Source organism: Microcebus murinus, chromosome 21 (genome assembly GCF_040939455.1).
Source record: "Microcebus murinus isolate Inina chromosome 21, M.murinus_Inina_mat1.0, whole genome shotgun sequence".
Lineage (NCBI taxonomy): Eukaryota > Metazoa > Chordata > Mammalia > Primates > Cheirogaleidae > Microcebus > Microcebus murinus.
In genome coordinates this window covers 1,306,449-1,527,553 of record NC_134124.1, presented here as the reverse complement: position 1 = coordinate 1,527,553, position 221,105 = coordinate 1,306,449, and the positions used below count along the sequence as shown (strand labels likewise).

Here is a 221,105-nt window from a genome sequence, read left to right as displayed (position 1 = left end):
TTTGACACTGAGCAAGTCTGTCCTTCTCATCTGCACTGTAGGGAAGCTCAGTCCTTAGTGCTTGCTCTCCGGCAGTGTTTCAGCCCTGAGTAGGCTTTTGCGAAGTTGCGGCTAGGTTGCTAAAGGCAAGACTCCACTAGGGGCTTTTTGGAGTATCTGTTTTCATATAGTATTACATGTATTACTCTTACATTTAACTGAAGGAAATAAGTGGTCTGTTTTAAACAGACAAGAAGTATCAAGTATTTGGGAAGCAACCATCAGACAATTTAGAGGTTTATAATTGGCAACATTTCTGAGAAGAATGGAGGACTGATTTTGCTAATGAGAAATGGAGATGCAGAGAATTTGTGATTATCTGAAGTTGTACATTCTTTCCTGTGTGGTCGGTCCATCTAGTCTTAGACCAGAATGGTTTCCCAACTAGTGTATGGTGAGAGATGCATTGTGAAGCTATCTGGGATTTCTTCATTCATCTTTGCCAATGCGGAAGGTAGGGGTGGGGTGCAAATGGGACCAGACCTGAGCTGAGGTGCAAGGTGGGGGGAGGGTACATTGGAGCTCTGGGTGGGAGAGGCTGAGCCAGAGAGAGAAGGGGAAGGTGAGGGGGTGTCGTGCTTCCTGTCCTCCTTCCTAGTGTAGACTGGGAGCTAGGCCACCTTTGCTCTAGATTTAAGATTGAGACTTCACTAAAAATAAAGAAAATACAAGCAGTCCAACACAGATTTTTAAAAAATATGTAAAATTCCTGCCCATTATTTGTCAGGAGAGCTTTGGTGGGCCTTTTGGTCTTAGAGCACATGCTCAGGTACCGTCTCTGAAAAGGGCAGCCTCACAAAACTAACAGAAAAGTTCCTCATCCCACAATTTCCTAATAACAGTTAAAGAGCAATCCTGAGTTCTCTCACTAACAGGCACCCTGTGGTAGTTCTGTTTTACACAACTTCTAAAAAGAGCTGAACGGGCCGGGCGCGGTGGCTCACGCCTGTAATCCTAGCTCTCTGGGAGGCCGAGGCGGGCGGATTGCTCGAGGTCGGGAGTTCAAAACCAGCCTGAGCAAGAGCGAGACCCCGTCTCTACTATAAATAGAAAGAAACTAATTGGCCAACTAATATATATAGAAAAAATTAGCCGGGCATGGTGGCGCATGCCTGTAGTCCCAGCTACTTGGGAGGCTGAGACAGAAGGATCGCTTGAGCCCAGGAGTCTGAGGTTGCTGTGAGCTAGGCTGACGCCACGGCACTCACTCTAGCCTAGGCAACACAGTGAGACTCTGTCTCAAAAAAAAAACAAAAAAAAAAAAAATAAAAAAATAAAAAGAGCTGAACGGATAGGAAAGAGATACAGATCTCTGTTTCAAAATTGCTTTGAGAATCTGCTTTTACAGAGTTCCAGAGTGCACAGGGTGGGAGCCTCACGCCCCAGCTATACCGCAGGGTCCTGCGGCAATCCCCTCTCCCAGGAGAGGCAGGAGGGCCAGCCCTGGGACTCTGACATGCTGTCCCAGCTTCTGTCATCATCTTGCTGCCAAGACGAAAGGAAGGAGTGGATGCTGCAGTTTCTCACAGCAATCATTTTTTTTCTTTCACTTTGTCCCCATAAAAACCGACCAGCCTCCCCTCTCTTCTGAGTGCCTGGCCACACGACTCCCCTCTTTTTCCCCTTTTCCAGCCCTATTTCCACCTAGGAAAAGTAAATAAACTACTTCTTTTTCACCTAAACTTTGGAGAAATCTTTTTCAAAACCTGTGTGCACTAACTTTCCACCCTAACACTCTCCCCCAAGGAAGGAGGAGACTAGGTCTGCTTATCCCCTTTTAAAAAGAACTTCTGGCGCATACACGGGTGGGGAGCCTGTAGCCTCAAGGCCACATGCAGCCTCCAAATCCCCAAGTGCAGCCCCTGGAGGGAATCCAAACTTCACAGAACAAACCCCTCAACACTGCAACACTGTCTGATTAGACCTTCCGGAGATAAACCTGTCTTTACCCTCAGGAGAGTGTATCAATTGAAGAGGCTTGAGCTTCCCCCTCCATTCCAAGTGACTATCTTAATTTAAGGATGGTCTTAAAAACATGCCTTTATATTCACATCAGTGCTTAAATTCAGATTATTGATAAAGGCAAAATTCCTTTCCTAAATTGTCTCAAAGGGGGAAGGAAAAAAACTGTTGATGAAATGTTGTGTTAATACGAAGAAGGTATTATTTCCTCAGACTTGTGATACCACTCTTGTGAGGTGCGTTTGGGTCTGGCACTCGCAAGTCCATGCCTGCCTTCACTGCAGTACAGGGATTGAAGTTAAAACAGACTGGATTAGTCCAGAACCTGAGTTACTTTACAGTGGTTCTCAAACCTGGCTGCATATTAGAAACACCTATATAGCTTTTGAAAACATGAATTCCGGCCGGGCGCGGTGGCTCAAGCCTGTAATCCTAGCTCTCTGGGAGGCCGAGGCGGGCGGATTGCTCGAGGTCAGGAGTTCGAGACCAGCCTGAGCAAGAGCGAGACCCCCGTCTCTACTATAAATAGAAAGAAATTAATTGGCCAACTAATATAGAAAAAAAAAAAATTAGCCGGGCATGGTGGCACATGCCTGTAGTCCCAGCTACTTGGGAGGCTGAGGCAGGAGGATTGCTTGAGCCCAGGAGTTTGAGGTTGCTGTGAGCTAGACTGATGCCACGGCACTCACTCTAGCCTGGGCAACAAAGTGAGACTCTGTCTCAAAAAAAAAAAAAAAAAAAAAGAAAAACATGAATTCCTAGACCCCAACCGAGATTCTGATTCAGTGATAACAACTGACCTTAATTTGAGCCAGAAAATGCTCTTATTTTTCTACTACTGGTGACTAAATCTCCAACCTTCCCCAAGTGTCAATTCCTTTCTTCCTTCCAAGTGCTATTAAAACCAGAGCTGTTTACCCCCACACTTTTTTTGGTTTGCAGTTAATTCTAGAAAGATGGCCAGATTATTATGTCTGCTTAATAAGCATTCAGTTTTGCTTAATACAACAGGTATCTAGCCAGACATGTTTTTTGCCATTGGAGAGCAATCAAGTGCTATCTGACAGCAAACTGCCCTAATTAATAAGTTAGTCCTTAGCTCCATTTGTTCATTCAGCAAGTATTTGTGACACCTATTATGTGCTGGGCATAGGTTTGGATGCCAGGGATATAGCAGTAAATAACACAGACATTCTTTTTGGTCTCATGGAGTTTACATATTTTCCCTCTGGTGGATGAGAGATGGACCAAGAAAAAATTATATATGCATATATACATTTCCTTACCTGTCATGTGCCGTTATGTAGTAGTGTAACACAAAAACAAGGAGCTAAACTAATTATTTAAAATATGTAACCATGTTTTTATTTTCCCCACAATTTAATAATTACTTGCATTCAAGCCATTAATTTTTCTTTCAGATACAAGTTAATGCTGGTAGCTATTAGAACTTTTACTGTCCCTCCTTACTTTTGTCCCGTATACAACAGCATTATATAAGATAGTAAAGGACAAAATAGGTTTTGAAAATGTATAGTCACATGGATATTAATGTTCTCTTTATACTGTTGCTATCTCATGTTAAAGCCTAATTAAGTTACTTTTGTAGGCCGGGCAAAGTGGCTCACACCCCTAATCCTAGCCCTCTGGGAGGCCCAGGCAGGAGGATCACTTGAGATCAGGAGTTTGAGATCAGCTTCAGCAACAGTGAGACCCTATCTGTACTAAAAATAGAAAGAAATTAGGAAGGGTGCGGTGGCTCACGCCTGTAATCCTAGCTCTCTGGGAGGCTGAGGTGGGCGGATTGCTCAAGGTCAGGAGTTAGAAACAAGAGTGAGACTCCGTCTCTACTATAAATAGAAAGAAATTAATTGGCCAACTAATATATATATATAGAAAAATTAGCCGGGCATGGTGGCACATCCCTGTAGTCCCAGCTACTCGGGAGGCTGAGGCAATAGTATTGCTTGAGCCCAGGAGTTTGAGGTTGCTGTGAGCTGGGCTGACGCCATGGCACTCACTGTAGCCTGGGCAACAGAGCGAGACTCGGTCTCAAAAAAAAAAAAAAAAAGTTACTTTTGCGTATTTCATTTTCTCTTGTGAAATAGTCAAGACATAAATCTTTTTGGGGGGTGGGGGGTGGGACAGGGTCTTACTCTGTTGCCTGGGCTAGAGTGCAGTGGCACGGTCATAGTTCACTCAGACTCCTGGGCTTAAGAGATCTTCCCAACTCAGCCTCCTGAGTAGCTGGGGCTACAGGTGTGCACCACCACCCAGCTAATTTTTTGTAGAGACAGAGGTCTTGCTATGTTGAGAAGTCTGGTCTCGAGCTCCTGGGATCAAGTGATTCTCCTGCCTCGACTTCCCAAAGTGCTAGGAATATAGGTGTGAGCCACTACACCTGGCCCCCATGTAATCTTATTACTGTCCAAAGCACAAGGGGCTTTGGTCTGTTTGTCGCACAAAGATGTAATTATTGAGATGAGGATTGTCAAGGAAGAAAGGAATTTTTAATATAACAGACATCAGAAGAATGGGAGAAGCTATCTGAAATCCATGTGTCCAACTAAAGGAAATCCTGGGCTTTTAGAGGAAGAGCCACTTGACTTGGGGCAGGTCATGTTGTAACTATTAGGTTCTTAAGTATGAAATGTCAGATTTCCTTAAGTTTGATAGTTGATATCTCTGACATTTTACTTTGATAACTTCTTGTTTTATTTTTATTGTGAAGGTGCATCCTCATTCTTTCAAACACAAGGGTTGGCTTGTGATAATCTTTCAAAAAATTTTTAGAGCAATTTTTGTAAAACCATGGATGAGTCAAAAATTCAAGTTATTTTTTTGTTCAATTTACCATTTTTTAATGAAAGCTGCACATAAGATTATTTTATTCCTGCATCTACTCAATTGTTTCTTCCTTGTACTTGCCCTTTTCCTTTCCTCCTTGGTGAGATTTGGCTTTCTGTTCAAGGATCTTTTTGTGGTCTTTGTCCAGTTTAAGCCCAGTGATAACCACCTTGCTGGGGTGATGCCCACATGGACAGTTGTGCCATTAACCTCTCCGTGCTGCACCCACTCAATGTAGATGACATATTTCTTCCTGTAAACCTAGACTACTTTGCCAATTTGCTGACCTTTATAGTGTCCCAGAACCACCTGAACTTGCTCATCCTTTGGGATGGACATGGATCGAACATTGTACTTCTGTCTCACCTCTTGGGAAAGAGGGGAAGATCTTCCTGCAAACGTGCGAACATGCATTGTTGCGGTTCTTGTTTCGCTCAGAAGTCACAAAGGGATTGAGCCTCATTTTGGCCGCTGCCACTTCAGCTATGGCTGCAAAAGGGGAGTCATTTTCTAATATGAGTCCATCATGGAACCAATGCAACATGAACAGCTTGAAATACCAACAAATTGTTTGGGAAGGATGTGGCTAATGAACACACAGCATGTGAATGGTTTGAGAAGTTCCATTCTGGTAATTTTAATCTTGAGAATGAGCCATGTGGGCAACCTGAGACCAAGGTGGATAATGATGAGCTGAAAGCTATAGTGGAATCTAATCCATCTCAACCTAAACATGAATTCACAGCAAGATTTGGCATTACTATTCCAACAATATTGGACCATTTGAAACATACGGGCAAGGTAAAGAAGCTGGATAGATGGCTACTGCATGAATGAAATGAGTGTCAGAACAGAAATTATCTCGAAGCTTGCCTTTGCTGTCACAACATAAAGGTGAAACTTTTTTTTTTTTGAGACAGAGTCTCACTTTGTTGCGTGGGATAGAGTGCCGTGGTGTCAGCCTAGCTCATAGCAACCTCAAACTCCTGGGCTCATGCGATCCTTCTGCCTCAGCCTCCCTAGTAGCTGGGACTACAGGCATGTGCTACAATGCCCAGCTAAATTTTATTTTTATATATATGTTTTTTAGTTGTCCGGCTAATTTCTTTCTATTTTTTTAGTAGAGATGGGGTCTCGCTCTTGCTCAGGCTGGTCTCTAACTCCTGAGCTCAAGCAATCCTCCCCCCTTGGCCTCCCAGAGTGCTAGGATTACAGGCATGAAAGGTGAAACGTTTCTACACCATGCTATTCTGTGATGAAAAATGGATTCCTTTAGACAATTGCAAGCATTCAGCACAAGGTGAAGTGCTGAAACACAGTCCAAACCCAAATATTCATTTTTAAAAAGCATTAATGGTGTCTGTTTGGTGGCCCAGCACTGGTATTATCCACTACAGCTTCGTGAAACCTCGTCAGTCAATTACAGTGGATGCTACTGCAACCAACTGGGTGCAATGATGAGGATGCTTGCAATTAAGCAGCCGAGATTGGTCAATAGAGACAGGCCAATCCTCTTGCAAGGCAATGCTCTACCAGGTGTCGCACACACTAGAGGCTGGACATGGAAACTCTCTGACATCCACCATATTCACCAGACCTTGCACCAACTGACTCCCACTTTTTCTAGGCTTTGGACCACTTCTTGCAAGGAAAAATGTTCAATTCTCAACAAGCTGTGGTAAATGCCTTTCACAATTTCATCGCCATTGGCTCTTCAGACTTTCCCGCTGCTGGCATTCGAAAACTACGTTTAAGATGGCACAACTGTATCAATTGTTTAGGTGCATACTTTGATTAATTGTACTTCTTTAGATGCTTGTTTCAAAATAGGACATTTCATATTTAATGACCTAATAGTGCGCTGAGTGCCTTGGGGGCAGCTCATATGTTTTGGGGCCTCAGGACTCTTGCCTAGGGGCCTTAACTTATTTGTCTTAACAGAAAATCTACCATTTCTGTGAAATAACTGAAAAAGTCAAGTAGCTAAGGGAGAGGATTATATAGAGGTCATTGAAATTTGTTTAATGGGGGCTGGTTATATTGTAAGTGAATCCTTAAGCAATAGGCCCTTTATTACTACTATTTTACAGACAGGAAACTTAAAGTTCAGTTAATGTTAAATAATTTCACCAAGTCACTTAACTAGAAGTGTTCTATTGAAGACAAATTCAGGTCTGTTTGTCACTCAAGTCTAAGTTCATGGTGATTGTGGTTTGGTTCCTTTTTCCTCTTTTAAAATATTGATGTCACTCTGGATATTGAACCTTAAAGAATTGAAAGGTAACCTCTTTCTGTGATCCTCAGCAGACGTTTAAGAGGCTATGTTTACATGCACACACACACCCACACACAAAATGGGTTGTCTGTAATGCTTTGTGATTTTTTCCACAATTTATTTCTAGAATGGGTGAGCCACAATTTCCCTGGTGAGATTTTTGCCCTGCACTTGAAAAAGAGATGTCCTAATAGTATGTTGTAAACTTCAAGTTTGGGCAATCCTAGGACTAACGGAAAACACAGCCCTTGTTGACATCAGCCGCTGTTACAAGGTCCCAGAGGCTGTAAATATTATAGCCTGAATTCTCCTTTCTGTTTTATTATTCTAAAATGATTTTGATTCTTACCATGCCATTAAAAAATTACTGTGCATCAGTCATTTGAAAAGGACGTCATAATAAAAATCATCTTGAGTTAATATCTGAGATTCACTTTTCCCATCTGTAAAATGAAGGGTTTGGGTTGCCTCACCCAGTCCAGATCTGCGGTGCTTTGACATCTTTCTACAGAAAGTTCAAGTAGCTGGGGTGGAGGGGTAACAGGCTGTGGGCATGGGGGAGGCAGTCAGGATTTGTGAGAAAGGGTTCCAGGAGGTGGTCAAGGCACAGTGACGGCCAGACCCACTTTACTTTTTTTTTTTAATTTATTGTTTTCTTTTAGTGACGGTGTCTCGCTGAGTCTCTCGGGCCGAGTACAGGCACGTGCACAGCGCGCCACAACCTCAAACTCCTGGGCTCAAGCGATCCTCCCGCCTCAGCCTCCGAACAGCTGGGACCACAGGTGCGAGCTGCCGTGAGAAATACTCAGACAGACCCAGATGCAGTCACAGCACCCAAGGAGCTAACATTAAGCGGGAAGGACATGCCCACAGCGGCGCCAAAGTGAGGAACCGTGACTCGCGGTGCCCCGTGCGCCGCTGAGAAGGGGAGACTGACGAGGACGGCTCTGGAATCCTGAGGGTCGGAGCCGCGCAGCGGCCGTCCGGCGCTCCGAGGGCGGACTGTTTCTCCTACCAAGGCCAATAAGTGAAGCGAAACTGGCTTTATCCGGTCTGTCGGGAGGCAGATCAGATGTAAAGAGTGACGCGGAAGCGGCCACTCTCGGGTCCGCGCAGCCCGAGCCCCGCTGCCCGAGGGCGGACGCGGGCGGGAAAACGGCCCGGACTCGGCTGTGCCACAGGCGGAGACGGCGCGCCGCCCGCCGGCCTCGTGCCCTGAAGCTCTGCTTCCTCCGCCTCGGGGTCCGCACGTCCGTCGCGGACAAAACAAGGGCTGCTGGTCGCGCAGCTTCCAAAGGCGGGTTCGTTTTATTAAAGTAGGAAAGAGTGTCCATCCGCTTGCTCGTTAGCCCAATGGCGGCTTCCACTTCCGCACGTCCTCCCTGAGGCGCGGAAGCTGCCAGAGGGGGCGCACACCGGGACGGCCACGCCCGGGACTTCCGGCTTTGCGCACAGGGTTCCGCCCCACCAACCCTCACAGCGCGTTTCCGTTCCCTCCGGCGGAAGCAGGGGAGGCGGGAGCCACAGCTCTAAGGCGGATCCCCGGACGAGTTTACGTTAGGTCTCGCGACGTGTGTTTAAATCTCACCCAGGGCTGGAAAAAGGCTGAACTACACCGCCCCAGCTCTTACGTCACCGCGGAGTCACGCCCTTGGGCGTTCGTCAGCTTGCGCGTGCGTGCTGCGCGTGCGTGCTGCGCGTGCGCACTCACTGCCCCCCGCCCCCGCGCGGGCTTCTCTCCGGCCAGTCGCGCGTGGGCTGAGGCGCTGGGCGGGCGTTGCGAAGGGTTGTTTGCTGGAGTTCCGACCCCGCAACGGTCCGCGGTGCCCCCTGGGAGGGGGCGCACCCCTGCCTCGGGTGAATGCGCTGTCGCGTGGACTGCTGAGGGCGGGCTGGGGAGCGCCCGGACAGCGGCCATGAACTCGCCCGTGGACCCCGGCGCCAGGCAGGCGCTGAGGAAGAAGCCGCCGGAGCGGACCCCCGAGGTAAGGCCAGTCGCCCCGGCGCGGCAGGCGGCGGCGTCCGAGACCCGCGGCGAGTGTCCCCTGGCCGGAGCCTCGCACCTGCTGCCGGCGTCTGCTCTGGGCGGCCCCGGCCCTGCCCCAGGCCCTTGTCGGGCGGGGTGGCGGCCGCCTTTCCTGCGGTCGTGCGGTCCTCCCCGCACGCCCGCCCGCGCGGGACTTCCTGGTGTCCTTATCGGAGGCGCCGTTTCCAAATGGCGTTTTCCGAGTTGGGTAAAGTGTGGGTCTCTCAGTGAGATGGCCCGCACATTTCAGTAGACTGTGAAAAACGAGGGGGAAATCGTAAGGGGACAGTCTCGGCAATGTTACTAGGAAATAACTTTGAGCGTCCCTGAAATGTTCAGTTGCCTAAGGAAAGATGAAATTTTCAAAGTCAGTTTAAAACTTTGCACCCAGTCAGATGATGAATTCTGTGGTGGATGTTTAAAGGTGTAGGTACTTTTTCAGACTGTCAGTGGGAAATTTTATAATATTTTATGCTTGGATCTAAAGTTTGCTCTGTTGGGTTAGCAGTCATGGGTATCAGCTGATTTTCATTTGTCTTGAAAGCTGGTTTTCTGGCATATAAATAAAACTTGTAGCTTATCCTATAGATATGCTTGGATTTGGGGGGAAGGTTTTCCCTGATTTGGAGAAGTTTTTTAAATAAACGCTAAGTTTCCTAAACCAAAAACCAAACTGACAGCGACATGAATGGGTTATTAGATTGTCTTGTTTATAATTGTAATAAATGAAATGCTTTTGTTCTTCCTAAGTCACTTGAGTTTTTTGGACTTACAGTGTGTTATTGCATAGTAAGTCTGAGTAACTTTGGGCTAACCGTTTGGGACATGACATATTGAAGCTGTAATCAAAACCATGATAAATCAATTTTGTTATCGGAGATCCTGGTCATTGCATAGGAACAAAGCAAATTCTACCACTTTCCCGAATCTTCTTTTTGAGAGCTACATTTATATTCCCAGGTGTCTTAGTTTTCCTATGATGCTTATTGAAGTCAGTGTGAGCTAATTGAAAGCATTCACTTTGAGTAGGTGAATTCTCCCATAGCTTTTAAAGTATAGGAAAATATTATGCAAGGCTTACAATGTGTAGTGTAGGTTTTACTTTTAAATATTGCTTAAAGAAGGCTCCACTTATCATTCTAATTCTTTTGCTATTTCCACCACATCTGCAGTTATATCCTCCACTGAAGTCTTGAACTCTTCAAAGTCATCCATGAGAGTTGGAATCCATTTCTTTCAAGTTCCTGTGTTGTTGACATTTTGACTCTATCCATGATTCATGAATGTTCTTAATGACAGCTAGAATGGTGAATCCTTTCCAGAGGGTTTTCAATTTATTAATACTTTGCCCGGCATGTCAGAGGAATCATTATCTTTGGCATTTATAGCCTAACAAAATGTATTTCTTAAAGAATAAGACTTGAAGGTTGAAGTTACTCCTTGATCCATGGGCTGCAGAATGGATGTTTTAGCAGGTGTGAAAAGAAAATAAATCTCCTGTGCATTTCCATCAGAGCTATTGGGTGACCAGGAGCATTGTCCATGAGCAGTAATATTTTAAAAGGAGTCCTTTGTTGTTGTTTTTTGGGGGGGGAGTAGATCTCAACAGTGGGCTTAAAATATATTCAGTAAACCATGCTGTAAACAGATAAATTGTCATCCAGGCTTTGCTGGTTCATTTATAGAGCACAGGCAGAGTAGGTTTAGTATCATTCTTAAAAGGGCCTGTGATTTTCAGAATGGTAAATGAGCACTGGCTTCAACTTAAAGTCACCAGCTCTATTAGTACTTAATATGATAGTCACCTGTCCTTTGAAGTTTTGAAGCTAGGCATTGACTTCCCTCTAGCTATGAAAATCCTAGATGGCATCTTCTTTCAATATAAGGCTAATTTTTCTACTTTGAAACTCTGTTGGTTACTGTAGATAGTTCTGGATAACTTGCTGTTTCACCTTGCACTTTTATATTATGGAGATGTCTTCTTTCCTAAACCTCATGAACCAGCCTCTCCTAGCTTTCAACTTCTCTTTTGTAGCTTTTTCATTTCTCTCAGCCTTCATAGAATTGAAGAGTTAGGGCATTCCTTTAGATTAGGCTTAGGCTTAAAGTGAATGTTGTGGCTGATTTGATCTTCTATTCAGCACTCAAACTTTCTCTGTTATCAGCAGTAACCCTTTAGCTTTTTTATCATTTGTATGTTCAATGGAGTAGCACTTTTAATTTCCTTCAAGAAATTTTTGTATGCATTCACAAATTGGCTGTTTGGTGCAAGAGGCCTACTTTTTGGCCTTTTTGGCTTTTGACTTGCCTTCTTCACTAAGTGTAATCATTTCTAATTTGTGATTTTTAAAGTGAGAGAAGTGTGACTTTTCCTTTCACTCAAACACTTAGAGGCCATTGCAGGATTATTGCCCTATTTCCTTATTGTGGTGTCTCAGGGAATAGGGAGGCCTGAGGAGAGGGAGAGATGGAGGAGCAACCAGTGGAGCAGTCAGAACACACACAACATTTATCAGTAATAAGGACATGGTTCTTCTGGTGCCAAACAATTACAATAGTAACATCAAAGATTACTGATCACAGGTTACCCTAACATATATAATAATGAAATGTTTGAAACATTGTGAGAATTACCAAAATGTGACAGATGCTCTTGGAAAAATGGTGCCAATAGACTTGCTTGATGCAGGGTTGCCACAAACCTCTGGTTTTTCAAAAATGCAGTATTTGTGAAGCTCAATAAAAATGAGATATGCCTGTACTTATTTTGTGTATTTATGCCAAAACTAAAGAAGTCACGGTGAAAATTGAGACTGTTTCTCAATTCAGTTCATATTCAACATTGTTTTTTCTCCCTTCTTTTTTACTTCAGAGTGAGCTTTTATTTCTCTTATGGTTTATTTCCCTCTCCCTCTCATGTTTTGTACATAATAAGTTATCAGAAAATGTGTTATGAAAGCAAAATTTGGGAGTATGTTTTGTAAAGTCCTCTTGTATTTAAAAAATAATACTTTTCATTAGAACTGCAGACATTATATCTTGGGCAATCTCATTCATAAGATTGTTATAGGCTGTACCTCCTAGGACTATATATTTCAACTCACCTCCTTTTATGTGTTTCAGATCCATATGTCTAACAATCACATTGTCCTCCAGGTTCAAGATCAGCCTGAACAAGAGCAAGGCCCCATGTCTACTAAAAATAGAAAAATTAGCTGGGCACGGTGGCACGCACTTGTAGGCCCAGCTACTCAAGAGGCTGAGGCAGGAGGATTGCTTGAGCCCAGGAATTTGAAGTTACAGTGAGCTATGATGATGCCAGTGGACTCTAGCCAGGGTGACAGAGCGAGACTCTGTCTCAAAAAAAAAAAAAAAAAATTGTCCTCCAAGTTCTTCAAGCACTTATCTTAAATTAAAAGCCATCATTATTCCCCCTCCTTAATATTGTCTTGGTGGCTGGCCCAGTTGCTTTCTCAAGGAGTTTGTGATTTTTTACTCTTTTTTGTTTGCTTGCCTTTTTTTTTTTTTAAGAGACAGGGTCTTGCTTGGTTGACTAGGCTAGACTCCCAACTCCTGGGCTCAAAGGATCCTCTGTAGTAGCTGGTACTACAAGCATGTGTCACTGTACCCAGCTTTGTGTTTTTACTCTTGTTTCCTCCTGGTATCTCGCTCTTTATATTCAACTGGCCACTAAACCTGTTGCTTTTATCTCCTGATTCTTTGCCTCTTCCTTACCAGTTCTGCTACTTTAAGGCCCTTTTATTGTTTCTACCCCTGGATTTTTTCTTGAGTCATTTTATTTGTAGTCATGTTGCTTTTTAATTACTCAGATCTGATCATGTTCTACCCTTGCTCAGAATTTTTTTTGGGGACAAAGTCTCTCACTCTTGCCCTGGCTAGAGTGCCGTGGCATCAGCCTAGCTCACAGCAACCTCAAACTCCTGGGCTCAAGCAATCCTCCTGCCTTCAGCCTCCTGAGTAGCTGGGACTACAGGCGTGCGCCACTATGCCCGGCTTTTTTCTATATATATTAGTTGGCCAATTAATTTCTTGCTATTTATAGTAGAGACGGGGTCTTGCTCTTGCTCAGGCTGGTTTCGAACTCCTGACCTCGAGCAATCCACCTGCCTTGGCCTCCCAGAGTGCTAGGATTACAGGCGTGAGCCACCTTGCCTGGCCCCTTGCTCAGAATTTATTTCTCACTGCTTAGATGTAGATTAGTAATATAAGTTATCTAAACAATTTTTGGGAATTAAAAGAGAAGCTTTTAATTTTTATCCCAGAATAACATTATAGAGGGACTATCCAAGGTAAACTGAGATTTATGATTGCCTTCCCCAGATGATAACATTAATTACCCATTCATTTAACAAATATATCTGACATGATACTATTAATGACAGCCAAGGTTGTAGTGAGGAATTGGACATGATCCTTGTTCTTCAGCGATTGGGGAGACATATGAAAACATAAATGTAAAATGTTAAGGTTATGATAAAACTATGAATAGGGCTTTGGAACTGCAAGGAAAGGCTTCTTGGAGTTGCATTGATTTCAGTCTTAAAAATCATGAATTGATGTCTGCATGTTACACAGAAGGAGGTCATTCCAAGCTGAGAGAAACAGAAGCAAAGGTGCTGATGGTTGTGAGCCAGGTACATTTGTAGAGCAAGAAGCCAGTTTGTAGGTCTAGAGCATGCATTCCTGATGGAAGTGGTATTGCCCTCAAAGAGGCAAAAATTAGTTTTTAGGGGCAGTGAAAAAATTGTAGTAGCTATTACAATGGTTTGTGGCCCTCCAAAACTCAACCTTAACGACAAAATCTTATTCCTTAATTTTTAATTGGGGGTAAGGCAGCAATTAAGAAAAATTGCCTACAAGGTTCTTTGGGAGGGAGTGAGAATGAAAAAAAAGTTGCCAAACACTTTGGGGTGTGTTTGGGATGTTTGGGGGTGGTGGTCCATGATGTTGGAGATTAAATGATGAAGCTGGGTGTAGAAACAGGGTTGGATCATTTAAGGGATTTGGAGTCCATCTTGTAAGTAAAGGAGAACCATTGGAGGTTTTAAAATCTGTAAATAATATCAATTTTATAAAGATTATTCTGTGAGCATTTTGAGGATGTAATTGAAAGGAAAGGAGCACACTGGAGGCGGGAGGCTCATAGGTAGGTAGGTCAGGTAAACATACATTTTGTTTGAACCGTGGATACTTTTCCATGAGAAAAGTAAGACTATTAATGATTATATTAAGATAATAGGGGAACTAAGAGATACAGTTTTGGTTTTAAGAAACAAATAGAATGGGTAAGGTGGCAGCAGTAGATGGGATAGTGAGATATGGAGGAGATAGAATTGATCCAACATGTTCATTGATTGGAGAGGGAATGTCTGCCCCCCTACCAGACATTTTTTTTAACTTTGACTATAAAACACATACAATAAAGTACACGTACCGTAAGTATATAGCCGGAATAATTTTTACAAACATATTTAACTGTATATCACAATATATTATGTAGACATACAATATTACCAGCACTCCAGAAACTTCCCCTTTCCTCTTCCCAGTCAATATACTTTCCCAAAGGAAACCACTGTTTTGCCTCTATCAACATAGATTTGTTCTTCCTGCTTTCAAACTTCTTTTGAGTGGAATCATGTGTATGTGTATTTCTTGTTTTGTGTGTGTGTGTATATATATATATATATATATATATATATATATATATATATATTTAAGGAGACGGGTTCTTGCTATGTTGCCTAGGCTGGCCTCAAGCTCCTGGGCTCCAACAGTTCCCACCTTTAGCCTCTCAAGTAGCTGAGACTGCAGGTGTGCACCATCCACTCTGGTTCATCATTTATGGCAGCCGAGAGAACTATGAACAGCCTTGGTTCTTTGCGTTTTGCCCCTGGACTTGCCTTTTGACCTCCTCTCTTGGGATTTTACTTGATATTCACCTGCTTATCCTTTATATCCTGACTCACCCATTTGCCCACCCTTTTGTATTATCTACCTCACTCTGTCCAAACCTATTCTTGGAATTACTGCCTTTCAGCCCCAAATGCTGCAGTTGGCCAAGATGCACCATCCCTAAGTTCCTTTGAGCCTCTGCAATAGCACCAGGGCAGGTCTGGGAAAATCTTCCTGTCTTTTGCTTGTTGGGAACAGGCTTAACCTGGGTCAAGAATAAAGTAGATGTTAGATTATTTCTAGGTTTCTGATTTGGATAACTCTATAATAGTGCATTATTAAAGAGCAGGATGGGGAGAGGAAATTGGTTTTGGAAAGGATTTGAGACCTCTTACAGGAGATAATAGAGATGTTCAGTAATCATTTCAAGCTTCAGATCAAAACAGGCTGTGGGTCCAAATTGGTCTGAAAGTCTACAGCATATGGGTCATAGGCAAAGTCACAATGCCCAGGGGGAATTCAGAGTGAGCATAGAAGGGGATCAAGGATAGACTCTTTGGGTACTCTAATATTAAAGGTTTGGGGGAATGAAAAGAAATTGTTATGGGGTAGGAGGAGAGCAGAAGAATGCTGTTATAGGAGGGCATCTCAGAAAGAAATCACTAATGTCAGATACTGTAGAGAGTTCAAGAAGAGTGAGGACTGATACATTCTTTGGATTGCTTCTGTCCGAATTTCAGTGGCCTGAGTAAGAGAGAGCCTGACTACAGTGGATAAAAGAGAAAAGAAAACACAAGAAAATGAAGGCTACAAGTGTACTGTTTATGATTTTTATTCTGATAGGAAAGGGAAAGATGTAAGGTCCTCTGTGATCTTCTGTAACTCTAGCCTTACCACCCCCCACCCACGTGTATTTTAACTACTTGTAAATATCCTAACACTGCTTCTCAACTTAAGATATACGTATTTCTCAAATCTGGGGAGTTTTTTGTTTTTTAATATCTAGGCCCACTCTTCTTAAATTAGAGCCTTCTAGAATGCAGTGTAGATGTTGGTATTTAAGGAGAACTTCTCAAGTAATTCTGAGACATGGCCAGAGGTGAGAAGCATTGTCTTTCGTGCTGCATTCTCTCCCATCTTTCTGCTTTGCATAGGGTGGGAACAAGATGGTGTAGTGTTGTTGGCCCTGGAATTTTGCATCTGGATAAGCCTGTTTCCTAAATCTGAGCTCCAGTACTGAGAATTTGAGTTGGAGTGTCCCAGGCAAGTTACCTAACTTCTCTAAAACTGAGTGTCTTTTTGGGATTCTTGTGTGGACTAATGGGTTCCTTCATAATGAACACTCAGTAAATGGCAGCCATTACTGTATTAGCTTGTTGTTTCCTCCGTCTGGAAATCCATTATCTGGTGTGGCAAGTTCTGACTCCTCACTGCAGTCTCATGTCTAGTGTTTATCTGCAGAATCGCGCATCTTCCTTCCTCACTTTTCCACTCCTCTGTGTTACCAGGATACTTTGTGCCCTCTTCCATAGTAATTACTGTACTGTGTAAAGATCACTTGCCTGTTTGTCTCTCTGGCTGTGAAATCTCCTTGAGGATAGTGACTGTGCCTTTATCTCCCAGTGTCCGTCATGCAATCATTGATACATAGTAGGTATCCAAATATCTGGCAAAGTAAATGATTTTAAAAAGAAAAGCAATGTGAAAAATTCTGTTACTTTACTATTCTAGTAGTGATCTTTGTCGGTCTAATACTTGAAGTGGTAGGATAAAAAGACTGAAGAGTTTTGGCAAAATTTGCTGTTAATAACATGGTTCATGCCTATAAGGCCAGAGACTCAGGAGGCTGAGGCAAGAGGATTGCTTGAGGCCATGAATTTGGGGCCAGCCTGGGCAACATACTGAGACCTCATCTCTAAAAGAAGTTAAAAAAAAAAAAAAATTAGCTGGCATATGCCTCTGTAGTCCCTGCTACTTGGGAGGCTGAAGTGTGAAACTCTCTTGACTCAAGGAGTTTGAGGCTGCATTGAGCTATGATTGAACTACTGTGTTCCAGTCTGGGTGTCAGAGCAAGACCTTGTCTCTTAAAAAAAAAAATCAACCAATCAATAGTAAAGTGCTATTACCATAAACAGTGTTTTGCCTGGCAGTTCTTGAGAGACAATTCATGTATAGGAAACATAGTTGTGTCTTGGAACAGGAACTCCTTTTCTGTATGGCTGCAAAACATGTTTCTAGGAAACATCTCAGAGAAATATAGATAAATGTCAGTTTTAACTTTTTGTTGTTCTTCACTAGGTTATTTAAAACTTCTGCTGGTCAGTCAGCTAGGTGTTAATGTAATTGCATACTTAAAATTAAAAAGGTGTTTTAAAGAACTAGGCTTTTTTTGTTACTATAAGGTAAAGATGGAGATAGGACTAAGAAATGTAAAATTTAATATTCTCATAATCATTTATTAATTTGTTTCAGAATTTAGAATAATGCTCTTTTTTTTGAGACAGAGTCTCGCTTTGTTGCCCAGGCTAGAGTGAGTGCGGTGGCGTTAGCCAGCTCACAGCAATCTCAAACTCCTGGGCTCAAGCGATCCTACTGCCTCAGCCTCCCAAGTAGCTGGGACTGCAGGCATGCGCCACCATGCCCAGCTAATTTTTTCTATATATATTAGTTGGCCGATTAATTTCTTCCTATTTATAGTAGAGACGGGGTCTCGCTCTTGCTCAGGCTCTTTAACTGTACACTTGTAGAGGCTTTTTTTTTTTTTTTCCTGAGTTAGCGATAGAGCACCATCGTACTTAGAGTCATTTTTGAGTAAGTCACTGCACATCCCTGATGATGGCCGAACTAAGGTTCGGTTGTGCTTTTCTACAGCAAATGCACATTCAGAGGGTTCCTTGGAAAGATAAAGAACTTATTTATGCTTACGGGCCCCCTTGACCTTCATTGGTAAACTTAGCTGGATAGAAAGCATAATAGAGTTGGATGAGGCCTTTATTACAGAACATCTTTTCCAGGCAGATCATGTGTTACATGTATTGAAGATTCTCAGCTTGAGAAAAAGCTGTGGCCGTCTGGGAATTTTGACATTGTAAGATTTTCTTTCTGAAAGACCGAAGAACTTCCTCTCAAGAGAAAATTCTTAGGGGAGGAGCAGCCAGGCATGATGAGCTTGACTACCTGACAAAGTCAAAGGGACAGTGATTGTGAGCTCTGTAACATTGTGTTTATCTTTTGACTTTACCTTGGACCAGCCTGGGTGAACTAAGCTCTGGCTGTAAATAAAAACATAATGAGCCATTTTTTGATTAAAAACTTTAGGGATCTAGTGTGGTGGCTCACACCTGTAATCCTAGCACTCTGGGAGGCTGAGGTGGGAGGATCCCTTGAGCTCAGGAGTTCCAGACAGGCCTGAGCAAGAGTGAGACCCCGTCTTCACTAAAAATAGAAAAATTAGCCAGGCACAGTAGTGCCTGCCTGTAGCCCCAGCTACTTGGGAGGCTGAGGCAGGAGGATCACTTGAGGCCAAGAATTTGAGGTTGCTGTGGGCTAGGCTGATGCCATGGCACGCTACCTGCGGGCAATGGAATAAGACTCTGTCTCAAAAAAAGAGCTGGTAAAATGAGGTGCATACACATAAAGGAACTGAACTCTAGTTAGGTAAAATGGCTTGCTCAAGATCACATGACTCATCAGTGACTTCCTCCATCCAGTAAATACTTCACTTGCTTTCTCTTTATCGGAACAGTGAACTTTACACTGCTTTTAAACTTTGAACTTTTGTTTACATACTGACATCCGTATAGATGGCTAGTATTTTCCCGAATAAATACAGTTTGTTTAGTGTAGTCTTGCTCATGCTGTACTTTAAGGTGCCTATACCAGTTTAATGGAAATGTATAATTCTGAAGTTTTATGTAAAATGAAGATGTGCTTGATAGGTCATTTTTAATAACTTTGTTTTCAGAGGATGGTAACCTGTTCTACTTTGGCTTCTTAAAAGCATTCAACTAGTATGAGGAGGCTTCATCAGAGTAGGTTTTTGGGAAAGATTTTATGAGTGTCACAAGTGCTTGGGCTGGAATTTGGATTATAGGTTTGTTAAATGACTCTCTGAGGCACAGTTGAATACATACATTTTTGAGGAAGACTACTTAATGAACATTTGTGCAATAAATATTTTTAAGTACTATTTTAAGAGCCAGGGATAAAAGATTAATGACAGTCCTTTCATCTGGGAAGGAGATAGCCAAGTGTAAGAGTATTAAAATACAGACTGGTTAAGTACTGTGATAATTATAGATTTCATGTGCTCATGAGTTTGTAGGAAGGCTGTTGGGGGAGAAAAACAAAGGTAGGCAGGTGCCTTTCAAGTGGTTTTAGAAAAGAACCCTGACTTGAGTTTAGGTTACAGTCAGCTTGTGTACCCATGAGTTCTGCATCAAGGGATTCGGTCAACCAAGGATTCGTAATGTAGTTAGGCCTATGGTGGTTGCCTCTGTATTGAACATGTACAGACTTTTTCTTGTCACTCTTCCCTAAACCATACCATATAACAACTATGTACATAGCATTTAAATTGTATTAGGTATTATGAGTAATCTAGAGGTTATTTAAAACATGCGAGAGGATGTGCACAGGTTATATGCAAATACTACACCATTTTATATAAGAGACTTGAGCATCCTTGGATTTTGGTATCTGTGTAGGGTCCTGGAACAAAGTCCTAGTAGATACCAAGGGACATCTATATGTAAAAATTTAGGTCAAAAAGGAAAGATGTGTTTCCTGAAAGGCGAGCAGCATGTGCCAAGGCCACAGAATGAGCATGTTATGTGCATGCAAACCGTCTGGGCAGCTGGAACATCAGTATAAGAATGAGTGGTAAAATAGTTGAGGCTGGAGGTCAGGATCCAGGTTAGGATTATGAAAGGCTTTATTCTCCTTCTTAAGGAATTTGGATTTGGCTTTCAGAAAGATCACTCTAGGAGTGTAGTGTGTTTTTATAGTTTTCTAGTGAAAAATAATGCCTAAATTGCCTCATTTGGGACAGTAAACTGTGATATTCAGAGAGTAGAATTGACAGATTTCTGGCCAGGGCTATTGAAGGTGAGTACTGTCACATAAATCAGGGAACCAGTAATGAATTTTGCTTTGGATATATTACACTCGAGATACTGATAGGTCAGTGAGGTGACAGTGTTTAGTATCCAATAGAATGTATAGTATGTAAGTTTCCTAGTAAGCTCTGGGCTAGAAATACAAATATGGATGTCATTAGCATATATATGGTAGCTGAAGCTATCAATGTGGAAGGTATTCCTCACAGTAGAGAAACTCCAGTGAAGAAAGGGTAGATGTCATATCTCTGAGAACATTAACTTTATAAACACATAAGGGATTAAGAAAAGAAGAAGTCTGTGAAGGAGATTTAGAAGGAGCAACTGGAGCAGAAAAGTAGCAATAATAATAAGAATATGCTATATGGTGTCTACCACTGTTTTTTTTTTTTAATTTAAAGATATTACAGGAGTACCAGTGTTTTTGTTACATCTATACCTTGAATAATGCTTAAGTCAGGGCTTTTAGTGTGCCTGTTACAAGAATAATGATCATTGTACCCAGTAGGTAAGATTTTATCCCATACTCCCTCCCCCATCTTGGTTTCTTATGTTCTATATATCGTTTTGTTGCCCTAATGTACTCATTGTTTAGCTACCACTTATTAGTGAAAATATATGGTGGTTGATTTTCTATTCCTGAGATACTTCACTTGGGATAATGATCTCCAGTTCCATGCAAGTTGCTGCAAACAGCATTATTTCGATTTTTTTTATGGCTGATTAGTACTTCATGATGTATATGTACCATATTTTTTTATCTGTTGCATTGATGGGCACATAGGTTGATTCCACATCTTTGCAGTTGTGACTTGTGCTATGATTAATATTCAAATGCAGATGTCTTTTTGATAAAATGTCTTTATTTCCTTTGGGTAGATACCCAGCAGTGGGATTGCTGGGTTGAATGGTAGGTCTACCTTTATTTCTTTGAGGAATCTCCATACTGTATTCCATAGAGATTTCACTAATTTGCAGTCCCACCAACAGTGTATAAGTGTTCCTTTCTCTCTGCATCATGCCGGCATCTGTGGTTTTTTGACTTTTTATTGATGGCCATTCTGATAGGGGTAAGGTGATAATCTCATTGTAGTTTTAATTTGCACTTTCCTGATGATTAGTGATATTGAGTATTTTTTCATATGTTTGTTGGCCATTTGTCTATCTTCTTTCAAAAAAACTTACGTTTATGTTTTTTGCCCACTTTTTAATGGGGTGTTTTGTTTTATTTTGTGTTCTCTTTTTGCTGATATGTTTTGAGTTCTTTGTAGATGCTGGATATTAGACTTTTGTTGGATATGTAGTATGTAAATATTTCGTCCTTTTCTGTAGGTTGTCTGTTCACTCTGTTAATTATTTCCTTTGCTGTGCAGAGGCTTTTTAATTTAATTGAGTCCCATTTATTTATTTTGGTGTTGCTGTATTTGCCTTTAGGGTCTTAGTCATAAATTCTTTGCCTAGTCTGATGTCTATAAGAGTTTTTCCAACATTTTCTTCTAGAATTTTTATGGTTTCATGCTTTACATTTAAGTCTTTTGTGTATCCTGAATTAATTTTTATATATAGTGAGAGCTAGGGGTCCTATTCCATTCATCTACATGTGGCTATCAAATTTTCCCAGCACCATTTATTGAATGGAGCATCCTTTTCCCATAGCATTGTCTGCTATGTCAAAGATCTGTTGGTTTTAGGTAGATGCTTTTTTTTTCTGGGTTCTCTATTTTGTTCCATTGGTCTGTGTTTCTACTTTTATACCAATACCATTATGGTTTGGCTACTGTATAGCCTTGTAGCATAATTTGAAGTCAGGTAATGTGATGCCTCTATATTCTTTTTGCTTAAAATTCTATTTGGGCTCTTTTTTGGTTCCAAATAAGCCTTAGGTTTTTTTCCCTAGATCTGTGAAATATGATGTTGGTATTTTGATGGAGATTGTGTTGAATCTGTTAATTACTTTGGGCAGAATGGACATTTTAACAATGTTGATTCTTCCAATCCATGAGCAAGGGATGTGTTTTCATTTGTTTCTGTCATCTGTGACTTCTTTCATTAATGTTTTGTAGTTCTCCTTGTAGAGATCTTTCACCTCCTTGGTTAATTATATTCCTAGGTATTTTATTTTCTTTGTTGCTATTGGGGATGGTATGAATTCCTTTATTTGACTCTCAGCTTGACTGTTACTAGTATATAGAAATGCTGCTGGTTTGTGTACACTAACTTTGTTGTCGTTTTTTGAGACAGTTTTGCTCTGTTACCTGGGCTAGAGTGCCATGGTGTTTGCCTAGCTCGCAGCACCCTCATACTCCTGGGTTCAAGCGATCCTCCTGCTTCAGCCTCCTGAGTAGTTGGGATTATAGGTGTCGGCCACCATGGCCGGCTAATATTTTCTATTTTTAGTAGACGGGATCTTGTTCTTGGTCAGGCTGGTCTCTGAACTCCTGATCTCAAGTGATCCTCCCACCTTGGCCTCCCAGAATGCTAGGATTATGGACGTGAGACACCATGCCCAGCCATGTGTACACTGATCTTGTAACCTGAGACTTTGCTGAATTTATTTATAAATTCACGAGTCTTTTGGTGGGGTCCTTAGGGTTTTCTGGGTACAAGATCATATCATCAGCAAAAAGGATTAGTTTGACCTCCTGTTTCTCAGTTTGGATGCCCTTTATTTCCTTCTCTTGCCTGATTGCTCTGGCTAAGACTTCCAATATTATGTTGCATAGAAATGGTGACTGTAGGCACCCTTGTCTTGTTCCAGTTCTTAGGGGGAATGCTTTCAACTTTTCCCAATTCAGTATGTTAGTTGCGGGTTTGTCATGTATGGCTTTTATAATTTTGAGGTATGTTCTTTCTGTGCGTAGTTTGTTGAGGGTTTTTGTCATGAAGGGATACTGGATTTTATCAAATGCCTTTTCTACATCTACTGAGGTGATCATAATGTTGCCTTTTCTTATACACGACAACAAAGAACTGTTTCTCCTTTGGGTTGTGACGTAGGATGAAAAGTGGATTTTATATGACAGCTGGTGACGACCAGATCAGCGGTTGGACCAAGAAGCTCCAAAGTGCTTCCCAAAGCCAAACTTGCACCAAAAAAGGTCATGGTCACTGTTTGGTGGTCGTCTGCTGGTCTGATCCAGTACAGCTTTGTGAATCCTGGTGAAACCGTTACATCTGAGAAGTATGCTCAGCAAATCGATGAGATGCACCGAAAACTGCAACACCTGCAGCCATCATTGACCAACAGAAAGGGCCCAATTCTTCTCCACAATAATGCTCAACCACAGGTTCCACAACCAGTGCTTCAAAAGTTGAACAAATTGGGCTGTGAAGTTTTGCCTCATCCACCATATTCACCTGACCTCTCACCTATCAACTACCACTTCTTCAATCATCTCAACAACTTTGTGCAGGGAAAATGTTTCCACAAGCAGCAGGATGGAGAAATTGCTTTCCAAGAGTTTGTGGAATCCTGAAGCATGGATTTTTATACTACAGAAATAAACAAACTTATTTCTCATTGGCAAAAATAATGGTTCCTGTTTTGATTAATAAAGATATGTTTGAGTGTAGTTATAATGATTTCAAATTCATGATACAAAACCGCAATTACTTTTGCACCAGCTTAACAGTTCTTTGTAAATGTTGTAGAATTTGGCTGTGAGTCTGGTCCTGGGCTTCTTTTGTTGTTGGGAGATTTTTTTTTGTTACTGCTTCCATCTCACTGGTCATTATTGGTCAGTTCAGGATTCCCTTCCCTCCCCTCCCCTCCCCTCCCCTCCCCTCCCCCCCCTTTCCATTCCCCTTTTTCCTTTCCTTTTTCCTCTTCCCCTCCTCTCCCCTCCTCTCCCCTCCTCTCCTCTCCCCTCCTCTCCCCTCCCCTCCTCTCCCCTCCTCTCCCCTCCCCTCCCCTCCCCTCCCCTCCCCTCCCCTCCCCTCCTCTCCCCTCCTCTCCCCTCCCCTCCCCTCCCCTCCCCTCCCCTCCCCTCCCCTCCCCTCCCCTCCCCTCCCTCCCCCTTTCCATTCCCCTTTTTCCTTTCCTTTTTCCTCTTTCCTCTTCCCCTCCTCTCCCCTCCTCTCCTCTCCCCTCCTCTCCTCTCCCCTCCCCTCCCCTCTCCTCTCCCCTCCCCTCTCCTCTCCCCTCTCCTTCCCTCTCCTTTCTCCTTCCCTCTCCTTTCTCCTTCCCTCTCCTTTCTCCTCTCCTTTCTCCCTTCTCCTCTCCTCTCTCCCTTCTCCTCCCTTCTCCTCCCCTCCCCTCCCCTCTCCTCTCCTCTCCTCCCCTCCCCTCCCCTCCCCTCCCCTCCCCTCCCCCCCTCCCCGCTCCCCCCTCCCCCTCTCCCCTCTCCCCTCCCTCCTCCCCTCTTTCCTCTCCTCTCCGTTTTCCTCTCCTCTCCTTTTTCCTCTCCCCTCTCCCCTTTCTCCTTTCCTCTCCTTTTTCCTTTTTCCTCTCTCCCCCCTCCCCTCTCCTCCCCTCTCCTTTCTCCTCTTTTCTTTCTTTTCTTTTTAAGAAATGAGGTCTTGCTATGTTTTCCAGGCTGGCCGCAAACTCCTGGGCTCAAGCAATCCTTCTGCTTTATCAGCCTTCTGAGTAGCTCACGTTACAGATGTGTGCTGTGTGCCCATCTGGAGTCCAAGTTTTGAACCACATTATTAGACTACCTTTCAAATAATTTGTAGAAGATTCTTTAGCATAAATTTTCATTATAAAACCATAGCTGACTTATTATCCATCCTGAGTAAAATATCTTGCTTAATAAAGTTTGGGAATACTGATATTATGTTGAAAGTTGTATGTGATGAATTCAGCATATCATAGATAAGAAATTCACTAGTTTTAAATTTTAAGAAACAGAAAAATGCTATATTTTTGTAAGCATCCCAATTTATGTTTTCCAAGTTTTGGTTGGTTTTCTAAGCATCCGTAAAACGGCAGTCAGAATTGGGAGACAGGGTTTCCAAGAACAGCATGCTTGCCTGGTACAACATTGTAAACTAATGAAGGGATAAAAATTCCAACCTCTGCTTAATTAGAAATGTATGTTTAAAAGAATCAATCACTCATTCATACAATGCTACCAACATGAATTCAATATTTAACAATGAAATTGAAAACCCACAGAGTATATCTATAATGAATGTTGTATGTATGTGTTGTTTGAAGGCTGTAAAAAGACAGTTGCATTGGTGTAGGATGGCAGTGGTCCTACCACCTTAGTTTACCCACCTTCACTTGCAAAACTGAGTGACAGAGGGTGTGGCTGATCTGTTCAAGGAAATACTGAGTCATCACAACTTCTTTGCTTTCCTCTTTTTGCCCATTGGAACTCATTATTTTATTCCCTAATCCTGAGCCTGGTATTTGTTTTTCTAATATCCCTGGATAATTTCTGTGTATTTTGTTGTTACAGTTACAGAACCAGTGGCTAAATCAGATGGTTTACTAATCCGGGTTGTCAGGGTATCCCAGATGGATAGTTTTCCATCTTCCTCATGACCTCCCTCTTTTAGGCTCCATAGAGCAGCTTTCAAGCACACTTATAAATGATCAGCACCCCCTTGAACCTAGCATTTAAAATTTTTACTGCTAAGAAATGTCTGTAATACTTTCAGTTTGTCTTTGTGGGGGTTCTTTCTTTTTCTTTTCTTTTTTTGTTGTTGTGGCTTTCTGCCTAGTAGATAGCATAGTACCACAAGTTTGTCTCAGAAATAATTGGTACAGAGGTCCCAAAAAACCCCTTTCCAGGCCCAGCATTACATAGTCAGCAATTCCTTGCAGTCCTGTGTAAGAAAAAAAAATGCCATGACCTTCCACGTAATGTAAGGGAAATAATTAATTAGCTTGCTACTACAACCATCCCTTGTTCTGAGAGGTTCTTTTCTGTGAATGCTTAGCATCTTTGACCCTCATGCCAGGTGCACAAAGGGACTAGGATTTATTAGACATTTTTTTTTTTTTTTAGACAAAGTCTTACTCTGTTGCCCGGTATCAGTCTAGCTCACAGCAACCTCAAACTCCTGGGCTCAAGCAATCCTCCTGCCTCAGCTTCCCAAGTAGCTGGGACTACAGGATTGCGCCACCATGCCTAGCTAATTTTTTCTGTATATTTTTAGTTGGCCAATTAATTTGTTTCAATTTTTTTAGTAGAGACAGGGTCTGACTCTTGCTCAGGCTGGTGAGCCTAGAACTCCTGACCTTGAGCGATCTGCCTGTCTCGGCCCACCAGAGTGGTAGGGTTACAGGCGTAAGCCACCACTTCCGGTCTTTATTAGACATCTTAGTGCTTTTTCGCTTCTTCATCAATAGGTTATCAGATAATCGAGTGACATAGATGCCACCTATAAACCAGTGGTTCTCAAAGTGTAGTGTACATCAGAACCACCTGTAGGACTTATTAAACCACAGAGTGCTGGTCACTAGTCCCAGAGATTCTGATTCACTAGCTCTGGGGTGGGGCTTAAGAATTTACATTTTTACCAAGTTCTTGAGTGATGCTGACAGTGCTGGCATAGGGTCTCAAAGTGTTGATACTTACATGCAACAGCACCCAATTCTGGCCAACTTAAAGAAAAGCAATTTACTAAAAGGATATTGGGTATCTACAGAATTGCATGGAGTATAGGAGACATAGGCTTGGGCCTAGCCAGCCATGATCCATGCTTTCCTGTCACAGGTTTGGTAAAGATGCTACTGCTACTGGAACTGAATAGTGGATACTACAGCTTGTACAGTGACTGCCTATACTGTACACCGTATGTTTGGCAGACCCTGCTGCTGTCACTAACTGCCCAAGTAGATTCTGTGCAGTTCTTGCTTCTTAGTATCACTAGCTTCTCATTGAAAGTCTGGGGTGGTTGTGTCTGATTGGTAGTACTTGAATAATTTGGCTGTATCTTAATCATAGAGGAGGTTGGAAAAACAAAAATCTAGAGTTTTCAGCTTCCATTGTGGGAAACAGAACTCCACCAAAACTTAAAAGGTGGGCTACTCTACAAAGAGCAGTTCATTCATGATTTGGCTTCATTGGTGGATATTTTTACTGTATGCTTCAGAAGTTGGCACAAAGTATGACCAGCTATTTTTGTAAATAAGGTTTTATTGGAACACAGTCACACTCATTTATTTGCCTATTTTCTATGGCTGTTTTCATACTATAAATGTAGTTAAGTAGTTGCAACAAAAACGATAAGGCCCACAAAACCTGAAATATTTACTATGTGATTCTTCTTATAAAAAGTCTGTAAATCCTGGATAGGAATAATGCTACTATTTCAATTCGAGTTCATCTAAACATATGAGGAGTGGTTGCCTATGGGGGAGGACCACAAAGCATTCTGAAATGATAATGTTCTGTGTCTTGATTGAGGTGGTGGTTATATAGGTGTACACACCTTCAAACCTCATCAGGCTCTACATTTAAGATTGGTCCATTTCACTGCATATAAATTTTGCCTCCTAAAAAGAAGTAGAATAAGAAAAAAATGTGTGTGTATCTCCAGCTAGTTAGATGGCAAAAAGTTTTGCCATAAAATTACTAATATGTTGAATAACAAAGCCCATATATACCCTATGATAGAATCTTTTGCAATGATTAACATTACCAAATACATATTAAGGATTTGTGGATATGTTTTCAGTTTTGTATATGTTGTGGAGAACTACATGTTCATTTTGACCAACTGTCCCTCTGAAATGAGACTACAGATAAATAACTGAGGAAGCTTTCAGATATTTGAAGAAGAGCTTTTAGAATCTAAAGTGATAGACTTTGTCTTTAGGCAGAGAACTGAAGAACTGTATATATACCTTAAACTTGTGAATGAATTTTTCCCTAAGACTTTAAAGCTGAAAAATTAATTCCTGATTCTTTGGCAGATATTCATGGTGTCATTGATGATGTACCTCAGAGACCTCTGATCTCTGACTTGAGAACAGAGGAAATTACATGACATAAATTTAGTTGAGAATCTTACAAATTCTGATGCTCTTCAACACTATTCTGCCCTCACCTGGGTAGATCAAGTTATGGGAGTTCTGATTGTGTTTGCCATATTGTAAGCTTTGTGTATTCCAGTTTCCAGAACTTTTTTGCCACTAAAACAAAATTGTCTAGGCTTTTCAAAAAGTACAAGGATATTTCCATAGAATAGGCATTTTTTAGGTGTTTGCCTGAGTTATGACTCCTAACGTATTAGGGTGGGGCCCAGGCAACGGTGTAGAACAGGTGCTCCTCAACTTACAGAGCGAACATGTCTCAATGAAAGCACAGTAAATTGAAAATATCATAAGTCAAAAATGTATGTAATACCCCTGTACTGTCAAACATTATAGCTTAGCTTTGCCTGCCTTAAATGTGCTCAGAACACTGAGCTTAGCCTATAGTTGGACACATTCACCTAATACAAAACCTGTTTTATAATAAAGTATTGAAGATCTCATGTAATTTATTGACTACTGTACTGAAAGTGAAAAAAATGGTTGGTAGGTGTTCTAAGTATGGTTCTAGTGCATATTACTTTTACATCATCTTAAAGTTGAAAAATCATAAGTTGAACCATCATTAAGTTGGGTTCCATTTGTATGTGGCCACACTGACTCTGGTGATTGATTTGGAAGTCTTAGTTCATATAATAAGACAAGAAAAAGGAAAAAGTATATAGGTTGGGAAGGAAGACATAATACTGTACTTATTCACAAATGATGTCATTGTGTATATAGAGAATCCAAAAGAATCTACAAACAATGAGAATTCAGTGAATTTATTAGCAAATGGTTGGGATTCAAAAGTTCAGTATACAGAATCAGTTGATGTATATAAACCAGCAATAAACAAAAAAGCCTCAAGTTTTAAAATGATATTATTTCAAAGAATTAAAAAACCTTAAATCCTCATGCCTGTAATCCTAGCACTCTGGGAGGCTGAGACGGGTGGATTGCTCAAGGTCAGGAGTTCTAGGCTCACCAGCCTGAGCAAGAGTGAGACCCCGTCTCTACTAAAAATAGAAAGAAATTAACTGGCCAACTAGAAATATATAGAAAAAATTAGCCAGGCATGATGGTGCATGCCTGTAGTCCCAGTTACTCGGGAGGCTGAGGCAGGAGGATTGCTTGAGCCCAGGAGTTTGAGGTTGCTATGAGCTAGGCTGATGCCTCGGCACTCTAGCCCAGGTAACAGAGTGAGACTCTTGTGTCAAAAACAACCACGACGACAACAATAGCAACACCTTAAATTCTCAGGAATAAATCCAGCAAAAGGAAGATTTCTGTACCGAATACTACAAAACCTTTGTATTTATCTGGGTCCTGTGGAAGCAGTTGTCAAGACAGCATCAGATATGCAAGGGGAAATGCCTGTGATCAGAAATGGAGAGTGTTGGGGGGCCATTATGAACAGAATACTGGCATGGCCTTTGTGAAGATTGGACTGGAAGACTTCAGTGTAGTTCTTTAAAATTTTAGCAAGGTAGATGAGGAATCTTGAGCCCATCAGAGTAGTCCTGAGCATCCCAGAACAGGCTTGCCTTAGTATCTTTGCCAGGCTCAGTCATTGGCTAGGAGTATCCTATGGGAAGCGTGACCCCATTACATACATGATGGCAAAGTACAGGGCACAGTAACAAGGGCCTTTGGAGTCAATTACACTCCCTGTGGTCTGAAATCTGTAAGGCACATTTTTAGGGCCATGTGCACCTACCCTTTGCATCGCACAGACCTGATTCTTTACGCATATTGCCTTTAAGCTAAAAGTTCACCTGTACCTTTAGAAGGGTGTTTCAGTGTTCTGTGAGGACAGCTATTTCTGGATGGTGTGGTATTTGATTTGACTAGTAGTCCTGTGGTCATGGGCTTACTCCTGCACTTCCTTTGCTATGAATTGGGGCCACTGTTTGGACACTTTGCTGCATGGGATTCCATTCCTGTGGTTCAGTCATTCCATAAGCCCCTGGATTATGGTCCTGACTGAGACTGCAGCTTAGGTAAGACAAACCCAAATCCAGAGTATAGATATCCATCCCTGTGAAATGAACTACTGGCCCTTCTAGGATGAGAGGGACAGATAGTCTGCTTGTTGACAAGTAAGTTTTCTCGGGCCGGGCACAGTGGCTCATGCCTGTAACCCTAGCACTCTGGGAGGCCGAGGCAGGCAAATCGTTTGAGCTCAGGAGTTTGAGACCACCTTGAGCAAGAGCGAGACCCCGTGTCTACTAAAAAAAAAAAAAAAGAAAGAAAGAAATTAGTTGGACAGCTAAATAGGAAAAATATTAGCCGGGCATGGTGGCACGTGCCTGTGGTCCCAGCTACTCAGGAGGCTAAGGCAGGAAGATCACTTGAGCCCAGGACTTTGAGGTTGCTGTGACCTAGGCTGACACTGTGGCACTCTAGCCTGGGCAACAGAGTGAGACTGTGTCTCAAAAAAGACAAAAAAAAAAAAAAAAAAAAAAAAAGCACCAAATAATTGTTCTCTTTGAAGAAGAGAATTATATCATAGGCTCATATGGTTGGTCTCTGTTGCTGACAGGTTGGACATTTAGAAGTATCATTAGCTAGACAGACCTTGATAAGTGGGGAGTTCATGTTGTTGGACCCATGTGTGGCCTCCATCTTGTATCATCATGGTCACTCCATTCATGTACTCATTGTGCCAGTTCTGGAATATCTGATGATTAAAGTTAACTAGTGTTAACTAGCAAACTCATTTTATTTTCGTGGTTGTTCACGGCCTCTTCCACAGTTGATGCTTTTTGGTGGGCATTAGTGTGGAATACAAAAATCTTTACTCTGGGCCGGGCGCTGTGGCTCACGCCTGTAATCCTAGCTCTTGGGAGGCCGAGGCGGGCGGATTGCTCAAGGTCAGGAGTTCAAAACCAGCCTGAGCAAGAGCGAGACCCCGTCTCTACTATAAATAGAAAGAAATTAATTGGCCAACTGATATATATATAAAAAAATTAGCCGGGCATGGTGGCGCATGCCTGTAGTCCCGGCTACTCGGGAGGCTGAGGCAGGAGGATCGCTTGAGCCCAGGAGTTTGAGGTTGCTGTGAGCTAGGCTGACGCCACGGCACTCACTCTAGCCTGGACAACAAAGTGAGACTCTGTCTCAAAAAAAAAAAAAAAAATCTTTACTCTGAGTACCTGTTTTCATGTCTCCATCCCCATGTTTTTATCCTTGTCCTTGATCTTTTTCTTTTTCCTTCTAGACTCCTAACCAGATATGCAGGCTCCGGAATTTATATTAAAATACATATTCACCGTGGACCACTGTCTAAGTCTATTTTGTGTTGCTCTAACAGAATATGTAGGGCTGGGTCATTTATAAAGAAAAGAGGTTTATTTGACTCACTATTCTGGTGGTTGGAATTTTTAAGATTGGGCATTTGCATCTAGTGAAGGCCTTGGGCTTTTCCACCTCATAATGGAAAGTGGAATGGAAACAAGTGTATGCAAAAGGATTATGTGGTAAGAGAGAGGAAGCAAGAGTGAAACTGAGAAAGCCAGACTCTCTATAACTACTCGCTCTTGCATGAACTAATCCATTCCTGTGAGAGTGATAACTCACTCCCTCAGAAGGGCATTCATCAATTCAGGAGCGTCTGCCCCTATGACTCAAACACTTCCCAACATTGCTGCTTTGGGAATCAAATTGCAACATGAGTTTAGGTGGGGACAAACCACATCCCAACCATAGCAGCCACTGTCCTTGCATATGAACTGGATCACCAGGTCTAGTGCTCACTGCTCCACCCCTTGAGAAGATTTGTCCTGTTCTTTTTCTTTTAAGGGCATTTCTAATATGGCTTTAGTACAGCCTGTGAAAAAAAGAGTTAACAGATCTGAAACTCCTGTCTTTAGGAAGATTAGTTTGTAAGGTTGTCGTCTCTTGGTGACTGGTATCTGAGAACTTGGATATTTAGGAATGTCCCATAATTTCATAACTGTGATAAGAGTAGTTTGCTGTGCCTAAACTGTTTTTGTAAACAATATGGTTTATGCTGAGCACATCTGCTTTATTTCTGGAGTCTGGAATTTTGAAATGTGCTACCTAGATGGTTCTTAAGTGACCACCCCCAATAAAACCCTTGGACACCGATTCTCTGGAGACACCTCACAGTTGTGATGGTAACGTAAAATTCAATATTGTCGCAGTTCAATGTTGGAAGAATTAATTGCATCCACTGGGTAACTCTAATGGGAGAGGACTCTTGGATCTTGTGCCTGGTTTACTCTAGATTTTTTCAGCCATTGGCACCTGGATTGTGTGGTCCAAGTGGCCAGCAACACAGCTTGGACCTGCTGCAGAGCTCTTTTCTTTTTGAAGCCATAGTCAAAAGCTGGCAGCTCTCTATGGCACCCCAAGTTATTTCTGGTTGTAGAATATATTGCCTGCCAGTCACTGTAATTCCTTATTTGTGGGAGGGTATGTAAGATGTAGCAATTTGTCTTTTTAAAGTGTTTTTTTGGTAGTCCATATATAATAGAGTTTTGCTTTTCTAATTCAGTCTGATGAAATCTTTCCTATTTAATTTAGATGTTTAGACCAGTTACATTTAGTGTGATTTATTGATAAGCTTAGGTTTAAATCTGCCACTTGCTATTTCTTTTGAATTTGTCCCATCTGTTCTTTGCATCCTTTCTCTTCTCTTCCTTTTGAGTTTTTTATTATAATTTTTATCTCCTTTTTTGGCTCATTAGCTATAAATCTGTTATTTTAGTAGTTGTCATAAGACTTGTGGTATGCATCTTAAACTATCATAGTCTACTTTAAAGTGATATTATACTATTTCACATATAGTATAATAATCTCACACAACAGTATACCTCCATTTTTACCTCCTAGTCATTTTGCTATTATTGTGGTACATTTTACTTCTGCATATGTTATAAACTTCACAATATGCTGTTGTTTCTTTAAACTGTCAGTTATCTTTAAGTAGAGAAAAGTTTTTTTTACCTGTGTAGTTATTGTTTCTAATTCCCTTCATTTCTTTTTGTAGATGTAAATTTCCTTTGCTTCTGATATTATTTTCCTCCTTCATGAAGGACTTTTAACATTTTTATAGAGCATATCTGCTGGTAATTAATTGGTTCAGCTTTTGCTTATCTGAAAAATATTTTGCCTTGGTTCTTTGTTGTTATTTTGTGTTATTTTAAGGGAGGGTCTTGCTGTGTTGCCAGACTAATCTTAAATTCTTGGGCTCAAGCAATCCTACCACCTCAACCTCCCAAGTAACTGGGATTACAGGTATGTGCCATGGTACCTGGCTTGTGTTGGTTCTTTTTTTTTTTTTTGAGACAGAGTCTCACTTTGTTGCCAAGGTTAGAGTGAGTGCCATGGCATCAGCCTAGCTCACAGCAACCTCAAACTCCTGGGCTCAAGCAATCCTCCTGCCTCAACCTCCCGAGTAGCTGGGACTACAGGCACGCGCCACCATGCCCGGCTAATTTTTTTTATATATGTATTAGTTGGCCAATTAATTTCTTTCTATTTATAGTAGAGACATAGAGACAGGGTCTTGCTCTTGCTCAGGGTGGTTTCGAACTCCTGACCTTGAGCAATCCGCCCGCCTTGGCCTCCCAGAGTGCTAGGATTACAGGCATGAGCCACCACGCCCGGCCTTGTGTTGGTTCTTGAAAGGTATTTTGATTGAGAATAGAATTTTAGGTTGATGTGTATTTTTTTCTTTTGGTACTTTAAAGATACTACTCCAGCGTCTTCCGGATTGCATTATTTCTGGAAAGAAGTCTATTATAATTCTAATATTTATTCCTCATTATGTAATTTATCTTCTTGGTTGCTTTTACATACTCTTTATCACTGTTTTTTTAAGCAATTTGATTAGGATGTGCTTTGATTTCATTTTCTTTATATTTCTGGTGCTTGAGATTTGTTCGACTTTTTGAGTGTGTGTTTTTATGCTTTTTATCAAATATGGAAGATTTTCTACCATTCTTCAAATATTTTTTTCTGTCTTTCTCTTCCTACAGTGATTCCAGTTATTCTGTCGTCTTTTGCGAAGTTTCTGTTTGTGTCCTTTGCCCATTTTTTGATAGGGTTGTTTGATTTTTTCTGGCTGATTTTCCTGAGTTCTAAACAGATTCTAGTTATCAGCCTTTTAACAGATGTGTGGCTTGCAAACATTTTCTCCCATTCTGTGGGTTGTCTGTTTGCTCTCTTGAGAGTTTCCTTGGCTGTACAGAAGCTTTTTAATTTGATCAGGTCCCATTTGTTTATTTTGGTTGCTGTTGTGATTGCCTTTGGGGTCTTCATAAATTCTTTGCCTAGGCCAATGTCTAGAAGAGTATTTTAAACATTTTCCTCTAGCATTATAATAGTTTCGCACCTAAGGTTCAAGTCTGTTACCCAGCGTGAGTTGATTTTTGTGAGAGGTGAAAGGTGTGGGTCTTGTTTCAGTCTTCTACATGTGGCTATCCAGTTTTCCCAGCACCATTTATTGAATAAGGATTCTTTTCCCCAGTGTATGTTTTTGTCTGGTTTGTCGAAGATTAGTTGGCTATATGAGGATGGTTTTATATCTGGGTTCTCGGTTCTGTTCCACTGGTCAATGTCCCTGTTCTTGTGCTAGTACAAAGCTGTTTTAATGACTGTAGCCTTGTAGTATAGTTTGAAGTCTGGTAAATTGATACCTCCTGTTTTATTTTTATTGCCTAGGATTGATTTTGCTATATGGGGTCTTCTCTGGTTCCATATGAAGTGTAGAATTATTTTTTCTATATCTGTGAAAAATGATGATGGTATTTTGATAGGGATTGCGTTGACTCTGTAGGTCACTTTGGGTAGTATAGACATTTTAACAGTGTTGATTCTGCCGACCCACGAGCATGGTATATTCTTTCATCTGTTTATGTCCTCTGCTATTTCCTTCTTCAGTGTTTCATAGTTCTCCCTGTAGAGGTCTTTTACCTCCTTAGTTAAATATATTCCAAGGTACTTTATTTTCTTTGTTGCTATTTTGAAGAGAATTGAATCTTTGATTTGGTTCTCACTTTTACTGTTGTTGGTGTATATGAATGCCTCTGATTTCTGTGTATTGATTTTGTATCCTGAGACTCTACCAAATTCATTTATCAGATCAAGGAGTCTCTTGGTTGAATCCTTGGGGTTTTCTAGGTGTAATATCATGTTGTCAGCAAAGAGTGAGAGTTTGATCTCTTCTGCTCCCATTTGGATGCCCTTAATTCTGCTCTATTGTCTGATGGCTATAGCGAGGACTTCCAGCACTATGTTGAACAAAAGTGGAGATAGTGGGCAACCTTGTCTTGTTCCAGTTCTAAGTGGGAATGCTTTCAATTTTTCCCCATTCAGTATCTCATTGGTTGTGGGTTTGTCATATATGGCTTGTATTATTTTTAGGTAAGCCCCATCTGTGCCTATTTTGTTGAGTGTTATTATCATAAAAGGTGTTAAATTTTGTCAAATGCTTTTTCTGCATCTATTGCGAGCATCATATGGTCTTCGTTTTTGCTTCTGTTTATATGGTGAAATTACATTTATAGATTTGCATATGTTGAACCATCCCTGCATCCCTGGGATGAAGCCCACTTGGTTGTGATGAATTATTTTCTTGACAAGCACCTGGATTCGATTGGCTAGGATTTTGTTGAGAATTTTTGCATCTATTTTGATAAGGGATATTGGTCTGTAGCTTTCTTTTTTTGTTGCCGCCTTTCCTGGTTTTGGTATCAGGGTTATGTTGGCTTCATAAAATGTGTTGTGTTCTATCCTCAATGTTTTGGAATAATTTCTGCAGGATAGGCACCATTTCTTCCTTGTAGGTGTGATAAAATTCGGGTGTGAAACCATCTGGTCCAGGACATTTCTTTTTAGGAAGGTTTTTTATTGCTGTTTCAATTTCAGTACTTGATATTGGTCTGTTGAGGAATTCTATTTCTTCCTGGTTGAGCCTAGGGAGGCTGTGTGTTTCTAAGAAATTGTCCATTTCCTCCACATTTTCCAGTTTGTGTACATAGAGGTTTTTGTAGTATTCATAAATTATATCTTGTATCTCCGTGGCATCAGTTGTAGTTTCTCCTTTATTGTCCTGATGGAGCTTATTAGAGATTTTTCTTTTCTGCTTTTCGTTAGTCTAGCCAATGGCGTGTCAATTTTGTTTATTTTTTCAAAGAACCAACCTTTTGTTTTATTAATCTCCTCTGTGGTTTCCCTGTTGTCAATTTCGTTTAGTTCTGATGTGATCTTCATGATTTCACTTCTTCTGCTGGGTTTGGGATTGGTCTGTTCTTCTTTCTGCAGCTCCTTGAGATGATTCATTAGGTTGTCTATTTGTGATCTTTTGACTTTTGGATATAGGCATTTATGGAAATAAACTTTCCTCTCAGGACTGCTTTAGCTGTGTCCCACAGGTTTTGGTAAATTGTGTCACCTTTGTCATTTAGTTCAAAGAATCTTTTGATTTCCATCTTGATTTCCTTGTTTATGAAATGATCATTCAGCAGAAGATTGTTTAGTTTCCATGGCTTTGTGTAGAAATGAGGACTCCTGTTAGGATAGATTTCTACATATTCCATTGTGGTCTGAAAAGATACATGGCATAATTTCTATTTTTTTAAATTGTTTGAGACGTGCTTTGTGTCCTAGGACATGGTCAGTCTTAGAGAATGACTCATGAGCTGATGAGAAGAACGTACATTTTTAGGGGTAGAATGTCCTGTAAATGTCTGTCAGGCCCATTTGTTCTAGGGTTCTGTTTAAGTCCATTAATGTTGATTTTCTGTTTGGAGGAGCTGTCCTGTACTGTCAGTGGGTGTTAAAGTCTCCAAGTATTATGGTGTTGTTGTTTATCCATTTGTTTAGATCCAGTAGAGTTTGATTTATGAATCTGGGTGCACCAAGGTTGGGTGCATATATATTTAGAATTGTTATGTCTTCTTGTTGAACTGTACCCTTCACCATTATATAGTGACCACCTTTGTCTTTTATTACTTTTGTTGATTTAAAAACTGTTATCTGTAATCAGCACCACCACGCCAGCTTTCTTTTGGCTTCCGTTTGCTTGAAATATTGTTCTCCACCCCTTTACCTTTAGTCTAATTGCATCCTTGCAGGTTAGATGTGTTTCCTGAAGGCAGCAGATACTTGGCCTGTGTTTTTTTTATCCATTCGGCCAGCCTATGTCTCTTGAGTGGGGAGTTCAAGCCATTCACATTTATTGAGATAACTGATAGGTAGGGCAGATTTCTGTTCATTATGTTGGGTTGAACTTTCTTGCTTTGTTTTCTCTCTTGAGCCATTGTAGTGTCTGGACTTTGATCTTTCACTTTGAGTAGATTTACATTCGTGAGTATTTATTGTGCTGATCTGTGGGTAACACTGTTTTGATTAGTTCTTGAAGGGCTGGTCTTGGTGAATTCCCTCAGTCTTTCCTTATCTGAGAATGTCTTAGTTTCTTCTCTGTATACAAAACTTAGTTTTGCAGGGAATACGATTCTAGGCTGGGAATTGTGTTGTTTCAGAAGAGTGAGAATGGGGCCCCAGTCTTTCCTTGCTTGTAAAGTCTCAGTAGAGAAGTCTGGTGTTATTCGAATTGGCTTTCCCTTATATGGTACTTGCTTCTTCCGTCTTACAGCTCTTAGAAGGGCCTCTTTAGTTGATAGTTTGGTCAGTTCTGATGACTGCATGTCGTGACATCTTCCTGTTTGCATTGAATCTCCCAGGGGTCCTCTGAGCTTCTTGAACTTGTATATTAAGATTTTTAGCAAGACCTGGGAAATTTTCCTCTATTATATCTTCAAATAGTTTGTCCAACCCTTGAGTGTTTTCTTCTTCCCCTTCTGGTAACCCTATGACCCTCACATTAGGTCTCTTCACATAATCCCACATCTCTTGTAGGCTTTGTTCTTTTCTCTTGTTTCTCTGCTCTATCTCTGTGACTGATTTATTTAATTGGAAGGTGTTATCTTGAATCTGTGAGATTCTTTCTTCTGTTTAATCTATCGTGTTCTTGAGGCTTTCCACTGTATTTTGTAGTTCCCTGAATTGATTCTTCATTTCCAGGAGTTCAGTTAAACTTTTCTTCATTGTATCGATTTCTTTAGTGAATTTTTGTTCCAGGTCCTGGAGGCTTTTTGTGGTTTCTTTGTGTTGGTTATCAAGTTGTTCTTGCAGGTCATTGAATTTTCTTATGATCCACATTCGGAATTCTTCTGTCATTTTGGTTGCCTGGTTTTGGTTGGTGTCCGTTTCTAAGGGGTGGGTGCTTCTCTTTGGGGGTGTGGTTTCTGTTTGTTTCTTCATATTTTCGGAGTTCCTTCGCTGATTTCTTCCCATATCCATCAGTTGTTGTTTCTTTACTTTAGGTTTTCGTTTGGGTATTCACATGCCTTGTTTAGTTTCTGAGCCGGTAGGTGGTGTTTGTGGGTGAGATTCAACCACTCCCTGTAGGATGAGTCAGTAGGTGCCATGAAAAGGGTGTGCAGAATGTCCTCCTGTCAGTAGGTGGTGCTTTCTTGGAGGAGCAGGCTATGCTGTTGTTTTCGTGTCCCGTAACCCACTCTTGTTCCTCTGGAGAGGCACTCTAGTGCCTCAGGTGGTGGATGGGGCCCTGGGACTTCCAGGTGTATCCTTTTTCTCCCCCTCAATGAGGGCTGGTCTGGGTGGAGCTGGGTTCTGTTCTCTGCTTCCAGGAAAAGCTGCCAGGGAGGGACTGGAATGGCCCCGCTCAGTCAGAAAGTTTATGTGTGGGGGTGGGGCTGTCTGAGACCCACAGTCTGGAGCATGCCTCACTTCTTTCCACCCTTCCCAACTCCGCGGTTACTCCTGGGCCTCCCCTGGCTGTGATGTCCGCCGGGAGGTTCCCTGTGCAGGAACGCCACCTGGGCTGGGCGCATGGCCTCCCTTTGGGAGGAGTGTTGCCCTCTAGGACTCTGATCTGCCCTTGATCTACACATACCTCAGTAGGCTGTTCACGGATATCCCTTCTGTGCCCCGGGCAGTGTGAGACCTGGGTGCACAGGATCTGGTCTGCAGGTCTGACCTCTGGGTCCCAGAGTTCAAGCTGTGTCCCCACCAGAGAGAGGAGTGTTAGTCCCAATTCACTCACGGGGAGCCCAAGCTGGGTCTATGTCTCTCAGCCTCAGGATCTGCCCCGTTCTCCTGGGATCACCGTGCCAGGAGCACCTGGGAGGGCTGGCGGACAGGGAGCTCACCGTCTGAGTTCCCCTCAGTCAGCAGTAGGGTCCCAAAAGGGAAGGTCCCGTTCCCTGGAGGTGCCTCCGGCTGATGGCTGTATTGTCTCTCTCGGCAGCCACGGGTAGGGTCGGGGGAGGGGAGAAGGAGGCAATATGTGCCTGCCGCGCGGCTTGGGTCTGGGCACACGGAGGTGCCCCGAGGGATTTGGGAGCCTGGTGTCACGTCTACTACTGGCTTACCGCTCACTGGCGGTGGCCGTCTCTGGGCTGGTGTCCACAGGTCTCTCCACCCACTGGGAAGCCCACCAGCAGTCCAGGATGCAGTGGAGGGGAAAGTTGAGCGGTCCACCTACCCTTCCCGCTGGTCTCCGGGCTGCTCCGGTGGTCTCAGCTCCCAGTTCTCCGCAGCCTCCTCCTGTGGAGTCTCCTGTGGCCTCAGGTACCCCTCGTTTCGACCCTTGTCCAATGTATGCTCGTCTTCATGCTGCTTCTAATTTCTGCTAGAATCTGTCTTTTCTGCAGAGACACTCTGTCTGGCAGTGTTTCTCCTCCGCCATCTTGATTCGACCCCCATCAAGTCAGTTTTGATTAATTTTCCTCTTCAGGTAATTTTTCCCACTTCCTTGCATTCCTGGTCATTTTTCAGTGGATACCAATGCTATGCTTTGAATATTTGACCCCTTCAAACCCCATGTTGAAATTTGATCCCCATTGTTGGAGGTGGGCCCTCAAAGGAAGTGTTTAGGGTATGGAACAGATCCCTATTGAATAGATTAATGCCCTCACTTGAGGAATTGGTGGGGCAGAGTGTGGATGAGTTTTCACTCTATTAGTTCCTGAGAGAGCTGGATGTTAAAAAAAAAAAAAGCCTGGCATCTCTCCCCTCTGTTTCTCTTTCTTTCTCTCTTGCCATAAAGTTTCTGCACAGCTGCTCCCCTTCCCCTTTTGCCATGAGTGGAAGCAGCCTGAAGCCTTCACCAGAAACAAATGCTGCACAATGCTTCTTGTATAGCCTGCAGATCTGTGAGCTAAATAAATTGCTTTTCTTTATAAATTGCCGAGCCTCGGGTATTCCTGTATAGCAATAGAAATAGACTAAGACAATCAGAGATTGTGAATTTCACATTTTTATGTGCTGGATATGTTTGCATTCCTCTGAATATACTTAGGCATTGTTCTGGGACTGGTTAAGTAACTTGGAAACAGTTCGATCCATTTGGGCCTTGTTTTTGAATTGTTATCTAGCACCACAGTAATATTTAGTCTAGGGTAAATTTAGCCCCAATATTGAATCCAAAGCCTTCTGAGTACTCTACTAAATACACTGTGAATTATGAGGATTTGGACTCTGCCTGGTGGGAACTGGAACTCTCCTCTAATCCCAGTATAAAACCTCAGCACTGTTGACATGTTGGCTCAAATAATCATTTGTTCTGGGACACTGTTGTGTACATTGTATGATGTTTAGCGACATCTCTGACTTCTACCCGCTTGCTGCCAATAGCGTCCCCCCTTCCAGGTTATGACAACCTCAGGAACCCAGACATTGCTAAATGTCACCCAGGGGAGCAGAATCTGTCCTGGTTGAGAATTACTACTTTACAACCCTTCCAGGTGGTTCTTTACCTGACTCTAGGTTCTTTACCTGGTCTTCACCTGATACTTACTCACAGGCATGTGATGATAACTCACTCAACTTCAGACTCAAGAGGAACCTTCTGTAGGTTTTTGGAACACTTTTCTGTGTAACCCTCTCTCCATCTCCTCCTGCTCTACAAAGTCTGTCTACTTTCTACTCCCCAGACTGCCAGCTCCTTCTTACTACCAGACGTTAAGGGTGGGGTAAATCATGTGTTTTACCTCATTTGTTTCTCTCTTCTCAGTTGTCAACACTACATTGGTTTCTGATATCCTATATCTTGAAAAATGTTTCATGTATTTGTTGTTATTTTTAGTTGAAGTGTAAGTCAAGTCCCTCTTATTTTATCTTGACCTAAAGCTGTCCCTACAATTTGTCTTTTAGTTTGGAGGGGATGTCCTGACATGCCCCAACCGCCATACCTCCAAAAAACTTCACTGAAATGGCAGATCTTTGATTCTTCAAAGGGTTTGTTTCCCACTTTCTGGTGCACATTTGTGTTAGTTACCAAGGACTCCAGAGTACCAGCCACCCCTTGCTCATTCTTTTGTTCATTCTGCCCTGTCAGTGTGATGTAGTCAATGAGGTCTAGATGTCTGCAGACTATATTATGGGAGAGAGTGGGAGAATTAACATGGCCTTCTGGCAAAACTGTGAGTTAGTGTTGCCCCACATGAATGTAGACGGTTTCTGCTCCTCTCTTATAATTGGAATGGAAAAGAATGCATTTACCAAATCAGTACTTGAGGCTTCATTAGTCAGCTTCAGCAACAATATTACGTTTCAGACTGCAGCTGCAATTTTTAAAAGTCTGTGGTAGTCTACACAGCCTTTTTTCAGGATCCATCTACTTTCTACAGGGCCCACATGAATTAAATAGAATATGTTGGGGACCATCACCCCTGCATGCTTTTAAGTCTTTACTGACGGCACTAGTCTTCTCTATTCTTTGCTTCTCTGGAAGCAATATTGTCTTTTATATACTGTCCTGTTTTGGGGGATGGGGCAGTTTCAGAGGGTTCTACTTGGCTTCTTCCTCTGTGATGGCTCTTACCAGATAGGTCATGGAACCATTGTGGAAGTTATTCTAACTGCAAAGTATATAAATTCTTTTTTTTTTTTTGGACAAGCAGTTGCTTTGTAAAAGTATATAAATTCTAATTATTATAGAAACTCAGGGGGTGGGTAATGACCGTTATTGGGTGAGTGCAGGCTGGGTGGGCCTGCAGGAAATTGTATGGACTCTATTTATTACCTCCATTCAGCAGGTTTTAGCTACATAGTTGGTTCTTTTGCCCCACAGAGCCTTGACTGGGATCATTCTCTTAGATCCATTCACTTAGTAGCTGGTTTTTTTGTTACTTGGTGCTGTTGCACGTGGTCTTTCTCCCTGAGGCTAGCTTGGGTTTCTTCAAAACATCGGTGATGTCAGGGTACTTGAATTTCAGAAGTTACACAAGCCTTACTTCTACTTTCTGTTATTCAGAACAAATTACAGGGCCAACCCAGGTTCATGGGGAGGGCACAGCACATAGATTCCAGTTTTTTTTTTTTTTTTAGACAGAGTCTCACTTTGTTGCCCAGGCTAGAGTGAGTGCCATGGCATCAGCCTAGCTCACAGCAACCTCAATCTCCTGGGCTCAAGTGATCCGTCTGCCTCAGCCTCCCGAGTAGCTGGGACTACAAGCATGCACCACCATGCCCGGCTAATTTTTTCTATATATATTTTAAGTTGGTCAATTAATTTTCTATTTTTAGTAGAGACTAGGTCTCGCTCAAGCTGGTTTTGAACTCCTGACCTAGAGCAATCCGCCTGCCTCAGCCTCCCAGAGTGCTAGGATTACAGGCATGAGCCACCATGCCCGGCCAGATTCCAGTTTTTGATGGGACAGTCGCAAGGTCCCACTGCAAAAGAGCACATGGGATAAGAAACATCTTTGTAGCCAGCTCATAACTTCATCTGTTTTCTTTCAAAATTTGGTAGACCTTTCTCATTTGTTGTGGTTTTCTTCTTTTAATCATCCCCTCTGTATACTTAAAAATCTTTTTCATTGTCCTTTTCGCAAGGATTTAGCAGAAATATGTGTTTTTGTTCAGTCTGTTATGGTTAATTAGAGTTGTAATCTTTGGAATTAGGGATTATTGCTACTTTTCTTAGTTAGTTCCATGTTGTCTTACTAACCTACTCTAAGTAAGTTGTCTTTAGTTTCTTTTCTACAGTCATCTGATAATTCTCTTGCCCAGTTGCACATCAAAGTGGGAAGGTAGTGTTTGGGAGTGGTCTGCCTTGGATAAAGGAATTATTTTTTTATAAGGGAATAGAAGGTACATTTTTAATAGAGAATTTAAGCTTGTCTCCCTTTTACTATCACCATGCCCCAGCAGTTTTAAATAATATCAAGGATGCAGGCTGCTTTCATATACTTATTCTGTTATGCCACTGCTCTTGGTTGAGGTTATACTATATCATTCTGAGTTTTTCATACCTCGTTATCTGAGTGAGAGCTAGAGAAAGGTTGCCTACCTCTTTTATTTTTTAAATTTTTTTTATTTTTAAAAATATAATTTTGATTCTCTTTGCCAGCTTAGATGGCTTCGGTTTCAGAACTTTGCCATCATTTGATTCCGCTCTACCTCTTTTAGAACAATAGGATTGTACTATTGGATGTCTTTTTTGTTTAATGGTAGATTATATCATTTTTAGTCTCTTTAGAAAGCTTCTTGGGAAGGTCATATTTTTTTTTTTTTTTTTTTTTTTTGAGACAGAGTCTCGCTTTGTTGCCCAGGCTAGAGTGAGTGCCGTGGCGTCAGCCTAGCTCACAGCAACCTCAAACTACTGGGCTCAAGGGATCCTCCTGCCTCAGCCTCCCAAGTAGCTGGGACTACAGGCATGTGCCACCATGCCCGGCTAATTTTTTGTATATATTAGTTGGCCAATTAATTTCTTTCTATTTATAGTAGAGACGGGGTCTCGCTCTTGCTCAGGCTGGTTTCGAACTCCTGACCTCGAGCAATCCGCCCGCCTCGGCCTCCCAGAGAGCTAGGATTACAGGCGTGAGCCACCGCGCCCGGCCTGGGAAGGTCATATTTTAAGAATATTGATAAACTGGTCCATCTCTAGAGGGTGTCAGCCAGGATGCTTAACGATCTGGAACTTGCAAATACTGAGATTGTAATCTGAAGGGAAAAACAACAACAAAATAAGACTTAAAAGACAACTGATAAGTGTGTTCTAATATTTGGAGGTCACTAAAGAAGAAAAAGTTACATCTGTTTAGAAATGAAATGAGTTCATATACTTACATGTGAAATAATGGGCTTTTGGTTCTGGCATTGTTTGAGTAGAGGCCATTGGCCATGTTAAAGAGGAGTTCCAGTGCGAGCTGAGTGAGCTCCACCTTTTCAAATCTTTTGTGATTCAGAGGTTTGATGAGTCTTCCATAGATAACATCTCTGTCATAAGTGGTTCTTTGCTTAAAATCAAATTGTGGGCCATCATATTTTTAAAAGTATATTTGAAAAATAATCAAAATTTTTCTTCTGTTCCACAGGACTTAAATATTATTTATTCTTATCTTCATGGAATGGAAATATTATCAAATCTCAGGGAACATCAGCTTAGGTAAGTGTAGTGCTGTATTTTAAGAGCATGTGCTATGTAGTTATTCATTTATTCACCAAATATTTGTTAAACAACTTTTATATTCCTCATACTGTTTTAAACACTTGTAATATATATACAATATAGATTTGCTCTCTTTCCTGGAATTTATATTCTGGTGGGTGATTTTGGGGTTGGGGAAGAACACTGACAGTAAAAACTGTATATAATATCTAGCAATAATTACTGTGAGTACACTAAAGCATGGTGATGTGAAATAAACTAACTGGGTTGGATGGTCAGCAAAGATTTCTCAGAGGAAGTAAGTTTTGAGTAGAGACCTGAATGACAGGAAGGAACGCTGCCAAGAAAGGGGGTTTTAGTGGCTGGGGCATAGTGACGAGAGAAAGAGTTGTGGAAAATGAGTTTGGATAGGCATTAATAGTTCCAGGGGGTTGGGTGCAGTGGCTCATGCCTGTAATCCTAGCGCTCTGGGAAGCTGAGGCAGGCAGATTGCTTGAGCTTAGGAGTTCAAGAACAATCTGAGTAAGAGTGAGACTCCATCTCTACTAAAAATAGAAGAAATTAGTTGAGTTTGGTGGTGGTTCATGCCTGTAGTTCCCAGCTACTTGGGAGGCTGAGGTAGGAGGATTGGTTGAGCCCAGGAGTTTGAGGGTGCAGTCAGCTATGATGATGACACTGCACTCTACCCAGGGTATCAGACTGTCTCGAAAATAAATAAACAAATCAATAGTTGCAGGGGCCCAAGTCAGTTAGGGACTTTTGTAGGGTAGGCATAGGTATTTGCATTTCCTGTCTCAGCTTTTCTTAGCCATGGGACCTTAAGCAAGTCTTAACATTTCAGCTACAGTTTTGTCTTCAATAAAATAGAGATAATAATATTAAGAGTATCTGTGTTACAGTGTCTTGAGTATTAAATGAGAGTAATTACCTAGAGCAAAGCACAGTGCTCTATATGTGCTAGCTAGTGAAAACAAAACTCCTGTTTTCTTTTTGTAGTTTATACTGATATTTATTATGCCAAATGCTTAAGCTGGACATGGTATGTTGTATTATAGTGTTGTGTTGAAGTGGAAGAAGTAGGACTCTTGATTTGGCATCAGTTCCTGTGGATACTGAACCTCATTTTCTTTTCTGTAAAATAGACTGTCCTGCTTATCTTACATTATTGTGATTATATTTGTGAAGACACTTTAGAGTACTGTAAAACTATAACTTTTGTATAACATTTGATTAAACATGTTTTCTTTCCATGACCAGCTTATTCAGTGATGTTCCTGGGTGTCCGCCAGGTTTCTGGTTATGGACCAGATTGCTAAAATATAATTGTTTGGGATTTGTTATATTCTGTTTTTAGTATAACATAATTCAGCTGTTAGCATATGTCAAATAAGTATATTAGGAAGAAAGAAGAAAACTGAAAATCAGAGTACTTAGTAATATTCAAAGTATTTTTTAAATGCAAACTGATTTATATAATCAGATTTTTTTGTATGTGCATGCCTCTGTCAGTAGCTATTCTTCACACCAAGGATTCAATACTGAACCAGACAAATGTATATTTTTTCATAACAAAAAAGAACATCAGTGTGATTGGTAGGTTTTATAATGTACATAAGAGTATTATGAGTGATGCCACTTAATATTATCCAATTGCAGTTTTTGAAAATATTACAGCATTTTATATATATCTAAACTCTTGTAGTTTATTGAAAATTTAGTGGTATATGTGGTAATTTTCTGTTTTGGTAATTATAACAGACTTTTGAAACAAAATGTAATCTTTCAAAATTTTTACTTTTTTTAAATGTTAGATTAGTGTCTGCAAGAGCACGCTATGAGAGATACAGTGCCAATCAGATTCTTTTTTGGTAAGTGTTTCCATAATTCACTTAATGACTTTTTGTTTACATTTTAACTTTTAGCATTGACATTCATTTGATTCTGGGACAATTTCTGTAGAGCAAATTGAAATATGTTCATAAACCATGAAGTATAACGGACATAGAATGCACAAAAGTGTACAGTGCAACAAATTTTAATAAATATATACACCTATGTAACTACTACGTGGATGAAAATACCACCTTTCCAGAAGGTTCTAGTCAACTCTTTTGGAAAGGTAATCACAGTTCTTACTTCTATCACTGTAGAATAGTTTAGTCTCTTTTTTGAACTTGTTATAGGAAGAATCTTTTGGTCAAACTTTTTGTACTTACCAAATGTCCAAAATTCTTCTATATTTTTGCATTTGTTCTTTTTCACTGCTAAACAGTGTGTGATTGTGTGAAAATAATAATTCATTTATCCAGTCCACTGTTTAGTTACTTACTATTGTAAATAATAAAGTTTCTGTCAACATTTTGGTTTTGTCTTTTTGTGTCCTTTATTACTCATCCCTGTTGCACATAGTCCCAGGGATAGAATTACAGTCATGTGCCACATTTACGATGGTAGTCTTCTAAGATTATACCTTATTTTTATTGTACCTTTTCTATGTTTAGATACACAAGTACTTATCATTGTGGTAAAGTTGCCTACAATATTCAGTACAGTAACACACTGTATAGGTTTGTAGTCTAGGAGCAAGATAGCCTGAATATGTAGGAGGCTATACCATCTAGGTTTGTGTAAAACCACTATGATGTTCTCATGACAAAATCACCTAAAAATGCATTTCTCCTTTTGTTAAGTACTGGAAATTTACATGTTCAAATTTAGGAGATTCTGACAGTTTCTTAAATAGTTTTACCCATTTTAATAACCATTACCTGTGCATAGTAAGTTCCAGTTGCTCTACATCTTTGACAGGCCTTGATACTGTCAGGTTTTATATTTGCTTGTCTTGAATTTTTGCCATTCTGTTATCTCATTGTGATTTTTTTTTTCCTTGAGACAGAGTCTCACTCTGTTGCCCAGGCTAGAGTGCCGTGGCGTCAGTCTAGCTCTCAGCAACCTCAAACTCCTGGACTCAAGTGATCCTCCTGCCTCAGCCTCCCGAGTAGCTGGGACTACAGGCATGCACTCCCATGCCTAGCTAATTTTTTCTATATATATTTTTAGTTGTCCAGATGATTTCTTTCTATTTTTAGTAGAGACAGGGTCTCGCTCTTGCTCAGGCTGGTCTCAAACTCCTGACCTCAAGTCATCCTCCTGCTTTGGCCTCCCAGAGTGCTAGGATTATACATGCGAATCACAGCACCCGGCCTGAAATCCTAATTTTTAATTGTACTTTTCAATTTTAGATTTTTATTTCTTTTTTGTAGATCTCAGTTCTTAGGTCAAGTCCCTCATCTTTTCCTCTTGGTTCTTGAACATATTAAATATAATAGATGTTTTTCTATTGGGTTTAGGTTATATGGTCTCATTTTCAACAATCTTGATCCTTTTTTATTTTTTAATTGACACATTGTAATTGTACATATTTATGATATACAGTTTGATGTTTTGATATGTATGTATGATCTATAATCAAATTGGGATAGTATATCTGTCACCTCGTGCATTTATCATCTCTTTGTGGTGAGAAAATTCTAAGACCTCTCTTCTGGCTATTTTGTAATATGCAGTACTTTATTGTTAACCATGTAACCCTACTGTGCGATATAATACCAGGACTTATTCCTCTTATTGTAACTTTGTACCCCTTTTTTCCCTAACCTCTCTCCATTTTTCCCTCTCCCCTGTTTCCTCAGCCTGTGGTAACCATTGATTACCTCTCTACTGCTATGTCAACTTTTTAGATTTTACTTATGAGTGATATGTGGTATTTCTCTGTGTCTATCTTTTTTCACTTAACATGCTATATCTTCCAGGCTCATCCATGTTGTCACAACTGACAGGATTTCTTTTTTTTTTTTTTAATGGCTGAGTTGTATGAGGTATATATACCCCATTTTATTTATCCATTTATTTGTTGTTGGACACTTAGGTAGATACCATATTTTAGCTACTGTAAATAGTGCTACAGTAAACATGGGAGTACAGATATCTTTTTGATATACTGATTTCATTTCCTTTGGATATATACCAAATAGTGGGATTGTTGGATCATGTAGTGGGTAGTTGCATTTTTAATTTTATTAGGAACATACATACCGTTTTCCATTATGGCTGTACTAATTTACAGTCCTACTAGCATTGTAAAAGTTTTCACTTCTCTCAAATCCTCACCAACACTTTTTTTCTTTTGTCTTTTTGATTATAGCCATTCTCACTGGAGTGAGGAGATATCTCATTGTGATTTTGGTTTGCATTTTCTTGATGGTTGGTGATGTTGACTATTTTTTTCGTATACCATCTATATGTCTGCTTTTAAGAAATGTTTGTTACGTGCTTTGCCCATTTTATAATCAGCTTACCTATTTTTTTGCTATTGATTTGTTTAAATTCTTTTTTTTTTTTTTTTTTTTTTTTTTTTTTTTTTTTGAGACAGAGTCTCGCTTTCTTGCCTAGGCTAGAGTGAGTGCCGTGGCGTCAGCCTAGCTCACAGCAACCTCAGACTCCTGGGCTCAAGCAATCCTCCTGCCTCAGCCTCCCGAGTAGCTGGGACTACAGGCACGAGCCACCATGCCCGGCTGATTTTTATATTATATATATTAGTTGGCCAATTAAATTCTTTCTATTTTTATGGTAGAGACGGGGTCTCGCTCAGGCTGGTTTTGAACTCCTGACCTTGAGCAATCCGCCCGCCTCGGCCTCCCAGAGTGCTAGGATTACAGGCGTGAGCCACCGCGCCCGGCCTGTTTAAATTCTTTATATATTCTGAATATTAACCCCATGCCAGATGTATAGTTTGCAGATATTTTCTCCATTTCTGTAGGCTGTCTCTTCATTCTCTTAATGTTTCCTTTGCTATGCAAAAGCTTTTTAGTTTGAAGAAATCTCATTTGTCTATTTTTGTTGTTGCTTGTGCTCTTGAGGTCTGCCTTAAAAAAAATCCTTGCCCAGCCCGGTGTCATAAAGTGTTTTGCCTATGTTTTCTTCTAGGACTGTCATAGTTTTGGGTTTTGCATTTAAGTCTTTAATCCATTTTAGTTGATTTTTCTATATGGTGAGAAGTTAGGGGTCTAGTTTCATTCTTCTGCACGTGGATATTCAGTTTTCTTGGCCCCATTAATTGAAGAACCTGTCATTTTCCCAGTGTTCTTGGAACCTTTGTTGATATTCATTTGGGTATGGATAGGTGAATTTAATTATGAGCTCTCTGTCGCATTGGTCGACATGTCTTTTTTTTTATGTCAGTACTGCTCTTTTGGTTACTATAGCTTTGTATTTTATTTTGAAGTCCACCAGTGTGATACCTCCTGCTTTGTTCTTTTTGCTCAGAATTGCTTTGGCCATTTAGGGTCTTTTGTGTTTCCATATGAATTTTAGGATTGTTTTTTCTATTTCTGTAAAGAAAGTCATTGGTCTTTTGATAGGGATTGCATTAAATCTATAGATCACTTTGGGTCAGTATGAAATTTTAACAGTATTCTTCCAATCCATGAACACAGGATATTTTTTTCATTTACTAGTGTCATCTTCAGTTTCTTTCATCAGGTTTTATAGTAGTTAGTTCAGAGATCTTTTACCTCCTTGGTTAAATTTATTCCTACATATCTTTTTTTATTTTTATTTTTTGTAGCTATTGTCAGTGGAATTGTTCTGATTTCTTTTTCATATAGTTCACTATTAGCATATAGATATGTCACCAATTTCTGTATGTTGATTTTGTGTCCTACAACATTACTGAATTTATATATGCTAATAGTTTTTTGGTGGAGTCTTTAGGATTTTCTATTTTTAAGATAATGTCATCTGCAAACAGGGACAATTTGAATTCCTCCTTTCCAGTTTGGATGCATTTTATTTCTTTCTCTAATCGCTCTATGTCTTACAGTATTATGTTGAATAGAAGTGGTGAAAATGGGCATCCTTATCTTGTTTGAGATCTTAGAGGAAAGGCTTTCAGCTTTTCTCTATTCACTAAGATGTTAGCTGTGAATTTGTCATACATGGCTTTCATTGTGTTGAGGTACATACCTTCTATACCTAATTTCTTGAGAGTTTTTTTTTTTTATGAAGGGACGTTGAGTTTTGTCAAATGCTTTTTCTGTGTCTTTTGAAGTCATCATTTGGTTTTTGTCTGTCTTTCTGTGAATATGGTGTGTCATGTATATTGATATGAGTATGTTGAACCACTCTTGCATTCCTGAGAGGAATCCCACATGATCATAGTGAATGAACCTTTAATGTGCTGTTGAATTCAGTTTGCTTGTATCTTGTAAAGAATTGTAGGCTGGGCTCGGTGGCTCACGCCTGTAATCCTAGCACTCTGGGAGGCCGAGGCGGGCTCGAGGTCAGGTGTTCGAAACCAGCCTGAGCAAGAGCGAGACCCCATCTCTACTCTAAATAGCAAGAAATTAATTGGCCAACTAATATATATAGAAAAAATTAGCCGGGCATGGTGGAGCATGCCTGTAGTCCCAGCTACTCAGGAGGCTGAGGCAGCAGGATCCTTTGAGCCCAGGAGTTTGAGGTTGCTGTGAGCTAGGCTGACGCCACGGCACTCTAGCCAGGGCAAGAGTGAGAGACTTTGTCTCAAAAAAAAAAAAAAAAAAAGAAAAGAAAGAACTGTATAAGACTTCAATATCCTAAGAAAAAAAAAAAAAAAGAAAGAAAGAACTGTTGCATCTGTGTTCATCAGGTGTATTGGCCTGTAGTTTTCTTTTTTTGTTGTGTCCTTCTCTGGTTTTGGAATCAGAATAATGCTCGCCTTGCATTATAAAATGGGTTTGGAAGTATTCCCTCCTCTTCACTTTTCTGGAATGGTTTGAGGAGGATTGGTATTAGTTCTTCTTTAAATGTTTGGTGGAATTCATTAATGAAGCCATTAGGTCCTGGACCTTTCTTTGATGTAAAACTTTATTACTGATTTAATTTCCTCACTTATTATGGGTCTGTTTAGATTCTTTATTTCTTCATGATTTAATTTTGGTCAGTTGTATGTATCTAGGAATTTATCTATTTGTTCCATAACCAGATTTTTTTGTTGTATTTGTTCATAGTAGTCTCTGATGATCTTTTGTGTTTCTGTTAATATGATTATCAATTGTAATGTCTTCTTTTTCGTCTGTCATTTTGAGTGTTCCCTTTTATCTTTTCTTAGTTACCCTAACTAAAAGTTTATCACTTTTGTTTATCTTTTCAGAAAACCAACTGTTTGTTTTGTTTTTTTTTTTTGAGTAAGGTTCTTTCCATGTTTCCCAGGCCGGCTTTGAACTCCCCAGGCTCAAGCAGTCTTTCTGCCTCAGCCTCCTAAGTACCTGGGATTATAGGTGCATGCTCTCTATTTTGTTAAATTTGTTAAGACTTGTTTTGTGGCCTAGCATATAAACTATCCTGGAGAATGTTCTATGTGCAATTGAGACGAATGTATATTCTGCAGTTGTTGGGTGGAATATCTTGTAAATGTCTATTAGGTCAATTTGGTCTGTGGTTCAGTTTAAGGCTGATGTGTCTTATTTTTCTGTGAAGATCTACCCATTGCGGAAAGTGGAGTGTTCAAATCCCCTGCTATTGTATTGCAATCCATCTCTCCCTTTAGATCTAAAAATATTTGCTTTATGTATTTGGGTGCTTTGGTGGTAGGTGCATATATGTTTACAGTTATATCTTTCTGTTAAATTGATCCCTTTATCATTATATAATGACCTTCTTTTTCTCTTTTTATAGTTTTTGACTTAAAGTCTGTCTTATTTGCTGTAAGTATGGCTACTACTGCTTGCCTTTGGTTTCCATTTGCTTGGAATATCTTTTTCTATTCCTTCATTTCAGTCTGCCTTTAACAGTGAGGTAAAGCTCTTATGGGCACAACATAGTTGGGTCTTTTTGTTGTTGTTATCCATTCAGTGACTCCGTATCTTTTTATTGGAGAATTTAGTCCATTTTCATTCAAGATTATTAGTAAGTAAGAACTTATTCTTGTCATTGTGTTAATGATTTTATGGTGGTTTTGTAGATTTTTTGTTCCTTTATCTCTTGTTCACTTCTGTAGTTTAATGGTTTACTTTGGTGCTGAACTTTGTTTTCTTTTTCTCTTTTGCATATTTGCTGTAATTATTTTCTTTATATTATTAATCGTTACCATGGGCCTTAGCATAAAGAGTCTTTTAGTCATAATAGACCATTTTCATCTGTTAAGACCTTAACTTTAGGCACATAAACATACTCTAGACTTTTTCCCTCTCCCCCAATTTAAATTTTTTTGCCTTACTTTACATTTTTATCTGTTGTATGTTCCTTAGTCTTAATTGTAGCTTTTTTTTTTTTTAAATCATTTTAACTTTAAATCTTCATACTACAGGATTGAAAGATTTACATAGCACCATTACGGTACTGGGGTAGTCTGAGTTTGATTATGAATTTACCTCTCCTGGTGAGTTTTATACTTTCTTGTATTTTCATGGTAGTAATTATTGTCCTTTTGTTTCAAGTTGTAGAACTCCCTTAAGCATTTCTTGTAACATCTATCTAGTGATGATGAATTCCCCCAGTTTTTGCTTATCTGGGAAGGTCTTCATTTTTCCTTTACTTCTGAAGGATAGCTTTGCTGGATATAGCATTCTTCACTGAGTTTTTTTCTTTCAGCACTTTGAAGATATCAACCTATTCTCTCCTGGTCTGCAAAGTTTTTACTGAGATATATGGTGAAAGTCTAATAAGGATTCCCTTATATGACTTGATGCTTTTCTCATTCCTTTAAAATTTTTCTTTGTTTATGAATTTTGACAGTTCAATTAAAATATGCCTCAGAGAGGATCTTTTTGGGTTGAGTCTAATTGGGGATCTTTGTTCACATCTCTCCCACTACTTGAGAAGTGAAGTATTCAGGTATTATTTTTTTAAATAGGTTTTCTGTGCCTTTCTGTATTTTTTCTCCCTCTGGCACCCTTATAATATAAAAATTTGTTTGCTCAATGGTGCCCCATAAGTTTTATAGGCTTTCTTCTTTCTCCTCCCCCCCACCCTCGACTGGGTTATTTCAAAAGACCTGCCTTTAAATTCAGAAATTCTTTCTTCTGCTTGATCTAGTCTGTTGTTGAAGCTGTCAGTTGCATTTTTAAAATTTTATTCATTGAATTTTTCAGCTCCAAGATTTCTGTTGTGTTATTTTTTCATCTCTCTGATGGCAGGGCACAGTGGCTCATGCATATAATCCCAGCACTTTCGGATTCCGAGGTGGGAGGATCACTTGAGGCCAGGAGTTCAAAACCTGCCTGGGCAACACAGCGAGATACTGTCTCTACAGAAATTAAAAATTAGCCATATGTGCTGGCATGCACCTGTAGTCGCATTTACTCAGAGGGCTGAGGCAGGAGGATCACTTGAGCTCAGAATTTTGAAACTTCAGTGAGCTATGGTCATGCCACTGCACTCCAGCTTGGATGGCAGAGCAAGAGCTTGTCTGTAAAACAACAACAACAACAAAATTAAAATTAAAAAATTGTAGGTTTGTAGTGGCATCCGGTCATAACTTTTTTTTTTTTTTTTTTTTTTTTTTTTGAGACAGAGTCTCGCTTTCTTGCCTAGGCTAGAGTGAGTGCCGTGGCGTCAGCCTAGCTCACAGCAACCTCAATCTCCTGGGCTCAAGCAATCCTGCTGTCTCAGCCTCCCGAGTTGCTGGGACTACAGGCACGAGCCACCATGCCCGGCTAATTTTTTTATATATATATATATTAGTTGGCCAATTAATTTCTTTCTATTTTTATAGTAGAGACGGGGTCTCGCTCAGGCTGGTTTTGAACTCCTGACCTTGAGCAATCCGCCCGCCTCGGCCTCCCAGAGTGCTAGGATTACAAGCGTGAGCCACCGCGCCCGGCCCGGTCATAACTTTCTTTCTCCTTTATTTTGTGCAAATTTATCTTTTACTGATTTTATTCTTTATTGATTTTTTAGACAGTCATAGTTCAGCCTGGCACAGTGGTGTACACCTGTAGTCCCTGCTCCTTGAGAGACTGAGTCAGGAAAATTGCTTGAGTCCAGCAGTTCAAGGCTGTAGTGCACTATAACTGCACCTGTGTATAGCCACTGCACTCCAGTCTGAGCAACATAGTGAGACCCTGTGTATATAAAACAAAGATAGATTACGAAAGAGTAAGGAGGTAGGATTTCTAAACAAAGAACTTTAGGTAGGTGATTTGCGCCCATTTGTTTCTTCCCTTGGTGAAGATAAAAAGGGATATAAAGAACTTTAAAATACCTGCTGGAAAGTTGACAATAGTTTTGTCTTCTCATGGTAAGCAGTAGAGTTGACCTAGAAAGCTTGCTATGTGGAATAGGATGGACCTAGATTTCTGGATGGAGAATGATACTGTTCATTGAAAAGAGAGGATACTAGAAGAGGTCTGAGCTAGAAGGAAATGATGAGGTAGATTTTGAACTGTTCAGTTTGAGTTTTATTTTAAGTATACAAATTGGCATGTCAAGTAGACAGCCAGACAGATACATAGTTCTGCAGCTCAGAGGAAAGATTTGGTATAGAGATTATTAGAATCTTTTACACATTAGAATTAATTCAAGCCTTAGGTATGGTGAATAAAGATAGCTGAGAGAAAGAGAGAAAAACAAAGATTATGTATATATAATATCTGTCATAATAAGACTTAAAAGAAATAAACAGATCATCTATATTATGGTTGAAAATGAAGATAAAATATTGATAAATTTAGGAATTCCAAATAAGATGGTCTTTAATATACATAAAGTTGTCAGAGAATTTTTTAACATGTAGATGAAGTATAATATTTAAGTTAATCTTAATTAGGTGTGATGATCTAGTACACAGAAATGAAGACTGTGAAATTAACAATATAATAAGATAGAGCTAATACATATATACTTCTGAAATCTGTATCTTAAGATAATGATTATGCTTTGTTTCACCTTAGGCACCAGGCAAAATTTCCCACATTTCTAAGTAGTATTACTTAATTTTTAATGATTTGCAGTATTATTAGAATATATGTTACATTATATATTTCACATTGAATCCACATATATGTGAACATATGTATTTATTTACTAATTTATTTGCTTATTTATTTGAACAGTGCAGAAACTATTGCCAGATGTTGGTACATCCTGCTTTCTGGATCTGTACTTGTGAAAGACTCTATGGTCTTGCCTCCGTGCAGGTACGTTTACATTTGCTGCTTAGTGCACATGGCAAGCAAAGTTAACATTGCAACTGTTTATTTCGTCTCTCATATTAAACTATTTTATATAGGATGTGTATTGCTCTTAGCAGGCAATATGGTTTTTTTTAATGTCTTTGCTTGTTGGTCCCATTGGAAATACTTGTTAGAATCAACTAAATATTTCATATATTTCTGAGGATGTAATTTTTAAGTTTACATCATGACATAATATGTTCTTCCTGTTTGAACTTTAATTTGTATGAGATTGGATCTGATGGATTTTGGAGTTATTGCTTTTATTGGTTATAGACAGGCAGTATATCATCATAGTTAAGAAATTGATTTTTTGAGTAGGGCAGACTAGGTTAGATAATGATTTCATCATTTACTAGTTATGTGACTTTGGACAAATTTTAGTTCTCTTGTCTGTAAAATGAGGATAATAACAGTATCTCCTTATGTATCGTCATGAGGTTTTAGTTAGCTACTACTCAAAGCTTTCAACGGAAGTTCACACTCCAGAGCCAGACTGTATGAGTCATATCTCTGTTCTACCACTCCTTGAGCAAATTACTTAATCTCTTTGTGCTTCATTTTCCTTACTTGTAAAAAGGGGGTAATAAGCTTGTTCTGAGAAATAAATGAGTTAATTCATGTAAAGCTCTTAGAATAGTCCCTGGCTACTAAAAGTAATTGTTAATTATCATTATCATAATTATTAGATAAAAGAGAAGGGTGATTGGAAAGAAGATTAAATGTGGTATTCTTACAGGATTTGCTCTGTTAGCAAATCTGAAAATTTTGGGGCCTCAAATTATGCTTTGTTGACATAAAAACGTAATTTTTTAATGTCTTTTCTCCCATAATTTTGAGAATAGACTTGTAGGCTTTTAAAGGAAGACTTCCAATTATAGTTAAATTAACTTCGTTGCATAACTATTAAATGTAAATATCAGGGTATGGGACATCTCAGTTTAGATGCCATTTTTAAAATTATGGACTGAGTTCTAAAAATTTACATCATCGGCTTTTGGTTAAATGAAATTGTACTTCTTGACTAGTAAAATAAAACAAATAGACTGTTTTTACGAACAAAATCTTTAGGAGCCAGGTGTGGTGCCTCATGCCTATAATCTCAATGACTTGGGAGGCTGAGGTGGGAGGATTGCTTGAGGCCAGGAGATTGAGACTAGCTTGGGCAACATAGAGAAACTCCATCTCTAAAAAAAATGAAATTAACTGAGTGTGGTGGCATGTACCTGTAGCCCTGGCAGCTTAGAAGGCTGAGGCAGGAGGACTGTTTGAGCCCAGGAGTTCGAGACTGCAATAAGCTTTGATTAGCCACTACACTCCAGCCTGGGCGATAAAGTAGTACCCATTTCTGAAGGGGCAGGGGAAAGATATTTAATAGTTCTGGTTTTTTTAGGCTTTTTGGCTATTGGTTTTTGTTTCTTTCACAAGTATTTATGAAACTCACAGTAATGAATTTGTATTGAGTTAGCTACTGAGACAGAATAAGCTTGGTTGATATTGCCTACAGTTATGTTTTAGTATTATTAGTATTTTTCTTTTGAATATTTTCTCTCTGCTGCTGCTGTGAATGTTGAAGAATTTGTTGTAAGGATGTTTTGTAGCCCTTAATCAGTTGTAATGATTCACTGTTAGTGATGAAGACAATGAAGTTTACCTTTTTAAGTAATTGCTAGGAATGTAGGAAATTTAAAAAAAACAAAGTGATGATATGCATGCATGTAACCATTGCGAACTTTGCAGCAAACATGACTATAGAAGTTTATTTAATCTTTATTCTAAAGAATAGGTAGGAATTTATATTTTTTGCATGAAAGACATTTGCAATAGGTTATTGTAGGGTGACTGTTAGGATTAATGAGTTAATACAAATAAACTACCTAGAATAATGGTTAGCATGTATTAAGAATCAGGTAATTTCTGGTGTCTGTTAATTATTATTACAGCATAGTAGCAGTGGGATATAATCATTATGATACCTATAAAATATGATATCTACTCAGCATAGGAGAAGGAGTAATAGTAGTATCCCAGTTTATAGAAATATAGCCTGTTTCTCTAGATTTTAAGATTTATTATTTCCTATATTAGTCAGGAGACAGAAACCACACAGTAATTTGAACAGGAACAAGTTGAATTTAAAGAATTAACTATTTCAAGGGATTAGCTACTAAGAAGGATAAAGGAGAATACCCTGTAATTGAGGGAGAGTTCCCAAGGAAGGAACAAACTTGAAGGGGGGGGGGATCCCTTTCCTCATGACTGAAATTCAGACATTGTTGAAAAATATGTTAGTTGCAGTCCAGTAGATAGCAGAGTTCATATGGGTTGCTCTGGGCCAGACCTGGTCAAGGGTGCTAGGAAGGGAATTGCTGACCAGGGCTGGCAAGCAGGTGAACTCCCTGCCAGGGTACAGATGGGCCCCAAGGCTGGGGACAGGGACAAGAAACCACTCAACTGCAGAGCACAGGCTTTCCTACTGCAGTGTCCCTCTAGCACCCTCTGCTGACAGACCTGTAACATTTCCAGGTGGCAAAGGGAGAACACATCCTTTATCATCAAGTAGGACAATGAAGTGTAGATTTGAAGCTGAGAGCCAATACATTTGGATTTGAGAGGGAATAAATAACTGGCACAGTTCACTCCCTTGGCTATTCAGCTTCAATATGAATGCTTCTGAATACGTTTGAAGTTCTGTTTTGCAACAGAACAACTGTTGTCACCTAACAAGGTATAGCTATCCTTCATGTAAGTGAAGAAGTTATTATCCTCTCCCCAAAATAAGGAAATGCACATCGTCAGCAATCATTGCTAGCTGTGTTAATTATATATTCCATCATAGTGCCTCTGAATATTCTGTTAACTAAATACTACTTTATAAAGTTCATCTTCCACAGCTTACATATAAAATGAATATGGAAAGAAGAAAATGGTTAACATACACAAATACAAACATATGCAGTAAACCAAGAGAAAATATGAAAAGCTGCTTATAGTCCCTGTTCTATTATTGGTCACAAGGCTGTGGTTGATATCTCTGGCTTTTTTCTTTTCAGTATTTCTTTTTTCTTTTTTTTTTTTTTTGAGACAGAGTCTCACTTTGTTGCTCAGGCTAGAGTGAGTGCCTTGGCATCAGCCTAGCTCACAGCAACCTCAATCTCTTGGGCTCAAGCGATCCTACTGCCTCAGCCTCCCGAGTAGCAGGAACTACAGGCATGCGCCACCATGCCTGGCTAATTTTTTTTTTTTTTGTATATATATTTTTAGTTGGTTAATTAATTTCTTTCTATTTTTAGTAGAGACGGGGTCTCGCTTAGGCAGGTTTCAAACTCCCAACCTTGAGCAATCCACCCACCTCGGCCTCCCAGAGTGCTAGGATTACAGGCGTAAGCCACCATGCCTGGCCAGTATTTATTTCTTCCTTTAACTGAATTTTCAGTTGTTCTGGGTTCTTTTCCTGATGGTGGTAGGAACCAAACCTTCATTTTGAAGGATCCTCAATTGTCCTGCCTTTTTTTGGTTGCTTTGGTGTTTGTCTCCTGAACTCAAATTTGCATAGATTTTATTAAGGCATCTAAAGTACACTCCCTTTATTTTATAATGAAATTTTTTATGTAATTTAAACCAGTAAGGTATATTTTATAAGTTACTATAAACAAAGAAGATAAGTAATCAAGTCTGAAATTTAAATGTCTTGTTTTGAAATAAATTTAGCCTTTTTCTAGAGCTGAGTCCACTTTTTTATTTGTCACAGGAAGATAAGACTTTATTGAGCTTAAGAAATCAAAGGCTTTGTTAACATTTGATTTTTAAATACAGTTTAACTCTGGTATTCATTTTTTCATTCACATTTATACAGCATGTAAGCATTGATTGAATGTCATCTCTTTATAAGTCCCTGGCATTAATAGAAAAAAGACTGATTTACCTTGGATTGGGATGGCTACTTTGTTTTTAAAAGGCCCCAGTGTTGTGTTGCATGGAAAGAAAACTTACTTGGAGAGGCAGTTATGGAAATAGACTAGACAGATAATCAGGATTCGCTAAGCAAAGGAGAAAATAAACATTTCAGTCAGAATTACTCAAATACCAAGGTTTGATTCATCTGGAAAACATTGATTGAATGCCTGTCGCATGTCAGGCACCGTGTGCTAGTTGTTGAGGTCGGGAAAGGTGATAGGTAAATAGCATTGTCCATTATCTAAAGCCATATTTTTTTTTAAAGATTGGCAAATGATAAAGCCATACTTTTGAAATAACTTTTTTGATAAAGCAATAAATTCATACCATTAAAAAGTCAAGATAGTAAAAAAAGTTGTACTTTAAGGAGTGTTATTTCCACTTTTATTAATACTGTAGGGGAGAAAAAAAGTAATATCTTTTTCTTACCCATGGCAAAGTTCATGGCTGACACACTCATAACAAAATACAGATTAACAAGAGAAAAGCATACAAATTTAATTAATCAAAGTTTTGTGTGACATGGGAACCTTCAGAAATGAAGACCCAACTCTGGGAAACTGTATGTTTTTATGTATACATTCAATGAGGAATAGACAGCTGTGTAGACATGTGATTGGACAAAGGGGTATGATGTAATGGTAATAGACTAAGGGGGAAACCCAGCAAGGCCTGTCTATTTAGATTCTTCTTGGTCTCGGTATGTTACATTCCTTTCTTGTAGGTATGGGGCAGGACCCCTCTGGAAGGAGGGTCTTCAAGGGAGAAGGAAGAGAGTAACCTTTCTAGGTTTTATGGCTTGCTTTGGGGTGAAGGAGTTCTATTTGCTATGGGCCCTTCTTAGGGAAGAGGAATTCTAGTTTCTATGACTATCCTTAGAGGAGAAAGAGGAGCAAAAGACAGGAGGGCAAGAGAAGATCAGAGAGACTTTGCTTCTGAGTCCTTCCAGTTTCTTTTAGTTCAAGGAACTCAGCATGCCAAAGTGCCATACTTTGGAATATTTTCTGAGCTCCAACACTCAGTAGTTTGAGCTCTTTTAGTGTGAAATATATAGGGAAAGGTGCAGATAACATAAATGTACATTTTAGTGAGTTTTAGTGTACGTTGAACATTTGCTTAATCACTACCCTGATCAGGAAATTGAACATTGTGAGCACCCAGAGGCAACCTGCATATCTTTTCTCAGATCCACTCTTACTTTCCCCCAAATATCACGAATTTCCATGTAAGCCTATGGATAGGCACACCTTAACACTGTTTGGTTTTGCTTACTTTTGAACATAATGTGAATGTAATCATATAGTGTGCTTTTGTGTATGTCTTTAACCCAACATTATGTTTATTGAATTCATTCATGTTGTTGCATATACTTATAGTTAATTCATTCTCATTACTTAATATTTTATTATTAGCGCAGTTGAGGGCCATTACAGGTAAAGCAGCTGTGAACATTTTTGTATATTAGATGCACATGTGCATGTGTTTCTGCTTGAGCATACCTCGCAGTGAATTGTTGGCTCCCTGGATGTGCCTATGTTAATTAATTCCAAGTTGTATTCCTAATGATGTACTAATTTACACATCCACCAGCAGTATGTAAGAATTCGGTTCTTCCATATTCTCACCAATGAGAATGGTGTTGTCTTTTTAGTTTTAAGTTTTTAACTGTTTAATTTTTAGTCATTCCGTTGAGCCTATAATGATATTTCACTGTAGTTTGGATTTACATTATGGTAATTGCTGTTGAGTAAGTACATTTTCATTAAAATAACCATTTTTGGCCAGGCATGGTGGCTCACGCCTGTAATCCTAGCACTCTGGGAGGCCGAGGTGAGTGGATTGTTTGAGCTCAGGAGTTCGAGACCGGCCTGAGCAAGAGCAAGACCCCATCTCTACTAAAAATAGAAAGAAATTAATTGGCCAACTAAAAATATATAGAAAAAATTAGTCGGGCATGGTGGCTCATGCCTATAGTCGCAGCTGTTCAGGAGGCTGAAGCTGAAAGATTGCTTGAGCCCAGGAGTTTGAGGTTGCTGTGAGTGAGGCTGACGGCACGACACTCTAGCCTGGGCAACAGAATGAGACTCTGTCTCAAAATAATAAATAAAAATAACCATTTTTGTAAAGTGGCTCTTTAGGTCTGTTCTCCATTTTCCTAATGAGTTGTCTTTTTGTTATTGAGATATAGAGATGTAGAAACAGTTTTTCTTGTTTTCATTTCACTATTAGATCTATAGTCTACCTGGAGTTGAGTTTTGAGTGTGGTATAATGTAATGGTATAATTCTTTTTTTTTTTTGAGACAGAGTCTCACTCTGTTGCCCAGGCTAGAGTGCTGTGGCTTCAGCCTCCCGAGTAGCTGGGACTACAGGCATCCACTACCATGCCCAGCTAATTTTTTCTATAGATATTTTTAGTTGTCCAGCTAATTTCTTTCTATTTTTTTAGTAGAGACAGGTCTTGCTGTCACTCAGGCTGGTCTCAAACTCCTGAGCAAAAACGATCCTCCCGCCTTGGCCTCTCAGAGTGCTAGGATTACAGGCATGAACCACCACGCCCGGCCTAATTCATTTTTTTTTAGTGAATAATGATGTCGAACACTTTCCCTTATGCTTATTGGCTATTACTTTCTCTGTTTTCTTTTGCGAAGTATCTGTTTAAGGTGGGTTTTTTGTGTGTGCTTGTTTTAAAGTTGTATTTTTTGTGTTTATTATTATTATTGTAAGAATCTTTAATACATTCAGGATGAAGCTGTTTGGCCCATATTTCATCCCATTAATTTGGCTTGCATTTTCATTTTCTTATGTCTTTTTTTTTTTTTTTTTTTTTTTTTTTTGAGACAGGGTCTCACTTTATTGCCCAGGCTAGAGTGAGTGCCATGGCGTCAGCCTAGCTCACAGCAACCTCAAACTCCTGGGCTCAAGCAATCCTTCTGTCTCAGCCTCCCGAGTAGCTGGGACTACAGGCATGCCACCACCATGCCTGGCTAATTTTTTCTATATATTTTTAGTTGGTCAGTTAATTTCTTTCTATTTTTTTTTTTTTTTTTTTAGTAGAGACGGGATCTTGCTCTTGCTCAGGCTGGTTTTGAACTCCTGACCTAGAGCCATACACTCGCCTCGGCCTCCCAGAGTGCTAGGATTACAGGCATGAGCTACCACACCCAGCCTCTTACGTCTTTTTAAAACAACTTTTTTGAAGTATAATTAACATACATTAAACTGCACATATTTACAGTATACAGTAAGTTTTGGCATAGATAGACACCTGTATAAAACCACCACTGTTATAAAGATAATGAACTTGTCTATCCCCAGAAAGTTCCTCATGCCCCTTTGTATACCCTCCCTCCCATCTTTCCCTCTGCTCTTCTTTGGTCCCCAGACAATTACTGATTCTTTTGTCAACATAAATTAGTTTACATCTTGAATTTTGTATAAGGAGAAACATACAATATGTACTCTTCTCTCATTCAGCTTCTAATATGCAGTAAAATTATTTTGGGTTTATCCATGTTGTTACGGGTCTCAATATTTCATTCCTTCTGATTACATTATTCTCTAATATGTATATGTGACTATTGTTTAGCATTCAATTACTGATGGACTTTAGGTTGTTTTCTGTTTTTGAATTATAAAGAATGTTGCTGTGAATGTTTATGTAGAAGTCTTTATGTGGACATAAATATGTCCACATAAATATATTTGAGTAAATATGTAGGAGTAGAATGGGTAATTTATAAGTGTTTATGTGAACACATACTTTCATATATTTTGAATAAATACCTAGCAATGACTAGGTTATATGTTAGATCCACGTTTAACCTTTAACAAAGTACCATACTATTTTCCAAAGTTGTGCCATTTTACATTCCCATCAGCAGTGTATGAGAGTTCCAGTTGTTCCAAATCATTTCCTCACTACCACTTAGGGGTAAGGTCAGTCTATTTAAGTTACATATCCTAATTTGTATTTGGTAGTATCTGATTGTGGTTTAAATTTACATTTTTCTAAAGATTAATGATGGTGAGCATATTTTTGTGTGCCTTGTCATTTGTATATTTTTTATGAAGTATCTCTGAGTCTTTTACCCATTTTTGAGGAAGGTATGGTTAATTTCCTATTTTTGTGTTTCAGAAGTTCTGTGTGTATGCTCTATACAAGTCCTTTAGTATGTGATTTGCAGATACTATCTCCCTATCTGGATTGTGTTTTCCATCAATTAACTGTTGTTCAAAGAGCAGAAGTAATTAATTTTGATGTTCATTTTCTCATTTTTTTTTTTCTTCAGTGGACTGTGCTTTTGGTGTTATGTGTTAAGAAATCTTTAGTTGGGATCTGGGTTTTCAGGCTCTTTCTGGGCTATAGAGTTCTTTTCAGGCTACCTTGTAGTGATCTGAGACTCTAGCATCACTTTCTGCTGGAATTCAGATATCCAGAAAGAGCTTAGAGCTATGACTAGAATGCTGATGGACCTGGTGTCCACTGAAGAGAGTTCCCAGGATGATTCCAAGGTCTCTCATCCCACATGCTCAGAACATTAATAAAGGTACTGTGGTACCTGTCCATGGCCTGTTAGGAACCCGGGCTTCACAGCAGAAAGTGAGCGGCAGGCGAGCAAGCTAAGCCTCCTCTGTGTTTACAGCTGCTCCCCATTGCTCGCATCACTGGTACTAAATCTTAAAAATTTTGGTATTTTAGGTTGCTTTATTAATTTCTTTTAAGTGCACACTAATATAAGTGTGAAGCTCTTGTGTCTTATACAATTGGCAGGGTTTTTTTTATTTCTCCTATTTTTTTTTTTTTTTTTTTTTGAGACAGAGTCTCACTTTGTTGTCCAGGCTATAGAGTGAGTGCCGTGGCGTCAGCCTAGCTCACAGCAACCTCAAACTCATGGGCTCAAGCGATCCTCCTGCCTCAGCCTCCCGAGTAGCTGGGACTACAGGCATGCGCCACCATGCCCGGCTAATTTTTTATATATATATCAGTTGGCCAATTAATTTCTTTCTATTTATAGTAGAGACGGGGTCTCGCTCTTGCTCAGGGTGGTTTTGAACTCCTGACCTTGAGCAATCCGCCCGCCTCGGCCTCCCAAGAGCTAGGATTACAGGCGTGAGCCACAGCGCCCGGCCTATTTCTCCCATTTTTTAAAAAAAATCAGTTTATCTTTTAAAATGAAAACTGCATCTTTTTCTTTATGATTGATTTTTTTTTTTTTTTTGAGACAGTCTCATTCTGTCACTTGGGCTAGAGTACAATGACATCCTTATAGTTCACTACAACCTCACCTCAAACTCCTGAACTCAAGCAATTCTGCTTCAGCCTCCCATGTAGCTGGGACTATAGGCATGGGCCATCATGCCCAGCTAATTTTTGTCTTTTTTTGGTAGAGAATCTCACTGTGTTGCCCAGGCTGATCTCATACTCCTGGGCTCAAGTGGTCCTCCCAAAGTGCTGGGATTACAGGTGTGAGCCATCACATCCAGCCTGCTTGGTTGCTTTTTTGATTTGCTTAGAAATCTTTTTCTCAAGCTGAGAATATAAAAATACATTTTATCTTAGTATGATCCAGTTTTAGTTTTTTAAAAAGAGATAGCCAGTGGTTCTAACACTTTTTAAAAATAAATCATCTATGTATCTAACTACATTCTTTATATGCAGTTGGCCCTTCATATCCACAGGTTTCCCATCTGTGGGTCTGAGCAAATGCAGATCAAAATCATCCAGGAAAGAAAAGTCTGAAAATGTGCAGACTTTTTTTACTTGTCATTATTTCTAGAATAATACAATATAACAACTATTTACAAAACATTTACTTTGTATTAGGTTCTATAAGTAATCTAGAAATGATTTAAAGTATACAGTAGGATGTTCATAGGTTATATGCAAATACTATACCATGTAGATAATAAAACTTGAGCATCTGTGGAGTTTGGTAGCTGTGGGAGTCCTGGGACCAATCCCCATTAGATAACAGAGCACTACTGTACTCGAATGTGAATATTTTTAAAGGTTTTTTTTTAGTCTGTTGTCTTAATACTGTTCCCAATGAGTATAATAATTTATTTTTATAAAACATTGTGTAATCATGCTATCACTTTTTTTATTAGTTGTGCTTTTTCTTTTCTTCGATTGAACATATATTATGACAGATGTTCAAAATTTGAAATTAGGCAAGTATCTTTTATAACTAATTTTAGGGACTAGTTAAAGGCAAAAATTTATAAAGAATTTTCGTACAGTACTATATTGAGATCTATTTATATTAACAATTAAGAGGGGAGGTCCCCCCCCCCAAGAAAATCTAATTTTATTGATGTGAGTGATAGGATCAAGATCAGAATTTCTTGGTTAATATCTAGGCGGTTTTTGTTATTGTTTGCTTTTTCCTATACTGATATATTTTATTTATAACCTTTGCTAAAGAAATTGTTTTTCTGTTTTTATAGTTTTGGTAAGCAGTTTGGAGGAAAAAGAGGATGTGATTGTCTTGTATTAGAGCCTTCAGAAATGATTGTGGTAAGAACTTTAAAGAATGCTGAATTGTTTTTTGATATGCTTCAGTTTTAACTTTAAATGTGGTAGGCTTTAAACACTTTAAGGAGGCTTCATAACTCTGATCTTTTAGAGATTCATATACCAAGTTTATATACATTTTCATCTACTCAGACTTTTTCTGACCCTTGAGAGATTGTGCAACTTGATATAATTGTATGTATAACATGTTGTAAATTTGGTAATTTCTTTTACCCTTCTACCAGAAAATTAAAATAAAAATTTTTCAGAAAGGGATCATAATTTTTCAAGTGCTTTCTCATTTCTCATTCAATATAGTCAATAAACTTGGAACACCTATAGTTTATGCTCTGGACTAGAGGTAATGAATTAGAGAAAATTAAAGAGACATCCAAGTAAAACATGGTCTAGATCAGCGGTCTTCAACCTTTTTGGCACCAGGGACAGGTTATATGAAAGACGGTTTTTCCGTGGACCAAGGGGTGGGGAGGGGTGGTTTTGGAATGATTCAAGTGCATCACATGCATTGTGCAGTCAAACCTCTTTGCTAATAATAATCTGTATTTCCAGCCACTCCCCAGCATAGCATCACCACCCCAGCTCCACCTCAGATCATCAGATTCTCATAAGGAGCACGAAGCCTAGATCCCTCAAGTGCGCAATTTATGGTAGGGTTCACACTCCTATGAGAATCTAATGCCACTGCTGATCTGACGGGAGGCAGAGCTTACGTGGTGATGCGAGCAACGGGGAGCAGCTGTAAACATAGAGGAAGCTCAGCTTGCTCGCCTGCCGTTCACTTTCTGCTGTGAGGCCCAGGTTCCTAACAGGCCATGAACAGGTACCAGTCCAAGGAGTGGGGGAGTTGAGGACCACAGGTCTAGATCGTAATATTTTTACTTTTTAATTATTTGAGGTGAGGTTTCATTTAAGGGTGTATTTAAGGAATAATTCTTGTTAAGAGATCTAGGTAGTTGATGTAGCTTAGAATTTTTTCTTTTTTAAGCATTAGAAGAATCAGGAACACAGCTCCCTTTTACCTTGTTCTGAGATGACCGTACAAGAGAATAGCATATACTGAATGGAATACTAGCATCTCATGTAGATGACTATGTCATCTAATTAGATTAACACTGTTTACAATAGAGGTTGAATTATTTTTTTTCTTTTTCTTTCTTTCTTTTTTTTCTTTTAATACAGGGTCTTGCTCTGTTGCCCAGGCCAGAGTGCAGTGCGTCATCATAGCTCACTGCAACCTCAAACTCCTGGGCTCAAGCCATCCTCCTGCCTCAGCCTCCTGAGTAGCTAGTACTACAGGTGTGTGCCATCGCACCCACCTAATTTTTTTATTTCTTGTAGCGACAGGGGTTTGCTATGTTGCTCAGGCTGTTCTTGGACTCCTGGCCTCAAGCCATCCTCCCACCTCAGCCTCCCAGAGGGCTGGGATTAAAGGTGTGAGCAACTGCACCTGGCCTGAGGTCGAATTCTTAATGAAACATTTTAATGTCAGGGCTCAAAAGTAAACTACATTTCATTGTGCTGTAATCAGATTGATGTTTTCAAATAGTTTAAGTTTCATATAAACAACTGGATTTTAAACTCCTAAAAAGCAAGATTATCTCTTATTCAGTTAGTATCTTCCACAGTACAGAGTGCTGCCTGCCTAGTAAGTATTCAGTGAATGTTTTTTGAATTCAAGTTTGTTCAAGGCATGGACTATGTATTGTTTCATATTTATTTTCTTTAAGTATTGGATATATGGGATACCTATTCAAGCCTCAGAATTTTTTCTTTTAAATGTATGTATTGAGGGACATGGTGAGAATGCTGCCCAGGCAGTATTGGTTTTCTTATTTATTTGTCAGTCGATGTAGTTTGTATTCCTCACACTGTATGGAAGGAGAATAGTGTTTTATTTCAATGTTGTTATATACATTGTTTTTAGATACTTTTTGTACATGGAAATGTTATATAATATTTTCTTACAAGGAAGAAGAAAAGGAAAATGTAAAATCACTTGAAGTGCAAGATGCTACATGCTCATCTTATACATTCCCTTTCCAAAACTTGGAGTCAGCCTTTCCTCTAATAAAACCTGCTAGCTTTTGTTGGGGAAAGTATTTAGAAACCAAGATCTGGCTGATACTCGTGCTCATTGCTCCAGATGTCTCATTGCTTCTCCTACCTCCCAGTGAACAAAGCTAGAAAATACATATGTATATGTGTGTGCATGTGAGCATATGTACACATACACACACACAGTTGTATACATGTCTTATGTCTTTATATATCTGTATTAAAAACCCAGAGTTTATTCTGGCTTTTTTAGTACTCCTTTTCTAACAGTGAGAAACTTGGGTTTTATTATTGATTTATTTGCAGTTAAAGTAGTCTAAGAATTACTTGCCCATGACATTGTAGGAAGCACTACTAGCTAGAGTATTAATATAAATGCATTTTAAATATAAAATTTGATGATTTGACAAATGCATAGCACTTACAACCCACCTCCCTAGCAAGATATATTTTCATCATCTACCTCACCAAGTAAGGAAGTATTCAGAGAATTATAGGGACCCAGCAAAAGGACACAGGAGCCAACTTGAAGGGACCAAATCTGACACAATCTGAGACTCCATTTACAAATTCACAGTAATTGATGCTATCCTCCTGTATAATATAGGAATTTAAAGTCCTAATGAAAAAAATGAATACATGCATTGAGGAGAAAGGAAAGCTCTTCCTGATAGGAGAATGCCAACTGATAAATTTTGAAGGGGTGATCAAGTTAGAAAATGGTTAATGAATGCTAAAACTTGGGGATGACTGATGAGGAACAGAATACTTATGAGATCTCAGAGTATTTCCCCACAAATCATTTTTGAAGGGAAAAGTTACTAAATTTCTTGTGGGAAAACATGGCAAATACTGACATGGGAGTTAGCTCTAAATGACATTGTTGGTGCAATTGATGATACGTGAATATGGACTGCAGATTAGAGGATTTCATATTCTCCTATTTTGATAAGTACTGTGGTTATGTAAGACAAAGTCTTCGTTTTTAGGAAATACATGTTGACACATTTTGGGCTCAAGAATCAGTTTATCTTCATTCTCAAATGTTTGAGACAAACATATATATAAAATAAAACGTCATAAAGAAGTCACATCAAGTATATTATTTATGGTTGGTAATTTTTAAATTCCAAAACTTTTATTGATGATCAGCATAGTTTTAAATGCATGATGAGTTATAGGAGAAAATCCAGAGTAGATAAAATTTTCAGAAATCTTAAAAATGGTTGGTCTGAGTGTTTTGAATGGTTTTATTATGTTTTTATTTGTACAGCTTTGCATAGCTCTACTGGTGATTCAGAATGCCTTTTTCTGAACACTTTCTTGATCACCTGATACATGTTAGTCATCTTAATCTGACACGTTCTACAGTAATCTTGTTTTGTTTTTGTGTTTTTTGTTTTTTTGAGACAGTCTGGCTCTGTTGCCTAGGCTAGAGAGCTGTGGCATCAGCCTAGCTCATAGCAACCTCAAACTCCTGGGCTCAAGCAATCCTTCTGCCCCAACTTCCCGATTAGCTAGGACTACAGGCACGTGCCACTGTGCCCGGCTAAGTTTTTTCTCTTTTTAGTTGTTTGACTAATTTCTTTCTAATTATAGTAGAGACGGGGGTCTCTTGCTCAGGCTGATCTCTAACTCCTGAGCCCAAACAATCCACCCATCTTGGCCTCCCAGATTGCTAGGATTACAGGCGTGAGCCACGAAGCCTGGCCCAGTAATCTTGTTTTAACTTCATTTGGTATGGTGAGGCTGTACATGTTCTCATATGCTATGGAGTGGATTTTTCTGATTCTTATTTCTTGCCCATTTTTCTACTTGGATTATTCCTTTCATAAGAGTTTTTTTATTGGTAAATGAGCCATTTTTTAATAAAAGGCTATAAATTATTCTCTTCAACCTTATATATAAAATGCATTTTATCACAGTTACAATTTTTAGGGGGTGGGGATCTGTCAAGTTTGTTTTCTTCTTAGACTTTTGGATTTGAGGTCATACTTTTAAAAGACCCTCCCATAACAAAATTATTTGACTTGTATTGCTTTGTAGAATTTTATTAGTTATTTTATTTTTTTATTTTTTATTTTTTTTGTTTTGAGACAGTCTCACTGTGTCGCCTGGGCTAGAGTGCCGCTCACAGCAACCTCAAACTCCTGGCATAAAGCGATCCTCCTGCCTCAGCCTCCCGAGTAGCTGGGACTACAGGCATGTGTCACCATGCCTGGCTAATTTTTTCTATATATATTTTTAGTAGTCCAGCTAATTTCTTTGTATTTTTTTTAGTAGAGACGGGGTCTGGCTGTTGCTCAGGCTGGTCTTGAACTCCTGAGTCAAGCAGTCTGCCCACCTTGGCCTCCTAGAATGCTAGGATTACAAGTGTGAGCCCCCATGCCGGGCCTAGTTTGTTATTTTAATTTAACTTTTAAATCCAGCTGCTTCTCTGTAGCTGAAGACAGTGACATCAACTCAACTACCTCTCTCCCAATATTTTCTGTAAAAACAGTGTAGGTCTATAAGACAGATGAAAGAAATCTATACACAAACCACACTCACAACATGACTTGAGGACAGAGAATGTCCAAACTTGAAATTAATTATAGATAATAATTTTACAGGTGGACAGTGACAGGTATTGGTAGTGGTGTGGAGAAATTGGAGCCTTTATACATTGCTGGTAGAAATATAAAATGGTGCAGCTGATTTGGAAAGTAGGTAATTCCTCAAACAGTTAAAAATAGAATTAACATATGACCCATCAATTCCACTCCTTTATATGCACACAAGAGAAGTGAAAACATAGGTCCACATAAAATCTTGTGAACGAACGTACACATTATTTGTAGAATCCGAAAAGTAGAAATTGCCCAAGTGTCTATCAACTTGATGAATTAATAAACAAGATATCATATATTCATGATGGAATACAATTCTACCATAAAAAGGAATGAAGTATTGACACCTGCTACAACATGGATGAACCTTGAAAACATTCTAAGTGAAAGAAGCAGTGTGCAAAAGGCCACCTATGTATATGATTCATTTACATTCATTTACATTGAATGTCTATAATAGGAAAATCCATGGAGGCAAAAGGTAGATTAGAAAATCTACATAAGCCAGTATCTAGAAAAGAAAGTGAATCTGTAATTACAAACTTTTTCATTTAGAAATTCAGACCTTTGTGGCCTCACTGGTAAGTTTTTCCACACATAAAGAAGAAATAATACATTATCTCTAACAGGAAGTAGAAATAGTTTGAATAGTTTGAATGCTTCCTCTGTTTTTATTATATGAGCCCAGTTTACCTAAAGCAGATAATCTGTTTTATCCCTTGGGATAGGGCAGTATGAAGTTGATGAACTTTTTAGTCATTCTTGGATTTTGACCTGATTCACCCACTTGTGTGAATTATTTAACTTTTATGAGGCTCTGTTCCACCTAGTACGACAGAGTAGCTGTGTAGTAAGGTGGTTGTGAGCCTTGAATTAGATAACTTACAGTCTCTGGTATGTGGACTTGTATAGTAACTTAAGACATATTTTTGAGGGCATTACGTATTTCCAAGGGCCTTACATATTTGAGGAGAAAACAAGAATTTAACACCCATTTTGACAAACCTCTTGAATGTTAAGTGAACAAAGATGATTATAAATATAATACAGTTCTTGCCCTGGGAGCTTTGTTATCTTGTTAGTGAATAGACTTATCAAATAATTATGGTCAATATACTTAGTGTTGTATAAGGAGTAACACCTTCCTGGGGGCAGAGGAAAGATTGTTTGAACTGGATCATAAGATATGTGTAGGAGGCCCACATGTTGGTGAAGGAAGACTGGGTTTTTATGCAGAAGGAACAGCATTGTATGTGAAGGCCTGAAGGCAGTGGGGAGCATGTCTCATTGGTGAGAAGTCCAGGTCTTTGCACAGAATAAGCCATCGAGGTCTGAGAGGAAGAATGTCTTTTGTGATTATGGAAGAGATGGTCATTGAAGTGGGTCTTTGAAGATTGGTAGTATCTAAATGGTAACAAGTGAGCAAATGAAGATAGAATGGGTAGGATAACACAAATTGAAGTAAAGTTACTTAACCCTTTGCACTCAGATGTAGAGTGTGACTTGACACAGCATCAGTAGCAGCAAGAGAAAAAAGCAAGCGAGTGCAAAGGGTGAAGTCAGACAGCAGAGTGTAAGTTACATATATTAATATATGGGGCACATGAATAGTCACATTGACTTGGCTGCTGCTTACTCTTTAACTCACATCTCAGAACAGATTAGACATCGGCTCTTTCTGAGAAATCATTAGGGAATTTTGCGTATCTCATTTGAGTTTTTGTGGGAAGGATGATAAGGGAATGGCTTTTCCAGGGGTGTATATATAAGATAAAGTAATCAAAGTATTTGGGGATGGAGTGTACATGGCTTTGAATATTAAATGTAAGAGTTTAACATTTATTTGGTAAACATTAGAGGTCCATTGTGTCTGCTAGGGTGGGAACTTGCACTTTGGGATGAGAAAGAATTCTCCAAACAAAGATTAGGTTAGGTTTGGAGCAAGAAGTTTATTTTACTTTCCAAGAGAGAGAGGGTACAGCATGAAAAAAGTACCTGGAGGGTAATGGATTTGGGATTTTTGTTGAGATAAAGGATAAAGTGGTTGGTTATTGTTACAAAATAACAGGAGGCTGCTATGTTTGTTTTTATTTTTTTTTCTGCTAGACTGGCTTTATCAGACTTTTTGCAGTGTGGTCTGGCTGATGTGCAGAAGGAGCGATATGCACCCTTTCTTTCTGCTCAGTACTGTTCCGTTTCTGTTAAACAAACTCCTAAAGACAGTGAGGCCACAGGCAGTTAAACACAAAGGGACAGTTATGTATTGTGATTTTTCCTTTTTTTTCCTGTTAGTTTATTAGCAATGCTGCCCTTTCAGTAGCATTTTGAATAAGTGAGACTTGACGGAGTGGTGATTTATCTGACTTATCTGACCCTGAAGGATAGAATTGGAGAGGAACATGTCTAAAGCAATAGGATCACCTATTGGCATAGTTCAGGACTGAGGTGATTAAGACTTGAAATAAGGAATAGTGGTAATAGGAATGAAACGGGGGAGCATTATGACAGGGATTTATAAACCACTGACAACCTGAGAAATAATTGAACCTAACATTTGGAAGACAAGCACGGGAACTGGGAATGTTAATGAGATCATATACAGCAGTCCCCCACCCACCCACCCACCACCTGTTAGTTTCACTTTCCACGGTTTTAGTTACCCATCTTACAGTTGAGAGAGAGAAAGATCATATTCACATAACTTTTATTACAGTATATAGTAATAATTTTTCTATTTTATTAATCTGTTATTGAGACTAATTTATATATTAAATTTTATCATAGATTTGTATGTATAGGAAAAAACTATATAGGGTTTGGTATTATCTGTGATTTTAGGCATCTGCTGTGGGGCTTGGAACATTCCCCATGGATAAGGGGGAGACTACTATATTTGAGTGCTTTAGAAATTTTTGTAATATTAGAAAGAGGTATGGCATTAGCACGAAAGTAGTTTTGGGGAAAAACTGAAACCATCATTTGTTATTTATTGGATTTATTTGATATGAGGTTAGTTATAAAGAATATTGTAGAATATATTAATATACTTTTATAAAAATAGTTAATTTTTTAAAACCATGGTTGTCTGTGCTTGAATAGGCAGTGAAGTTGTGTACCAACAGCATAAGCTTTGAAGACAGGCCTGTATTCCAACTCACCTTAAGTGTCACTGTTGTGAGACTGGAATGTCATTAATCTCTTTGGATTTTACTTTGTCTAGAAACTATGGATAGTAATACCTGTTTACACAGCTGTTGTGTGAACTAAATAGTATAATATATATGCATCCTGGCCCATTTTAAGCCCTTGATAAATGTTAGTTTTCCTTTTTTAAAAAATGCAGGCTTTACTTGTGGCTGTTGTTATGGATTAAGATAAACACCAAAGGATAATACATAAAGTATTTTTGTTTTGTTTTTTAGCAATTCACTGAAACTGTAGCCATGATTGTTTGCTAAGTAAAATATGTGTATAATCAGGCAGTTTGTAATTAGACTAAATCAGAAGTTGTAATTATTGAATGTGTAGGTGTAGTTAACAGCCTTCATTTCTGGTAAGTGACTACTGAGAGGATATATTTATGTGCACAACAGAGACTATTTCCTGGAAGGAAACTGTGGTCTCCAGATCTTTATAATAACATCACCTTTAATCTTTCTGAACTTGTGAGCACTGTCCTTATACAGACTGTTTTCTTGAGGCAGTTTCTTGCAAGAAGTAAATGAAGCTTCCTTATGAGCCTGTTAAGACTCCATAGACTGTCAGTAATATGGAAAAATTGGATATTTAATCAGGAATGTGAACATGTGTTTCAGGTAGAGAATTCTAAAGATAATGAAGATACTATTCTACAAAGAGAAATTCCTGCTAGACAGTCTCGAAGAAGATTTAGAAAAATTAATTATAAGGGAGAGCGCCAAACCATTACTGATGATGTGGACATTAACAGCTATCTTTCTGTGAGTATATTTAGGAATACTTCATGAGTCTTTTAAATTTTTTATATAGTGTCTTTAATTTATGTATATTTTTGTTAATATCAGCATTTGGGGCTATGTGTGTAAAAGCTTATGGCAGGTAACCATATCTGTATAATTTTTAAAAATACTTCTGCTTGGTTGAGTTGGTTAGAAATACTCTTACAGTGGGAGTTTTGTTTTTGCTCTTGTTTTTGTTTAATAAAAAGTTATTGCCATAGTTTTTTACACATATTTGTGGATTTTCTTGCCTTTTAATTGCCTGGATGGTATATAGATTAGGTCCTATCTGAGAACCCAGGTGATAGACTCATTGGGAGCTTTTCTCCTGATATACTGTAAGACATACAAAAGAAATAAAAACATTCCAGTTATTCCCTTGAGATGTGGGACAAATAATGTATGCTAGTGCAGAAATATATGCCAATGTTAAAGTATATTTTTACTTGCTAATATTGAAAAGGAGGAAGCTGATGAAATATTTAATTTCTGTAATACTGGAAGAAATATAAGCTATTCCTTAGAAGTCTTTAATTTTATAGTTAACTACAAAGTTGTAGATAACTACTTTTTAGATCGCGAAGTAGTCAAATCACAAAGTAAGAATAATTGAAAAAGAATAAATCCATTTGTATTTTTGAGGGGAGAAGTTTCATAGTTAATAATTTTCAAAGGAATCATGATCTTTAAAATATAAGAACAATTAGTGTAGAGCTTTTGTTTACATATGTTAAAATAATATGAGAGGTGGATGATGGTAGATTACAGCAAAATTTCCAAGGGTATGTTTAGTTTTTTTAGTTGTCAGAAGCAGAAATTTGCTCTTTCCATGTTAGGGATAAGGAAGATTATTTAGGTAGTTGTTTTTACTGGAATAAGTATTAGTTTTAAGGCAGTTCTGAGGGTTTGTCACATTTGCCTAATTTCCTTGATTTAATACATTCTGTTTCTGATAAAAAACAATAATATGAAATAGTCCCAAAATTTATAACCACATCCAGAGCCATGCAAGGTTCATTTCATAGTTTTACTATTTAACAATGTCTTTTTTTATACAATAAATTTTCCCATTACTGATTAATTTTAACTTGTTAAATATATAATCTGAACATGTTTGAATGCTGTTAAATGGGCTTTTACAATATTGTTAACGACTACATGATAATCCAATATAATATGTCATTTATTCAGTTTTCAACGTTTTATCATTTAAATTCTTTTTAGTGTTTTTATTGTTTGTTTAAAAAATAAGATGCTAAATAGCTTTGTGGTTATGTATGCCCACATCTTGATTTGTTTAGAAAAAATTCCAAGGAGAATTGCTTAAAGAATCTTTAATTGTACTATATGATTCTCCTTACCTGAGTTAAAGAGTTCAAATTTAGTGTGTGTGTTTGTTTTTTGTTTTTGTAAGAGACAGGGTCTCACTCTGTCTTCAAGGCTGGAGTGCAGTGGCACGATCATAGCTCACTGTAACCTCAAACTCCTGGGCTCAAGGGATCCTCCTGCCTCATTATCTTCCCAAGTAGCTGGGACTACAGACATGAGCCACCACTAATTTTTTTTTATTATTATTATTTGTAGAGATGAGGTCTCGCTATGTTGCCCAGGCTGATCTTGAACTCCTGGCTCAAGCAATCCTCCAGCCTCGGCCTCTTAAAGTGCTAGGATTACAGGCGTGAGCCACCATACCTGGCTCTTGTCATGTGTGTTTTGACTGGTTATTTTAGTCTAAACTTCAGTGTGTTCTTTTTCCAGATTTTGGTTGGTGGTGTGTCATGAAGCCTAAACAGATTTCAGATTTTCTCTTAGTAGCTGTTGCTTATACTCATGACTAATTTGCATTTAGCCCTCCTGTGTGCTTAAAGTTGTCGTCTTATGTATGTGCTGGTTTTCTCAGTAGACCAGAAAGAGCAGTAGGCACACTGCTTTGGATTGTTTTTGTTGGATAACTTTAATTAAAGTGACATTTTTGCATGTATAGTTAAGTGTTAGGTGGTTATTCTACTAAGTACTGTCAAAAGTTTGGCAAATCATGGGAAGGAGAGAGCTAAGTTGATTCAATTTAGACAAAACTGACTCATTAATGATGAGACTAGTTTAGCAAAGGATTTTTGGTGTTGTTACTTGCATTAGCTATTTCTTTAATTATTAAATAATAGGATTTTTTCCCCTAAATAAGATACATTTCAGTCAACTTAGACAATGCAATATTGAGAAGTTTTCATTTACTTTTTTAAAAATTATTTTTTTATAGTCAAGTGAAGCGGTTGGAATGGGCAAGAACAAGGGAATCTGTAACTGGTGTGACATTTACTTTTAATTAATGTCATCAATTATGTAAAACCTGTCCATCTGGCCAAAGTCCTATATATTGGCAGTTGGTCTGGGTAAGGATGTTATATAGCAAAAACTTTGGTTTGGTTTGGTTTATGAGACAGGATCTTGCTCTGTTGCCCAGGGCAGAGTGCAGCACCATCACTATAGCTCACAGCAACCTCAAACTTCTGGGCTCAAGTGATCCTCCTGTCTCATCCTCCCAAGTAGCTGGGACTATAGGTGCATGCCACCATGCCCGGCTAAATTTTGTGGCAGAAATCTTAATAGTATTTATGAAAGCATCCAGTAGAGAATTGGTTTTATGGTCACTATATAGTTCTTTATATCTTTTGTTTCTGTTGTCAGCAGTTCAGAGAGGGACAAATCAAAAGGAATCATTCTTTCTAAATTAACAGTGTAAATTTAATAGTTTTTTTTTTTAATTTGCAAACCATAATCAACTTTTTTTGCTGGACTGCTGAAGATAAAAAAATTCTTAAAGATGAACAGAATATTTTGTTACTGTTACTTTCTTCAGTTGCTTTCTCATCTTTAGTAGGCAACCTGTGTGTCAAGGTTTTGTACTAATGATTTTGTATGTATTTCCTAACTGAATGCTTAGAATGACTGAAAATGATGGTTTATTCATATGAAATGTTTTCAGAGTTTTATCATACATTCCTTTGTATAAAGGTGAGAACCATTCTCTTAATGTGAAAGGGTTGCTTTTTTTTTTTTTTTTAGAAAGAGCACTTCTATAACAGTAATAGCATTATTAAAACTCCTTTAGGTATTATTCTCAAAAGTTTGCAATAATTTTTTGAGATATAATTTTCATAACTTTATTGAGATATAAAGTATAGTACTCATTTTAAAGTTTACAGTTTGATCAGTTTTGACATATGCATAAACCTTTGAAACCATCATCATAATCATGATAATGATTATTTTCATCACCCTTAAAGTTTCCTTGTCTGCCTTTGGAATTCATTCTTTTATAAATTCTCATCCTCAGGCAGTCACCAGTCTGCTTTCTGTCACTGTAGATTAGTTTTATTTTCTAGAATGTTATGTAAACAGCATTGTACAGTATGAATTTTTTTGGCCTGGCGTGTTTGACTCATTATAATAATTTTGAGATTTAGCCCAGTTGTATATATCAATAGTTTTTTCCCCTGTTTATTGCTGAGTAGTATTCCATTGTATGAATATTCCACAGTTTGTTTCTCTGTTCCTCTGTTAATGGATATGTGGTTTGTTCCAGTTTGGGGCAATTATAAATAAAGCTGCTATGAATGAACATTTATGTACAAGTCTTTGTTGATACATATACTTTCATTTCTCTTATGCTAATACTCAGGAGTAGGTGACTATGTCATACAGTAAATGTATAGTTCACTTTTTAAGAAACTACCATATTGTTACCTAGAGTGGGTATGCTATTTTATATTCTTTTTATTATCCATGGGAGTGACAGTTCCACATCTTCACCAGCACTTGATATTCTCAGATGTTATTCTTTTAAAAATTCTAACAGTTCATACAGTGGTATCTCATTTTGGATTTAATTTACATACTCTTTTTTTTTTTTTTTTCCCCCTTCAAGAGACAGAGTCTTGCTCTGTCACCCAGGCTACAGTGCAGTGACATGATCATAGCTCACTGAACCCTCAGACTCATGGGCTCAAACAATTCTCTTGCCTTAACCTCTTGGGTAGCTGGGACTACAGGCATGTACCACCATGCCAGGCTCATTATTTTAAATTTCTTTTGTAGAAGCAGGGTCTCATTGTGTTGCCTAGGCTGGTCTCAAACTCCTGGCATCAGGTCAAGTGATCTTCCCACCTCAGCCTCCCAAATAATTTACATATTACTGATGACTTGGGATGTTGAGCATCTTTTCATGTACTTATTATCTATTTGTATATATGTATTCTGTTGCAAAATATCTGTTGAAATCTTTTTCTCACTTGCAACAAATTTAAATGTCTTCAAATATTATTAGAAATTTCAGAGCTTTGATCTTTGAGGAAGGTGTGCTTGGTATTTAGATAGTAAAAAGTGATTGGGAGCAGTATTTGGTGAGTAGGATGGGTAGTTAAGCCAAGTAGAAGGAGTCTTGCCTGTAGATGAGCCATCTACTTTGAATCCTTTCCTCATTAACTCTATGACCAGTTCATCTAAACCCTTTGTGGTTTGGTTACTTCACCTCTAAAAATGAGGATGATGCTATCAGGTCTGCCTGTCTTTTGGGGTGGCTGCTGAAGTATTTGGAAAATGTGTGCACTTTCGCAGTCTAATCAGTCAGTAATATCTGTAGATCTGCCTATCAGATGTTTCAAAATGTGTGCCTTTCTCTTAGTTTCATTACCTTAGTGTTTACTTTTTTTTTTTTTTTTTTTTTTTTTTTTGAGACAGAGTCTCGCTTGTTGCCCAGGCTAGAGTGAGTGCCGTGGCATCAGCCTAGCTCACAGCAACCTCAAACTCCTGGGCTCAAGCAATCCTTCTGCCTCAGCCTCCCGAGTAGCTGGGACTACAGGCATGCGCCACCATGCCCGGCTAATTTTCATATATATATATATTAATTGGCCAATTAATTTGTTTCTATTTATAGTAGAGACGGGGTCTCGCTCTTGCTCAGGCTGGTTTCGAACTCCTGACCTCGAGCAATCCGCCCGCCTCGGCCTCCCAAGAGCTAGGATTACAGGCTTGAGCCACCGCGCCCGGCCTAGTGTTTACTTTTTTCTTCAACAGGCCTGCTGTAATACTGTAATCTAAACTCCCCAGCGACTTTACACTGTAAAAGCAGTATTTTTCCATTTTAGGAAATTTGGAAAATTTTTTAAAACTGAAAAGTATTATATAATCTCTTTATCAGAGGATATCCACAAAATCAGTTTGTTTAATTTTAAAATTTGTTTTTCTCTTCTCTCTGGACACAGTTTCCTTACTGCTAGCTTTGTTCCCTACATCTTCTCCTAACCCCTACCACCAACTAGTCTGTTTTTCTTCTATCAGTTCTAAATGAAGCTTTAACAATATCACTTGTTTTAAACTCTTAAATCTTTTCATAGTCTACCACCATTTATCAGAAAAATTCCAATGATCTAGCATGGGTCTTCATAGTCTAGACCAGTTCTAATAGAATTTTCTACAATGATGGAAATGTTTTTCTGTATCTATGCTGTTGAAATTGGTAGCAACTATTAATGTGTGGCAATTGAACACTTAAAATGTGGCAAGTGTGACTGAGGATATATTTTAATTTTATTTAAAGCAATTTACATGTAAATAACTATGTGGCTAGTAGCTACCATATTGGACAGCACAGATCTGGACTTTGTCCACCAACTTTATCTTTTTCTCTTATTGTATGCATTTCATACCGTTCAGTCATACTAAACAAATTTGCTGCCCCTTAAATGTTTTTATGTATGTCTCTTGTATTAATGTACACTTTCTTTTACTTAGAATGTCCTTTTATTCTTTACCCTTTTAGCAAAAACCTCATCCTCAAGACTTAATTTCACACCATTTCTAGGGAGGACTCTGTAATTTTTTCCTGGAAAGAGTTAGGTGCACATCTGTGTTCCTATAACACCTCATTTATGTATTTGTAACTACTCATTACAATACACTGTAATTATTTATTCAAATGTCTGTCTCTCCCTCAGCAGTCACAGCCTTGAAAATGTGAGCCATCATTGTCTCCTCAGGGGCATATTGACTGTCAAAGAGAGTGAGAGTGCCTGTTCTTTTACCAGCTTTCTTAACTTCCTGTGTAACGTTGGGCAAGTTGTATGACCTTTCCACATCTGTTTTGATACATGGCAATACAGGTTTATAAAAGGATTAAGTGAGAAAATATGCATACAAAGAGCTCTGCCTAGTGTCTGTAGCCTGAAAAATGTTCAGTAATGCCAGTGCCTTCTTATTGCTATTGTTGTTATTGTAGATATTCAAAAAATATCTTTGTTTCCATTGCTTACAGAATTATGTTACTGTTTATTAATATCTATTTTACATACTTGGATGTAAAAAGTGCTGTTACCAACATGTGTAAAATATATTAAGGTAAATGAAGAAAAACCTAAAGAATCAGAAGAAAGAATACAGGGTAAGAAAAATAAAATCAGGTTGGCTTGAAGTTAGTACAAACAACAATCAGTTAACTCTCGCCCTCAAGAAACTTTTCTAGGCCAGGTGCAATGGCTCACGCTTGTAATCCTAGCACTTTGGGAGGCTGAGACAGGAGGATCGCTTGAGGCCAAGAGTTTGAGACCAGCATGAACAGCGTAACAAGACCTTGTCTCTACAAAAAATGTTTTAAAAATTAGCCAGGTATCGTAGTGTGTGCCAGTAGTACCAGCTACTTGGGAGCCTGAGGCAGGAGGATCACTTGAGCCCAGGAGTTTGAGGTTGTAGTGAGCTGTGATCACACCACTGTACTCCAGCATGGGCAACAGAGTGATACCCTGTCTCAAAAAAAAAATAAAAAAGTGGCATATCCTCAGAATAACTCACTTTGAACAAGGTAATTTCTTTGTCCAATCTTAGAAAATAAAATAGTTAAAATATGTATATGAAAGCCATTGAATTTGCTTTATTGTATGGACTAAGTAGCTAGAAGCCAATTAAATGAGACAGAGGATGTCTGCCAAGAAATGATGACTGTGGTTTTGGAATATTCATTTGAAGGTCTTCTTTCTGATAGTAGTTACCAAGGTCAGTTGTGTAGCCCAAATGTCTTAAAATGTATTATAGATTGCAAAACAGTCTTCAGGATGTGGGAATAAAATAGTAGAATATAATAGGATTTATATGTACTATTTTATCCTTTTAAAGTTTTGGGGATTTTGTGTATACTTCATAATGAACACAAAGGATTTTGCCAGTGATACATGTGTTAATTTTTAAATAAATTACATATATTAGAAATGTAGGTCAAACTTTCTCCAATCCAGTATATGGCTTTTAAAAGTTTTGAATTTATTTGGTGTGTAAATCCTTTTCTCATTTAGCTGCAATTTACCTTTTCAGCTTTCTTGCCCCATTATGTCCAAAATTCCTTTGATCCTGTTCTCTTTCCCTCTAAGGCTCTTATGACTTCTTTTTTTTTTTTTTGAAGCAGAGTCTCGCTTTGTTGCCCAGGCTAGAGTGAGTGCCATGGCGTCAGCCTGGCTCACAGCAACCTCAAACTCCTGGGCTCAAGCAATCCTGCTGCCTCAGCCTCCCGAGTAGCTGGGACTACAGGCATGTGCCACCATGCCTGGCTAATTTTTTCTATATATATTAGTTGGCCAGTTAATTTCTTTCTATTTATAGTAGAGACGGGGTCTCGCTCTTGCTCAGGCTGCTTTTGAACTCCTGACCTTGAGCAATCGGCCTCCCAGAATGCTAGGATTACAGGTGTGAGCCACCTCGCCCGGTCTCATATGACTTCTTTACCTAATATAATTCTTGCCACTTGCTCCTTTTATGTGGAATGGTTTCCCATAATGCTTTCCCAGCAAAGTCCTGCTCAGTTCCCAAGAGTCCATTCATCCATGAACTCTTTAACGACACCTTTTGTGACATTTCCTGTTTATAGAATGTGCTTCTTTTCATTAGTCCCATAGGATGTTACATGGATTTATATGCGGTGTGTTCCTACTTTCTGCTCTGTTTTGAAGATAACAAAATAAAATTAACAGCACTTATTTAAGAATGTTTTAAATGCCTGTATTCTTATTTTCTTTTTTTTTCTTTTTTGAGACAGAGTCTCGCTCTGTTGCCCTGGCTAGAGTGCCATGGCGTCAGCCTAGCTCACAGCAACCCCAAACTCCTGGCCTTAAGTGATCCTCCTGCCTCAGCCTCCCGAGTAGCTGGGACTACAGGCACGCGCCACCATGCCCAGCTAATAGCTAATTTTTTTCTATGTATTTTTAGTTATCCAGCTAATTTCTTTCTATTTTTAGTAGAGACAGGGCCTCACTCTTGCTCCGGCTGGTCTCAAACTCCTGAGCTCAAATGATCCGCCTGCCTCAGCCTCCCAGAGTGCTCAGATTACAGGCATGAGCCACCACGCCTGGCCAAATGCCTGTATTCTTTATATGTAGTTGATTGCTTTATTTTAAATAGCATGTAACAGTAAACATTTTAAAATGTAGTGAGTTGAATTTTTAATACTGGTATATATGTGGAGGTAAGCTAGGGCCATTGAAGGTGAAACATCTTGGTTTCCCTAAGGTCAAGCACCAAATATGCCTTTATTTAGCTTGAAATGCATCTCTAGAATATCAGACATCATTCATACCTAGTCATTTTTATAGAAATATGATTGAACCAGATAAAAAATCTGGACATTCTTCAGAGGTTCACAAAACTTTGGCATTCAGGTATTTTAGTTATGAAATTATAGTCCTTCTTGATTTCTCCTTTGTTCTGCTGCTATGTTTCTAAATAATAAACAGTGTGCCAGTTTCATAAGAAGCTAGAGGGCATTGGTCCAAACACATGATTCCCAAGATATTCTCATGGAGCACTAGTGAAAAAAAAACAGTTTAAACATTTATACACATCAAAGTGAAGGGAGGTATAAACAACTCTCGTTGCATCATTCATCAGGAGAATTTGGAGTTTGAACTCTATAAGTTAAAGTCACTGATGAAGGAATTGTCAACATTATGAACTTTATTTTGTATTTGTGGGCTTGATAGATCCTGATTGTTTTTAATTATATTTGGTGTTTGGTAAATACTTGTAGAATGAAAAAATGAGTGCATAAACAGTCCTCTGTAACTTCTAAACTCAGGACGTTTGTATCTGGTGCCTTTGCTGATCTTACTTGTGTATAAGACAGTGAGTACTGATCATACTGCCACTGAGAAATTTGGAGCCCTGCCTCTGAATATGTGCAACTTTGAATTATTGCTTCTCCTCTCTCCCTATTTACAACCTAGAGTGCCCTGAAAAACTGTTGTGTTCTTTGTGGTCTTTTCCACTTTAAAAGCAAGAAAGGATATTATCTTTTTGTTTGTGAGTATTTAGTATCTCGTAAGAGAATTATGCTCCTCATTTGTCTTCTAGGAAATAATGTCGAATTTGTGATAGCAGGTTCTTGTACCTAATTAGAGGTTGGTGAATCCACAAATAGAGAAAAAGCACACAAGTGATACACCTAAAAGTAGGACGAATGCCATTTTACAGGAGATTTTTTTAAAAAATTTTGTGAAAAAGTATACTCATTGTAGAAATGCAAAATATATACAAAAGTGTTAAGAAAGAAATGAAATTTATTATAGTCCTCAAAACTAGAGATAGCTGCTGTTACTAGTGATTTTTAATGTATAGTTGTCCCTCCATATCTTTGGGGTCTTGGTTCCAGGACCCCTTGCAGATACCCAAATCTGAGGATGTTCAAGTCCCTTGAATAAAATGACATAGTATTTGTGTATAGCCTACAACATCCTCCCATATACAGTAATGTGTTGCATAATGACATTTCAGTCAACACTGGACTGCGTATGTGACAGTGGTCCCACAAGGTTATAATACCTTGTTTTTACTGTACCTTTTCTATGTTTAGATATGCAAATATTTACCATTGAGTTACATTTGCCTGCATTATTTAGTACAGTAACACGCTGTGTAGATTTGTAGCGTAGGAGCAATAGGCTGTACCATATAGTCTAGGTGTGTAGTAGGCTCTACTGTCTAGGTTTGTGCAGGTACACTTTATGATGTCCACACAACGACGAAATTCCCTAACACATTTTTCTAATGTATTCCTGTCATTGACACATGAGTGTATTTAGGTCATCTCTAGATTACTTATAATACCTAAGACAGTGTAAATGCTATGTAAATAGTCATTATACTGTATGCTTTATGTATTATTTTTTGTTGTTGTATTATTTTTATTAGGTTTTTGCCTGAATATTTCAATTTGTGGTTGGTTGATCCACAGTTGCAGAACCCACAGGCACAGAGACCCAACTCTTTGTATCTTTTGATTAATTCGCATCTTTTAACTAATTTAAGTAATGCTGAATATTTAGTTATATATCCTGCCTTTTTATTTCTCATGCAGTTAAATTTTTCCCAAGCATTATTTTGAATAAAAATATTGTCATATTAATGTAACAAAGTATTCTCATGTAGCTTATAATTTTTTCCTATTAGTATTACAATTATTACAGATAAATATATACATGACTCTGATCATTTCCTTAGATTGATTCATAGAAATTAAATTGGGTTAAAGGTATGAAAATTATGACTTCTAAGTAGTCATTTTAAAAATTGTCATTCACTGTGTATAAACTTGAGAACTATTGAGGGGAATCGAGCAAGGTATGCCTCTCTGGTTGTCTGGGGCAGTCCCCCTCCCTTAAAGGTGACACTGATTCAGATGGATTTGCCCAGGGAACCAGAATCAGGAATATTTTTACCATACTTAAAACACTTTACAACAGTAACTGTTAAAGAAAGCTCTTTTGATGATTGTTTAAAGCAACTCAAATATTAATGTATACCAGTGATCTAAGACAATTGTTTGTGGCAGCATTCTAGTTGGAAGGGGAATAACAGCTATTCAGATATAGCAAACAAATTAATGCTGATTGTTACTGCCTTTTAGTTTGATTTGTTATGTGTTTCGTAACTGTGCTGTGTTCTGTATGTGGCTTTTATAGTACTAGAAAATGTAATATTTAAAATTAGAGAATTGATATAAAGGTAATCTCTGATGTTGTAGTCCAGGAATTTACAGATAGTCAATTTTAAAATGAGACTTCATTTTTCTGTCAGGTTTACATATGGCTCTCTTCTAAGTATTGGACAGATTTTATTTTTTGAGGAAAATTAACACTATTTAAAAATTATAGGTTTGCCTGTACTGTTAACATAGTTGACTGACTACCATATATACGCAGTATATTCTTTTGTGTTTGTATGAAAGTGCTCGATACAACTGCACAGCGCAGGGGAAGTAGACACATGGTGGTGCCTTTTATTGTTCGCTCAGTTTCACTGATTCTAATTATAGAAGCTTACATCACCTTAGTTGATGATGACGGCTTCTCCCTTTTGCTTTTTCTTCCTCTATGGCTCCCTTAAGGATGGATCATATTTCATAGTGCATATGTGGCCGCCTGGTGGCTTTGACAGAGTTTTTCGACAGCATCGGGAAGTGATCAGTTGGTGGACATAGATGACAGTATGCTGAAGCACACTGTTTCTTACAAAAGAATAGAAGAAGACTGTACTCTGGCTTCCCTTCCTTCAGAAAGGCTGAGGAGAGGAATAGGTGGGATGCAGTTTGAAAGCAAGAAATTCCTCAGGGGCACCAGTAATTAGAGTTAACCATGTCTGATAACTGCAAAGATTCATTTCAGATGTTCAAGTTAAGCAGAGAGCAAAGGGAGGTGGAAAAGCTTTGGATGATCCTTTAAAAGGACTTGTATCTTAGCTCTGATCATTGCAGTCATTTATTCATTTATTTTCCAAAAGGATTAAAGTGTTTTTACTATTTAAAGCAGTACATTTAACAGTTTATATTTCAAAGACCATATACTTACAACCAAAATACAGATAAGAGTGCCCTGTTTCTTTTATTTTGTAAAACTACAGAATTATTCTTTTGTTCCTCACTTCCTTTTGATTGTGGCTTCTCTAAATTGTGATTATAGTATTTCACTGTGCAGGTAGGGAATAAATGGTATGACAATGCCTGGGATTAGTATAAATCTTGTTTTTGTTACTGTTGGTTTTTTATTTTTCATAATGCCTAGAATGTATATCCTCTGATAGCTTACCTTTATCTGTGGTGACCTTTTCTCTCCCTCCTTTTCATTGTTGTCACATACTGACATAAAAGATAGTTTAGTAATGGCAGAACCTTATCTCTGGTTTTCTGTACAGTAAGATTTCAAATGTTTTGGTTTGTATTTTTGTTTATAGTTTATACAGTTAACATAAATTTTAACTGCATAGCGTTTGTATTTTTGTAAAAAGATTTCTTAATGATTTGAAGCTTTGCAAAGTCAACATACATTACTTTTTAAACACTCAAACACCTTTTTAAAGCTAAAGATGATGATATCACTATGGCTTACCATCATGGCATTTCATATGCAGGGGAAATGGATTCTTAAGTGGCTGTCCTATAGTGATAATTCCTAGACAATGTATAGATGAGGACATTTTCCCTTGCTGCAGTTACTTTATTTGAATTGGAAAGATAACCAAATGAGATCATGATAAAATCCTAAAAGTGATACAAGTGAAAAATAGGTCATTTACCTAAGTGTTTTAGTTATTGATAAATTACTGACTATTCTCTTCAAAAGATGTTTGTTTCTTCCTTTAGTAATGAGTTAAAAGGTTAAGTCATTATTTCATCAGAATGCTGATAGATTCACAGGCTGAGTATGGAATTTGGCTGTTTCTTGGTATTGTTGCACAGGAAGATTTTACATGATAGGATTACCATTCAGTTGCCTAGAATAGCAGATACTATGAGATGATTTGATAGAACAAGGAAAAGGATGATGTCATCTTCACTTACAAGCCAAATAAAGAAAAAGAGAGATTTTTTTTCCTTTATCGAGTTGGTGTTTACTACAGTAGTAGGTCTAACATATGGTGGTAGTGGATTATATTTCTTACACAAGGCAGTAATTTTTTAATGCAACTAAGAGATGGCTGTCTCCCTTGCTCAGCTTGAGGTCCTCCTTTGTGTGTTACCAGCATGATTTATACAAAGGGGGAATAGGTGAGCATTAGGATTTTGCTTTTTGACTTGGCTATAATATATTCTGTTGATACTATATGCAAATGTAATTATTGTCAACTGAAATATTCTTAAATCTTACAAAGGTTTATGTACAAAATGCTTGTCTTTTAGAAATTTGTCATTAGCAGAAGTTTGTCTTCATCTACACTGAAAGGATGTACTGTCGTTTTTTATATTTTAAAGAATGATTAATATTAGGTTTTAGTTCATTTATACTCGAATACTTAATATTTATTGAAATTCCAGTTCACTTATAGTCTTCTTTAATTAAATTTTAAAAAACTGGTGCTTGAAAATCAACCTGTACAGATAACTAGAGTCATGCTTATGTGTAATTTGTGAGATTTAATCTTATATATGAATGTAAATATTGTATATCTTTTTTAGAATTTTGGAATTTTTGCAGAAAATAATTCTGAAGTTCTGTGGAAATCAAAATTCATAAATCATGTATTTTGAAAGTATTCAGAATGATAGTTTTACTTAAATTCCAGTCATATAAGTAGCAATATAATTCAGATTGACAGACTAATATTGTTCCGAAAGTGATTCACACCTTGCCCCAAACGTATTGAAAAACTCATTTTTTGTGTGTGTGCCTCATGACAAGATGTTTCTTCTACAAGTCAGTGGAATCATTTGTTGCAATACCTGTCTCTTAGGTAATTATCTCTTATGTTGCATACCTCCTTCTCTCCAAAATGAAAGTGTTAAGTGAATAAAACAAAATAGTTGTTACTTTAATTTGTTCACTGATTGTTGTTCTCATAATTTCACTGCCTGAAGGTGTTAACTATTTTAACTGTATTTTATCTTTGGAAAATATGTCTTTTGCCATTGGGAGGCACCATTACAAACTTAAGTGGGAGTATCTGCAGTAGGTGCCCTGTGGCAGAAGCAGGATAGGTACTTAAATGTATTGTGTTTTCAGATGGAAAGGGGTGTGGCAGAATTAAAATCATTTTTTTTGTTTTCTGGTAATGTTTATATGAAAATGGGGCAATTTCCCTTAGTCCAAGCTCACTTTCGAAGTGAGTTTAATCATTTTCTTTGACTTCTTCTGAGTTTTTCTGGCTTCTTGTCTCTTTTTAGGAATTGAGCTACAGAAAAATACCATGTTATATAGATATTCTTCCTCAAAGGATTTGGTAAATGCTGCAGCTATTGTGCCTGTGATTTTTTTCAGCTTTCTTGGCAAAATGAAATTCTGTTGTTTCCATTTAAATTTACTATTTATGTACAAATTTTAGTACCAGTTTCTTATATTTTTAATGTAAATTTAAAATGATCCAGAAGGTTATACCTTTCAGAACAGTTATTTGATAAATAGCAAGTTTTGTAAGCAAAAAACCTTCAAATTAGTAGTGTTGCAAATACATATGTGACATCTGAGAACTAGGCTGCCTTATGTGTTTGGAATGCAAGGCTATCTTACCAGAGCTAATTATTTTCCCTTGGGAGGACAGCACTGTGTTAAATTTGAATAATATTAGGAAATATGGCTTCCCAGATGCAGCTATGTGTCAGTGTACAGAATTAAAAATCAAAATAGATTTCTAAAACTGAAATAGAAATGGTGCTTAAGCCAATTTTTTCTTATAGAATTTAGCTTGCTGACATGTCTCAGGAAAGGGAGGGTGTGTGTGTGTTTTTTCAATAAACTGCTCTTTGGGCTACATCTGCAGATACAGTAGCCAATTGATCTAATGCAGTTTCTGAAGGCTTTCTGTACAGGTGATGTCATCCTTTTAGCTCTATTCTCCTCCCACTCTCTTTCCTTCTTATTAGATATTTCATCTTACTGCAGAGCATAGAATCAATAGGAGCTTCTCCTTAGGGAGCTGCTGTGAAACAGGCAAGGACAGTAGGAATTAAGACACACTAACATAGTCTTGCTGTGGCTGAAGATACAGCGTTTTTGTACCATATCATATGTGAATTTTTAGCCAGAAAAGCCAGAATTACATCAACAGTGCTGTTTTACTGATGCAATAGGACAAGAAGCAGTACTGCAGAGCTAGCTGTAAATAGTGCATGTGAAAGGAGAAAATAATTTGAATTTTGGAAATTCTCAGACATTCTACAGGACAAACCTGTTACAGCATATTATCTTCTGACTATCATTTGCTCAACGGTTGATTTAAAAAAAAAAACCAAAAAACCCTTTGGTGGCTAAGAATATAAAGAAGAAACTTTAATCTTCAGGATACAGTATTTGCTTCTGATGCAGAAGAATTGCTACAGTGCTTGTGCTACAGAATGAAATAAGTTGAAGAAAAGACAAAGCTGTATTACAGAGAGGAAAGGTTTCACAGAACCTGGGAACACAGATGCGGTGCATGTTGCCTTATTGCTTTGATTGATACTGTATTAACTGTTGTGCTACCATTTTGCATGTCTATGCCAGATGCTTGAGGACGCATGTGTATGTCTATGCTCTGAGCCAGAAATATAAACACCGTGATTTACTGTGATTTGCTTGTGAAAGTGAACATTTTGATAAGAACTGTTAGAGTTATCAAGAACAATACACTAAGCTACTGAAAGCTCCTGATTTTGGTTTCAAAGGGGATTTGGAGAGGCTGCCTTTATATAACACTGCAATCGTGTATGATTTGTAAAAAGAAACTTAACAGAAATTTGTTACCATACTTAATCAGTGTGGCTGTGGTTTGAAAAGGAAACTACCCTTTCCAGCCTAGGAAATGGCTTTTCTTGTTCGCTGTTATGCCAATTGTCTTCAGCCCTGGGCCTCCAAAGTAAGTACTTGTTATTCTTTTCTTTGAGATTGATATAATCTAGTTATTAAATCTACAATCGATTTTGAATGTAAATGACTTTTATTGTGCTATTATATTTTCTAAACTTTAAAAATAAGAACTATAAAGCAGTCTAAAAAGCTCAATCTCATTGCCATTTTGTTTTTTAATTTGAAGAAATGTCTAAAACATTCTAATGTGACTTCTAAGAAAATTTGAAAAGTGCCTTTTAATCTGAAGACTTAAAATGTAGTGCATTTGAGGTGTACTCCCTTCAGACTGAATCGTTATTTGATTGTGGCTATTTTTGTACTTATCTGTGATCATACTCTTTAACTTAAGTTGTATTCTGTTGCTTCATTTCCTTAAATAGTTGATATATTTAGATATATTAGTCAAATCTCTAGCTTATACAATATTTTCCACAGATAGGTGCTATCAGATAAATTGACTGAATTGTGCTATTTTACGAAACCTAGGTGATAATTCTTAAGCAGTGAGATAATATGAAGAAAATGCTTATTATGAAAAGTAATTATGTGAAAATATTTAATGTTCCTAAGTATTTTCAAAGTAGTAGTAAGTAAACCATTAGTGGCTTGAGACTATTTAAGGTCATTTATCATAGTTGTAATTTTCAAACAAACATATTAACTCACAAAGAAGCAAAATGTTACACAACAGGCCAGGCTAGGTTGTAGGAAAATATACACTACATACAATTCAGTAAATTTCAGTGTTCGTAGTGGCTGCCTATATGGTCTATGACTTGATGTCAAGTTGAAGTAATCTTTCCTGTTGTATGTTGATTTCAAAACAGAAAAATGGAAAAGTATGAATTTTTAGTTTTCTTTTATAAAACTAAATGCTTTAGAAAACTCTTAAATTGTAACATTTAATATGTTAAAATTTCTTTATTGTTCTATTGAATAGAGACAGGCACAATAGAGGCACCTCTTAGGATGGTCTGAAATCATGTCTTTGTTTAAAGATTGTTCTGTCAATAGTGACTAAGGGAGAAATGCTATGTACTGTTCTGTCTGGCCTAGCTCAATGCATATCTTTTTCAAAGGCAGCTTCTGGAAGGACATTTAAATTCACTGTCCATTTGGCAAACAGATGATTGAAATGTAAAAAGATGAAAAGAAGCCTCAGTACACAGTTTGTGTGTGCTATTATCTGCTAAGGCATGGATGGTCCCTTTAGTGCACATGCCACCTGTGGGGCCCAAGCATTGCTGATGCTTGTTAGTGACACTACTAAGCTTTAAAGCCACTTATAGTAAGGAGATGTAATAAAGCTTGAAAGAAAATTAAGAATGAGATATATATAGGGGTTGTTTTTTAAGATAACCAATGAAAAAGAGCCTTTGTAGGTACTGGTAGCCAACTTTTGATCCAATATCTAATAAGTATAGAAGAGTCAAAGAGGATTTTAAAGATCAGATTCCAAGGTTTCATTAAATGCCAGCAAATATTGTATGAGCAGAATTCTGTGATTGGTACTTTACTGTGTAAATTAAGTATTTATGAGAGTACATGTCTCCTTCCCTCTTTCCCTTCCCCCATCTCTCATGTTATTGTTGATGGAGTTTTAACTCCAGACTGTGATTAAAGACATAAAACTTGTTATTAATTTTTCATACTTGCTACTTTTGGTTACTGGTTTTTATTTTTTTTTATTCATGTATTTTGCCCATGCTACTACATACTTGCATTTTACTACTCCTGAATTCATTTATTTTCTTGCTAAAATAAATAGTTATTTAAGCAGTGTTCTTTGGGGGGGGGATGAACCTTAAGTCCTTCTATGGTCAAACTGCCTTCTGTACTCTTAATTGTTTAGTTGGATATAAAATAATCCTAAAGTCTTTCCCCTTTACCCCTTTGAAAAAGTTAATGCACTGTCTTTTGGTATCCAATGTTGCTGATAAGTCTGAACTCATTACAATTCTATAATATCGTTCCTTTATTAAGTACTCTGTTTTCCTTCTTTTTAGTCTTTAGTTGTGCTTTTTTTTTTTTAATCCTTGATGCCATAAAATTTTACCATGGATTGTCTAATGTTGTGTTTTGGTTCCCCTTCTTGGAACTTAGAGGACTCTCTCAAGCTGAAGATTCTCATTTGTCTTCAGTTGTGAAAAATTTATTTTTTGAAAATTGCTACTCCTTTATTTTCTCCAGTCTCTCAAGGTATTACAACTCTGAGTGTGTCCATAATGCGTCTAAACGTTTGTTTCATACTTTATTCTTACTCAGTTTGTACATTTTCAGTTTGATCTTCTAGCTCATTAACTACATTCTTCATGTGTGAACAGTTGCTATTCTGCTAGTCATCTTTTACATTTATAAATGTAATCATTGTATTATTTCTGAAATCTCTTAAGTGATGTTTTTTTCATAACTACGTTTGTTTTAGAACTTGTTTTCATTGTATGGAAGCTGTACTTTTCTTATTATTTTATTCTTTCTTCAAGTGTAAATTCTTCTTGGTTGAGTTTTTTGGCTTTCTTTCAGGGGATTGACTTAACCTGCATGATTCTTAGTTGGAAGTTCACCTTCCTGGTCTTTTAGAGTTGCTTGCTTGAGATGATTGCTTACTAGATGGAGAAGGCATTATTACCACACTGGCTTCTATTTTCCTGCTCCTACAGTTACTGGTTGATTTGTGTACAACTAAAACTACAGGTAATTTCTTTGTCCTTACCTGTTTTCCCTTGAGACAGAGTCTTGCTTTGTTGCCCAGGCCAGAATGCAGTGGTATCATCATAGCTCACTGCAACCTCAAACTCCTGGGCTGAAGTGATTCTCCTGCCTCAGCCTCCTGAGTAGCTGGCACTTTGGGCATGTGCCACAACTTCTGGCTAATTTTTCTATTTTTTGTATAGATGGGATCTTGCTCTGTGGTTCAGGCTGGTCTTAAACTCCTGGACACAAACAGTCCTCCTGCCTTGGCCTCCCAGAATGCTAGGATTACAGTCATGAGCCACTATACTTAGCCTTTATCTTTCTTTACCTGTCCACAGTGTTTGTCATAGTTGATAACTCTCCTTGACAGATTTTCTTCAGAGTAAAAGTCAGAGTCTTCACCAGGACCTACTAGACAGTGTGTGATCTCTCCTATTCCCTTTATCTCCTACTATACTTCTGCTTATTCACTCCAGCCACTTTGGTTTCCTTGCTTGTTCTCAAACTTGCCAAGCATTCTTAAACGGATTTTCTGATTTCTCAACAGGTCTGTCTGCATTTACTTTTCATAAATTCACCATTAAATGTGAATATTGATTGAAAGTTTCTGTATAGTTTCAAAAATATTAAAGAAACGTATGTCTTAGAATTGAAAAATTCTAATATTAATTCATTTAGCAACTTCCCTCGAACTCTCCTCTTTTAGTAAAAATAATGAGTTAGGAATGCTCCATGTTTCCCCCGTGGTTTCACATGCTTCAGGCACAGTGCAGAGATCTTCTGATGTATGTGCCCAAGGCTCCTAAGATCAGATGTAGCTGTTTTCTTTAGGACTTTTGAGAGATTTTAGACTCTCCATAAAGCAGGCTCCAGACTATTTTTTAGACCTTAGAATCTACTTTTAACTCTGTCAGCTGACACTTTTCTTTGTACGTCACTCTCTGTAGTTCTAGAAGCTCTCTTATAATTCTAATGACTTAATTTTAATTATGAAAAGGCCTCCTCCTCTTTGTGCTTTGACTAATGTCTCCTGTTTCTCGTATATATGATTTTCTTCTGTTTCATCTTCTTTGCTTCCAGAGTAATCTTTTAAAAAGCAAATATCTTCCAGTCACTTGCTTACTTAAAACTCTTCAGTAGTTCTCTACTAATATAGGAAAATTAAAGCACCCAAGAATGCCACCTCTGAACCTTCATCTCCTGTATGCATGTCTAGCTGAGCTGGCTTGTTTACTGTTTCCTAAATGCATCATGCTCATTCAAGTCTCTGGCCTAGTGCTGTTTAACAGAAATCCAATGTAAACCACATATGTACTATGAAACATTTTAGTAGCCACATATTTTAAAAGTAAAAAGAAATAGGTGAAGTTAATTTTAATAATAAATCTAAACATATCCAAATTACTATTTCAATATAATAAATAATATAATTACTAATGAGGTATTCTACATTCTTTTTTTTGTTTTGTTTTGGTTCTAAGTTGTCTAAGTCCAATATGTTGTTTTATAATTACAGCATGTTTCAGTCTGGACTGGCCACACTTCAGTGTTCAGTGGGCACATGTGACTCAGGCTGCCAGATCAAACGCTGCAGTTATGAGACTTTGTCAGTATATTTAGTGTTAATCATCCCCAGGATCAGATATTATTTTCACTGCTTTCTATCCCTGGTGATAGTGAAATCTTTCTTTTTAAGTTACATTTATTATTTTGTTAATTTTTTATTGTAATCTCCCAGACCTTGAGACTTTTATTCGTTCTTGTTATGACTAGCATCAGGTATACACTAGATGGGATTGTCCCAAAATATTATTTCTTACATTGGGAGGATATAAATAAGAATATTGGGAAAAAATAAGTTTGAAGAGTGCTGTGTGAAACAGATTTCTTTATTGTAGAGCTTCTTGGACCCTCCATAAATATGCTTCTTGTAAAGAGCTAAGGAGCATATATTATAACATTGTTTTCCAGTTTATCATGGAACCTTTTTTTCCCCACAATATACTTATGAATTTTATTCCTGAAATAGTATTCCACAGTGTATGCAGTTTAGAAAGTGCAACGCTGTGTGAAGTATTAAATGCACACACTGTGCTGAAACTTCATTTGTTCAGATATCCATGGAATCCTTGTGAGCAGCAATGACAGTGTTCAGAAATCAAATATATTCATTTCATTTCTTCTACAAATACTTAATGAGCAGGCATTGTGTGTGGGGTAGGTATCACTATGCTAGGCCTTCACTGGGTAGTAAAAGTGAAATATAAACATACATTTGGCTCTTTATATCCATGGGTTCTGCATCCTCAGATTCAACTAACCATAGAGTAAAAACATTTGGGGAAAAAAAATTCCATAAATTTCCAAAAAGCAAAACTTGAACTTGCCATGTGCTGGCCAAGCACTACAATGAATCCACATGAATGAGGTGATATGTAGGCATACCCTTCTGCCACCTCCTGTTACTTGACACATCCTCAGTATCTTTCCAGCATTTATTCATTGTTTGAGCATTGTTCATTTCATGGCTCATTTATTCACTACTTGTGTCATGTGCACGCTTCGTTTCTATGAAAAAAATGGCTCCTAAAAAGCAGTAAGTGATCAAAGTAACAAAGTGATCCTGCAGGCCGGGCGCGGTGGCTCACGCCTGTAATCCTAGCTCTCTGGGAGGCCGAGGCAGGCGGATTGCTCAAGGTCAGGAGTTCGAAACCAGCCTGAGCAAGAGCGAGACCCCGTCTCTACTATAAATTGAAAGAAATTAATTGGCCAACTAATACATATACAAAAAATTAGCCGGGCATGGTGGCGAATGCCTGTAGTCCCAGCTACTTGGGAGGCTGAGGCAGGAGGATTGCTTGAGCCAGGAGTTTGAGGTTGCTGTGAGGGAGGCTGACGCCACGGCACTCACTCTAGCCTGGGCAACAAAGTGAGACTCTGTCTCAAAAAAAAAAAAAAAAAAGTGATCCTGCAGAGGCTAAGAGGGAGCAGAAAGTATTATCGCTTGACAAGGAAATAAAAACTTAGATCTTTTGAAAAGTGGCATGTTGCTTGCCAAAGTGGGCCATAAGGTCAGTGAGAATGAATGGAGCATTTGTACAGTGAGGCAGAAAGGAGCTGCAATTTGTGTTGCCCCTAAACAGCAAAAATGGTTTCTCAGGTTGGGGTAAAGTGCTTGCAAAGACTGAGAAAACTTCAAGTGTGTGGCTAGGGGACATATCACAGAAGTATGTCCCTGTAGGGCCAGGTATGTTGACTCTCACATCTTAATCCCAGCACTTTAGGAAGCTGAGGCAGGAGGATCACTTGAGGTCAGGAGTTCAAGACCAACCTGGGCAACATAACAAGACCTCTGCAAAAAAAATTGTTTAAAAAATTGGCCGGTGGTGTGGCACACACCCATGGTCCTAGTTACTTAGGAGGCTGAGGTAGGAGGATTGCTTGAACCCAGGAGTTCGAGGCTACAGTTAGGCTGTGACTGTGTCACTGCATTCCAGGCTGGGCAACAGAGTGAGCCCCCATCTCTAAAAAAAATTTTGAAAAGAAGTATATCACTGTTGATATCAAAATTATGTGTGAGAAAGCACATAGCACTACTGTGAGGGAGTTGAGGAAAGTAAGAGGAAGGAGTTAGAGGTTAGTAAGGGGGATGGCTGGCTAGCTATATAAAGCTCCACAATCTCAACAACTTAAAGATCATTAGAGAATCGGCATACACTGCTGCCCATCATCAGTATTCGTGGACGACAAAGACTACCTTTCAAAGAAAATCTTCAATTGTGATGAAATAGGCTTGTTCTAGAAGAAGATGCTCAATCGGACCTACATTCATGACTACCAAGCAGGCTCCAGGGTTCAAGTCCTGGAAAGATCACCTTATTCTGGTGCTGTGTGGCAACACAGCAGGTCACATGATCAAACTAGGCCTCAACTACTAAGCAAATAATCTGTAGGCCCTTAAGAACAAAAAGAAAAATTCCCTGCCTGGCCAAGAAGGCTTGGGTGACAGCCATGTTGTTCTTGGAGTGGTTCCAACCCATGCTGCGTTCCTGGACTGAAGAAATACCTCAGAGAGAAGGGGCTGCCATTCAGGGCCCTCCTTATAATTGACAATGCTCCCAATCGTCCCAGTCTCTCTATTTCACTGATGAGAATGCAAAAGTGATATTCCTGCCTCCTAATGCTACATCACTGTTGCAGCCACTTGATCAAGGAAGGCATCATCACGTGCATTAAGGTGACTACACTTGCCTCACCTTCAGGATGATTCATATTGCCTCTGATGCTAACCCTGACTGCAGTGTCATGAATTTATGGGAAAGTTTCACAATTGTAGATACTGTTGTGCTTACTGCAGAGGCTGTAGATGCCCTAAAGCCAGAGACATTCGGTGCATATTGGAAACCATTATGGAGTGAAGTAGTCAGTGATTTCAGGGGCTCCCTCTTTATTGATACAGAAGTCAGGAATATCTTGAATGTTGCAAGGAAAGTTGTTGGGGTAGGCTTCTCTGACATGATCAAGGATGACATCCAAGGAACACCATGTATTTAGTTAAGAACACAGAGAAACCCTTGTCTATGGCCATACCACCCTGAGACGTGCCATCTTGTCTGTATTTAGATGGGAGAAACCCTTATAATGAGGAACTTGAAGATCTGCAAAAATCCTCTACAGATGGTGGTGGTGATGATGATGATTATGATGCAGAAGATTTAGAAGGAGACCCATCAATTTGGACATTTGAAAAATTTGTAGCAGTTTGTCAGCAGGCACAGTGGTAAAAGATACGATCCTAGAGTACAAGCGTTGGGTGGAACGGAGCCTCTGTGTTACTTAAGGGGTAACAGCATGCCTAATACAAGATTTGTTTGATGATGCAAAGAAAAAGGAACAGCTTCCTTTAACAGTGTTTCTAACCAAAGTATCTGCAGTTGTGAGGCCTTGACCTTCAAGGCTGGAAGATCCTCAGCCTTCAACTTCCATAGATTCTGACAATAGTATTGAGCCTCCTCCAGTCAATGTCTGCAGCTAGAATATAGTTCTTCTTCTATAGATGATCCTTCTGACAGCCTGTCAGAAAGTTCAAGTTGGCCTGATGTCTCACCGCCTTACCTACAGTACCACACATCTCGTCACCTCAGCGCATCAGCACTGTACAACAGCCATTGTCATCATCATGCAAGAGTTATCAGGAGAAAAGAACCAGAGTTTTGGAGAGTGTTAACACAATGTGTGTGAAAGAGATGTGTTAGGTATTACAAGTAATCTAGAGATGATTTAAAGCTGCAGTCCCCAACCCCCAGGGACCAGGGCTGTAGACCCCTGCCCACCCTACCCTGTTTGTGGAAAAATTGTCTTCCATGAAACTTGGCAGGGTAGGGGGGTGCACAGCAGGAGGTGAGCAGGCTTTGGCTTCACAGCTCCCCATTGCTTGCCTCACTGCCTGAGCTCCACCTCCCCCACCCCCCATCTGTGGAAAAATAGTCTTCCATGAAACTGGGCTCTGGTGCCAAAAAGGTTGGGGACGACTGATTTAAGTATACAGGAGGATTTTTGTGGGTTATATGCAAATACTACACCATTTTATACAAGGGAGTGGAGCATCGTGTATTTTGGTATCCATAAAAGGTTCTGGCTTGACCCAGTCTCCCGCAGAGGGGACAACTATCTATATATACACATATGCACAATTAGATAGACACAGAGAATGTTGAGTGCCACCTTGTGAGAACATGATAAAACCTATCTTTTATTAATTTAATTTTTATCAGTATGTTAATAAAAAGTCAGAATAAGCAGATTCACAGTGTTTATGGCCATTTTTAAATGGAAAGGTAAGAGAAAATCATCCTTACATGAGTATTTGTTTTTAGTTTTGAAAAGAATTCAAATAATTTATAGAAATGATAGAGGAGTGCTTTCTCCATAAGAAAATAAAACATTTCAACTAGATATTGTAGGTAAAGCTAAAACTCCTTTTGGATCACCAGCCTGAATTCTTCTCCTTTTCTAAAGAGTACCACTATTGATTGTCTGGTATATATTCTTTGAAACCTTTTCCCCCAAACCTAGATGTGTATGGACCCAGAATACTTACAATACTATTTTTATGGTTTTAAAGATAGAGTGGTATCTTTTACATTTATCATGAAACTTTATTTTTCAATCAGCACATCTTGGAGACCTGTCCAAGTCTGAACGTACATACAGATCTGCCTCAGACCTTTAACTCCTAGATAATATTCCATAATAGGCTATATGACAATTTTGTGATTCTGCTCAGGATGGTTGTTTCTTTTTCCTTCATACTACGAGAGATATTATTTGTGATGAGTGTCCTTGTATTAATACATTCCTCCTTGCACACCTGTGTGCTTTAGAGTAGGTACCCAAAGAGGAATCGTTGAATCATAAAGTATATAAATTTTAAATGTAATCTTTCTTTTGCTTCCCAAAATGGTTATTCCTCAGGTTGCTCTCCAGAGTGGCTGTACCAATTCATACTCCTATTAGCAGTTATGAGAATATTGGTTTCCTTCATAGCCTTGCCTAAATCTTGTATTATCAGATTTTCTTTTTGCCAATCTGATGGGGGCATGGAGTAAAAAAGGACTTGTTTTAATTTGTATTTCCCTGATTGCTGGCAGTCTCTTCCAGTTGTTTCTTCTTCTGATGCTGTTACCAAAGTGGCCCTATGTTGAGATGGCAGAGCCAAAAGACCAAAGCAGTTCAGGTACTTGTGTCTCTGCATAGAAAGCAGTTGTCTCGAAGAAGTGCCTGCACCTATAAAGAACTCTGGTCAGCAAAACATACACTTTATTACTGGGTTATGCCTTTAAGATTTGGGGTCCTTTATTACTGCAACACACGTCACTGCCCTTCCACAGTCTTCAGTAGCTCTCTACTGCCTATAGAAATCAAATTCCGAGTGCCAGCGTGGTATTCATGATTACATTCCACTTCTTGCCTCTTCTCAGTACATTTCTTTCCCTCTATGTATTCAGTATTTAGCACACTTTATACCTTCATAATGTTGGTATTCAAGCTGTAAGCTAAAGAACCTTCCTGCCCCCCCACCCCAAATAAAACTTTTACATTAGGCCTTGTGGATGTGTGATCAGCAGAGCACAGAAGTCCAGTTATAGGAAATGGATGGATGAAAATGTGGAAAATGGAAAGTTTTGCTGGACCTGTTGGGCTAGAAGGACGATGGCGGTAAATGAATTGAGCTTGCTGATTAAAGGTCATTGTTAAATCCAGGCTGGATCAGGAAGTAGAGAAGGCTTAAGGAACCAAGATTCCTCTTGGAGGAAAAACCTTTTTTTAACTTCATTTGTTACAGAGCTAGTAGAAACTACTGTGTGTTGTAAACTCCCAGTATAATATCAGGAAACAGTTTAATAGGAAAGAGCAATGGATTTAGAGTCAGACTGCCTGAGTATGGGATCCCAGCTCCTCTGCTTCCTAGCTGAGTGATGGTGGGCAACCTTAACTTCTCTGAGCTTAGGTTTCCTACTCTGTAAATTGGGTGTGACAACAGTGTCTACCTACCTCATCTGGTTGTTTGATGATTAAATTAGTTAATCTATGTAGAGGGATATATTTGCTACAGTTTACATGTTTGATACAGTTAGTGAGCATTTAGATGTTAACTATAATAAGGATTGTTATTATTCCCATTGTATAAGGAAGTTGAGGGAATTTCTATATAAAATCTAAATTTTCTTTTTTGTGTGTGTGACAGAGTCTCACTTTGTTCCCCAGGCTAGAGTGCTGTGGCGTCAGCCTAGCTCACAGCAACCTCAAACTCCTGGGCTCAAGCAATCCTGCTGCCTCAGCCTCCCGAGTAGCTGGGACTACAGGCATGTGCCGCCATGCCTGGCTAATTTTTTCTATATATTTCTAGTTGGCCAATGAATTTTTTTTTTTTTTTTTTTAGTAGAAACAGGGTCTCGCCCTTGCACAGGCTGGTTTCAAACTCCTGACTTTGGTCCTCCCGCCTTGGCCTCCCAGAGTGCTAGGATTACAGGCATGAGCCACCACACCCGGCCTAAATTTTCTTTATGAAGCAGAAAGCAGATATGTTCCTTATGAATCTGGCTCTACTCTCCACTGTTACAGCTCCTTGAAGGCAGGCTCCATCTGTTTTCATCGTTATGTCACTAGCGGAATTCCTGGTACAAAGTAGACTATAGCAGAGAATGCTAGAATCAGACAGACCTGGGTTTGAATCCCAACTCCATTACTTGAGTGAAAGCTCTGGGGCAAGTAACTTAATCTTGCTGCCTCAGTTTTATCATGAAAATAAGGATACTAGGCCAAGCATGGTGGCTTATGTCTGTAATCCTGGCATTCTGGGAGGCCAAGGCAGGAGGATCGCTCGAGGTCAGGAGTTCAAGACCAGCCTCAGCAAGAGCAAGATCCTGTCTCTACTTAAGAAAAGAAAGAAATTAGCTGGCCAACTAAAAATAGAAAAAATTAGCCAGGTCTGGTGACACATGTCTGTAGTCCCAGCTATTGAGAGGCTGAAGCAGCAGGATTGCTTAAGACCAGGACTTTGAGGTTGCTGTGAGCTAGGTTGATGCCACGGCACTCTAGCCCAGGCAACAGAGCGAGACTCTGTCCCCCCCAAAAATAAATTTAAAAAATAAGGATGCTCATAATGCTTGCATTTTTAGGGCGTAGTGAGGTTGTATCATCAAACCAGTTTCCACACTTGCTTTTCTGGCTTTGGTTCAGTGTGTTACTTTTGTGAATGACCTCCTCCTTGGTCTTCTTATCCTTGTAGAAATCTTGAAGTATATAATATTTCCTACCCCCAACACCACAACTAAACATCCAGCATTTTAAAACTGTTTTCAGCCTGCCTTTCATCTACTTCATTCCTAGGTAGAATTTCTTTGTACCTAAATGATAGAAACTAAGTGGGTGTAAGATCTTTCAGCTGTGACATACCTCCATCGATATTTTTGCGTTACTGTTTTTTATGAGCTTGTTGATTTTTGGTTTTTTGCTGCCTTTTCGAATACATTTAATAGAGCAATACATGGCCTCTACGCACACAGGTTTTGATATATACCATTTTAATTTTTATTCTGCTTAAATGTTTTCTAATTTCCAATGTTAGTTCATTGGCTTATGGGCTTTTTAGAGATTTATTTTACAACTTTCCAGTGCTGGATAATTTTCTATTTATCTTTTTGTTCTTCTTTATTTGCACTGTGATTGCTGAATATTCTCTGCATTATTTCAGTCTTTTGAAATTTGTTGCCTTATTGTCAGTTTTTATAAATGTTTTTAGTTGCAGGTTTTTTTTAAGTTTTTTTTTGTTTTCGTTTGCTTGTTTGAGACAAGGTCTCACTCTGTTGCTTAGGCGAGAGTGCAGTGGAATCATCATAACTCACTGCCGCCTCCAGCTCCTGGGCTCAAGTGATCCTCCTGCCTCAGCCTCCCTTGTAGCTGGGACTGCAGGTACTCACTACCACGCCTAGCTAATTTTTTTTATTTTTCTTAGGGATGTGGTCTTGCTATTGCCCAAGCCAGTTTCCAACTCCTGGCCTCAGGCAATCCTTGCTTTGGGCCTCCCAAAGTGCTAGGATTACAAGTGTGACCCACCATACCTGGCCTACATTCTATATATATATATACATTTTAGGTCAGGTTTGTTAATTATTAATATGTTCACACCTTTGTGTGTGTGTGTGTGTGTATATACACACATGTGGGGTTTTTTGCTTATTTAGACTTACTGAGATCTATATTAAAATTTCACAGCATAATAGTGGATTTGTCATTTTTACCTTATTTTTTTAAGTTTTATACTCTTTTTAATTGATAAATAATAGATATATTTATGGGGTACAGTGTGATGCTTTGATACACATTTACATTGTGGAGTGATCAAATCAGGCTGATTAACATATGCATCACCTCAGATACTTATTATGAAATGTCTCCTTTTGTCTCTACTAAAGCTTTTATGTCAAAGTCTACTTTATCTGACATTAACATAGCCACATCAGCTTTCTTTTGGTTTGTGTTTGCATAGTGTGCATTTTTCCATCCTTTATTATTCAGTGTTTCCCCCTCTGTTAGCTTCGTAGTTCTATACTTTTTTACTCTGCTTTTCCTAAGTCAGAAATTACAAGATGCATTCCTTACCTGTCAGGTCTGCTGCTGTGGTTTCATGGGCAGTGCGAGTAACCTGGGGCACCTTAATAGCTTCACTTAGCCTTCTCCAGACTTGTATTCTGTTATGTAATATTCCATAATATATTTTAATTCGTTGTGTATTTTAAACTTCATGGAATATTAATGTTACTGTTTTATACAGTCAGCATTTATGTAGATTTACCCACATATTTCCTGTTTTCATTGGTTTTCCTTCTTTCTTGCGTCTGAAAGCATCCACCTGGAATCATATCCCTTTTCTCAGTGGATTTCATTCATTGTAAGTCTGCTGGAGAGTAATTTTCTTCATTTTTATTTCTCTGAGAATGACTTTATTTTTACCTCCTTTTAAGAACTATTTTTGCTGGGTTTAGCTCTGGGGAACCTGTGGCCTCAAGGCCACATGTGGTCCTCCAGATCACCAGGTGCGGCCCCTGGACTGAATCCAAACTTAACAATGTTAAAAGGATTTGTTCTGGGGCCGGGCGCTGTGGCTCACGCCTGTAATCCTAGCTCTTGGGAGGCCGAGGCAGGCGGATTGCTCAAGGTCAGGAGTTCGAAACCAGCCTGAGCAAGAGCGAGACCCCGTCTCTACTATAAAATAGAAAGAAATTAATTGGCCAACTGATATATATATATAAAATTAGCCGGGCATAGTGGCGCATGCCTGTAGTCCCAGCTACTCGGGAGGCTGAGGCAGAAGGATCACTCGAGCCCAGGAGTTTGAGGTTGCTGTGAGCTAGGCTGACGCCACGGCACTCACTCTAGCCTGGACAACAAAGCGAGACTCTGTCTCAAAAAAAAAAAAAAGGATTTGTTCTGTAAAATTTGGATTCAGTCAAAAGGTCTCACTCAAAGATCCAGAAGGCCACATGTGGCCCCAAGGCTGCAAGTCCCCCACCCCTCTTTTTCCTGACTGCTTCAAGACTTTATCTTTGTCCCCCACCCGGCCAGTTTTGCCCTGGTGTGCATAGGTGCATGGGTATGGTTCTGTTTTTGTTTATCTTGCTGGTAGTTCTCAAGGGTCTTCGATCTGTGACTTTATATTTTTTGCTAGCTTTGGAAAATGCTCAGTTGTCCTCTTGCTTGTATGTCTTAAATACTCGCCTTTCTTTCTATGACTCTGGTTATTCATACGTCATGTTCTCACTGTATCTTCTGTGATTCCTTCCCTCCTAGCTTCATCCTTTTTACTCTTAATGCTTCGTTATGGGTATATTTTCAGGCCAATCTTTACTTTTCTAATTCTTATTGCTGTCCAATCTGTTATTAAACCCATCAGTTGGCTTTTTAATTTCCATAATTGTATTTTTCAGTTCTATAATTTTTATTTCATTTTTTGTTAGTGTTTCTTTGCTGAAATTGTTAGTTTTGTCTTTTTCCCTATATATATAATGCATCACTGAAGTGGACCAAATCTGGCTAGTGAGCTAAGAATGATGTTTACATTTGTAAAGGATCATTAAAAAAAAAAAAAAAGAAGAAAAAACCAAGGGAAGTATACAGCAGAGACTGTAGCCTGCAAAGTACAAAATATATATTCTTTCATCTTCTACAGAAAATGTTTGCCAATGCCTGTTATATATATAAAATTATTTTAGATAGATATATATAGAGATACTTATCTGTATATATGGATCTTTACATATATAACATTATTTTAGAGTCTGTCTGATTAACTGTTACTTAAAGGTTCTCTGTTTCTAGAGTTTGTTATTTCTCCCAGTTTTCATCAGTGCCATCTTGTCTCCTTATTATGCCTGGTTTTATTTGAATAGAGGATGTTGCATATGCAAAATTTTTTAAATAATTTGAGGCCTAGGATGATTTTTTTTCTGTAATGAGGAGTTGTGTTTCTTCTAACAATTGACTGAAAGCACTAGCAACCCTGTATAACCTTAATCCAGCATCAGATATTGTGAGGGGATTCTAAAATCAGCATTAATTTACATTTGGTCACATTTACTCTTAGAGTATAATTTACTCTCCAGGGTCCCAATCTAAATATGGCCCTTCCATTCTAGCCCTTGAGATTTGGGTTTCCTCCTTTTAGTCAGTGGCTTTCAGAAGTGCTTCTCAGCCTATTGGCCTCCTCTTTAGGGTTCAAAAATATTCTTAGGAGTAAAAACAACCTCAAAGTTCAGATACTGTGTGTGTAGTTTGTGTGTTTATATGTGTATATCCAGATTTTCGGTTTATCTTAGGGTTCATCTGAATTACCTAACCCACCATTATCAGCAGGGGAATTTCGTGATGTAGTTTCTTTTTATGAAGTTTTCATAATTATAGTAACCCTCTTGAGATAATATAATTCAGACTTGACTGTTTTCTCCTTTAGAGTATATTTAATTTACACTGTGTGTGTTTCTTTAATGTTTTCCTATAGTAAAGCAATGAGAAACCCTGTTTTAAAAATTAAATTGATTTTTCTTAATGGTTCTGAATAGCAAGTTGCAGAGAAATTATTTGGAAAATATATACGCATACCTCCTATGTAAAACTTTAAGTACACTGGAACACAGTGTTTGTTTCTTAACTCCTATAGCATTTATTTTGTGAGATGTCTGTTTTTTGTGGCTTGAAATGTATCGTACAACCTGTGTTGCTGATAAGAATGCGGCCATATTAAAAATGGGGTGGTGGAGCCGTTTCCTTCTTGTGTTTCTTGTGTCCCTGTACCTAGCCCATACATTAGACATTCATTAGATCATTTTGATCACTAATGAAGCTTTCAGGGGCTGACTACAAATTAATACCATATTAAGTGTAAAATTGTATACAATATTTCTCAGAATATTAAATATAGTCAATTTGTTACTTGTTCTAACTCTTACTACCAATAGACAGCAAGATAATTGCTGTTTTATCCTGGTATTAGCCACCGTTTTGTATTAGTAGGGGTGGGTGTGGGGGTGTGTGTATGTGTGTGTTTTAATAGCATTCCTACCCTGTACAGTGGAAACAGCTATTATTAGCTGATACTTTTATTGAGGAAGGTATGAGGGGGCTGAGTTTTTCCTCTGAAATACCATTAGTAATTGCAGTCTTTTTTGAGTTTAGTGGGTTTACCACTATAGGCTTATCTAATAGATTCAGAGAGTACAATCGGTTATTATAATTTCAAAAGATTTTTGCTAAGAATGGAGACTTTAGGTTAGAAATGAGGATGCACAGCAGTGCACATAAAACAAAAATGTGTTGCAGAAGTTAGTGTATCAAGAACTTTAAAAAAGGTAAAGTTTGACATTTAGAATAACTGAAACTATTTTTTTCTTCAGCTTCCAGCTGATCTTACCAAGATGCACCTCACAGACAACCCTCATCCACAAGTGACTCATGTGTCTTCTAGTCAGTCTGGCTGTAGCATTGCCAGTGACTCTGGGAGCAGCAGTTTATCTGATATCTATCAGGTAATACCTTAGAAGTCTTCATGCTGTGCATATGGCTTTTTTATTCTGCCAGGTATCCCTTGCTTGTGCCTTAGATGGTCACATATCTTTTAATTTGGGTATGAATTTCAAGCATAAGTCCTATGAAAAAATATGCTTTATATGCTGTTTCAAATTTGTAAGCCTAAGTAAATGTTTTGTCTTTTAAAAATGATTAAGTTTGGTCCAGCAATGGATATAGTGTTTGCTTTCATTTCTTTTATCTAGGTGAATCCATATTAATATATAATAATGCTTGGCTGGGTGCGGTGGCTCACGCCTATAATCCTAGCACTCTGGGAGGCTGAGGCGGGAGGATCGCTCTCAAGGTCAGGAGTTCGAAACCAGCCTGAGTAAGAGTGAAACCCCGTCTCTACTAGAAATAGAAAGAAATTAATTGGACAACTAAAAATATATAGAAAAAATTAGCCGGGCATGGTGGCGCATGCCTGTAGTCCCAGCTACTCAGGAGGTTGAGGCAGAAGGATCGCTTGAGCCCAGGAGTTTGAGGTTGCTGTGAGCTAGGCTGATGCTACGGCGCTCTAGCCCGGGCAACACAGTGAGACTCTGTCTCAAAAAAAACAACAAAGAAAAAGAAAAAAAAAATACATATATATATATTGCTTGCTTTGGTTAAAAAAAGGTTATTGAAACAGCTGAACTTAAATTTATAAAAAGACAGATTTTTATTATAATGGATACATCTTCTGTAATTAGAAGTCATGAAGAAAATTACAGCTGCTTTTGCATTACAAAGCTTCTATTGTAGTATAATATGAATAGTAGCAAATTAAATAGTATATTTATAGATTTTTCCATTTTTAAAAACCCAGCAGGAACAATCTGTCAAACCTACTGAGCTCTTCAGTGATCCTTTTAATTGTAGGGAGAAGGCTCGAGGAAGACCCATAAACTGAGAGAATCCTCACACAATCCTGCTAAGATTGAACCCAAGTTAGGTTCAGGCGAGTGCAGTCTGTTTCCAGATCCAGATGATGGAACTTGTATGATGTTTGCTTTAGTATAAGATGTGGAGGACAGCTCCCCCAGGATGTGGTGCTTTATATCCTGGAGCCCAGTGGTTGATTTTATCAGAGATCATGGATATAGAACACTTTTAATAAAATAACTAGCGGATGCATGATATTGAGGGTTGGTTTGTTCAGGAATTCAAATGTACCATTTATTCCAGGGCTGTCTCATAGAAATTTAATGTGAACCACATATTTAATTTAAGTGAAAGGGGGCCAAGCGTGGTGGCTCACGCCTGTAATCCTAGCACTCTGGGAGGCTGAGGCGGGAGGATTGTTTGAGACCAGGAGTTCAAGACTAGCCTGAGCAAGAGCAAGACCCTGTCTCTACAGAAAATAGAAAGATTATCTGGGTGTGGTGGCGTCTGCCTTTGGTTCCGGCTACTCAGGAGGCTGAGGCAAGAGGATCACTTGAGCCCAGGAGTTTGAGGTTGTCTCAAGTTATGACAACACCACTGTGCTCTGCCTAGCCAGCAAAGCAAGACCCTGTCTCAAAAAAAAAAAGTAAAAGGAAATGTAAAATTACTTTTAGTAATTTATTTAGCACAATATATCCAAATATTATAATTTTAACATGTAATCAATGTCTTAACATTGATTATTATAAATGGATTACTTTGCATTCCTTTTTCATACTAAGTCTTCAAAAGCCAGAGTTTACAGCACATCTCAGTTCAGACTAACCATATTTCTAGTGCTAATAGCCACATGTGGCAAGTGGCTACCATATAGCACAACTCTGTAAAAGTAGTATCATCCTTGTCTGAGGAAAACATTTTAGACTGTGATTCTACAGAGTTACCCAGATTCGGGTATTTTGGAAAAACAGCCTTTTTCTTCTAAGGGAACTTTGGAGGCAGCAACAAGATGGAAAAAAGACAACTGCCATTTTTTAGTTTATATGTGGCTTTTCTCCATAAAAGTCATTGCTATGGGGATCTACATTTCCTGTTTTTTTTGCCATTTTACAGTATAGAGAACAAGGAATTCTGCCTATTCACCATTTTATAGTAGCCAGAAGAAAAGAATATTTTTTAAAAGTTAAAAACAGTGCAGTAGCTCTGGGGCCACTTACTATGTTCATGTAATTTTTGGGCTCCATGCATTCTGCCCCTCCCCAAAAGAAATATCTTGTATAAGTAAAAATTGTTGCACACCTCAGAATCCAAGTAGAGCTGTGGTTTCTCTGGACTCTGTTTTTCCACGAAAGGAATCCTGAGGAAGACTAACCCTGGATCATTGAAGTTCAGGGATTTGGCTGTAGATTTCTCTCAGGATGAGGGGTAGTATCTGGACCTTTCTAAGAGAGACTACATGGAGATGTTGTGTTGACAAATTATAGGAACCTGGTCTGACTGGGATATTTACATTTCTAAGCCAGATGTGATCTACTTTTTTGAACAAGGAGCAGTGCTCTGGGTCATTGTGCAAGAAGGGACCAAAGGATGGTACACAGGTGGAGATTAAGGTCACTTGGAAAGGCAGAATGCTTTACTGTGAAGTAGAAGATGATCTGTACACAAATGGTTCCTGTATCTTTGCAAAGATGCTGCAGGAGTTTCTGAAGCACTACACTTAATATTAGCATCTACAGATTGCCCACCTGTTAGCTAGCCAGCCTGAAGCTGGGACTGGAATATGCGTTACTGGTGGTGTTTGGAGGTATTCTGTTGCAGGACCATGGCCCTACATGTGCCTGTACTGCTCCCAACCTTCCGTGTGTTTTCTTTCCTTGGTAGCACTCTCTACAATGCATTCTACCTTATAAGAGATTAATTGTAAGATTGGACAGACTGTAGACAGGCATCCTTGCCAGTTCTGCATATTATAAGGTATTGAAGACAGCACCTTTTCTTACCCTGGCAACCTGAAAGTTACCATTGGCTCTCTTCCTCCAATCATTGCAGTCAGCACCAAATCTTCTCAGATCTGCCTCTTACATCATTAATTGTATGTGTGTGTATGTGTGTTTTATGTTAACTTCTGTATAATTTACATGTAATAAAATTTGCTCTCTCTAGTATAGCTTACATCAAGACATAGAACATTTCCATCACCCTAGAAAGTACCCATATAACCCCTCTCCTGACCCCAGGCCCTTGGACACCGCCAGTCTCTTTTTCTGCCCTTACCATTTTGCTTTTTCTGTAAGGTCATATAAATGGGATCATATAGTTTAAACAAAAGATGATGGTATGAAACTTACAAATTAATAAGATAGAAGTGTTAATGGCTGGGCACGGTGGCTCACGCCTATAATCTCAACAACTTGGGAGGCCAGAGGATCACTTGAGGTCAGACCAGCCTGGGCAACGTAAGACGCCGTCTATTTAAGAAAATGAAAAAAATTAGCCGAGTGTGGTGGCGCATACCTGTAGTTCCATCTACTCAGGAGGCTGACATGAAAGGACCTCTTAAGCCCAGGAGTTCAAGTCTTCAGTTAGCTATGATTGCACCACTGTGCTTCAGCCTAGGCAACAGAGCAAGTCTCTGTCTCAAAAAAGATAAGTGTTAATGAATGTATGAAGAGTAAACAGATAAAAGTAACAAAAGTATTGAAATTCTAGAGCCAAAATAGGAACTCAGAAATTTAAAGGAGAAAGTTATGATAATGGCTGACATAAAAAATGTAAAATGTAAGATAAATTTTTAAAGAATGGCCAAAAAAGTAAAAATCCTCAAACTCTGATTTAACAGTTAATTTTAGAATAATAGCCAAAAGATAGTGATTTTAAAATAAATAAATATATATATACACATATCTACATACTTATATATTTTATATTCGTATACACAGAACGTAAATCTGAGTTCAGGAGCAACAATTGTTTACAATGTTTTTCTACTGGTGGTAAGTTTGTGGGTAATTTTTATTATGTTCTTTAAATGAACATTATTATTAATCTTGAGGGTATAAATAGAGTGTACAGTTAAAAATAAAAGTTGAAAAAAATGGTGTGGGAAAAGATTAAAGGAGTAATTACTAGAGGGTAAAAGGAATAAAAACGGAATAATAATAATGGGTTGGTAAAATAAACCCCCAAAATACAAGATTTCTAGAACTACAATTAAAACAAAAATTCATAGCTAAGGTAAATAATATCACCCAACCAAATTTTGTGTGTGTGTGTGTTCCAGTCAGATTCTCAGAACTTGAAGAAAAGTTATTAGTATTGGACCCTTGGTATTTGTCTTGACCTCAGGCTACCTTTGGAGTCCCTGTAAACCTAGGAATAACACCCTTTAGTTACAGGTGTTCATTGCCAACGTGTGTGTGTATCTTAGCCAGGAACAGTTGAAGTAATTGGTCTGGTTGTCTGAATTTAAGCATTTAAAAGATATTAAAAGTGAACACCTAGGCTGTAACAGTATAAGCAAAACATTGCAAAATGATACAAGTATTTTTAATTTGGTGAACTGGGGGGAAGAGAGAAGTGACTCATCCTAACAGCAGTTCTTAATAGGAAAACTGTTTACACCATTTTATATGGCCAACTGTGTGGCTGTATCCAATGCATTCCCTTCTTGAGGGTTTCCATGTCTTCTGGTTTGAAAATAAAAGCCCTTGGCTATCAACGAAACTTCAAAATAGGCCAGGTGCAGTGGCTCCTGCCTGTAATCCTAGCACTTTGGGAGGCCAGCTTAAGGCCAGCAGTTGGAGACCAGGCTGAGCAAGAGTGAGACCCCATCTGTACTAAAAATAGAAAAAATTAGCCAGGCATGGTGGTGCATGCTTTTGGTCCCAGCTTCTCAGGAGGCCAAGGCAGGAGGATCACTTGAGCCCAGGACTTTGAGGTTGTAGTGGGTCACTGCACTATAGCCCTGGCAACACAGTGAGACTGTCTCCAAAAAAGAAAAAAAAACTTCAGAATTTATCACAGTCTGACAGAAAAAAAAAGTCTGTGGTTCCAGTGTGAATGTTTCTAATCAGATTAGCTTTAAATGTAGCTAAAAGTATACATCAAGGTTTTAGAATGTTCTGGATAGACTATTTTATGCATCTTTAAAGAGTACTCAAGAGAATAAGGAGTACTTTTTACTAGATTTCTTTTTCTGTTCATTCCAGTGTTTTCCCAGAGCTGGAATATTGTGAAATATTAACTATTGAACAAAAGCCTTTGCCTTTTCATTAATTCATTCTTGAGTAACCCAAGGCACACATTTTATCCCCCACATATCCTTTTTGTTAGTTTCTATGTAGAAAGTAAACATGTTCTTAAAAATCTCAAGGCTCCAGTTACCACCTCTGTGGCAACACGATTCCCTAATTCACAGCTCTAGTGCTGTCTCTCCAGACCTCCAGTGCCACTTTCCATCATTATGTTCCTTTGTCACCTCAACTACCCTTGCCCCAGCGCACATTCTCTTCTGTCTTTAATATTACTGTTAAGCATATCATCTGAGGTGTAGATAAAATCTGTTTTTTTAAGACTGCCATTTTTTAACTGTTACTTGAAATAAATTGCAAGAATGCTGTGACTTCTTATTTAAAAAGCTTTAATGCTTCATTATTATCTAATTTACATTCTTCACTCCAAATTCCAAGCCTTTCTCTTCTAACTACAATCTGCAGTCTCATTTTATATTCTACTATGCCCTCACTTATACTCACTCAATCTGCTCTCCATAAATTTACTCTGATGATGAAAAATATCAAGTTTGGATTCTGCTTCATGACATATGTGCATGCTATTCCCTGAATGTGCCTGCCTTTTCCTGGCCTTGTGTTTTAGTCATATTCTTCTGCCTGTAGCTCCACCTAGATGGCATTTTCATATTGTCCCCATTGTTTTGCCAACAGGAAGAGGTGTTCTCCTTCGTTGGAAGCCCACAGCAGTTTTTCTCTGGGTCATGCCACTTTTTCACTCTGCTTTTTTTGTAGTTATTTATAAACTTGACATTTTTCATCAGAGTAAATTTAGGGAGAGCAGAGTTTGTGTCTTACATTTATATATGCTGAGTTAAGCACAGTGTTGGTACTTAGGAAGTAATCTAAAAAATTTTTTTAGTTGAATTACATTTGAAAGTAGAAACTAATATTGGTTCAAAAAAATACACATACAATCTCCGCTAACTAAAACTTCATTATCCAGGGCAAAGGAGACTTGGCTTTGTTTGCCTGCCCTGTTGTAGAGATGATGGAATGGGCCGGCCTGGACAGCATAACTATGAAAGATAATTTCACAGGGTTCTTGCCCTGAGCAGGAAGATAAAAAGGAAACATAGGAACTGAATGGCCCATGAAAAGATTAAATGTAGTATTTAGTAAAAATGGGAATTCAGTAAGGAGAAGCACTGAAAGTCTGAGGTGACTTACTACTTGCCCTAAATTTGAAGATGTGGTTTTTATAAGTTTATATCACTCTTAATTCCAACCTGTAGTTCCCCTCATTGTGGCTTCATGTTTATCGAGATGCAAACAGGAAAAGGATATCCTCTGGCGGTTTATTTGAGGAAGGCCAAGTCATCAGAAAATTACCTCAGACTGTCTGCCTCACCAAATTGTATTTACACATATAGACAGTGATACATTCAGATGACAGGAAAGGAAAAACACGAGATGTTTAATACTTGTCTTAGTCTTATCACCAGGATATGTATTTTTCCCTGGACTTCATTTATCATGATCTTTCTGCTGTATCCCAGCTGCTAGGGTTAAAGTAGTTGAAAGGTGAGGGCTCAATCTTTTCCATACCTTACCTGCATGAACATGGAGTGTCTTCTGACCCACATTTGTTGTACCAACCCTTGGTGTTACCATATGAGTTTCTAAGCTCTATCAAATTTTCTTTTTTTTTTCCCCTTCTTTACATTTCCTTATTGAAATTCTCCAGTTTTCCTCTAATTATGTTTTTTTTTTCTTTTAAATCCTTGATATAATAACTGTTGAAAGTTCTTGTCTCCTAATTCTATCATCTCTGTCATTCCCAGGTCTCTTTATATTGATTGCTTTTTTTCCTCCTGGTTATAGGTCAGATTTCCCAGCTTCACATATCTGTTAAGTTTTTATTGTATGCTGCACATTGTAGATGCTACATTTAAAAAAGTTCTTATTTAGTTATTAGAGAATTAAACTTTCTGTCTAGGAACTGCATCTTCAGAAATACCATGCAGTGAGTAATGTCTAGTCTTGGGGGTTATCATACCTACCTTTACCTCAGGAACCTGGCCTGCCTTTGTTTAGTCAAGGATTTAGACCTTGGTTTTTATTACACATAGTTCTTTTTATTCATTTATTTTTAAATTTAAAAAAAAGACTTTTTTATTTCCTAGCATGTTTTTGGCCAGTATTATTTTTTATTATTGATTCCTATTTTGTCAGCTTATCCTCTTGTATACTCTTAATATTTTAACAGCTTAGTATATTTTTTAATTAATTGTATTCATTCTTTTTATACTACTTTGAAAAAAACAGCTATAAGAAGGCAATTATAAGAATAGAATATATTCTTTGCATTTAGCTTTAAAGTGTTTCTAAGGGAGCCATCCATCTTTTTATCAGACATCCAAAAAGGGGGAATGAGACTAGGCTGAAATAGTCTGTCAGGGGATGAAAACTTTACATTAGTGAAGACAGGGTAGCTTAGGAGCCTTAATTTATAATGTACATTGTGCTTAAAATTTGACAAAATGGAAAAGGGCCATTTTTTTTCCATATTCTGAAAAATTAAGTTGTATAAAAAAATGTTGCTTTAGTGTTCTTGAACACTAGTTTCTTAGATTAAAATTTGTGTAAGTAAGTTAGGTTTTGGAGAAAGTCTTTTTAGCACATACACATGTTTAAATTAAGACTACTTGCCTTTGATAAGGGACTATAACCTGTAAGCAAGTTTGTGGTTCTAAAAATGTATTACTCAGAAATATACTCCATTTAAAACCTAAAGTTTCGTAGCCAGAAAACAGTTCAGAGCATACTAGTTAGTCATGAGATAGGATTGCCCCTGTATGACTGTGTCTTAGTCTATTCAGGCTACTGTAACAAAATACGATAGACTGGGTAGCTTATAAACAACAGAAATTAATTTCTTACAGCTCTTGAGGCTGGAAAATTCAAGATCAAGGCAATGGCAGGTTTGGTGTCTGGTGAAGGCCATTTTTCTGATTCATAAATGGTACTTTCTAGCTGTGTTTTTTTGTGGTGGAAGGGGTAAATGAGTTCCCTCGGGCCTCTATAGGGGTATTGATCCCATTCATGAGAATTCTCAATATCCAATCCCAATCTAAGTACTATCACCTTAGAGGTTAGGATTTCAGCATAAGAATTTTGAGAGAACACAAACATTCATACCATAGCAGACCCTTAAGAGCCAGCTTGTCTAATCTTAAAGATCTCAAGTGAGATATTTAGTCTGGATTATTAACCAGCTATCACTTAAAGCTGTGCAGAAATCCAAGGGAAGTATAAGGCATAGTCTTTAGAAACAGATCAGGACTCTTTCAGTTGCAGATATCAAAGCCCTAACTTGAATTTACAAAAGCCAAAAAGATAATTTATTGACCATCAGAGAAAGCAGAGGCGCAGCGCTGGCCACCAGGAACCTGGATTCTTGCAAGTGTGTCTGTCCCCGTTTGTCTTTCTCTCTCTGGTCTTTAGGCTCCCTGTAGCTTATTTTTGCTTCCTCTCTGCCTCTGCTTTTTGTCACTAGTGCTCTTTGCTGCATGTGCTGCGTTCTTCCTTTTTCTGTCCTGCGTGCTCTTTTTCTGTTGCTTGGTTGCTCTCTATCTCTGCCTCTTTCTGTGTCTGCCTTTCCTGATTGGTGTCTTCCTCCCCCTTCCCCTGCCCCTGTTACTGCCTCCTATCAGAGAAAGGCATTTTCATGTGGCTGTAGATCAGGCGTCCTTAAACTAGGGCCCACGGGCCACATGCGGCTTGCCGGGTGTTTTTGCCGCCACTGCCTGTCCTGCTTAGCAGCCGACTCCTCTCGGGCCCACAGTGCGCATGTGTGGAATGTATGCCGCACTCTCCAACAGCCCTCCAATAGTCTGAGGTACAGTGAACTGGCCCCCTGTTTAAAAAGTTTGAGGACCCCTGCTGTAGATTGTCTACTCAACGTTTTTCTCATTCAGCAACCAGAAGAGAAAGGATGCTCTGCTTCTAGCTCCAATTACTTATAAAAATCTGGAGAAAAAAACCTTTCTACCTTACCTTATGTAGCCAGGGAACCCAGTACTGTTCCCCACCGGAATCTCTGGGTTTAAGATGGAGATGAACAGCAATCCTCAAAAGCAGGAAGATATTCTGGGCAGCTAAACTAGTAAATGTTCAAAACAAGAAATGATACTTAAATGTTTGGATGAAGATTCTACAGTCTTCACTAAAAGTCATATTTGCTCATTTTTTATTATAGAATTCCTGTTTACTTTATTCTCTCATAACATTAATATTCATACTTTTTCATTTATATTAATCAAGTGAGCATAATATTTAGAAATATTTTTTAATAATGTACTTTAGGACAATTATTTTCTGAAAGCCATCATTATTTTCTATGAATGACCTTTTAATGTGTAGGTTTTAAAATTTTTTTAAATATGTTCTCTAGTTTTTTTCCACTTCCCAAAGTAGAGGATAATTTATAGTTTTTAAAAATTTGATATTTTCTTTAAGATCTGAGACTACTATGTTTTCAAACTTATAGTTGTAAGTATTAGTTCATTTTAAAGATTAGTTAGAATAATTGCAGCCCTTTAGCACACTATTAGATTCAACAATAAGGTATTGGGAAGTGGTGGGTATTTGTTCAATACTTTATGATGAGTCTGTTTTAGCGCATTTCAGTACTATTCTTTACCTCTAAATTTGCTCTTAATTTACATGATTACCTATCCTGCTAGACTTTAATTCTCTGTGGATGAAAACCAAATATATTTTTCACATCACCCAGCATAAGCTAATGGGTACTCATAAAGTGATTGTTGGTTAACTCTCTTTCTTGTACTTTGTTTTAGAAAACTTTGTACTTTCAGGAAATGCAAGTTTTGTTGGGAAAGAGAACTTTCCAACGGAACTTACTGGTTCAGATTTATCACCTAGTTGTCACATGGTGGAATGATGAGCTTGTATTTGGGGCAGAAAGAAACCTTTTTAAAATAAGTATCATTTCATTATATTCTTGATATAGTGTGCAGCGTTGCCTAATTCTTTATAATATTTTGTAAGGAAGGGGTAGATTTTGATTAAGTCAAAGTATGACATATGATATTTTTAAGATGAAAATGGTAAGTGATCGAGATTTATTTCTGTAGGCTACGGAGAGTGAGGTAGGAGATGTAGATTTAACACGTCTTCCAGAAGGACCTGTTGATTCTGAGGATGAAGAAGAGGAAGATGAAGAAATTGATCGAACAGATCCATTGCAGGGACGAGATCTTGTTCGAGAATGTCTTGAAAAAGAGCCTGCAGACAAAACTGATGATGACATTGGTAAGAAATACATCTGTTCACAATAAGAATTTGTAACTTTTATGCAATTCCATATTGCCACATAACAAATTACTCTAGAATTTAATGGCTTTAAACGACATATATTTATGTCTAAGTTTTTATGGGTCAGGAATTCAGGAGCAGCTTAGCTTGGTGGTTCTGGCTCAGCATCTCTCATGAGGCTGTAGTCGGGATACCGACAGGGGCTGCAGTCATCTGAGTCTTCTCTGGCCAGAGTGGGAGGATCTGTGCCAAGATGGCTACTCACAATGGCTTTTGGCACAGTGCCCACAGTTCCTCTTCACGGGGGCCTCTCCACAGGCTGCTTTACATGTGACAGTAGCTTCCCCCCAAGTAACTGATCCCAGGGAGAATGAAGCAGATGCTACAATGGTCTTTTATGATCTGGATTCAGGAGTGACACATCACTTCTGCCAAATTGTTGTTTGTCACACTGAACAACCCTGATATATTATGGTCGGGGCTATACAAGGATATGAATGTCAGGAGGCAGGAATCACTGAGAGCCATCTTTGAGGTTGGTTGCCATAATTGATAAAACAAAAGCTTTGATTGCATTAAACTTAAGCCTTCATGTTCATAAGACATTTAAAACACAATTCAGCAATGTCCATTGTCTGTGAATTAGCTTTTTTAAAACTTTTGAGTATGTTTAACAATCATATTTTTTATTTCCTTAGCTTGAAAAATATATGTATATTTTAATTTTTGGCTAAAATTTTATGAATTTTCCTTATAGTTTTTTACAGAAGTAGTAATTACTATACTTTGATTGGGAAGTTGAATGATACTAAAGAGGCTAACGTTATTTTTAACACATTGGTGGCCACACTAGAAAAAAATTTTTTTTTCCTTTGGGCCATGGTGTTTTATTATGAAAATAGAATTAAAACTTTGAAAACAAAATGAATCTTTCTAATGAAAAATTTGTTATTTTTTATTATTTTCTGTGCACGAGTTATATGCAACTTGAAAAATAGTTCTCACAGCCCCTAAAGTGAAGAAATATGTGAGTTACGTATGCTTCACGAGACCCCAGGCTCAAAACTAACATGAGTTAAGTACAATTCACGTGGCAGTTAATCTGTTAAGGAACAAAGATTATTTAATGTCAGTTATATATGGTTATGACTCAATTGAGATTTTAGCCTAGATTTCATTTTTATAATAGTCATTGTCATTCCAATTAGAATATGCTGCTACCAATAACAATCACAATTTGTGTGGGGTAAAGATCAAGATATTTGAATATTCTTTTTCATTCCAAAGATGTAATATAGTTAAATAACCTGCAGTGTAGATTCATGTTGTAAACATTATCTGGACAAAAACTGAAAGTGCTTTTTTTTTTTTTGAGACAGGGTCTTTTTTTGTTGCCCAGGCTAGAGTACAGTGGTGTCGTCATAGTTCTCTGTAACCTCAGACTCCAGGACTCAAGCAATTCTCTTGGCTCACACTGTTGAGTGGCTGGGAACTACAGGCAGATGGCACCACGCCCAGCTAATTTTTCTATATTTTGTAGAGACAAGAGTCTCACTCTTGTTCAGGCTGTTCTGGAACTCCTGGCAATCCTCTTGTCTTGGCCTCCCAGAGTGCTAGGGTTACAGGTTTGAGCCACTGCACCAGGCCTGAAAGTGCATTTTTAATGATAAATAAATGTATACTATACAAATTTTCAGAAAAATTTTTAAACATTTAAATATAATTAACCCCAGTTTTCTTGGGTATATAGCATCTTATAGTCATTTTTGTTCATTCTCTTAGCTGACTGCTTGTATGTGTTTCTCCCTTACATTTATTACACATGTATCTATGCCAGGGAATGGACTAAGGCACCAATAAACATTTGTGTGTTAAATTTAAGAGAGTTACCTAGTTGCTGTGACAAATCTCGAACTAGAATTCACATTTGTTATTTCAAATCTAGTTAATTACTGACATTAATAACAAAAAAAGCCCTCTAGGCTGGTAAGAACTAGACAAAAGTCTTTTTCACTAATCTGGTAGATCAAAGGGCATCACTAAACTTTATCACCACAGAGTGGCACCTCAGGCTAGGAAAGTTAGACGCACTCTCCAGCCTCATCTGAACCTGTGTAGTGTCCTGCTTTTCTCTGGTGGTTGTGAATTCTGGTGTCTTCTAACATGCCCATATTTATATGAATCTAAATATATGTATAAACCAAATGATTTTTTAATTCAACAGTCATGGTTTCTCTGTTTTAACAGCATAAATTTTTAAGTTGATTAGGAAATCAGCTATTGAATTCTAGATTTTGTTATATCTTTAAGGTATAATCCTTGATGGTCTTTGTACTAGAATATCTGTTTTCTTACAGAACAACTTCTGGAGTTTATGCACCAGCTCCCTGCTTTTGCAAACATGACCATGTCTGTAAGGAGAGAGCTCTGCTCAGTGATGATCTTTGAAGTGGTAGAGCAGGCTGGAGCTATTATTCTTGAAGATGGGCAAGAGGTATGTCAGCAAATAAATTATATACATTATTTAGTATGGCTACTAATTTTTAGAATTTAATTTCCGTAAACTTATATAAATCCTGATTTTTTAACTTCTGTAATTTTTTAAATGAATGCTGAGTTTTTATGGTTTCTGAAGAGAAAAGTTTTTGATTTTGCTTTACTTTGTCTTAATATTTGATTTAGCAGTGGACTTTGTGTAGAATAGGTGCTTAATAAATAATATTCACTGAACCAAATTCGTTTTTACTTCTCAAAATGGTTTCTAAGACTTTTTTAAATATTCTTAATTATTGTTTTATATGTATATTTTTATCATTATTATTTAAATGTTTATCATATATTTACTCTCCTAATTTCTGTTATACAGTTTTTTAAAAAATAATGAGGGAAATGTATTGGTACCAGTGCCTCCTAGTACGCTGCTGCCAGTCGAGGCATGAGGCATTTATGTTGCAATTCTGTGTTCAGAAATTGGCAACTTGTGGAGGGGTAAAGAAAGTTTGCAGGGGGATTGGAAAGTATTACTGCTGTTAAGAAATGCTTCACTGTTTTTCTTGTCAAGTATATAAAGATTAATGCTGAGATACCAGTAAATGAACATTGTTATATACTGCTAGTAGGAATATAAATTGGTACAGCAATTCTGAAAAGTCATTTAGAAATTCTTTTTTTTTTTTTTTTGAGACGGAGTCTCGCTTTGTTGCCCAGGCTAGAGTGAGTGCCGTGGCGTCAGCCTAGCTCACAGCAACCTCAAACTCTCTGGGCTCCAGTGATCCTTCTGCCTCAGCCTCCCGAGTAGCTGGGACTACACGCATGCGCCACCATGCCAGGCTAATTTTTTCTATTTATTTTTAGTTGGCCAATTAATTTCTTTATAATTTTAGTAGAGACGGGTCTCGCTCTTGCTCAGGCTGGTCTCGAACTCCTGGCCTTGAGTTATCCGCCCACCTCAACCTCCCAGAGTGCTAGGATTACAGGTGTGAGCCACCATGCCTGGCCTCTGATTATTTTTAAATTGTGTGATAGAAGTTCTTTGAGGGCAGGGCCCTTTTCTCTAACTCTATTTACATATTTTTCTCCTCGCATCCTAGAAAACATCTGGCAAATAGAATATGTTCCTCCCAAAAGTTTGATGAACAAGTAAACATAGTATTTTTTTAAAGCAGGATAGTCTCAATATTTCATCAATATAAAATAATATATATAGGAGAGAAATAAATGAAACTTTAAAGAACTGTGTGCAAACAGTAGGATTTTGAGTAACTTTTCTTTTCCACAAGTTTTTGCATTCTTTTAATTTTCCACACTTATGTCAGGAAAAATTTGTTGTGTTTCTACTTTATACCAGGTACTATTCTAGACACAGAGATACAGTGGTGAAAAAAACCACAGTGCCTGTCTTCAAGTAGCTTATATAATACATAAGTTCTACAGTGAGTATATTTTATGTTAAAAATAGTCAAGAAAAGTACACGTTTGAAAAAAGTATTTCTTACTGCCACTGATAACCCTTAAAAACTGACAATCTACATTTCTCTTAAATCACATTAAAACAGTTAAAAGTTTAGGCTTATAAGAAAGAGGAGTTGGATGGTGCTCAAATGGGGATAGTGCCCACTAGGGTTTGGGGGAGGGGGAGGTACACATTTTAGGGTTGTGGTGAGCATAGAGGGGGGGGGAATACATCTAACCTTTCTAAGGGAAAGGCTAAGATATATAATGTAACCCAAAAGTCAAAAAAGAAAAAACAAAGTTTTATCAGGTGGTGGGCAAATGGGAGGGGGGAGGAGGGGAAGAATTTACACTTACAAAAAAGGTGCCATGCGTACCATCTGAGGGTAGGACACACTTGATGTTTTGGTAAGGGGGGGGGCATGGGGCAGGGGGAGGAATGGCAGGGGCAATATATGTAATCCTAACAATATTTGTACCCCCATAATATGATAAAATTAAAAAAATAAAAGAGAGGAATTGGATATTAAAGGACAATAAGTGGTCTTTCATTGATACCCAGTAGACTTTTAAAATATATCTTCTTTGAGCATTAAATACTCACACATAAATGAAGGCAGTTTTTTCTTAAAAGAAATTTGAGTATTTCATTTTGTGAGATATCCCTCAAAGTTCAGGCTCTTACTGGTCTTTCTGAATTAATCACTAGCTATCTATTTTTTTTTTTGATTGCTTGCTATGTGCCAGGCACTGTTCTAAGCACTTACATGTATATTAACTCATTTAATTAACATAGCAGTTCTGTGATAGATACTGTTATTAATTGCCATTTCAGCAGTAGGGAAACTGAGGTCCAAGAAAGGTTAAATAACTTGCCAGAAGTCACTTAGCTACTTGGTGGCATGGTCTGGATTAAGATTCCAAGAGTTTATGTTCTTAAACATAATACTATTTTGCCTCAGAGAATTTGATCAATTATGAAAGCCCTTGTTTGGTGACTAAAAGAAGAAAGTAAAATAAACTTTAGTGGTTTGCATAGACAAGGCATAGAGTATTACTAACAGAGTATTTTGTAATATAACCAGATCCTTCTTTTTAAAATTATACAAATTATGTATATTGATAGATTCTTTTCAAAGTTAACATATAACTATCTTTTTAAAAAGAGTCTTAAAACCTTTGTTTTTCTCTATAGCTCGACTCATGGTATGTTATTTTAAATGGCACTGTAGAAATCAGTCATCCAGATGGAAGAGTTGAAAATCTGTTTATGGGAAATAGTTTTGGAATCACTCCCACTCTGGATAAGCAGTACATGCATGGAGTTGTCAGGACTAAAGTAGATGATTGTCAGGTAAGGGCATCTCCTGGTCAAGTACTCTTGCTTGTTTTTTAACTTAAAATAGCCAAGCATGTTTTTTCTTCCTCAAAATAAAATAGCTTGATTTGAGAATTAGGAGTTTGAAATAGCTCACAGTTACTACAGAAAACTAGATTTTATATCTGCCTCAGATATTTGTGGAATTGAGCAAGCTATAAATTTTGAAAAGAGAATACATACCAAATAAATGCTGGTTGGTTAAATTTCTGTTGGGCATCAGCCAGCTCAGTCTTTTTTAAAAAAAATAAAGGAGAGGAATAGGAACTTCTGAGTTGTTTCTAATTTACTCCTGCTTCATGGTTTCTTTGTATAGGCTCTGTTTTGAGAGAAGTAGATGTTCACTTCTCCTTTTAAAGAGCAAAATTCAAACAGATTAGACTTCTTTGGTCTCTTTGTGCCTCAGTTGTTTCACTGTGATTTTTGTTAAGGGTTAAAGGAATTGAATGAAAAGTAACTGATGGCACTTGATTTCTTACCTTTGTGCTCTGCCTTGGTGCCTAGCAGTATATTTATGTACTGCAGGTTCTTTAACTGTCCCCATGTTGTTCTTGGACAGTTTGTCTGCATAGCCCAGCAGGATTATTGGAGAATTTTAAATCATGTGGAAAAAAATACCCATAAAGTTGAGGAAGAGGGAGAAATTGTTATGGTGCATGAGCACCGTGAGCTGGACCGGAGTGGAACCAGGAAAGGACATATTGTGATCAAGGTGGGTGTTTTTATTTATTATTCTAGTCACTAAGAGAATAAAGCTTTCATCTTGTTTTTAAAAACCACTTTTTGAGTAGTGCAGGATAAATCACTAACATATTGGAATCTAATCTAAATAAATATGTTGGCTCTTCTGTCTTTTTCTGAACTGGTTCTTATACATTTTAATGATGAATGATGACTTACTGCCATTTAATGGGGCTGGGTATGGATAGTGTATTATTTTAGAATACACTGGTCAAAGTTTTCCCTCTCAAATTTATTTTATAATCCACTAATAATGTAAGTTGATTTCATCAAAAACAGCAGTATTTATAAACATTACAGAAAGTTCAAGGACCAACCATAAAGGCATAGGGGACTCTAGGTGAAGATGCACAGTGCTTGCTTGAATCTTTGTGACGTTGAAATGGGCATCTGCTTTTCTGAACCTCACTTTTCTTACCTGGTAATGGAGCTAATACAACAAGGCTTCATTCGGGCTAAATGAGGTAAATCAAAAACCATAGCATGATTGTAGAGTCTGAGTATTAATCCTCATGCTGTTTTCCCTTCTCTAGGTCTTCTCCTCTACTCATGGCCTCCCCCCTCCTTGTCTCTTTAAAGAGACCTCTGGATGTAAACTAGAACAATTACAGCTGAAAGAGTATATATGCATAACTGTTTCTCTTTTCAAGCTAGTCTTGCTTGCAAAATAAGTGTCTTTATTAATTGCTAATGGAACAGTTTATTTAATAGTGTGAAGGAGATAAGTTAGATGATTTGAGGTCTGATGTTATATTCGTTCTTCCTTGAGAGTAAGGCTCTTCCTCAGAGCTGTCTCTTTCTTTTCCTAAACAGGTGAGTGTAAGCCTTGTTAATAGAAAAGATGAACATGTAGGTGGACTGCCATAGACTAATGCGTATGTTTTTTTCATTTTAACTCATTTTGTCTTTTTTGGGGGGACGGACTCATGTTTTTTAGTAATTTATTTCTAAATAATATCAAACTTACAGAAAAGTTACAAGAACAGTACAGAGAGCTCTGTGACTCAGATTCCCCAGCTGTTAATATTTCACTGCACTTGTTCTATTATCATCAGTCCTTTTCTGGAGCATTTGAGAGCAATCTGCAAAGATGATGCCTCATCACTCCTAAGTATTCCATTGTATATTTCTTAAAAACAAAGATACTCTCTGACATGAACACCACAGAATCCTTCAAGTTAGGAAGTAAACATTGTTAAATAAAATCATTCAGCCCAAAGACCCTATTTAGATTTTTACCAACTGTCCCAGCAAGGTCTTTTTTTCATTTCTGGTCCAGTATCTTACATAGGAAAATAGCTGCATCTAGTTGTCATGTCATTTCTGTCTAAACCACTTCCTCAGTCCTTTCCTGTTCATATCCTCAGCAGTGTTAAAGGGCACAGATCTTATATTCGTAGTATCACCTTCCACTTGGATCTTTCCAGTGTTTTCTCCTGACCAGATTCCAGTCATGCTTTCCAGGAGGGATTCCACAGAAATGGCGCTGTGCTTTTCTTGGTGCATCACGTCAGGGGGACATGATGTCAACCTGTCATCCCACCAGTGAAGTTAGCTTTGATGACCTGGTCATGTTGGTGTCTGTCTCCCTGGTTTCTTCACTATAACATCACCTTCTTACCCTTTGTAATTGTTAAGTATTTGGTGGAGAGATGTTCTGAGATGGTATCAATATACTAGCCACAAACCTAGAATATCCACTAGGTAAAAACATCCATTCACCAGTCTTTACTTCCATTGACTACTCTTACCTCAAATAGTAATATCCTATTTCCATAATTTCTCCTACATTTACTGTCACTTTACTGTAAAAATGAGCCTTCTCTATTTATTTATGTTGGTATAGGCTAACTTTGTATTCCCTTACCATTAGCATTATTATTCGTAGGCTCAAATTGTCCCCAATTTAGTCAGTGGGTCCCTCTTAAAACCAACTCCTATATTCTTTATACATGTCCCCTTCATTCTTGGAGCATTTCTTTATAATCTTGGAAATAATAAGGCTCATTTTGAACTTTTCCTGCTCCAGCTCTAGAATAAGCCATTTATCCAGAGAGCCCTGGATCTATTGGAAGATGGCATTTATAAACCGAGATTTATGCACTTGGTTCATTGCTACTGATGTCTCATTGCTTTTAGAGCTTCTCGTCAGACAGATCTAGGAGATATATACATATATATGGTTATTAAATATAAAATGCCCGATTTCTAATCAATAGTGTAGTTTATTATATCTCAACAAGAAGCAGTCCAGTTAAAATATGCTCCTAAACTATTGACACAGTTTTGCTATCTTAATGATAGCTAGTTTATGCCAGCAGCAAGAAAGCCTGGAGAGCAAGTGGCAATGAAATTGCAAAAGATGTTTTCCACAGCTTGTTGAGAAGTGAGTATTTTTCCTTATAATAAGTGGTCCAAAGCCTGGAAGAAGTGGTAGTCAGTTGTTGCAAGGTCTGGTGAATATGGTGGATGACAGAGAGTTTCCAAGTCTAGCTGCTATAGTTTGAGCAGCGTTGTTTATGCAACATGTGGTAGAACATTGTCTTGAGCAAGACCCCCATCTCTACTAAAAATATAAAATGTAGCAGGGTGTCATGACAGGTGTCTATAGTCCCAGCTGCTTGAGAGGCTGAGGCAAGAGGATCACTTAAGCCGAGATGTTTGAGGTTGCAGTGAGCTACAATGATGCCACTACACTCCATCCAGGGTTACAGAGCAAAACTCTGTCTCAAAAAAATAAAAATTATCAGGTAAAAACATTGTTAGTATTAATGTATGTTTATCATATAGTTATTCTGAACAGTGAAATTGTTAGGATGAATGCAGCAAATTGAAGTTCGGAGTTATGGGTCACAGTTGGTTTTATATCAGGCTCACCATTTGATTTCTGTGTTTGTTCTTCATACCCACTTTCGAAAAAGCTACAAAGGATAATAAATTTAACATTTGTTCAAAAGCTCATAGAGGAGCAGTAGGGAAATGTTTATTTACATTATTTAATAAATTTGGTTACAGGCAAGCATTTAAAACTTTGAATTAATGTAAAAGTTATCTGTAGAGCTTCTGGTTCCTCTCAAGATGGTGAACTAGTGTGAAGAAACTATGGAAGAGGAAACATCTATTCTAGGAAGTAACAGTAACAGGGCTATCTTGAACTAACTGCTGTGGTGATCTTACAGTCAGAGCAGAAGAGATTTTCAAGTTTAATCAAATTTGGAGGAAAGCTTTACTTTAGAAAAAAATAGTTTAACTCTCACTTCTTCCTTCTGTTGTCTTAATTACATGTCCCTATTGCGGCAGAAGTGGCAGTGACAGCCCGCTCTAGGGACAAATCAGCGATGTTTGAAGGCCTTGCTATAATGAAATGCAAATAAAAATAGCTTTAGCTGAATAAATGCTGTTGAGTATTTATTTCTCTGCTTTTCCTTTCTCTATACCTCTGGGTGCTAGTGGGTTACAGCCTAAAGAGACTGCCTTCTCACAGTGATAAGGATTCAAAGGCGAAGCTCTGCTCTGAGGACTTGTCTGATGGGTTATTGACAGAAGAGGGTAATAGCAGTAGTTCTTTGGTTTCTAAGCTATTTGTCTATTTTCTAATCCGTTCTGTCCTTGGATTTTTAGGCAACACCTGAGCGTCTCATCATGCATTTAATAGAAGAACATTCCATTGTGGACCCAACTTATATAGAAGATTTTCTATTAACTTATAGGACATTTCTTCAAAGTCCTTTGGATGTTGGGATCAAACTACTGGAGTGGTTTAAGATTGACAGCTTAAGGGATAAGGTTGGTTTTATAAACAGCATGAAAGTGATTTTAGCCTTTAAATTGTATTCATGAAACCTTTTGCAGTTGATTAAATGTTTATTTTATAACAAGATTTAGTTCACCTAAAACATTAGTGAGTCAGTATGAACACAACTCTGCTTACTTTTATGACAGAATAGCATGTTAAAAATGAACATGAGCCTTGAAAGGCAAAAACCAAAATAAAACTGTGGTGAAGCTGACATGATAGCTACATGAGAGTATTTTAGAATCTTAAAAAATATTTGGTGGTTTCTGAGGATCATTAAAACATTTAAAGGCTGATTAATAATTTAGAAAGAATATTTACCAAATAATTTTTTTTCAAGAGGGCTTGTTTTTAAGCTTCAAAATAGGTATATCTTAATTTTCCTTAGTTACAGACTTTATAATCATTTGAAAACAATTGGTCAAACTTTAATTTCTCTGTCCTGTGAGTTATTTAAATCTTCCTATGAGTATTTTCTTGCATTAAACATTGCCGTTTAAAATTATCTTATATTTCAGGCCGGGCGCGGTGGCTCACGCCTGTAATCCTAGCTCTCTGGGAGGCCGAGGCGGGCGGATTGCTCGAGGTCAGGAGTTCGAAACCAGCCTGAGCAAGAGCGAGACCCCGTCTCTACTATAAATAGAAAGAAATTAATTGGCCAACTAATATATATACAAAAAATTAGCCGGGCATGGTGGCACGTGCCTGTAGTCCCAGCTACTTGGGAGGCTGAGGCAGGAGGATCCCTTGAGCCCAGTAGTTTGAGGTTGCTGTGAGCTAGGCTGACGCCACGGCACTCACTCTAGCCTGGGCAACAAAGCGAGACTCTGTCTCAAAAAATAAATAAATAAATAAATAAATAAATAAATAAATAAATAAATAAATAAATAAATAAATAAAATTATCTTATATTTCACAAGGTATGTTTGTACATTTAAGGGAAAGACTAATATCTTAGCAAATTGGTAATAAGTTGTTTTAAGAAAATAAAAAATAGGGCCATGATTGCCTGGTATATCTTTCTGAGTTATATTTTAAAGGAAATAAATTGGATGCAGGTAGACTGTGGAATTCTGTTATTTAGGAGACTAAAGTATCCACAACTGATAGGCTTGCCCGCCTCCCCCACTTTTTAGAATGTAATATATTTACTTTGGTTGCTGAGAAAATAAAGGCATGCTTAATTAATAAACAAAAATAGGATTTAGGAGTAGTAGATATCTATATGTAAAATTATGAAATTATACCCTTATATACCATAAATAAAAATTTACTCAAATAGATCAAAGACCTAAATGTAAGAGGTTTTAATAGTCTTTAAAAAAAAGATAGGGATAAATCTTTATGACGTTGGAATTGGCAATGGTTTCTCAAATATGACACCCAAAGCATAAGTGACAAAAGAAAAAAATAAATAGGACTTCATTAAAATTAAAAACATTTCTGCATCAAAGAACACTATCAAAAAAGACAAGACAACACAGAATAGGAGAATATGTTTCCAAATCATATATCCGATCAGGGTATAGTATCCAGAAGGTATAAAAAAACTCTCACAACTCAGCAACAGAGAGAGCACAATTATAAAAGGGACTTCAATAGACATTTCTCTAAAGAAGATACATAAATGGCCAACAAGCACATGAAGATTTTCTACATCATTAGTCATAAGGAAATGGAAATCAAAATCACAATGAGATACCACTTCACACCTACTGGGATGGCTTTTTTAAAAAGAGAAAACAATAAACATTGCCAAGGATTTGGAGAAATTGGATGTCCCCTTTCTCCCACATTGATGATGGGAATGTAAAATGATGCAGCCTCTGTGGAAAGCAGCTTGGCAGTTCTTCAAGAAGTTAAGCTTAGAGTTACCAACTAACCAAGCAATTCTACTTCTAGGTGTATACCCAAACAGAACCAAAACAGGTGTGCAAACAAAAACTTGTACATTAAATATTCATAGTCACACTATTGACACTATGGAAACAACCCAAATGTCCATCATGGATAAGCAAAATGTGGTAGAGCCTTACAATAAAATATTATTCAGTGGTGAAAATAAATGAAGTACTGATCCATGCTATGGCATGGATGAACCTGGAAAACTTGATGCTAAGTGAAAGAAGCCAGTCACAAAAGGCTACATATTGTATGATTCTATTTATATGAAATATCCAGAATAAACAAATACACAGACAGAAAAGGAGATTGGTGTCTGCCAGGGGCTGGAGAGAGGGCAGAATGGGAAGTGACAGCTTAATGAGTCTGGGTTTTTTTCTTGGGGTGGTAAAAATATTCCGAAACTCAGAACTAGACAGTGGTGATGGTTGCACAACATTGTGAATGTACAAAATGCCACTGAACTGTGCAGTTTAAAATGGTTGAAATGATTATATGTGTATTCTACCACAATTTTTAAAAATATGGGTCATGTTTACATTGTTAGGCACATTATTCAAGTCAACGTACATTTTTTAATTTTTAACTTTTCTGTTAATCTGTGGAGCAAAGTAAATTATTTCACCATTTTGAAAATTCACAATATTTATAATTAATGAAGTTTCAGATTTGTTTTTGTTACAGTTTTGGTTAAATGTGTTCTTGATTATAGAAACACTTTTGATGTAGTTTTTTAGTTGATATGATTACCTACATTTATGATGTGAATTTTGCATTTTAAGTTGCTATCTGAAATATATACATCTTAGCATACAGGATTGTGTCTTCTCACTGAGCTCACAGAGTCCTGGCTCTTGTTACTTGTGCACCCAAGGAAGCAAAAGCTTAAACTATATCTTCCTATCAGAATGAGCCTTTTGTGCACAAGGAAGGAGGGCAAGAGGGTTAGCGGTAAAGCTCAGTTCCTCCTCAGCTTGGGACATGCTTTTGGATCTGCTTTTGCAAGAGGACTGCCTCTCATAACCACATGCTGCCTCCTTCATATTTCCACAGGTGACACGGATTGTATTATTATGGGTAAATAATCATTTTAATGATTTTGAAGGTGATCCTGCTATGACTCGATTTCTAGAGGAATTTGAAAGAAATCTGGAAGATACAGTAAGGATCAAAAGAATTTATATTTTCTTTAAGTTTCCGGGTTACTCTGTCCATCAACTTCCCATGACCAAGAACAGAACTCAGAACAGCAAGAGCTTTCATCCTCTCCTGTGTCTTGACTTTTGCTCATCCTCTGTCACCCCACCCAAACAAAAATCATGCTTCCTCCTGAATCTTCCATTTCTGTTTTAAGACTAATGACATCTTATCTCTTACTTACCCAGGCTCATAAACACTGATGTGATCCATATATGTGGCCCTCCTCTCTCTTGACCTTTAATACCCTGGCCAAGATATCCAGTTAGTTGCTAAAGTCACCCAGTCCCTGATTTATACATACACATATTTCCTCTTTCTCAGCCATTTCTTTTTTCACTCCCCAGGTTAGGACCTCATTAGTTCATTATACTTGATCGTAGTTCTAATCTCTCTTCCTTCTATGTGGCTTCCATTCTGTGTGGCTGAAATACTGTTTTTAAACCATACATGTGATGAATATTACTCTGTCAGTAAACCATATTTTCTACCAAAGTCATTCCTCATCCATATATTCAGGTCCCTCATCTACCTTTTCAGCCTTTGTCCTGTGTATCTCAGATTATAGCCAGACCGGACTATTTTATATTCTTTGCTAGTTCTGCCTCTAAGCCATGCTGGAATTCTCTCCCAGTCATGCTGTTTGAGACTCTGTGTGACCTTCAGTGCACATCTCACATATCAGATCGAGGTCTCTCCCTGCTACATGTAATTTCACCTGTTCTAAGTATATAGCACCTAAGATAATTACCTCAAGGTCCTCTTAACTTAGTAGCCATTCATAAATCTTTTTTATTCTCCTTGTCAGATATAAAACTTGAAGCTGCAACTTTTCAAGGTGCCCCAAGCACCTTAAAATTTTAGGAAATCAGAACGGTGGCTTAAAGAGTATAGCTCAGGAATCAGATTGCCTGAATTAAGATCTAGGCTGCACCACTTTGTGGATATTTAAACTAGGACAAGTTGCCTAAGCTTTTATGCCTCAGTTGTATTATTTGTAAAAGTAGTAGTCCTTAGTTTGGTGAGATTGAGATGAGGATTATAATGAGCTAATGATTATAACAATTTGAAAACAAAACCTGACATATAGCAAATGCCAAATAATTATAGTTATTACTTATAGAGTGTAAGTGGATAGAGTTGAATAAAGTGGGGAAAATTGGTAGATTTGGTCCCTTTCCTTACCCCTTTGTTCCCATAGACTTCTCAGCAGGATTTCTGCTCTATGCAAAATGGGGAGAATGAACAGGGACTGGCAAACTTGCTTAAAGGGCCACAGAATTATTCTGCCACCATTCAGCTCTTCCAGTGCTGGCTGTGTAGATATTTAAGCAACACTGGAATGTGGAAACTGCCTTTTAGTCATGGGATTGTTTTTTCCTGTAATCAGTCAGTCATCAGGTATTTATTGAATTCTACTTTATACTCCAAGGTGTTATGTAGGATCAGAACAAGTATAAGACTCGATCTCTGCTCTGAAAAACACTTTAGCTTTTTGTTACGGATGTGAGATTTTCACATATTACGCTATTTGAGAATAATCGACTGTTAAACTGGTATTAGAATCTGGAAGTTAGACTATTACTGAGTTTAAGGAAGAGCTAAAATAATAAGTCTTTTCTGGAGATAGAAACTCGAATATGTCTTTGAACATTAGACAATATTTAGAAAGTGGTTCGAGTTGTTCAAAGTTTTGAATAAGGGTTTAGAAAGATTCTTGTTTCATATAACAGCCTGGAGATAAGCAAGGTAGGAATAGAGTGAAACAGGTTTAGAAAATGAGAAGTAATTTTTTTTATCCCTTTGTAAATGAGATATCACTTGGAAATCTTTTCTAGCCTGTGATTATCAAAAAGTCTTTAAAAATCATATTAAGAGATCATGTTTTTGAGAGTGCTCTGGGGTGAAAGTGTCCCCTTCTTCAATTTTATTTACCCCAGGTTACAGGTTATGTAGTCTTTAATATGTATAGCTGTAATTTTAATAATTTTAGGTGACTTTTAAAAACACAGGAGTGGGTAAATTTATATACATTTTACCCTTTTCTACTTTATAGAAAATGAATGGTCATCTCCGGTTATTGAATATTGCCTGTGCTGCAAAGGCGAAGTGGAGACAGGTTGTGCTTCAGAAGGCTTCCCGTGAGTCCCCGCTGCACTTCAGTCTTAATGGAGGAAGCGAGAAGGGATTCGGCATTTTTGTTGAAGGAGTAGAACCTGGTAGCAAAGCTGCTGAATCAGGACTGAAACGTGGTGATCAGGTAAGTAAATAACCAACCATTAAGATAAAGCCTTCTTATAAGTACTACATCTACTACTTTTGTTCTTATCTGATATTTCTTCAAATAAGCGTGATCAATTAAGGAAGTATTTTTCTGAGCCTCTTTTAGAGTTATTTTTTAAATGTACTTTTCATATATCGATTATTTTTAATGGCAGACCTCATGTAGTGTTGCTGGAAGCGGCATGGTCCCCTGGGATTTGCCAGCGTGACCTCCTCTGAGTGGGCCTGCCAAGGATGAGGAGACTGTGTAACCTGGCACAGTCTCCTCTAGAATACCCGAGAAAGATCAGTATGTGAGTCAGCATCCTTGCAAATTCTGAAGGAGGCATTTCCACCTTGTAGCTCTCAAATGTAGATGGCAAAGATTACCATAGATGATGGTAATCATTAAATGATGGTCAAGTGGTAGCATAACTTCATCCATAAACAAAATGAGCCAGGTGAGGGCCTAGGAAAAAGGAGACACTTGGAGGAATTTGGTGGCAATTTATTCTTCTCATGTAGGTATTAGGTAAGTACAGAGCAAACCTGTTTCCAAATGTGATCTCCTGACAACATGAAAAATCCAATTCCTGGGTTTACCTCAATCCTATTAATCATATGAACTGCATCCTTAAGAGGTAAAGTCTGAGAATGTGTATTTTTAAAAAGTTCTCCAGATGATTCTCATGCACACCAAAGGGTACTTTCCCAAATCTAGCTGATCATCAGGATCACTTGGGAAACTGACTTTTCTCGTTTAAAAATTTGTTCATTTCATTCATTTAGAATGTGGCTTTATTTTACTTTTAACTGAGCCATACTATCTTTTTTTTTTTAATTATAAGAGTATTCACATTATAAAAGTTCTATACTTCAGAAGAGTGGTTCTCAACCAGTGGGTGATTTCTGCCTCCCTTAAGGGGACATTTAGCAGTGACTGGAGGTATTCTTGATTATTGTGACTTAGGGATAACTGCTGGCGTGTCGTGTGTTGGCAGAGGCCAAGGATGCGGCTAAACAGCCTGTGTTGCCTAGTACAGCCTCCCTGACCAAAGGCTTATGTGGCCCAGAATGTCAGTATTGCAAGGGGTTAAGAAATTCTGATATATGCCGGAGGTGGTGGCTCACGCCTGTAATCCTAGCACTCTGGGAGGCTGAGGCGGGCGGATTGCTCGAGGTCAGGAGTTCAAAACCAGCCTGAGCAAGAGCGAGACCCCGTCTCTACTATAAATGGAAAGAAATTAATTGGCCAACTAAAAATATATACAAAAAATTAGCCGGGCATGGTGGCGCATGCCTGTAGTCCCAGCTACTCGGAAGGCTGAGGCAGGAGGATCGCTTGAGCCCAGGAGTTTGAGGTTGCTGTGAGCTAGGCTGACACCACGGCACTCACTCTACCCTGGGCAACAAGTGAGACTCTGTTTCAAAAAAAAAAAAACAAAAAAGAAACTCTGATATAAAGTAGTAACAACCCCTTTCTTTCTCTAAGGGGGCTTTTTAAAAATAGAGATTTCTGGGCCTTATTCCAGACTACTCATTAGGAATGTCTAATAGGTAGGATACTGGAGTCGTTATGTTTATTGTTCAAGTATTTTAATGTAAACACATTGAAGAATCTCATTCTTCACAGGAAAAAAAAATAGTGAAGTCTATTGATTTCATTCCTGGAAATGAAATTTATCATTCTTTTACTTCCCTCAATTTTCCTAATTATTGTTGAAATGGTCTGAGATTATAGATTTAGATTATCATCATTTTTTAACATTAGCATTATGTTTCTTCTGTTTTAAGAATACTTCAGCATCACCTTTCTTTCCAAAAAAAAAAAAAAGAATACTTTTGACATTTCCGTTAAGCTTCATAAGCTTATAAGTAATCGCTTAGACACTTACACTAGTTTACTGATTTAATTGATCACCTCCCTTTTATCTATACCATATGTCCCCATTATTTCAATTCATTTCACAGTTGTCCTTAATTCCTCTTCTGGTACTTTTTTCAAAAAGTACAAGTGGGTACTAGTTTTATATGTCTTTGCACATGTCCGAAGATAACTTTTGTTCTATGGTCTATAAAATTTTTTCTAACAGTTTTTCTCTCTGAACATTGAAGTCATAGAAAATTGTGTCATCTTAGTGTTGCTCAAGAGAAGTCCAAGCAAACTTTTATTTTCTTTTTGTAGGTTCCTTTGGTCCCACCCCCACCCCCTCCACAGTGATCTTTATAAATTCTTTATTCTCTGTCCATGGAATCCAAAAACTTCATGGGATATGTTATATAAATAGATCTTTTTTTTTTTATTATCTTTGGATGGTACTAGATGAGCCAGTTTAGTAGGTAGATGCAAGTCTTTTTTTCAATTCTGGGAATTTTACTCCTGTAGAATGTTTTTTTACTTTTTTAATACTTTGTTTTTCACTGTCTTTTTCTTATCTTTTTGGCATCTTTATGTCGATCCCTTAGATCTGTCCTCTGTACTGCTTATTTTTTGTTCATTATGTTTATCTCTTTATCCTTTTTCCTTGGAATCAGTATTTTTTAAAATGAGCTATTCTGTGATTCTGAGGTACAGCCAAATTGGGAAAGCTCTGCTGTGAAAGATCAGGAGTGTTTGCGTGGAAGCTGTCTCAGTTGCACTCCTTGTTGTTTGGCTGTCTGATTCAGCCAGTGGCAGAAAACAATATTAAATATATTTAGAGTGCCCCTTTTAAATTAATCACCTCTCTTTGAATTGCAGTAAATTTACATTTAGAACATTTGAGGAACTTGCATATGTATACACAAGCAATAATTTTTGTTAGCTCATTTAACATAATTAAAATTTTTCCTTCATATATAAACTATCCTATGTGTTTAATTCCTTTAATATGATCCCAGAGGGAGTGAACTTTAAAAAAAAAATGTTTATAGTAGAGAATTCAGGAACTACAATAATATAAACATAGAGAATACAATATAGAGAATACAATAAATATAGAGAAAAAAATGGTAGTCCAGCTTCTCACAGAGATAACCATTATTCACATACATACATACATTTTATTTAAATTCCATTTTATTTTTCACAATTAAACTTCGAAAGTTGTTGAAGTAACTAATACTGTTCTGTCTTACACTTTTCTCTGAAGATAATGGAAGTAAATGGACAAAACTTTGAGAATATTACATTTGTGAAGGCCCTTGAAATTTTGAGGAATAATACTCATCTTGCACTTACTGTAAAGACCAACATTTTTGGTGAGTTTTGTTATAAAAACTTCCTGAGCTTTTTTTTAAGAATAGAAAAAAGTCATTATAATGAGAGGAAAGCTATTAATAAAATATAAACATGTTTTTGTCTAGTCTGTTGTTTTTTATTATCTTTGGTGTTGAACTATCGTGTTCTAGGCTTTTCCTTTTGTATTTGTTTTTAATTATTATTTTGATATCTTAAAAAGTAAGTTTTAAAATAGGTATACAGCTACATCCAATCAGTTTTGAAATGTTTATAGAACATCTATTATGTACTGTACTCTGCTGGAGGGATACTTAATGAAACTTAGACTGTCCTGAATAAAACTTAGAAATCATAATCAGGCTTTTATCCCCCTGCTAATATGACTTAATTAAGAATTATGGATTTCTAATAACAGCATACTCTACCTTTCTATATAGAAATGTTGATTATAGTACCTATAGTGTGATTGTATCATGTTTATATTGGAATAAAGCAAGGACTATATTTGTACTTTTAACTAAATCTACTGTTGGATTTTTTGAACTTTCAAGAAAGATTTACTGTCATTTGGTATCATTAGACACCATAGGATTTTTTGCTAAAATTCTGAGACGGGCAACAGTAAAGCAGTACAGCAATTGGAATGTCAAATAAATTTAAGAGTCCTTATGAAATGGGGAGGAAAACAATTCCTCTAGCTTTTTTAGGTTACGGTTTGAGAAGTAAGAGGTGACTTTAAAAGCTGAGCCTATGGAAAGGAAGTGAGTTTTAGTTGTTTTTTTTTTGTTTTGTTTTTTTTAACTTGGGCTCGTTATGCTTTGCTTAGTCATAATGAAAAATGAAACATTTGGTATTTTTCCTTTTTATTATTTGAGTCCCTTTGACTGATTACATCATTTTTATGACTGTCTATTGGAAAATTTCTAATATTGTATTTAGCATAGAATAAATAGGCATTCACAGTTTTGGGGTTTCCTGGAGTTTGGACTAGTATCAAGAAATGCCAACTTTAGGTTAAACTGAAGGGATTCTAGTTTTGAAAAATATGAAAGCATAGTTTTCTCTATCACCTTAGGCAAATTTTTTAATCTCTGCAAGCTTCAGTTTCTCCTGCTGTAGTATTTCATAGGGTTCTTGTAAGGATCTAATACTTTTAAACCTTTTGTACCTGTCACATAATGATTACTAACTGGTATCAAATATTATTATATATGAAAATATAGAGATAGTGTAATATAGTGGTTAACAACATGTACCCTAGGAGACAAAAAAAAAAAAATTCAGTCTGAGGATGCAAAACACAGGGAAACCACACCCTCACTACTCTTTTGAGTAGTGAGAAAAGAGTTTTCCAGTAGAACTCTAGATTGGACCTGGCAGAGGGGAGGACTTACATGGTGCGGCAAAAGGGGGGGGGACACAGCAGTCAACACTTACTCAGGTAGAATGCAACCAGCCAGGCAGAACACCATGGGGTATCTCAAAGGAACATTTCTGAAACATTTGTAGAAATAGAACATTTTAGTCTGGAAATGATGCTCACAATAAAGCCCTGGTAACTCTGGCATCACCATGAAGTAGAGTTGAGCAGTTAGGTCATCTTCCGTGGAACTCACAGTCAGAACATCTACAAAAAGGAAATCTATAATCAGAAGCATTTGTTTAGATGATACCACAGAAAACCTACTTGGTCATTTTCTGTTACTTAAAACTGACAGCCAGCATGAGGAGAACAAGGATCATTGAGGGGGTGTGTGGGGGGGAACCTAATAATAAGTAATCTTATAAATTCTGGAGAAAATGCTTAATTTAAGGAACAGAAGAAAAACATTTCTAGAGCTCTGCTCAGAGTAATGTGAAAACTCATCCCTTCAAACAATAAGATGAGGAAAAAAAAAACATTGAGAAAGAAGTAACTCCTAGAGTTACTTAAAATATGGTTGCAAAGACAAAAACATTTAACAAAAGGAACAGATAATAAAGTCAAGAAAATCTCCCAGATTGTAGAACAAAAAGAAAGAATAAAATTAAGCACTATTCCAGGAGATCTAAAAGAAAATGTAAGGAAGAAAATAATTAGGAAATAATAGCAGAGACTATCCCAGAATGAAAGAAGGATGTGACTCTTCTAATTCAAAGGGCTCACTATAATCTGAGCAAAATGGATTTAGAAAACTTGTGTCAACTTTCCACTTCCAGTACTGATTGAAGGCAAATAAAAGAGCTAGACTAAATATAAATAGTAGCTAAGAACAAGCATAAAAATCCAAAAAGATAATGAAGAACTACATGACATAGAACAGAAAGCAAATTGGACCTTTAAGAGATGAACTGGAGCTATATCTGCCCTGGGAATTTACTGACTGCACCTCTGTGGAACATAGCCTTCCAGGAAAAGGTGAAATGGTTGTGCTCATGGCACAAACTCCGGATATGTCAAATCCTTTCCCTGCGCCTAGGACTGTACCGCAAAGCAATGTCTTTTTTTCCAGGGCCATTTCCCATCCATAGAGTATAGCTGGGAGAAGGAGCTCCTTGGTTAACTTAAAGGTTTGTAGTGTAGTGCCCACCAAAGAACAAAACACTCTAACATAACAACCTTTGTTAGGGTTGGGGACTTGAAAGGTTCACTTAAAATTGATGGGGTCTGAACTCTAGCTGCCCTTATAGGTAACCCAGAAAAACCTCAAGTTCTGGTCCTGGACTTTTTTTTTTTTTTTTTTTTTTTTTGAGATGAAGTCTAACCATGTGCCCAGGCTGGTCTCAAACTCCTGGGCTCAAGTGGTCCTGCTAACTCAGTCTCTTGAGTAGCTGGGACAACAGGTGCACATCACCCATCTATTATTTTAATTTTTAATAAAAGTAATACATGCGTGTATTTTGAAAATTAAAATACTACAGAAAGATACACAATGGGACCTTACTGTGTGTATTATTTTGTACTTTTTCACATCAATGCATTGATCTTCGTGTTATATAATTTTAATTATTGTATAAAATTCCATTGTATTATTACCATAATCCATTGAGCTAATGTCATTGATGTAATAAAAATCCTTTGCTCTTACCTTTTTTTGTTTTTTGAGACAGAGTCTCGCTTTGTTGCCCAGGCTAGAGTGAGTGCCATGGCGTCAGCCTAACTCACAGCAACCTCAAACTCCTGGGCTCAAGCAATCCTACTGCCTCAGCCTCCCGAGTAGCTGGGACTATAGGCATGCGCCACCATGCCCGGCTAATTTTTTTTCTATATATATATATTAGTTGGCCAATTAATTTCTTTCTATCTATAGTAGAGACAGGGTCTCGCTCTTGCTCAGGCTGGTTTGAAACTCCTGACCTCAAGCAATCCACCCGCCTTGGCCTCCCAGAGTGCTAGGATTACAGTCTGGAGCCACCTCACCCGGCCTGCTCTTACCTTGTATGCACATTCAGATCTACCTATATGACAAATTTCTCGAAGTAGAATTACTTTAGACAAATACTGCAGGGTTTTACTTTCTGAAAGTTTATCCCAATCTACACTTCATTCATCAGTATATAAGAATCCCTCTGCAGTGGGTATAATTAACTTTTTAATTATTGATACAAATTCTTTAATAAAGGTGAGGTTAAGTACCTTTCTTTGTGTTTCAACATTTCTATAAAGTATTTTAATTTCATCTGTCCATTTTTATGTTGAGTTACTCACAGTGCCTTATAAATGAAGAGCAGTATCTTTTTATCATAAGGGTTGCAAATATTTTTCCCATGTTTGTGTTTTGACTTTTGTGTGTGCATGCGCATGCAAATACACACATGTAGAGAGAGTGGCAGTTTTAATTTTTATATAGTCAAATTTATTAAACTTGTATAGATTCTTGGGCACTTTCATTTCTCATTCCTATACAGTATCTGGTATTTCTATTCAATAACATTGTAATTACATCTGCTCACTATCCTTTTATTTTGTCCTTAACTAATTTTTTTTTTATTTTATTTATTTTATTTTAGCATATTATGGGGGTAAGTATTAAGGTTATGTGTATTGCCCATGCCCCCCCCCTCGAGTCAGAGCTTCAAGCGTGTCCATCCCCCAAACATTGCATATCCTACTCATTGTGGTTGTATATACCCATCCCCTCCTCCCCTCTCCCACCTGCCCAACACCTGATAAATATTATTTCTATATGTCTACTTAGGTGTTGATCTGTTAATACCAATTTGCTGGTGAGTACATGTGGTGCTTGTTTTACCTTTCTTGTGATATTTCACTTAGTAGAATGGGTTCCAGCTCTATCCAGGAAAATACAAGAGGTGCTATATCACCATTGTTTCTTTTTTTTTTTTTTTTTTTTTGAGACGCAGTCTCGCTTTATTGCCCAGGCTAGAGTGAGTGCCGTGGCGTCAGCCTAGCTCACAGCAACCTCAGTCTCCTGGGCTCAAGCAATCCTACTGCCTCAGCCTCCCAAGTAGCTGGGATTACAGGCATGTGCCACCATGCCCGGCTAATTTTTTCTATATATATTAGTTGGCCAATTAATTTCTTTCTATTTATAGTAGCCACGGGGTCTCGCTCTTGCTCAGGCTGGTTTCGAACTCCTGACCTTGAGCAATCCGCCCGCCTCAGCCTCCCAGAGTGCTAGGATTACAGGCATGAGCCACCGCGCCCAGCTCACCATTGTTTCTTAAAGCTGAATAGTACTCCATGGTATACATATACCACATTTTATTAATCCACTCATGAATTGATGGGCACTTGGGTTGTTTCCACAGCTTTGCGATTGTGAATTGTGCTATAAACATTCGAGTGCAGGTGACTTTTTTGTAGAGTGTCATTTGATCTTTTGGGTACATGCCTAGTAGTGGGATTGCTGGATCAAATGGTAGATCCACTTGTATCCCTTTGAGGTATCTACATATTGCTTTCCACAGAGGTTGAACTAGTTTGCAGTCCCACCAGCAGTGTAGGAGTGTTCCTTTCTCTCCGCATCCACGCCAGCATTTATTGTTTGGGGACATTTTGATAAAGGCCATTCTTACAGGAGTTAAGTGATATCTCATTGTGGTTTTGATTTGCATTTCCCTGGTGATTAGAGACGTTGAGCAGTTTTTCATATGTTTATTGGCCATTATTCTGTCGTCTTTTGAAAAGTTTCTGTTCATGCCCTTTGCCCATTTTTTCTGGGGCTGTTTGATTTTTTTCTGGCTGATTTTCCTGAGTTCCAAATAGATTCTAGTTATCAGCCCTTTATCAAATGTGTAGCTTGCGAAAATTTTCTCCCATTCTGTGGGTTGTCTGTTTGCTCTCTTGACAGTTTCTTTGGCTGTGCAGAAGCTTTTTAATTTGATCAGGTCCCATTTGTTTATTTTTGTTGCTGCTATGATTGCCTTTGGGGTCTTCTTCATAAATTCTTTACCTAGGCCAATGTCTAGAAGAGTATTTCCAACATTTTCCTCTAGAATTCTAATAGTTTCACACCTAAGGTTCAAGTCTGTTACCCAGCGTGAGTTGATTTTTGTGAGAGGTGAAAGGTGTGGGTCTTGTTTCAGTCTTCTACATGTGGCTATCCAGTTTTCCCAGCACCATTTATTGAATAAGGATTCTTATCCCCAGTGTATGTTTTTGTCTGCTTTGTCGAAGATTAGTTAGCTATATGAGGATGGTTTTATATCTGGGTTCTCTGTTCTGTTCCACTGGTCAATGTCCCTGTTCTTGTGCCAGTAAAAAACTGTTTTAATGACTATAGCCTTGTGGTATAGTTTGAAGTCTGGTAAATTGATACCTCCTATTTTGTTTTTAATGCCTAGGATTGATTTTGCTGTACGGGGTCTTCTCTGGTTCCATACGAAGCGTAAAATTATTTTTTCTGTATCTGTGAAAAATGATGGTATTTTGATAGGGATTGCATTGACTCTGTAGGTCACTTTGGGTAGTATAGACATTTTAACAGTGTTGATTCTGCCAACCCACGAGCATGGTATATTCTTCCATCTGTTTATGTCCTCTGCTATTTCCTTCTTCAGTGTTTCATAGTTCTCCCTGTAGAGGTCTTTTACCTCCTTAGTTAAATATATTCCAAGGTACTTTATTTTCTTTGTTGCTATTTTGGAGAGAATTGAGTCTTTGATTTGGTTCTCACTTTTACTGTTGTTGGCATATAAATGCCTCTGATTTCTGTGTATTGATTTTGTATCCTGAGACTTTACTAAATTCATTTATCAATTCAAGGAGTCTCTTGGTTGAATCCTTCGGGTTTTCTAGCTATAATATCATGTCATCATCAAAAAGTGAGACTTTGATCTCTTCTGCTCCCATTTGGATGCCCTTAATTCCTCTGTCTTGTCTGATTGTTGTAGCGACGAGGACTTCTAGCACTCTATTGAATAGAAGTGGACATAGTGGGCAACCTTGTCTTATTCCAGTTCTAAGTGGGAATGCTTTCAGTTTTTCCCCATTCAGTATGATATTGGCTGTGGGTTTTTCACTTATGGCTTGTATCATTTTTAGGTAAGCCCCATCCATGCCTATTTTGTTGAGCGTTCTTATCATAAAAGGGTGTTGAATTTTGTCGAATGCTTTTTCTGCATCTATTGAGAGGATCATATGGTCTTTGTTTTTGCTTCTGTTTATATGGTGAATTACATTTATAGATTTGCGTATGTTGAACCATCCCTGCATCCCTGGGATGAAGCCCACTTGGTCATGATGGACTATTTTCTTGACAAGCACCTGGATTTAATTGGCTAGGATTTTGTTGAGAATTTTGGCATCTATATTCATAAGGAATATTAGTCTATAGTTTTCTTTTTTTGTTGCATTCTTTCCTGGTTTTGGTATCAGGGTTATGTTCGTTTCATAAAATGTGTTGGGGAGGATTCCATCCTTCTCAATGTTGTGGAATAATTTCTTCAGGATAGGCAACAGTTCTTCCTTGTAGGTGTGATAGAATTCAGGTGTAAAACCATCTGGTCCAGGACTTTTCTTTTTAGGAGAGGTTTTTATTGCTGTTTCAATTTCAGTACTTGATATTGGTCTGTTGAGGAATTCTATTTCTTCCTGGTTGAGCCTAGGGAGGCTGTGTGTTTCTAAGAAATTGTCCATTTCCTCCACGTTTTCCAGTTTGTGTGCATAGAAGTTTTTGTAGTATTCATGAATTATATCTTGTATCTCTGTGGCATCTGTTGTAATTTCTCCTTTATTGTTCCTGATGGAACTTATTAGAGATTTTTCTTTTCTGCTTTTCATTAGTCTAGCCAAAGGTGTATCAATTTTGTTTATTTTTTCAAAGAACTGTTTGTTTTGTTAATCTTCTGTATGGTTCCCCTGTTGTCAATTTCATTTAGTTCTGATTTGATCATAATGATTTCACCACTTCTGCTGGGTTTGGGGTTGGTCTGTTCTTTTTTCTAGCTCTTTGAGACGATTCGTTAGGTTGTCTATTTGTGATCTTTTTGACTTTTGGATATAGGCATTTATGGAAATTAACTTTCAGGACTGCTTTAGCTGTGTCCCACAGGTTTTGATAACTTGTGTCTCCTTTGTCATTTAGTTCAAAGAATCTTTTGATTTCCATCTTGATTTCCTCATTTATGAAGTGGTCATTCAGCAGGTTGTTTAGTTTCCATGACTTTGTGTAGAAATGAGGACTCCTGTTAGGGTTGATTTTCTACTTTTATTCCATTGTGATCTGAAAAGATACATGGTATAATTTCTATTTTTTAAAATTGTTTGGGGCCGGGCGCGGTGGCTCACGCCTGTAATCCTAGCTCTTGGGAGGCCGAGGCGGGCGGATTGCTCGAGGTCAGGAGTTCGAAACCAGCCTAAGCAAGAGCGAGACCCCGTCTCTACTATAAATAGAAAGAAATTAATTGGCCAACTAATATATCTAAAATTAGCCGGGCATGGTGGTGCATGCCTGTAGTCCCAGCTACTCGGGAGGCTGAGGCAGAAGGATTACTTGAGCCCAGGAGTTTGAGGTTGCTGTGAGCTAGGCTGATGCCACGGCACTCACTAAGCCTGGACAACAAGTGAGACCCTGTCTCCAAAAAAAAAAAAAAAAAGAAAAAAAAAATTGTTTGGGACATGCTTTGTGTCCTAGGATATGGTCAATCTTAGAGAATGACCCATGAGCTGATGAAAAGAATGTATATTTAGTGGTTTGGGGGTAGAATGTCCTGTAAATGTCAGTCAGGCCCATTTGTTCTAGAGTTCCGCTTAAGTCCATTATTTCTTTGTTGATTTTTTGTTTGGAGGATCTGTCCTGTGCTGTCAGTGGGGTGTTAAAGTTTCCGACTGTTATGGTGTTGTTGTTTATCCATTTGTTTAGATCAAATAGAGTTTGCTTTATGAATCTGGGTGCACCAGGGTTGGGTGCATATATATTTAGAATTATGTCGTCTTTTTGAACCATTATATAGTGACCTTTTATTACTTTTGTTGATTTAAAAACGAAGTTATCTGGCCGGGTGTGGTGGCTCACGCCTGTAATCCTAGCACTCTGGAAGGCCAAGGCAAGCAGATTGCTCGAGGTCAGGAGTTCGAAACCAGCCTGAGCAAGACCCCGTCTCTACTAAAAATAGAAATAAATTAATTGCCCAACTAAAAATATATATATAAAAAATTAGCTGGGCATAGTGGCACATGCCTATAATCCCAGCTATTCAGGAGGCTGAGGCAGGAGGATCGCTTGAGCCCAGGAGATTGAGGTTGTTGTGAACTAGGCTGATGCCATGGCACTCACTCTAGCCTGGGCAACAAAGTGAGACTCTGTCTCAAAAAAACACAAACATTCCTATGAAAGGGTGACTCAAAAAAAAAAAAAAAAAAACACAAACAAACAAACAAACAAAAAAACTGTTATCGGTAATTAGCACGGCTACGCCAGCTTTCTTTTGACTTCCGTTTGCTTGAAATACTGTTCTCCACCCCTTTACCTTTAGTCTATATGCATCCTTGCAGGTTAGATGTATTTTCTGAAGGCAGCAGACACTTGGCTTGTATTTTTTTATCCATTTGGCCAGCCTATGTCTCTTGAGTGGGGAGGTCAAGCCATTCACATTTATTGAGATAACTGATAGGTGGGGCATATTTCTGTTCATTATGTTGGGTTGAACTTTGTTGCTTTGTTTTCTTTCTTGAGCCATTGTAGTTTCTGGGTTTTGATCTTTAGCTTTTGAGTAGATTTACATTCGTGAGTGTTTTTTGTGCTGATCCATGGGTAACACTGTTTTGAGTACTTCTTGAAGAGCTGGTCTTGTCTTGGTGAATTCCCTCAGTCTTTGCTTATCTGAGAATGTCTTGGTTTCTTCTCTGTATACAAAACTTAGTTTTGCAGGGAATACGATTCTAGGCTGGGCATTATTCTGTTTCAGAAGAGTGAGAATGGGGCCCCAGTCTCTCCTTGCTTGTAAAGTTTCAGTAGAGAAGTCTGGCGTTATTCGGATTGGCTTTCCTTAGTATGTAACTTGCTTCTTTCGTCTTATAGCTCATAGAAGGGCCTCTTTAATTGATATTTTGGTCAGTCTGATGACTGTATATCATGATGTCTTCCTGTTTGCATTGACTCTCCCAGGGGTCCTCTGAGCTTCTTGAGTTTGTATATTAAGATTTTTACCAAGGCCTGGGAAATTTTCCTCTATTATATCTTCAAATAGCTTATCCAACCCTTGAGTGTTTTCTTCTTCCCCTTGGGGTAACCTATAACCCTCACATTAGGTTTCATCACATAATCCCACATCTCTTGTAGGCTTTGCTCTTTTCTCTTGTTTCTCTGCTCTGTCTCGGTGACTGATTTATTTAATTGAAAGGTGTTATCTTCAATCTCTGAGATTCTTTCTTCTGTTTGATTTACCCTGTTTTTGAGGCTTTCCACTGTGTTTTGTAGTTCCATGAATTGATTCTTCATTTCCAGGAGTTCGGTTAGACTTTTCTTCATTGTTTCAATTTCTTTAGTGAATTTTTGTTCTAGGTCCTGGAGTCTTTTTGTGTTTTCTTTGTGTTGATTATCCAGTTTTTCTTGGAACTGGTTGAATTTTCTTACAATCCACGCTCAAAATTCTTCTTCTGTCATTTTATTGGTCTGATTTCGATTGGTGTCCATTTCTAAGGGGCTGGTGTTCCTCTTTTAGGGTGTGCTTTCTGTTTGAGTTTTCATATTTCCAGAGTTCCTTCACTGATTTCTTCCCATCTGGATCAGTTGTTGCTTCTTTCCTTTAGGTTTTCATTTGGGTAATGACACACCCTGTTTAGTCTGTGAGCCTGTAGGTGGTGTTTGTGGGTGAGATTCGACCACACCCTGTATGAGTCATTAGGTGCTATTAAAAGGGTGTGCAGAATGTCCTCCCTGTCAGTAGGTGGCGCTTGCTCGGAGGAGCAGGCTATGCTGTTCTTGTGTCCTGTAACCTGCTCTTCTTCCACTGGAGAGGCCTCAGATGGTGGGTGGGGCCCTGGGACTTCCAGGTGTGTCCTTTTCTCCCCCTCAGTGAGGACTGGTCTAGGAGAGAGACTGGGCAGAGCTGGGTTGGGTAAGCCTGCCCTCAGGCACCACAAATGCTGTTAGCAGGGGTGAAAGTTCTGTTCTCTGCTTCAGGGAAAAGCTGTCAGGGAGGGGCTGGAATGGCCCGGCTCTGTCAGAAAGTCTGCATGTGGGTTGAGGCCATCTGAGACCTGCAGTCTGGAGCGGGCCTCGCTCCTTTCTACCCTCCCCAACTCCGCGCTACTCCTGAGCCTCTGCCAGCAGGCCAGACCTCACACCACCGGGCCTTCCCTGGCTGTGATGCCCGCCAGGAGGTTCCCCATGCGGGGTCGCTGCCTGGGCTGGGCGCACGGCTCCCCTTTAGGAGAAGCGTTGCCCTCAAGGACGCTGATCTACCCTTAAAGGCTCACACACCTCAGTAGGCTGTTCAGGAATATCCCTTCTATGCCCCAGGCAGTGCAAGACCTGGGTGCACGGGATCTGGTCTGCAGGTCTGGCCTCTGGGCCCCAGAATTTAATCCCTGACCCCACCAGGCAGAGGAGTGCCAGTCTCAGTTCACCCACAGGAGCCCAAGCTGGGTCGATGTCTTTCAACCTCAGGGTCTGCCCCGTTCTCTGGAGTCACTGGGCCAGCAGCACCTGGGAGGGCTGGCGGATAGGGAGCTCACAGTCTGAGTATCCTTCAGTCAGCTGGAGGGCCCCAAAAGGGAAGGTCCCGTTCCCTGGCAATGCCTCCGGCTGGTGGCTGTATTGTCTCTCTCGGCAGTCGCGGTTAGGGTCAGGAGAGGGGAGAATGGAGCAGTATGACATCTGCCGTGCAGCTCAGGTCTGTGTACACAGAGGTGCCCCGAGGGAGTTGGGAGCCTGGTGCCGCCTTACCGCTCACTGGCAGTGGTCGTCTCTGGCCTGGTGTTCACAGGTCTCTCCTCCCACTGGGGAGTCCACCAGCAGTCTGAGATGCAAGGGAGGGGAAAGTTAACCTCTCCACCTACCCTTGCTGCTGGTCTCTAAGCTTCTTGGGAGGTCTCTGCTTCCAGTTCTCCTCCGCAACCTCCTCCCATGGTGTCTCCCATACCCTTCCTTCCGCCCTTTGGCCAATGTATGCTCTTCTGCTTGTTTCTTTCTTCTAATTTCTTCTAGAAACTGTCTTTTTTGCGGAGACACTCTGTCTGGTGGTGTTTCTTTTCGGCCATCTTGCTCCGCCCCTCTTTTTTTTTTTTTTTTTTTTTTTTTTTTGAGAGGGGTCTCACTCTGTCGCCCAGGCTAGAGTGCTGTGGCATCAGCCTGGCTCACAGCAGCCTCCAACTCCTGGGCTCAAGCAATCCTACTGCCTCAGCCTCCTGAGTAGCTGGGACTACAGGGATGCACCACCATGCCCAGCTAGTTTTCTATATATGTTTTTAGTTGGCCAATTATTTTTTTCTATTTTTTAGTAGAGACAGAGTCTTGCTCAAGCTGGTATCGAAGTCCTGATCTTGAGCGATCCTCCCACCTCAGCCTTACAGAGTGCTAGGATTACAGGCATGAGCCACTGCACTCGGCCTTAAAGTGATATTTTAAAAAATATAAATTTTACTGTATTTTAATCAAGCATACTATCTTTGGAAGGTGATGCCTAAAAATCTCCATTATTTTGAACACAGAAAAATGTGTTTCTTATAAGCCTGCAACTGTGTTTTGGTAATATGGTACCATTCTTCTGTTGAAACTCAAAATAATCCAAATTTTAAAACTGAATACCAAACTGTTCATGTTATAATTCATCAATTCTTACAGCTTTATCCATTTCAGTCTTACTTGTAAATCCTTGGTGTTGGAATTCTTGCTTTCTTTTATCCCTAAAACAACAGAAAAGATCACCATTTTCTGTGATTGGGGTTTCAGTGGACATGTTTATATAATCTGCAGATTTTCTTGTATAAAGGTCACAGAGTACTCTGCTCAAAGCTAACCCTAATGATAAGCAGTTTGGTTCTACAGCTCATGTGTCTGAAGACCTTTGTGTCTATTCTCAAGAATATGCAGCTACCATTTCTCTTTAATTCCAACTTCTCTAGGCACCATGACTTTTCAGGAAAGTTATTTCCTACTTTAGTTGTTTGTTTTTTTTTGTTTTGTTTTTTGAGACAGAGTCTCACTTCGTTGCCCAGGCTAGAGTAAGTGCCGTGGCGTCAGCCTGGCTCACAGCAACCTCAAACTCCTGGGCTCAGGCGATCCTCCTGCCTCAGCCTCCCGAGTAGCTAGGACTACAGGCATGCTCCACCATGCCTGACTAATTTTGTCTATATAAGTTGGCCGATTAATTTCTTTCTACTTATAGTAGAGACAGGGTCTTGCTCTTGCTCAGGCTGGTTTCGAACTCCTGACCTTGAGTGATCCTCCCACCTCAGCCTCCCAGAGTGCTAGGATTACAGGCGTGAGCCACTGTGCCTGGCCTAGCATATATCTTTCTAGTGTGTTTTTTTTCCTCTCTAGCATTGATCTGTCTGATTTAAGAATACACACATAAAACAACAGTAGCCCTCAAAAACTTCTTTTCATGGCATACTTAATGAAAAATAGATATAGATTTTCTGTATCTGTAACTGGAAAATGATATTAATGGTTTCTAGATTTATAACCTTATATGGATTTATCTTTGTCTGATCCTGAGAAGATGTAGGCCTTCTCACAGAGTGAAAATCAGGTCTAGGAAAAGAGAGTGCTACATAGGCACTTCCCCAAATGTGCCTACATCCTCACCAAGGATGAAGTAGTTTACCAGACTAGGAGTTGATAGAAAGATACTCAAGATATAATTGGTGGTTTATTTCAAACCACTGTAGTGAATGTTGTTAGCTGCATTATTGAATGACATAAGCCTCATAATGTGACATTGAGGAAATTACTATATATTACCAAATTTGGTACTATTTCTAGTTTTAAAAAGAAATCTGGCAGAGCTTTTTGCATTATTTTAATCACCAAATTTTACAAAACTGAGTCCTACTGTAATGATTATGTTTCATCTGAAGTGGCACGCGCAGTCGTCCCTTGGCAGACCCAAGGGATTGGTTCCAGGACCCCACCCCCACCCTGCACATACCAAAACCTATGCATACTGCAGTCCTGCAGTTGGCCCTTCGCAGCAGTACACATTTTGTATCTCACAAATATGGCATTTCCATCTGGATTTGGTTGGAAAAAATTCACATATATTAATACATGGACATGCACAATTCAAACTTGTGTTGATCAAGGGCCAAGTGTATTGTGATAAGGAATAGCATAAATAATAGAATCTAAATATCTGTATCTATAAAATTAGTTGGTTACCAGTTATACTAGTGTTACCTAAATAGGAACCTCAGGATTTTTCAGATATGCCTGCAACCTACCCACTTCCTTTCCATTTCTCTCAGTAACTTCCTTTTATTGCTTTTGGGTAACATCAGTATAGTCAAGTATTAAAAATTGAAGAAAGAAGTAAATATAGCTAATAAAGGATGGGTATAAATGTGGTAACGTTTAATTGAATAGGACTGCGGAAGTCTGAATAATAGAAAGTGACTATGTTTATCCTTAAAATTTGTTGTTGGTATAAAAACTTTCTAAAGGGAAGAAAAGAAATGACAAATTTATTTGTTTATTTCCACAGTATTCAAAGAGTTACTTGGTAGGACTGAACAAGAGAAATCTGGTGTTCCTCATATTCCCAAAATTGCTGAAAAAAAAAGTAATCGCCATTCTATCCAGGATGTACCAGCAGATATTGAACAAACATCACAGGAGAAAGGAAATAAGAAAGTTAAAGCAAATACTGTTTCAGGTGGAAGAAACAAAATCAGGAAAATTTTGGATAAAACACGATTTAGTATCTTGCCTCCAAAACTATTTAGGTAGGTAATGCCAATCTCAATCATGTAGGAATTTTCATATTGACTGTAAAGTTTTTATTGTGGGGGAGGGAAGTTTGGGTCACTTGCTTTTTTATACGACCTGATATAACATTTTCTAGCAATACATGAATAAAGAATGAATTCTGAGTATCTCCCCATCAATTTCATGAAATTACCACTGTTAGATTATGTCATCTTCCGTTAGCATTATTTTGAATTTTGGAAAAGACCATCAGTTTTATTTTATGAAATCTCTTTTTGTCTATTTTCAGTACAATTTCAGTCCCCTGATCTGCAAATTTGGACACATCTTAAATCTTGGGAATATATTCATTGCTACCAGTTTTTTGTTTGTTTTTTTTTTTTTTGGTTTTTTAAAATCATCTTTCCCTTGTGGCACTATTTATTTAAAATCTATAGGTGAACTTTTTAATCAAATCTATTTTCTATTTCCAAAATGGGATATCAGCAAAACTGAGTAATACTTGAAGATTTTAAATGTAAATTGAGGTCTGTATAATACTGGTGGAATCATCCACTTAAGCGGCACAGTTGGGGATGACTCTAATATATATCTGTGTATATTTTACATTATCAGCTTCCTGAAGCAGTTACAAAAGTACTAATCAAATACAGTACAATACGTAGCGCATAATAGGTACTCAGTATTTATTGAATAAGTTAAAACAATGGGGCAGGCATGGTGGCTCATGCCTGTTATCCTAGGCAGGAGTATTGTTTGAGGCCAGAAGTTTCAGACCAGCCTGAGCACGAGAGAGACCATGTCTTTATAAAAAATAGAAAAATTAGCTGGGCATGGTGGTGCACACCTGTAGTCCCAGCTACTCAGGAGGCTTAAGCAGGAGGATGCCTTGAGCCCAGGAATTTGAGTTTGCAGTGGGCCATGATGATGCCACTGGACTCTAGCCCGAATAACAGAGCGTGAGACCCTTTCCTAAATAAATAAATAAGAATGAATTAATCAGCGGAAGAAGTAAAGCATATTAAAACACATTCGAAGAAAATATTTATTTGGGTCCTGATAAGTTCCTGGCACTGTGCCAGGTGATAGAGAGATGGAAAGAGATATTCCTTACCTCTAAGGAATTCATATCAGGAGCCCTTATTTTTCACACATTATGTGCTAAAGCTCAGTGTCCAGAGACAGAAAGATGAATAGGAATTTCTTGTCCTCCAAGAGTAAATAATCTAAAAGAGAAAGCAGGCATACTGCAAAGTTCTTACATTACAGGATGACAACTGGTATGTGCAGAGACAGGAACAAATGTGTTAGGTTTCAGTAGACTGTGTGTTTGTGTGTTTGCACCTAGAGAGGAAGTGAGAGAGAGAGTGGTAAGTTACAAAGATACAGACTTCATCATGATAGGGAGCCATGAGAAGCCATGTGATCTGATAGGATTTGTTCTTCAAGGAGGACTTCTCTGATGGCTACATCAGTGCTTTGGGCTTGTGGGTGCAGCACAATGTAGTAGGGAAAGCAGGGAGACCATTTAGAAGGCAACTTAGAATTCAGTTAAGTGTCAGTTCACATCTTTAAAGATAGCTATTTTAAAATAATTTTTCATTAGTTAAAAATATCAAAGATTTCCTGATCAGAAAATGCTCTTCTTCTTGAGTTTTTATTTCCGGTCAGGAAAACACACATTTGCTCTTCTTTTAATTTGAGACTCCTAGAGGATTGAAACATCCTGAGCTTTGTTCTTAATCTCAGGGATTCATAGAAAGTTCATTACTCATTCCTGTTTGAGTTGACTCCTTTCCTTGAGGTGAGTGGTTTATAAAAATCATAACTTTGAAATCTCTAAGTTTTTTAATTCTGAGCACACTGTAGCAAACACTGTAGGAGATGGCTTGTTCTCACAAATGAGAACTGAGTGAGAATGTTAGGGGGCGTGGCCACACTGAGGCTGGGACAGTTTAGGGTGACCAGAACTGTGGCAAAGGAAGAAAACAGAGGGACCAGAAGGCAGAAAAGAGTTCACAGAGGAGAGTTCTTTAGGAGGGATTGCCCTGAGTTCCACTTCCAGAAACTCCAAAGGGTTGGTTCTGAAATACATGTATCTCCTTTAACTGGTTCTCATTTTGACAGTGGCACAGGTATATGACATGTGTCATCTAAAACCAGAGAACATTGTAATTGCAACTAACTCCAGCTTGTTAGTGTCACATTGCAGCCAGCACACTCAAGTTCCAGGCAACCGAATCAATATCTCATTTCCACATTATCTTTTGGGGAATGAGAGTCAGTTACTGTACTTGGATTCTATCTTTGGTTACAGCAGGAGGTGTAGAAATTGAGGTCGCCAGGAACAGTCAGTTGAGTATTCTCAAATATTATTACTATATGTTGGTACCCCCAGTGCCACCCCACAAAAAAAGACCTAGTAAAAATAGTTTTACTTAAACTCAGAAGGGATTTTTTCATTTATAAGTCAGCGAGCATTTATTGAGTCTCTTCCTTTGTGCCAACAGAAAAGCTGTTGGCTATGAATATCAACATGAATAGAATGCTATACTTCAAGAGTTCATGTTAATCTGGCTGTTTCTTCTAAACATATTTAAATGAAGTAAAATGCTAATTATTTCAGCCACATAAGTACCAAAAAAATAGATTATAGATTATTTTAGAAGGAGTCATAAAGGTTTGTGGAGCCTGTTTTGTGGGGAGAGCTGATTTGTCATTTTACCTATCAGACTGGCCACTTTGCATTTTTGAGAATGTATGTTTTATTTTTTGGCACTTAAGCATGTGAACTGAATTCAGTCAATTTTGCTACACAAAAGTATATGTGCCTTCATATAAAAAGAGCACTTAAAAATCAATTAGGAAAAAAATCACTAAAATTTCAATAGAAAAATAGGGAACACGAATCAGATATTCTTTGTCAATACTGATCCAGGAAATATAGTTTAATACAGGATGCCATTTGTTTCATCAAAGATTGACAGAATAAGTCAGGGATAGAATTGATAACAGATAATAAGCTTAGACTGCTGTGGTAATATAAAATGATGAATCTTTTTGTAAAACATTTTGAAGCTTTTATTAAGAGCTTTAAAAATGGCCATATCCTTTGATTTAAAAATTCCATTTCTAATAATAATTAGATGAAGATTTATGTTTAGATGCTCTTAGTTGTATTATCTATAATCCGACAAAATTGGTAATATCCTAAATGTCCAACTACAAGCTGGTTAAATAAATTGCACTCTGCATCACAAAATGACTAGAAGATATCAAAACAGTGATTGCAGTTTTTGTAAGAAATGGTTTTATAGCTAAGTTTTCCTTTTCTTCCTTGCTTTTGTATTTCCGAAGTTTTTTGCTTTGAATATTTGTTATTTTTTAATTGAAAAGAAAATTTTAATGAGTTCAGTTCTGTAATTTCTGAGCATCTCCTATGTGCCAGAGCTTTGTGGAAGAGACACCAAGAATGGAAACTTGGTCTGTGCCTTTAGCGGCACTCACATGGGTTTAAAGGATGGATTATCATAGAAATACTGTAAGAAAGAATGTTTTCATCTGTGAGAGGAGGAAAGAAAGAATATAAGGAAGGAACAAATACTTGAGATAAGAAGAGACAATTCCAAAATCCCAAATCATGACAAAATTTTAAAACAAAAGAATGTTCCTGAAAATTAAAGTGAAAAAAAGTTATTGATTTGAATAACATCTGTAAATTAAGACAGCAGTGTGGTTTTTATTGACCTGAAAATACTTCACATTTCGGGAAATCGATTTCCTGTTTTTTAATCAGTCACCTTTCACTTACTTATTTTTTAAATCACAATTGCCTAAGTAACATATTATTGTATAACATTAGTACATTCCCAGAAGTAGACTACCCTGCTTGCTTAGCAGGAATTACTTTTTTTCTTTCCATTTCTTATCAGTATACTTTGTTTACTTGTAATATTGAGATTATTTTTCATTTGCATATCAATATTTATTTGGCCTTTATGGTTTCATATGAAACTAAGTACTTTTATTCTAAGTAAATTTAGGGTTCAGAAAATATTGAGAAATTTTTCAAAACTATCTTGTTTCTGTTATTGCATCACCTTCTCAGGAGACTGTTTTGGTAAGAAATGACATAATTATTTGCCAAATGGGGTTTCTTTGATTCAGCTTTCAAACAGCATGGATATTTTGCCAATTAAATACTGTTTCATTCATGTCATAGCATGGAGTGTACATGGCAGTGTGGTTTTCATTTATATACCTCAACCTTAATTACCATGAATTTGTAACCAGCTTTACATGATTATAGCTGTGTAGCGTTATATCCATTGATAATTAAAAAGCAGAAGTGGTGTTAGATAGCATCATTAAGAGATATATTAGGACTTTTATTCCAACTTGCTTTTCCTGATGCAGTAAATTCCCTTTAATAGAAAATTACAATTTTCTAACATTGTTAAAGTTGCTTGTATTTAATTAGTAGGACTGGCTAACCTCTTTAACAGTTTGATTCCTTGGATTGTTACCTGACCCTCTCTATCCAAAAACTGGCAAGTTTGTTTTTAAACAGAATTAAAGATGGTTGCTTTTTCAAAAAGAAAAGAAAACTTTTTTACATAATTTAAGTATCTGTGAAAGCCCTTCTCTCTTTTTCCCTCCTACCTAGCTTTAAAACATTTAGCTCAGATTTCTAGACATACAAACCTAATTAAAGGAGCCAATTTAGGTTAAATGCAATTTATTTCACAAATGTGATACTTCTTTTTCCTTATCTGTCACATTAGACTGCCGTCCCTCCCCAGGAAAGCATTTCCTGTGCCTGTAGTGCCTTTGCTTGTCCCACTCTGTTCCCCTCTGGTTTTCAATATAAATTGACTAAAATATTTCTTCTTTCTGGGTTTGTACTGTTCTCATTTTAATTTTGTTAAAAGTACTTAAGTCTCTTCTTAGAAATAGTGACCATATTTTCTTCTGTGCCAGAACATTCACCTACTTTACCTAATTTAATCCTTAAAGTAGTCCTGATTATAACAGTATTATTCACATTTATAGATGAGAAAACCAAGGTCCAGAAAGAAAAAGAAATTTGCCTTGAGGTCAAACAGCTAATAATCCAAGTCTGCCTGACATCAAAGCTTGCTCTTGAAACACTAATCTTTGCTTTCTTCCATGTCTTTATGCTTTTTCCTGATTCTTCAGCTCTTTCCCCCATGTCCTGGCCCTCTCTTCCTTGTCTGGCTATTAATAGTCCTTTATTTATTTTATAGTCCTGTAACTCTTCATCTTGCATAGTTTTCTAATCATCCTAAATCCTGTATTTTACTTATAATATATTCTACATGTATTCTTATTCATTTATAAGACTACCTTAATCATTTCCATTATAATAGGTAAGTATTCTGTGATACTTTTGTTTCTATGTGTAGGAAGTACTAGTCAGAATGCTGCATTGAATAAAATATAGATGGGAATTAATACTAACTGAAAGCATTGGTTTTAATGCAAGTTCAATCCTAAGAGAAAAATAGTATTGATATTGATGCTAATGGAAATCTTTTTTTCATTATTATTCTTTCTTTAAAAAAAGAAAGGACTGTTTTACTTTAAAACTAAGTTAGTATTTTAGGATACCTAAAACTTAAGTGACAGTTTTGTGTTTCTTTATTTTTATTTTTTCTCTGAGGTGGATTTGGAGTTGCCTATGTGACACTTCTAAGATATTTTAAAGGAAGAATATTTTGTTTGCTTAAATAGACTTGAGAGATCATACAAGAAATAATGTACCCCTAGAATAAACTTCAGAGGCTATAATTTTTGTTTTAATTCTGTTTTTGTTCTGGGCCTCCTTTTCCTTCTATGTTTAAAGACCTCTCTTACTTTGTTGCTTAAAGTTGGCCCTGTTGTTATCTACAACTTACCATATTTTTTTGTTTGGATTTAGACCCAACTCCATGCTTTGCCTAAAAAGTTGCCAAGATTTTCTGGAGAAAGGGAGAGAGAGAAATATAGAACACTTTGCTATGACGTGACTGTGTGTTGTGGGATGCATGCATTAGTGTCCAGTGAAGCTGGCAGATTTCAAGGACTCCCTAAACACTCAAGTTTACTTTCTCTACAAAACCAGTAGAAACTAAATACAACTATTTCATGACATAGTAGAATCACTTAGATGTATAAGTTAAATTTTGAGTGTAATTAACATTTTATTCCCATTTTTATTATTACAGTTGTCCTGTTGTAAAAAAATTCTGTAATATTTTAATTGTTTAAATAACCACCTTGACTTGGTTCTGTTATGCCTTAGTGCTTGGAGAATCGAAGTGTTTACTATTTAAGTATCCTCAAATACTTTAAAGTGATATATGACATTCTTTTGAAGTGATGGAGGCCTAAGCCAATCACAAGATGACAGCATTGTGGGAACGAGACACTGCAGGCACAGTCTGGCCATAATGCCGATTCCTGGGACACTTTCATCCAGCAGCCCTGACCTCCTGCAGCCCACCACCAGCATGCTGGATTTTTCCAATCCTTCAGGTAATTTTCGTATGTGATTTTATATGGCCATATTGGTACTAGATGATCAAATAGATGGTTGGGCCTTGTGCAGTGAATATTAGATTTGCCTGCAGCCTCTTCTCTCACCTGTAGATTATGACTTGGTACAAAAAGCTAAAGGGAAGATTATGTCTTTCTCTCTAAACTTGAATGGTACTTTTTCTAAAATGAAATAGAAGTACATAAAAAAGAGACTACTTCTGAGCACAAATTTAGGTATCCTTTGGTAATCTCAATCCAAACAGTGGGATGAAAGCAGAGACACTTCTTCTTAGCCAAGAAATATCTTATCCAGGGTATGGAAGAGAATAAGGCAGTTTATTTTAATCTACATGACCTAACTTATTTTCCTCTATAATATACAACAATGTGTTAGTAGTTTTCTAAAAACACTGATTTTCCCTCCAACACCTGAAGCTAAAGTTGTTGATTTGTCATGTACTATTATCATGGTATATTATAGCATCTTTTTCATTGTTTAGATTTGCAATGTGGAATATCAAGTTAATTTTTTGTATTTGTTCGTGCCAAGAGGCATCAATTATCAATTATATAATCTAAAAATTTCGTTTCAAGGAAGAAAACCTTTGACTTTGAAGAATCAATTATATATCCATCACTTGAAAGGATTTGAGATGGTTTTCGATAAAAGGCACTTAGAGTTAAAAACTGAAATATATGATTGGGTCCAAGGAAAGGTAGGAAAAAAACTTCTACAAAAATCGGCATAGTTCTGACTCAGCTTCAGTTTTGACTCTAGCAGCTGGTCTAAAAAGAAAGGAAACTCAGTTACGTTTATCTCAGTATTAGAAGGAAATGTAAATATAGTAGTAAAGCTTATGTTTATATAAAGTAAATTAACCCCAGGAAATAACATATTATAAAAACACAAGTTAGTGAAGGTCATTCTGCACATTGTTTCTTCCTTTTATTTTATTTGCCCCTTAACCACTAGAGCAATTACTAAACCAAATAATCTTTCTTGACACATCCCACTTTCCACATGGCTACTAGTGTTCTTTCTAGAACAAAGATTTTAATGAGTCATTACTTTACTTAGAAATGTCTAGTGCTTTCTGTATTAGTGAGAGTTCAGTGATGGGATATAAACCATTCTAGTTATTTGATCAGAAGTTAATATAAGCCTTGTTACCAAGGTATAAAAAAGTTAATTAACTATTTACCTGAAAGGGTAAAAAGAAAAGCAAGCACTAAGGCATCACAGAGGTAGGAAAACTGCAGACAGGATTTGGTTTTTGATACCTGCGAGAAATCCCACTACCAAGGTTGAAGGAGTATTGCTGGGATGAACCTCCTTTTTAGCTTCCTACACTGCCATTCTCCCCACTGTGACTTCATTCCTCTCTACTGAGTATGGAATGTACCTTCAGAGCTCTCTCTTTTGCCCTCGTTGTTTGCCGCCTCTGGTTCTCTCCCTGCATATCCAGTGAACTTTTTCTTATTTGTCAGTGCTGAACTCAAGTGTTATCTCATCTGGAAAGCCCACCTCCGTCTGCTACAGAGTCAGTCCCTCCTTTTTCAGAAGTTTCCAGCACATTTTCATGGTCTCCTTTATATTGTTTATTTTATGGCAGGATAGGGATTTGTCTGTCTGTCTGTGTGTGTTCTACTGTGGTACTTTTTATACTACATAGAAGATTCAAAAATAAAATGTTTTCACACTACCAAAGCACAAATTAAATGTGCATACTTTCATGACAAGTATTAGGGGCCGTGTGATTTGTGATGGCTGTATTTTTGCCATAGGCGTATGTCGGAAGTAGGGCTGAGGGAATAAGGGATAGGATTGTAGGGAGAGGAAAGAGGGAAGTAAGTTGGAGGTTTAGCTGGGGAAACAAAGGGAAAAGGTTTAAATTATTAAAATTTAGAAACTGTTAAGTCTCATAGTGCTGAAATTCAGACCTCTAAAAAGGTGCTTGCTGTTCAGCTTGATTGCATAATTCTGTCCTTGAAAATAAGTTTAAAAACCTGAAGATGCCTTTTAAATATCTATTTTGAAAAAGTATGATATACCCCAATCTATAACATGTGCTCATACCACTAATGTAAATGAACATGTGTATAATAGGTGTTTAACTTTTCAATTAATATTTTTAAAGCCCAAATGTGTAACTTTGTAAAAGGCCTTCTACATAGCGGCGGCATTATTTATATTTATATTGTAAAGGGATATTCATTACCAGTTCCAAATTTAGCTTCTTACATTGTATACAACAGCACAGAAATTTAAATGAGTTGTATGCATCACACATATATATTATAGTACATGTGTGAAGTGACATCAGCCAAGTTTGATTAATGTGTTTCAATCTTGAGTTTAGCTCTATTTATGCTGCATGTTTAAAGATACTAGATCAAAATGAAAGTGAGGGCAAAGCTAGAGAACTATTTAATAGTTTGTTTTTGATTGCTGACTTTTTTATGATTTTGCTTTATTTTTGCTGCCTACAGCTGTTGGTTTTTACTGTAAGTATCTTGAAGACTATAATATCCTATTGCTCATTTGTATGTATTATTTTGTTATTTTTTAAAAGTTGTATGATACAGAATTGAATGAAATAGGAAGCAAAACTTCTCTTTCCACTTACAAAGTAGCCAGTTTTAATTGGCATGTATCCTTTTAGTCATTTTTTTAATACATATGTTTTTATATTCATACAGAATCAGTATATATGTTATTCTATAACTTGTTGAAAATATTTTTGGAATTTTGGGCTGAATACAAGAGGAGGCCTAAAAGAATTTGGAGTGTGGCTAAAAGGAATTTGAAACTGAATTTTTTTTCTAAGTCTTCATATGGAACTTAGTATTACTCTTTTCATTAAACAGCATGCACCCGTATTTGATTTATTTAATATTGTAAACTTATGTCTGTCTGCATTGGAGGTCTTTCATTTTTACTATTTTTTAATTATAAAGGAACACAATTTTTTAAAAAAACAAACTGCAGAGAAAGGATAGAATATAAACTCTTTTTAAACTCAATTTACAATTGTCAATTTACTCATATATTCTTCCAGAAATTTCATTGCACATAAAATGTATGTACCATTCCCTTCACACCAAATGAGATGATGTACTTTTCTTTCACTTACCCATTTCACTTAACAATATACCTTTGAATATTTTTCTGTATCAGTATGTGTATTATTCTACCAAAATTTTTTAAACAGCTAGTAGAATTTATTTAACCAGTCCTCTCTAAGTAGACATTTGCAGTATTGCCTGCATCTCTATGTTCGTTTTATGTTGTGTTACTGTTATATTTTGAATTTTATAAAAAATTTTGTGGATATTTGTTTTCTTTCTCATTATGTAAATGCCTACAAAATATCTTGTATTTTGCCTGTTGGCCTATAAAGCTTAAAATACTATCTGGCTCTTTACAGAATAATTTTGCCAATCTTTGTGGCACTTTTCACTATGTGGATTGTCTTATTTACTTGATTGTCTTTCCTTGAACTGTCATTTACTCTTGAATAAAAGTAAATTCCCTGAGAGCAGAGATCTTATCTGTCTCACTTAACCACTATATTTTCATCACCTGGAATACTGTTAACACATAACGGACACTTATAAATATTTATTCCACAATTCTAAAGCAGAATGAAAAGGCAGTCTTTTGTTTAAGAGCATCTTAAATAACTAAAAGTTCTATTTTTAGTGTGAAGTCAGGATCAGTACATATATCCTTCAAGTATTCGTTTTTTTATTTTATTCATGCAATATTCCAGTTACTTCTCTAGAAATTTTGTCTCTTGGTTGACAGTCCAGATATCTGAGGTTCCTGTTCTTTAATTCATTTACCTATTATATCAGATTTCTAAAATGTGAAACATGAATCTTAAGACTAATATGCTGTGCTTCTCCAAGATCTTTTTAAATGCGTTTTGCCATTATAATAGGGACTGTATTTTTGTGTGCATTTTAGCTTCATGCCTGAAATTTAAAATCCTTTTTCCTTTTTGATTCAACTTTATTCTAACCTCATATTTACCGTCGATCTAATTAACATTTGAACATCTGCCACATACTGTGTCTTATGCTTGGCATGTGTGTTGTGTTTCCACCAGCAGCAAACATGTTTGTAAAGAGTATATATGTCACAGTTCTGAAATAGAAGAAGGTTTACGCTATCACTGGAATCAGTGCAGAGAAATTTTTTTGTCTGCTGCCTCTTGAAGAGTTTTCCAATTTGGCATTTGTTACCTTGGCAGATTCATCAGACCCTGGGTTAGGCGTTACCCTTTGGTATTCACTTACAGATCTGTTCTAGAGACACCCATATATGACGCCTAAATTCCTCTTCTGTGACTATATAACAGTTTGTCCTTCATGGGGGAAGCACATCACTTTAACTGAACATGACTTTTTAACACTGTTCAGCAAGATATACAATGATGTGTTACTTCCCAGATGTTACAATACATTGGCAACAAGGGAAGAGAACATGAAATGTGTGCAAATTTCCACCCTGAATTTGTGAATGAATTTCTCTGAAGAAAGTAGTAAAAAGAATCAGAACATCTCCCCATTCCCACAAGGTGGACCACCAGTACCACTGGCTGAGGTTCAGGCCCAGAGATCTAGTAAACACATTTAATTCTGGACCCCAGGTCAACTGAGATGTATTTTCACAAAGAGAGTAGCAACAGTACAGATAATGCCAATGTATTGTTTGATTTTTTTGAAATATAGTTAAAACAGATAGTGAAACCCTTTTGTCCAGTGTCTTTCTCTTGGCAAAGCAACATCTCCATCTGCTTACAGTAATTTTCCACCATAGGATGGAGAAGCATCTCTGATTATGGTAGATCATAAAAGAGTCTCACCTTAAGCCTTGCAGGTGTAGAACCTGGATGATGTCAGCAGCACACTAAGTATTGACTCATGGGAAAGAAATCTGAACAAGAGTCATTTGATGGCTCAGATCTTTGAATATGTCAAGGAAAAACAGTTTGGTGCATCCATCTTACAAAAGGAGCCTGTAACTTGACAGTGGACCCAGAACATTCAACATCTGTTGGCTAAGACTCCTTTTCCCTGGAATTATATTCATGTATAGATTCAGCTGAATCTTCCAGTCCTGGGAGGCAATCTTTTTCTGTGTCCTCATTCTCAGGGGGGTAGCTTATTCTATGAAATTATATCCTGCTATATGTATTCCATTTCTCTCTTCTTGCCTTTAGCCAGGAATGTACCTTAGGAGGTTTTGAGACAAATTTGTAATTGGTTTTTTTCTCAGAAATTAACAGTGTATATAATGCTGAGAAGGTAACGCTGGGCAAACAGTATACAATTATTTGAGCCACCAAAATCTCTCTAACCCACCACCACTGCATTCATCACGCATGCGCGCGCACACACACACACACACACACACACACACACACACACACACTCTAGTACCTATTCCTGATTTTTTTAAAAAAAGAGAAATCTTGCGACTGTGATTTATTATTATAAGGAAAAATTTAGCATTTGTTCATGCTATTAAATCACTTCTCAATTACATTTAATTACATTAAAAATTAGCCCACTTATTACAGGGAACACTGTTCTGGAAGTTTTAGCCAGTGCTATATATGAAGAGAAAAATAAAATAGAGCAAGAAGCAAAAAATATAATTATTTGCATATGCATATCATATGAACATTATCCTGAGTTAGAATTTGTCTACTACTACCTGAAATCAAAAGGGCAGAAATTGAGAGATTTCACCAGACAAACACTTAAAATTTTCCTGTGTTAAAAATAAAATAGAGGCTGGCATGGTGGCTCACACCTGTAATTCTAGCACTTTGGGAAGCCAGGGTGAGGAGATTGCTTGAACCTGGGAGTTCAAGACCAGCCTGAGCACCATAGTGAGAACCTGTCTTGACAAAAAATATAAATATTAGCTGATCATGGTGACATACACCTGTGGTCCCAGCAGCTACTCCAGGAGGCTGAGGTATGAGGATCACTTGATCCCAGGAGTTCAAGGCTGCAGTGAGCTATGATGATGCCACTGCACTCCAGCCTGGGGGAGCAAGGGAAGGAACGGAGGGAGGGGAGAGGACTAGGGAAATGTTTGCCACTTTATAGTAGACTAAATGTTGGTATCCAGTATACTACAGTAGAAAAATGCATAAAGGATATCAAAAGGTATTTTTTTTTTTTTTTTTTTTTTTTTTGAGACAGAGTCTCGCTTTGTTGCCCAGGCTAGAGTGAGTGCCGTGGCGTCAGCCTAGCTCACAGCAACCTCAAACTCCTGGGCTCAAGTGATCCTTCTGCCTCAGCCTCCCGGGTAGCTGGGACTACAGGCATGCGCCACCATGCCCAGCTAATTTTTATATATATATATATCAGTTGGCCAATTAATTTCTTCCTATTTATAGTAGAGACGGGGTCTCGCTCTTGCTCAGGCTGGTTTTGAACTCCTGACCTTGAGCAATCCGCCCGCCTCGGCCTCCCAAGAGCTAGGATTACAGGCGTGAGCCACAGCGCCCGGCCCAAAAGGTATTTTTGATAGGAAATACTAAATGTTTATAAACCAGTATCTGTTACTAAATCTCACCAGTAACCAAAGAAATGTAATAGAGGAAAAGATGAGGGTTTTTGGAATAGGAAAACAAAACAAAACATTAATGAACAGTTTTGATAAGAATGTAACCAAATTGGCTCTCTTATGCTCTAGGATTATAAAATATATAACCTTTCTGGAGAGCAGTTTGGCGTATTTTGGTATATTTCAAAATCCTGAAAATATGCATGCCTTCTAACTCGGCAATTCTCGTGTTGAGGGCATAATCAGGTTGCCTGCAAAGGCTTGGACAGGGTTTAGGGGTGGGGGTGGTGAGAGTCTATATCATGATGTCATTTATAATAACAGAAAATGGTAACCAATCTAAATGTCGGTCATATTAGAAGTTTGGATAATTGAAATAAATATGGAGTATGATGCCTTCATTAAAAATACTTTTATATAAGAATATTTAATGACTTAAAAATGTTTGTAAGATATTAAATGAAAAAAATTATGGCTTCTAAATCATAAGTATATAGTATGGTCCCAATTTTTATCTTTGGGTTTTTGTGTCAACATATATTAGTCTGAAAAAAATAGATATATTTATCAATAAATACAACTGTGATTTCTGTTAATATTTTGAAATATAAATGTATATTTCATTGTTTAGAGTGATTATTATGTTACAAATTGCTTTTTGAAGAGTTTAAAAATAATTTGCTTGAAAATAACAAGGCACATCTTTGTATTTATATAGATATTCCTGATCAAGTAATAAGAGTTTTCAAAGCAGATCAGCAAAGTTGCTACATTATCATCAGTAAAGACACTACAGCTAAAGAAGTAGTTTGTCATGCTGTTCATGAATTTGGTTTGACTGGTGCATCCGACACATACTCTCTCTGTGAAGTTTCTGTTACTCCTGAAGGTGTCATAAAACAGAGAAGACTTCCGGATCAATTCTCCAAATTAGCTGATAGAATTCAACTCAATGGAAGGTGAATAAGTTTGTTAGTGAATGTCCTTTTTTTGTACGTGTGCTTGTCAAGATTCCCTGTTAAAACATATTTTAAGTAGAAACATGTTTTAGTGCCATGGACTTCTCTCTTAAGATTAAAGTAGGATTTCTCTTTTTTCCAAGTTTTTCTTGTCTCCTTAATTACATAAATAGAAGAATCTTAAGGTGCTAGCATTCATAATGGCTACCCCAAAGTGGAAAAATGAAAACATAGCTTGCTAAAAATATTAGGTCATTAAATATGGAATGTCTGAGTTTAAATCAAAAGTGTAGTTTATTGTATCTCAAACAAGAAGCAATGCAATTAATCAAAGTATGCACCTAAACTATAAACACAGTTCTGCCATCTTAACAGTAGCTTGTTTATGCCAGCAGTGAAAAAGCCTGGAGAGCGAGTGGTGATGAAATCACGGAAGGTGTTTTCCACAGCTTGTTGAGAATTGAATATTTTTTCTTGCAAGATGAGGTCCAAAGCCTGGAAGAAGTGGTAGTCAGTTGGTGCAAGGTCTGATAAATACAGTGGATGACAGAGAGTTTCCAAGTCGAGTCTCTGTATTTTGAGGAGTGTTGTTTATGTAACGTGGTCGAGCATTGTCTTGCAAGAGGATTGGCCTGTCTCTATCGACCAATCTCAGCTGCTCAGTCACAAGCATCTTTATCATTTCATCCAGGTGGTTGCAGTAAACATCCACTGTAATTGACTGATCAGGTTTCATGAAGCTGTGGTGAATAGCAGCAGCACTGGACCAAACAGACACCATTAGTTTTTTTTGATGAATATTTGGTTTCAGGCTGTCATCTATTTCCAGCCTTTGTGCCAGATAATTGTGATTGTCTAAAAGAATCCATTTTTCATCACATATGACAGTATGGTGTAGAAATGTTCCACTTTTATGTCATGAAAGCTAAGGCATGCTTTGAGATGATTTGTCTCCTGAACATGTTTAATTCATGTGGAACCCATCTATCCAGCTTGTTTACCTTGCCCATTTGTTTCAAATGGTCCAATATTGTTGGAATAGTGACATCAAACCTTGCTGCTAATTCATGAGTAGGTCGAAATGGATTCACTTCCACTACAGCTCTCAGCTCATCATTATCCACCTTGGTCTCAAGTTGCCCATGTGGCTCATTTTCAAGATTAAAATCACCAGAATGGTGATTTTATGCATAGTAAGTACATCAAACCATCAACATACTATGTGTTCATTAGCCATGTCCTTCCCAAACACTTGGTTGATATTTCAAGCTGTCTGCACTGCATTGGTTCCACAATTAAACACATACTCAAAAATAACATGCCTTTTTTGACCCATCCATGGTTTCACAAAAATTGCTCAAAAATAATTGAAAGATAATCGCAAGCCAAACGGTACATTTGAAAGAGTGAGGATGTACCTTCACAATAAAAATAAAACAAGAAGTGTCAATGTGACATGTCAGAGATATCAACTGTCAAACTTAGTACTTAAGGAAATCTGACATTTCATACTTACTAACCTAGTGTTTTGGCACTTCTGGTAAAGTAAGGTCTTAGAACCACTGATGTACTCTAATTCCTGTTTTTTACAGAGAGGGAAACTGATACAAATCTTCCTATGTATCTGAGTGTGTATATGTATTAATTTTTAAATTTGTTTTTAATATGACAAGTATGTATTTTGGGCAAAAGAAGTCATGATTTTCATAATTCTTTTTCTAAGTAGTTTTGCTTCTATGACTGTGCGTGAAAATTTTAAAAATTTTTAAATTGCTCTGAAAATTATTTGGTAAACTAGAAGGTTGTTTCAGTAGTACATTTGTTTCTTACTCTGGTAGTTTTCTCTGAAGTAATCTTTTTAGTGACCCAGTTTTACATGTAGAACAGGATCCTTGGAAACCTTAAAATGACTGCCCATCATGGGTGCTGTGAGGAGAGAATGAGCTAACCCTGCTTTGCTGGCTGTACACAGTGGTTCAGAGCAGAGATCCTGGAGCCAGATGTCGCACGTTCAAATCCCAGCTCTGTGTGACCTTGGGCAAGTTATGTAGTCTCTCTGTGCCTAAATTTCATCATGAGGATCATGAGGATGATAATAATAGAATCTACCTCATAGGAATGTTGTAAGGATTAAATGATTTAATAAACAATACCTGTGGCCTTAAGGTGAAATGTAGCCTTCTAGGTCCTTAAGTGTGGCCTTTTGCCTGAATCCAAATTTTGCAGAACAAATCCTTTTGTTTTTTTTTTTTTTTTTGAGACAGAGTCTCGCTTTGTTGCCCAGGCTAGAGTGAGTGCCGTGGTGTCAGCCTAGCTCACAGCAACCTCAAACTCCTGGGCTCGAGTGATCCTTCTGCCTCAGCCTCCCGAGTAGCTGGGACTACAGGCATGCGCCACCATGCCCGGCTAATTTTTTATATATATATCAGTTGGCCAATTAATTTCTTTCTATTTATAGTAGAGACGGGGTCTCGCTCTTGCTCAGGCTGGTTTTGAACTCCTGACCTTGAGCAATCCGCCCGCCTCGGCCTCCCAAGAGCTAGGATTACAGGCGTGAGCCACAGCGCCCGGCCTAAATCCTTTTGTTTTTTAAAAGGGGTGCAGCAGAGAAAGATGAAGCTTTTCTTGCCTGCTTTGTTTCTTAAAAAAGAAAAATCTTGAAATCAGAAGGCCACAGGTTCCCCACCCCCTGCATGAGCACCCTTACTTGCAGCGTTGTCTAAGGCATGTGAACAGTATAAAGGCAGAGAAAAAAGAGATAGTTTCTGGATGGTAAAAAGTAAATGAATACAAAATTAGTCCTAAGTCAAGTTGTATTATGAGAAAAGAATAAAGTAAAAGCATGTAATATATATGTTATCTCTTTTCCCTAGTAACATCCATGTATAAGATATTTCCAGCTGTAAATACTGTAGGCCTCTTAGCATTTAAGTGCCATAGAATTGTTGATCTGAAGAGAAAAAAAGGAAGCTGTAGGTCTTTTGTATGGTTGCTGATCCATGCCACTTGCTGGAAAGAGGTTTTGTATGTGACAAGGGAGAAACCATTAGTGGAAGAGTTTCCCCTCCTTTATGGATTTTATTCTTTTTTGCTTCACTTGGAGATTGCAAAAAAGGCAGTAAGTGCAGAATTTAAACAAGTATTTATTATTGCCTTAATCAGAATTCATATTGTACATAAACAAATATTTTTGTAGTAGGAACTATGTATTAGATACTACTCTAGGTGCTGGCATTGCCCTCATAAAGCTTTTTATTCTCAAGAATATTCATACCAGGCGCAGTGGCTCACGCCTGTAATCCTAGCTCTCTGGGAGGCCAGAGGCGGGCAGATTGCTCGAGGTCAGGAGTTCGAAACTAGCCTGAACAAGAGCGAGACCCCGTCTCTACTATAAATAGAAAGAAATTAATTGGCCAACTAATATATATAGAAAAAATTAGTCAGGCATGGTGGTGCATGCCTGTAGTCCCAGCTACTCGGGAGGCTGAGGCAGGAGGATTGCTTGAGCCTAGGAGTTGGAGGTTGCTGTGAGCGAGTCTGACGCCACGGCACTCACTCTAGCCTAGGCAACAAAGCGAGACTCTGTCTTTAAAAAAAAAAAAGAATATTCCTACGTGATTGTTCACAAATGGTGAGTTGTTTCATGAAATGATTAAGTTCATAGCATAATCAACATTATTTATACTCTTTAAAATAATAGATGTCAAATGACAATAGGACAACATCTCAAAAGTCTTCTCATTTAAAATGTTAATTTGCCATTTCATCTGTAAGTGAATAGTCTGCTAACATTTTTGGCTGAAAGTTATTAACAGTAAAATGATACTTTGATGATAATAAAGAGGAAAGGTGCTCTTTTATAAATGTGAAGTCACATTTATGATTATGTTTATTAAAAACATTTTTCCCCTTTAGGTATTACTTAAAAAATAATATGGAGACAGAAACCTTGTGTTCAGATGAAGATGCTCAAGAACTAGTTAAGGAAAGCCAACTATCAATGCTGCAGCTCAGTACCATTGAGTTGGCCACCCAGCTGTCAATGAGAGACTTTGATTTGTTTCGTAACATTGAACCTACGGAATATATTGATGACCTTTTTAAGTTAGATTGCCAGACAGGAAATACTCATTTGAAAGAGTTTGAGGACATTGTAAACCAAGAGACATTCTGGGTTGCCTCAGAGATTTTAACTGAATCAAATCAGCTCAAACGAATGAAGATTATTAAGCATTTTATTAAAATTGCACTTCATTGTCGAGAATGTAAGAACTTCAATTCCATGTTTGCAATAATAAGGTAAGTTTGTACAAATAGGTATAAATATCTGTATATGGTTTTGTTGTGATATTAGACATCAAGCTGATTTTCTGCTTAAGTATTAAATGCCTATGGGGAAAAAAGTTCAGTTAATAAGCCTTTATTGAAGTATTGTTAGATTTAATGTATTTTCCATTCTGACATCACTGGCTTTTTCTATTTTTGTTTCTTTGATCTTTCTGTTACTTAAATTTTTTTTTTTAAATGAATGTAGATGATTGCCTTCTCATTTTTCTTTCTTTTACCCCTTTGAGTGATTATACCCTCTCTGGATATCTGCCCAGTGGGTGGTCTTTATCATCAGACTTCTGTATAGTGCTTATTTAAGTGTCCACCTCTCTTATGATTTGACAGTGAAAAATCACAGTGTAGTATCAGTGCTTTGGCCTAAAATAGCTATTTTGAAATAACAACACCACCAACAATAATAATAGCAACCATTTAGTGAACTCTTCCTGATTGCCAGGCACTATGGGAGTTATCACTAGATATGTTGTCACTCAAGCTGGGCCATTAGAATTACAAAAATCCTTGGAAGTTTATAAGCCTGGGAAATGTAGATCATTTCCTGAGCTCTGCCACCTTCTCTCCACTCTTTATAAAAAATCAATTCTTTTTTTTTCTTTTTTTTTTTTTTGAGACAGAGTCTCTGTCTCACTCTGTTTTCGTGGCTTTGAACTCCTGACTTTGAGCGATCCTCCCACCTCAGCCCCCCCAGAGTGCTAGGATTACAGGTGGAGAAACTAATTGTTGATAATTTATTTTCTGACCCTTATCCAGGATACTGCTGATAACAAAAGGATTCTTCTTAAAACAAGTCTAATTTTAAAGGGGAGGGGAGTTGTAGTTAGGGAGTTAGGTCCATGTATAAGGCCATGTGCGTATATTGGCAGCACAATTCCCCTTTATGCAATCCCACCTACATACTTTCTCCACAGAATTTATAATCATTGTTTCTATTACTCATGTAAGATAAAAGTGGAATCTTTATAGGGACTGCAATCATGACTCTGTCATGGTAATAGGATGTTTCTTTATTAAATTAACCAGTGGCTGCAGTTGAACTAAATACTGTAGGACTATTAAATAGGGATTAACAGAGTGAACTTTAGAATCAACTGTATGTGGCTGGGCGCCGTGGCTCACGCCTGTAATCCTAGCACTCTGGGAGGCCGAGGCGGGTGGATTGCTTGAGGTCAGGAGTTCGAAACCAGCCTGTGCAAGAGTGAGACCCCGTCTCTACTACAAATAGAAATAAATTAATTGGCCAACTAATATATATAGAAAAAAATTAGCCGGGCATGGTGGCGCATGCCTGTAGTCCCAGCTCCTCTGGAGGCTGAGGCAATAGGATTGCTTGAGCCCAGGATTTTGAGGTTGCAGTGAGCTAGGCTGACGCCATGGCACTCATTCTAGCTTGGGCAACAAAGCGAGACTCTATCTCAAAAAAATAATAAAAATCAGCTGCATCTGTTTGAATCCTTTCTGTCCCTTGTACTACCAGTGTATCAATGGAAAACTGAAGACTGGTTTTCTCATCTATAAAATGCAGGAATTATACCACCTGTCTTATAGTTTTTAACAGCTGGGTCTAAAACAGGAACAAAGATGCCACTGATAAACACTTGGAAGGCTAAAAATTCCCCTTTTGTATGGGAAGCAGTAAATAAAGAATTTGAGAATAATAGGATCAGTTCTAGAGTATTCCACAAGGAAAATTGATCGACACTGAGAGAACAGATGTGAAAGGAAAGTGTAGAAAGAAAATGGTAGTGGTCTAAAAACCATACCTTCGTAGCCGTTCTCATAGTATAGGGGTAAAGAAAAAGAGTCCAGCCAAAGAGATGGAGAATCAATACAAGGAACACAGTAGCACAGTGATGATATTGCCATTAAAGCCAGGAAAAGGCAGTGACTTTTGAGACAAGTAGCCTCAAGAGGAGTAGTAGGGAAGACCTGAGATTTGGTTAAGAGTTTTGTTTTGTTAGAAAGAATATTTGTTATGCACATTTTCCATAGTTCATGTAAAGATAATTGCTTTATATTCTTGTATTTTATATTCAAATATATCAAAGAATATAAAGACCATATTAACTCTTCAGCAGAGATAGCAAAGGTGAATTGTTCTGGCTGGAATTAAATAGTGTATTTTTGATAATTAAAAATTAACTTTTAACATTTTGAATAGACATTATATGTGCATGGAAAAAAATTTAAAAATACTAAAAGACGGCCGGGCGCGGTGGCTCACGCCTGTAATCCTAGCTCTCTGGGAGGCCGAGGCGGGCGGATTGCTAGAGGTCAGGAGTTCAAAACCAGCCTGAGCAAGAGCGAGACCCCGTCTCTACTATAAATAGAAAGAAATTAATTGGCCAACTGATATATATATATATAAAATTAGCCGGGCATGGTGGCGCATGCCTGTAGTCCCAGCTACTCGGGAGGCTGAGGCAGAAGGATCGCTCGAGCCCAGGAGTTTGAGGTTGCTGTGAGCTAGGCTGACGCCACGGCACTCACTCTAGCCTGGACAACAAAGCGAGACTCTGTCTCAAAACAAAAACAAAAACAAAAACAAACTAAAAGACTACACAGTGTGAAGTGTAACTCTTCCTCCCATTCTGTCTCTAGTCCGCCCAAATTCCTCTCCCCAGAAGCAACCATGAAAGTTTCTTCATTTAAGAGATACAGTCTATACACATAGCAAGTATATAAATATATTTTTTAAACTACATTGGTTTATTTTGTTTGATTTACCTTGGAAATTATTCCAAGTTAGTACTTAGAAAGCTACTTCAGGCCGGATGCAGTGGCTCATGTCTGTAATCCTAGCACTCTGGGAGGCCGAGGCGGGCCGATCACTCAAGGTCAGAAGTTCGAAACCAGCCTGAGCAAGATAGAGACCGCATCTCAACTAAAAATAGAAAGAAGTCATAATTGTCCAACTAAAATATACAGAAAAAATTAGCCAGGCATGGTGGCGCATGCCTGTAATCCCAGCTACTCCAAAGGCTGAGGCAGGAGGATCGCTTGAGCCAGGAGTCTGAGGTTGCTGTGAGCTAGGCTTATGCCATGGCACTCTAGCCCGGGCAACAGAGTCTGTCTCAAAAAAAAATAATAATAGTGAAGACTTGCAGCCTAATTGGCCTGACTTACTTTTTCAAGTTAGGGAATATCTGAGCTTATTTAAAATCTTGTGGAAAGGAGACACTGAATTTCTGGAGGCTTAGGGGACAAGTTTAGGAACCTAGGGATATAGAAGTATGGAAATCAGGGACACAAGTAGACAAAATCTCAGAAAAGAAAGGCTACCTCAGCGCCAGAACTTGCCTTAGTTATCATGTAACGGTGGTTGTCAGCATTAAACCAGTAACCCACAACCTTTTTGGTACCAGGAACCAGTTTTATGGAAGACAGTTTTTCCACAGATGGGGACGAGGAGGATGATTTCGGGATGGTTCAAGCGCATTACATTTATTGTCCAGTCAATCCTCTCTGCTAATGAGAATCTATATTTGCGGCCACTCCCCAGCACTAGCATCACCACCTCAGCTCCACTTCAGATCATCAGGCATTTAGATTCTCGTAAGGAGAGTGTGACCTAGATCCCTTACATGCGCAGTTTACAGTAGGGTTTGCTCCTATGAGAATCAAATGTCGCTGATGTGACAGGAAGGCAGAGCTTATGCAGTGATGCAAGTGATGGGGAGCGGCTGTAAATACAGGTGAAGCTTCGCTTGCTCGCCTGCTGCTCACCTCCCGCTCACCTCCCGCTGTGCAGCCCAATTCCTAACAGGCCACAGAACAGGACCAGTCCATGACCGGGCATTGGGGACCACAGAGTTAAACCATTTTCAAATAGGTAGTGTCTCCATAAGCTTATTTCTGAGCAAAACAATGAACATTGTGATATTTGAATCACAAATTTTTTTTTTAAGTTAAATGTCTATTTTATGGATTTATTACATTTGTCACTTTAATGCAAGTATAAAATAAAGACTAGTATGTAACTATAGGCAGGTAGTGTAGTTCTTCTGAAAGAAGTTTTCCTTTTGAGATTAAGTAGTCTCTTTTATTTCTTTTTTTAAAAGTTCTTCTCTGTTTGTTTCAACATGTTGAAATATGTCCCTGCTTATTTTTAGGTTTATAATAGAGAAGTTGGGGTATGCACTTTACTGACCTGAGTCCACCCTCTCCCCAAGTCCCTTTTTAATGTTTTTATTCTCATCTTTGGCAGTGGATTGAACCTGGCACCTGTAGCACGACTTAGAGGTACTTGGGAAAAGTTACCAAGCAAATATGAGAAACATCTCCAAGATCTACAAGACCTTTTTGATCCATCTAGAAACATGGCAAAGTATAGAAATATTCTTAGTAGTCAAAGCATGCAGCCTCCGATTATTCCTCTCTTCCCTGTTGTCAAGAAAGATATGACATTTCTACATGAAGGTATTTAAAAGTTATTTGAAAGTTAACATGTTTAGCTTCAGCTAATTCTAAATTCTACAGAATTGTGATTTATTATATATTTCATCCTAATGATTGTATGTCACATAAGCTTTATACAGTTAAACACAGCAGAATTTAGGAATGCAAAAGCCATATTGTTAACAAAAGCAAATTAATGTATTAGGTTATTAAATATGAATGTCTGATTTCCTTAAGTACTAAGTTTGATAGTTGATATCGCTGACATTTTACTTTGAAACTTTTAGGTTTTGTTTGTTTGTTTGTTTGTTTGTTTGTTTGTTTGTTTGTTGTGAAGATACATCCTTGTTCTTTCAAGTGCATGTTTTGGCTCGTGATTATCTTTCAAAATTTTTTTAGAGCAATTTTTGTGAAATCATGGATAAATCAAAATTTTGTGTCACTTTTGAATATGAGTTCCATCATGGAAAGAGTGCAGCGCAGACAGCTTGAAATATCAACACAGTGTTTGGGAAGTATGTGGCTAATGAACACAAAGTACATTGATGGTTTGAGATTTTAATCCTGAAAATGAGAAAGCTGTAGTGGAAGCGAATCCATCTCAACCTAAGCGTGAATTAGCAGCAAGGTTTGACGTTACTATTCTAACAATATTGGATCATTTGAAACAAATAGCAAAGTAAAGAAACTGGATAGATGGGTACCGCATGAATTAAATGAGCATCAGAAGAGAAATTGTCTTGAAGCTTGCCTTTCTTTACTGTCATGACATAAAGGTGAAATATTTCTACACCTATCATTACATGTGATGAAAAATGGATTCTTTTAGACAATTGCTAATTCTACAGAATTGTGATTTATTGTATATTCCAACCTAATGATTGTATGTCACTAAAGCTTTACACAGTTAAACGTAGCAGATTTTAGGAATGCAAAAGCCATATTGTTAATAATATGGCAAATTAAAGTATTAGGTTATGAAGCATTCGGCACAGAGGTTGGATAAAGATGAAGTGCCAAAACACAGCCCCAAAATGAATATTCATCATAAGAAGCTGATAGTGTCTGTCTGTTGGTCCAGTGGTGGTATTATCCACAACAGCTTCATGAAACCTGGTCAGTTGATTATCGTGGATGTCTACTACACCCAGTCATGTGAAATGATGAGGATGCTTGCAATCAAGCAGCCAAGATTGGTTAATAGAGACAGGGCAATCCTCTTGCAAGACAATGCTCCACCCCATGTCGTACAAACAGTCTGCTCAAACTGCAGAGGCTGGATGCGGAAACTCTCTTTAATTCACCGTATTCACCAGACCTTGCACCAATTGATTGCCACTTCTTCCAGTCTTTGGACCACTTCTTGCAAGGAAAAATATTCAATTCTCAACACGCTGTGGAACACACCCTTTGTAATTTCATCGCCGCTTGCTCTCCAGGCTTCTTTGCTGCTGGCATAAGCAAGCTACCGTTAATTTTTAAGATGGCAAAACTATGTCAAAGTATGATTAATTGTACTTCTTATTTGAGATATAATAAACTAAACTTTGATTTAAAATCAGACATTTTATATTTAATGGCCTAATATTTACTATGTACATTCAAACATAAATTTGACACACTAGGATAAGACAGTTTGATCATAATTATTGTTTTGTTAGGTAACATTTTTCTTCCAACTTTTTTTTATTGAATTGCTAAACACATGCAGAAAAGTCTCCAAGTGAACAACTAATGAATTACTGAAAGCAAACACCCATGTAACCAACACCCCAAAATAAAACATTGCCAACAGCCTAGAAGCCCTGCTCCTGCCCCTTTCCTATTGCCACCCTCATCGTGTTCCCAAGAGTTAACTACTATCCTGAGTTATAATGCTGTAGTTTAAACTGTTCTTGAACTTTACATGAATAGAATCACAGAGTTTGATATTTTTGTTTGTTTGTTTGTTTTAGTTTGTATTGGTTTCTGGCCTGTTATGGTCAACATTAGATGAATAGGATTCTTCCATGTTTTTGAGTGTAGCTGTACTTCATTTTCAAAACTATTTAGAATTCCATTATATGAATGCAGTACAATAGATGTGTTCATTCTCTTGGTAGGCATCTGTTAGTTTCCACTGTTGACCTATTGTGAATAATGCTGTGAATATTCTTGCACATATAGTGTCCTCTAGTGAACAAGAATTTTTATTGGCTATATGTTATATTCAGGGTGGAATTTATGGATCCTGATATATGTATGATCAACTTTAGAAAACAGTTTGGTGTTATCTGCTAAAGTTAGATACTTTTCAGTGTTATTGGAATTCTCATACTCCTCATCCTGATCCACACCTGGTAAATTCATTCTTTTTATTTTCATCTATTCCAATAGGCATGTAATTGTATCTTGGTGTGGTTATAATATGCATTTTCCTGATTACTGATTAGGTTGAGCACCCATATTTATATTTGTGTGTGTGTGTGTGTAGATTAATCTTCTTTTGTCAATCATGGATTTGGGTTCCTTGCCCATTGTTTGATTAGGTAGTCTTTTTGTTAAATATATTTCTAAGAATTCTTCATACATTCTGATATGACTTGCTTTGTTTTTTTGTTGTTGTTGTTATTTTTGTTTTTTTTTTTTGAGACAGAGTCTCACTCTGTTGCCCGGGCTAGAGTGCCGTGGCGTCAGCCTAGCTCACAGCAACCTCAAACTCCTGGGCTCGAGCAATCCTTTTGCCTCAGCCTCCTGAGCAGCTGGGACTACAGGCATGTGCCACCATGCCCAGCTAATGTTTTCTATATATTTTTAGTTGTCCAATTAATTTCTTTCTATTTTTAGTAGAGACGAGGTCTCACTCTTGCTCAGGCTGGTTTTCAACTCCTGACCTTGAGTAATCCATCAGCCTCAGCCTCCCAGAGTGCTAGGATTACAGGCGTGAACCACCCTGCCTGGCCATGACTTGCTTTTTGACTCTAGTTTTTAAAGTGGCAAATAATAATTGTATGCCTTTTGACTCTTCTAAGCACAGAGGTTATTAGTTTTAAAAACCTGATTTAGGCCGGGCGCTGTGGCTCACGCCTGTAATCCTAGCTCTTGGGAGGCCGAGGCGGGCGGATTGCTCAAGGTCAGGAGTTCAAAACCAGCCTGAGCAAGAGCGAGACCCCGTCTCTACTATAAATAGAAAGAAATTAATTGGCCAACTGATATACATATAAAAAATTAGCCGGGCATGGTGGCGCATGCCTGTAGTCCCAGCTACCCGGGAGGCTGAGGCAGAAGGATCACTCGAGCCCAGGAGTTTGAGGTTGCTGTGAGCTAGGCTGACGCCACGGCACTCACTCTAGCCTGGGCAACAAAGCGAGACTCTGTCTCAAAAAAAAAAAAAAAAAAAAAAAAAAAAAAAAAAACCTGATTTAATGATTGTTTTTATCATATGTTTTATCTACAATCTACCTGAGTTAATTTTTGCATACTTTTCCTACTCTCTTGGTAACTATGCACTATTTGATTTTTGTAATGTTACATTAGATGTCCATATCATGTATATTTGTTAATATTCATTAGTTCTTTCTTGTACGCAAGGAAATTAGACCACTTAAATTCCATTTACAATTTTTATGCAATTACTGTGCCTTTAAATCCCACAAGATATTATTAAGCTGTTTAATAGTATTTATTTAACTTTACCTATATATTTACTTTTGTTGTTTTTGTTATTTTTTATTCCTTCATCTTAAAGCCTCCATAGGGTTTGATAGGAGGTTTTTTGGCTTTTTTAGTAATCCCTTAAGCACGAGTGTGCTGGTGATGAATATCTCTTAATTTTTGTTTATCTGAAAATGTCCTTCATTTTAAAAGGCGTATTTTTGCTTAGCAGATACCTTCTTTCAGCCTTTTGAAATAACATTGTGTTGTCTTGGCTCCTGTTGTTAATGTTGAGAAGTCACCTCTCAGTTTAATTTGGCATTTTTTGACTGTAATCTGCCTTTGTTTGATGGCTGCTATTAGAATTTTTGTTTTGTTTTGTTTGTTTGTTTGTTTTTGTGAGACAGAGTGTCAACTCGGTTAACCAGGCTTGAGTGCCATGGTGTCAGCTTAGTTCACAGCAACCTCAAACTCCTGGGCTCATGCATTCCTCTTGCCTCAGCCTCCCAAGTAGCTGGGACTACAGGCATGTGCCGCTATGCCTGGCTAATTTTTTTTCCTATATATTTTTAGTTGGTCAATTAATTTCTTTCTATTTTTAGTAGAGACAGGGTCTTACTCTTGCTCAGGCTGGTTTCAAACTCCTGAGCTCAAACGGTCTATCCTCCTTGGCCTCCCAGAGTTCTAGGATTACAGGCATGATGAGAGCCACCACACCCGGCCGGTTTTTCTTTGCCTTTGTTTTTCTCTACTTTTGCTTGATGTGAGTAGATGGGGGGTTTTGTTTTTCGTTTGTTTGTTTGTTTGTTTTAATTCTGATTGGTGTTTTTAGAACATCTTAAAACCTATGATTTGCTATTTTCCATGAATTTTGGAAAATTATCAGTAATTATGTCTTCAAATTTATTTACCCTCTTCTGTTCTCTCCTTTAGGGACTCAGAGTTCACCTCTGTTAGACCTGATCCTATGACTATTTTCTCATAGGCTCTTCTCTGTAGTTTTTGAGTTTTTGTCCTGCCATGCTTCATTCTAGATATTTCCTGCCAAACTATTGTCCATTTTATTAATTCCCTCTGCAACTGTGTCTAAACTTTGGTTAAATCCATCACTGAGTTCCTAATTCCAGTTATTATATTTTTTTCAGTTTTATAATTTCTTTAATTCTTTTAGTTGCATGTTCTTTGGCAAGGTTCTTGGTGGTGTTTTTTTGTATCTTTGAACATATTCAGCATAATTATTTTAAAGTCTGTCTCTGATAACTCTATAATCTGGATCCGTGTGGGTCTGTTTCTGTTGTCTTTTTTCTCTTGTGTTTAATCTTGTTATCTTTTTTGTTGATGTGTCTGGGTATTTTTGACACAGTAATGGATGCTGTGTATAAAAAATTACACAAATAATATGAGGTTTAAAATGATGTTCTCTTCTTTCAGTGAGGATTTAAGCTTGCTTCTGATGGGTAGCTATGAGTGCTAGCAACCCCAATTACTTTAATCCATTTTTAAATTTTGACATAATTTAACATTAGACTTTTTCCCCAGTCTACATTGAGTTCATCCTCAGTCCCAGGATGTGACCCTTCAGAGTTCCAACCCAAAGCATTAGAGGTTTACTTGGACATAAGTTACTTTTCTTTCACCTCAAAAAGCAGGATGTCTCTGCTCCACTTTTCAGCATTTAATCCCCTTTTTCTAAAATTAGCTATGCACCTAGCTAGGGGCAGGCACTGGGAAATACTAAATCTGCTTCTTTCTGTTCGTCTTTTTAGATCTTCACTGCCTTGTTAGCCTTCTGATGCCTTTAAACTTTTTTTCTCTGTTTTTGACTAACTTTTCTAAGTGTTCTCAACAGAAGGGTTCTAATTACCTAGGCTTACTGCCTTTTCTTTCATTATCACTCTTTTTTCATAAAGAAATGTTGTTTAGGCCGGGCACAGTGGCTCACACCTGTAATCCTAGCACTCCGGGAAGCCGAGGCGGGTGGATTGCTCAAGGTCAGGAGTTCGAAACCAGCCTGAGCAAGAGGGAGACCCCGTCTCTACTATAAATAGAAACAAATTAATTGGCCAACTAATACATATAGAAAAAAATTAGCCGGGCATGGTGGAGAGAGAGAGAGAGAGATTGTTTAAGCTTCAACTGTATTTTTCTGACATGCTACCTCAAAACATGTTTTTATGACTTGAGGGTGTTTTTTATTATTTTGTTTCAAACTCAGGTTGAGACCCTGAACAATCCATGGGTCCAATGTATAGGTGCTGTTTACCATGTGTTTCAATACCGGTATGGTGCTCAGTCTTGGCTTCAGGGCCTTGGACTTCCACAGAGAGACCTCATGGTTTTAACTAATTATCACCTTTTAGGAAAACAGACTCAATATTACTTAATCTTCCATCTTACACCCCTTCTATTCTTTAAGAAAAGTTAGAAATTCTCATGTTCATGGGATATTTTCTACTTCTTAAATGATGACAATTCATTTGACAATTTTTAAAGTATTATATTAAATCTTATATTTTTCATTTTACTTTTTTTGGTTTTTTTTTTAACATCCAACTTGCCACTAACTTGAGATTTTAAAGTATTCGAAACCAAAGAAAACTTGCTGCAGGCTGGGTTAATTAAGCCCAGAGGTGACCTTGTGAACTCTGGCTAAAGCCTAAGTTTTCAAGTGTGATGCCTTTGTTGTCCAAAAGAGCAAATGTAGGTACCTGCCTGATAGTGGGCTGAGCATCTAGAGAGTTAGATGTGAGGAGCTGCATATTTTATATGTGAGCCTACAAAATAATGAAATTGATCTTAGAAGCCATGCACGGTTTATCCCTTTCCTATATTCATACTCTTTACTCCCATATGAAATACGGTTTCTCCTAGTGGCTCATTCCCTGGGACCAGGGTTGAGCCATTTATAGGGATATCAGAAAGCAAAAGTGGCATTTTGATAAAGAAGGTTCTTATTTGTGCCCCTCAAGAATTATGGCTTGACTTTGAGACTTTTATGTATGTAATTTAATTTTGAAAGTTAAAAATTTCTGTTTATTCTATAGGAAATGACTCCAAAGTAGATGGTTTAGTAAACTTTGAGAAGCTAAGAATGATTGCCAAGGAAATACGCCAAGTTGTACGAATGACCTCTGCCAACATGGACCCAGCTATGATGTTCCGACAGAGGTATGGCCTTGACATGTGTAGAAGTCTTAATTTACAGAGCAGCATCGCGGGTGACATAATCATATTTATCATTTATTGATCATCTACCATTGTGCGTTGTGCTGAGTGCTTTACACATGTCAGTTTTAAGTAATCATTTATCAGGTAGGTAGTGTTAGCCTTCCTTTTACATATGAAGAAACTGAAACTCAGATCAGTCTTTTTTATATAACTTGCTAAGATTTGAACCCTCGTTTCTATCTGCCTTTTTAGGGTATATGGGTAGTTATGTATTGTTACTGTTCTTTAAAATATTAGCAAACAGAAGAAAATTGCTGATACTTACTGAAATTAGCACAGAGGACAAATGCTTTCATCTGGTTTCTAACCCAATTTGTAAAGTGTTAGTCTTCATATGTCTTTTACTGAATATTCGTAGAGTTCTATTTCTATCTAATTCATACTTCATTCCTCTAAAACATATTCCTTTTTCTCAAATTATAATGCTGCTATTTATTTGCATGTAAGTTCTTATTACATACAAATAGAATTTAGAAAGTACAAATTTAATCATGCTTCATCTTTATTAAAAATGGAAAATATCATATCATTGTATTTATATTAACCTGATCTTCTAAGAATGCTTTTTTTTCCTTTTTGAGACAGAGTCCTGTTACCCTGGCTAGAGTGCAGTGGCATCATCATAGCTCACTGCAGCCTCAAACTCCTGGGCTCAAGCAATTTTCCCGCCTTAGCCCCCAAGTAGTTGGGACTACAAGTGCATGCTACTATGCCTGGCTAATTTTTCTATTTTTTTCAGAGATGGGATCTTGCTCTTACTCAGAATAGTCTCAAACTCCTAGCCTCAAGCAGAGTCCTCCCACCTCGGCCTCCCAGATTGCTGGGACTACAGGCATGAGCCACTGTGCCCAGCTCTAAGAATGCTTTTTAAAGTTCATTTTTAATGTAACAACAAAGGCTTTTTCAAGTTATCTAAAATTTATAGAAAGCATGTTGTTAAGCTTTTCCCAGAATTTTTATAATTTTCAGGGTGGTTTAAATTTTTTTTTTAATTTTTTTAATCTTTACTCCATAAGGGCATTAAAAATGAAATAATTTGCAGACACAGACACAATTCCTATGGTTTAAAAATGTATACTCTGATAAGAAAACAAAAATACTTGGCACTTTGAAAACCAGAGTTGGAGATTATAACCAAATAGAACTAGTGTGTATCAAGATTGTTTTTTGTTTTTTTTTATTTTGCTTAAATCCATGTTCAGGAGTCTTTGTTGTTTATGACTAGTTGATCTGATGGTTACTCTAGTTGAGAGATCCTCACAGTATGGAGAAAGGGCTATGCTCAGTCTCCTCTTCCCCACCCGCCCTCCTTGTGCCCCTTGAGCATCACTGCATGTGACGAGGGTGTCACTGCACAGCATGGAGGCAGGAAACAGTGAGGAGGAGGGACCACAGCAAACCTGGAGGACGAGGGTTGGTTGGTTTGTTTTTGTTTTCATGTTTTTGTACAGTGGCCTTGCCACTCCATGTTATCTTACATGGACCTCCATTTACTTATAGATGTTAATTTCATGGTCCCTGAAGACATAATGAATTTGTAACCCTGCCACACCAGTTGATAATAAACTGAGTACTAGCCATACTTCAGAAATGAGCAAAAGAGAAAAAGTGATGAAGAAACTTATAAACCTGACTGTTTTCTTGGGAATAGCCAGGGTTGAGTAGAATAAGATAAGAGGGAAAATAAACATTTATGTATAGATTGGGCTGAATTTTTCCTGAATCCATTTTGTCAGCCAATCATGAAATGTCATATCTTTCTTTAAGCAAGTAATTGTCCATTTTTTTGGTGTGTAATTATCCTGTGTGGATAAAGTAACCCCTTTTGTTTTAATAGTAATTTGTTGACTAAAAAACAGAATCTTCATTCAGTCATACAGTAGTTTATAGATACATTGTATTATAAAGATTTTAATGATATATTTTTACATACATTTGCAGTTGAATTTGCTGGTCAAAGTTTCTCATATAAAACACATTGTCAGAGAAATCTCTGCACTTAAAAATGAAGTATACATCTTTATGTTCCTTGTTATTTCGTACTATCATTTAAATCAGTGGCTCAAATTCTGTTCCTTTTTTTTCCCCTAACAACTCTGAATTAAAAATTTATAGTAAGAAAATGTTTTTCCTTAAGCTTATTAACATAAGCTTCTATATGAAATTTGATATTAAAAATACAATTGGCTTAAAGCATATTTTTAAAAAATATTTCGGAATTTTTTTTTGCCTTCCGTACATACCATAACTTATCTTAGCCTCCTGCATTCCATTAAAGTCATTTTACTGTTAAGCTACAATTTTTTTCTAGTAAAGTTTTTCTGTTCTGTCTGCATAGTTTCTCTGACTCTCAACTATTGTCTTTTTTCTGTGCTTTCCTATTCAAATACATGCTTCAATGTTTGTGGCTCTTGCTTACAGGAAGAAGAGGTGGCGGAGTCTGGGGTAAGTGTAGAGATGAATGCAACTGGAATGAAGGTTGTACAACTCTTAACATATACTGCATCCTTTTCATTAAGCACGCACATAAAATAGCATGCATTCTATTAACCCTGTCAACCTACATTCCTGACAAATACCTTTTGCTAACAAGGTGAAAGTAGTGATAGAACAAGCTTTTTTTTTTTTTTTTCACTTTTCCATTATTGACATTCTGTAAGTCCTTTTTTGATTTTAATTTAGCAGGATCAGATGATGATCATGATAGTGAATATATGTTTTGCGCTTGCTATGTGCTGTTCTAAGCACTCTAAATGAATTATCTTATTTAATTCTCCTACCACCCTGTGAGTAGATACCTTTACTCCCAGGGTACAGATGGGTAAGGTGGAGTTGCCCAGTGTTTTACAGCTCATTAATGGTGAATCTCTAAACCTAGGTAGTCTGACTCTAAAGTCTACACTATTTTATGGAAATCCACATTTTTTAAAAGTCAACGTGTTATCTAAATGTATGAAAATGGATGAGAAGTCTGTTTATAAAATTTGCAGTTTAACTAGAAAATAATTTTAATTCCTCTGGTCCACTAATGCCATGAGACTTTTCAGCATTGCTTGAATTTTATTTTAAATTTTCTACCAGCTTTAATTAAAAATGCCCTTATCTCTTTTTAAAATTGTGATAGAATCAGAAACTGCCACCGTTTGTTGTTAAAATGGATTCAGGTCTCTGCTTCTACATCACTGGATATCTGTTAAGAACCATGGAATGTTAAGGATCTTATAAATCATCTACTTAGTCCTTTCATTTTTAGGTGAAGGAGATGGCTTTTGTGGATGAAGGGATTGCATAAGAAGAATTTTGTTATTTTAAGAATGTAGTAAACCATGAAGTTAGATGCTTTCATTACATTCAGGAAGAATTTTGCCCTGAGCCACCTCCTTTACTTCAGTCTCGTCTCACTTGTGGTCTTGTTTTCTGTTAAGCTTGGTGAACTTGACTTTCCTTCTACTTTATTCCTCCCTTCTCTATGTGTTTCTCATGTATTTTCTTCTATATCATACATTTATGTCTTGATCTTTTGTGGTTCTTCTCACTGAAAATAGAAATTAATACCTGGTACATCCCCTGGATGTTCACAAAGAAAATAAAAAAAAAAAAAAACCTGGTACAACTATCCTAAAGAAGAATACTTGAACAGTATGTCTTAGTGAGTATTTGAAGTGATTGAATGACTTACTTATGTTCACACATTCACTGTTTATTGAGCTATGGGGTTGCATTGTATGATGCTTGCAAACATTAGGTGTTTTTATTTACATTAGGATATTTCCTGTTTTGGAAGAAGTTTCAAAAATATTTTACTGTCATCTATCACATGTTTTCATTTATTAGAGTTTTGCATCTGTCCTAGATTTGTAATACCTACTGTTCCCTCTTTTTTGGATATCAGCTAACATAAAATTATTAAATATTTGTATTAAAATTTTCTCCTAAATATTGGGACTTAATTTTACTGCATTTCTTTGAATTCAAGATATCATCAGTTGTTGGGTGCACCATTATTTTATGTACCACTAAGAAAAATCACTGCAGTGTCTTGTTACCACTGAGAATTTTTACTTTATTCTTATTGAAAGAGTTCTTACAGACTTAAGAATGGGTTTTTAGCACATAACACCCTTGTGCATACATAAAAAGGAATATATAAGCAAAGTAAATTGGTTTAAGTCTCTCTAAAATTTCTTTTTTTTCTTTGATTTTAATTTTTTAAAATTTTCTATATTTCTCATTTTTAATTTTTTTTTTAGAGATAAAGATATACATTGTAACCAATAAAATTTCTTCATATTCAAAATAAGAATCTTCTGAATCATTTAGAGTCATTGGTCTCTGGGTTTGTTCCCCCTCCCCCCCAGACACAGTGTTGCTCTCTGTGCCATTCAGTGTGTTTGTGAGGCAGCATTTCTTAAAACAAGTCATAAAAGAACTAAAAGCTGCTGGAGCTGGGCTCTTAGGCTGGCTTTGCAAATAACTAGAGCTAGCTTCCTTTCATCACCTGCTGTGAGAATGTTGTTGAACTTGTCAGATTCACTTCCTTCTTGTAATCATTTGGTCCCTGGAGGTTGGTTAAAAGGGTAGTTCATTAAAGTCATTGAATTTTCTTCAGAGTCATTCTGCAGGTTTTGAGGTTTCTGCATGTGTAATAATGACAATCATGTCACAGTTTCTGCCTGACCAATAGCAGTTGAAAGTTGCCATCAAGTATAAGACATGCTCTTATTTCAAAGATCTGAAAATGGGAAAGAAAAAAAATTTAACACTTTTTCAACTATGTCTCACTTAACTTCCAATGGATTTTAGTGTCTGTTTTAAACTGGGCATGTGAGCACTAGCGTCTATGTATTTAGAATATTTTTTAAAAACAGGCTAATGTAGAACATCCATAGATAACCTTATTATTAATATATTGGAATGGCAACTGCTTTCAAAGTAAAAATCATCTAAGAACCTTGTCGTTGCTACTCTTGTAAGAAAGAACAAACATCATTGCAATTGCTGTTTACCATTGGTTCTAGATGTGGTCATCGTAGGAGGTTTGCCAAGAAGAGGAGAGTTGAGTGAAGTTGTAGCTTATTTGAATTACAGTTATTTCTACGCAGGCCTGCAATTCTATCACATTTAGAGGGTTTGCAAAATTAAGATCCCAGATCCTCAGTTCTAACACCCAAATATTATCTAACCATTTCATATGTGAGTAGAAACCTTGATTAGCTTTTTTACTGCATTTCTGATTTCTGACTGTACTGGTTTGAATATAAATGCTATTAATTTTCAGCTAATATATTATTCGTCTCTTTGAATTTTGACCAAAATATGGTTACTGGTAAAATGGTCAATGTGTTCAGAGTGGGCCTGCTGTAGACAGGTATGGTGATGGCAAAGCATGTGCAGAGCAGCACATACAAGCAGCACTGCTCTAGAAACTTCACTGCTGAAGAACCCTGGTGTAGAGATCTGACTGAGGCTGGACTTGTCCTGACCCAGGCTCTTGCCATATCTTCAGAGTGTAGATGCCCTCCAGGGCCAGAGGAATCCTTTTTCTTGTCACAGTTACATCACGGGTTGCATAGTCACCAGCACAGGTCTGATGGAATATGTCATTCAAGGGGAATTGTTATCTTATTCTTTGTAGTTCTGTACTTTATGAAAGCTTGATCTTAATTCAGAACATCACCATGTGTACCAGATAACTTTGCATTAATGCTCCTCATCTTTTAACTCATTTACATAAGCATGCAATAGCATTAACAGAAAAAAATCTTTCAGTCTTCAGTCTGCCGCACTTAGTTCTCATGTTTATAGCCCCTTATCTCCATCTTCTTACAGGTCACTGAGTCAAGGCAGCACAAATTCAAACATGCTGGATGTTCAGGGAGGTGCTCACAAAAAAAGGGCGCGCCGCAGCTCTCTGCTCAACGCAAAGAAGCTGTATGAAGATGCCCAGATGGCAAGGAAAGTAAAGCAGTATCTTTCCAGTCTGGATGTAGAGACAGATGAAGAGAAGTTCCAGCTGATGTCACTACAGTGGGAGCCTGCATATGGTACCTGTGAGTACACGGTTTCATTTATGTGACACTGCAGAGCACAACAGAATAGAAACTTATTTTTCTAGAGTTATGCTGGAGTCCCAAAAAATTATTAACTTTCATTCACAAAAGATTACTGACATACCGCAAGCATCATGTGATCCTATTAATTAGATACTGAGTTCCATCCATTCCTGTTGGTTTACCCTATGCAAAAAATACAGGGATAAATAGTTCTTTTAGAAGTTTTGTAAAGCCTTTTGTCATGTAAAAATTAGAACATTGTAGAGGAACTTGCTGGCTATGAACATTTTTATGGTCCTCCCTAAATGAAGGATAAACGTAAGTGGAATTTTTACCTTTTTTATTTCACAGATAATATAAGAAATTTGATTAAAACACTAGAGATAATAGGAGGCTCATAGGTGCCAGTACTGTTAATCTGTAGAAAGTATGTTGATAAAAGAGATCCTATTCCAAATACTGATATTTTTTAATTAAGTATGAGCAGCAGAAGCATTTGCCTTTTATCAAGGAATTGTAAGAGCAGAAATCAAAGATGGTGAAATATACACTGTTGTAACCAAGAAAAAGAAAATGATTATTCTTATGTTAAATTATACACTAGATGTTATGCCCGTAAAAATGGCAATAAAATTCTATTTCTGATTCCTAATTGACAGAAATGATAGTCATCATGGATTGATCCTAAAATTGGTAAATGATGTGGTATTTTCATAGTAATAGAAAAATTATGTCAACATACTAGAAAAGAGAAAGTGGAAATAGAACCAAATACTGATTTTCAAAAATTCAGATATGACAATAAATTTTAACATACAGAGTAAGGAGCCATTCAACAAATGCTGTAATTGAAACAGAGTCTCTTGAATATTTCTACCCATAGGAAAGGAAGTGGAGTGTGATGAAAGAATAGCTACTAAAGGATGCAGGCAGACTTTGAGTCTCATTTATTACCCTTTGAGCAGGGTTCTCTTTATCTCAGGTCTCTGTTTTCACAAATGTAAAACTTTGGCAAGAGTTGGGAGTACATTTTATCTCTGTGATTTTTTTTTTTTTTTCTTGCAGCAAACCTATTAAATTTGGGGAATGAAATAATAAAAGCTAACAATTATTTAGCGCTTTCTACATGGCAGCAACCATTGTAAGCACTTTGTAAACATTGCCATTTACTCCTCACAGCAACCTCTGAGGTGTCCAGTTTGGGATTGTATTCTACTGAGACAGTGCACCCCAAAAATGTGCTTATATGAAGATGTTGCAATATGTAGTACAGTGAAAAACTACTCAGATATTACAGTGCTAGAGAATAGTTAATTACAACTATTTCCTTATCAATATAAGCAATGATGGCCATTAAAAATAATAAATGTATATAGAATTAGAAGGTATATGGGAAAATTTCTTACCAACATGAGACATTAAGAATAGTGTCAGCTGTGTGAAAACGGTACATGTCCAAGGTAAAGACTGAAAGCGTATATAGAACCTTTAATGTGTATTCATGCTTTAAAGTTTGAAGCCATGTACATATGTGATTTATTAAAGCCTTGTGACCCTGCTTTGAATTATCATGAAAGTTATTTTTTTCCAAGTAACTCAATATAGAATTAATCATTTTGTGGTTGTGAATCATAGCCTGCAGCACTCTTCCTACAGCCACCCTAAATTTGTCCCCCCCCCCCCACAAGTGTCTGGCTCTGTCGCCCCAGCTAAGGTGCAGTGGCATCATCATAGCTCACTGCAGCCTCAAACTCCTGGGCTCAAAGAGTTCTCTTGCCTCGGCCTCCTGATTAGCTGGGACTACAGATGTGAGATACCATGCCTGGCTAATTTTTTCTATTTTTTTATAGAGACAGCATCTCACTCTTACTCAGACTGGTCTCGAACTCCTGACCTCAAGCAGTCCTCCTGCCTTGGCCTCCCAGTGTGCTAGGATTACAGGCATGAGCCAGCTGTAGAAAAGACAGTCAACTGTCTTTTCTCATAACACTGTGTCCTATGTCACATATTTAGTAGTGATTTGAAATGAGAAAACCTGTGAGCCTTTTTTAAACTGGATTTGAAAATTTAGTTCAATGCATATTCCTTTAACTTGGTTTGAGAGTCTTTATTTAATAAAATTTCCATTACATGATTGATTTTTAAATGTTAAATAGTCATTATCCCAAGCCTAAAAAATAGTTGATTTCTGAGCATTATAGAATTTGGTTCTTCCTAATTAATCAGTATATATGTGATTTTTAGCATTCATCCATGAACTCTTTCTTTGTATTTCAAGTAGCCTCTTGGTTGTTTTTCCTTTGTACTATAGCAGTTGTTAGAATAAGATGTCAGTGAAGTCGAGAATTGGTTAGTATTGAGAGAAGGGGGAAAGTGTGTTTCATGGCTCTAACCAAAGGTGATGATGTCTTGGATTCAGTTAGGTGATGAGCCACTGCATATTGGCCCCAGTGGTTCTTACTTTTTGACTTTCTGAGATGTTCTCTGATTCTTATCACCCAAAATATTCTCTAGGCTCTCATAAAAGTATAAGCATACTAGCTAGCTGTTAGAACTGTGCTGAGACAGGTTAAATATCTATTTTAGCTTTCATCTTGGTGTTTAAAACAAATATATCATTGAAGCAGTGAGGCTGCATCTGCATTGAAACCACCCTAAATAACCAAGGGATTGAAAGTACTACCTGCGGGAAGAATGTCTTTCCTCTGGGCTACAGTGTTGTTTTTATGGGGGCGGGGAGCAGATTTTTATTTCTTAAGTCAGGGTTCTCAGTTTTTAATTCTGAAATTCATTTTCAAATATTCTAACCATGGACTTACAAAACACTGTCTCTGGTATTCCTGTCTATAGCTATTGAAGTATTAATAATTTCACTTATTCAGCAAATACCTGTTGAGCATCTGATTCCAGTCAGTCACTGGCATACAAGGTCATAGTGGTGAACAGGATACATAGTCCTTACCCTCAAGTTAGTTATGGCCTAAGGAGAGAAACAGACATAACTGATTAATCACACAGTTAATTGTGTTGTTAAAACTTGTCATCACAGCTGTGAAGGACAGGGGCAGGGCGCCATGAGAACATAAAACAGAATCCAATCTAGTCACTGTGGTATGTAGGTATTAGGGAAGGGTTCCCTGAAGTCTGTGACGAAGTTCATCTGAAAATGAAAGGAAGCTCTCTGTCATAGTGAATGGAACAAAGGCTGATTTAATAGAAACCTAGAGTATGAGATTGGCGAGAGGACAGGTGCATGGTTCAAGGGGACAGGCTGATGCTAAGTCATGCCAGGCCTATAGGCCTTGTTTTAGGGATTCGGATCTTTTTCCCAAGAGCTGGGGCAAGTCATCTAAAGGTTTGTGCAAGGCGTGTCGAAAGGGAAAGTGATGTGGTCAGATAGTCATTTTGGAAGAGTCCCTCTGCTGGTAGGTGGAGAGGAGTGTTTCGATAGTACGGATGAGAGAATGTTAACTTGACTTTAAGCAGTGATGATGGAGAGGGAGCTAATTGAGTTAATGAATTCAAGAATTATTTAGGAAATGAAATTAACAATCATATGACAATTTTGGACATAACATTTTATTGTCCTACTTAAATGAAATTTCTGTTAAGAAAATTAATCTATTTAATTTTTTGTGCTAAAAATAGGTGATTTTAAAGTGACCCTTTATTATTGTCAAGAGTAATAACCTTGCCTTAAAAAGTAGTTCCGTATTTCTTACTCTCTCCTATTAGTGACCAAGAATTTAAATGAGAAGAGGTCAGCCAAAGCATCTGAAATGTCTCCAGTGCCCACAAGGTCCTCTGGCCAAGTGGCAAAAGCCCACTTGCACCAGCCCCACAGAGCAAGCCAGGTGCTTCCAGTGCCGGCTGTTAACTTACACCCCGTCAGGAAGAGGGGACAAGCAAAAGACCCTGTGTTGAGTGAGTATTCACAATTAATGTTACATTCATTTACCTGAAATTTCCAGGGGAGTTAGAATGAAAAATAATGATAGATGATCAGGGGATCAGCTGTTGTAGGTTGTGTAATATAATCACTTCATGCATCAAAACATGTTTCATTTTGCCTATAGGTATTTGATGACAGCATGCATGTTTTAAATGCTGACATTGGAATTCCTATAATGCTTAAATCTGTTGATAAACAAGAAATTTAGAGCAATATATCTCGGGTCCCAAGCGCTCACTGCATTCAAAGGTATATTTAATCAAATACCTAATGCAGATGCAACCTAAAAAATATGCAAATGAAGTTGCTTATTCTAAAAAATGACTATACATTATTTTTTTCATTAATGACCACTTCTGAAAACCTAGTTAGGAAACAAGAGTAGACTATAAAGTATATAAAGTATAGACCACACTTTTTTTTCCCTGTTAGGCCATGTAAGCATTATCCATATTACTTTTATTTTTTGTTTTGATGGTATCACTATTTTAGCTTTTAAATGGGAAGCTAGATTAGATTTGATTCTTAGCATTATGTCTTAGGCCATGCATTATACATAGTACATATGCAGTAGAGCTTTGTGAATTTAATTTGATTTCATTTGAGATACAAAGCTGGATAAAAAATGCCCCCTACTTTGCCACATTTTCAATCTCGTGATACACTCACACAACTGTATAACTTCAGTATAATGTGTTCATTGTTATGCCAGGAGTCTATACAGAACATCTTAAAGAACAACACAAGAGAATCTTTTAGCTAGGCAGAGGTAAGGCGGTCCTTCAGAAGAAAGTTTTTTGGAAATAACACCTAACTAAGCAAATCTTAGGTTGATGGAGGAGGAGATAATTAGGCAAAGGCTCCAGAGAAGTTGCTTCAGGCAGAAGAAACAGCAAAGAACTAAAATTAGTATTTTGCTGACTCTGAGTGCAAACATATGCAGAGTGTTGACAGACAATAATAATTAAAGCTAATGCCTAGAGAGTGCTTACTGAGTGCTAGACCCAATTCAAAGTGCTTTACTAACTTTATATATTAATTTAGTCTTCATAATGATCCTACAAGAGAGGTAGTATTTTACCCTCATTCTACAAAGGAAACAGAGAGTCTCAGTAACACACACTATAAGTAGGTGGTTGAGCCCAGCCTCACTGGTTCTGAAAGCCTTGTACTAACCACTGCACTAAACAGCCTTCCAGGAAGAAAAATGAAGTCATAAGTATGCCAAAATTATGACATGCGTGCCAAAGGAAAGTCATCAGTGGAAGGCCATGGAGTAGATTTGAACAAGGGAAGCTTATGATTCAAATTAAGTTTGAGAATAAGGACTAGAGTGGGGAGCACAGCAAGACTGGAGATAGAGAGCCCAGATGGAAAGCTGATGTAGCAGTTTATTGGAAATTGCTCCGGACCTGGACTAGGTTAGTGACTATGGAAATGAAGAGAGAATTGGATGCACAATTGGCAAAGTTGATAAATTGGTTGATAGGCATGGGAGACAAGTTTAGCTCAGATTTCTTACTTGGGTGTTACCAGTTGAGAAGCCAGTATTGTACCAGGTAGCTTTCTTCTCTCTCGTTGAAATATGACCATTATTTATATAACTATATTTACATATAAAAGGCATTTAATGAAAGGTAGTGTGAGTATACTGTGATTTAAAATTTTTCATTATTAAAAGCTTGCTTGTTACTATGCCAAATCCTCACAAAGTCGTGCTTTAATTGTTAAGAACAGTGTCGATAGCTCTTTGACACTTCTTAGAAAAGATGTAAAAACATTAGTATGTAGAAAACATCACTAAGTTAGACCTGCACTAACCAAACCAGCCATTGGACAAGGGTAAATGATAGAACTTTGCAGGAATGTTTCCAGTGGGCTCCATAATATTTTTCTATAAATTCATGATTCTTTCTGTTGTTTACTTCTCTCCTGTAGTGTGAATTTAGTGCTCTTGAAAAGGGCTGGACTGGCAGCCCTGCATCTCTTCTGTGTGCCCAGCACAGATGCAGCACAGGTAGTGACAGTGCAACATCCCCACACTGCACCGCCACACGCCTCACCCTCACCTGGAGAGGCCACCTCTAGAGGGGAAGGGAGAGTTCGGATCCGTGTCTCTGTTAAGATTCAAACAAGCGCCTCAATTGTGGGGGGGTGGGGCACTGTGCTCAGACTGTTAAATTGATTTCCCTTTTACCACAAAACAGACAAACTATTTACCTATTTATAACCTGGTCCGTGCTGACCAGCTGAATTTGAATGAATAACCTAGAGGTGAGAATCTCTGTATGCCATCACCCAGTCATTTAGTCCCTGTTTGTCATTGGCACATTTCAGTTGACTGCACTAGCCATCGTGCATCATAGCCTTAGTTATGTAGTGATTGAGGCAACTAGACGTTCTAATTGTGCAATGATGTTTATCTGCATCTTTGGTTTTATTTTTAGGTACAAGTTTACCTCAGAAAGTTTTAGGGACAACTGAAGAAATAAGTGGTAAGAAACATACGGAAGACACTATTTCAGTGGCCTTATCCTTACATTCTAGTCCTCCTGCGTCTCCTCAAGGTTCCCCTCGGAAAGGTAAGACAGAATATTTCAAGCTAGTTCTTGTTAGGCTAATACACTTTTTAGCACATACTTACCCTTCAGTCTGTAGCAATAATAGAAAGCATTAAGAAAAATGTAACTCCTAATGCTTGCATTTTGAACTTTCATGTTCTATATCGTTCATTTGCTTTCCAGATATTATGCATCATGTCACTGGGACTCCTGTATTCCATGTGCAGTCCTTCCTGTCTGTGACAAAGGGCAAACATATATAAGGGTGAAGGCAGAAGTCACAGTTGTTTTGGTGCACATTCTTGATGCTGTTATTCATACTTCCTACATTTGTACATTTCTGTGGAGTGTGTGCAAATAAAAATTTCTGTAAGAAATTCTTTTTAACCAACTATAAGATTTAGGAAAACAGACATATGTAGGTTGATGCTTCCCTTTTTTTAGTAATAGAGCATTAACTTTTTATTAATCAGGATTTAAAATAACCTATACCCTTAAGGATATATGTTTTCATAATTCAGACTGAAGCTTTTCTTTTCCTGGCTAGCCTGGGAAGTGTGCATGTAGATGCCATTTGACGTCAGCTGCACATGCAGCATTCTAAATAGGGTGTGTATTTTTTACATTGGCCCCTCCACGCGCCCTGTGTACCCCTGGGGGAAATGGCTACTTTGTCTTGGGAGCATCTGCACAGGTGCAAAAGAATTACATCTTTAAATAATCACAGCACAGGATGGTACGTGGTCAGAGAGAGACAAGCTTGTGAATTTTAACCACTTCGGTACGAGTGTCGACTATAGTCAACAGCCACGGATGAACGCGCACAGCGACTTTAGCTGACAACTGTGATATGACTTTTCTAATTTTTCATTTATCAAAATTAAATCGTGAACATTTAAAAATAACGTAATAAAAACATATATGGCTATGTTACCTATTCTGATTTACATTACAAGTAAAGCTGCCTGTAAAGTAAAACAAGCTTTCAGTGCTTTAAAGCTTTCTTCATCACACAAGAGCAAAACGGATTCATCGTTAATGCACAGCACAGACAACCGTGTGGACTATGAGTGCTGGCTGTGGTCAAGGTTTCACAGCCAGTGAGCGCCATACCGAAGTGGTTAAGAGGAGAAAGAAGCTTCCATAGCTGGCTTCAACCCCCATGTTCTGACTTTCATCCCACTCTGCAGGGCTCTTTTTTGTTTTTCCACCTATGTGGCAGTGACACACAGTGATGGTAAACCTGAGTTTGAATCCTGATTCTATGCCCTGCTGTAGCTGTGTGACTACAAGTAATATATTTACAAGGTCAGGTTTCCTCTCTACAAGAGGTAAAAAAAAAACAACATCCAGGGTCAGGCATGGTGGCTTACACCTGTAATCCCAGCACTTTGGGAGGCTGAGGCAGGAGGATCACTTAAGGCGAGGAGTTCAAGGCCAGCCTTGGCAACATAGCATGAGACCCTATTTTCTACAAAAAATTTTTTAAAATTAGCTGGCCATGGTGGCATGTGCCTATAATCCTAGCTACTCAGGAGACTGAGGTGAGAGGATTGCTTGAGCAAAGGAGTTCAAGGCTGCAGTGAGCTGTGGTCACACCACTGCAGTCAAGCCTAGGCAATAGAGCCAACCAAGATCCTGTCTCTAAAAGAAATAAATCAGTGAATCATTTTTTTTAAAGGACCATCTATTTTAGGAGTTTCATATAAAGTTTAAATGAAATAATATTTATAAAGCGTGATACATGGTAAGTTGTTGAGTATAAATTAGAGTGTCTCTTCTGTTTCCCTGCTGCCACCCCAGGGCACCACAGCTCCATTACTCACCTGCCCTTTTCATCCTTACTTAGCTGAGACTGGGTAAAATTTTCATTCAGATTTTACTAAGAAAAGCTGAATAAAAATCAAATAGGACATATAAATAGTATATATTGTAGAAGTATTTAAATAAAGGATAGGTTTCTGATCATTTTGTAGCTCATATGTAATTTTACTTGTCTGTACAGTCCTGTCCAAAGTGCCCTCCGTCAGCTCTGGGACAGGCGGCAGTGCCTCTGTCAGACAGACGGTCCGAATGAACAGTGTCTATGTGCTCCTAACGCTCTTCCGGGAAGAGCGTTATAGTCCTCACCCCTTTGGGAGGCTGCTCAGAGGTTCATCCCATTATAGACAATTCTCTAACGAGGCAACTAGTTGGATCTGATTTGGTGTTTTATACCGGAATGTGACTTTTGTGGGAAGAGGTATTAAGGACAGGAAATCCGCCATTGCTCTTATTCCCAACGGAAAATTCACACTCGTCACTAGAATAGAGAAGTCTTTTCTCCATTGTGTCCTTCATTGTGTAGCCAACAGTTGACCATCATGTTTTATAGATTTGTGAGCTCCTTATAGTAATGTTTAGAATCCTTAGAAGCCTAAAGATATTCTTCTCTTCAAAACCGTTTCAAATTGTTCTTGCATATGTTCTGTCAAATCCTCAACCAGATATGATGTTTCTATTCCCATAGACGGGTTTTTGGCAGTAGTTTGTGATTAAACAAAAATTTTATCATTACACTTAAGAGTATGTTATTAATATCTGTTCCTAGTTCTTGTTTAACTTTGGAATTAGTTCTTTGTTTTCTAATGATTAAGAAAATAAGCCTATCTTCATATTTTTCACAAGGAGAATTTAAATAAGAACTTTTAAAAAGCAAGAAGTCAAGAGACCTTAAGCATTATCTTCCCCAATGTTTAAGAAAAGCAGCCTCTCCACCTTGGAAGTACAACAGGATCAGAAATTATTTATTTTTATACCTATCATATATATTATTTGTATGTCCTATTATATTTTACTAAGCTTTTCTTTTTTTAATAAAAATCTGCCTTAAAATTCTAAACATACAGAATTACTTTTGAGAAATAATTCTGGTTACCTGATATTCTTGTCATATTTTTCCTTATGATTTTACCAGCCTGGCTTACTTTCAATAATTTTTTATCACCAACTTCTTTTATCAAGGTAATCTTTCTCCTGCCTTCTGTCTTGCAATGACTTGATGTGGTTATACTATATGGTAGATTTTCGGTGCATTAAAAAATATGTTGCTAGATTATAATTTTTCAGATATTATCGAGATGTTAGAATTTTTTAATAGTGAAATGTTATATAAACCAGGCTAATTGTGATTAACTGGAAAGAATTAAGTGACCATGTCAGGGTTTTTGCATTTCTCCCTCCAGTTGGCAGTATCATATCTGATCACAGCATCCTGCTGCGCCTCTCAGGGTCTTCCTCATCCCCTCCCCGTGAGTCCAGCACCAAGATCAGTGGCCAGAGCTGCCCCGGAATAGGTGGGGTTTACTTGCAAAAGAAAATCCTTCAGATTACCAGGAGCACAGCCAAAAGAACAGACAGGACCGAGAAGGCCACTGAGGAGACTAGAGACAGGCCAAGTTGTGAGAACACAACCAGAAAAAGAATGACATCCCCGTTTAGAAGATTTAGGGAAAGAACTCTTTCAAGGGAGAGACTAGTCAACAGCAAAAAAGAGGACTCAGATCACAATCAAGCTACAGAAAGCTGTGAGAAAGAGAAGGATGTTGGAAGCAACATCAAAGATGAGAAAGGGAATGCCATCTTCAATTCAAATAGCCAAGGCAACAGTAACGCTTTAAACTGCTTCTGTACGCGATTCAAGTCTAAAAGGAGGAAGACACTCTGATGAAGTTTTTTATTTAATTTTAGTGTTAAGTTTGTTTTTAGTTATTAATGTAAATGTAGCTTAAATTAAGCCATTTGTCAAAGCTAAGGCAGACAACTTAGTAAAATACTATTTATAAGCATTTTATGTTTAATATTATAGATCCTCTAGCAACAAAGTCATATTGATTTAAAGTACCTTATTTGTACATATGTTATTTTACTAATGTATTGAGTTAGTAAACTTTATACTCCTATTTTCTGTAGTTTGCTTTATTTCCTGCTCATAGCAGTTGGGTCTCTGAGTGAAGTAAGTAGAGGAAGTTATTGAGCAACCAGCGTTCACTTTCACCATAAAAGCCCCGATAATGATCTGATCAGAACCTTCACTTCAGATAATTTTATTGCTATCTTAGTACTTCAACTGTTTTATAAGCTAAAGGAAATAGAAGTGTTTGGGAGACAAGAAACCGAACCTTGTCCACATACGCTTTTTATATCATTCACTTTTCACATATCTTTGATTGACGAGGAAGCCAGTCTGACATAGCTGGTTAAATATTATCTGGGAAACTTGTTAAAAAATGCAGTTGCCGGGTCCCACCCTAGACCTTATAATTTTGAATTGCTGGAAGTGGGACCAGGAATGTACATTTTAATTTGCCAGGTGATTCTTAGATTATATTTGAGAAATACTGATCTGAGAGACACTAAGGATTAAGTTATTTTTAAAACAGAAGCAAGTCTATTCCATGAAATAAAAGAACAATGATTTTTTTTCTTTTGAAGAGGAAGGTTATTTATTGATTTATTTATACTATATTTACCATATCCATTTTCTTGGTCCCTCTTGAGTGTTGACTAATCAGCTCATGGGCACTCATGAATAGCAGTTATTTCAAGTTCAGCGATGTGTGATAGAAGTCAGGAGAGTGGCTTGGTTGCCTCACCCTGTTCCTGGCCCCTTAAGCCAAGTATAAATCACACATATTCTGGGTCTTTCTTTTTCTCTTTGAAATAGTTAGTAAAACCAATTTAAGGCTATTGTACAATAAACATTTTCTTTAATGACTTGAGTTATATTATGATTAAACTCCCAAGGTCCTTAAAGCAGAGAAGCTTAGACTGTTATCTTCCTCTTCATACATGAGGAGGCTGAGGCCCCGAGAATTCCAGTAACATATACAAAGCCCTTAGTTCTTCTTAATGAGATTTCTAGAGATTGGTCCAAAGGTCATGTACCTATTGAACCTTACTCTTCCGTGAACAAGAAGATTCTGTTTTCTTCTTTGAGACCTACCACTTGTTTGGATTATCATGCCGCACATTTATTTTTGGATCCTTCACCTCACTCCATCCTTGCCCCTTTATGCCAAAGAATACAGAATAAAATCTCTCTAGCAATCTGCTATGCAGTAAGTCATAGAACAATTTAAACCATGTAGATGTTGTTTTTCATAACACATTCTTAAACATCTGTCAGTTCAGCTATTTAATATTCTTCAAAGTGGATGAGGAAAAAGGAAAGTGGATATAAGATTAAGTCCAAATTGAAAATAATTTATTTTAAAATACTAAAACAGAGGCACAGTGGCTTATGCCTGTATCCTAGCACTTTGGGAGGCTGAGGCACAAGGATCGCTTGAGGCTCGGAGATCAAGGCTGCAGTGAGCTATGATCCTGCCACTGCACACCCCAGCCTGGGCAACAGAGCTGAGACCCTGTCTCAAAAAAAAAAAAAAAAAAAAAACCACAAAACTATCTCTCTCAACTTTTTAGGTGACATAAGCAGAATATCGGGTAAGTATATGTAGCTTGAAAAAGCAAATACACAGCTCTTTCCCTTGAATCCTGAATCCCATCCCCACCCCTACCTGAAGGTGGTATGTTGGATTCGGGTCACATATAAAATATTTATGTTAATCAAAGAAGGGTGGGCATAAAGTTAAAAAGAAGTTGAGAAATTCTTAGACGTCTACTTTCTAATGTCTACGGTGTATTTAGGGCCTTCTTGTTTTATTAAATGTTGTTAGCTGTACAATAGCCTGGGGGCAAATATACCTTTAGACTAATTCTCTCAGTAATACTGGATCTTGACTATCTTTTTTTTTTTTTTTTTTTTTTTTGGAGTTGGATTGGCATGGTATGGGTAGGTTAGGTGAATGGATATGTAGAAGAATGTATGGAGAAAATTGGCACCATTATATCTATATAAATGGGAACTGAGATTGCTAATACTTTTGTCTTGTTATTTTTCTGGGGTTTTTAAAGTCATTTTCCTGACTATTCTACTACCTGTTCCCTTGTTTTGTAGTTTGATCAGTGTTCTTTTCCCATTCAGGTTATACTCTTACACCATCAGCTAAATCTGACAACTTATCTGACTCCAGCCACAGCGAGATTTCTTCCCGGTCCAGCATCGTGAGCAACTGTTCTGTGGACTCCATGTCTGCAGCTCTCCAGGATGACCGGTGCCCCTCCCAGGCTCCAGCAGCACCTGAGTCCAGCGGGGCATCAGAGAAGACAGAGCACTCCTCAGGGATGGGAGACCACGGTCAGCTTGGCCCTGGGTAAAGATCCTTATCTGTGTCCATATCACAAACTCAAGCCAAGTGGCCGCTGAAAGCCATGCTCCCCACCTGGACCTTGGAACCCCCGTGGGGTAGTTGGAAGGGGATCCATAAAAGAACATGAGGGGCACGCGTATATTCTCTATGCAGAATATTTAAATAAGTACTATTTTGAAAGATATATAGGAACTCATTTTTAAAGTGTTATTAAATTCAAGTAACTTTCTATCATTATGTATCTTCTCAGTCAATAATCCAAAGTGCACCTGCTATCAACAGAGACCCCGTTTCTACTAAAAATAAAAAGAAATTAATTGGACAACTAGAAATATATAGAAAAAATTAGAAGGGCATGGTGGTGCATGCCTGTAGTCCCAGCTACTCAGGAAGCTGAGGCAGGAGGATCGCTCGAGCCCAGGAGTTTGAGGTTGCTGTGAACTAGGCTGACGCCACAGTACTCTAGCCAGGGCAACAGAATGAGACTCTGTCTCAAAAAAAAAAAAAAAGAACTCATTAACATTAGTGTCACTGAAGTTGGTATACAACCCCCCACTGCTAAATTTGGCTTAAAATTTAAAAAGAAAAAAAAATGAAAATGTGTACTTAATTTTATTCATTTGAAACCTCACATTTGCATTTTCATTTAAAATCAATTCAAGAAAAATTTTTACTGTGCACAGTGGCTATAGTCCTAGTTCTTGAGGCTGAAGCAGGAAGATGACTTTTGAGCCCAGGAGTTGGAGGCTGGAGTGTGCAATGATCACACCCATGCACAGCCACTGCACTCCAGCCTGAGCAGCAGAGCAAGACCCTATGTCAAAAAAACCACATAAATGCTTCTTTAAAAAGGCAAATTCTGAGGAAACCTTGCTAAATATTTGAGTTTCTTTAGTGTAAGTGTCTAGCTGAGTATGAACATTAATGCTAATGAGGAGTTTGGTGATGATTGATGGTAGTGTCATTTTCTTCACAAGATTATTCAGGCATGAACATTTATGGTACATGTTCTGTAGTTTCTTATAGGCAGCAATAACTTAAAACAGAAGAAAGTTTTTACAGTAAGCCAGAAAATTACTTTTAATTGTGTATTATCTCCAATTCTAGATGGACACTCTCAAAGCCATCTCTAATCAAGAGTTTAGCTGTCTCATCTTCGGTGAGCAATGAAGAGATTTCTCATGAGCATATCATTATAGAAGCAGCTGACAGTGGCCGTGGAAGTTGGACTTCCTGTTCAAGCAGCTCCCATGACAACTTCCAAAGCCTTCCAAACCCAAAAAGCTGGGATTTTTTGAACTCTTACAGACATACTCATTTGGATGACCCTATTGCCGAAGTTGAACCCGCTGACTGTGAGCCTTATGTCTGTCCTCAGGGCAGCTCTAGAACTTGTGATCAGTGTAGAGCAAGTCCAGAGACTAATCCGTTGAGACAGAGTTGGGCCTCGTCCAGTTCTCTGTCTGACACGTATGAACCAAACTATGGGACAGTGAGACGGAGAGTGCTGGAGAGCACCCAGGCTGAGTCGTCTGAAGGCTTGGACCTCAAGGATGCCACTGACCCAGTATACAAAACTGTCACTTCTAGCACTGAGAAGGGTTTGATCGGTAAGTTACATGTTTTTGTTATATCTTTGACATTTAGAGATTAAGTGGTGAAAAAAATGTCATTGTATGTCTTGGATTTTATTATTGCAAAAATTTGTTCTTTCCAACCTTTCTTTCCTCCCTCCTTCCACAAATTATTTCCCCAAAATTCATGGTTTCTCAAGGGCTTTAGAGCAGAAATTCAAGCCATTAAAATGAAAAGTCTGATGTGAAGATCTTCAGTTAGAAGGACAAGTTTGTTTTGTTTTTAAGATCTTTTTCGTTTCATTGAGGAATATCATTGCATTACTATCCAGTAGTAATAAAGGGATTCTTATCTTTGTCACCTCGTAAATTTCTTTGATAATTGCTGTGTATACATGGCAGAAACATTGAATAGACTATTAATTTTAGGGAATAAAAGTAAGGGAAAATATGGTAAAGAAGTCCAAAACATTTTTCAGTATTCCCTCCTGGCGCACATCCTGAGAATCTCAACTCCTGTTTGTCGATTCCATTCTAAGCTTTCTTAGTGTATTCTTTTAATATTTAGCCATCAAATTCTTTTTTCCCCATTTCTTCCCTGAATTGTATAAATACTTGGGTATAATAGTCCTTGCTTTTCTACTTATGTGGAATGACCATATTTTGAATAACTATTATCATAATCAACTCCTAATTCTAAAGAATATTCATGATGTCACATTTAATCACTAAAAATGCAAAAGAGAAATGTGCTGATATTATAGCTACTTGTCATATTGCATAATATGTTGGGTTTTTAGCTCATTCATTTATTCCAAGGATTTCTGTTGTTGTCGTTGTTGATAAAGCCTTTTAGGAAGGCCGGGCGCGGTGGCTCACGCCTGTAATCCTAGCTCTCTGGGAGGCCGAGGCGGGCGGATTGCTCGAGGTCAGGAGTTCAAAAACCAGCCTGAGCAAGAGCGAGACCCCGTCTCTACTATAAATAGAAAGAAATTAATTGGCCAAATAATATATATACAAAAAATTAGCCGGGCATGGTGGCGCACGCCTGTAGTCCCAGCCACTTGGGAGGCTGAGGCAGAAGGATTGCTTGAGCCCAGGAGTTTGAGGTTGCTGTGAGCTAGGCTGACGCCACGGCACTCATTCTAGCCTAGGCAACAAAGCGAGACTCTGTCTCAAAAAAAAAAAAAAAAGCCTTTTAGGAGGCGAGGCGCAGTGGCTCACACCTACAGTCCCAGCACTCTGGGAGGCTGAGGCGGGAGGATCACTTAAGCTGAGGAGTTAGACCAGAGACCAGCCTGAGCAAGAGCAAGACGCCGTTTCTACTAAAACTAGGAAAATTAACCAGATGTCATGGCACACACCTGTTCTCCCAGCTACTCGGGAGGTTGAAGTGCGAAATCACAGGAGCCCAGGAGTTGCAGGTTGCAGTGAGCTGTGGTGACACCACTGCACTCTGGCTAGGGCACAGAGCAGGACTCTGTCTCCAGAAAAAAAAAAGCCCTTTAGGTAACCACTTTAGGGATATATAAGAATGTGTGTACAAGGATATAAAAATCTCTTGTCCATTTGGGAATATAGATTTTTTAAATCCTTCATTTCTGGGTGACTCTGGGCAGATCGCTTACATTCTTCATTTTTGTCGTGTTGCTTTTGACAGCCTCTCCACCACCAGCTGCCCATTCCAACCTCTCCTCATACAGGAATGGAAATCCTTTCTGACCTTAATAGTACATGCAAATTTTACTGGTAGAATTGTAGAAATTTCAGTCTAGACAAACTTAATTCTCTAATGGGAAGAAAGAGTGTTAGAATTATTTAATAGTCTTTGTAAATATATTCTGCTTGTATATAGGCATTTTTTGTGTTTTAAAAGTCTCTTGCATGATCAAGATATTCAGAGCTATTTGCTTTGTGGGTCCTGTGGATTGGTCTTAATTTCACAGAACTTCCTCTTTAACCTGTTTCTGATGCCTTTTGTGGCTTTTCCTTGGGCTTACAAATTTAGGGGAAAGGATTTAAAGTAACCATTATTTTTAATGTTCACTGAAAATCAGAGAAATTTAATTTGAGATGAATTTCCTAAAATTATGATTTTTTTCTTCCCTACTTAATCACAGTGCAGAAGTTAGAAGTAAGATTCTTGAAGGAATTGGTTCCTCTGTACCAGGAAAGTTAAGTTGTTTCTGTATCAGGGACAGAGTGAAACAGCCTTCAACAGATGGCCCAGACATTATCTCTAAGCAAATTCTCTCAATTAATAGAAAATGGATATTTAGGGTGAACTTTTACATGTTTCCAACTCAGTCATCTCTCAGGTTGGTGTCACTTGAGGAGTTGTTGGCCTGTGTGTGACGTGAGCACTCAGCCATAGCAGGAAGCTCGTCATCGCTGTCATCTCCCCAACTCTCTCTCGTTATGTTGAATGTTTATAAACTTTAATATAGTTCATGCATTTTAAAAACGGGTTCAAATAAATACTAAGTTCATTAAGCCTTTTAAAAATGTTTTTAATCTACTGCCATTCAAATTTATTCATTTTGTCTGTTTTTTTAAGTTCTATTTTGTCATTGTAATAAGTTTCAATGTTTTTTTCATTTCTTATGTTTTTCATTAACATTTCCATTGCTTATGTTTTATGCCAGTGTACTGTGTCACCTCACCCAAGAAGGACGATAGGTATAGGGAGCCACCACCCACTCCTCCAGGATACATGGGAATCTCTTTAGCGGACCTGAAGGAAGGACCCCACCCGCACCTAAAACCTCCAGATTATAGTGTGGCAGTGCAGAGGTCAAAGATGATGCATGGCAGCCTCTCCAGACTGCCGCCAGCTGCTCTCAGTGGCAGCCCTGTGGCCTGCGTGTCTTCGAAGACTGTGACTCAGCCGCAAAGGCAGAGTGTGCAGCCGTCCCATCCCAAACTAGCAGATGTGACTGGCGCAGAGAGCGAAGCAGATGGTATGTGGACAGACTACCTTGATGGCTCTTAAATGAATTGCTGAACACAGTAAACAGTCTTTATTCTCGTGTTTTGTGGTAGTTACTTAATGGTTTCTTTAAATGCCTTAAATCTCTGTTAAATAAATTCCTAAATATGGTGGCGTGTTTTTTCAATGAAAAGGGCAAGCTGCTTGTTTCTGTGTGCCGAGTACCTTTCTGGCTCAAATAGAGTACCTCTGATAAAACAGCAGCTCAGTCTAAAAGGATAATTTTGAGAGGAAGAATTTGGCATTAGTGGAGTTGTGTTTTACATTAATGCGTGGAATCTTGAAACTGCATTTCAAATGCTAGATTACCTGAAATCATACTGTTGATACAGTTCCCCTTATTAGCAAAGCTTTTGACTGACTTTGTAGCTGTTTGAAAAATGGTTTGCTTTATTAAAAGTGGATGAAGTTTTATACTTTTAAGCAATAGGGTAATAAAGTGATTAAGAACCATTTATGAAATTTCAGTCTGTTGTCAACCTTCAATGTGATCAGAAACCATGAATGTCATTACAATAAAGTCTGTGCCCTGATGCAATGTTTGAGAGGATTTCATTGTTGAAACTGACTAATTTTCTAAGCAGATTACTAAATTATTGGTTGGTCTTCATTAATATGCTGATCTGCCAGTTAATTGTGTTTTTATTATTTTCAGAAAATGAACAAGTTTCGGCAGTCTAGCTTTTGGATGACACATTTGGAGACTACTGAAAGTCACAGAGCAGCGGGCAGAACCTCCTCCTGCTTGTGCAGGCTGTTGCCACAGACAGTGCGCTGCTGCTGCTGCTGCGACCCAGAGGTCACATGACCCGTGCTCCGAGCGGTGAGACAGGCCTGTGTCATGCTTCCTTCCATGCGATTCCTGCCTGTGAGCAGTTCCTCAGCTCTGGATGCTGTGCCCACATCCCAGTCTCCACCATACACGCCAGACCTGCCCTGGGACCACAGTTACAGAAGAAATTTAAACTCAGAGTCATCTCCATGTATATCAGTATAGATTTTCCTTTAGCAGGTTATTTTAAAGATAGGGCATTATTATTTCCAAGCCATAGGTTGGGCTAAAGGACAAATTCACAGTGTCTGCCAATACCAAGGATATTCTTGTGTATTTGAAAACTAACTTATTATTTGAAGTGTTGTGGTTTTGTTTGTATTTGGGAACCCTTGTTAGCTGATACTTATGTTAGAGGACATAAAACTGTCTCTGGTCTGTCTGAACAGAAGTCATCTTTGCAGAGATGATATGCTCAATCTGTACAGGGATACAGCTTGATCTGTAGCACCAGTGCAAGGCAGGGTCTCAGTTTTTGAGTGGAGCAGGAAGCCCTTCGAAGCTGAGGTGTTAGAAACTTCGTGCTGGTCATAGTGTGGGTGTGGGGGGCCAAATGAAGCTGCCACAGAGTTTCTTGTCTTTTGGGAAAGGGGAGAGGGTAGGGAGGGAGAGGCCCAGAACCCTGATTTCCAAAGAATGAAATTTTGAAGTTAAATGACATGTATACAAATTCTTTCTGAAGTAATAGTTACGCTGTATTATAACTACAAGTATAAATCTAATAGAGATTGGGTTCTAGAGAGTTCTACACTATAGAAACTGAAAACTAAAATTTCTCACAACTCAAGTATGAGTTCTGTTTGTAAAAGAAGTAGAATCATAGGTGTTGTAGTCATGGAGATGAATTTGGCCTCACGCAGTGTTCTGCAGAGGACCACCCACAACTCAGAGCACCCGCTGTGTCCAGTCTTGGTAAGCCCTACAGCTCGCAGCTGCCTGCCGTAAAATTTTGTGGTTCGAGAAAGAGGAGCTAGAATTGTAGACATGATTGTCTCTTGGTTCTCAGTTTGGTCCTTAAAAGGACATACCTTTCCGTCCTCTTGGGCATGGCCCTCTTAATTTAAGTAATTAAAATTTCAGTGACTATTTACTGGAGTGGTAGGTTTTTCATTTTTACAAATGAAATACAATGTTTTTCTGTATATTAAGTTTAAATTTTTTCATTTGTTTTTTAGCGTAAAGGCAAGTGAGATTTTAATAAACTTCTGTGATTACCAAAAAAAGAAGAAGCCAAAGCCATTAATGTTCACTACCCAGATCAACTAGGAGCCAAAAAGGGTTTACTTCTGAATGGTTATCCACGTGTGTCCACGTAGATTTAGTTGGTCTGTGACTTCCTTTGTCGGAGTTTGTTCTCTTTCCTAGGTGACTCCTCCCTTTCTCTGTCTTCCTGCCTGTCCCCTTCATGTTAAAATCATAAATCAGTTTCAAGTAGTAAATGGTAGTGGTTCATCTTGCCCATCAAAATGATTGTCTCTTCATTTTAGGAAAAAGAGCATGTCTGACAAATTCCCCCGGGGAGAAAACATTTATCTAAAATTTAAGCCTTAGAAATTAGCCCAGGTATGTGAGAATGAGGCTAGGTAGTTCCATAGCTCTCTTGGTCCTTTGAAACGGAAAGCAGCCTGAACCAAAAATCCTGGTTTGAACGTCACACTGAAGTGATTTGGCTTATACACAGTGGTCCTCCAATTACAGATTGTTTTCTTCACTGATTTACATCATGTTGTTTTTATGTCCACAGCAAAAGAAAGTGAAAGATATTTTTGCCATAACTACCTTTTTATCAAATTTGGGTGTCTGTTCTCACCATTTTATATCCATTACTCCAGAAGAATGTGCTGTTTGCACAGTGTCTTTATGTAGCAGGTCTTTCAAACCAAGTGAAAGCCTTACCTGTCTTTGTCCTTAATGGTGTAAAAACTGTAAATAATACCTTGCACAGAGAGTTGAGGCCTGTGGTTTTGGACTTGCGCCTTGTAGCTGCCTTGGCTTTAATCTAGCTTTAACTGAGTGTTTGGACCAGCTGATCACATTGATCAGGAACTAAAAGCCAAATGCTTTGTGGTTTGATATGTATGTATCCCCTAAAAAATCATGAGGTTTTGATTTTTATATTTTAATTTAAGGTACATTTCTGCCTTCTCTGAGTTTGTCATGTGACTAGAAAAAGAAAAGCCTTAACCTTTATTTGCTCCAAGTCCAAATCCCACTTTGTTTTGTTTTTATTTTATAAATTTATAATCTTAAGGAATAGATGAGTGCCCTCTGTCTCTACCACAACTGAAATCTGCCAAGATGATTGCATTAGTAAACCCTCAATGCAAAGCTTTTGCCAAATAGTAAGTTTCAACAAAATCTCTTCATAATAAAAGATTTGGAGAATTAGTAAATCCAATACATGATTCCATAAAAATTTATTATAATTAATAAATTCTCATTTACTCCACATGATTACTTCAGTATGATCTTTGGGGAGAAAAAGTCTGTAATGAATTTCATGAGAGTGGTAAGTCACATTATCATCATTTACATCACCTCAAGAGTCTCTCCCAGGTTGAAAATGTGAGGAGTTTCTAAGAACAAGCCTGAGTTTTATGAAGTATTCTTTCCCCTACAGAAAAAGGGAGGAGAAAAAGTTTCCTAGTATAAAACAATGATTGATATTCTAAGTTTTTTTCAAAAAAAATATGATGTTAAAGTTTATATATTCTTTTAGCATTACCTTAAAAGCTAGAAAAAAGGGATAAATCTTCAGAAAAATGTCACAATACATTTTCAAATTTAAACTTGAACCCCAGCTCATCTTCAGCTTTTGTTGTGCATTTTTTAGGCGTCTTTATTTTTGATACACAGAATGCAGTTGATCTTTTAAAATTGAAACATGTAAGCTTATCAGCAAAAGACAAAAACAAAACTGCACAGTTGTAATAATCAAATAGCAATTATACTGCACAATTCATTGATTGTAATGCATCCTGTAACAAGCAATGTTTGTCTCCTATTTTTTGATACCTCTTAAACTTACGTCTTTTAGAAAGACAGTGCCTCTGTATGCTTTTTGTATTTTTACTGAGTGTAAATATTTGTTATATTTTTTGTTAAAAGAATGTAAAAGTACCATTTATTATTATCATGTCTACTAATACATTGGTGGAATCAATAAAGACTCTACATTAACCTTCTCTGCATTTATTGTGAATACATGGAACATCTGGAACAGCTACACCCAGTCATTGGAGAGTGCCAGTTTCAGATCCATGTTGGTCTGAAAGCCTTATTTTTTTAAGTATCCAGAGAAATTGGAGGGGTATACTTACTGATCATATAGAATCTGTGAAACACCTAGCTATTATTTAAGTTAAAAAGACTGTTTTTGATTGCAAACCAAATAACTGTGGCTTAAAGCCCAGTAGGGCTTTTTCTTTCTTTCTTGTAACAGGAAAGTGTATGAGCTGGCCGTCTGGGGCTGATACAGTAACTCCACAATGCTGTTGGGACTCAATATTTCCATCTCGGGGCACCTCTGCGTTTCAGGAAGGAAGGGGAAGGAATGGCTTAGGAGAAAAGGTGTAATTGTGTGTCCCTTTTATTAGCAAAACAGTAGCTTTTCCAGAAGCTCCACTTGCATATTTCTGCCTATATCTTGTTAGATCTGTGTTGTGTGATAGTAGCTGCATGGGAATCTTGGAAATGATCTGTTTCATCGGAGCAATTGATGTTCCTAACAAAATTAGGATTCTTTCCAGTGAAGATGGAAAGAATAGATACTGAGTGGAATGCTGGCTGGGTCTGCCACAGCATGCACATTGCCACTCCTTTGGGCCGTATGTGCAAATACAGCCTTTGCTCTCATGGGATCAGATCCCAGGACCCAGGCAAAGAAGGAAATTCTGCTTTACCACCTTTGGTAAGTCACCCAGTCTTGCTGTACCTAGTGAATGCCACTCCCGTGATAGCTAAGGCTTCCACCTTCTCCCAGATTACCTCTGCCTAACACACACCAGGTTTTCCCAGGCCATTCCTTTCCCTGAGCATCATCTTTCCAGTCTCACTAGCTCATTTTTTAATTTAGGAAATGTATTAAATACAAGTGTTGTAGGTTGAATAACAACTAAACAAAAATATCCAACCCTAATCCCTGGGACTTGTAAGTGCTACTTTATGTGAGAAAAGGATCTTTGCAGATGTAGTTAAACATTTTGAGATGAGATGACTTTAGATTATCTGAGTGGGACCTAAATACCGTCACAGGTGTCCTTATAAGAGAGACGCAAAGGAAGATGCCACAGACACTGAGAAGATGGCAGTGTGAGAACAGCAACGTGAAGACGGCAGAGAGACGTGCAGCCTCGAGCCGTGCAGCTGGTGCCGACAGCTGCCAGGAACTGGACAAGGCAAGACAGGGACTCTCTCCTGGAGCCTCCAGAGGAAGTGGCGTCTGCCAGCACCTTGATTTTGGATTGCTGGCCGTCAGAACTGTAAGATAATAAATTTGTTGTAATTTGTTATAGCAGGAAACAAACACAATTTACTATATTTGTCTTATTTTGGCGACCCAGCCCCTATAGTTAAGGGATGTGGTAGTCCAGAAACATACCTCAGGAAGCCTCCTTTAACCCCTGCACCCTCCAAAATTTAATAAAGCTAAGAGAAGAACTGGCTATCTCAGAACCTTCCTCTGCAGCTAGTCAGCCTAATATTTTTCTTATTTCAGACATTCTGGTAAGTGTGTACTGATATCTTATTGTGGTTTTAATTTCAATTTCAATAATGACTAATAGTACCAAGCATCTTTTCAAACACTTGCTGGCCATCTGGATATGTGTCTCTTTTGTGAAGTGTCTATTTAGATCTTTTGTTGACTATTTGTTGATACAATATTGAAATAAAATTGATTTTTGCAATGACCTGTATCTCTACCTTTATCTGTTCACTTATTTATGCTAACTATTTGTGAATTATTTTGGAATGTTTTGCATGCTCGTATCTTCGGTTCATGTGACATTTATTTCCAGTCATTTTGCATTTTGTTTCTTTTATTACTGCACTGACCAGAATATCCAGCACAGTGTTGAACAGAAGTGGTCATAGTGGGAACCCTTTCTTTGTTCCTGATCTTGGGGTTGCGGAGCATTCAGATGTCACCAATGAGCCTGGTGATTGCTGGAGGATTTTTGTGGTATTTATGAATTTAAGGAAGTTCTGTTTTATATATATTAATAGTTTGCTAAGGGGATTTCTGGTGTTGAATTTTGTCAAATGCTTTTCTTGAATCTGTTGAGATGATCAAATAATTTTCCCTCATGTGTTAGTCTGGTGAGTTAATTGATAAATTTCATAGTGTAAACCCCTTCCTGTCCACCCCTGCTCCCCCACCTCACACTGTGCTTTACTAATATAAACCCTATTTAGTTACATTATTGTTTCTATATATCTCTAAGTTTATTTTGCAATATTTTATTTAGGATTTTTGCATTTTGTTCAAGAGAGAAATGATCTATAATTTTCTACCCTTGTCACAGTTTGCTATTAATGTTAAAATGTCTTGTTCCCTGGAAGAGTTTATGAAAATTGAGCTCTCGCCACTTTAGCCTAGCCGGACTCCCTCCCTCGCTCTGTGGCCTGCACGTTTCTCCAGGTAGCAAACAGGTGCACTGGACAGGCTCGCCTCTTCTTGTTTCTTGTTCTCTCAACAGTTACTGTTCTTAGCTTCCCAGTGTCTCCAGTGGCATTGTTTTATGTATTTTGTCCAGTTTTTTAGTTGCTTCAGGCAGGAGAATAAAGTGGCAGGTATTCCATCTGGACCAAAAAGCACATGTCCATATATAGAATTTTAATGCAGCTGTCTCAGTAAACGATGAAAGCAGACACCTGCTCCTCCTCATCAGTGAGGATATAGGAGAATTGGAAGAACACAGTTAATAAACTCAGTCTAATAGGCCTATATAGAACACTGTACCGACAACTACAAAATATACATTATTTTCAGGTGAACATGGAGCATTTATCAAAATTGACTATATGTTAAGCCATAAAGAAACTATCAACAAATAATAGAGAAGGTTCTCTGACTGCAGCAGAACTAAATTAATAACAAAAATTGGAAGTTAAGAAATATACCTCTAATAGTCGAAAGTAGAAATTATTTTTAACTGAATGAAAATGAATATGAAAATCTTTGGGATATAATTAAAACCATACTTAAAAGGAAGTTTATAGCCTTAGGTGCAAATATTAGAAGGCTAAAAATTAAACATTCTCAAGAAACCAGAACAACAGCAAATTAATCTAAATTAATGGAAGAAAAAAAAGAATTAAGAACAGAAATTAATAAAATATATAATTTGCAAAGAAAGATTAAAGCAATAAATTGGTTTTTGAAAAAACACAAAATGGGTAGTAAACTCTTGGTGGGAATTATCAAGTAAAAAGAAAAATGCCAGAACTAACCAGTGTCGGGAATGAAAAGAATCATCATGCTTGTGTTAAGATATTTTGAATAACTGAAATGTAGATGAAATAAGCAGATTATAGAGAAAGCATACCTTACGAGAACCATAGCAAGAAAGAAAATTTAGTAGTCTGGTAACTATTAAAGAAATTGAATCTGTAATTTAAAAGCTTTTCCACAAAGAAAATTCTAGTCCTGGATGGCTTTACTGGTAATTTCTACCAAACACTGACAGAAGAAATAACACAGAAATTATATAACAAAATCTCAGGAGTGGTATTTCTCAAATAAGATACAAGAAAGCCCTAACTCTAAAAGAAATAGTTTATATATTTGACTATATTAAAACCAAAAAAATATTCACCAAAAAATACTGTTTATAAGAACAAAGAGTCCATAGAGTTGGAAAATATATTTAATTCATATAACTTTCAAAGGACAGGTACCTAGCATATATAAATTACTTCTATATACCAAAAGAAAAATGATACTCAACAGATAAAATGGGCAAAAAACTTAAGCACTTCATAAAAAAGAGAAAATTGTCCAATAAGCATATGGCGAGGTGCTCAGTCTTATGAAGGACTTTGTACAGAGTTGGACTTGACCGCCGGGAGGTGTTAGTTAACTGTGCTACGTGGCGCGTAGTGGCGGATGATCCTGGGCGGAAAACTCTCCTTTGGAAGAAACGGTCTAGATAGGGGAGCCATGGTAAACATGCACTGGAACCACCAGGTGGTGCCGTGGGACAAAGTGACTCGCAGGGTTTTTGTTTCAAAGGGAAGAGAGCAAGGTAATTTCTTAGGGTCTTTCCAGATGTGTCTGATAGTGAAATATTTGGGGAGAATTGTCCTTCACGGAGGTAACTGAATGAAAGTATGCCAAACCAGAAAATTCCATAGAATTTTGGATTCTAGTTGAATAATCTTTGGATAAAAGTGAGTGGACAGTGTGGCTGCAGCTAATTCCTAATGACTGTTATCTTTTTTTTTTTTTTTTGAGACAGAGTCTCACTCTGTTGCCCAGGCTAGAGTGCCTTGGCGTCAGGGTAGCTCACAGCAACCTCAAACTCCTGGGCTCAAGCAATCCTCCTGCCTCAGCCTCCCAAGTAGCTGGGACTACAGGCATACACCACCATGCCCAGCTAACTTTTTCTATGTATTTTTAGTTGCCCAATTAATTAATGACTGGTTGTTGTTTTTTTTTTCCAGAGATCCCAAGGGAAATGTACCAAAAAATACAAGTGGTCCAACTCTGAACGAGAATGAAAAGCAGGTAATGTGCATACAAAGCAATCAATTTTAATATATACCGAAAAACTGAATATTCCAAAGACCCTGCCTCGCAGCTGCTCATCTGTTCTGACCAGTTGGTATTTTCAGGCTTTTTAACTTTGGCCATTTTGGTGGGTATATAATAATATTTTATCATGGTTTTAGTTTGCATTTCCCTGATTATTAGTGGGGTTGAGCTTTTCATACTTGTATGGACCATTTGATTTCTTTTACGAAATAGCTTTTTAAGTCTATTTTTTTCTCATTGATTTGTAGGTGTTCCTTGTATATTCTGGGTATGACTCCTTTGTTAGCTATACCTGTGGCAAACATCTTCTCCCTCTGGCTTGCTTTGTCATACACTTAATGGTGTCTCTTAATGAAGAGAAGTTCTTAATTTTAAACTAGAGAGATTTATTTTTTCCTTTATGGATAGTGTTTTTTTGGGTGTTTTATTTTAGAAGTCTTTTCATACTCTAAGGTCATGAATGTATTCTGTATTACCTTTTAAATGCTGAAATGCTTTGCCTTTTATATTTAGCACTGAACACATCAGGAATAGATTTTTGTGTGTACTATGAGGTAGGAGTCAGGTTTTATACCTCTCCCTACAGATTGCTCCTGTACCATTTATTGAAAAGATAAGGCTCTTTTCCTACAGCATTTCAGTGTCATTTTGCTGTAAGTCTACCATCCACGTGTATGCTTATTTCTGGGCTCTTGTATTCTGTGTTATCAGCCTGTTTCTCCATTCCCCAAAACACCCTGTCTTGACTACTGTAGTATTACAATACATGTTGATATCTGAGCAAGAAAGTTCTCTGACCCCTGTGCTGCTTTTCTGATATTCTTGTATCATTCATTTCCAAATAAATTTTACAACCAGCTGACTAACTTACAGACGTGTACACTTGCACATAAACACACAAACAGTTGCAATTTTGATTGGGATTTTCTAGAGTTTATATATCAATTTGAAGAAAATTGACATACATCTTCATGAAGTTTAGTCCTCTAATCTGTGAACCTGGTGTATTCCTTCATTTATTTAGATTTTTGTATTGCTCTGTTTTGTTTTGGTTTAAGGCCTTTCATACTTTTTATGTAAGATTTAAGTGTTTAATATATTTGATGCTATTATACTTTTTTTTTTTTTTTTTTTTTTTGAGACAGAGTCTCACTTTGTTGTCCAGGCTAGAGTGAGTGCCATGGCGTCAGCCTAGTTCACAGCAACCTCAAACTCCTGGGCTCGAGTGATCCTTCTGCCTCAGCCTCCCGAGTAGCTGGGACTACAGGCATGCGCCACCATGCCCGGCTAATTTTTTTTATATATATATATCAGTTGGCCAATTAATTTCTTTCTGTTTATAGTAGAGACGGGGTTTCGCTCTTGCTCAGGCTGGGTTTGAACTCCTGACCTTGAGCAATCCGCCCGCCTCGGCCTCCCAAGAGCTAGGATTACAGGCGTGAGCCACAGCGCCCGGCCTGATGCTATTATAAATAGTAGCTTTTAAAATTTCAGTTTTTAATTTATTCTTGGCAAATATTAATATAAATAAAATTGATTTTTAATGTTAATCTAGCATCCAGCAGCCTTACCAAATCCACTTAATCCTAATAATAATTATTTTAGATTTCCTATATACACATGTAATCTACAGCTAAAGATAGTTCTATTTCTTCCTTTTTAATTCAACTCTTTTTTTATTGGCTACATCTTTCACTATAGTGCTGAATAGAAGTGTGAAGCTGGGCGTGGTGGCTCACGCCTGTAATCCTAGCACTCTGGGAGGCTGAGGCGAGAGGATCGCTCAAGGTCAGGAGTTGGAAACCAGCCTGAGCAAGAGTGAGACCCCGTCTCTCCTATAAATAGAAAGAAATTAATTGGCCAACTAATATATATATAGAAAAAATTAGCCGGGCATGGTGGCACATGCCTGTAGTCCCAGCTACTTGGGAGGCTGAGGCAATAGGATTGCTCGAGCCCAGGAGTTTGAGGTTGCTTTGAGCTGGGCTGATGCCACCGCACTCACTCTAGCCTGGGCAACAAAGTGAGACTGTGTCTCAAAAAAAAAAAAAAAGGAAGTGTGGTGATAGGGAAAAATTATCAACATTTCACCAATAAATACACTGTTTGCTGTAAATTTTGTGTATTAGCTCTTCTCAGATTAAGAAAGTTCCCTTCTATTCCTAGTTTGCTAAAACTTTTTAATCATGAATAAGTGTTGAACTAGCAACTTGATCTCTAGTGCCCTGGGGGATTTTATGAACGAAACACAAGAGTTCATTTGGGTTTATTAGTCATTGTATACAACTACCCCAGACATGCTTCTGCTCTCATGGAAGCCGAAACCTATCACGGCCCCCTGGTGTTCCACTCCCTCTAACAAATATTGCATGTGTTAGTCTTACTTGAGTTTTGGTTTTTTGTGGGGGTTTTTTTGTGGCATTTTAAAATATGGTAGTAAAATACACATAAAATTTATCATCTTAACCATTTTTACCTGCACAGTTGAGCAGGGTTCAGTACATTCATATTGTGCAACCATATCTTTGAGATCCTGCTGTCAGTTCTTTTGGGTATATTCAATTCTTTGCATATATACCCAGATGTTGGATTTCTAGATCATGAGGTAGTATAGTACTATTTTTAATTATTTGAGGAACCTCTAAATTGTTTTCCATAGCAGTTGCATTATTTTACATTCCTACCAACAGTGTACAAGGGTTCCAATTTCTCCACATCTCAACATTTGTTTTCTGTTGTTTGCATAGCAAACAAATTAGGGTGTGAAGCTAATTAGGGTGTGAAGTTGTATCTCATTATGGTTTTGATTTGCATCATTTCCCTAATGATTAGTTATATAGAGCCCCTTCAGGTGCTTATTTGCCAATTGTTTATCTTCTTTGGAGAAATGCTATTCATGTCCTTTGCCCATTTTTTAATCAGATTTTTTGTTGTTGTTGAGCTTTATATATTCTGGATATTAACCCTTCATCAGACATAGAATTTGCAAATATATTCCATAGGCTGCCTTTTCACTCAGTTAATTGTGTTGCTTGATGCACAAAAGTTTTAAATTTTGATATAGTTCAATTTGTGTATTTTTACTTTAGTTGCCTTTGTTTTTGGTGTCATATCCATGAAATCATTGCTAAGTCAAATGTTGACAAGTTTTTACCCTATCTTTTCTTCTAGGAGTTTTATAATTTTAGGTCTTTTGTCCATTTTGATCTTTGCATATGGTATAAGGTAAAGATTTGACTTCATTCTTTGCATATGGATATCCAGTTTTCCCAGCACCATTTATTGGGGGCGAAAAAAACTGTCCTTTCCCCATTGAGTGATCTTGGCACACTTGTAAAAAATATATATATCATTTAACCACACATAGGAGGTTTATTTCTGCATGCTCTATCCATTGGTCTTTTAAGACCTGTCTTTATGCCAATACAATGCCATTTTGATTACTGTCAATTTGTAATAAGTTTGTAAATCAGGAAGTAGGAAACTTCCAATTTGTTTCCTCCAACTTTCTTCTTTATCAAGATTGTTTTGCCTCTTCAAGGTCCCTTGAAATTCCATAGAAATTTTAGGATGGGTTTTTCTATTTCTGTAAAAAAAAGCCATTAGAATTTAATGGCAATCATATTAAATCTGTAGATTTGGGTAGTACTGACATCTTAACATTACGTCTTCCAATCCAAGAACACAGGATGTCTTTTCATTTCTTTGTGTCTTTTTAAATTTCAGTAACATTTTCTCGTTTTCAGTATGCAAGTCTTTAGCCTCCTTAAATTTATTCCCAAATAATTTCTTATTTCTGATGCTATATGACAAATGGAATTGTTTTCTTAATTTCCTTTTCAGATTGTTTCTTTTTAAAGTATAGAAACATAAGTGACTTTTGTGCATTGATGTTATATCTTGCAACGTTGCTGAATTTGTTTATTTTTTCTAACAGGGTTTTATTGTTAGAACTAATGGAATCATTACAGTTTTCTACATATAAGATCGTGTCACCTGTTAACAGAGATTATTTTACTACTCCTTTTCAGTTTGGATTCATTTCTTTTTCTTACCTAATTGCGCTGGGTAGGACCTCCAGTGTTTTGTTCAGTAGGATTTGTGAAAGTAGGCAACCATATCTTGTTTCTTGAGAAAAAGCTCTCAGTCTTTCATCATTGAATATGACATTTGCTGTGGGCTTTTCATATATGACCATTATATTGAGGTAATTTTCTTCTATTCCTAGTGTTGTGTTCTTATTGTGAAAGGGTATTGAATTTTGTCAAGTAGTTTTTATGCATCAGTTGAGATGATCATATGATTTTATTTTTCACTTTGTTAATGTGATCTGTTATATTGATTTTATGTTGAACCATTATTGTATTCAAGGAATAAATCCCACTTGGTCATGGTGTATAATCTTTTTAATGTGCTGTTGAAATCTATTTACTAATATTTTGTTGAGGTTTTTGCATTATTTTTTTCTTGTTGCTTTTAAGATTCTCTTTGTATTTGACTGTGACAGTTTGATTATGTTTCCCAGTGTGGGTATATCCTACTTGGAGTTCATTGAGCTTCTCATTTATGTTTGCATTTCATTCCTCCAATCTGAGAAGTTTACAGCCATTATTTTTTCAAGCAAGCTCCTTCCCCCTTTCTCCCTCTCCTTTCTGGAACCCTCGTAATATGTATATCAGTCAGCTTAATAGTGTCTCTTAAGTTGCTTAGGCTCTGTTCACTTTTCTTCATTCTTTTTTCTTTTTGCTCCTCTGACTCAGTAATTTCAAATGATCTATCTTCAAGTTTGCTGGTTGTTTCTTCTGCCTCATCAAATCTGTTGTTGAATCCTTCTAGTGAATTTTTCAATTCAGTTATTGTACCTTTCAGCTAACTTTTTTCAATTTGTTTGGTTCTTTTAAAATAATTTCTATCTCTGTTGATGTTCTCATTTTGTTCATAAATTGTTTTCCTGATTTCATTCAGTTGTCCATGTTCTACCTCACTGAACATATTTAAGACAGTTGTTTAAATTGTCAAGTTAGAAGTCTGTTTCTGGTTGATTTCTGGAGATTTATTTTGTTCCTTTAATAGGCCATGTTGCCTTGTTTCTGTTGTTGAGATTTAGGCATTTGAAGAAAACGGCCACCTCTCCTAGTCTTTACCAACTGGCTTTGTGTAGGGGAATGAGCACCTTCACTAATAAGCCCAGCTTAAAGGCACAGTGTCCTCTCAAGCTTTTTGTGGGGATGTGTCTTTCTTGGGGCCATGTGTGTGTGTTACCTGTATTACTTGTACTTATTTATATTCCATTGTATTTAGGTTTCACTTGTATTCCTCTGTCTGTAATCTACTGCCCCAAGCACACACTGATCTGCAAGCTACCTGATGCTCTCCTTGTGCCACAGCACCCCTTGCCCTGCAGCCCCCACCCTTACATCCAAAGTATGGCTCCCCCATTGTGCTCTCAGTCAAGTGAAACAGAAACTATTCCCTTAAGCAAGCCCTAGACAAACTAGAAAGTTACAAGCAAGTTCCACTCTTTTCCTTTAGTTCCAAGGGAGAAACTGGGAATTAGGCAGTTTCCTTTTAACAGAGTCATCCTGCACCAGAGAAGGGGTGGCACAAGGGTAAACAAAATGCCACAACATTTTCTATAATTTTGAGTTTGACATTTTCTTGTTGAGGCATTCACTTCTTGGCGCTTCTTAATTGGTTTCTATGATGGAATTTTCACAAAGCTATTTTGATCCAAATGTTATCTATTAAGTGTTTTCCTTGGGGAATGAGGGCCTGGAGCTCTCTAATCTGCCATCTTTCTGAAATCACCCCCTTTTTAAAATGTGACTTTATGTTATATTACTATTATGAAATTAGTAGAGAATGAAATCCAAACCTATAGAAGTCTCCTTATCCAATTCCTAATAACAACCACTTGTAGCCTTTTGTCTTTTGAATTCTTCTGAGGGTTACTTCCTTAATGCTAAATAATGTAGACATACTTTCATTCCTTGATTCATCAAGTTGTACAAATTACTTTATGCAACCAAAGGCACATAATAGATTGACTTGTCCTTTCTTCTTCCAGGTTTTGTTACATTTTTACATTTAAATGTATCATTTGTTAGAATTTTACATATTTTAACATATAGAAATAATTCATGAGTTCTGAATATGTACACAAAGGAGGTTGACACTTAGCCCCATTTCTTTTCCCCCACACCTTCCTCTGAATTGCTTTCTAAAATGTACATTATTTTGCAACCAGTCTTTCTTCACTTAAAAAGGTATTTATATATTGTACTTATAATTCACTGTAGAAGAAAATATGTGATGAGCTATTAATGAAATGCAATTGTCACTAAAACTGTGCCTCTCGAATGGCATTTCTTAAATTTCATTCAGAATATACTTACTGAAGGCTTCCTACACGGCCAGCTCGTCTCTAGGCACACCCATCAATTGCTCAAAACCGGTTTGTACAAGCCTCTGTGGAATTGTCTTCCTTGTTTATGGTAAAACGTGTGCACCACGTGACTACCGTTTTCTCAGTTTCAGTGTCACGGTCTCAGCATGGTGATATTTTAAACTGCAGCTCCTCCTCTACATCACCAGCTCTGTCCAGGACATTTAACATTTTCTAATCTTTTATATCCTTCGCTTATTTGACTTAACGTCTGTGTCTCTGCACCTTCCTACTAGAACAAAAGCTCCTGGAGGGTAAAGGAATTGGTTTTGTTCACCACATGGGCACATAATGTTCAATAAACATTTGCTTAATTAGTGACTATCCCTATTAAATGATATCCATTTAATCATGCTTCGGTAAACAATTTTTCTAAAATCTCCCACTGTTCTATTTCTGATAGAATGCCTTCTAGGTCTGCTTTGGACCTAGAAACCTTGAGATTCCATTATGTTACTAGACTTTTTTTCTATTCTTACAGAGTCCTAAGAGTCTTTAGGAAGGATGTGTGGAAAGTAAAGTTTCTAATTCACTGCTGGTCTAATCATAGTACTTTGCCATCTCACGTCATTGAAAGTATGGCTGTGGATAGAATTCTAGTTCAAAATAATTTCTCCAAGTTTGAGAGGAGTGCCCCATTATAGCACGGACCACAGTGCTACTGTTCAGAAATCTGGTAATCCTCAGAAGATAAAAGAATAATCAGAGAAATAATATAATTTCCCAGAGCTGAATAGAGTCTTCAGAACAAAAGGTCTATTGAGGGCTGTGGAGAAAGTATAAATGTAGAAACAATTTTCAAGTTTCAAAACATAACAGATTCTTCTTCTTTGCTATCTTTTTACAAAACTGTTAATCACAGGTTGGACACCAGAACCCCCATTTCCTTTACCTTTTCATCCCTCATTATTTACCAGGATGATTTTTTCCTAAAATGTCTATCTGATCACACTAGTTTTCTTCAAGAATGTCAGATTCAAAAGAGGAAGGAATGGAGAAAGGACGGCTGTGCCTCTTTCTGGTTTGCAGCAGTAGCTGGTGCTGACGCTACTGGCCCAGATGGCCACGGCTTCGTCCTCTTATGCACATGTGAGATGCGGCTGCATTTACTTAGGAACAGTCCAGTCACTTAATTCCTGTACCTATCCAAGCAGCAAAACCTACAAACATTTGTGGGAAATGTTAATGGTACAAAATAGACATTATGGGTTGTTGGTATAGGAAAGAGGTTCCACTTAAAATCACCCCATTTGGAATTCGGAACCTGGGTGGCTTTGACAGGAGAAAGCACTACATTCTTGCCTCCTTTGCAGTATTTCTGCGAAGTGAAACTCTGGTTTTTAAACCTAGAAACAGCAACTAAAATGTTTTCTGGCACTGACTCAGGATGCTGCACTCAGCAGATAAGCCCTGCAGGAGGGTGCGGAGTGTGTGGCACAGAGCTGGGGTCCACGGCAAGGACTCAGTCAAGTCGCGCTTTTATTTGAAAAGCACACTGGCATACAAAGGATGAATGTGTGTAGAAAACTCAAAGTAACCTTAAGAAAAAGGTAACCAGGTGAGGTTCTGATGATTTTGAAAAAAGTGTCTTCCTTGCTGCCCCTTTAAAGGAGAAAAACAAAAACCCCATGCACAGAATCTTTTCTGGGCCCCAAGGGAAGACCCTCAGTGGCATTTACCTGTCCAAAGCTACTGAACCCATGACTTCATACAAGCTCTGATAAACTCTGCAGCTTGGATTTACAGAAGAGAACATTTAGGGGCTAGAATGGAAGCATGGTTTAATGTTAGCGGAAAACGAAAGACAATTTAACAAGATGAAAGTCAACTTTCTTCAATACTAAGATCACCATTCTTTAAGCACTTACTTGTAAAGTTCCAAATCAAACACTAGGGGGCCTTCTTATTCAGGGAGTGATTTTTTTTCCCTCAGAAAACAAAGATTTTTCTTCTGGCCAGATAGAAAACTGTTAAGATGATAAGCACTGAGAGGATGAGGGTAGAGGTCATGTGTATATGGGAGAAAGTGTTTAAAACAAACAACCCTCATAGTCTGGGAAACATCATAAAAACAAAAAGATAACAAAATATAAGATTAATTAAGATGAGTCATTTAATGGTTTTAATTATCTTACTGGACCATTCTGGATGGAGAAAATATATATTAATACAAGGCAAAATTTTAATTACTTTCAAGTCTGCTAATAGCATAAGCAGAGGGCATAGAATTTCCTTGTCTGTACCAATTTTTACATTTTCACAAGTGTTTGCAATTCCCAGACTATGTCTCTGGCATGTTTTATAGATTTGTCTTTCTTTTAGTAGTTACCTTTCAACATTTTATGCATGTCCTTTTAAAACATGAGCTCAGAGTAGAGCTCCTGATATGCCAAAATCAGGGTCTTCAGATACCTTCTTCCTAATTGGGATGTCTTGTTGGATTATCAGAATTTTATTTTGCAAAGAACTTCATTTTAGGCCAGTTTCCTTTTAGAGTCTTTGGACATGAGGACAAAAGTTACCAAAACTTTTTCAAATACTCTAAAGACTTTTCTATTTCTAGAATGTTGTGTGGCAATTCTCAGGATACAGCTAACCCTAACTGACCTATGCACGTGATCTGCTTGCTGCGGCGAGAAACCTCTGACAGGATGTGTCTGGTGAGTACACAGACATACAGA

The 221,105-nt window shown here is 37.8% G+C and overlaps 1 protein-coding gene across 13 annotated transcripts; it reads left to right on the top strand.

Moving 5' to 3' along the window:
* Positions 1-8,807: 8,807 nt before the first annotated feature.
* On the top strand, positions 8,808-207,403 carry RAPGEF6 (Rap guanine nucleotide exchange factor 6). 13 transcript variants are annotated; one of them, XM_012762087.2, is made up of 30 exons: positions 8,809-9,108; positions 44,534-44,604; positions 46,419-46,475; positions 55,701-55,784; positions 66,226-66,295; positions 74,793-74,936; positions 106,948-107,079; positions 117,375-117,552; positions 119,913-120,049; positions 122,702-122,860; positions 123,444-123,596; positions 127,247-127,411; positions 130,377-130,484; positions 132,577-132,780; positions 135,914-136,022; positions 150,094-150,334; positions 156,697-156,854; positions 159,348-159,362; positions 164,165-164,405; positions 168,321-168,704; positions 172,960-173,171; positions 179,828-179,951; positions 182,433-182,456; positions 185,841-186,061; positions 189,800-189,988; positions 192,464-192,598; positions 198,603-198,831; positions 199,936-200,438; positions 203,048-203,362; positions 204,047-207,403. In XM_012762087.2, the coding sequence occupies exons 1-30, from the start codon at positions 9,040-9,042 to the stop codon at positions 204,070-204,072; spliced, it is 4,857 nt and encodes a 1,618-aa protein (XP_012617541.1). In that variant the 5' UTR covers positions 8,809-9,039; the 3' UTR covers positions 204,073-207,403. The 13 variants fall into 13 exon arrangements, with proteins under 13 accessions (XP_012617545.1, XP_012617541.1, XP_075852104.1 ...); XM_012762091.2 differs by lacking the exon at positions 106,948-107,079 and having other exon boundaries at positions 8,808-9,108; XM_075995989.1 differs by lacking the exon at positions 46,419-46,475.
* Positions 207,404-221,105: the final 13,702 nt, after the last annotated feature.

Excerpts from the sequence above, each read along its gene's own strand:
- RAPGEF6 (XM_012762087.2), top strand. The coding sequence starts at position 9,040 with ATGAACTCGCCCGTGGACCCCGGCGCCAGGCAGGCGCTGAGGAAGAAG. Across the intron at positions 66,296-74,792 it reads AGCCTTCAGAAATGATTGTG|GTAGAGAATTCTAAAGATAA; the intron begins GTAAGAACTTTA and ends CATGTGTTTCAG. Across the intron at positions 179,952-182,432 it reads GCTATGATGTTCCGACAGAG|GAAGAAGAGGTGGCGGAGTC; the intron begins GTATGGCCTTGA and ends TCTTGCTTACAG.